This window comes from Mesocricetus auratus, unplaced genomic scaffold, assembly GCF_017639785.1.
Source record: "Mesocricetus auratus isolate SY011 unplaced genomic scaffold, BCM_Maur_2.0 Super-Scaffold_100025, whole genome shotgun sequence".
NCBI classification, from domain to species: domain Eukaryota; kingdom Metazoa; phylum Chordata; class Mammalia; order Rodentia; family Cricetidae; genus Mesocricetus; species Mesocricetus auratus.
The window spans coordinates 15,827,539-16,108,854 of record NW_024429206.1 but is presented as its reverse complement, the minus strand read 5'-3'; the positions used below and the strand labels follow the sequence as shown (position 1 = coordinate 16,108,854).

At 54.6% G+C, this 281,316-nt stretch overlaps 2 protein-coding genes, 1 long non-coding RNA gene and 2 pseudogenes across 28 annotated transcripts in view; all 5 read left to right on the top strand.

Annotated features, from left to right (window-relative positions):
- The window catches only part of Scarb1 (scavenger receptor class B member 1), a 73,808-nt gene extending 34,722 nt beyond the window's left edge, over nucleotides 1-39,086 (top strand). The window contains exons 2-13 of one of the 3 annotated variants that reach the window (XM_005080604.4): nucleotides 10,430-10,587; nucleotides 11,785-11,926; nucleotides 13,289-13,492; nucleotides 14,988-15,083; nucleotides 16,524-16,639; nucleotides 20,806-20,972; nucleotides 25,724-25,842; nucleotides 28,427-28,500; nucleotides 31,584-31,635; nucleotides 32,309-32,455; nucleotides 35,165-35,293; nucleotides 38,326-38,468. In XM_005080604.4, coding sequence (XP_005080661.1) covers nucleotides 10,430-10,587; nucleotides 11,785-11,926; nucleotides 13,289-13,492; nucleotides 14,988-15,083; nucleotides 16,524-16,639; nucleotides 20,806-20,972; nucleotides 25,724-25,842; nucleotides 28,427-28,500; nucleotides 31,584-31,635; nucleotides 32,309-32,455; nucleotides 35,165-35,293 — 1,404 coding nt within the window. In that variant the 3' untranslated portion in view covers nucleotides 38,326-38,468. Of the gene's footprint in view, nucleotides 1-10,429; nucleotides 10,588-11,784; nucleotides 11,927-13,288; nucleotides 13,493-14,987; nucleotides 15,084-16,523; nucleotides 16,640-20,805; nucleotides 20,973-25,723; nucleotides 25,843-28,426; nucleotides 28,501-31,583; nucleotides 31,636-32,308; nucleotides 32,456-35,164; nucleotides 35,294-38,325 lie in introns of all 3 variants that reach the window. The other 2 variants (XM_005080605.4, XM_013120965.3) reach the window with 2 other exon arrangements.
- Nucleotides 39,087-41,969: 2,883 nt separating this feature from the next.
- On the top strand, nucleotides 41,970-52,204 carry LOC110342840. The gene is made up of 2 exons (XR_002385003.1): nucleotides 41,970-42,107; nucleotides 51,886-52,204. It is a non-coding gene; the product is annotated as an uncharacterized LOC110342840 (long non-coding RNA).
- Nucleotides 52,205-113,483: 61,279 nt separating this feature from the next.
- LOC106021991 lies at nucleotides 113,484-113,894 on the top strand (annotated as a pseudogene).
- A 7,521-nt stretch (nucleotides 113,895-121,415) lies between these two features.
- Ncor2 (nuclear receptor corepressor 2) lies at nucleotides 121,416-280,616 on the top strand. 24 transcript variants are annotated; one of them, XM_040731476.1, is made up of 50 exons: nucleotides 121,419-121,490; nucleotides 146,379-146,423; nucleotides 152,080-152,162; nucleotides 173,724-173,934; nucleotides 179,407-179,534; nucleotides 180,202-180,379; nucleotides 187,215-187,394; nucleotides 190,692-190,805; nucleotides 194,393-194,449; nucleotides 198,709-198,761; nucleotides 204,888-204,954; nucleotides 208,717-208,889; nucleotides 209,798-209,891; nucleotides 211,668-211,846; nucleotides 215,231-215,285; nucleotides 217,164-217,262; nucleotides 227,646-227,791; nucleotides 228,756-228,928; nucleotides 230,688-230,750; nucleotides 240,558-240,700; nucleotides 244,453-244,600; nucleotides 246,222-246,275; nucleotides 247,246-247,855; nucleotides 253,418-253,538; nucleotides 254,291-254,462; nucleotides 257,348-257,512; nucleotides 258,365-258,501; nucleotides 258,981-259,083; nucleotides 259,206-259,310; nucleotides 259,454-259,551; nucleotides 261,693-261,843; nucleotides 263,310-263,450; nucleotides 263,732-263,812; nucleotides 264,184-264,479; nucleotides 265,229-265,583; nucleotides 266,722-266,943; nucleotides 267,395-267,640; nucleotides 268,442-268,591; nucleotides 268,699-268,848; nucleotides 268,932-269,118; nucleotides 270,714-271,243; nucleotides 272,064-272,216; nucleotides 272,304-272,449; nucleotides 272,658-272,851; nucleotides 273,470-273,619; nucleotides 274,076-274,221; nucleotides 274,794-274,847; nucleotides 277,817-278,044; nucleotides 278,845-279,024; nucleotides 279,458-280,616. In XM_040731476.1, exons 4-50 carry the CDS (start codon nucleotides 173,830-173,832, stop codon nucleotides 279,637-279,639), a joined length of 7,662 nt encoding a protein of 2,553 aa, XP_040587410.1. In that variant the 5' UTR covers nucleotides 121,419-121,490; nucleotides 146,379-146,423; nucleotides 152,080-152,162; nucleotides 173,724-173,829; the 3' UTR covers nucleotides 279,640-280,616. The 24 variants fall into 24 exon arrangements, with proteins under 24 accessions (XP_040587411.1, XP_040587413.1, XP_040587419.1 ...); XM_040731477.1 differs by lacking the exon at nucleotides 152,080-152,162 and having other exon boundaries at nucleotides 121,416-121,490; nucleotides 209,801-209,891; XM_040731479.1 differs by lacking the exon at nucleotides 152,080-152,162 and having other exon boundaries at nucleotides 121,416-121,490; nucleotides 227,649-227,791.
- Nucleotides 217,617-224,705, top strand: LOC121133989 (annotated as a pseudogene).
- Nucleotides 280,617-281,316: the final 700 nt, after the last annotated feature.

Here is a 281,316-nt window from a genome sequence, read left to right as displayed (position 1 = left end):
TGTGTGTGTGGGGGGTTGTCCCTGAAGCTACAGGAACTTTTGGAGTGGGAGGCGTGTGGTGGGGAGGGACTGATTGTTACAAAGATTGGTCCTGTCTGGTTTCCTTCACTGCTGTGGTTCAGGTCTTGCACACAGCGTCTGGGGGCTTGGCGGAGGCTGTGGAAGGAGATGGGGAGGTCTCCGTGCAGAAGATGAGCGATGACCCGAGTGTTAGGCATGGGAGGGTCAGTGCAACAGGCCATGAGCTTAGGGGCACACTAGGGGCACACGGCCAGTGAGCTAGGAAGGTAGTACAGAGAGGTGGAGGTTACAATGACACAGGGGAAAGGGACTATGCAAGACCCTGCTGGCCATTGCCAGGGATTTGGTGCTCGACTTGAGACACAGGGAGGACCCAGAAGGGTGGGAGGGAGAGTTACTTGCTCTGACTTCCGTATGGACAGATTTCTCTGGTTCTGGGAGAGAGCAGGCAGCACAGGGGCAGGTCAGAACAGGAAAGCCTGGAGGAACTATTGCACTAGTCCAAGCAGGCGTGGCGGGGGTCGGACCGGTGCTGGAGGCAGCTGGACGGGTGGGTGGACTTGAGGCGGACTTAGGAGGGACAGCAGCTGAGAAGGGGGTGAGTGAGCGCTCTGTGGGAGGGGCCGAGAGTCAGGCCTGCCACACATACCATCTCTCGTCTTGTTTTAGGGACAGGTGTAGGTTCCTTGTGAATTTTCTTTTCTTTTTTCTTCTTTTCTCCATGTGTGAGTGTTTTGCCTATGCGCCACACGTAAGCCTGAGTGCCCGTGGAGGCCAGAAGGGAGTGCCAGGTCCCCTGAAGCTGGAGCTAAGGATGGTCATGCGTTACCATGTAGGGTGCTGGGAACTGAACACAGATCCTCTGCAGGAGCAGCCGGTGAACCTAACCGCTGAACCACCTCTCCAGCCCGTTCCCTGGCGTATGGTGTCTCCAAACCGCTGGCTGGATTGTCCCTTGGGGCCCATCTTCCCTGTGTGCCTGGTGCCCCACATGGCTGAGACATTGTGACTGACTGGCTGACTCTGGGGAGCAGGGTCTGCCTCAGCCCTGAACCAGGCCTGGTGAAATCATCAGCAGTGACTAGAACTGTGTGTTTTCGTTTTTCCTTTTTTTTTTTTTTTGAGCCAGAGTTTCTCTGTGTAGCCTTGGCTGTCCTGGAACTCATCTGTAGAACACCCTGACCTCAAACTCAGCGAGATCTGCTTGGATCTGCCTCTGAGTGCTGGGATTAAAGGTGTGCACCGCCGCCGCCGCCGCCGCCACCACCACTGCTAGGTCCAGAACTGTGTTTTTGAGCCTAAAATGTGTTTCCTAGGGGAGGGATCAGGTTTTGCAACTTCCTAGGTCAGATTAATGATTGCTTCATGAAGCCACAACACCTGAGTTGAGCCACTGGGAAGTCTCTGGAAGGGCTGGGAACAGTGCCTGAGTTAGGTTCCATCTCTGATCTTCGTGGGACAGGCTTGCTGGCCTGGTGCTGTGCCTGTGATACATGGTCAGAGAGTCGGTGAGGTGAAGTGTGCCTAAGTATCTTGTTACCCACACAGATGGTCCCTGAGGTTCCTAGCACCTCAGGTGGGGGCCTTGATCATCTCTGCCTGTTTTTGTTTTTCTTTTGCATGGAGTCTCTGATGTTCAGGTGTGTTTGGCTCCTGCAGGCTAACCTTTAGTTGAGAATTACCCTGGCCACAGCTACAGTCAGAATGCCCTCTCATCCCAGGACCACTGTTCTCTTTGGTTTGGGTGGCCCAAAGCCCACCTCCAGCTCAAAGTATTTCTTTTTGTTATTTATTTATTTATTTATTTATTTATTTATTTATTTATTTATTTATTTATTGAGGCAGGGGTTCTCCGTGTATCAACTCTGGCCGTTGGAACTTGCTTTGGAGACCAGGCTGGCCTGGAACTCACACAGATCCTCCTGCTTCTGCCTTCCAAGTGGTGGGATTAAAGGCCAGACCCCAAAGCGTTTGTTTATCTGGTACCCAGCCACCCCATCCTGTTCTACTCTGGAAGGCAAGCTGACTTATTCTCTGCTGTACCCTGGCACCCAGGTTACTGCTGGGCACTCAATACATGCCTAGTATGTATTTGGGGGTACACAAGCAACTGATTGAAACACCCAGTCCCTCATGGACATGGAGGTTGCTTCAATTTTCCTGTCTATTAGGTACTTGGAGTGCATTTTGGGGTTCCCAAGGCTTGCAGAGTGGGGTTGGGGCAGCTGATGGCTGCCGACAGAGGAGGAAATCCCTGTGTGTTACCCTGGTGGTGTGGCCGTAATGAAGGAGCCAGGCTTGACGCTAGTGTCACCCCCTCCTCTGAGGAGGCCACTTCATGCCGCTGCACACTGCTGGAAACATCTGTGGGCAGAGAGATCGCAGTGGGGAAACCAGAAGCCGAAGAGAGTCTGCACCCCACAGTCGGTTCCCAGTGAGGCCACGCCCCGTAAGGGTCCCATCCCATCTCATATGGCTTCTAGTTAGAGACCAAACCTCCGACCCTGATCCTAAGCATAAGAATAAGGTCTTTGCTGGAGTTTTCAAGGCAAGGATCTGATGGACCCGTGAGTGTCCTTGAACAACAGGATGTGCGGTGGAGAGGAGGTGACACTGTGGGCGGGGATGGGAGCCAAGAGGCTGTAGGAGGCAGGGGCGGTCACTCCCTCCTCTCTGGAGCTCAGGTGTCACGTGCAAGCCTCAGCCTGCGTGCTTTGGCTACACTTGGCCCAGGGGGTTGGGGTTTGGGACAGGGTTTGGCAAGGCTCCCCACATGGAAACTCCCCCATTCCCCTCGGGGGCTGACTGGGTCCCCACCAGCCCTCGGGACCGTGTTCTCGTTCTCTGGCCAGCACTCAGTCGGGGCACGCGGCCTGCTGCACACCTCTTGTATGGAAGTCAAGGGTCCTTCCACTTTGTCCTGCACAGGGCTGGGGACCAGCTGGGAGGTTCGAGCTTGTGGAACCAAGAGTATCTATTTAAAAAGATTGGGGGGGAATCACTTAATGGAGAAATAGACAAATTGCTGAGAATGAAGGTGTGACATTTTACCATCCCACGTCCCAGGCTGTTGCCTCAACCTGGATCTGAAGAGTCTAAACCCTGGGTGGGCTCAGAAATATTCTCTTAGGCCGGGTGGTGGCGCACACCTTAAATCCTAGCACTTGGGAGGCAGAGGCAGGCGGATCTCTGTGAGTTCGAGGCCAGCCTGGTCTACAGAGAGAGTTCCAGGACAGCCTCCAAAACAATACAGAGAAACCCTATCTCAAAACACCAGAAAAGAAAAAAAAATCTCTTAGGCTAGAGGCACTGTGTGTGTCTAGTCTTTGTGAGGACTGGGGTTCTGTTCTGGCATCTCCAAATGCCGCTATTCATGTTACCTGTGTGCATGATGTGTGCAGAGGTCAGAGCTCAATGTTAGTGTTGCTTTCTCAGGTCCAATTCACCTTTCTTTTTCCAAGACAGAGTTTCTGTGTGTAGCTTTGTAGACCAGGCTCATCTCGAACTCACAGAGATCCGCCTGCCTCTGCCTCCCGAGTGCTGGGATTAAAGGCGTGCGCCACCAACGCCCGGCCTTCACCTTATTTTTTTTAAGGATTTATTTTTACTTTACACATATGGGTGTTTTACCTGCGTGTATGTCTGTGTACAGTGTGCACACACACCTGGCAAGTTGCAGATGGTTATGAGCTATCATGTAGGAGCTGGGATTTGAACTGGGTCCTCTGGAAGAACAGCCAATGCTCTTTACTACTAAATTACCTCTCTACTCCCTTGCCTTGTGTTTTTGAGGTAGGATCTCTCACTAGGATCTGGGTTTTACCCCAGGCATCCTGCTGTCTTCACTTTTCCAGCTCTGGGATTACAAGCACCTGGCTTTGTATATGGGCGCTGGGTGTCAAACTCAGGCCCTTGTACTTACGAAGTAAGAACTTTACCACTGAGCCATCAAAACTCTGTTCTCAAGATCATACTATGTCAAAGGTGCCCACAGGATGCCGGGTCCTCTCAGGGGTTTGTTTTCCACACTGGTGGATTATGGTGTTCCAGGATTGGCTTCGGCTCCTTCCTCCAAGTCTTCTGAGGTCTTGCCAGTTGTCTGGCGCTGCCTAAAGGTCACGGATGCAGTGTGAGCATCATTGGTGGGATTTATGACCTGGCAGGCAGACAGAAACACAGTACACAGGATGAGTTCATTAACCCGACTGGGAAAGCAAGGAGTGCCACGGAAAAAACAAGAGTGGGTGAGGGAGCTCGGGCGTCAGGGTGAGCTGTGTGGGCCTTCCTGAGCACAGACACATATCTCGGGGCTTTGACTACGAGGCTTCCTTGGCAAACACATTGAAGACAGAAGAAGCAGCCATGCAAGGGTCTACGTGAGAGTGTGCGAGCGTCTAAGGCAGAGCAAGGATGCCAGCCTGATGGCGTGATGAGGACAGTGGCAGGACATGACACTAGAGATGCCACCAGGGCCAGACAGAGGAAGGGGCTCAATAGTAACATGGTAAAATTTATGATTAAAGAGTCATTTTGGTAGGGGTGTGGGCATGCAAATGCTAGAGCATGTGCAGAAGTCAGAGGACAATTTGCTGGAGTGGGTTCTGTCCCTCCATCGTGTGGCTCCTAGGGACCCAATTCCAGGCCTCAGCCTTGAGGGTAAGTGCTTTACCCGCTGAGTCATCTTGTCAGCCAAAGAATTCCAAAGTTAAAAAAAATATTGTTTTTGAAAGATATTGAACCCTGAGCTTCAGATAAGAGAAAGGCCACACCACCGCAGGCATTATGCTCCCCACATTAATCACTGGGCTCAAGGCATTTCTTACTTCAGTCTCCCGCAACCCCAGCCACCTGCTCTCACGGGAACCGCCCATCACCCCATGCTTTTGAGATTCTGGCTAGTTCCCTGTGACCAAAAGAGCCAAGTGGGATCCTTGGGGAGCTTGCCCTGCCAGCTTTCCTAAGAGCCCTCTGGGAGGGGAAGGGAGCCAGTCCGCTCCAGACGGGGACCTCTTCACAGCTCTGCTGGGCTCTTGCACCTTGAGAGTTCCTCTAGGACAGAGTTTTCAAACTGGGATGTCGTCTTTCTGATATGGGTTGTGACATTCCTAGAATGTGTGGGTGGCCAGCATTTGAAACATAGCATGTGGGGGGGGTGCCAGAGAAATGAAATGGCTCAGAGAGAGAGAGAGAGAGAGAGAGAGAGAGAGAGAGAGAGAGAGAGAGAGAGAGAGAGAGAGAGAGAGAGAGAGAGAGAGAGAGAGTCTGTGTCTGTGTCTGTGTCTGTGTCTAGTGTGTGCAGGTGCCAGAAGAGGGTGACCTCCTGGAAGCTGGAGTTACAGTTTTGTGAGCCATCCGCCACCCAATATGAGTGCTAGGAACTGAATTCAGTCTCCTGGAACAACAGCAGGTGCTCCTAACCGCTGAGCCACCTCAAGTTAAAAACAAACAAATAAAAGTCTAAACCACTAAGAGCCCTGGTGTAATGACATCCTAGGACCTCCTGTAACCCAGCACTGAAGGATGGAAGCAGGAATAGATCAGGAGCTCAAGGTCATCCTCAACTACATAGAGGATTCAGGGCCAGCCTAGACTACATGAACCTCATTGTATCCAAAAATCCACCCTAGAGGATCAGGGCAGAGTATAGAGTCAGAAATACTGCAGTTGGGATGTAGGTCATTTTGGCTGGGAGGTTGCCCCGGGTTGGCCGTCAGCATTTGGAAGCTGGTGTTCTGGGTGCTGTGCCAAACAGGGGCTCCCCAGAGCCACTGGGCACTGCACAGATATGATCTACTTCACGTGTACACACGGCTGCGGGCTGACTCCCTAGGCTGTGGACCTCGTCTGTGCCTCATTTATTTTGCTTAGGTTTCCTATTTCTGCACAGTTGCTGGGAAATTACACCCTGTCTTTTTTTAAATTATGGGTGAATTTTAGTTTGGATATACAATTTAGGGGCCAGGGAGATGGCCCAGTGGGTGAAGGCACTTGCATCAAGCCTGATGACCTGAGTTCAGTCCCTGGGGCCCACATGGTGGAAGGAGAGAACCAATTTCTACAGGTTGTCCTCTGACTTCCACACATGTGCCTTGGCGTGTGCAAACCCACATGCTTACCCATATACTGAAATAAGTAACTGCAGTGATTGAAAAAATAAAAACCTTTATTGAGCCATGCTAGCCTTGTCTGACCTGGAGCTTCACACAGTAGGACTCACACAGTAGGACTGTGTGCTTTTTTGTTTTGTTTTGTTTTTTGTTTGTTTTTCCAGACAGGGTTTCTCTGTGGCTTTGGAGGCTGTCCTGGAACTCACTTTGTAGACCAGGCTGGCCTCGAACTCACAGAGATCCGCCCACCTCTGCCTCCCGAGTGCTGGGATTAAAGGCGTGCGCCACCAACGCCCGGCTAGGACTGTGTGCTTTGCTTTCTGCCTTCTCGGCCTCTTGTAGTACTAAATTGCATCCTTCTTTTTCCTTTTCTTTTTGAGACAGGCTTTTTTGTAGCCCAGGCTGGCTTTGAACTCACTATGTAGCTGAGGATGACCTTGAACTCCTGATCCTCCTGTCTCTGCTTCTGGAGTCCTGGGGTGACAGGTGTGGGTCACTGTGCCTGCTTTGTTCAGTGCTAGGAATGGAACTGATTTAACCCATCAGATCACACCCGGAGTCATGAGCACCCGTGGGGCTTGCCCTATGTTGCCGGAGGTAGGTTGGTAATCTCCCAGGGGCTCTCCAGATGTTTCCTAGCGCCTCGTTTCACAAACACCCCTGCCATGGGTGGACACGGAGCCCGGCACGCTCCCACAGCTGGCCAGCCTTTGCTGGAACTCCTTCCCGGGGCCTTTTCCTGGCACAGCCTGTTTTGTCTTTGTTTTGTTCTCTTGCTATTGTGAGACGGATGATTGCTGTGCAGCAGCCAGGCTGGCCTCAGCAAGGTTGCCAACCTTCTGCCTTAGCTGCCTGAATGCCGAGGTAACAATCGTGCATCCCAGCACTCAGCTAGATCCTTTTAATTTCAGTTTTTCCCGTTTCGTCCATCTTGTTACGGTGACAGGGACTGAACCTAGGGTCTTGCACCTGCTAGGCAAGCTCCCTTCCTACACCTTTAGCCCTTGTCTGCCTTTTCTTTTAAGTATAGTATCGTTTATTTATTCTTAGGGAATTAAAACATTCATACAGTGTATTTAAATGGTATATACTTGCTACTCTTCTACAGGCCCTTCTTAACTTTATATCTGTATATGCTTTTTTTGTCCTTTGAAGACAGGGTCTCACTATGTAGCTCTGGCTGTCCTCAGACTCAAAGAGATCCTCCTGCTTCTGTCTTCTGAGCGCTGAGAGCAAAGGCATGCACCACCACAACCAGCCTTCCCCCTTCCTCCTCCTCCTCCTCCTCTTCCTCCTCTTCCTCCTCCTCCTCCTCCTCCTCCTCCTCTTCCTCCTCCTCCTCTTCTTCTTCTTCTGTTTTTAGAGACAGGGTTTATCTGTGTAACGCTGGCTGTCCTGGAATTCTGTAGATCAGTCTGGCCTCGAACTCACAGAGACACGCCTGCCTCTGTTTCCCAAGTGCTGGGATTAAAGAGATTAAAGGTGTGCACCACCACAGCCAGCATCCATCCATCCATCCATCCTTCCTTCCCCCACCGAATCCAATTACTGTGACCAGTATACACGTAGATGCGGGGGGGGGGGGGCTGCAGTTTTACACTCTGTCCATTTAATAGCACAGTAAGCAGTACATTCACCCCCTGGAGCCTGTGAGCTCTCAGTCATTGGTTCTTGGCCAGATTTATAGTATCAGACATGTTTTTCACCCTGTAGAGCAGGCCTTAAATCCAGTCGGAAAGTGGTTGGTTACCCCCATAATATTCACGCCACTAATGCATCCTCGGGCATATCTTACCAGACTGGTTATCATGGTAGCTTGCAGGGGTCACAGCTGGGTGAGACGGCTGGTGGATTTTTCTACCCCAGCAGCCTGCATAGCACCTTCCTGCACTGTGAAATCTGAACAGCTCCCAGATCAGTACCAATGTGATTTCTCTAAGTTCTGTGGCCAGTGTGTGTGTGGTAGCCTCAGCAGTAGTCTTACCTACCAGCAAGTTCTGGTGGGCAACCAAGAGCTGTGGTAACAGCCTGTATTGTTTTGATCCCCTTGACCAAGAACTTGAGGGGCTACTGGGCAGTGGGGCACTTACGGGATGGAGGCAGGTGTTCAATACCCAGCCCACTCTACTCTCCTGGAAGCCTTCCTGCCTGCTGGGCTGTACCCAGGGGATACCCAGAGGCAGCACTGTCCTTAGGGACTCATCCTGGCTCTTTGTCCTAGGGCTATGATCTTTGGCCTTGGGAAGGGGGATGGACAGACTGGCAATCAAGTGAGTTCGGCCTTGAGTTTCACGACTGTTATCTAGTCAGCTGGTCTAGTGTCTCCAGTTTCTTTGACTGGAAAAACAAAACAAAAAAGTGATTCTATAGTCACAGTGGGCCAGAATCCACCTACTTGAGTGAGTGTGGGGACAGAGTGGGGAGGGTCACTTTTCACTAGGCGACAGTGTGATGCCCGGGGCCTGCCTGATCTAGTCACTGCTCCTTGTCAACTCCCATTTAAACTTCCTAGTGGCCCCTGGGGTGGACTCTGTGCTTGGTCCCTGGCATATGTCACCAGGGTAAAGTGACTATGACAGTCGCTGCCTCAAAGGGCTATGGTGCTGGCCAGGAATGGGAAGTACAGTATAGAGGGCCAGGCCTGGCATGGGGCACCCAGGGACACTCTGGCTGCCGCTGTCAGGGCCCTGAAATGCCTCTCTATTTGTGCCAGATATTCAGGCTGTAGTTAAGTGGCGGCCACAGCTGTAGGAAGGTGTGCCGGAGCCTCTCCTAGTTGGGGATTCATACTCAGAAGACGATTTACGTTCTTGAGTCCCATGGAGAACAGGCTAGACCCAGTGTGGCTTCAGTGACAGGGCCTTGTAGTATTCAAGAACAAACCCAGGCCCAGAGAGATAAGCTTGGCCTGGGAGAGTGTTGACCCAGTGTCTGCCTGCCTTGGAGTCCACCCCTGACGTGCCAGCTCTGGGGCCTCCACCTGTTGTTTCTGGCTGTTTGGAGACAGGGGGTGGCTGTCCTTGTCCTGGAAGGCCTAGTTTAAAGACAGTGGGAGGTGATGTAAACTCCCGGAGACCTGGCTTTTGGACATTGCTGTCTCTGATGAGCTGGGGGTGGGGCTCAACTCTATGGAAAGCAGTGGTCAGAGGTCAGGGAATGGCCCGCCTCTTCCTTCTAGCCTTTGGGAAAATTGGTGGTTTTGTTTTGAGACAGAGTCTCATTCATCATGTATCCCAGGCTGACCTCAAAGTTACCGTCTTCCTGCTTCAGCATCCCAAGTGCTGGGATGACAGCCCTGAACCACCATGTCTGCTCTGTATAGCTGGAGACTGAATCCACGGCTGCCTGCGTGCTATGCAAGCCCTGAGCCCTGGCCCTGCCTGGTGTTTTTCTGGCCCTCGGAGCTGGTGACTGTCAAGAAGCCAGTCCTCTTCCCTGTCCTTGCTCTCTCTACCCGGCACGTGGCACTGGCTTCCTCCCGCCCGATGCACAGAGGCCATGTTTCCCTGATTGAGTTAAAGCCCCACAAGGCTGGAGACACACAGTCTGTTTCATTTCCACGGCTGTCTGCCACTCCTGGAACCTGACCTGTCAAGAGTAGCTGCTCACAACATGCTTGATGAATGAATGAGGGGACGAATGAAGGAATTAATGAGTGAATAAAGGAACAAACGGATTAGCAAAGGAACAAATCAAAGCGAATCAAGAATGGAAATGATGAATGAAAGCCTTTAGCTGGGGGCTTGCTTACCGTTCCAGAGGCCTAGTTCATTATCATGGCGGGGAGCATGGCAGCGAGTCACGTGGGCACTGTGTTGGAGGAGTAGCTGAGATCTCACATCCTGATCCACAGGCAGAGAGAGAACTATTTGCTGTTTGTTTTATTTTATTTTATTTTTGAGACGGTTTCTTTGTATAACCTTGGCTGTCCTGGAACTCACTCTGTAGACCAGGCTGGCCTCGAACTAAGAGAGATCCCCCTGCCTCTGCCTCCCGAGCACTGAGATTAAAGAGGGATACTTCCACCACCCTGCTTTGGAGTGGGCTTTTGAAACCTCAAAGCCCATCCCCAGCAGCACACCTCCTCCAGCAAGGCCACGCCTTCTAATCCTTCCAAACGGTTCACCAGCTAGGGTCTAAGAATGCAACTCTAGAAGCCCATGGGGGCCATTCCCATTCAGGTCACCACAGCCACCTTGTCTGCCTTTTGGGGCGCCCTTGGCACAGGCCAGTCTCAGGCAGCCATTGTGAGCCTAGGTGGGGAAGCCCTCCTCATGCTCCTCCCTGTGTCTCTCCTACAGAATGTCCGCATAGACCCCAGCAGCCTGTCCTTTGGGATGTGGAAGGAGATTCCGGTCCCCTTCTACCTATCCGTCTACTTCTTCGAGGTGGTCAACCCCAACGAGGTCCTAAAGGGTGAGAAGCCAATAGTGCGGGAGCGTGGACCCTATGTCTACAGGTGAGACCAGGCCTGGGGAGGGGGGGCTGTGGTGGTGGGGGTCTGCTGTGCTGAGCCTTGGACATTGCTCCAGCAGTGGACCAGGAACAGAAGTGGGGAGGCCATAATGGCTGACCATTTCTTTAAGGAGTGATGTTTTGGGCCTGGGGTGAGCGCTAACATGAGTGTGTGTGTGTGTGTGTGTGTGTGTGTGTGTGTGTGTGTGTGTACGCGAGCGTGCGTGTGTATTCATGGGGGGGGCACAGGACATGAAAGGGGCAAAATGACTGCTATTGAGTCAGGAAAGTTAGACAATGGTGCAGAAGTGAAACCAGTTAACATGGCCCCAGAGAAGTGGGCCGCAAGGAAGCAGGGGACAGAGAGCATGGAGGGTGCTTGTGTCTTAGTTGACTCAACCTGTGTAGCTAGCTCTGCGTGGGCCTGTGTGAGGAGGCTTGCGACTTCAAGATGGAGGGGGACATGTGACCCTGGAACCGTGGCACTGGGAAGCGGTGAGGAAGCCAGCTTGCGGTGGGGGTTCCCTGGGGCTGAGAACTGCAGGACCTGGGGATTGCCTGCTAGCGGGTGCAGCCACATGCTGAGGTGGGAGTATTATTGTTTCACCCTACAGATGCAGAACTGGGGTCCCAGCGGTAGGGACTCATTCAGTGGCGCGTGTCCCAGTCCTGGGCTCTTGTGGTTGAAACTATGGACTATGAGAGAGGCTGCTTGGTCCTCCAGTCTTAGGACGAGTTTTGCTTCCATAGGCCTGTTTTGCCATCTGTGAGATGGAGATAATAGTACCCACTGTGGGTGCATTCAAGGACCAGATGAGATGGTTAGTTTGAGCCTCTTAGTTTTAGCATCTGGCCTGCAATAAGCTCTCAGTAAATGCTGACTGTGTGGATATCCGCTTGGTGCTGGGTGCTGATTACCGAGTGGAAGGGAGATGTGGGGACTTGGGGTGCTTTCCATAGGAGCTCAGAGAGCATGGAGGTAGGTGAGGGAGAGCAGAGAAGGGCTGGTTGGTGGCGGCAGTGTCTTGCCATGGGCAGACGCTGGGGTATATAATAGACAAGAGGATGCAAGCTTGGACTTGGTGCTGTTGGGTATCAGTGCAGTAACACTCTGGGGTCCCTGGCTCCCAGGGTGTGCTGGGACCTGGTGGGAGCATCCATGTGGCCTTACACACCCAGCTGACCCAATGTGCCTCCACAGGGAATTCAGACATAAGGCCAACATCACCTTCAATGACAATGATACTGTATCCTTCGTGGAGCACCGCAGCCTCCATTTCCAGCCTGACCGGTCCCACGGCTCTGAGAGTGACTACATTGTACTGCCTAACATTCTGGTCTTGGTGAGGCTGTGGCCCTGTGTCTATTCCACTTTCTCCCCCACTGTCTCCATAGTGACCACCCCATCCTTCTCACCGTCTTACTTCCCACCTGAGACTCCGGGGCCTCCACTGGGGTCCCTGATGAAGCCTGAATGTCAGCGCCACAGGGGACCAGTGTGACAGGGTCACGTGACCTGGGCGGGTGGGGTCAGGAAGAGTAGCCATTTATTGAGCACACTGTGTTGGGAGTTGCTGGGTCAGTGCCTTGGTGCATGCTGGGACCCACTCAACTCAGAGCAAGAGTGAGGGCAGGACATTTGAAGAGTTTCTTTCCAGCCAGGTCCCGCAGCCCTTTAGTCCCAAATAAATACACAGAGGCTTATAGGAATTATAAACTGTTTGGCCGATGGCTTAGGCTTCTTACTGGCTAGCTCTCTCTTAATTACTAACCCATAACTATTGATCTGTGTATTTCCACATGGCCTCCTACCTTCCCAGCAGTTTCTCTGGTGACGGCTTCTATGCCTCCCTCTCATTAGCATTCTCATAGTCTGGTAGCCCTGCCTATACCTCCTGCCTGGCTACTGGCCAATCAGCATTTATTCATCAACCGATATATTCACAGCATACAGAAGGACGTCCCCCATCAGACATTTACACAGAGGGGCCAGGAGGACCCTCCCCAAGGACAAAGTCTCAGTCACCAAATGGGACAGCCTCACCAGGCCAGGGTCAGACCCCATGGTCTGACTTTCACGCCTTTTGGAAGATTCTTTTTTAACACTTAATGAAGGCAACACAATTAGGTGATGTCTGGCTGCCTGCCAACCCCAGGTCCATTGTCAGAAATGCCCCCCCAAGGACCGATGGAGCTGGAGGGAGAATTTTTGCTTTTAATCTTTATTTATTTATCTATTTACTTATTATCATTTTTTCCCATTATCATCGTTTTGAGACAGAGTCTCACTTATGCAGCCCTGGCCGTCCCAAAATTATGTAGACTAGGCTGGCTTTGAACTCGCAGAGATCCGCCTGCCTCTGCCTCAAGGGCTGGGATTAAAGGCGTACACCACCACGTCTGTCACACGGCTCCTTTTTAAGTATTAAGAAACAGCAACAGTCTGTGCTGGGTCCCAGCTCTGCAGAGTGTTTCCTGGTGGTTCATTGGCTCCTGCCAGGCCTCAGGTGTGGCTCTGCAGTCACAGTGGCAGAGTAGGACCTCCGAATGCCCGGCCTGAGCCTTGTGACTGCCTCGGAAGTTCACGTAGTCGGAACCCCTTGGGCATCGTTGCCCTGGCAACAACAAGGACCAGGAGGGAAGGGTCCACATTGAGGGTGTCCCACCGTGTCCACCCCCCTAGCTCCATGCCCTCGGCTTTGCAGGGGGGCGCGGTGATGATGGAGGACAAGTCTGCAGGCCTGAAGCTGATGATGACCTTGGGGCTGGCCACCATGGGCCAGCGTGCCTTTATGAACCGCACGGTTGGCGAGATCCTGTGGGGCTATGAGGATCCCTTCGTGAATTTTATCAACAAGTACTTCCCAGACATGTTCCCCATCAAGGGCAAGTTCGGCCTGTTTGTTGAGGTAAGCATCTTGCGTCCTCACAGACTGTTCGTGAAAGCCAGGCGAAGACCCAACAAATCGTCTTGAGCAAAATCGGTAAATTAGCAGCTCGTGAAACAGAGCACCAGTGTTGCACTTGGGTGTGGACTGATCCAGTTCAAGGGATGTGACTGGGGTTCAGCTTAGAAAATTGGAGGCTTTGCTGCAGGAGGAGGAGGAGGAGAACTGGGTTCTCGAGACACATGTCCCATCAGTGTTGCTCAGAGGTGCCCACTTAGTCTTGACCTTCGGTAACCTGAGGTAGGATCTGACCCCTGACCTCACCTCCCTGCTCCGGCTCAGCTTTCTCCAAGGGGTCTGCTGATGGGGTGCGTTTGTAGTGAGGGTCAGTGGCATGACCCAGTCACCCATATCTCCGGGACCTGCTATTACTGGGCATAGTTGAAATTCACTGCTCAGTGGTTAAAAGCACTGACTGCTCTTCAGGAGGACCCAAGTTCAATTCCCAGCACCCGCATGGTGGCTCCCAACCATCTGTAGCTCCAATTCCAGGGGATCTGATGCCCTCTTCTGGCTTTCTTAGGCGCTGCGTGTGCGTGGTGCATAGACATAACATGCAGCCATAGAGACTCATACACATACAATAGAAATACATATAGTCTTGTGGAGAGCAGGCTATAGGAAATCACCACGTCTCCCAGGTGAGGATCCTGTGGGGTGAACATGTAACAAGATGGGCAGCAGTTGAATGCCCAGTGTCAGAGCTTTTACAGTCAGGAGCCCTGGGCAGAGCCCTGTTTCTGTACCTGCCCTTCCCAGTACCCCCTGTACAGACCCCCATCCTTCTCTCTTCCTCACAGCTGAGGTTGGGGTTCCTGGGGGGGGCTCCTGTGGGGATAGGCCAGGAGACAGGAGCAGAACACATTCCACCAAGTCCTGCTCCCCCAGCCGTTCTGCTTAGCCTCTCTGGGATTGACAGAGCTATCGCTTCTGTGACCCCTGGTCTATTCTACCATTGCTGGCCCTTCCATTGAGCTTCTAGACCCTTCCATGCACCCTGGGGAATTTGTATTGAATGCTTTCTTTATTTTTTTCTTTTCTGTTTGGTCTGTTTGTTTTGAGGCAGGGTCTCTATGTAGCTCTGTCTGTCCTGGAACTTACTATGTAGACCAGGCTGGCTTCGAACTCAGAGATCCATCTGCCTCTGCCACTTGAGTGCTGGGATTAAAGGTGTGTGCCACCATTCCCCACTTAAGTGCCTTTTTCTTTCTTAATTAGCTGTTGGGCCTGATGGAGTAGCCTTGCCATCTCTGTGCATGGGAGTATGAGGCAGGAGGATGACAAGTTCAAAACCAGTCTGGACAACTTAGTGAGACCCTGGGTCTGTCCCCATCACTGAGTCAGTGCAGCGGTGAGGGGACCCTTTCACAGCTGAAGAACAGGCAGGCTTTTGCCTGTGTCCAGGTCTTGTGCCCCCAACTCAGGGCTAACGGCACTTGTCCCTGCCTCTTTGCAGATGAACAACTCGGACTCTGGGCTCTTCACTGTGTTCACAGGCGTCCAGAACTTCAGCAAGATCCACCTGGTGGACAGATGGAACGGACTCAGCAAGGTGAGCAGGAGGGGAGACAGTCCCCATCCCCTGAAGCACGGACTGGATTGGGGACAAGCCTTGGGGGACAGCAAATGCTCTGGAGAGGGTGTCAGGGTCAGCCGAGGACTTCAAAGGTCTAGGAACTGTCCCTTGATAGCTTCTGCTGGGAACTCTTTACTCTTCTGTCCCTGCGTTTCCATTAACAAGGCAGACAGGAAGACATTCCCATAAAGATAAGACAATGGGGGCCCAGCACCTTGCTAGACCCACCCGGAAACCCCCAGCGCTGCTTGTGGGACCCGGTTTCCTGGCCATTTACCCACCGCCACGCCTCTGTGTATCCAGAGAAATGTGTTTTCCTTCCTTCTTTGAATACACAGAAATCCTGTTGTGTGCTGTTTTGCAGCTGGCTCTTCTCCTGAGGACATCTTTGCATATATTGTGTTTTTGTGCTGTTGTGTTTGTCAATTACTGAAGATGGAGCCCAGGCCCTGTGCATTCTTTACAGAGGCTCTGCCACTGAGTCATGCCCCCAGCCCCTCACTAGGGGATTCTAGGTGGGGGCTCTACCACTGAGCCACACCCACAGCCCCTCACTGGGGTGGAAGTGCTACCTCTGAACCATGCTCCCACCCCTCACTGGGGAACCCTAGGTAGGCAAGCTTTACCTGCTGAGCCATCTCGGTGTCCCTGTCCTTTTTCTTTTCCTTCCTTCCTTCCCTCCTCCTCCTTTCTCTTCTTTATTATTATTATTATTATTATTAGTTTTAGGTTTTTTTTTTTTGATTTTACGAGACAGGGTTTCTCTGTATTGTCTTGGAGGCTGTCAGTCCAGCCCGGCCTCGAACTCACAAAGATCCGCCTGCCTCTGCCTCCCGAGTGCTGGGATAAAAGGCGTGCGCCACCACCGCCCGGCTATTTTTAGTTTTATGAGACAGGGTTTGTCTGTGTAGCCCTGGCTTGCCCTGGAACTCACTCTGTAGACCAGGCTGGCCTGAGACTCACAAGAGATCCATTCACCTGCCTCTGGCTCCCAAGTGCTAGAATTTAGGGCACATACCACCATAGCTGGCTCGAGTGTTGGTTCTGAGTTCTTATCTCCCCAACTAGAGGTAGGCACTCTGATGGATTCCATTTCCAGGTCTTTGGTTGCTCCTGTTGTTACCTTAATAGCTCCCCTGGCATTTCCCAGCTTTCCTTGTTTGCAGGGTGTGTATGTTGACTTGGGGAGGGAGTAGGAAGATGTGGGCAATGGGCCCATTGTATGGATGGCTTAACTGAGTCCCCCAACAATGCTGTGTGTTCAGGCCTGCTGTGGGGAGCAGGACTGGGCTGGATGCTCTGTCTACACAGCCTGCTCTGTGCCAGATTGGGTATGATGATATCTGCACAGGGGCATGTGTTGGGTGCAAGCCTTGGCTGTCCCTCAAGGCTGAATCTTGTCCTGTCCTCCCACAGATCAACTATTGGCATTCGGAGCAGTGCAACATGATCAACGGGACTTCTGGGCAGATGTGGGCACCATTCATGACACCCCAGTACTCGCTGGAATTCTTCAGTCCAGAGGCCTGCAGGTAAAGCTTGCATGGGCACGCTCTGCAGGTGAATCTGCTTCTGAGATGATTTAGGGTTCACTCAGGTAGCTCCTGGGGTGTGATCTCAAAATGCCTGGTCCTCTGTGTACTATGGCTCAGTTATTTCTTGCCACTGTGACAAAATACCTGACAGATATGACTTGCGGGTGGGGGGATTTATTTTTTTGTTTGTTTGGTTTGGTTTGGTTTTGGTTTTTCAAGACAGGGTTTCTCTGTATTGCTTTGGAGCCTGTCCTGGAACTAGCTCTGTAGGCCAGGTTGACTTCGAACTCACCGAGATCCACCTGCCTCTGCCTCCCAACCGGCCGGGGAGTAGAGGGTGGGGGTAGATTTATTTTGGATTTCTGTTACATGAGGATTTGCACCTTGAAAGTTCATCAACCTCCCAAACAGCGCCCCCCGCTGGCGTCTAAGAGTGCAAAGCATGTAGCCTAACCACCTTGACTTTTCATGGGTGCCACAGCTTAGGCAGAGCCCAGAGAGGCTGTGAGCGGGTGGTTGCTGGGGACTGTCGTGACGGTGATGGCAGGAAAAGGTCAGGGTCTCAGGTGAGCTGTGACGTGGAGCTGGAGGGCTGGGGTCTCTGGGGCCTTGACTGCGAGGTGAAGATCCCTCTCAGTCACTCTCCAACTCCCCTGCCTCAGAGGTGTGCTGAGGCCTTGTAGCTTGGGCTTCACCATCCCAGGGTCCCGACTGTTGCCTGGGAAGACCTGGTGTGTCTGAGCCCATTCCCAAGTGGTGCCCTAGCCCAGCGGGTGTTCCATTCTAGCCACGCTGGAGGTGGCCTTGGCCTGGTAACACACGGGGCTGACCTTTAGACCCCTCTGCCTCTCTAGCTAACACAGACGGCTATGCTCCGTGCCAGGTGTGAGCACAGCCCAGCCATGATGGGGCGAGCAAAGTCTGTGCCTTGGTGCCTGCTTCCCATGGGGAACTTTCAAAGCAAGAACTTTGTTACTTTTTAAAAAGTGTTACCTTTTTTCAATTATGTGTATCTGTGTGGGTTATGTGTGCATGTGTGCAGCTGCTTGTGGAGGCCAGAAGAGGGCGTTGGATCACCTGGAGCTTGTGTGTGTGTGTGTGTGTGTGTGTGTGTGTGTGTGTGTATGGTTAATAATAGAACCGAGAGCCTCACATACACTAAGTGGTCTGCCTCTGAATCATGCCCCAGCCCCCTAAGTTCAGACTTAGAGAAATCATCTTTGGCCGACTGAGATGGCTCAGTCAGTAAGTGTTCACCATTAACAAGAGGACTTGAGTTCAGTCCCCAGAACTCAGTAGCAGTGTGAGCCTGGAAACCTAGCACGGCGAGGCAGAGGCAGGAGAGAGCTAGAAAGCCATCCGGCCTGGCAGAATGAATGAGCTCCAGGCTCATGGAGAGACCTGTCTCAGAAATAAGCTGGAGAGATGGCTCAGCAGTTAAGAGCACTGGCTGCTCTTCCAGAGGTCCTGAGTTCAATTCCCAGCAACCACATGGTGATTCACAACCATCTGTAATGAGATCTGGTGCCTTTTTCTGGTGTTCAGGCATGCATGCATGCAGAACAATGTATACACAATAAATAAATTAAAAAAAAAATAAGGTGATTGGAAAAGAAATCCAGTGTTGGCTTCTGACCTACAACACACAGGCGTACACACATACACACACACACACACACACACACACACACACACGTGCGCGTGCACGGGCACACACACAAGCACAACCATAGACATACAAATACCCGTATCCTCGACACAAAGAGGAATGAAAAGTGAGTTTCCCTCTCAGGTTTTGAGCTTTCCTTACAGGGACAAGCTGTGGCTTTTGAGCATTGTGGCAGGCTGTGTTGTGTGGTGGGAGGCCTGGGGTGTGGTTCAGGGTGCAGCACTTGCTTGGTTTACACAAGGCCCTGGGTGCAGCCAGGCTAGTGTTTCTGATAAGCCCGTGACTGAGCAAGATGTTCAGCTCAGGGCTGGGAAGCAAACACGAAACTAAGGAAGAGCCTGGGATCCCACAGCCCCTTTCAAGGCCACCCTAAATGACCCAAAGTTCTACCATTAGATCCCACTTTGTTTTCAAGACAGGGTCTCTCTGTGTAGCCTTGGCTATCCTGGAACTAGCCTGTAGACCAGCCCGGCCTCGAGCTCACAGAGATCCGCCTGCCTCTGCCTCCCAACTGCTGGGATTAAAGGCATGCGCCCCCGCTACTAGTCATAGATCCCACTTTTTAAAGATTTCCCGGATCCAGTAGCACCCCTGCCCCCCCCACACCGAGACCAGCCCTTGACCTCAGGGCTCTTGGGAGACACTCATCCACATCCCAGCCAGTTGTTCTCTGTGTTTCGATTTTGCGCATCCCTGGAACCATTGCTCTACACCCTCCTGTTTGCCCTCGTCTGGAATCCTGTGAGAGTGGGATGCAGGCCAGGTGTCCCTCTCCATCAACCCTTCAGGGGTGTTCCCCAAAAACAAAGGCATTTGCTTACACAGTCACGAGGGTCAAAACCAGGGAATTTAACATTGGCTTGATAAGATCCTCTGAGCCCGGTGCTGCCGCATAAATTAGAAAACAACCCATGCTTCAGATTATGGCCCATCCTTGCGGGTGGGGGTGAGGACTGAAGCAGGAACTCCAAGCAGCTAGTCAGTTTACTTACAAAAGCAAAGAGTCATACTGAGTACGCTCATGCCTAGGACTCAGATAGCTGGCTCCACTCTTATATAGGCTATGACCCAAACCTAGGGAGTGGTGCCGCCCGCTGTGGGCTGGATCTTAAGCGAATCAGGACAGTTTCACAGACCAGCCCAATCTAGCAGTCTCCCATTGAGAGTCTCCTTGCAGGAGATCCTAGATATGTCAAATTGACAAGATTTACCATCACATTGTATGAAAATAATGTTTTATTTGACTAAAATATGCATTTGTTAGATACATTTTACTTATCTGAAATATTATTCTAAACATTGTTGAAAAGATCTTTTATTTAGAATCAGGTCTGAGAAATCTGGGTGTCAGCTGGGCAGTGCCTTTAATCCCAGCACACAAGTGAATCCCTGTGATGTTGAGGCCGGCCTGTTCTACATAGCCAGTTCCAGGCTAGCCAGGGCTATGTAGGGAGACTACAGGGCTTCATAAAGAAAGACAGAAAACGAAAGAGGCGAGGGTGGAGGGGGAGAGATCCAGTGTCACCCTTTTGCAGTCCACCCCATGTGGACTCTTGTTTTGTTTTGAGATGGGGTCTCACTGTGTAGCCCTGGCTGTCGGGAATTCACAGAGATCCTCCTGCCTCTGCCTCTCCAATCATAGTAGTAAAGCCACCATCTGGCAGGCGTGCGTGCATGCGTGCGTGTGTGTGTGTGTGTGTGTGTGTGTGTGTGTGTGTGTGTGTGCGCGCGCGCGTGTGTGCGTGTGTGTGTGTGTGTGTGTGTGTGTGTTTGAACAGCACCTAGGAGGCCCCTGGATGGTGGAGTGAGACAGGAGGGGTGAGGGAAGCTGTGGGTGGCCTCCCACTGCAGGGTGACAGCAGGGACCATGCTGATTGTTTGTTCCTCAGCAGTCACAGGGGACCATTGCCCAAAGCCCTGGTTTCCACAGTCCTCTCTGGTCAAGAGACCATAGTGTCAAGCAGTGGTGGCACATGCCTTTAATCCCAGCTCTTGGGAGGCAGAGGCAGGCGGATCTCTGTGAGTTTGAGGCCAGCCAGTGAAAGCCTGTCTTAAAAACAGAAAGAGGAGAGAGAGAGAGAGAGAGAGAGAGAGAGAGAGAGAGAGAGAGAGAGAGAGAGAGAGAGAGAGAGAGAGAGAGAGAGAGAGAGAAAGAATGGCATTTCATTGTAAGTGGACAGGGGCTTTGTAAACTTCAAACTCTCTTAGGTGACTCTCAGGTGACTGACCACACTTAATGCAACAGGACCCTGTGCAAGTGCTGGCTTTCTTTATTGTTTGGGGAACAAGGAGAAAATTTACCAGGTGGGCAGTACGGGTGCAACTTTGCCCTCGTTGGCTTTTTATTATTGTTATTTTGATTTTTTTGAGACAGGGTCTCATATCATCAAGGCTCGTCTTGAACTTGCTATGTAGCCAGGAATGACCGCAGTCTCCTGATTCTCCTCCTTAGTAGAATACTAAGAATAGCTCTCACTCTGCTTCCTCCCTGCAGGTCCATGAAGCTCACCTACCATGATTCAGGGGTGTTTGAAGGCATCCCCATCTATCGCTTCACGGCCCCTAAAACTTTATTTGCCAATGGGTCCGTCTACCCACCCAATGAAGGCTTCTGCCCGTGTCTCGAGTCCGGCATTCAAAACGTCAGCACCTGCAGGTTTGGTAAGTGTCCCGTCGGCACTCCGTCCCCGGCTCCAGGCTGAGGTGCGGGTGGCACCAGGATTTTATCTGCTGCCAGCTTGCAGTCCCATTAATCTCTGGTCTCTGCACCCCTGATGATCTCAGTGCCACAGATACGGAGCTAAAGATAAGTGGAAAAGATAACACCACCCTGATAAATGTCCCACCAGCACTCATTACCCGCAGGCTATGTTGCTCGAAGTCCGAAGGGTCCTGCCCTGAGGTTGAGATCTGACAATGGGCGCTGATTCTTGGTCATGGAGAGGAGTCTGCCCTCATCCCCTCCCTGCTTCTGGAGTTACCACATTCCTTGGCTTGTGGTCCCTTCCTTTCAACCTAGCATCCAGTTTGGGACCGGGTAGTGCTGTGTGGCCCGAGTTAGCTTCTAACTTCCATTCTTCCTGCCTCTGCCTTCTGAGTGCTGGGGTTGTGGGCACATACCCTGACACCAGATTCCCCTAAACACTTCATTCTCTGGCCTCCTCCTCTGCCCAGCTCTTACAGTTTTCAGGACCCCAGAGACTGGCTGGATGGGGGCCACGGTGAGACTAAAGATTCTGAGTGACAGCCAATCTTTAGCCTGGTGGCTGTGGCTGTAACTCCTTTACCCACTAGGATGTGGGTGGGAACACCCCTTGGGGCCGTTCACCTGCTAAGGAGCAAGGGCTTGGCAGTCTCTGGTAACTCTGCTGTTGTGTAAAACTCTCCTCTTCAGCCGAGTGTGAATCTCGGTGCTGGCTGTGTCCCCTGGCGTCTACTCTGAGTTCTAATGTGCCAGACCCTGCTATGCCCCACGTCCGTTGCTCAATTTGGATACTTGGGTGTCTGCTCCAGGCTGCACCCCTCACCTGGTGGTCAGGCCCAGGCAGCTCCAGGAACCTCCCACGCCGTGTTTCTCCTTCCCACTGGCTTCTGCCCCAGTCTGCCGCTGTGGGCCCCTCAGTCCTCGCCAGCTCATATTGCGCCAAATGCGAACCAATTTGAAATTAAAAGCTTCCTCTGTCCACGTCCTCTCAGAGGCCCTCCCTGATCTCCCGGACCTCTTTGGCCCTTTGGTCATTCTCTGTTCATTGTCTCTGTCCCTCCCTGGTGCCTGCAGGGAGGCACAGCAGCAGCTGATGTTATTTAACCCTTCCCTGCCTGTCTCCTCCCTAAACTGCAAACCTTGTGCCATTGTGCCCCCCCCCCCCGTACAACCTTTATAGTAGTTGTTCACAAAGTGTTAACATATGCAGAGACAGAAACTGGAAAGCCTAGCCGGGTGGGGGTGGCGCACACCTTTAGTCCCAGCACTCAGGAAGCAGAGGCAGACGGATCTCTGTGAGTTTGAGGCTGGCCTGCTCTACAGAGTATGTTCCAGGACAGGCACCAAAACTACACAGAGAAACCCTGTCTTGAAAAACCAAAACAAAACAAAGAAGGAGGGAGGCAGGGAGGGAGAGAGGGAGGGGGGAGAGAGAGAGAGAGAGAGAGAGAGAGAGAGAGCATTAGGCCTGAAGCAGGCTGGTGGCCTGGGTCTGGCGGTTGGTGGACACAGCCCCTCTCTGACTGACCCTGACTTTCAGAGCCTGTTTGAGTGGAACTCTGTCTTGTAGCTAGAGAAGTGAGCTCTGGGGATACAGCCATGGGGGTAAAGAAGAGAAGTGAAGAAATGACAGATCCTACTCTGCAGTTTCCCCTTGTGAGACAGATCCTCCCGGGTCACCCGCTGCACAGAGCCATCAGACCTGTGGCAGGGGCAGTTGCCTGGCCTGACTGGGGAACTCGTAGGTTAGTGGGGCTCAAGCTTCCAGGGCAGAGCCCTACACAGGCACGGGGTCCAGGGCTTGCCTGTGGTAGGAAGCTGTATCCACAACCCTAGCTCTGCCTTCCCCTCAGCGCGTGGTCCCAGAGCTTGCTCCAGCTGCTCCTAGTCACTGAGGCCAGGCTTAGGCTGTGCTGATTGGCCAGGGGGAGGGGGTCGCACACACTGCAGGAGCCGTGACATCCCGACATCCTCTGCTGACAGGGAAAGAGTTTCATACGTGCCAAAGAATCTAAGCATGCTTGTGTCTGTAGCTTGTTCCTTGTTTGTTGGGGAGGGCACAAGCCTGTGTGTGCAGACACAGGTGTGCATGGAGGCCTGAGGTGGCTGTCTTCCTCCGTCAGATCCTCTGACTAATCCTTGTCCTGTCCAGCTCCAGGAATTCACATGTCTCTGCCTCCCAGGACTGAGGTTACAGGTGTGGGCTGCCACATCTGGTTTTCTATGCGAGTTCTGGGGACCTGAACTCAGGTCCTCATGCTCTCACAGGGGACGCTCTACTGACTGAGCCGTTTTCCCAACCCCCTAACACTTGCCTTTTTAAATGGAAGGAGAACAGGAAAGGGGAGGGGTGGCTCAGACGAGATGAGCAGTTTGAAAACTTCAAGGGGAGCACAGCCAAGCGGCCAACAACAGCCCGCGAGGAGGCGGATACAGTATTTCCCTTGCTCCTCCTGCCCACCGGCCTGACTTTTGGTCTCCAGGCTCTCTGCTTGGTGTTGGTGTTTATGTAGATGGAGTCATGGTGTGTGATCTTTCCCCCTCGTCCCCTGATGCTGCAGCCCCTTTGTCACTTTGATATGGTCCATCTGCAAGATGGTGGGTGATTGAGTTTGGCCTCCAGGTTGTTGTGTAGTATTCCACAGAGGGACTATACACTGCTCGCCTTAGCTCTTCCTGGCTCATGGAGCTGTCTCTTGGCATTTCACTATTACAAGCTTGCTTCTAGAACATTCTTGCACATGCTGTGAGGGAGCACCCGAGGCCACATTTCTGTGGCATTTGTATCTGACGATAAAGAATACACATAGCTTTCCCCCTCTGGGTCATGAGAATTTCTTTGACTCAGGACTCCCTGTGTCTCATCTCCCTGTCTTGGGAGAGCCTTGGACCTTTCCTAGAGTGTCCCTTAATCACCACCGGGGTAATCCTGAGCAGTTAAGTCTGGATACATGGGCCATAAAGCTGTAAATTAATTATGCTTATTGCCCTGGGCGCGTCTCTCAGAGGGTGTTTGAAAATAAAAATGGAAGATGAAACACACATGCTGTTAGAAATCCACATGGGCATGCCATCTGCAGCAGGCTGAGTTGGCAGCCATGACACTCTGTTAGAATCTGTGCCTTCCAGGTCTGGTTAGGTGGGAGCTTCATTTCCCCAGGATCCACGGTGTCCCCTCTATAGAAATGGGCCTCTGGTGTTTGCTTGTGTCTCCATTTGCAGGTTGGATGAGGTTTTCCAAACTGAAGGCAAGCATGGGGTGGCTTGACTCTCGCTCCATTGGAATGAGTCCTTCTCTGTCCGGCCAGCCAGCTCCCAAAAAAATGACACGGAGACTTCTTACTAATTATGCATGTCCTACTTCCTCTGGGTGCAGCTGGTGACTTCTCCTTTCTTCTTCCCAGAGCTCTCTCTGTCCAGAAGTCCCACCTGTATCTCCTGCCTCGCTATTGGCCAGGTAGCTTCTAATTTAGCCAATCACAGTGACGTATCTTTACACAGTACAATCAGGTATCTCACAATATTTTCCCCTTTTTGTATAAATAAAAAGGAAAGGGTTTTATTTATTTATTTATTGGTTTTTCAAGACAAGGTTTCCCTGTATAACTCTGAAGCCTGTCCTAGGACTAGCTCTTGAAGACCAGGCTTGCCTCAAACTCCTCAGTGCTAGGATTACAGGCAAGTGCCACCATCACCCAGCCTGCCTTTGGTTTTTAAAGATTTGTTTGATTTTTTTAAATTATGTGATGTGTATTTTTTGTATTATTTCTGTGTTTGTTTGTACACATGAATGCGGGTCCGGTCAGAGGCCAGAAATGTCTGATCTCAGGCAGCTGGAGTTACAGGCAGTTGTGAGCCTTCTGACATAGGTGCTGGGAACCGAACCCAGGTCCTCTGCGAGAGCAGAAGCACTCTTGGCCGCTGAGCTGCCTCTCCAGCCCCGAGGTTTTCTTTCCTTTTTTAACTTTAGAGTGTTGGGAATGGAAAGGCTTACGAAGCACAGCTTTGAAGAGCAGTGCGCCTCCCTTCAGCGAGTCTGTTGCCCCAGTGCGTCTTGTGGCCTCTTAAGGGAGGCTGGTAACTCTTGTCCTGAGATGGCTGTGTTGGGCCACTTTGCTTGATTGATGGTGAGGTCCTTCCTCAGGGCCCTGGATGGGAACCTTTTGACCGGGGCTGTCCCCTCTCCCCTCCTGTGATCCCAGAGACCAGCTCATATGCACCCCTGAGCTATGATGCTTGCAGAAGCGCCCCTGTGCCTGGCTGGCCACTCACATGGGGAATCATGTGACCTTGGTTTTCCTTTTCATCTTCATCTCCCAGGATTCCCTCTTGCAGCTCTGGCCCTGGGGCCTCCGTGGTGCTCTCACCTCTGCCACACTCCTGCCTGGTGTGCCTTCCCTTGCTTGGTAGCAGCTGCCCTCTCCCCGTCCGTGTCCCCACCCCCTCCCCCCCGCTCCCCCCGCCCTCCCACCCCCTCATCCCCCCGCCACCACTGGGTTCAGCCACCCTGGCTCCATCCACCCACCCCGTATCCTGTGCCCACTTCTCTACGCAATGAGGGAAGGGTTTCTCCCTGCCTGGTCACTGATGTCCCATCTCGTTAATGCCCCCCTATAAGTCTGTTTCCTTCCTTGTCCTGCACCCCTGGCTCCCAGCCAGGCCATTGTGAACCCCTTTGTCTTCTGACTGTGTCCCTCCCCTCCTCCAGGTGCGCCTCTGTTTCTGTCACACCCTCACTTCTACAATGCAGACCCCGTGCTATCAGAAGCCGTTCTAGGTCTGAACCCTGACCCAAAGGAGCACTCCTTGTTCCTAGACATCCACCCGGTAAGCTCTGTGCCCTTCTAGAATCTAGGGCTGGTTCCTATGGGTGGCTACGGGCCACTGTTCCCCTGTCTCGTCCCCCCTGGGGGAGCTGGCTCTACCTGGGGCAGGGGAGCCCAGTTCCTTCCACAGTGGCGGCTTCTAGAACTTCGAGCCGTCAAAGGTCCCCAATTCCATAGTTCAGTGATGTCGTTACTTTTTTATTGGGGCCTATAAAAAGATATATGGTGGTAAATTAATTAAGAAATATCAGCTGGGACGTCTCCTGCACTAGAGATACCTTTGACAGTGTCAAGACACTAAAGATTTTGAGACATCAGTGTGAGCCACAGTGTGTCACAGAAAAATCAGCGTGGGGAATTTGTCCTGTGTTAACTTGTGGCCACCAGCCAGGGTCAGAAGGGTGACGCCCAGACACAGGCCCTCTCTGGGATGCACAGCTCTTCTCTCTGCTTCTGGTTCCTTGTGACCAGTCAGGCTACTGTCCTTACCATTAACTTGGGGACTCTTGGGACTCCTATTCTGTTTGAACACCCATGGCATCCTGAAGGTATTTTGTGAAAACCTTTTTTTTTTTACTGGGCGTGATGGAAGCCTGGGTCTCTCCCACACGACAGATACTCTGGTTCTGAGCCGGGGCCTCCCACTGGCCTAGAACTTGCGATCCTCCTGCCTCAGCTTCCAAGTACATCTCCACACCTGGCTCACAGGCAAGGGTTATTGCAGAGGGAGGGTAGGCACGTGGGGGGAAGTTGTCTGTTGTCTTCCGCAGCAAGAAACCTGACACATAGGAAGTATTTTATGCCAGGAAAGCCCCCCGCCCCCGGGATAAGAGCCTGGGTGTTGACTGGAGACCTGTCCTGTGGGTCCCTCTCCTTGAGGCAGGTCCGTGCTCCAGACTTCCTGAGGACATAGGTGCCCAGTGTCAGCTGTCTTTGCAAATGGGCGCAGCACATCGAGACCAACACCCTAGCTTAGGAAGTGGAGGCCCCCTGGAACTCAGGTTCCAAGACCCTGGCCGAGTTCCTGGGGAGGGTCGCTCAGCCCACCCATGGTGGATCTGTGTGCAGGGCTGTGACCCCACACCTCTGTAAGTCACGTCCGGTTTGTGGAGGCCTTTGTCCTGGAAACAGGAGGGACCTGAGTGCGTTGGGCTCAGGGGAAAGGCAATGTCCTTGTCCTCTACTGTGGGGGTTGTGACATGAGAGGTGGCCTTCTGCTCCCATCATCCTCGCAAGAGTCACATGATCTGGGCAGGGCTAACTGCATTCCCAGCAAACAGCCCAAAGCCGCGGTCCTAATTCTCTCTTCACCAACCTTCTCTCGTTTCATCCTAGAGCTTTCTTCCTGACTTAAATGACGTGAGTGTCAGTTCTCCTAGAGATTATTATTATTATTATTATTATTATTATTTTGTAAAGCGTCTCTCTCTCTCTCTTTTTTTTTTTTTTTTTTTTTTTTTGGTTTTTCGAGACATGGTTTCTCTGTATTGTTTTGGAGGCTGTCCTGGAACTCGCTTTGTAGACCAGGCTGGCCTCGAACTCAGAGATCCACCTGCCTCTGCCTCCCCAGTGCTGGGATTAAAGGCGTGCGCCACCTACGCCCGGCCGTAAAGCGTCTCATTTTAAAAATAGAGCCTCATGTGGGAAGCTTTTCTGCTGGTGCCTCTGCTAGGAAGTGGCAGGATCCTGCATTGCTATGAGTAAAGAGAAAAGACAGTGCAGTTAAACGTATCCACCCTGGAGCAGGCCCAGCAATAAGCTTCCTGAGTCAGTGGACAATGCTGGAAACAGATTGAAAGCCATCTTAACTGCGCGTGCCCCACACTTGGGAGGCACTGTCTGAGGGAAGCTATACGAGGGCTGGGAATATGGCTCAGTAGATAGGGTGCTCGCTTGGCATGCACAAAGGCCTAGGTTCCATCCCAGCACTGTGTAAATTTAGGCATGAGCCAGCCCTCAGAAGGTGGAGGCAGGGAGATTTGGAGTTCAAGATCATCCTTGGTTATGTAGCAAGTTGGAGTCCAGCCTGAGCCACATGAACTTCTGTCTCAAAACAAAACAAAAACCAAGCCGGGCACTGGTGGCGCACGCCTTTAATCCCCGCACTCAGGAGGCAGAGGCAGGCGGATCTCTGTGAGTTTGAGGCCAGCCTGGGACAGCCAAAGCTACAGAGGAACTCTGTCTCGAAAAACAAAAACAAAAGCCAGATGGAGATCACCCCTCTGGTGGTGAGTGGCTCTATAGAGGGGACATTGAGAGAGAGCCTAGTGTCTGCATGGGAAGTTTCCAGAAGGGTGGCTGCCCCAGTCTTTTGGCTGGTTCATGTGGGTGAGAAGCCTCTCAGGGCTCCAGAGCTGGAGCAGGCCTCCATGGTCTTTTTTTTTCCCCCTTAAGATTTACTATGCATACACACGCCAGAAGAGGGCACCAGATCTCATTATAGATGACTGTGAGCCACCATGTAGTTGCTGGGAATTGAACTCAGGACCTCTGGAAGAGCAGCCAGTTCTTTTAACCTCTGAGGCATGTCTCCAGCCCTATGGCTTCCATGGTCTTACAGTTCTCCTCACTGTTTTCTGCTCCAGGTCACTGGGATCCCCATGAACTGTTCTGTGAAGTTGCAGCTGAGCCTCTACATCAAGTCTGTCAAGGGCATTGGGTGAGTAGGTTGGTGTGGAAACTTCTGAAGGCATCAGGGACCAGGAGGCTCCATACATTGGTGGATGAAAGGCATGGGACAAGAGAAGGGTCCATCCACTTCTGTCTTCCCTATGAAAGCATCTTTGCTCTGGATGGAGACCCAGCCTGCACCCCTACACTCCTTCATTCCCCCTTCCCTAAGGTCTCTCCTCCGACAGTCAGATTGGTCAATCCAAACTGTCTCCCCATAATAGAATAGATTGCCCGATTGCTTGTCTGTGCACCATGTAAGCGCAATGCCCATAGATGCCAGAAGAGGGCATGAGATCCCAGGGGACTGGAGTTGCAGATAGTTGTGAGCCACTGTATGGGTGCTGAGAATTGAACCTGGGTCCTCTGGAAGAGCAGCCAGTGCTCTAAACCATCATTCCCTGGATTTACTTTAATTATGTGTACGGAGTGAGACTGCGAGGGCTTCTGCCCCATTCCACGTTTGCCAGGCAGAAACTCGGTGGTGGAATCCGGCCTTGGAGCTGATCACTGGTCAGTGTCACAGATCGGTGCCTGGGAACCACTTACAAGGATGTGACTGAGGAAGAGATGGGCTCTGGGCTTCATGGCTTGAGTGGAATGAAGCCAGCAGGGCCTACAGGTCTCATACTCAGAGCCCGACCCTGACCTTCTGTGGGGGAAACCAAGGCCAGGAAGCACCTAACTCAGATAGACTCCTATAGACACATACACACACACACACACATGCACATGTACACTCACACACATACACACATGTATACACATACACCACACACACACACACACACGCACGTGTACACTCACACACAAGCGCGCGCACGCACACACACACACACACACACACTCTGTCACTGAATTACACCCATGTGTATATATACACCACACATACTCACACACAGGCACACATACTCACACATATGCACACACACACAGACACACACAGAAACTCCTGATTGCTGGAAAAACACTCTGTCACTGAATTACACCCACATGTATACACACACAGCACACATACTCCCACACAGACACACACTCTCACACATATGTACACACACATACACACACACACACACACACACACACACACGAACTCCTGATTGCTGGAAAAACACTCTGTCACTGAATTACACCCACGTGTATACATACACCACACATACTCACACACAGGCACGCACACACACACACACACACACAGACACACACAGAAACTCCTGATTGCTGGAAAAACACTCTGTCACTGAATTACACCCCCAGGCCTCTTTTCACTTTTGTTTTGCCAGAGTCTCACTAAATTGCTCGGGCTGCTCTTGAACCCACTCTGTAGCCCATCGTGACCTTGAACTTGACCCCGAACCACTCTAGCTGGCTCATGCAGGCCCTTGAAACTGGAGGCCAAAGTGGGCTGGCGTGAGCTCCTGAGGGCAGCTTCCAAAGATTGATTTGTTCCACTGCCTCAAATACTCTTTAGAATCTTTATAGATTTATGGAGAGGTGGCAGAAGTGGAGATCTTTGTCCTCTGTCCCCAGAACCGTCTACACTGTCAACTTCTGGCAGTAGTTGTCACAGTAAGGAACCAAAGTCTAGTGTCGTGTTTTCACTACAACCCTTTCCCATCAGCTTCTACTTCAAGATGTAGTCTGCTCAGGCCTGCTGGCTCTGTGTGTGTTTGTGTGTGTGTGCGCGCGTGCGCGTGCGTGAACGCACGCATGTTTCATGTACACTTACATGCATGTGTGCAAGGCCAGAAGAGGGTGCTGCACGTCCTGCTCTGTCACTCTGCACCTTCTTCCCTAGAGACAGGGTTTCCCACTGAAGCCCCAGCCAGCCCTGTCTCTACCCCTCTCAGCCCTGGGGTCAGAGGTTTAAAGCTGCACACAGCTTTAGCTCTAGGCTCCGGGATCTGCCCCCAGGTGCATATACCTGAGCAGCAAATGCTTAACCCATTGCCCCATCCCCCGGCGCCATGAGTACGTGAAAGTACTTGCTGGGTCTGGGCCTGTGTGGTGGGACCAGGTTCAGCTGTGGACAGCTGTTAATGCAGCCACCCAGGCTCCCATGGGATGCGACTCATTGGTATTGCTTATCATTTATTTATTTAAAGATTTATTTTTTGGCCTGGAGAGATGGCTCAGAGGTTAAGAGCACTGGCTGCTCTTCCAGAGGTCCTGAGTTCAATTCCCAGGAACCACATGGTGGCTTGAAACCATCTGTAACAAGATCTGGTGCCCTCTTCTGGTGTGCAGGCAGAACACTGTATACTTAATAAATAAATAAGAAAGATTTTTAAAAAAAGATTTATTTTTTAGTATATAGTATTCTGTCTGCATGTCTGCCTGCAGGCCAGAAGAGGGCACTGGATCTTACTAGAGATGATTGTGAGCCTCCATGTGGTTGCTGGGAATTAAACTCAGGGCCTCTGGGAGAGCAGTCAATGCTCTTAACCTCTGAGCCATCTCTCCAGCCCTCTTATTATTTGTTTTTTGTTTTTTGTTTTTTTTTTTTTTTTTTTGGTTTTATGAGACAGGGTCTCTCTGTATTGTTTTGGAGGCTGTCGGTCCAGCCTGGCCTGGAACTCACAGAGATCCGCCTGCCTCTGCCTCCCGGATTAAAGGCGTGCACCACCACTGCCCGGCTTATTATTTATTTTTTAATGTATTTATTGGGGAAGAGCAGATATGGAGGTCAGGACAGCTTTTGGAAGCCTATTCTCCCCTCCCGCCTTGTGGATCCTGGGGATGGAACTCAGGCCGTTGGGCTTGGTTGCAAACACCATTACCTGGTGAGCATGCCACTCCCCTTAGTTTATTTATTTTTTTGAGCCAGGGTTTCATGTAGCCCAGGCTGTCCTCGAACTTGGCTAAGGATAGTCAAATGTACTGAGCTCTTGCCCTCCAAGCTCCCCCTACATCTTTCTGTCCCATTTTCTTGTGAGGTGTTGCGGATTGGACCAAGCCCGTGCACATGATAACCAAAAGCTCTATTGAGTAACACAGCACCCCTAACTCCGAACATAGCTTCCATTCTCAAGGTCACCCTCGGTCACTCACTCTGTGTCCCCTTGTTTCTAGGCAAACAGGGAAGATCGAGCCTGTGGTCCTGCCATTGCTGTGGTTTGAGCAGGTGAGGCTCTGCGGGCAGTAGGGAGTCTGGGGAGCCTGCGTGTATCTGATTGAAGAGGTGCAGGCCCGGCTTGTTTATCTTATTTCACTTTGATGCTAATGTTAGCTTAATTTCTGGTACCTAAATTTAGTTATTCGTATGGATGTTTTTCCTGCATGTATGTATGTGTACCACATGAAAGCCTGGTACCCACAGAGATCAACAGATCCCCTTGAACTGCAATTACAGATGGTTGTGAGTCACCAAGTGGATGCTTGGAAGGGAATCTGGGTTCCCTGCAAGAGTAGCCAATGCTTTTAACCACTTAGCCTGCTCCGGGGTTTGCTAATGGCTCCTGGAAGTCAGGTTCGCTTCCTCTTTGTCTGAGGCGGTGCCCGGAGGTGGAGATCGGCACCATGCCACCTCATCTTTCTCCTGACCCTTCAGGTCCTAAGATTAGGTTCTAACCCGTGTAAGAGATGACGCTTGTGCGAGAGGCCTTTGGGGTTAAGTCCACCTCCCATTGGTCAGTGCCAACAGCAAGGGCTTCTGGGAAATGTAGTTCTCCTTGAACTTCTGGCAGCCCTGGGGCTCTCCGGTCTGAGTTTGGGGGTGGGGCGGGACGCAAGGGAGGGTTCTGGAAGGTGCGGTGTGCAGCCCAGCCCCCCTCACCTGCCGGTCCGTCCTGCTGCAGAGCGGTGCCATGGGCGGCGAGCCCCTGAACACGTTCTATACGCAGCTGGTCCTGATGCCCCAGGTACTTCACTACGTGCAGTATGTGCTGCTGGGGCTGGGTGGCCTCCTGCTGCTGGTGCCCATCCTCTACCAGCTGCGGAGCCAGGTAAGTAGGCGGGGCGGCAGGACTCTGTGCTCCGGCGGGGTCGGGTTTGTCTCCTGCAGCCAGCTCTCTTTCTAGCACTTTCGCATCCTGCTCTTCTTTGCCTGTCCCGGAAGGCCCAGGACCCTCCCCGGCGGGTGCTGGGCTGAGAGACGTACCCAGTCATTTGACCAGCAAGTAGGTACCACTTGGTGCAGGCCCTGTGAAGTGCCTGCTGGAGGCGGAGGTGGCCTGGTCAGACAAGCAAATGAAAGCCAGGGTAAACCAAGCAGAAAGGAAACTTTATCAAAGGTAAAAGATAACAGAAAGTGGGCTGGGCCAGAGCTGGGTCTGAGATGCAGGTGGGAGGAGCCGCATGTGGGCTTTGAACTTAGATTTTCTAAGTGAGTTTAGTTATAAATTTTGTTTAACCCAAATATATCAAAATATGGGGCTGAGGGGTAGCTCAGCAAGAGAGCCCTTGTATAGCAAATCCATTCAGTCGTCAACACTGACAGTAAAATCTGCAATCAAAAGTGACAAATAGATCGGAAAAAAATAGAAGGAAGGAAGTCAGTCGGTCGGTCTGGAGAGATGTCTCAGTGGTTGGGAGCACTTATTGCTTGCAGAGGACCTAGGTTCCATGCCCAGCACTCACATGGTGGCTCTCCACCCTCTGTAACCCTAGTTCCAGGGGATGTAACAGGTACGCACGCGGTGCACATACATGCAGGCAAAATATTCGCACACATAGAATAAAAATTTAAAAGCGCAGAGAAGGCGTGCAATCAGTACGCAAGATACAAAGGCTCTCTCAGTTCTTTTTCCAGATTTAATCTTTGAAATCTGGTGACCGTTTCACACCAGGTGTGGTGGCTTGTGCCTGTAATCCCAGCATTCAGGAGGGAGGTTGAGGCAGGAGGATTGGAAATTCAAAGTCATCCTCGGCTAAATGTAAAATTTGAGGCCAGCCTGGGCTACACGAAACCTTGTCTCGGAAAATAAAATAAATGGAATAGTGTAGTTCAGCCCTGGGTGTGGGTGACTTCTATAAGGAAGGAAGAGAAATGGATGAAAAATGTAACCCTGAGGCATGTAGCCACTAAAAACAGGAAGCAAGTGGGGGGGGGTGACTAGATTATTAGTTCCCTTCTGGCCTTAGGGCCGTCCATCCACTAGTGGTGAGAATTGTGTCTTCAAGGCTGTGCCCATAAATCTTGGGTCACAGAAATGAACAGAACATACAGCTTGAAATTCAGGGCCAAGTCCCCTCACGTGGGGCTAGCAGCTGCTGCAGTTATGAGGCCTGGGCAGTCGAGGACAGGGTGATGATCAGCTGTGACGGGAGGGTTGCTGTCTGCAGGCAGGGAGCCAGTGGCCACCCGCAGGGCCCAACCTGAGATATCCTGGGACCACAGGCCCTTCTTTCTGCTTGGTGTGCTTGGTGGGGGGACCTTCGCTCCTGCTGCCTTCCTGCCTTCCTGCCCAGTCTGCTGGTTTTCTTTCTGGAGGTGTGCTTGCTTGCTTGCTGTGAGAAGAGCAGAACCCTTTCAAGCCGTCAGCACCCCACTTCCATTTCCAAGCACTGGCCCAGGATCTCATGTCATCTCAAAGGGGCATCGGGGAGCCTCTGGCTCTCCATGTTGACTGAAGCCTTGAGTGTCTGACGGACAGTCATTGGCTGGGCTTCCAGGCTGGTGTTGCTCTTCCCTGCGGCTGCCCAGTGAGAGCTGGGCTAGCCTCTTCCAGTCAGCCATTGGAGAAGAGAGGGAGGATCCAAGACTAGAAGGCTCCTTCTCATTGCACCTCAGGGTCTAGGGTCAAGACTGCTTGCCCTGCAGGTTTCATCAGAGGCCAAAACAGCAATCCACACCCTACCAGCCTTGCCCTAACAAGATTAGGCCGTGTGTGTGTGTGTGTGTGTGTGTGTGTGTGTGTGTGTGTGTGTGTGTTTGTCTCAGTTTTTTTTTTTTTTTTTTTTTTTTTTGGTTTTTCGAGACAGGGTTTCTCTGTATTGTTTTGAAGGCTGTCCTGGAACTCGCTCTGTAGACCAGGCTGGCCTCGAACTCACAGAGATCCACCTGCCTCTGCCTCCCGAGTGCTGGGATTAAAGGCATGCAACACCACCGCCCGGCTAGTTCTTTTTTTTTTAACTGCATGCTGGCTGGTAAAAAACATAGCCATATGTCATTCTTTTTGTTTTTGTTTTTCGTTTTGTTTTTCCAGGGTTTCTCTGTATTGTTTTGAAGGCTGTCCTGGAACTCACTCTGTAGACCAGGCTGGCCTAGAACTCACAGAGATCCGCCTGCCTCTGCCTCCCAAGTACTGGTATTAAAGGTGTGCACCACCACCGCCCAACTCCATACGTTAATTCCTATACTTCATTCTCGAGAACAAATTTATGTCAATATTTACCCCTGATTGAAAACTTCATGGACTTGGGGAAGTAGATAAATGAGACACTGTGATTAGCAGGCCCCAGGCCCTGTGTTCAAGTCCAGCCCAGCTCCACCAAACCAGACCCAAGAAACCCAAACACCCTCCACACTTGCCCTACTGTGACCTGTGGGTGGCTCTCTGATGCTCTGCTTGTCCATCTTCCGGGGCAGGTCGCCCATGACGCAGGGTGGAGGACTCTGCTCTCCTGTTCTCTTCTGTCCCTTTACTTCTGGGGAACCCAGGGACTCCCCAGTGATACAGCACGGAATATAAACGAGCTTGGTTGTCTTCCAGGAGAAGTGCTTTTTATTTTGGAGTGGTAGTAAAAAGGGCTCGCAGGATAAGGAGGCCATTCAGGCCTACTCTGAGTCTCTGATGTCACCAGCTGCCAAGGGCACGGTGCTGCAAGAAGCCAAGCTGTAGGTGCGTACCAGGTAACCCTCCCCGCCCCGGCTCGTCTGCAGCCGGTAGACCTGCCCCACCCTCCCCACCCACAGCATCTGCCTGGGTGTCATCCGCATGGAAAGCCACCCTCCTGCCGTCATCACAGAGGGTCCCATCTTGCCTCAAGTTTCTTGGACCTTGGGTCACTGACTCTCAAGATGGGAGTTAGGCCAGTTGCTTCTCAGAGCTCCATCCTGGGCAGTTTGCTCAACGCAGGTCCCTGGGCATCCTGAAAACCCAGAGACCCCTGCAGCCCCGAGGGTCTGAAAACTATTTTTCTGCACCTCAAAGGGTATTTTGGTGCAGAAGGCACCCTGGTTCCAGTCTGGAGTAAGAGACTAAGTAATTTAGGCATTGGTGAACACCAGCTATATATATACTTGGGCCCTAGGCCTGAGGATATGATTACCAGGTTGAGCATATAGGATCTATAGCAGGTTGCTCAGTACAGTCTAAGAGTGTCTGCCCTGTGCAGCGCTGGGCTAGGTGGTCTCGGTAGCTCACCACCGATGCAGGTATCACTGCTTACTCAGCAGCCCACCTTGTAGGGGCCCAAGGCAGCCCTTCCCCAAGATCTCCAGTACAGGGCTAAGGAGGGCCGAGCCCTACAGGGTGTGTCCCTGCCCGGGAAGTGACAGGAAGAGTGATGCGCCCTGCGATTTGAGGTTAGCAGAGGTGAGTTGTGTCCCAACAGAAGCAGCTATTTTAACTTTTAAGCCAGCTTGGGTGTGAACCCTTCCTTGGCGGGAGCTAGGAGGGTGGAGGCCACAGCTCGGCTCCTGGGTCTCTGCTGGCCACTTCCAGCAATGTTCGCTGTCAGAGAAGCAGAGCTCTGGTGGGTATATGATTGTCCTGGAAGGTGCCACCTCCCCCAAAGGAGGAAGGACAGGCCCAGTAGGCCTGGCCTCTGCAGCTCAGTGGGTCTCATGTGTCCCTGGAGCTGAGGAAGGGTCCGGGTGGGTGGGGCTTCCAGGAGGGGTGAGGGTGGGGCCTCGTGTCCTGCTGCCTTCCAGCAATGGTGTCCTCTGCAGGTGGTATTTGGTATGCCAGGTGGGTGGGAGATAGGGGACTCCCAGGGGACAAACGCCGTCTCCAAGCAGAGACTGGATAGTCACATTAGCCCAGATGGAGCCCATAGCTGCACAACCTTAGCCCTGTCCAGACCCCAGTAAAAGGAGTGAAACTGAGGTTTCCTCTTTATTTTCCCGGCTGGTCCAGGCTTTGTTTGGCTTCAAGATTCCCTTGGGCTATGGAGAGTGGCTTGACTTCCCACTCCAGGGGACACCTCAGTCCTGGCCATGTGCTAGGGACCTTCATCCTGTGGGGTGACATGTGGGTCCCTGCATAGGGGATTACCCCACCTCACTGCCTGGCTAAGTAAGACTGGGTGAGGCCCACACTTACTTTGCCTTGCACCTGGGTGTGGGGGTGGCCCCTAGGGGCGCCTGCTGTTCCTGCAGGAGACGGAAGACAGGGCCACTGCTAGCCCAAAGGGTATTATTATATGAGTAAGAAAAAGACGCTCGCTCTGGGCAAATGGGTGTTGCTGTAAGGCAAGGGGTTGGCAGGCAGGGGTTTTGGCTGTGTGGTCAGGTGCTGTGAACAGACAAGGGTACAGAGTGGCTTTGGGGACATGCTCTGAACCTCTGTTTCTCATTGGTCTGTCTCCTGTCCTAAATTATCCTGTCAAATACTGTCGTGGGGGAGGGGGAGGGGAGGGGAAATGTGTCCTGGCTGTCCAGTGCCTTATAGACTTGTTGCACATGTTTTTCTTGGGAAAGACCAAGCTACAGTCAACCCTCGTGTTATTCTCTAGCAACAAGGGCATGCTGGACCACTCAGACTACCTTTGAATTTATGGTAGTCCTCCTGCCTCAGTATCCCGAGTACTGAGATTCCGAGCCCATACCACCGCTATGCCTTGTGCCCCACTTTTGCCTCAGATTTTTTCTGTCTGTCTGTCAGTCCGTCTGTCTGTCCATCCATCTGTCCGTCCGTCTGTCCGTGTTCCAGAAATCGAAGCCAGGGCTCTTTTACTGAGTGTGTTCCACCTCTGATCTTCACCCCTCCCCGGCACCCTGTTTTTACTTTGCAGTGAGACTTTCTCACATGTTGGGGTGCTGTGGCTTATAGTTGGGGGGGGGAGACTGGCTTTGGTCCAGGGAGAAGACACTCCCCCACCCACAGCCCTCTCTGTCTGCACCCAGCTGGAGGGTGTGGCAGGGCTGGGGTGACGGTGTCTCTCTCTGTCCTAGGGGAGGGGGAATGGGGCTGCAGGGCAGGGATAGGCACCCAGTATTCTCATCATTTTCCTAAGCTGGGAAATCCTTTCAAATCGGAGTCAATCAACATCTACTCCATCTTATCCCTCTCTGTATCTTACCCCTTTTCTCCATATCGTACTGTTCCCTAAGGCCCTAAGGCCACCATTGCAAGGATTTGGTAGGAAGATGTCTCTCACCTCCATGAACGAGAGCCATTTTTTTTTTTTTTTTTTTGGTTTTTTCGAGACAGGGTTTCTCTGTGGTTTTGGAGGCTGTCTTGGAACTCGCTTGGTAGTCCAGGCTGGTCTCGAACTCACAGAGATCCGCCTGCCTCTGCCTCCCGAGTGCTGGGATTAAAGGCGTGCGCCACCAACGCCCGGCGAGAGCCATTTTTTAACAGCCGCTCCTGGCCTGTCGTGTGGCTCCGTTTTAAACAAGTCCTCCTGTGGACAGACGTTTAGGTCATTTCCAGTTTCCCTGTGCGACGGTGCTATACACCTGTTCTGGACTCTGCCGGTCTCTGGCTTCAGTTTTCCGGTCTCCAAAGGGAGGGGATGGAACCCAGTGACCCACAGGACTGAGGAGTCCCTGTGTGTAAGAGGGTGGCTTCTCTCAGGTCGCAGCAGACAGCAATGTGATGGGGAGGAGGTGGGTTCCGTGCTGGCGGGATGTGGGGTGGGAACCAGGGATGTGTGGGGCAGGGCGAGGTGACAGGCTGGTGACTGAACTTCTTCTTTTTCTCTACAGGGTCCCAAAGACACCATGAGCCCCCCAAACCTGATAGCTTGGTCAGACCAGCCATCCAGCCCCTACACCCCGCTTCTTGAGGACTCTCTCAGCGGACAGTCCGCCAGTGCCATCGCCTGAGCCCCCAGATGTCACACCTGTCCGCACAGCACACATGCGCCCAGGCGTGTGCAAAAACACTCAGGGACCAGGGACAGAGCCGCTGCTGACGGCGCCGGCCGAGTCACAGGCAGTCTCTTCTAAGCAGCCTGTGAGCCAGGCTGTGGGGGGATTGCAACTGCCACCAGCCCCTCCCATGGGGAGCTGGCCCTGCCCAGGCCCTCGGCTTCCTCCATCAGGCTGAAAGCCGCACTGTCACTCCTAGGGGTTGGGCGTGCGCAGCCTCTTGTGCCAAGGCCAGGCAGGCAGTTCCAGGTCCTGACCGGTCTGCACATGCTCTCTGGAGCCGTGTCTGGCCCTTTTCCTCCAGTCTCTGCTGCGTCGCCTAAACCCTGAATTGGCCGCGGTAAGTGGCCAAGGTGGCAGGTCCCTCAGGGTCCTTAGTTTTCAGGTGTGGTGTCAGAGGTAGAGAGGTGTGGGCCATCTACCCCTGGCACCTGGTCCTCTGGCATCTGGCCTGGTGGCCTGGTGTACTTCCCCAGAGGGTGGGGGACAAGGAGGCCCGTCGCTCTGCAACTGCCCCTTTTTCTACTGGAAGAGAACTTTTATCATCTTTTGGAAGAAACTTGTGATTGAAGCAATAAACGTTTTCACAGATTTAACACTGCCTTCCGTGATTGTCTGTTGGGCAGGGCTGGGGCTCCGGGGTCCAGGATGTGTTCCCCATGGTGGCCAACTATGCCTCCTGGTGTCGGGCCAGCACCATTTTCCACTTCCAGCCTGATGGGGAACGTCCTTGTCACACACGTGACCCTGGAGGGACTCGGGGGAAGGTGGCGAGGGAGGGTGTAAGCTTCATCCCAAGTCCAAGCAATTATAAAGGAGGCATTTCCCTCCTGGTATCCCTGTTTGAGAATAAAGCCGTGTTTTGCCCTCAAGGGACTCGCTAGAAACTGGGCAAGAGATTTGCAGTTTGAGCACTGCAGAGTGCACGAAGAAGCTCTGATGGTCGCCACGGTCTGCACCCCCTCCCTTGAGGGTTGGTTTTATTATTGTGTGTGGACCCATGCCGTGGCACAGGTGTGCAGGTCAGGATGACCGGCAGCAGCCGGGTCCAGGGATCGAACTCAGTTCCTCAGGTTTGGCAGCAAGCTCCTTTACCCACTGAACCCTCTCTCTGGCCCTGGCCTTCCTCTTCAACTTGCACTGTTTGCTCCCTGCCTTCCTACCTCCTACTAATCCCTGCGTTGTACTGTGCGACTTAAACATCTATGTAAGGTGGATTTTTTTTAATTTTTGTTTTTTTTTTAAGACAGGGTCTACATTTACAAGGCCAGCCTGGGCTGGAACTTATCCCCCTGCCTCCGTCCCCCAAATGCTGGGGTGACAGAGCAGATCTGTAATCTCCATGACCGGGAATAGCCAGCCTTTCAGGTTGGTCATGAACTTCCGGGCTCAAGGACTCCTCCAGCTTCGTCCTCTGCATGGCTGGGACCAGAGACATGCGCCCCTGTGCCCGCTTCCGCCTCTTTCCCATGTCCGTGCCTGCTTCTACTGCACCGCAGGCAGGGGATGAGAGCACTCGGAGGCCAACATGCCTGCTCAGGGGCCTGGGATTCTGGGGAGGTGTCCCCTTGTCCTGTAGATGTCTGTCTGTACCTGGTTTTCCCGGTGTGTGGAGACTCAAGCCTGGCCTGTGGTCTCCTTCATCTGCCGCTCCTGTTCGCCCAGTGTGCAAGAAGCTTTGTCCGCCCGCGACCCCACACACCCACTCCCCACCACATCACGTGAGCTAGGAGCAAAGGTGCACACCTCTAATCCCAGGCCTGGGACACAGGCAGAGGCAGGGGGATCGGGCATTCAGCTACATAGTGAGTTCAAGACCAGCCTGGGCTATACATAAGACTCTGTCTTAAAAACAAAGGAGGGCCGGGCGGTGGTGGCACACGCCTTTTATCCCAGCACTCAGGAGACAGAGGCAGGCGGATCTCTGTGAGTTCGAGGACAACCTGGTATACAGAGTGGGTTCTAGGCCAGCTAGGACTACATAGCAGGATTCTGTCTTAAAAAAAAAAGCAAAACTTGGGGTTCAGACACCACGTCCCCAGGGTTACCTCCCCCCTTTACTGTGACCTTCCTCTCAGCGCCTAACATTTGGCAGCTGGCTAGCTTTGCTTGTTCCAAAACATTCTCAGAAGGAACCACGCAGCGGGAGTCTGTCCAGTTGGCTTCAGGGACTCCTCTACTGCAGAGCAGTTTGCAGGGATCAATGCCATCAGTTGTCAGCCATCAGTCATCCAGGGTATTTTTACCCAGTAGGCTGACGCACCCACTGACTTCTCTCCACATTTATAGGACGCTGAGGAGTGGAAATAACCCGCTTGCAAAAGCTGGTTGCCCAATCTGCAGCTTAATGTGGGAAAGCTCCCCCACGGGGTGTGGAGGAGGCACAAGGCCAGGCGGTCCTTGAGGTCTAGATCTGGGAGATGGTCACTTATGGCGCCCCCTGCTGGCCCTGGGAAAGAATCCTTTTTGGTTTGGTTGTGGGGTGTGTACGCATGCGTGCATGCCTGCGTGCATGGGGGGTTGCGTGTGCGTGCATGTGTGCGTGTGTGTGTGCGTGTGTGTGTGTGTGTGTGTATGCGTGTGTGCATGGAGTTTGTCAGTGTACCACTTCCAGCTTAAGGTACCGAGATCCAAGAGTCCTCATGTTTGCACTTCATTGACTGAGCTATCTCTCCAGCCCTCCCTTTTGTTGTTGTCTGAGACAAGGTCTTGCTGTGTGTAGCCCAAGCTAGCCTCCAACCCTAGGCAAACCTGCCTCAACCTCCTCCCCAGGGCTGGAGTTCAGGCATCTGCTACGGTTCTCTATTTCTAAAGACTTGCTTTAAAAAAAAAACTTTTGCATTCTCGAGACAGGGTCTCTTTCTCTATGTAGCTTTGACTGTTTGGAACTTGCTATGTGGCTGGGCTGGCCTCCAGTTCACAGAGACCCACCTACCTCTTGCCTCCGAACGCTGGGATTAAAGGTTTACGCCACACCTGGCTTCAAGAATTAAATTTGTTTGAAGAGAAAGCCATGCGTCTGTGAGATCCTGGACGTGCCTGGCCAGCGATATTCTGTGGCACCCATAAGGGTTGACACGCAGCCCTTAGACTCACAGGCCCTTTGAGGACCAGTAGCTCTTAGTACTTGGAGGATCTGCTATACTGTCTCTCACCACCTTCTATGCTGCCAGTGGAGTGAGTGTCACTCCTGGTCATGCTCCTGCCTCATCCATGCCTCACTTTCATCAACCGCTCTACTCTAGCCATACTAACTTCTCTGGGAAGCCCCCTGTGCTGGCTAATTATAACTATCAGCTTGGCACAACCTGGGATCCTGCTAGAAGAGAACTCCAGGGAGGGACTGCTGAGAGATTCACAGAGATCCAGCTGGCCTGTGGGCGCACGTGTGGGTATTTGCCTGGACTGTTAGTTGAAGTGGGAAGACTCGCCCTGAGTGTGGGCGGCGCCATTCCCCAGGCCGGGCCCTGACCTGTATAAGAGTGAAGAAATCTAGCTAAGCATGCGCGCGTAGACAGAATGGCGTGTCTGTTTCTCTGCTCCCGACTGTGGATGTGATGGGTTGGATGCTTGAGTTCCTGCCTTGACTTTCCCAGAGTGATGGGTGATTTGCAACTGTAAGTTATGTATTCCTTTTTCCTCGTGTTCCTTCTGTCACAATAGAAATGAAACCAGGACACACACACACACACACACACACACACACACACACACACACACACACAGAGTGACAGCTGCTCAGTAAGCTTTCCCGTCTCAGTACACTGGAGTGCTTGTATACCCCCGTTGACGCCAGCATGCTTTGGAATACTGGAGGTTCTAATTCTGGTTGCTGCAGCCCCCTCCCCTTCAGCCCTGGCCCCATGAAGGAACCCTAGTATGTGAATCTAGAGCATGTCAACCTTCTCAGAGTCCGACTGGTCCAGGAAATGTCTTTCCAGAGCCTGCTGCGTGCTTGCACCAGGGTGCTGGAGGAGGTGCCCACCGATGTCCTCCCTCTCATCTGGCTTTGTTATCTGAGGCGTGAGGAGTCACAGACCTCAGCACACATCCCGCTTACTCCCCCTTTAAAGCAGTACACCTGAGAGGCAGAGAGACGGGTGGGGGTGGGGAGAGGCAGAGAGACGGGGTGGGGGTGGGGTCAGGTGCTCAAGGAGTAATTATGTAGCAAGTTAGAGGCCAACCTGGGCTGCATTGGACTCTTTGTCAAGCAAACGAATCAAAATGAAACCAGCCTCACTGGTGCATTCAGGAGACTGAAGCAGGAGGATTGTTGGAGCCCAACCAGAGGGCCCTCTCTTACAAAAGAAAAAAAAAAAAAAAGAAACGAATAAAAAAAAAAAAGCAATAGGCAAAAGCTAGAGTCCCTGCAGGAGATGGAGCGGACAGGAGGTGGGTGGAACTTGCCTGGAGTTCGTACTTGCTGGCTCTTGTGTTCAGCTCACTAGCCTGTCACACTTTGATCTGAGCCTGGAGTATTTGGAGTACCTGCCTGGCTGCTCCTGGCTCCCATACGTGGCCTGTGCCTTCTGTTCTCTGTAACTACCCGGGAGTCTTTCTGAGATGTCATCTGCCACAGCTTGCCCTTAACCACACAGGTAGCTTTTCCCTACTCTGAAGATACCCCCTATAATAGTCATCCTGCACCTACAGAACCCACTTCTGCGCAATTCCGGAATCTGCCACTGGAGGTCGGGCTGCACACACAGGATGCTCAGTGACTCCTGTAAGAGTCCTCCCACTCCCGGGATGTGGAAAATCCATCTATAACTGTCCACTGGCTGTCTCGGGGATTGGTGACCTCGAGGAATTGCGCTTCATATGTGTTCCAGAGCACCCCTCCTCCCACGCCAGGAATATTTCTTTAATAATCTTTAGAATGTGTAAGGGTTTTAACCCTAAGACCCTCTCCCAACCCTAGCCCCTAAGCTAAAACCCAGGGCTGATGACAGGAGTTTTGGCCATGGAAAGCATCCATCTGTGTTAATCTTTGTTCTAGTTGCTGGGCTGCCTTGGAGCAATTCTCTACATCTCTGAATTTGTCATTACCAGCTCATGGAGAGGAGCGACGATCGCTACCATGCAAAACTCTGGCAGCATCTGAAAAGAAAGAACAGGAAAATGCATGGTGGTGCAGGCCTATGACCCCAGGACTCGGGAGGCTGAGGCAGGACAATCATAAATTTGAGGCCAACCTGGGCTACATAGCTAGAGCCTGTCTATAAGTAAATAGGAAGTAAATGGTATGTTCGCAGTCTCTCTGGAGATGGGACTACAGTGAAAATGCATGGATGCTGAGATTCCAGAAAGCAACTATTAGGCACCTGCTGCATGCAGATGGCTTTCAGCTCTGAGAAGGTGCTTAGAGTCTCTCGTTCAGCAAATGTCTGGGTGGCTGCCATGTGCCCAGTGCTCGCCTGTGTGGTGGGATCATAGAGTTTCCTAGAAGGAATATGTGAGTCAGAGAATCATGACTAAGGGGAATCCCTTGGGAGAGGGATTGGGCTCCACAGTCACCAGCAGTTGTGCTAGGAAGGCTGTGGGCACAGAAGTATAGGAATCAGGGATGTGAAACAGCTTGGAGCAACTGCAGGCACAGGGAACAGCCACCAGGGGTCACTGTGGCTCTGGTCACTGGAGCGCCTGGATCAGAGGTCAGCATCCTTAGCCACTCTGGGTTTCTGTGGCAGCTTTGAGGCAAACCTGCATTCATTTCATGAGGCTTTGGACATATTAAAAACAAAAACAAAACACAGGCTGCACAAATATCCTATTAAATATGTTTACATTTAAAAAGCTATCCTCAGCTCCTACACACAAGTGCTGTTTGATGTTGCCAGGTCATGGGTCTTGTGGACAATGTCTATGGAAATAGTGACAGTTCTTTTAGCTCAGGAAGCCAGGCACTGGGACGGGACATTCATACTCATCTCCAAAGTAGACAGGGGGTTCAGGCCACATAGCTGTCCTTGGGGTAGGTAGACAGGGGGTTCAGGCCACATAGCTGTCCTTGGGGTAAGTGGGAACTATGAAATGGCAGATTTGCCGGCCTGGAGAAATAGCTCAGCAGTTAAAAGAACTTGCTGCTCTAGCAGAGAACCCAGGGGGATCTGTCACCCTCTACTGGCCTCTGTGGGCATTGCACTCATATGTGCACACAGTCACAGAGAGACACATATGCACACACATAATTTAACAATAATAAGCCGGGCGTTGGTGGCGCACGCCTTTAATCCCAGCACTCGGGAGGCAGAGGCAGGCGGATCTCTGTGAGTTCAAGACCAGCCTGGTCTACAGAGCGAGTTCCGGGACAGCCTCCAAAGCCACAGAGAAACCCTGTCTCAAAAAACCAAAAAAAAAAAAAAAAAAAAAAAAAAACAATAATTAAAATACAGGTCCTGGCCACTCCCTACTGGTGAGACCAAAGCTAGGCTGTTTCTGCGTCCCTGGGATGCTGATGTTACTTGAGTACTTGTTGCCTACTACATAAATGTTCCACATTTATCACATATGTTCAGTATTTTGCGTCAAGACTTGGGGAAGTGATAGTGTTATCATTCCTCTCATGTTTTCCAGTGAGGAAACTGAGGCACGGAGATATGGGGTCATAGTTCACCATCTCCTGGTTGGTAAGGGAACGGATTTGCATCTCAGCAGCCTGGTCCAGCTCTTGGGTTCTCCCAGATTGTCCCTCTGTGTGCAGTACCAAGGCACACAGTACCACGTGCTGCTGCATGGTTCTCAGGACCCCAGAAAGAATGCCCCCCCCAGGTCAGGAAGCATGACAGGTGCTGAGGCAGGAGACCCCAAGAAGCCTGGGGCTGGAGAGATGGCTCACAGGTTAAGAGCACCGGCTACTCTTCCAGAGGTCCTGAGTTCAATTCCCAGCAACCACACGGTGGCTCACAACCATCTATGATGAGATCTGGTGCCCTCTTCTGGTGTGTAGCATACATGCAAGCAGAATGCTATATACATAAAAAAGAAGAAGCCTGGGGAGGAGGGGAGATCACAGGGTCAGGTGCCAAAATACATCCCAGTTATGTCTAGCACAGTGGTTCTTACCCTTCCTAACGCTGCTATCTTTTAATACAGTTCCTCATGCTGTGGTGACCCCAACCATAACATTATTTTCATTGTTACTTCATAACAGTAATTTGTTGTTGTTGATTTTTCAAGACAGGGTTTCTCTGTGAAACCCAGGCTGTCCTGGAACTCACTCTGTAGATCAGACAGGTCTCTCAAACTCAGAGATCCACCTGCCTCTGCCTCCCAATTGCTGGGGTTAAAGGCGTGCGCCACCACCACCCGGCCATAACTGTAATTTTCTGTTTTTTTTTTTTTTTTTTTTTGGTTTTTCGAGACAGGGTTTCTCTGTGGCTTTGGAGGCTGTCCCAGAACTCACTCTGTAGACCAGGCTGGCCTCGAACTCACAGAGATCCGCCTGCCTCTGCCTCCCGAGTGAATTTTTCTAACTGTTATGAATCGTAATGTAAATGATTTCAGAGATAGAGGTTTGCCGAAGGGGTTGTGACCCATGGGCTGAGAACTGCTGTTCTAGAAGGAATGCCATTTACCAGGCCAGGCTGCTCAGGTAAGAGCCCAGGCCTGTCTAGTCTGGGCTTGTCCCAGACAGGAGGCAAACAGTGGGCAGGGAGAGTCTAAAAATAGTGCCTGTCACAGGACGGAGCGAGACAGCAAGAGAGTGGGCAGGATTCCTTAGAATTCTGGGGGGTTTGTATATAGCTCCGGGGCAGCTGTCCCGCTTTGAAGTCTGGGGAGCTGGGCTGGAGCGGTGAGGTGCTGGAGTCAGGTTTGAGGGGGTCACAGCTTGCATGAAGAGGCTTAGAGGGGCATGGAGGAGGCAGGGAAGGCTCTGAAATGTGGCCACTATGCCCATTTCTCTCATGCGCCTGTCATCTGCCCCCCCCCTTAGGATATGGGATTCCATACCCAAGCTACCCCTCCCCCACCCTCCCCTGCAACCACATCTCCACAGATGGATAGACAAGGCCTGGTCTGGGGCAAGGACTTGCAAGCTGGTAGACACAGCACAGTGGCCTCTCTGGCTTCCCTCTGTGTCTGTGGCTACCATCTGCCCTCTGCTGGGCCACAGGAATGTCTTCTGTTTGAGGAACCAGGGACCCAGTGATGTCACACAGGGCCTCTCTGACCCGGCTTTGTACAGTCCTTGGGCCTTAGACTGTGGGCAGCAGCTGTTTGGGGGCAGGACGTGGTTTCCCCATGACATCAGCTTTGACAAGCAAGTAGGCAGGGGTGGGCGGCCAGCCCTGTGGCTGAAGCTGGATGGTGTTGTCTCCCTGGGCAAGGCTCTGGGACCACACCATGCCCACGTCCAACACACAGGAAAGCCACTTCCTGCCCCACCCACGCCAGGGTCCAGATGAGGGTGGGCGAGAGAGACATTGCATGGACATTACGCCGAGGACAGTTGGAGATGGTTTTCAGATGTGTCACACAGAGTGTGGAGCAAACCCCGTGACCTGGGGCCGGCCCAGGCAAGCTGCCCTGTGATACCACGTATCACCAGCAGACGCCGCTATTGGTCACACAGCGGGTTCCGGGCATCCTGTCTTGCTCAGTGGCAGAACTCGAACCTGGGACTGAAGTAGAGACTCTGGGGCCAACGGCTTACACACTTCGGGTGATTTGCAGCAGGCAGGTGGGAAAGACAGCCTGGCCCGGAAGCTGGGCAAAGAGAGTAGCCACATGGGTAATGGTACCTCCTCTCCTACCAGGCTGTGGCTCCTACTCTTCAGGGAGGCGGCGGGTGGGTCTCTCTGAGTTCAGGCCTGGGCTCCAATTCCTCACAGAATTAATTTCCTGGAAGAGAAAAAAAAATACAGATCAATGCCTGTCCCTAGGTGCCAGACATTAAGCTCCTTCTCAGGACCAGTGGTGGCGGGCTGTTGTGACAGGGGCGAGAACGGAGACACCCTGGGGAGACCGGTGGAAGCTCAGCCTACGCCTCACTTCCTGACACCCATGTGGCTGAGCACACTGTCATTGAGTCAGGACATGCAGACACCCGGCCCCGCAGCTATACACACCCCCACCCACACACACACATACTTCATTTGCGAGCCCCTCTAAGCGGGGAGGCTCGGAGCCTGTGGCAGAGCAGAGCCCCAAATGAGCTATTTATGGGCCATTTTTCCACGTTGCTCGCATATTATAATTAAGAGATAATGTCAGCGGAATAGAACATTGTCACCCAGTAACGGCCTCCTGCCGCCTCGGAAATGTCACGGCAAAGTCACAGATATATCAAGCGTAAAACTGACGTTTGTTTTCCGAGCAGGATCACTGATCCTGGGACGAGCTACAGCTGCAGCTTCATTTCTGTCTGGGAGGTGATGGATGCCCATGGACGGCTGGGTCTGAAGGAGGAGGGGTCTCATCTGCGGTGGGGACCAGCTGGGGCTGTGTGTCACATGGCAAGTATAGATGATATGACTGTCCCCCTGTGTCCCGCTCTCTGCTGTAGCCACGAAGGTGGTCTGGGTGCCCTGGCTCTCCATTGGGCAGTGTGTTTTCTGCAGCCCGAGAGGCTGCCAACTGGCAGGGTCCCCCTTCCTGCCACCGCGTTGTCTCTGGGGAACTGAGCGGCTGCTGGGTGGCTTGTCCTTGGACAACCTCAGGCTCCAAGTCACTGCTCTGAGCCACACGGCCTTGGAAGGACAGTGGTGACTTTGTGACTCGGGTGTCTACACTTTGGAGCAGCTGAGGGTCCACAGGCTTCCAGAGTGGTGTCCTGGTGAGACCACTCACCTGGCGGCTGACATTGCGTCACCCAGCGACATTGTCAGGTGCTCGGTACACGCCACTGACATAGCCTGGTCCCAACACAGCTTGTCCCCAGCCCTGAACATCAACCCACTAGCTCGGTCCCCACAGCCCCTGACAGTCTGGTCTTTAACCCATCTCGCTATCTTGGGACACCATTTCTCCACACCCCCTCTCCAGGATGACCTCCCCACTTCTGCTATGACCACTCATGCTGAGTACCCATGCTGAGTGTCTCCTATGACTCAAGCTTGGACTCTCCTACGCCCAAAGTTGTTAAGCGCTTGCCACAGCCCCCGCCCCCCACCCCCTGCTGGCAGACCTCCTCCAGAACACGAATGGCTGCTTTCTGACTGCGTGTGGGAAGAGCTGAATGAGGGAAAGGCCGACAAGGACAATGCGGAGGTCAGTCGCTGATTGGCAGACGGTGCTGCATAACAAGTCACCTCAAATCCCAGTGATGGAGACATACTCGGCTCTTGCCTTTGCAGGCCAGTGAGAGAGGCTGGTCCTGTCCCAGGTGGGGTTACTCACACATCCTCAGGGTGGCCGTGGCAGATTGCATCTTATTAAGGGGGCTGAGCATTTGCGTGAGCTCCATGGTCAGCCTGAGACACGCATGGCTTCGGACAGTGGGCCGGCCCCAAAATGTGAGGACATTCCGTCCCCCCCCACCAGAGCCTGGCTGTGCTGTCCATTGGGGGAACAGATGGACAGTCTGGAGATAGAGGACCAGAGCAGGCATAAACTGTGACCATTAAGAGGTTTCTGCCACTGAGTCTCCCATCTGGCACTTGCCAAGCAGTGGCTTGTCCTGGGTCCTGCCGTGGGTGCTGGGGCAGCAGCATATGGAGCAGACATATTCCCACTAGGTGACATATGAGTGAGGCGTGTACATACCCAGGGGCTACATTCTTGCCCAGTGCAGGCATTAACCGAATTAGCATGAGGGTGGTCACAGAGGTGCCCTGCTGTGGACCCAACTCTTCATTCACAAAATGGTGAGGTTCCTATCCCTCATTTTAAGGGCATAGTCTGCTCACAGAAGCAATGAGTGCTATGTTTGTCCAGTCCTTAAGAGACCGTGTATAGCTGGGCATTGGTGGCGCACGCCTTTAATCCCAGCACTCGGGAGGCAGAGGCAGGCGGATCTCTGTGAGTTCGAGGCCAGCATGCTCTACAAAGTGAGTTCCAGGACAGCCTCCAAAGCTACAAAGAAACCCTGTCTCAAAAAACAAACAGACCGTGTATAATCTCCACCTATGTCACAGTGTGCAACATGACACACCTTGACCCCATGCATAGAACCTTTCAGGGTGAGAAGCAGGTGACACAGAATGATCACTGAAGCCCAGCCCTGGGCAGAGGGGGATATGATGATGAAAGATGGTTGTTGGGGCCACTGAGTGTGGGGCTCTTTTGTTATGCAGCACTTTGAGGCTGGAGCTAACTGATACAACCTATGATTGGTAAATGCTATCAATAGCCCCATTTTACACTGAAGAAAACTATGGCCCAAATCTCATAAGAAATGTGACCAAATGCCAATATAGCACCCAGCCACGTTGCCTGGGCTTTGGTCCAGGTGAGGTCACATGCCTACCCCATGGCTGTACACAGAATGGCGCCACCCCACACCCATACACTGAGAGTAGCAGAGAAAGGCTTTTCCAAACAAGGCTGGCTAGCCGTGTTTTAGGGGTATAGTCTGAAGGTAGGAGCAGTGCTGTATTTACGTGACCAGCCTGTAAGAGTCCACATGTAGTTTCTACTGGCGTCACAGTGTGCAGCACGCACACCCTGGCCTCAGCTCTGATCTGAGGGATGAGAAGTCGGTGGAGAGGGAGGCAGATGTTAGCGGCAGCAGACCTCAGCCCGAGGCACAGAACCTCTGTAATCCTCTGCAAAGTCCCCCCTGGCCACGCAGCTCCCGGCCTCCCACGTTCTATACAGCTTGGGGAAGAAGATCATATGTGATTTATTTCTGGCGCCGGCGCCGTGAGGTACTCTGCTGGAACAATGAGTTACGAGGCCATTTATCTTGCTGGCAGCTTCTGATAAAACGGGCAGTCTGGACAGCCGGGGCCGTTAACGCACGCGGCAGCTGAGCTGATCGTTTAGAGAGCTGGAAACCTTGAAACTGACTTTGATTGAAGGGGTTTGCAAGCCAGAGCTTGAGGGCCTGGGCTGAGGTGAGACCCCCACCTCTGGGGAGAGTGTGGGGAGGCATCTCGTGGCTTTAGCTGTCCCCAAAGGCTTTCTGGGTATGACTTTGTACAATATAGGTAGCTAGTCCCCAGCCTTACTTCCTACCCCTCCAGAGAGATGTGTATTTGTCAGCACCAGTGGGGGCCAGTTGTGGTAACAAAGAGTTCCACAGTCTTCATGACTGAGAACCAGCAAGGTCACTGTGGTCAGCTGGGGTTGTCCCTGTCTCTGCAACCCAGACTGAAGGGCATTCCTCTATGGACTGCCGGCCGACCCTAGACAGGGGCTGAGCCTTTTGCAGCCTACTCTCATACTGTGTGTGTGTATGCATGTGTGTACATGTGTATACGCTATATGTATATGTGTATTCACCTGTGTGTGTATGTATGTGTAGATGTGTATGTGCACATGTGTGTACGCATGTGTGTGTGAATGTGTATACATGTATATGTATATGAGTGTGGGTATATGTATATGTGTATGTGTGCATTCACCTGTGTGTGTATGTATGTGTAGATGTGTATGTACACATGTATGTGTGTGTGTATATATATATGAGTGTGGGTATATGTATATGTGTATTCACCTGTGTGTGTGTGTGTGTGTGTGTGTGTAGACCACAGGACAACATTGTCTTCCTCAGTTTTGAGGCAGGGTCTCTCATGAGCCTGGAGCTTGCTGATTCAGCTAGACTGACAGTCAGCAAACTCCAAGGGCCCACCTCTCTCTGCCCCCAGCACTGGGGCCATAGGCACACTGGCTGTTTACATGGGTGCTGGGGATCTGAACCTAGGTCCTCAAGGTTGTATGCCTGTACTTCTTTACTGACAGAAAGGTCTCCCCAGCCCTCTACACATTTTTGCTGAGCACCTACTGTGTGCTCAGCAGCTCGACACAAGTCTGATGGGGCAAATGGTGGCATTGTTCGTGTGTGTGTGTGTGTGTGTGTGTGTGTGTGTGTGCGCGCGCGCGCGCGTGCCCGTGCCCGTGTGCGCATGCGTGCGTGCGTGCTCACACCACAAGGCAAGCTCTCTGCCACCAAGTTAGCTGCATTCCCAGCCTGGTGCTTGGATCCTTGTGGGGTTCCCCTCCCCCTGACTCATATTCATAGGTCTATGCTGGTCAGTCACATGGCCATGCCTGACTTCTGCTTGTGTGGGTGTGGGAAGTCCTACCAGGTGGCTATCAAACCAGCAGTTACTCAGAAAGAATGCAGCCTTGCCAGGCTACTCCCAGGGCTAATCTACTCCTCTGGGCTTTGCCACACCCCGCTGTCTGCTGGGAGCCTCAGGCTTGCTCCTCACAAGCGAGCCAAGCCAGGCACGGAGAACCTAGAACCTGATGCCTCTTGCCCAACGGTATCCCCTGCATTCTCCACAGTGCCTGGCATACAGCAAATGCTTGTGACACTTGTGCGTTGTGACTGTGAAATGACTCACCCAGCTCCATGTGCCCTGGAGACCTTCAGCAGTGTGATGTTGAGCCAGACCGGACGCCTGCTAAAGTGCTGTCTCGCTGCCTGCCTGGCTCCATGCCAGACCATTTCCACTGCAAGCTACTCTTAAGGAAGATGCGTGCTGAGGGTCCTCTGCCCACACTGGAATCTCCTCTCCTATGCTCAAAAATGGCTCAACCCATGTCTTGAGTTTTGTTTTTGCCCGTCCGAGATGTTTAAGCTTCTAAAATCCTTGTATCTGCATCTTGTGTATTTGTCAGCTGCAGGTTCAGCTGCTGTAACAAAGAACCCCTGCATGATGGTTACAGCAAACCAAAGTTTGTTTCCCTGTGACGTGGGATTCCCACGGGGCAGCTAGGCCAGGGACAGTGGGAGATCTGCCCCACTGTTGTCTGGGGACCTGGGTCTCTCTGTGTGGCTCTCCCATCATCTCTGGGATGGAGTTATTTTCCCCATAGAAGGGGTGCAGCCTGGGGTGGGGGAGGTGAGGGCCCAGTTGCACTCAGCAAGGGGTGGAGACAGGTCTGGCTGTGTCTGGGTGCCACCAAGCCCCTACCCCACCCCCCACCCGCCGTGGCCAACACAGCTGGGCTCCTGAGAAACTGGAACTGATTCTGATTGGATCCAGGCAGTGAGAAAGATTGTCATGCCATGGGGACAGAGGGACTGGGTGGGCAGCAGGCCTGAGACTCGATTGTCATGCCAGGGCCATGACCTAGAATCTGTCCCCAAGGCTGCTAGACAGGCCACTATGGTTCTATGGTTCTGATCCCAGCCATCTCAGGGTCCCCAGAGGATCCTGTGACCAGCAGGGGGCCTGGGACATTTGGTATTGACCCCTAGAGAGCAGGAATGCCCAGACCAAGGCTGAAGTAGAATTACCCTCCACTCTAGGCAACAGGGGTCTGAGATTGGTGCTAAATCAGTGGGAAAGAAACCCAAACCAGGTTGGGTTTGTGGCCTGGGTATATGCTGAAGGAAGGCCTTGAGCGCCAGCTTGGTCTACAGAGCGAGTTCCAGGACAGCCAGAGCTGTTACACAGAGAAACCCTGTCTCAAAAACAAAACAAGAAAGAAAGAAGGAAAAGAAATGCAAAAAAAAAGGAGGGGAGGGGAAGCGTGTAGGGACCCTGGGACTCCCCTCCTTGAGACCCCCCCAACCTCAGCTGTCCGTCACTGTGTTTCTCTGATGCCTTGCAATCTCTGACTTTGGGGTGAGGGGAGGGAGGGGTGTCTACGATCAGCTGATCAGCCTGCCTGCTGACTCTGCCACTGACACCCATTCTGCAGATGAGGAAACTGAGTCTTGGGGATATTAGGTAAACCACTCAAGTTTCTCAGGGAGTGGAGTGTAGTCCCCAGTCTGGGCCCTCCTGTCCCTTCTCCCTGCAAGGCTAGCACACAGAGCCCTCAGCTGTCACCCATCAGGAGCCAAGGTCAAGTCTTCCCATCTCATAGACTGTAGTCAGGCTCTGGCTGATGCAGGCTCCTTGGACTGCTGAGTCACCACACTAGGTGGCATGGTGTGAAGGTACTGCCCCTGCCCTTGGGACATTTGTCTCTTCTCCCTGCTATGGCCAATGGCCCCTAGCAGGTAGGGATGAGCTTCCCAGCGGCCGACCAGGAGGATCCTGATACCCAGGGTGTGACCTGTAACCCAAGCACAGGATCCCTGCTCCCCTTTGTAGGACAGGGAAATCAGCTGTGTTCAGAAAAAGGAGGCCAGGCCAGGATCTATCTCTAAAAGAGGGAGGCCGGCAGCGCTTGCTCCACGCCAACCATAGCTGGCCCTGGCTCTCTTCTCTCTGGACTCTTTCAGACTGGGACATAAAGCACAGAGAGGTCCAGCAACTGGCCCAAGGTCACACAGCTTAAATGACAAGGAGCCAGGCCCCAGCTGCTCCTCTAGACTGAATTCTCAAGTTGGGGCCAGGCTCTGCTTCCCAGGGGTGTGGCTGGCCATGGACCACACCAACAACAGGCCCCTTAAGGTGCTTTTGAGTTTTTCTCGTGTGCCCTTGGATCAGCCAACTGGAGCTGGTGGCTCTCATCCACGCCCAGTCTAGGCTAATGAATGTCACAGCCCTGTAGCTCTTGGTGGCTCTGAAAAACAGGAGATTGTGGTTCGCCTGCTGGGAAGGGACAGGGAGCTCAGTCACCCACTTACAATAGAGACTGTATTGGAGCAGGTGAGGGCAATGCTTTGTGGATGGAAATCTCTGTCCTGCCTGATCCCGCAGCTGTTCTGTCCCAAATAAACACACAGAGGCTTATGTTAATTATAAATGGCTCAGGCTTCTTATTGGCTAGTTCTCTTAATTATTAACCCATTTCTATTAAACTATGTATTGCCACAAAGCTGTGGCTTAACCGTGTTGTTCCGGCATATTACTCCCTTGGCGGCTACATGGAGTGAGTCTCTCCCTGGCGACCGCTTCCCTGCCTTCTCTCTTCCCAGAATTCTCCCAGCCTGGTAGCCCCGCCCACACTTCCCGCCTGGCACACAGAAAGACATCCTCCATCGGGGCCACGGGTCGTGGTGTGTCCCTGATGCAGCCACTGGGAGCTGGCAGGGCTGATCTGCCTGTGTCCTACTGTGACCCACTCTCCCTGTGGGCCAGGAGTCCCTTTCCCAAGGGGTCACTCTCAAACAGCCTGGAGCCTCTCAGTCCATAGAGCTGTGCCCTCCGCTGAAGGCTGGGGTCTTGAAATGACTCTGTCATCCACCCACCCACTCACCCATCTGCCCACCACCCACCAATTTATATACCTACCAACCCACCCACCTAGCCATCCACTCATCCATTTATCCATCTCCCCATCTATTCTATCCACCCACCTACCCATCCGTCCGTCCATCTGTCCGTCCGTCCGTCCATCCATTTACCTTTCCTTTCCTCTTTGCTTCTTCCCACCTTCCTGAGACTAAAACCAAGCCAGAGCTAGGCGCAGCCACACACATCTGCAGTCCCAGGAGGCTGAGGCAGGAGGACCACACATCAAGACTCCGCGTCAGAGACACCCAAACCCAAAGCAAAACAACAAAGCAGAGGTGAGAGTGAGTGCTGCTGCCTGCCCGGATCCAAGTGAGTCCCAAACTGGAGGACTCCAGGCCCTGACGGGCACCACGTCAAAGGAGCAGACCTTCCCTCTCCTCCATCCCCCAAGACAGTTCCCACGCTGCACGGGGACTCCGCTCTGCATGCTGGGACTGGGAGAGGCCATCCCAGGCTTCCTTCTCTCCGTGTGGGGACATTTGTCTTACTGTGGCCATAGACCTCTTCTCTGGATGAGAGAGAAGGTCACTGGGGTCCTGTCTCTGCCTCCTCCTTTGCAGAAAGTGTGGCAGGCTCCAGCAAGGTGGCTGCTTGAAGTTTTGTGGGTCAGGAGGTGTCTGTCGTCTGTGCTGGGTTTTCTACGGCTTTAGGCTTTGGAACAGGTTCTCGCTGTAGCCCAGGCTGGCCGTGAACTGTCAGTCCTCTGACTCAGCACTTCACCAGGCTGTCTGTGTGTTTTGTTTTTATGATCCCTCGGTAAGGTAAACAGTCTTAGTTTGCATTCTGGAGGCTCTGCATCTCCTTAACAGGCCCCAGGAAGATCTGCTCCTGCCTGGGATGCCCAACTTTGATGGTGACTGTAAGATGGAGTTCAGGGTTTGCCTCCCCATTTCATCCTTGTTCCCTCCCTCCCCCCCCCCCCCCGTCTCTCTTTTTGTTGGTTTTTCAAGATGGGGTTCTTTGTGTAGCCCTGGCTGTCCTGGAACTCACTACATAAACCAGACTGGCCTCAAACTCACAGAGATCCTCCTGCTTCTGCCTCCTGAGTGCTGGGGTTGAAGCTGTGTCCCTCCACTGCCCGGCTTCTCTCTCTCTTTTTTATTTTATCTGCACTGGTGTTTTGCCCGTATGTGTGTCTGTGTAAGGGTGTTGGATCTTGGAGATCCTGGTGGGAGGAGCGGCTTGAACAGCACTTTGCAGTGAGCCTGGCGCATGTGGGCCGTGACGGGGTGCAGTGCCATCTGGCCACTACAGAGTGCTGCACGTTGGGGCGCCCAGAGGACAAGGGAGGTGTGAAGGCAGCCGGTGACCAGCCTCTGCTTGTCCCAGGTGGGGCCTGCGCCCCGGTGCTTACGGAATCCTTGTTGACTGAAGTGACGGTCATCACTGGAGATGGGGACTGCGTCGGGAGGGGTCTCCCCTCTGTCTCCTCCCCCTGTGAAGCCCTCCCTACAGCCTGCAGCTGTGGAAATGCCGAGTCTGTGTTTTCCTGAGCAGGACCCCGGTGGCTTACTACAGACACAGACGAGCTGTTTCCTGCCCCGAGATGACTCAGATGGGTTCACTGGGAGTGGGATGGGGGTTGGGGGGCTGCAGCTGCCATCCTGGATTAATCTGGAAATGCTGGCTCAGGATGTGGTGCTGGGCACTTTGCCAGGGTCACTGTCTCTCCACTGTCTCCGGGCTTAGGCTAGGCCTTGAGGGGCCACTATCTGAAGAAGTCACACCCCCAGAGAGGGCTGTGCTGGCCTTTTGCGGACTCTACGGAGGCTTTTCTGTCCCCCTGTTTCAGTAATGGCAAGAGAGGGTGGGTGGGGTTTCTTCAGTTTTTCAATCAGTAAATTTTTCAATCAACAAACGTTCGCACTGTTCCTAGTGCCGGTGCCACGCTATGCGCTTGTGGTTACAAAGTAAAATAAAAGGCATTGTCTTCCACTCAAAGAATTCCAGCCTCACCAGAGACGTGTTTGCAATTCAACAGAGCAAAACCCTCAAGCCAGCTTAGGCCAAAAGGAATCGAGTGATCATCTTGTGACGGAAAAATTAGGCCTGTGCTTTCAGGTACGGCTTGATCCAGGCACCCAAACACTTCTTAGGGGCTGAGGCGATGGCCCGATCAGTAAAGCTCTAGTTATGCAACCACAAAGCCTTGAGTCTACTTAGCAACAAGCATGGCTGTACTCGCCTGTAATCCCGGCACCAGAGGCAGAGACAGAAGGAGCTGCAGGGCTCACGGTTGAGACCGTCAGTGAGAGACCCTGCCTCAAAAAATAAGGGGAAGTAGCATGTGGTAGCGCACATCTTTAATGCCAGCACTCAGGAGGGCGAGGCAAGAGAATCTCTGTGAGTTCGAGGCCAGCGTGGTCCACATTGCCAGTACCAGGCCAGCGCCTGCATGGAAACATACACACACTCTCACTCTCTCTCTCTTCAAGGATTTGATTGCCCTGTACCTCAGAACTCCATGATTTGTTTTCCATTGCTGCAACATGCTCTGCAGCCCGGGGAACCGCGGCTGGTGACATCTTAAGTGGGGGAGGGAGTCCACATCAGATCACTGTCTCCACAGCTGGGAGCCTGCCAAAGTTGGACTTCCCTCAATGCCTGTGTCCTGTCCCTGGTGATTCTAGATGGAGCCAGCTTGGGCCACATGCCCAGCTTAGAGATAGTCACGTGACCCCTGGTGCTGTGAATGGCCAGGTCCTTGAGTGGGTGGAGACCACTCATACCCTGGGGCTCTGGAGGTCCCTGCAGGTAAAACACTGGATTGTGCTTCAACCAAAGGAGAATGGAGGCCGGGTGGTCAGAAGCATGGGAAGTGTCATCCTGTCCCTCCCTCCCTGTCCCCCATCCCCTGCGCCCCCCCAGTCCTTTCCTAGCTTCCTGCCTCTGAGCTGTGTGACCTTTGGTAGATGGGCAACCTCTCTGGTCATCCTTCCTGGGCTGGGACCATCCTGGAACACTGTGCTGGCTTTGAACTGGCCCTGTCTTGTTTCTGCTGCCCCAAGCCTTGGAGGCTGGCTGGGCCGGCAGGGCTCCAGTCTTCAGAGTTTGTTCAGAGGCTGGGCTTTATCTGGGTGTGAAATGGAATCTTTGCTGCTGACTCAGACTTCAAAGGATGGGGTGTGACCTGGGCTGGGCTTCCCACAGTAGGAGAGCATTGATACTGGGCCAAGGAGGCCGGCTTCTCCCTTCAGCTTGGCCTGGCAAAGGCCAGGCACCCTTCCTGCAACTGAAGCCTCTATCAGAACCGTCTGTTGGGGGCGGGGGCTGTTTTTCAGTCACCCTCAACCCACCCACCCTCAGCACACCCTCCCATCTTCCCAGAAGCCGCTGGCAGATGGTGGCGTGCATCTAGCCCTCTTCTGTTTATAGAGCACAGAAGTATGCGTGGACAGAGGCAAGCGAAAGGGTGTCCGCCGTTGCAGAAACTGCCTTGTCCTCCGCCCCACCCAAGCCCCCAAGCACCTGTACTCCCTTGCCCCTTGGGCCCCTGCTGCCGCCTGTACCCCTGAGTGCTGGGATGATGAGGATTGCACCACCAACCGGTCCCACCCAGCCGCATCCTGGACTCCTGCACAGATCCCAGGGCCACCCTGGATGTCTGGTGCTAGTATCCCTCGTTGACTATCCTGGCGTTGCTGTGAGGAACAGTGTATAGATTTAGCTGGTCCTGGGCAGAGGCTGCCCCCTTCTGCTCCCTTTGACTGGGAATTCAAGCCCTCAAGCCTTGCAAACCCCATGGATGTTTGCACCATAAATAAACCCCTCCAGTATGTCCACACTGGCCCGGGCCCTGCCTGTAGACTCAGCTTGCACACTAGCCTTCCATTGCGGACTTTCGCTGTCCAGCTCATTCTAAAATGTGGCGTTCCCACAAAGGGACACAAGGAGACACTTAAAGATTCCCTTATTTTGTGTGTGAGCAGTCTGTGCACCCCATGTGTGCAGTACCAGCAAAGGCCTGCAGAGGGCATTGTATCCCCTTAGAACTGGAGTTACAGATGGTTGTGAGCTGTCATGTGCCCGTAACTGAGTGCTCATAATTGAGCCTGGGTCTTTGGAAAGCCACCACTGAGCCACCCCTCCAACCCCAACGAATGAACTATTGATCCACCCCAGGGTGAGAAAAGTGGACCAACTACTCCCCACAGCATCAGGCTGAATGACAGAGTCAGCTGCTGAGAGGGAATGCCGAGCTGAGAATGGGCAGGGTCAGGATAGGAAGCTCAGAGAGGACTGGAGAGATGGCTCAGTGGTTAAGGCACTAGCTATTCTTCCAGAGGTCCTGAGTTCAATTTCTAGCGATCATAGGGTGGTTCGCAACCAACCATCTGTAGTGAAATTTGAGGTTTCTTTTGGCCAGCAAGCAGAAGACTATATACATTTCAGACAAACAAACAAAAAATGATAAATAAATAGATCTTTTTTAAAAAAAAAGAAAGTTCAGAGAAGAGACCCTACAGCGTACCACAGTCACCTGGTCTAGACTCTGCCCTGCTTCCTGAACATAAAATAGAGCCAGGCCCTGCTTCAGGGTCTTTGTACTGGCTGGGCACACAGCCCAAATCCAGATACACCAGACACACCGCTGCCTTCCAGCCTTGGCCCAAATGTCACTTCTCCAAGAGAACCAAGTAGACGCCTTCCATAACCTTCACACGGCGTGTACACGGGCTGCATCTGAGCATACCCCAGTGTGGATGAGCCTCAGCTATTACACAGGACTGGGGCCGTGGCCTAAAGGAGATGAGCTTTTCTAATGTGTGTGAGGTCCTGAGTTCAAACCCTAGCCTGGGGGTGGGGGGAGATGGATGAAGGAGGCCAGGCAAAGACCTGCATGGCTCCATAGACAAGAATAGTTATATATAATCACACAAATTGTCCACTTACAACGCCATCAATAAAGGTCCCAACTGAACGCCACATGTGGATGGAGCCCTTGAACTCTGACTATAAAACAAAGAAAAAGAATTTTATGTATTATCCCATTTCAGTCAGAATAAAAGTCAAAGATGCAGCCGGGCAGTGGTAGTGCACACCTTTAATCCCAGCACTCGGGAGGCAGAGGCAGGTGGATCTCTGTGAGTTCGAGACCAGCCTGATCTACAAGAGCTAGTTCCAGGACAGCCTCCAAAGCCACAGAGAAACCCTGTCTCCAAAAACAAAAACAAACAAACAAACAAAAAACCCCAAAAAGTCAAAGAGACTGCATCCCAGAATCCAAGATCCTGAGGCAGGAGGATCATCATGAGTTCAGAGCCATCCTGCACTACAGAGGAAGATGCTGTTACCAAACGCTGCCTCCATTAAAATTACACCAAAAGATCCTTTTGGTGTTGTGGATGGGAATACCGAAGGATAAGGATGTTTTGGATCTAGGTACCAGGGAGGTGTTCATCTCTGCAGGATGTTAAATTGTTGTGTGTGTGTGTGTGCATGTTTGTGTGTGCATGTACATGAGTATGGAGGACAGAGGCTGAAATCAGTGTTGCCTTCCCTCAGTCACTTGGCATCATTTATTTATTTGTTCGTTGCTGCTGGATTTTCTCTCGTCCTGCCACGTCCTGTCACCCTTGAGCCCCAAATAAGCACGCAGATTATTAAACTGTTGGCCAATGGCTACGGCTTCTTATTGGCAAGCTCCATCCTAATTATTAACTCATAACTACTAATTGATGTATTTCTACATGGCTTTATCTTGCCAGAATGCCTGGACCTGTTACTCTTTTGTGGTCTACGTGGCGTCTCTCCGCAGTCCCTCTCTGCCTACCTTTCCCAGAATTTTCCTCGTCTCCAAGTGTCCCTATCTTCCTACCTGTGCTGGCTGTTGGCCAAACAGTGGTTCATTCGTCAACCGGTAGAGAAACATGTATACAGAAAGATTTGTGTGTTTGTTTATTGTATGTGTGTGCCGGGGCACGTGGGAAGATCAAAGGACAGCTCTCCAGGATTTCATGTTCTTCCCCAGTCATGTGATTCCCAGACGTGGAACTCAGGCTGTCAGCCTCTTCACAAGCGACTTCACCCGGAGAGCCGTCTCTCCAGCCCTCAGTCTTATTTCTTTGAGAGAGGGTCTCTCGCTTGTAGTGGGGTAGTATTTATGATTTATTAACTCTCACCTGTAGCTCAGGCTGAAAGGGCTGATATACGCCCGAGCTCTTCACCAAGTCTCAAACTGCTGCCTCTCCTCAGTGCAGCTGGAGAACCAAGGCCTCCACTGAGACCTTACTTGTGTTTTATATACATCCCTAATGCTGGGATTAAAGGTGTGAGCTATAATTCCCTTTTAGACTGATCCACTCTTGTGTAGATCTGGGCAGCCTTGGACTCACAGGGATCCATCTATCTTTTAATCCTGAGTCCTGGGATTAAAGGTGTGTACCACCACGCCTAATCTCTATAGCTTGAGGCTGACTTTGCTTTTCTGAATCCTCAGTCAAGTTTTAATCAATCATAAATAATATGTCACTACAATCTCACTGAACCTGGAACTCAGCTGCTCAGCTAGGCTAGTTGACGAGTGAGCTGCTGGGGATCTATGTCCACTGCCTCCCTGGCACCGGATGTACAGTCCTATAAACACTCGGGGATTCTGGTCTCCTGGGGCTCTGGGCTCTGGGCCCTGGGATTTCTGTTGTAGGGGATGGCCATGGGTAGCTCTCACATACAAACTATAAAATCTTAATATGGAAAAACACTTGTGAATGTATCAGGGAGAGTTTTTTTTAATGATTTATTTCTTTTTATTTTATGTGTATTGATGTTTTGCTTGCACGGATGTCTGTGCAAGTGTTTCAGGTCCAGGTCCACTGGAACTGGAATTACAGACAGTTGTGAGCTGCAGTGTGGATGCTGGGAATTGAACCAGAGTTCTCTGGAAGAGCAGTCAGTGCTCTTAACCACTGAGCCGTCTTCCCAGTCCTGGGGGACAGTTTTTAAATGGATCCAACTCAGATGGTATTTTATGGGATTGAATTGGGTTATGAGAAATTTAAAATCATTGCACCTGGTGTATATCTTTCCCTGTCTATCTTTGTGTGTGTGTGTGTGTGTGTGTGTGTGTGTAGTTTTTTAAAACAGGGTTTCCCTGTGTCAAAGTACTAGCTGTCTTAGAACTCATTCTGTAGAACCAGGCTGGCCTCGAACTCACAGATTCGCCTGCTTCTGTCTCCCAAGTGCTGGGGTTAAAGGTTTGTGCCACCACCACCCAGCCTTTCCCTGTTTCTTGCCGTGGCAGCTGGTGTGCTTTAATCCCGATATAACCGCTCTGCTCGTGGCTCACAGGCTGGCCCTTCTCCATCACAGCCTCTGTGGCCTCACAGGATTCTTTATGTGCTGAGCACCCAGAGTCCCCAACCACAGGAGGTTGTCTACAGCCAGGTCAGCAGCTGCTGGCTCTTAACCTTCCATAGCTGATTGAGCAGGTGTCCTCCTGCTGGCCGCCTAAGGCCTAACAGCCTCTGCTGAAAGTCAGACCCTCTAGGAGGGACCTGCAGTGATCTTGCTTAGGGAATGTAATCAGTATGACATGGGCCTCTGGCTTCCAGCTAGCTTTCCAGATGCAGGTGCCACCAGATGGGAGAAGGAATCAAACTAGGATGCTGGTGACAGGGTCTGGGCTCCCTGGCTTCTTGAATTTGTTTAAAAAACTGTGGTTTGCCACAATAGAGACAACAGGAAATGGTCACTTGAGCTGTTTTTAAACAGCCAGTCCCATGACACTGAGCACTTTCCCAACGGTGCTTGTTCCTGCGGGCTGCTTCCAGAACTTTCATTTTCCCAGTTCAATGACCTAAAACCTCAGGGTCCCTGGAAAAAGAAGCTAAGGAAAGGCAGTGTAAGAGGTCAGGAGCCCAGCGTGGATCAGAACCTGGAAGCTGGGCCTGGAGAGGTGGTTCAGTGGGTAAGAGCACTAGTTGCTCTTCCCAGGGACCTGGGGTCAGTTCCCAGTACCCACAAGGTGGTTAATAACCACCTTTAACTCCAGTTCTTGGAGGTTTGATGCCCTCTTCTGGCCACCTAAGGCACTGCACACATGTGACGCACATACATACATACATACATGCATACATACATACATGCAGGCAAACACTCAAATACACAAAATAAAAACAAAAATCTTAAGAGAAGCTGGAAGACACAGGTGACAGCTTCTGGGGGGTGTGCAAAAGGAGCTAGACTGGCAATGCGGAAGGTGCCAGAAACCCAGGGGAGTCCCAGAACTTCTATCCTCTACTGGGGTTCCCAAGGTTCAGAGGGAGCCAGAAGTCAAGAATAACAACCATAGCCAAGGGCTTCAGGCCTGGGGACTGAGGGTAGGTGGCAAAGGAATTGGATGATGGGACGGTGGGGGAGGGAGGCTTCAGCCCAAATCCATTTTTTTGGTTCTTTTTCTTCCAGCATCAGCCCTGGTTTTCATGGGGGCCGGGTGAATCTGGTCCCCTTCCCAGCTTGAAGGCACTGACCCCAACTCTAGGGCCATTTTCCAGGGGCCAAAACTGGGCAGCTCTCTGCTCTCCCTCGGTCCAGCCTAGTTTAAGGTGTCTGATCAGGGTTGGTTGGGCCTTTGCAGAAGGACCGGCATTCTCAGGGATTTTTTTTAAGTTTAGCAGGAACGCTGAGCAAGCAGCAGACGGGGAACAGCAAGCTGTCTTCTGTCTCTGGCCTGCGTCAGCATTATGTCTACACCGAGCCAGGCGGCGAGCCTGTTCAGGGAGGGACCCTGAGGGCTGGTCCTGCTGAGCTGCCACAAATGGCCAGGCATCATGAGTCAAACAAGTATTTTGGCTTCAACCTGATCCAGGTTCCTGTCTATAAAATCGGGCAGTTACCGGGCGTTGGTGGCACACACCTTTAATCCCAGCGCTTGGGAGGCAGAGGCAGGTGGATCTCTGTGAGTTCGAGGCCAGCCTGGTCTACAGAGTGAGTTCCAGGGGAGGCTCCAAAGCTGCACAGAGAAACCCAGTCTCGGAAAAAAAATGGGGCCGTCGTGGTCCTCGTTCTTTGGGGTTCTCCTAGGTTCTCCCTATGTACATGGTCTCAGTGGGTGCAAGGGCCTCTTAGGGCTGCAGGGATGGAGTTACTAGAATTAGCCGAGGTCTCCATGACCCTAAGTCTGGACAGATCCTGGGTCACCAAGTCTGGGACCCTCTTGTGGGACAGTGCCATGACCCCAATCCCAGGACATCCAAATATGGCTGTCTGGAGATGGGTCTGTTTGGGTTTGCATCTACCCCCAACAGACTCATGGGTTTGAATTCTTGCCCCCACCCCAGTTGGGGGTGTCATTGTGAGATGCTGTGGCACCTTGGGAACCCGTGGTTCTGTGGTTCTCTGTGGACAGGCCTTGGTTGCGTTCCCTTCCGGTTCTGGCCAGAACTGTTTGTGTCCTGATTCACCAAGGTGTGAGAAGCCACTACAGACAAAGCCACTTACCCTGGCAGTTCCCCTCTGTGATGGGCCATGAACCAAAGAGCTTCCCTCTCCCATGGTGCACCCAGCTGTAGCCTAAGCAGCGTATGTGTACACACGAACCTTGACCTCAGTTTTGCTTTCATAACAAATGACCCCCAAATCCCAGTTTGCCGGATACAGACCATGATGTATCTACTGGCCAGTAGGCCAAGCAAGAAGCTGGGCTCTTGATGGACAGAGAGAAGTGACTATTGATTGCAGTGACATGACGGGGGCTGGGAAGATGGCTCAGTGGGCAGCACATGATTGTGAGGATGGAGGTTCAGTTCCCTAGCACCCAGGTAAAAGCCTGCCATGTGTGCTGACTTTGTGCTATAATCCCAGCAGATGGAGGCCTAGCCGGGGGGATGTCCCTGAGCAAGCAACCTGTTAGACTAGCTGGTATCAGCGAGCTCTGGGTTCAAGGTAGATACACTGTAGCTCAGTACACACAGCAGGTGTTGTTATTTTGCTTAAGATTAGAAATTAGAAAAAAGGAAAAAGAAAGTGTTGCCGGAAGGCGCAATACAGCACAGGCCATGGAGAGCACGTTAACCATAGTTTATTATAGCCAGACCGAAAGCGGGGAGACAGACATGAGAGAGAGAGAGTAAGGGAAGAGAGAAGATGAGATGAGAGAGAGTGTAAGTGGGCAGGGTCTGTCCTGTAAAGGGGTCCTTTGCACCTGTGTGTGGACTGGTTCTCATGGAACTCTGGGCTGGCCAGAGAGCTGCCTGAGTGAATCCTGCCAGGTAGCAGGGCAGGCCAGAGTAATGCCTGAACCTTTCAGTAGGGAGCAACCAGTGTCAGCCTTGGCAATCATGTGCTTACACTCACGCACAGTCCACACACTCAAGGATGTGAACCTGAGTAAATCTTACACAGGCTCTCTCTCTCTCTCTCTCTCTCTCTCTCTCTCTCTCTCTCTCTCTCTCTCTCTCTCTCTCTCTCTCTCTCTCTCTCTCATCTTGCTACATAGTATAGTTCAGGCTAGCCTCAAACCTACAACTTCCTGCCTTAGCCATCACTGCTCTCTGTCCATCAAGAGCCCAGCTTTTTGCTTGGTCTACTGGCCAGTAGATGGTCTGTGTCCCATAAACTGGGATTTGGGGGTCATTTGTTATGAAAGCAAAATGACCCCAAATATTAGGACTATAGTCATGAACCGCCACACCCAGTTTAGCCTCCGTTCTTAAAATGGTGCACCACCTCTGCTCCTCTGTTCATGATTCTCTACCCAGAGACGGCTCGCGTCAGCATCGATACTAACTGCTACCCTCACCTGCTGTGGGATGGACAAGGTCCAGAGAGGTCACTTACATTTTGCTCAAGGACACACAGCAATGACATCTTCCTGTGCCCTCAAGAAAATCTTTACTTGCTGAGCATGGTGGTGCATGCCTTTAAATCCAGAAAATGGGAAGCAGAGGCAGGTGGATCCCTGTGAGTCTGAGGCCAGCCTGGGTCAGCTAGGGTTACATAGAGAGCTCTGTCTCCAAACAAAACAACCTTCATCTTTCCTTTTACTCTACATATTCTGCGAGACACACACACACACACACACACACACACACGCACACACAGGCTCGCACGCATAATTCACCACCCTGCTTGCACACAGGATGGTAATTTGGGGCAGGATGGGGCTGGGGGCCCTCCTTATTCCCTCTTAGGGACGGAGGACACCGTGGCTTCCTGTCGTGATTCATGGCTTGTCTAAGGTGCCCGCCGCAGCGTGAGCTCATCCCAATCTTGTCTATTGTCTGAGCCGCCGCTCCAGGAGACACATCCGAGGCTGGGGATCACAGCGACTGATTTATGACGCCAGCCTCCCCACAGCGTGAGGCAGAGGCAGTTAGAGGTTCACTGAGCTCCGAGAAAGATCTGGTTGGCTTGCTTAATCCCCAGAGGAGACGGAGCCTGCGGCGAGCTGAGATGAGCAGAGGTTCTGAATTCTCCAAGCAGACAGCACATCCTGTTTCCTGCGGAGGCCTCCCAGGAGGGAACTGAGCGCTGCGGGGTGGCAGATGGCTCATGGCATCTTGAACTTGCCACTGCTGGAGATTGGCCTGGGGCCCACTCCTCGCAGCTCCCATCTCTGCCAGGCTCAACCATCTGGCCGTGCTGGACTACTAAGGACTCGGGGTCACCCCTGGCTGCTGCTTTCCCAGCCTGATCTCTAACCAATGTTAGCCAGGACCAAAATTCCTCATTCCAGATTCCAGCCATCTTTGCTGCTTGGACCCATGCAGCAATCCAGTTTTCTGGGCTCCCAGAGGACACACCTCCCCCACTAGCTCCATTTCTCACAGAGCAGTCTGGTAAATCTCTTAAGGCCTACAGCGTGATACTTCTCTGCTCTAAAACCTCTCATGTCTCCCGCATTCCTCGGTGCCAAGACCCTGGGTGTCCTCTCCTCACACCAGTGACCCCCTCTCCTCACACCGGTGACCTCCTCCCCTCACACCGGTGACCCCCTCCCCTCACACCGGTGACCCCCTCCCCTCACACCGGTGACCCCCTCCCCTCACACAGGTGACCCCCTCCCCTCACACAGGTGACCCCCTTTTGCTGTTCCCCCTGCCTCCTGATCTCTCGGGGGATCTTCGAGGCAGCCCTGCCTCTGGGCCTCTGCCTTGGCTGCTCCGCGTCCTGAGCTGCTCCTGGCTGGAGTTCACCTCTTTCTTTCTAGTACAGGAGAGTTCAGCTCTCCTTGCTTGGGCCTTCCTGCTGCTTGCTTGAAAGCCTCTGGGTGACCCTCTGTGCCCTGCCCCCACTCCGTATTTTTCCAGTCTTGCTTAAGACTGTGGCCTGTCACCAGAACAGGACCAGGTCTCTCTGACTGTCTACCGAATGTGTACATTTGTGCCACAGTTTACCAGGCACTGGTGTGTGTGTGTGTGTGTGTCTGTCTGTGTGTGTGTGTGTATGTGTATGTGTGTGTGTCTGTGTGTCTGTGTGTGTGTGTCTGTGTGTGTGTGTGTCTGTGTGTGTGTATGTGTGTGTATGTCTATGTGTGTGTGTGTCTGTGTGTGTATGTGTATGTGTCTGTGTGTGTGTGTCTGTGTGTGTGTGTATGTCTATGTGTGTGTGTATGTCTATGTGTGTGTGTGTCTGTCTGTCTGTCTGTGTGTGTGTATGTGTATGTGTGTGTGTCTGTGTGTGTGTGTGTCTGTGTGTGTATGTCTATGTGTGTGTGTATGTGTATGTGTATGTATGTGTATGTGTGTGTGTGTCTATGTGTGTGTATGTGTGTGTATGTCTATGTGTGTGTATGTGTGTGTGTCTATGTGTGTGTGTATGTCTATGTGTGTGTATGTGTGTGTGTCTATGTGTGTGTGTATGTCTATGTATGTGTGTGTGTATGTGTGTATCTCTATGTATGTGTGTGTGTGTCTGTGTGTGTGTGTATGTGTGTGTATGTCTATGTATGTGTGTGTATGTGTGTATCTCTATGTGTGTGTGTATGTGTGTATCTCTACGTGTGTGTGTGTATGTCTATGTGTGTGTGTGTATGTGTGTGTGTGTCTATGTGTGTGTGTGTGTATGTCTATGTGTGTGTTTGTATGTCTATGTGTGTGTGTATGTCTATGTGTGTGTGTGTGTATGTCTATGTGTGTGTATGTCTATGTGTGTGTGTATGTCTATGTGTGTGTGTATGTGTATGTGTGTGTGTGTGTCTGTGTGTGTGTGTATGTGTGTGTGTATGTCTATGTGTGTGTATGTCTATGTGTGTGTGTGTATGTCTATGTGTGTGTGTATGTGTATGTGTGTGTGTGTCTGTGTGTGTGTGTCTGTGTGTGTGTATGTCTATGTGTGTGTGTGTATGTCTATGTGTATGTGTATGTGTGTGTATGTGTGTGTATGTGTGTGTGTATGTCTATGTATGTGTGTGTGTATGTCTATGTGTGTGTATGTCTATATGTGTGTGTGTGTGTCTATGTGTGTGTGTGTGTATGTCTATGTGTATGTCTATGTGTGTGTGTGTATGTCTATGTGTGTGTGTCTATGTGTGTGTATGTCTATGTGTGTGTGTGTCTGTGTGTCTGTCTGTGTGTGTGTGTATGTCTATGTGTGTGTGTATGTCTATGTGTATGTCTATGTGTATGTGTATGTGTGTGTATGTGTGTGTGTATGTCTATGTATGTGTGTGTGTGTATGTATGTGTGTGTGTGTATGTCTATGTGTGTGTGTGTATGTCTATGTGTGTGTGTATGTCTATGTATGTATGTATGTGTGTGTGTGTGTGTGTGTGTGTGTGTGTACAGGTCCCATCAGAGAGCAGACTCAAGATCCATACAGCACTGGGCTCAGAACCCAGCCAGCCCCCAGTGTGACCTCCTATGTGGCCAAGTCTGGGGTCTGGGAAGAGGAGCAGGGATGCTTTCCAAATGGCTCGAAATCCGCTCGACAGCCGGGCCAGGTGCTGTGTGATACTGGGTCAACTTCACAGCTTCTCTGAGCCTCATGCAGCCCAGGACTGTCGTGGATGGTCATGAGGCCACACTGGGTCCATATTCCATTTCCTGTCCTGGGAGGAAGAGGGGACCCAGCTGCCCTCCAATCCTCACTTGGCCGTGGAAACACAGGCCTGTGATTGTGTCTTCTGGTTCCCTTGACAAGTGGAAGGGTGTCATATTCTGTGTATCTAGAGACGCCATCTTCTCTGATTTGGAGAGAGCAGAGGCTCTGAGGTCTAGTCACTATCACAAGCCCTTTCATGGGGAGGCTGGGTGCCTCTGTGCCCAAGGCTAGGAACTACAGTGACTGAGCTGAGGCTCAGCCTCAGTCCCCTGGCCTTCCTGCTCCCTGACCGCCTTCCTCTGTGAGCAAGCCCCTGGCCACAGGGCCTTTGCACCTGCTGCCCTGTAGTCTTCCTTTCCCAGAGCTACCACACACACACCCGCCCCACATCCTGGGCCCTTTGGGAGCCTCCCTCTCCCTGGGCTTGGCTTACTTCTGTGCTGTGTGTCCCCACGCTCTGAAAAAGAAAATCTATTTAAGACACGAAGAGACGGGGGAGCGAAGGGAGTTGTGCCACATGCTCTGACATGGAGACTCAGCTAAGAAGCAGCCAGCCCCCAGATGGCAAGAGGCCCCGTGGGAGGCAGCTGCAGCTGTCACATGCACAGATGGGAGGCGGGACACTGGGTGCCAGGCCTGAGGGAGGGGCGGAGCTCGGGGAGCAGAGCTGCTGTTGAGGGAGATGAAAAACCTTCTGGAAGGGGGCGGCAGGGATGATTTCACAGAACAATGGCTGCTCCATAATCATCACACACAAGCTTGAATACACATGCATACCCAGATGCACACACACACATACAAAAACATACACACACAACACACATGCATACATGCACATGTGCACACACAAACATACATATATAATACACGCATATATGTGCACACACACTCCAGCCAGCCTGGCTTCTGATAGGCAAAACCCTAGTGCGGGGCAGGCTCTAGGGCAGGAGAGGACTGGCCTGAGGCTTCCTTCTGCACTTTTCCCGCAGCAAGCCTGTCCTGGGAAAGCCCCTCTCTCTGGACCTGTGAGTCTGCCAGAGGCTGTGACTTGTTTTCTGGTGCTAAGGATGAAAACCGCAACCTTATGCTAAGCAGGGGCCTTTCCAGTGAGCTGTGAACCACTCTTTTGTTTTTTTAAACATTTATTTTTATTTTATGTGTATGGCTGTTTTCCCTGAATGTGTGTGTGCCGTGTGTACAGTTCCCACAGTGGCCAGAAGAGGGCACCTGGCCCCTTGGAACTAGAGTTACAGATAGTGTGAGCCGCATGGATGCTGGGAATCAAACCCCTGTCTCTGGAAGAGCAGGCAGTGCTCTTAATTGCTAAGCCATCTCTCCAGGCCCAACCCCCTCAGCTGTGATTTTTGAAGCATGCAACAGGGAGGTCCTAACAAGGTGGAATCTAGGAAGTTTGTTTTTTTTGCTGTTGTTGTTGTTAGTTTATTTGTTCGGATTGTTGGGTTTTTTGAGGCAGGTTTTCTCTGTGTAGCTTTGGAGGCTGTCCTGGCATTCGATCTATAGACCAGGCTGGTCTGGAACTCATGGAGATCCACCTGCCTCTGCCACCCAAGTGCTGGGATTAAAGGTTTGTGTCACCACTGGCCAACTTTTTGTTTTATTGCAAAGTTTTGTGGGGTTTTTTGTTTGGCTGGTTTTTTTTTTTTTTGGTTTTTTGACAAGGTTTCTCTGTGGCTTTGGAGGCTGTCCTGGAACTAGCTCTTGTAGACCAGGCTGGTCTCAAACTCACAGAGATCCACCTGCTCTGCCTCCTGAGTGCTGGGATTAAAGGTGTGCATCACCAATGCCCAGCTTTTATTGGGAAGTTTTGAGGGCTGCTAATATCTCATTGAGAGACTGAAAACATGATGTGGTGCCTAAGAGCACTTACAGCTCTTACAGAGGACCTGAGTTCAGTTCCCAGCAACCATATTGGACTCCAGCTACAGGGGATCTCCTTCATTTGAGCTCCATGGGCTTCTCTCTCTCTCTCTCTCTCTCTCTCTCTCTCTCTCTCTCTCTCTCTCTCTCTCTCTCTCTCTCTCTCTCTCTCTCTCTCTCTCTCTCTCTCTCAAATTTTTTCCGAGACAGATTCCTTGAATTTTTTAAAAGGTGTATTTTGTTCTACCTGCATGTATCCTTGCAGGCCAGAAGGGGGCACCAGATCTCATGACAGATGGTTATGAGCCACCATGTGGTTGCTGAGAACTGAACTCAGGACCTCTGGAAGAACAGGCAACACTCTTAGCCTCTGAGCCACCTCTCCAGCCCCTTGAATTTTTAATTTAAAAAACCTTATGCTCCCGAGAGTTCACTGGACCCACGTTCTGCTGGGTGAGGATGGGGGTGGGGGTGAACTCATGGAACACAGGCCTCCCCTACCTCCCTATGTCTCCTTTGCACTGGCTCAGCGTCCATGGTGGCTCATGCGGCCTGGCTCTTGCTGGCCCAGCCTGGCATAGTCTGGCTCAGCCTGGCCTGGCTCCGGGCCACCAGAGGATGCTCCGGCTGCTAGGAGAAGATCTGGGAGCAAATGGCAGGAGAGTCAGGCCCAGCGCATTCCTGCCCTGTGGCCCCATTCACCCCAGATGAACCCCCTTTAACACTATGCATCACCTGTCCCCGAGGGACCCTGACCCGAAGAGCCGCTTGCCAGTCACCTGGCCAGAAGGCTGCACCTGGGAACTGTCAGGCTAGGGTGGGAGGACCAGGAAGAAGGTGCTGATGGAAGCCAAGGGGCCTGGTGGTGGCAGCAGTCAGAGGCATCAGAAGCAGTAGCCCCAGATCCCACACAACACCAGGACACTGGATGCAAACAGGCCTGGTGGGCTCAGCCTGGGTCAGTTCCAGATCCCCGTGTGACCTTTGCCACTGTCTCGGATAAATGCACTAAAGCACACTCCACCCTTGGGGAGCCCCAGGCAGGCTTCTGAGGGGCACAGCCCTGCACAGCCTCCACCTCAGCAGCCCCCTCCCCTCCCCTGCAGCCAGACGCCCCATCTCCTGTGCCATCCAGCAGAGGCAGGGCACACCCAAGAGAGAGAGCATGGCCGCTCGCCTTTCCACAAGGAACTTCCTGTGTCGTTTCCTTCCCTCTCCATCTCAACCCCACCCCTGCAATCCTTGGCTTCCTAACAGGGGAGCCTCCCCCCACCCCCAACTTAGAGAGGGCAGCAGCTAGACTGAGACCACACATCAAGGGGAGGTGGCATACTGAGTCCTTGAGGGGCAGGGTTAGGACTCTGGCTGATGAGGGGTAGGATGGGTGGGATTGGTCAGGTGAGGCCAGTGGCCAGGCAGAGGTCTCAGGGTCCCTGGCCGGATCCTCTGAGGTTCCTCCCAGTGTCCCTCAGCCCAGGAGACCCTGGAGGGGTCTTCAGCAGTCCCTCTATGCAGTGTCTATGTTGCACACTGCATAAAAGCAGCGTTTAACAGGGAAACCAGAGGAGACCCCCCTCCCTTGCTTGCCTGCTCACTCTGAAAGAGGAATAGGTTTGGGTGGGAGGGGGCCAGCATGTGGTTGCCCCCCCAAAGGAAGCAGGTGTCACAGTGAGACGCCGAGTACCCGGTGGGCTGCAGGCATCAGGATGGGTGCAGCAGCTGTTCCCGGCACTGTGGAGGAGAAGGCATGCTCACACAGTCTGCCTGACCCAGCATGCCCCTGTGTCTCTAGACGTGGGCCACAGAGGCCCTGCTCCCATCGGGGCTGTCAGCTCCAGCTCAAGACTCTTCATAGCCTGTTGACCTTTGTTGAAGACAATCCCTCCACCCCCTTTCCTCTCCCGTCTCTGTCTCTCCACCCACCTGCTCTGATCAGAGCATCGGAGCTCAAGGACCAGCCAAGGGAAGCTGGCCGTTGGGTACCACTTGACCCGAGGTCAGTCAGTGATGAAAGCTGAGCTCCGATGGGAGAGGAGCAGCTGCCGTGTGCTGCCCGCGGTGGGAAGAGATCCGCGTACCACTTGCAGAAGCCCCAGTGAGCAGGGGCAGACATCAAAGAGCTTTTTTTTTTTGTATGTATATGGGTATCCTGTCTGCATGCATGCATGTATGTGTACCATGTATGTCCCTGGTGCCCAAGGAGGCCAAAAGAGGGCATTGAGTCCCCTGGGACTGGAGTCACAGACAGTGCGAGCCACCAAGTGGGTGCTGGGCGTCAAATCCCCAGGTCCTCTGGAAGAACAACCATCTCTCGGGCCCCTAGCTCTTCCTTGGAATTCAGCCCTGCCCAGCTGCTCTGGGGGTCAGCCATGTTGCTAAGACTGCAAGGTCTCTGCCTCCCTTGCTACCATCCCCTTTCTCTCTCCCCTCACGTGGTGTCTGTTGGTTTCAGGTACTTCTTGAGCCATACGACTTAGCCAGCGTCTGCCCGTTATCAACCTTAAGTCACTCTGGGATCATCTGGGCTGTTGTGTGGTCTTAATAACTCCAGCCAAGCCAACCATTAGCAATGTGTGCACACTAAGCTAGTAATAGCATGTATATGCTAGCTTCTTTTCCACGATACAGAGATTACGGAACACACAATATGAAAGTGAACCCCATTAGGAAGACCCTGCTTGGAAGCCAACTCTACACAGAAGGAAAAAATAGAACTGGACACATTCAAAAACGGCAGTTCTCGTGGACTGTGAAGACCTGGATCCAGCGATACCTGAAGCTAAACCATTCCTTGTTATTTTCCAATACCGAGAAAGTAAGCTTTTGGCTGGGGATAGAGCTGGGAACCCATGCTCCTGGGAGTCTCCCCTGGCTCCCCTAACCCCTCCACTTATGAAGGCCCAGCCTGGGACCTCAGAATGAGCTGTTCTCTGTAGACATGGAGCCCCGGCTCCCTGGTCCTCCACACTGGTCCCCACCTGCATGCCGGATGTGCGATTGGCTGCTGAGTTGTGATGTATATTTATTTGGGTTTTTTTTCCTTTTTTTTTTTTTTTGGTTTTTATGAGACAGGATTTCTCGGTATTATTTTGGAGGCTGTCAGTCCAGCCTAGCCTTGAACTCACAGAGATCCGCCTGCCTCTGCCTCCCGAGTGCTGGGATTAAAGGCATGCGCCACCACTGCCCGGCTGTGATGTATATTTAACAATGGCTCAGATTCAAATGAATTCAGGTTGGTTACTAAACTACAAGCTCCATCTTCCTCTTGGGCGGCTGAATCTGTGCCTGTTGCTTTAATTTGCTGCCGTTGGGGTCCTTTAACACTGATGAAATTATGAAAAGGTTGCTAGTGAAATTACCCAGATTTGATTAGGTTCAAATGTATTAATACAGCTCTTTCCCGCTGTCTCTGGAGAGTGGGGCAGAGGGCCTGTGGGTGTTGAGCGCTGGGAGCCTAGGGGACCACCCAGAGCCCAGGTTCACCCTGCCGCTCTAGATAAGCCCCTTTGGGGGTGAAGTATGCATCAACTGAGTGCTGACTGTATACATGGCCCTGGTTGTGAAAGTTCTTATAGGAGGTCAGGGTTCATCTCCAGGTAGCCCTTGGATGGCTCAGTAAACCCAGCCGGAAGGAGGGGCTCCTATGATCTTTGAGGGTGAATTGGGCAATCCCATCTCCTAGCCACAAATGGATGGCCTAAGGCAGAAGACAGAGGCCCAGTCAAGGCCCACCCTGGGACCAGCCAAGGGACACTGGTAGCTGAGGGGGCTCCCCTCCCTGCTTAGGTCACCCTGTGGCTTCGAATGCCATCATTCTGGAAAGCCCGGCCTAGCCCTGACATTCCTCAGCAATAGAGGGATCCCCAGGGGCCTCTGCCTCTTTTTCAGAGACCAGCATTGAGCTAGGCTGAGAACTGAATGGGTGGTATACATGATTCCCCACTGTGGCCAGTCAGAGTATAGGGTGGGGGCCCCAGAGTCCCCAAGAAGGACTCCTGGCTTTCAGCATCTGTGAGCACCCAAATAATGTCAGACAAGTGAATCCGGATGGGGAGTGTCTGTGCCTCCTGGTACCCCGTGCAGATCTGCTGGGGTCGGCAGGGTTAGCTTCCTATTGTCTGGAGGGTGCCCCAGTTCCCACAGGAAATCGCTCTGTTAGGACCGACCACACATGGCCATTCCCAAGGGCTAGAGTGACCTCCTTCTTCAAACCCTGCTGCCCCCACCCCCACCCTGACTGGGAAGCCAGGGAAACCAGGAATAAGTCTCTGTTGTTCATGTTGTACGCTACCCTGTGGTAATGCCACACCTGTGAGGCTGAGGCCGGAGGACTGGACACCAGCTTGAGGGAGCAGCTCAGCTGGTAAAGGACTCACCTTAAGGGGCCTGAGTTCAAGGCCCACAGCCCATGTAAGAAAAGGGCCGGAGAGTCCACACCTGGACTCCCAATCCTGGGACGCAGAGACACGAGGGTCCCTGGGGCTCCAGGCTCAGCCAGCCCAAACTGAAATGTCAGAGTCCCACGCCAGTGAGAGGCAGCCCTGCCTCAAAAAGGAGCGTGGACTGGGCAGTGGTGGCGCTCGCCTTTAATCCCAGCACTCTGGAGGCAGAGGCAGAAGTGTCTCTGTAAGTTCAAGGCCAGTCTGGGCTACAGAGGGAGTTCCAGGACAGCCAGAGCTACACAGAGAAACCCCATCTCAAAAAGCAAAAAAACAAAAAAGGGGGGGAGCGGTTGTGGAGGGCTCACACCTTATCCCAGTACTCAGGAAGCAGAGGCAGACAGATCTTCATGTGTTCAAGACATAGCAAGTTCCAGCACGGCCAGGACCACACAGTGAGACTCTATTTAAAAAAAAAAAAAAAGGGAGTCACTAATATGGCTTAATGGATAATGGCACTTGCTGAGCAAACCCAGTGACCTGAGTTCAATTCCTGGAGTCCACAGAAAGGGGTAGAGAAAACCAACTCCACAAACTTGTCTTCTGATCTCCACACATACATGGTTCAGGGCAGCGAGTAAAGGGAGAAAAAGCCACTTTTGCTATCTGCAACTACCTCAAAAATCAAAAACAAAAACAAACAAAACACCCCACAGAAACGGAAAAAAAAAGGAAGGAAGGAAGGAAGGAACGGAGGAAGGGAGGAAGGAAGGGAGGGAGGGAGGGAGGGAGGGAGGGAGGAAGGGAGGAAAGGCTGAGGGGTGGAGGAGACAAATGGACCCGAAGCAGGCAAGTTTTTGTGGGATGTTTGGAGGATGAGATGCGGGAAGGCTGAGGGACATAGGATGTCCGAGTTTGCCAGTGTCCATCACTTGTCCCCACCCGGCCCACTCGTGCCCTCGGGTCCATTCTTGGTCCACAGCCCTAGCCACAGCGTCCAGACAGCCCCGTCCCTGGTGGGCATCAGCCCTGGAGCCCGGTCCCTGTATCTGCTCACAGGCTGCCCCAGCAATAGCTTGCTTTTATTAATCTTGTCCAGAGCAATGATTCAAGAACGCTATTTAAACCTGGCCAGGAAGGAGGGTGTTCATCCCTTCTGTGCCACGGTCTTTCTCCTTTCCGTTATCAGCCACTGAGCTGGGAAGAGGGACTCCTGGTAGTGAGGGCTGTGCTGTCTCCAAACCTGCCAGTCAGTGACCTGTGTGAAAACAGACGCTCCAGCCCTGTGGGGCAGCCAGGGTGGGTGTGAGCATGGCAGCCCGTGGGAAAGGTTCACTGGGTCTCATCCCAGGCAGATCACATCCTCCATTTCCCAGACTGCCACTTAGCTTAGGAACACAGATCTGTAACAGCTGGGCTTTCCCACTGTTTCACCCACACTTAAACATTTTACAAATACGTTTTTATTTTATGTGTACAAGTGTTTGCCTGCATGTGTGTAGTATGTATGTATACCACATGCTAGCCTGATTTCTGAGGAGGCCACAAAAAGGTATCAGATTCCCCTAGAACTGGAGTTAATAGACAGTTGTAAGCTGTCAGGTGAGTGTTGGAATTGAACTCAGGTCCTCTGTGAGAGCAGCCAGTGCTCTTAACAGCTGCCATCTCTCCAGCTCCGTTAGTCGAAGTTCAACAAAAGCTGGGGTTGCAGCTTGTGAGTGACAAGTGAGATCTGTGGGGGCAGCAAGTAGGCTTGGCCCTGTGACAGGGTCTGCATGTCACCCATGTCACCAGCATGCCTGTGCCTGTGGTGGAGTCTGCATGTCACCACCACACCTGGCCTGTGACAGGGTCTGTATGTCACCCATGTCACTAGCACACCTGGCCTGTGACAGGGAGGGTCTGCATGTCACCCATGTCACCAACACACCTGGCCTGTGACGGGGTCTGCATGTCACCCATGTCACCAGCATGCCTGTGCCTGTGGTGGAGTCTGCATGTCACCACCACACCTGGCCTGTGACAGGGTCTGTATGTCACCCATGTCACTAGCACACCTGGCCTGTGACAGGGAGGGTCTGCATGTCACCCATGTCACCAACACACCTGGCCTGTGACGGGGTCTGCATGTCACCCATGTCACCAGCATGCCTGTGCCTGTGGTGGAGTCTGCATGTCACCACCACACCTGGCCTGTGACAGGGTCTGTATGTCACCCATGTCACTAGCACACCTGGCCTGTGACAGGGAGGGTCTGCATGTCACCCATGTCACCAACACACCTGTGCCTGTGGTGGAGTCTGCATGTCACCAGCATACCAGTGCTTGCTTCAGACAGCACTGTCAGGGTCCAGCAGAACATGGAGAGTTTGAGGCCAGCCTGGTGTACAGAGTGAGTTCCAGAACAGTCAGGGCTGCGCAGAGAAACCCTGTCTTGAAAAACAAACAAATTGCTGAGTGAGCAGTTTCCTCTTCATCCGTCCTCTCTGGGGATCCGCTGTGAGCTCCTAGGACCTCTTATCCTGTTAAGGCCACTTCCTGTGCCCTGCTTATCTCTGCTTTGGAGTGGCTGCAGGCCAGGAGTCCTCAGGGTGGCTTGGTGCTGAGAAGCCTCCTCAGTATCAACTAGTCAGAGACACAGGGCCCAGCTGGCCTGGGGGATGCCAGCCAGTGTTAGCAAAATTCCTTCTCTGAGGAGATGAACCTGTCTACCCAGCCCTCGGGAGGCCCTGATGATGGAGCCTGGTTCCACCGCAGCCACCCTGGGGGAACCAGATGTGTTTATTGGGCTTTCCTACAAAGCGTGGGCAAGGGGTGACTGACAGGAGTGTGGGGTGCCCTAAAGTCCACACCCAGCATGGACAATGGCTTCTCCATAGCTGAATGTTCCATGGTCAGCCTTCCTTCCCCAGCCTGGACGGAGACCACAGGCAGTCGGGCAGAATCCCATGCAGTGTCTGAGAGGAGCAGAGGGCATCTCAGGGGAAAGTCCACTCGGATAGTTTCTGTTTGTCTGTTTGTTTGTTTGCTGGCTGGTTTTTTTTTTTAAAGATTTATTTATTTATTACATATACAGTGTTCTGTCTACATGCCAGAAGAGGGCACCAGATTGAATTGCAGATGGTTGTGAGCCACCATGTGGTTGCTGGGAATTGAACTCAGGACCTCTGGAAGAGCAGCCAGTGCTCTTAACCTCTGAGCCATCTCTCCAGCCCCTTGCTGGCTGGTTTTATATCAGCTTGCTACAAGCTAGAGCACTTTGGGAAGAGGAAATCTCAATTCAGAAAATGTCACCTCTAGACAAGCCTCTGGTGCATTCTCTCTCTCTCTCTCTCTCTCTCTCTCTCTCTCTCTCTCTCTCTCTCTCTCTCTCTCTCTCTCTCTCTCCATGGTTTCTCTGTGTAACAGCAGCCCTGGCTGTCCAGGAACTCGCAGGATGGCCTCAGGTTCACAGAGATCCCCCTGCCTCTGCCTCCTCCCAAGAGCTAGGATGAAAGATGTATAGCACCACCGCTACCTAAGGTTCCTTTTCTTAATTAGTCATCGATGAAAAAGACCCAGCCCCCTGTGGGTGTTGCTTCCCCTGGGCGGGTGGTCCTGGGATACAGAAGAAGACACACTGAGCACGTCAGGACACAGAGAGCCAGTAAGCAGCACCCCTGGGAGGCGCCCACCTCGGCCTCCAGATCCCTGCCCGCCCTGACTTCCCTCGGTGATGGAGTGTGGCCTGAGGCATTCAGACACTGCACGACCTTGGAGAAGTGACCCAATCAGTCTGTTGCCTGCAGCAATCCGGTCAGCACCTCCCCCCTCCTTACTGGGTTGACGAATGTGGAACCACGAAGACACAGCAGCGGCGAGGCCAACCTCCAGCTGGACCTCGGTAAGCCACAGCTCATGCCCCCATCCAGTGGCCTCTGCTGAAACCGACCACAGTCACATTGCCCTGGCTTTGATGGACTCTGGAGGCACCTCAGGTCCCCAGGGGGGGGCTCCACCCTTTGCTGCGGCTCTTCTGGAGCAGGACCCAGGCGGGATGGCCGTCCTGAGGCTCCTGACAGGGGAATTCCATCCACAATGAGTGGCTCTGCTCAGCAGTGCAGGGAGCTGTGGGTCCCTTTAAGGGGACAGAGGCTGCTCTGCTGATGGGGACACTCAGAGCAAGGGCCCCGTTCTCACAGGAGTCACTTGGGAAACACACAGCCCGGTTCATGTTGACTTTGTGACAGCTGGACCCCACGATGCCCAGCCAAGCAAACCTCCACTCACGAAGAGTCAAGGCTATGTCCCCTGATTCACCCTGGGCAGGCCCTGGGTGGGACTGACGGACGTGGACGTGCAGACAGACTAGGGGTACTAAGGACTGCTCTGTGAATTTCCATCCGGTGGCTCAAGGAGGAGCCACAGAGCTATGAAGGCCACATGTTCAGAGCCCTTGTGTGTGAATCAGACCGGCCACACCATATCACTCGTAGGGGAACTTTGGAGCTGGAATGTTCTGAACTCTAGGGCTGGGGCACTATGGACTTTCTTATCACAGGATTTATCCCTGGGTCCTTGGGTGTCAGAGCGCAGGCGCCCTCACTGCCCCAAACCTGATGTGAGCAGCTTTCCAGGTATGCTCAGGATACTGCACATCAACACACAGACACACAGACACCACACACAGACAGACACACAGACACACACAGACACACAGACACACACAGACACACAGACACCACACATCAACACACAGATACACAGACACACAGACAGACACACAGATGCACAGACACACACAGACACACAGACACCACACATCAACACAGATACACAGACAGACAGACATACAGACGCACAGACACACACAGACACACAGATACACAGACACACAGACCACACACAGACACACAGATACACACAGACACACAGACAGACACACAGACACACAGACACCACACATCAACACACAGACACCACACATTGACACACAGACACACAGACAGCACACACAGACACACAGAGGAGCTTTCCCCAGAGAAGATGATTAGGAATGGGCCGCCCTGACTCGCTGCGTGCTCAGAACTTCGGCCAGAACAAACAGAAGACTATTCAAAGAATGAAGTGGTCATGTTGGCCTGGTTCAAAGAAAGACACAAAAGGAAATTGGGATGAGGAACAATTCGAAGAGAGAGAGAGAGAAAAAAAAGAAACATAAACAAAACAGACCCAGGGATGGTGACTCATGCCTTTAATCTTAGTGAAAAACAGGTGGCTCTCTATGAGTGAGAGGCTAGCCTGGTCTACATATCTAGTTCCAGGCTAGTCAGGGCTATGTGGTGAGTCCCTGTCTCAAAAATAACTGGGAGAAGTTTCAGAAATTTCCCCTACCTAAGGTTGCCTGTGATGTAGAGACAATTGGCTGTGACCCTGTCCCACTGTTAGCTAGCTCTGTTCTCCTGGCAACCTCAGTTTGTCAGTCTGTGTAATGGGCACAGGTGTGTGTGTGTGTGTGTGTGTGTGTGTGTGTGTGTGTGTGTGTCTTGGAGGCAAATAGATTGTCCCTAGGATTGGGTTCCTCAGCGATTCCAGCCTTGTTGGCTGTGGCTGTTACTGCTGCAGTGGGAGGTGGGGACAGGACCTCTGAGATTTTCTGGGATTTTCCACAGCTGCTCATGTGGGTTTCGTGACACATTTTTTAACAAGGAGGAGAATGAAAATGAGCTCTGCTCTGTTTGTGCAGTTAACAGCTAGGAAGTTGGGAAGCCACAGCCTGTGACTCCCTGGGGGCCGGGTGGAGACTGAGGAGGGCAGGTGGGCAGCCCAATGCCACGGCTGCTTGGTGAAGGACGAATCTGCTAAGGGACACGGGTAAGCAGAGTAGCCCCTCCCAGCTCTGTGCTGCCTGGTCATTTTAGGGGCTTCTAGAATGCTTGGCAAGGCACGAGGCCCCAGAGGACAGTTTCACCTGGACAATTCCACAGCAGGTAGAGCTGGCCTCAGAGGCCTCTGACCTTGTGCTCAGATGGGTAGGAATGAGATTTATGGAGCATTTACTATCCTCAGGCCCCAGGCCCTGAGAGCGGACAGTAGACAGTGGAGAAGCTAGTCCAGTGGTAATCCAGCCACTGTGGAGTTAGGTAACCACTGACCCCTTGTGCCTGGTGAGAAGGGGAGAGATGTGAAGAGAAGCCACCGAGGGCGGAAGAGTGGACTGACGAAGACGCCAGCAAAGGGATGTCAGACCAATCAGTGTGTCCTCTTGCCTCTTCCTTTGTTTGTTTGTTTGTTTTTCGAGACAGGGTTTCTCTGTGGCTTTGGAGGCTGTCCTGGAACTCACTCTGCCTCTGCCTCCCGAGTGCTGGGGTTAAAGGTGGGCGCCACCATCACCCGGCTCATCTCAACCACTTCTAGATTCTGCTCCCCAAGCATGTGACACTCTATCCCATAAGCCCGTGCACAGATGCTCATATCCGAGGTGAGCCTGGGGGAGGTAGGAGATCTCACTGCATACAGGTCGGGAGCCTATACAACCTCCTCCTTGTGCCCCAGGCCCTATGCTGAGCACCCCGCACCCCAGCTGCTTCGGAGCACAAGGGCTGAGAGATCGGCTTCTTGCCCTGGGTCTCCAGGGACTCTGGTCAAAGCGCCGACACTCCGAGTGCAGAAACAGGGGCGAGTGCACCGGGGCTGATTGCTTGTGAACTTCAAAGCAGGTGCGCTTGGAAAGAGCCGTGCTCTGCCTCTCCCTCCTGTCCCTCTGGTGGGTAAATGTCACCTCCTTCCACACCTCCTTTCAGCCCTGCGGGAATTCCTTTGCTCTCACATCCAGAAAGTTAGCTGCGAGATGCCACTCTCCGTAGCTGAGATGGAATGAGCGAAGTAGACCCCAAGCCTCAGGCAAAGGGAATACAGGGTGTGTGGCTCAGGCCAGCGCCCACCAAATTACACTGAAGCTGTGGTTTTGCCTGCAGGGACCGCATGGCTCTATTGTTTCTTCTCTGTCCCGATCCTTAGGCACGCCCCCACTGTTTACATTAGGGCCTTCTCCGGTGGGGCCAGGTAATGGCCTGTGTCACCCTGTAGACACCCTCACTTGCAGAAGGTTTGCATACATGCACTAATCAGCAGTTAGTTCTTGGGGGTAGGAATTGATTTTTCTCTCCCTTTTGGCTGAGAGATCAAGGGCAACTCTTCCAAGGCTTGAGGCTGATGTCATTAGCCCACACGCTCAATGAAGATGCAGAATTAAAGCCCAGAAGGGTTGAGTAAGTTGCCTGGGGTCCCACAGCTCCCCCCCCGCGCCTTCTAATACTGGTCTCATGATGATGGACATTCTGTTCAGCTTCCTGGGCTTCAGTTTTTCCACCGCTGCAACGGATCTGCGTGAGAGTTCAAAGTCGGATGCTCTGCCGGATGAGTGTCTCACACACCAGCTGTGGTTAGGCGAGGGGTCAGGGCCCTGAGCTGGTTTTTCACCCCGCTGTCTTGTGCTTGGCCAGGGATCCACGGAGCCCCCCAGATGACCCCTGGAACAGGGAACAGGGAGAGGCGTCTCCAGAGCCCTGGCCCTGCAGTCCCTAGGGAGGAAGGATGTGGCCCACGCACAGGGAGCGGGACTAGCCCTGTCACCATGGCAGCGGTCTCCAGTGTGTGTACCAGCTGCCCACAGGGCTACAGCTCGACCCGGTTCCCCGTGAGAGCCGCCACGGTGGCTGGGCTCCATGCCCACGGCAGCCTCCTGCCTCACAGCTGGGAATGCGCGCTGGCCCCAGGCACACAGTGGGCTATTAAAATCCAGGTGGCACCGTGCCAAGGCATTCAGAGCTGCCCCAGCAGGTTAGCACATGGGCTGGCCCTCTTCCCTGGGTCCTTTGTCCCATCTGGGTGTGCACTCAGTCAGACATCCCACCTTCTAGCTGGTGGCTTTGGGCATGGGACTTCATTTCTTGGAGAGTTTCAAATATGTACTTTTTTTTTTTTAGGTGTATGAGTGTTTTACCTGCATGGTTGTATGTATGTATGCATGCATGGATGTATATATGCATGTATGTATATATGTATGCATGTATGTATGTAGGCACTGTATGCATGCTTTACTTGCATGTATGTATGTGCACCATGTGCCTGCCTGGTAGCAAAAACGGCCCGGAGACAGCATAGGATCCCCTGGAACTGGAGTTACAGACAGTTGTGAGCCACCATGTGGGTGCTGGGAATTGAACTCCGGTCCCCGGCAAGAGCAGCCAGTGCTTTTAACCTCTGAGCCATCTCTCCAGCCTCTTCTGGTGATGTTTATTACCTGTGTGGTAACAATGAGATGGTCTGGTATGGTTGTCTAGGACAGTGCTGAGAGACTGTGGGTTGTCTAGGCTTCTGCCTAGCCTTGGGACCTGTGGTAGCCCAGACTTGATCATCTGCTATGTGCCAGAGCTGACCCTTGAATCCCCAAATGTGGTTGTACTTCCTTGATCTGTGTCTCAGGTAGGGAAACTGAGGCAAGGAGGTTATGTAACCAGCCTAAGCAGGGCATCTATCTGCTCTCCAATCCTTTTCTATCTTGTTTTACAGAGGCCTCGAATAACAGCTGTTTTTGTTTTATATTTTTTGTTTTTCTGAGAGGGCGTTTATTGGGCATCTACTGACTGCAGGCATTATACTGACCATTTAGGTAAATGGGTAAATCAAGGCAGAAGCAAGTCCCTAGGAGGCAGGAGGAAGCTGAGATCCCAGAGGCTGCCCGATGGCCAACTCTGCTGGGTCTCCTGGTTCTGGCGTGGGGAAGGGGCTTGAGCACACCCACAATCCTGTTCTCTGTGACAAGCCTATGCCCGTGGCTGGGAATTATGTTCTCCCAGATTCATTGCCCCTGCCTCCTTGCAGCCCAGTGGCGGATATTGGGTAGATCTCACATAATCAAGTCCAACGCCCTCCCCACCCCCATTTTATTCTCCAGATGCCTCAGGTCCCACCCAGAGAGAATCCTGGCAAGGCTTAGGTTCAGAGGTCAGCCTTAGATCTTGGCTGACCTCAAGTCTCCAAGGCCTTGGGTCTCACTGGCCTCATGCCCCTGCTGAGCAGGCCTTGGGTCCCTGTAGCCCTTCTGTCTCCATTGGCCTCAGGTCCCTGCTGACCTCAGGTCCCCACTGGCCTTAGGTTCCACTGGCCTTAACTCCCCACTGACCTCCAGTCCCTGCTGACCTCAGGTCCCATTGGCCTGGGGTCCCTCTGGCCTCTGGTCCCCCGCCCCCGTCCTGTAGCTGTGTTGTGGGTCCTGTAGGCTCCAATGCCATTGATCTGGGGGTTGTCCTCTCTCAAAGGGAGAAACCCAGAGCTGTGTTCACACGGGGTCATAACACAGGTAAAAACAAAAATATATGTGGGTAGGTGTGCAAGTACAAACACATGCGAACAAGTATGTATGCGTGTGCACACAGATACACACAGTTGGCACCACCACTGACCCTTGCAACCAGGCTATGCCACCATGCCCCCAGATTTGTCCTCTCTGAGCCTCAACCTAATATGCCTTCGCTCTGAGTCCTGGGGACTCATGGGAAGAGGGCACTCTGTGAACTACAAGGTACCTTCCTCACCTAGACCAGAGCACAGCCACTGAAAAAGACCCCAGAGAACGCTGAGATTCCTCTCACTGCCTCCTCCTTCCTCACCCAGCCCCCCACCCTCAGGAGTGGGGACCCTGGGCTCGCTGTCACAGCCGTCTGAGCCGCAGGCACCCCCTCCCCCCTCCCGTGAAGTCGGAGCCTCCCCAGCACTTTCCCCCTCCAAAGTGCTTCCTTCCGTGCTAAATAATTAATTCTTGCCACGCTCCCAGGCGAGGGAATAAATAAATGTCATTTGTGTGGGGTGACTAAAGGAACCAAGGCTGACAGCTCCAGGCTCCAGCAGAGGGTTCAGCCAGGGACGCAGCCTCGGAGCCCACAGCTAAACAAGAGGACAGAGCCCCTGCCACCCCCCTCCTCATCCCCATCAGGGCATCAGGGACAGAGCCAGAGTGAGGCTAAGGGACCACCCAGGGTTCCCTCGCCAGATGCCAAGCCAAGTGGAGACAGATGGGCCGGGCTCTTCCCCTCATAGGAGAGCACCCACAGCTCTGTTCACAACCTGAGCCACCTCCATGCGGGAGCCGTTGTCCCTGGGAGGTCACTTGCCGCTCCTGGCCACCAGGCCCCTCTGCCTGGCTCCCACAGGAGCCGCACAGCGTTTCATCCCTATCCAGATCTTCTGCACTTTGCTGGAATGCTCTTCCTCACCGGCCAACCTCAGGGTGGGTTCCCCGCTCCATCCAGACCTCGCTTCCTTGTCTCCCTTAAGCGTGTCGCCCCTGGCCGCCGCTCTGACGGGACCACAAAATGAGATCTCCTGCACCTTCTACTCATTTTACCTCAGATCGACTCTCTTGGGTCACTCTATGCTACAACCCTGACCCGGGATTAACTCTCGGTGAAGGTCTCACCATGACCGGTTTGGTGTCCGGCATACAGGCGGGGCTTAGGACACGGTGGTTTTCCTTCTCTGCTCCCTCTCTAGCAGCCAGAAATGTATCTGGCATGTAGTGGATGGTCGGTCAGCATCTACGCGATGGAAGCTGCCATCATCCTGGAGCTTGAAATACAGTGTCTAGCATACTTACTTTGAGTGTAGCTGGGTTCTCCGCTCCTAGAGCAGTGGCCGGCATACAGTTGGCACTCAATAAATACTAGTTGACTTTTCCTGCTGCCCCTCTGACACCCAGCACTTAATGGGCTGTGACTGTTTACTGAGCGAATGGTTCAATGGATGGACAGCCTGTCCCCCCAAGCCCAGTCAGAATACAGGGGCTACAGTGTGAGGAGAGATGGGCCTGTTTGGACCCAGCCACACTGGCCATGACTTGTTGTCCCTCTGTGAGGAGCAGCCCTCTCCTGCCAGGTCTAGTTTGCCTGCCACGCAACACCTGACTCCAGAACACACTCTGCAAGCATGGGGCAGCCTGGCTCTGTGGGGATGAAGAGTGGAGGTGAGGAGAGAGGAGGAAGAGGAGGAGGAGGAAGGAGAGTCTAGAGGGAGGAGGGGGAGGAGAGTTGCAGATGGCTGGCCGTCTGGGCCGCCAGCCATACACACCAGTCCACACCATGCTGATGTCTTCAGCTCAGCTGGGCCAGGCAGGGGCTCCAGGGTTAGGAGAGAGCCCATTGGAACCTGTGGTTACTGGCTCCCTGGGTGGGGTCTGCAACTGCACCCATACCTGGCAGGTTGGAAAGTATTAGCAAGTGATCAGGGTGTCTAGGGCACCAGTGCCATCCCAGGACTCACGGAAGTATGGCACACAGCCGGAGGGCAGGCAGGGAGGACCCAAGGATGTCTACATGTGTGCGCGCACAGACACGTGGAGATGTGAGTGAGAGACCAGCCGGGCACAGAAGGGGGCAGAACTGTCAGTTCAGTTGATGTAGTATAACTGAGAGCATGGATCATGAGAACACATGTGTGTCCGTATGTCTGAGTGCGTGCAAGGTGTCATAAGGATTTCACATGGTCTCGGTGCACAGATATGGATTACAACCCTTTCAAAGGGGGTGCCTAACCCCATCGGAAAACACAGACACTTACATTACAATTAATAACAGTAGCAGAGTTACAGTTATGAAGTAGCAATGAAATAATGTTATGGTCGGGGTCACCACAGCATGAGGAACTGTATTAAAGGATCGTAGCATTAGGATGTTTGAGAACCGTTGCTTTGTAGGGAGAGAGGAGACTACAGTCTATAGAGCTATCACACAGTGGGTCAAGCGGACAATGTCAGATCCGTCTACAAAGACAGCAGGGGTGGGGTGGGAGGCAGGAGTGAGGGGTTTGTGTTGGTGTTAGAAGGCCGACTGTGGTCACTATTCCAGTTTGGAGCCCCCGGGGTGGGTTTCATTACACCCTCAAAGGACGCTATCATTTCTCCCTCTTCACACTCATATGACTCATATGACGCCATCTCCTCTCCAGGCTGCTCCCTGCAAGTAGCGGACCTACAGGGTTTAGGGTGCCCCAGCCTGAGTCGGGGATGCTGGACAAGACTGAGCAATGGCGGCTGCCCTCCATCTTCCACCTGTCTCCGTGGATGTGCCTATGGGCCTCTCGGGGTGGCGGATTCTACTGCCAAGGCTTAACAGCCACATTTTAAGTGACAAGGTCCCTCCGCCTGCAGTGGGAGCTCAGATGGCCATCCTCGAGGGAGTAAGGAATGTCTGTATGTCTGTCCACGCAGTATGTGGGTCACACTGTCCCTGGGCATCAGTAGCCTGGAGCATGGCAGGATGGAAGGTTGGCTGTGTGGTTCTCGGGCTGGGTGGTGTCAAGAGACTTGGTAAGCATGGATTCTTCTTCCTTCCATGTCAGCAGCTCATCTGGGGGTCAGTCTTCCCCATCTTCACTCTCCTGCTGCTGAGGATGAGCCTCCAGAGAGCTGGCAGTGACACCAGCAGAAGGGGCTAGCTGGTCCCACTGGCCTCAGCCAGTCAGTTCTTGAGCAGGGACCAGGATGCGGTGGCAGGCGCGTGGTTGCTGGGGCAGGGGTCTCTCTGTCCACACATCTCGAGGGGGCTGGGAGGATGGGAGGGTAGAGCTAGCTGCCAGAGAGAACCTCAGCTGGGTAGAGGCTAACATGTGTGGCTTGAACTCCAAAAGCCAATGTCCCAAGAGGAGGTGGAGCAGTGTCACTCTCTGCAAGGCAGACCTAGGAGCCCCAGGACACCTCTCTTGATGTGGCTGGATCCAGGATCCAGCCAAGGACTGAATGTCTAGCAGTTTATCCACACACAGCCCCCCTCTCAGGTACGAACCAGGCAAGTCGACTGGTTCCGACTGCAGCCCCGCAAACACAGGCTCCCACAAGTCTGCTTCCCTCATCTCTGCCCCCTGGACTTCTGTCCTGGTGGGATTGAAGAAGCAAAGTGAGGTCCATCTGGAATTGGAATAATGGTGCACTAGGAGTGACTGAGGGCACCACAGGGGACAGTGGGTCTGATAACAGGCAAGATGTGGTGTCAAGAGGGTGGCACCTTAGCTTCTGTACTGGGCCCTTTGTTTAGAGAGGCCAAGCAGAGCCACCTTGTCCTTTAAAACTTTGGGAGGCAGAGGCAGGCAGATCTCTGTGAGTTCAAGGCTGGCCTGGTCTACATAGTGCACTCCAGGCTAGTTGGAGCTACACAGAGAGACCCTATCTCAAAAAACAAAACCAGGCCTAGACACACATGGTGGGAATCATGCTGGAGCATGGCTGTGGCGGTTTGCATGAGATGGTGCCATGGGCTTGTATGTTTAAATGCTTGTATGTTTAAATGTTTGAATGAGATGGCGCCATGGGCTTGTATGTTTAAATGCTTGTATGTTTAAATGTTTGAATGAGATGGCGCCATGGGCTTGTATGTTTAAATGCTTGTATGTTTAAATGTTTAAATGAGATGGCGCCATGGGCTTGTATGTTTAAATGCTTGGTCTCCAGCTGGTGGAACTGTTTAGGGAGGATTAGGAGGTGTGGTCTTGTTGGAAGAGGCGTTATCACTGGGGGTGGGCTTGGAGGTTTCAAAAGCCCAAGCCAGCCTCGGTTAACTTTCTCTACCTCTCCCTTCTCCCCCCACCCCGCTGCCCCTCTTGCTCTGCCTTGTGGTCATGTCTCGTCATGTGGACTCTCAGCTACTGCTCCAGCGTCATTCCTGCATGGCTGCTGCCATGACCTCCACCATGATGGCCATGGGCTCTCATCCCCTGGAACTGTGAGCCCCCAGATTAAATGCTTCTATTTATTTATTTTTACATTTGATACAAAGCCTTTCTATTCTGTGACTCTGGCTATCCTGGAACTTACTATGTAGACCCAGGATAGCCTTGAACTCACAGAGATCTGCCTGCTCTTCCTCTGCCTCCCGAGTGCTGGGATTAAAGGCGTGCGTCACCCCCCACTCCCCGTCAAATGCTTTCCTTTATAAGTTGCCTTGGTCGTGGTGTTTTGTCACGACAACAGAAAATTAAAGCAGTGCCTCAGTGTGGGCTGTCTATTTTGCTGTGTAGTTTTCCACTACATGGGTGCATCACAACATACTTGTGACTTGATATGGTGACCTTTCCCAGCAGCCCCTTGTTAAAATTCTGATGCATGTCACTATGTGATCTGGGGTTGGAGAGACGGCTCAGTGGTTAAGAGCACTTACTACTATCCCAGAGGTCCAGAGTTCAATTCCCAGCAAACCACATGGTGGCTCACAACCATCTGTAATGAGATCTGATGTTCCCTCTGACATGCGGGCATGCATGCAGGCAGAACACTCATGCACATAAATAAATAAATAAATAAAAACACGACTTGATACAGCATTCATGAAGTGGGTGGTTAAATTTTGTCAAGCACACATTAAAATAAATGCACAGTCATTAAAAAGCACAAGCGCCAATCGAGACCAACCCCTGTCCTCTCACTCTTGAGTAAGGCTCGCTTTAGCCTCCATCTCGACCCTGTGGTGGTCTGCATAGAAGGTCAGGGGTCAGGTTGTAACTCAGGCTTGGGCATGAGCAGAGGGACCACGACGGCCTTCCTGTCCCTCCTTGGCTTCTGGAGCCCTCTCTTGCATGGCCCGGACCCAATCACTGGAGGAGACACTGGGCTCAATTCATCGAGTCTTCAAAGAACTTCTGTATGCAGCAGCTCCAGAACCTCAGCCAAGTCCTTGACAGGAACACACTGGGCCCTTGTGGAGGCCACTGCTGCTTGCTCAAAGGTGGCCAGCTGCCAGGGAAGAAGCCTCAGTTCCACTGTTGAGTTAGGCACAGGGGCTGCTTCGCTCCTGGAAGCGGAGGCTACCTAGTGGGAGGAGGCCTCACATCAAGGCCTCAGTGAGCCTAGAGGCTGCCAATTTGCTGTCCATCACCGCTGGTGTCAGCCTCTCTGAGACTATGCACAGCTGATTTTCTTTTCTTCCTCTGGAGCCTTCTGCGGCTTCTCCTCAGACAGTCTTTCGCTGTTGCCAGGCACCCAAAGACCCATTGTGGGTTCTGGTGAGCCCCCACCCACGCCCAGGTCACTGTGCAAGACAGAAGGCTCTGTCCAATAGTCTTGATGCCCTTCTAAAAATAGGAAGTGTTAACCCAGCCACACACAGGCAGAATGCATCAAGAACATGAAGGTAGAAATCAGGGAGATGTGTCTACAAAGCCAAGGGATGCCAAAGATGGCCAGCACTCTCTAGAAGCCAGGGAGCCCACCCTGCTGACACCCCAACCGCAAATGCCTGGCTCCAGAGCTGTGAAAGGAAATTCGCCCAGTTCAACCTGCCTGTGGGGCTTGATGACGGCGGCCAGAGGCGACAAACACACCCAATTTTTAAGTTCCAGGGGCGCTTATGGAAAAGGCAATTTTGTCCCTTGATCCCTGTGGTCTCTTGTTTCCCAGAGTGCCTCACTTCAGCCAGGGGTGCTCGCTGGCTGCTATTGCACAGGTTTGCCAGTCAACGGCTTAAACAAACAGACATCTCTTTTTTTACCTCAGAGGAGAAACCCAGCCAAGGAAAAATATATCCTTGTATTAACAGGAACAGGAAAATCAGATGACAAACTGCAACGTCTGTCTGTGGAAAGCGTGCTCAGCAGACTCCCTGAACTTGATGGAGAAGATCCACAAAGATGTGAGAGCTGCTACCTCACTCACGGTGAGATGCTTGGTGGTCCTCCTACCTAAAGATCATGAAGGAGACATGGAGGCCACTCTACCCCTCTTTAGAGTCACCGCAGAAGTCCTAGGTAATGGACTGTGACCAGTGAGTAGACACATGAAAACTGGCCAAAGCCACTTTAAAACGGGTTTATTTTGGCTCAGAGTTGAGGGTACGGTGCATCATGGAGGGAAGGCACAGGGGTCCAGAATGTCACGGGTTGGATGCAGTGTGGCCCCAGCCAGGGACAGAGAGGTAGACACTGGTGCTGTTTGCTCTCTCCTTTTAAGTCTATCCAGGACCTCAGCCAGGGAATGGTACCACCCACATTTAGGGTGGGCCTTCCCTGCTTAGTTAATCTAACCTAAAAACTCCCTCACAGGCATGTTGAGAGGTGTGTCTCCCAGGTGATTCCAGAGCCTGTCAATCACGGGACAGAAGGCATAAAGCGGTCTTCACAGGGGGCAGGATTGTTTGTATCCCAGTGACTCGAGGGCAAAAGTAAGCCAGACCTCAAAAACAAATCCCTCTGGCGTGAATAGACAGCTGAGCAGGGTTGCAGGATGCAAGGCAAGCCCACACGCATCAGCTGCTCTCTGGTCCATCAACCCGGCATGTGTAAGGTGTATTCTTCCGGCTAGCCTGGTCCCAGAGCCACATCAGTCCCAAATGAACACACAGGACGCTATATTAATTATAAAGTTGTTGGCCGTTTGCTATCGTTTCTTAATGGCTAGCTCTGACTTAATTATTATTATTATTTTTTTTTTGGTTTTTTGAGACAGGGTTTCTCTGTGGCTTTGGAGGCTGTCCTGGAACTCGCTCTGTAGACCAGGCTGGCCTCGAACTAACAGAGATCCGCCTGCCTCTGCCTCCCGAGTGCTGGGATTAAAGGCGTGCACCACCAACGCCTGGCTCCTGACTTAATTATTAACCCATAATTACTAGTATATGTTTTTATAAGGTCTTATCTTACCAAGGACTCAGCCTCATGGTGACTCCCCTCTTGACTACATTTCCCAGAATGCTCCTCAACTCCTAGTCCCACCTATCTTGCTTCCCTATTGGCCAACAGTGCTTTATTTATCAACCAATAGGACAACATATACACAGAAGGACTTCCCCCATCAGGTATGAGTCACATCCAACTCCTGGCCTGCTTTGTGGGAGGCTGAGGCAGGGGCATTGCATGTTCGTTACCTGTCTGGGCTACAGAGTGAGTTTGAGACCAGCCTGAACTATTTAGTGAGACCCTGTCTCAAATAGTTAAAATGGGACTGGAGATGGAGGTCAGTGGCACATCTGAGATGACTGGGTGCAACAGTGAGGCGCTGTAGACAATCCCTGTAGGCTGAGGTATGCCTTCGGAGGGTGCTGGTATGTGGGTGGGTTTGGAGCTGTGGTGCGGTGACACAACAGAGTGCAAAATTAAGGGAAGGAGCGCTAAGAATGGGGGCGATGGAGCCAGAGGAACCCAGGGACCGTGGGAGTGGGGGGCAGGGCCCAGGTGGAGCATTTGACACTGAAGAGACAAGCTTGAAATGGGACTCTGGCTCAGGCTCATCCTGACTTCATGTGGCTTCCCAGAATGCCCTGGGCCTCCTGCAAGACCTGTCAGGAGACATCACAGGGACACCCCCGCCCCCACAAGACCTCAGGCATTGTGAGCCTGCTGGCAACTGGCATACGGAAGGTGACCAGAAGCCTTTTGCAGGCTTGGTGGGGACACAGGAGGGTGTGGCTGGCAGTATAGACGTCTAAGTTCCCTGGCCACCCGTGGGCCACGCCACACATGCAGCCCCTTGGCCGTGTGTCCATCACATTCTACGCAGCTCGTGGGTCCTGTAGTCCACAGAGCTCCGTTCCATTTTGTCACTGGCTGCGTGTCCCTAGCGCGTGCTCACCCTGCGGTTCTGTGTTTCCCGGTCTGTGAAGCGGGGTCTGTGACAGTCCTTTGCCCTGAGGCCTGTGTGAGGGCTCCCTATGGGGTTTTCTGAGTCCTGAGAACCTGGCCTCCTCCTGTCTGACAGTTGACGAGCTCTCACTGCAGTCCGCTCTGGGCCCAGGGCTGAAGTGGCGTGTGGCGGTCAGTGTCCTAGGCCCAGATGGCTCTTGGCCCAGGGCCTGCAGCGTCACCTCTCACATTTGGCCCGCTTACGGCCCCTTTGGTGGCAGCATGCTAGGTTTGCAGCTGGCTGGGAGTCAGTGCATTTCCAGCTGAGTGGACCTAACTAATGTTGTCTGCGCCCTGCCATCAGGATGGAAACTAGCACTCCCCCCCCCCGCCCTTGCAGGCACCTGAGAGGCCCAGGAGACTCCTCTCAGGAGGGGGGTGGGCAGCTGACTCCAAAGGCACAGGCAGGTCACCTCCCCCTGGGCAGAGGACATATCCCTGTGTCTTGTTGCAGCACAAGGGGACTCATTAATTACAGGACCATTAAGCACTTGGCTCCTTGTAGACTCAGCTGCAGCTGTCTGAGGCCCAGCAGCAGGGGTGGGGGACACCTGTGTCCTTGTCGTTAGGCGCTGCAGCCAGCTACCAGGTTAGGGAGACTTTAATTTCATCGTGGCCTTCCATCCGTGCTCCCTTCTAAATCATGTTAATGGAGGATTAAAAATATGTAAGATTAAATTAGTAGGCATTATTCTCACCTTCATAGATATCTTAAATCAACAGACAGGCTTAATTGCAGTTGGGTACCACAAGTGGGCTGGGGAGAGGGGGCGGGATAGGATGAGGCATCCTACCAGACACTGGCTATTCCCTTATGGTCCAGGTCTGGCCTGGTGCTCCAGGTATGTCTCCATAGCAACAGCCATCACTGACACATTCTGTGTCCCGTACAGTTCTGGGTACTTGGTGTCATTTAATTGGCTCCATTTCTATGGTGTAGTTGTGAGACCCTCTTTGTAAATGGTTCCGGGAGCTCAGGGGAGGTGGCTGGATCAGTAATGTGTCACAGGAGCAGGAGGGCCCGAGTTTGATCCCCCAGACCCTATAAAAACTAGAGAGATGCCGGGCGGTGGTAGCGATCGCCTTTAATCCCAGAATTTGGGAGGCAGAGGCAGGTGGATCTCTGTGAGTTCGAGACCAGCCTGATCCACCGAGCGAGTTCCAGGACAGGCTCCAAAAACAATACAGAGAAACCCTGTCTCGAAAAACAAACAAACAAACAAACAAAAAAGCTAGAGAGGTGTATATGTGTATTCTTATATCCCAGCACTGGGGAGGCAGAGATGGGTGGATCCCTGAAGTTCAGTGGCCAGCCAGCCTACCCTAGTTAGGGAGCCCCAGGTCCTAGTGAGAGACTTTATCTCAAAAAACAAGCTGTGGGGCTGGAGAGATGGCTCAGTGGTTAAGAGCACTGACTGTTCTTCCAGAGGTCCTGAGTTCAATTCCTGGCAACCACATGGTGGCTCACAACCACCTTGAATGAGATCTGGTACCCTCTGCTGGCCTGTAAGCAGAAGGCTGTATACACAATAAATAAATAAAATATTTAAAAAAAAAAAAAAACAAGCTGCAAGTCGGGCAATGGTGGCGCACGCCTTTTATCCCAGCGCTTGGGAGGCAGAGGCAGGCAGATCTCTGTGAACTAAAGGCCAGCCTGGACTACAGAGAGTTCCAGGACAGTCAGGTCTGTTACACAGAGAAACCCTGTCTCGAAAAACCAAGACAAAAATACAGTGCAAGGGGAGTGGTGGCCAGAGATGGCTCAGTAGTTAATAGTGCTGACTTCTCTTCCATGGGACCAGGGTTCAATTCCCAGCACCCACATGGCAGTTCACAACCTTCTGTAACTCTAGTTCCAGGGGACCTGGCTTCCTTTTCTGGCCTCCGTAGGAACTGCATTCATGTGGTGTGCATGCGTGCCCACAGAACACATAGTTTTCAATATGTGCGTTCGCGGGGTGTGCATATATGCAAGCAAAACACCCATACACAGAAAGTAAACATTAAAATAATTTTTAAGCTGTCCCTACCTCAGGACCCCTGCCTGCTGGGCCCTTGCCTGGAATTCACTACGTATAAACCAGGCTGGCCTCAAACTCAGAGAGCTCTGCCTGCCTCCGGAGGGCTGAGGTTAAAGGTGTGCGCCACCATTCCTGGCTCGTTTGCTGTCATTTCTGAAGTACTTATGCATCTCCCAAACCTAAAACCCTAAAACTGAAGCCCAAGGTCAGGGGCTTGCTGGGGCTTGCCTTTGATGTCCCCAGCAGGTGCAGGGACTTTGTAATCTCCAGGTGGCCACTCCCTTTCAGAGGCCACTGCCTTTTCGTCATCTATATCTGGGATCTTCCTGAATGATTAGCAGGCTTAGGGTCTGTGCAGGAACAGTCCACAGATTACCTCAGAGCCCTACTTCAAAGCAGAGGCCCCCCGGCTTCTACCCTACTCCATTTGGGAAGAGTTCTATTTCGGGCCTCTCAGCAGAAGCTGCAATCCCAGAGGGCTCCATGGAGGAGAAGCCATGATCTTCCCAGCTTCATCTCTTTGGGCCTCTGGGTTGATGCCTTTATTCACAAACTCCACTGAGATCCCCATCCTCCCTTCTCCAAGCCCAAACTGTTGTCTCCAAGCCCATGGTCCTTGCCCAGCTTGGACTGAACAATCTCTTCAAGAATGCCCACAGTCAAGGTCAGGGCCCCTTGCCTGGGGAATTAAGAGTCTGGGCCAAGCCATCTGTCTGAAAACAATTAGCAATGACTGAGCCAGCTCATTGGGCTCAGGTCACAGGGGGGATGGAGCTGTGGGGGCGAGAAATCCCAGAAGGCTCCCAGCTGAATAAGCCTTCCTGTGTGTGGGCCAAGAAAAACCTGCCGAGTGGGAGCAGGATCCCGGCGCAGGAGGAAGCTAGCACCGAGGTTCCGCCAGGCAAGCCCGGCGAAGCGGGGCGGGGTGGGAGTGGGGGCGGGGCGAAGCTCTCTGACGCAGGCAGGCGGGCGAGCCTCACAAAGCGGCCTCAGCTGCTGAAGCGTGGGACCATCTGGTGAGGGCTGGCAGAGCAGCCTGTTTGCACAGTGTTGGGCTTCCTTTCTGCAAACATGCCACACACTGTGAGGGGGTGACTGGTGGCCACCTGGGTGAGGAGAGTGGGTGAGCGAGGGCCCTTCCCAAGCCAGCGAGGAAAGAGGTCCCCGCGGGTGGGGACCCTTTTAAACAAACATCTCTGCCTTCCAGGCTTTGCTGTGAGCCTGATGCCACCATCGCTGACCTGTCCTCTTTACCCTAAAGGAAACAGTAGTTTTCTGACCAACCTTTACTATTTATCCACATAAATTCAACTCCCTGTTTTCCTTTGTGCTAACTTAAAAGTTTCATGTATTATTATTATTATTATTATTATCATTTAATGAAGGTTTTTACAGCAAGAGCTGTGTACCTGATGTCTTTTGGAAAAAGAAAGATCCAGAAGGTCGGGGCAGCAGCTCAGCAGGCCAGGGCCAAGGTCAGCTGGAGCTGGGCAGAAGCGGCCACTCCTGCAGCCATCTGATGGCTCTGCCTGTTTTCTGCTCATTTAGTCAATGGTTCAACACCCAGGAGAGAGATACCCACCATCCTGCTGTCTCCAGTCAGCCTGAGGCATTCTAGGGACACAGGACTCCTGATGAAAAATTGGGACAATACCAGGCAGGTGTGGGTAGAGCTGTCCACCAAGCTGAGCCTAAAGGCATCTCCACAGCCACCCTATTTGAGACAGGAGAGGGAGAAAAGGGTTCCCACCAGGCTCCCAGACTCCCATCGGTGGTGACCGGCAGGCAGGTGGTTAACAGGAATGGCTGAAGCAGGCTTCGTGGTGAGGTCACTGTTAGAGAGATAACTTCACCCCCAGATCAGAGCGGGAGGCAGCACAGGCCCAGGCCAGGGTGGTACCAGGAAGAAGGGACCAACCCCTCCCTGAGCAGACAGAGCTGACAGAGTGACCCCACGGCCCAGGATAGTGGTGCTCCCCAACCTTCCAACGGTTCTCAGGTACCCCCTGAGTGTGAAATCTCAGGCAGAGACCCTCTGCTGACCTCAGAAAACCACAGAAGGTGCCAGGCCCTGTCTGGACCTCCCTGAATGCTAGTCCTCATTGTGTCTCTCTGACAGGGAGGTGGAGTGAGATCCGTTACTTCCCAGCCGCGGGCCCTCGGGCTGGATACCTGCCCTCTCAGGACCTCTTTGCCCGCCTGCGTTCCAACTTCGGCGTATAAAACAGCTCATCTGTGAGATGTAGCTGAAGAGGCCAAAGGAAAGAGCACACAATTATCTAGAAATTCGCTTGGTGCTGAGCAAGGAAAGCCTGGAAGGGGGTGGTCGGCATGCTGATGACGGTGACACAGGTCTGGAACCCTGAAATGGGCTTTGGACATAGTGAGCCCTGATTAAAAACAAACACAGAGGACTGTGTAGAAATGTAAACTACTAGTGTGTGTGTGTACATACTAAGATGTACATGTTGGGCATCGGAGAACTTGTAAGAAAATTCTTTCCTGCCAGGCGTTGGTGGCACATGCCTTTAATCCCAGCACTCGGGAGGCAGAGGCAGGCAGATCTCTGTGAGTTCGAGGACAGCTTGGTCTACAAGAGCTAGTTCCAGGACAGCCTCCAAAGCCACAGAGAAACCCTGTCTCAAAAAAAAAAATCTTACCTTCCACTGTGGGTTCTGGGGTCAAACTCAGGTCATCAGACTTGTACCGTAAGTGCTTTTATTCACTAAGTGATCTCACTACCCCAGAGCTATTTTTTTGGGGGGGGGGGGGTTTTCGAGACAGGGTTTCTCTATGTAGTTTTGGAGGATGTCCTGGAACTCGCTCTGTAAACCAGGCTGGCCTAGAACTCACAGAGATCCGCCCGCCTCTGCCTCCTGAGTGCTGGGATTAAAGGCGTGCGCCACCAACGCCCGGCTTCCAGAGCTATTTTTTAAAGTTTTTTTTTTTCATGTGTCTGTCTGCATGTATCACCGTGCACCATGTACATGCAGTGCTGGAGGAGGCCAGAAGAGGGCATCAGACCCCCCTGGAACTGGAGTTACAGGTGACTGTGAACCACGGGCAGCTAATTTGAAGTTTCTAAGTGTGTGATAGCAGTCACCAGTTATCCCTTCATGTGGCAGACTAAAACAGGAGGATGGTAAGTTCAAGGCTAGTCTGACCTACATAGCAAAACCCTATCTCAAAACAGGTCCATGAGCAGAACCAAGTTCTGGCCAGATCTGCCACCTCCCCAAAGTGCCAGGCAGAGTGGTTACCCCACCACACCCATATCTGTTAGCCCTGGGGCAGGCATCCAAACTGTCTGATATCTGTGCTACTCCCTCATAACTCAGACGCTGGTCACATGCACTGCTGGGCCAGTGCCTGAGTCCCTGGGCTCGGTTTCTTTACCAGTAAGATAAAGGCCCTTTAGACCCTGTGTTACAGTTCCCAAGGCCACACTTGGTGTCAGTGCCTCAAAGAACACGCGGCTCTTTCCCAGAACAAACAGCTTCAGGCATCCTGCCCGGTGGAGCCATGGTCATCGATTTGTTCTCCCACAAGCCTGGGTGACCATAAGTGCAGTGACCTGCCAGCCGGCAACACTCAACTGATATGTAGAGTCCAGGACTTTCCTTGAGGATCAGTCACAGCAGCACAGGGTGTCCATATGGCTGGACTCAGTCACTCAGCTCCTCTTGGTGTCCAGCCGCTGCCCTGGAGGTCAAACCCATACAAGTGTGGCCGGGGGCCCAGGCAAACAGAAGCAGGTCTTCACTGTGACCCGTAGTGTCGGTGCAAACTCTGGCAGGGCCACATCTCCAGCATAAAAGGACATCATGGCAGGAGGAGAATTCTGACAGCCAGGACATCATCACCCAGAGCCATCCAGGGGCCATCCTTCCTTTAGCCTGTGTGGAGTGTGGCGGTCCAGACCCGCACAGTGAGCCCTTAGCACACGGGCTGGACGGACACTCCCATGATTATCCCCAGTATTCCCTAGTGCTGAGCTCCATGGTTGCAACATCACCAGGTATTTCCCTGTAGGACTGTTAGAAACCTGAAGGACCAGGACTGGACCTGCCTGGTTTCTGTGTGCTCTTGGAGGACCAGGGGGAGCATGACAACATTTGGGATGACATGGACGCCTGTAATGTATTGTGTGATGGCTTCCAGGACCTGGGGACAAGTTGGTGTGAGATTTTCCATCTGCTCTCAAAGCCTAATTAGGTAGGGAGCAGTAATGTTTGTTGAGTGAATAATTGATCATAAATCTTTTCTTGACAGCATGTAGTTCCTGACTAGAAGGAGGAACTAAAAATAGCGGTTATGAGGGCATGCTCAGCATCTCCATAAGCCAGCACCGGGCCAAGTGAGTGAGTCCCTTAGACCTCAGGGACATACTTGTCTGGGCTAGTGTCCTCTGATGGGGACACTTCGTAAGAGGGTTAGTGAGGGGCAAGAGGCCTTGGTGACAGGGCTGAGTGATAAATGTCAAGCATCAGAGTGGTTGTCACAGAGGGGTGGCTCATGGTGACTCTTGCCCGTAACCCCAGCACTGGAGAAATTAGAGGCCGAAGGACCAGAGCTTCAGTGTCATCTTTGGCTACATCATGAGTTCGAGACCAGCTTGGACCACATGGCCCACCTTAAAAATAATAACAAAGGGTGGTGGTGGTGCATTCCTTTAATCCTAGCACTCAGGAGACAGAAACAGATGGGTTTCCAAGTTTGAGGCCAGCCTGGTCCACAGAGCAAGTTCCAGGACAGCCAGGGCTACACAGAGAAACCCTGTCTCAAATAACCAAAGTAAAGAAATTAATAATAATATCGATAACAACAACAAAGATCTGGGAAGGGATGAGATGATACTGCACCTGCTTTGGGGAAGGAGACGGGGTGTGAGTAGGGCTGGCTCCACAGTAGCTGGGGAGGGTGTATGAAATCTCCAACTCTGTCTCTACCTGGAATTGGCCCCCACAAGACCTCCAAGAGGCCTCAGACCTCTGGGGCTGCAAAAATAACTGTCCTGAGCCCTAGAGCTGGGTTAGCCACTTCCGAAGCCTCCAGAATTGACTGTGGCAGGTGAGAGCAAGGCCACCCATAGCAGCCACGAGCTGCCACAGAAGACAGAGCCTCCAACTTCAGTCCTGGAGACTGGAGGCCAGAGATGAGGATGCTAGCCTGTCCTGAACCCACAGTCTACTCTACCAGGGTAGGGCCTCAGATGCATCCCTATGGCAGACTTGGGGTGCACAGCAGGCATGATAAGGAATGATTCTCAGCTCTATATGGCGGATGTGAGGTTGGACCTGGACCCTGGCTCTGGCTGCCCTCTGGTTTCTGGGTGTTTTTTCCGAAGAAGCCTTGCTTATCTTGCTCTTTAGTGCTGGTATAAATTCAAGGCGGTGAAACAGGACAGGAAGATGACACTGGCCCACCCTCGGTGTGCTGTGGGGAGATGGGCCTCCCCTAGCCAGCCAGACCTGTCTCTGTCCTCCTGGGACCCACCAGAAGGCATCAAGGATGAGCTTGCAGGTGGCTCTGCCTAATGGGCCTCCTGTAGCCGCAGAGGCCCACTCACAGGTGAATGAATCCCAAGTAAGTTCCCTAGGCTCTGTGTTTTAGAGGCGGGTTCCTCAGGGTTGAAGGAGGAGGGGAAGGAATGGACTCAAGGCGGAGCCACCCAGGACTCCACACCCTGTCAGCAAATGCGGGGAGATGGATAAGAGATGCTCTGCAGGGTTTGGTACCTGTGTGCGCCCTGCACTCCCTCCCCAACCCCAATCCTGCTTACATGCTTTTTAATTCTTTATTTTTATTTTCTGTGACATTACTGGCTTATTGTGTATGCACGTACATGCACGTGGAGGTCAAAGGGCAACGTGAGGGAATTGGCCTCTGCTGCCATGGGGGTCCCAGGACTCAAGTTCAGGTCATCAGGTTTAGTGGCAGGCATGCTCCCCCTCCCCAGGCTGAGACATCTTGCCATCTGACCCCCACGCCTCAGCTTGCGATTTGGCCCTGGTTTCTATAGCTCTCAGCTACCCACCTCTGATTGGCACCCACAAGTTGATTTGTGCCAGGCATACAGTTGGCACTCAATACGCATGTTGATGAGCAACAGAGGAGAGGCGCTGAGGGGCCACATCAGGTGCCCAAGACAGTCAGGCATGTGGGGTTTGTTTTCCCAGAAGCAGGACTGAAAACCTCAGCAGCCCCTGGCAGCCTTGGTGACGAGATGACTTCCTCACACCCAGTTGCTGGGCACCGGCTGCAGAGAAATGCTCTTTTCCTTTTAGTTTTTGCTGGTGCCGTTACTTCAGTTAACTGTATAGACATCTGTGGGACAATGGCCCTGCCTGAAGGACAGGCCTGCAGGCTGTAAATTGGGGACTTTGTTTTTAATCCCTTTCATACTGGGCCCCAGTTTCTGTACGTAAAGTGAAGGCTGTGCATAGGCCTAGGTGTGTCCCCAGGCTTGGGGAATGCAGAGTATGGGTGTGTATACAGACTCGGGTGCACATATGGGTCTGGGTGTATGCACAGGTCTGTGTATGCTTATAGATCTTAGTGTGTGCATGGGCCTAGATGTGCGCTTGGGGCAGTGTTTGCACAGGTCTGAGAATATGGCTAGGTCTCTGTGTGTACATAGGTTTGTGTGTGCATAGGTCTCTGTGTGTGCATGGATCTCGAGTCTGTGTGCACAGGTCTGGAAAGTTTTTGCACAAGTCTATGAGTATACGTGAATCAGTGTGTGCACAGGTCTGGAGTGTGTGCACAGGTCTCGAATATGCACAAGTCTGGAGTGTGTGAACAGATCTGGAATGTGTGCACTGGTTTATGAGTATACACAAATCTGTGGGTATCTGTGTGTGCACAGGTTGGTGTGTGCACGGGTGTGGAATGTGTGCGTCCTCTGGTCACATTGGTGTGACCCCTGGACCTCCCTTCCCACTATTTCTCTGCTGAGACATAGACCAATCTCTCCGTTCCCGTTCCCTGAGAACTCTCAGGTATGATGAGCAAAGCCCAGCTCCTGCCTCCCTCCCCAAGAAGCAATTTCTCTCAAGCCTGCTGGCAGGAATGTGGGGCCTGGTCAGATAAGGGACCTTTGTGGACATGGACAGACCTGTGCTGGAGAGGAGGGGAAGCGTGGGCAGGCACACACCTGAAAGGTGTTCTGCTCACACCCCAGCAGGCCTAGGGAGAAGGAATCCATTCATTTACTCACACCCACGCTGGCTAGGCAATCACTTGGGTGAAGCAACTACAGACACAGATTTCGGAAGAGCTCTGGGAGTCAGTGGTCCCATGTAACAGATGAGGAAAGGGACAGAGAGGGGAAGTCACCATCCTGAAGACACACAGCAGGCAGAAGGCCTAACACCTGGCTGGCCAAGGCTGGCTTGGGTTTCCTGGGGTGGGGGAGGAGGGCTCAGTGGCTACCATGGCCAGGCAGGGACTCCTGTGGTCCCTCAGCCACTTCCTGGTGAGCCACCAGCCCTGGGTGGGGCAAAGGGGTAGAGCTGTGGGTGGGCACCAAGCTCCTTAGCTCACCTCATCTTGCTTGTTCCAGTTCCGTCAAGTAAGTCATTATACTTTTATGCTTTTTAGATGAATATTTTTACGCAAGGGCGCAGTAATTATCGCGCCTGGGAGTTTAATGATTCTGAGCTCCATTGAAAGAAAGTTTCCCCATAAATCAATGTCTCCCTCTCTCCCTCTCTCCCTCTCTCTCCCTCTCTCCCTCTCTCCCTCTCTCCCTCTCTGCCTCCCTCCTCCCCTCTCTGGTGCCTAAGCAGGCCCTCTGTCACACCCCACCCCTCTTTATCCCTCTCATGTAAGACAATCTCACTCCTCAGTTTCTCAGCTTGGCTTTGAACTCACCCTGTATAACCCAATGGGCCTTGAACTTTTGACCCTCCTGCCTCAGTCACCAAGTATCTGGGATCCCTGTGGCCCTTTGGGAAGGCAAGGCCTGCAGTCTACAGACCCTTTTGCCTAAAACCTCATCGACACGTGAGCTTACTGGAGCCTCTGCCAAGTGTTTGTCTTCATAGTTCAGCAAATGCCACTTCCCTTGGGAGTGGTAACCTACCCACCTCCAGCCTTGCAGAACTGACCACTGCCCTAGCCTGCCACCCAGGATGCCTGGAGATTGATGGTCAGCCAGCCTCACTGGACCTATGAACTCTAGGCCAATGGGAGACCCTGTCTCAAAACCAAAAATGAACGTGGACGTCTCCTGATGGACCATTCCCCAAGGCTGATCCCTGACTCCGTGTGTGTGTTCACAAACATGCATTTGAACCACATACACAAAGAAACTCACACAAATACGTTCAAGTAAAAAAAAAAAAGATGGCGTTCAGTGTCCAGCACTGGGGGAATGCCAGATTATTACTCAGTTACGAAAAAAGGATGGCCTGCTAACGGGAGGCACAACCTGGGTAAGCCTCAAAGACCTGTGTGGTGTGACAGTCCACCACAGGAGGCCGAGGTCTCAGAACAGACACATCCACAAAGACACCAGAAGTTGGAGCGCTGGCAACAGGATGGCCTGAGAGACACGTCATTTCCCTGTGGGGAGAATGTTCTAGCGATTTAGGGAAATCTATGAAACTCCGAGTCATCCACTGAAGAAGGTGAGAAGTTAGGGACTGTGGTGTTCGCCTCCTTCGATCCCAGGACTAGCCTGGGCTATGTGAGACCCTGCCTCAATGGCAACAGACAAAATGAATGGCAGCACAAAGGAGGCCTTTGACACTTAGAGGCCACCCTAACCTGCTGGGAGAAGTCAGGGATGTGAGCTCAGTGGCTCCTACCCCCAGGTCCTGAGTGGCCTCCGTGCTTCCCTTGTCCCCTCATCCATGCCAGGCTCACTTCAGAGGGGCTGGGAGGAAGCTGGGGTACCTGTGGGCCCTGGTGTCCCCCACTAGCTCCCCTCCTGCTGCCAGAAGAACAGAGCACAGTCCGTTCTTGGGAAGGCCATCACAGGCCACCTACCTGCAGCTGTCCCCAAGCAGACTGAGGCCATCACACTACGTTCCTGTGGGTGTCTCCTGACTCCCCCTTTTGTGCTCAGACACTTCTCCGGTGACGTCCCTGTTGCCATGGCGAGAGGCGCCCTATTCTATCAGAGCGACAATCACCACCTCACTGGGACTGGAGCCAGCTCAGCCCAAGGGCAGATTAATCCTGCCACCACAGTCTGACACTGAGCCTCGGGGGACACAGATGCCAGCCACCACACTGCTCCTGGGCAGGGGCAGAGCAGAGTGGGGGCATGATGGGTCTCCGCTAGAGTCATCCCTGGGTGTTCTGGGTTGGGGGAGGCCAAGCTGGCGTGGGTCCCTCCTCCTAGGTGCTCTGTGTATGACCTGCTACCTAACCTCGAGCCTCAGGTCCGTTATTTTGAAACCGTACATCTAAAACCTGCCTTCCACCTCTGTTAGGGGTCGTGTTTTCACTCGACCAAAATTTGCTGAGCTTCCACCAAATGCCAAGGTGAGGGTCAGTTCCAGAGGCAAGCTCCCTGTTCCGGAGATCAAAGGAAGGGACAGGGGAACTTTGTTGTGCAGCCAGGAAATCCTGGTGCTGGTGAGGATGATGGACAGCCTCAGGTGTGCTGGGGAAGATTCCGTAAAGATACCCGGAGGAGCCCTGAGGACAAGCCAGCCGGCAGGGGAGCAGGTGTGTGCTAAGGCCCTGGAGCTGGGCTTGCTCAGTGTGTTCAAGGGTTAGGAAGGTAGATGCAAGTGACTGGCTGTGTGAGCCCTGGAGGTCAGTGACCCCTCTGGGTCTTAGAAGAGCAAAGGGAAGAGATGGAAAGTGTTCTGAAAGCTTGGCCTTGCATTTAACAGGCACTCTTGCCTCTGGTAAGGCTCGGGTTTCATTGGATTAACCCTGATCTGACCTCTGATAGGCAGCTACTAAGTGACAGAGGGTACTGCACCCCATCCCAAGGAGGCTTCAGCCCTTGGAACTTTCCAGAAACAAACAAACAAACAAACCTATTGCTTCCCTGGGGTACGGAAAAGCTTTTGGCCTTGAGTGTCAGGCTAGGGGACTAAGCAAATACCACCCCAGCTCTGTGTCCTGGGGCAGGTTTCTGACAACACCAGGGCTCCGTTCTGCAGTCAAATGCCATCTGTGCAATGGATCTATGTCGTGAGATTGTGGGGATCATAGGAGACAGTTCGCACAAACACTTGGCTCTGTGCACAGTCATGCTGGCTGTCCCGATGTGACCTGCATGTCTGAAGAATATGAAGACGGGAGCTGGCCAAGTGACCAGCTGCAAACCCGAGAGCCTGGCAAGGCGCTGTTGAGGGAGGAGCACAGCGGGGTCCTTGGTCCCACAGTGGCGCCTCCTAGGAGGAAGAGAGGTCCCTAAACCAGGCCCCATACCTTGTGCCCTATCACCTGCCAGACCTCAGCCTGGTCCAAGAAAGCTGGTGGCCAGTGTCCCATGTGGAGGGCGTCAGGCCAGTCAGATACCGAGTGGCTATCTAGGGAAAGGGCTCTGGGCGGTGACACAAGAGATTCAGAAGCCCTGGGGTGGCGCCAAGAAGAGAGTGAGCAGTAAGGGAAGGACATTCAGTGGGCAGAGACACTCTGGGGGTCCCAGTGGGCCTTGTCTCCGGGGCTCAGGCAGGCTCAACAGTCTTCAGTCACATGCACAGATGACACGGAGGTGGCACCCCCTGGCAGGCGCCGTCTGCCCCCGCCTTACCCCTGCAGGGGTGAGTCTCCCTGTTCTCCAGCAGTGGAGTTGGTCCAGCTCAGGTGGCCTTTCTTGCTACTTTGAAGTGGCAACCTGTGGAGTGACTGAACCAAATTGTTCCCCAGCTGCTTCTGGGCACCCACGGAGGCCAGAAGAAGGCACCAGATCCCCTGGAGCAGTTGTGATCAGCCTGACACGGGTGCTGGGAATTGAATTCGGGTATTCTCTTAGAGCCACAAGCTCCCTTAATGCTGAGCCCTCTCTCCAGGCCCACCTTGTCTCGGAAAAAAAAAACAACGACAATCAAATCTGACATGGTGGCGCACGCCTTTAACCCCAGTACTTAGGAGATAGAGACAGGTGGCTCTCTGAGTTTGAGACCAGCCTGGACTACAGAGTGAGTCTCAAGACAGCCAGGGCTACATAGAGAAACCCCGGCTCAAAAAACCAACAACAAAGGAGAATGTTAGGGAGATTGGTGCTGACCCTGTCCCCTCAGCTCCTGTGTGCAGGAGCCTACGGCGGAAACAGAACAAAGGAAATCAAAGCAGGAGCTGGAGAGATGGCCCAGGGACTAAAGGCCCTCGCTGCTCCTCTAGAGGAGAGTTCGACTCCGGGCACCCTTGTGAGGCAGCTCACAAATCCCTGTGACTTCAGCTTTGGGGCATCCGATGCTCTCTTCTGGCATCCATGGGTGCCCCCAGCCCCCCCACACACGTGGGACACACAGACACACATATTCATAAATAAAAAACTCAATAATGAACTGTGTATGGTGGTGCACATCTTTAATCACACCACTCCAGAAGCAGAGGCAGGAGGATCTCTGGGAGTTCCAGGCCAGTCAGGGTACATAGAGAGGCCCTGTCTCAATCAATAAAATCAATAATCAATAAAAAGCATAAGGCCGGGCGTTGGTGACACACGCCTTTAATCCCAGCACTCGGGAGGCAGAGGCAGGCGGATCTCTGTGAGTTCGAGGCCAGCCTGGTCTACAAGAGCTAGTTCCAGGACAGCCTCCAAAGCCACAAAGAAACCCTGTCTCGAAAAACCAAAAAAAAAAAAAAAAAAAAAAAAAGCATAAGGACCTGAGTTTGGATCCCCAGAACCCACTTAAAATAACAGTCACAATAGCAAGTATTTGCAACCCCAGTGCTGGAGACCAGGGGACTGCTTGACAGCCAGCATAATCAGTGAGCTGGAGGTCCAGGGAGAGATTCTGCCTCAAAAACATGGTGGAGAGTGATTGAGAAAGACACTGTCCTGAGTTTCTTACATGCCTCACAGGTGAACTCCCCCCCCCCACATAACACACAGACACATATAACACAAACACACAAACACATTTTGTAATGAAAAGAAGCACAGATTGTAATGAAATGGACTGACTATCACAACTTCCTGTGACAGACTTTCATGGGCATAGCTTGTAGAGGGGAGGTAGGAAGGTGACCGCCTCACAGGTATAGGCTTCCCCCTCGGGGTGACAAAACAAAAACATTCAGGAAGGATGTGGTGATGGTTGAGAACGAGCTGTTTGTCCCATGTGAGCTCTCTCTCTTCTGTTTTCCAGGCAGAGTTTCTCTGTGTAGCCCTGGCTGTCCTGGAACTCACTCTGTTCACCATACTGGCCTCAAACTCAGAGATCCGCCTTCCTCTGCTTCCCCAGTGCTGGCATTAAAGGCGTGCTTGGGAGGCAGAGGCAGGTGGATCTCTGTGAGTTCCAGGCCAGCCTGGTCTTCAGAGTGAGTGCCAGGACAGCCAGGGTTACACAGGGAAACCCTGTCTCAAAAAACATACGAACATGTGTGTGTGTGTGTGTGTGTGTGTGTGTGTGTGTGCGCGCGCGCGCGCGCGCACGCGCGTGCGCTAGGAATGTGTCTTGTGAGACACCATGTAGGTGATGGGTATTGAACCGTGGTCCTCTGCAAGAGTAACCAATACTCTTAGCTGCTGAGCCATCTTCCCAGCCCTGATGATTTTCTGTTTCTTCTATCTGATCTGCTACTCTGTATTTGTTCTTCTTTTTGTTTTTGTTTTTCTGAGACAGGGTTTCTCTGTGGCTTTGGAGCCTGTCCTGGAACTAGCTCTGTAGACCAGGCTGGCCTCAAACTCACTTACAGAGGTCCACCTGCCTCTGCCTCCCGAGTGCTGGGATTAAAGGCGTGCACACCACCGTCCGGCTCTGTATTTGTTCTTTACTCTTGCTTGCTATGTCCTTAATAGACTCACTCAGCCGCACAGCTGTTGTTATCATTCTAGAACTGTGCAGAGTGCCTGTGTGCATGTGTATCCTGTGATTTGCCCAGTATGTCCCAGTAAAAGCAGGCCAACCTGTGTCTGCCGCTGGGGACAGAAACCAGCTGGGGAGTCGGGAAGGGAGGGCCTCGGATCTGTGGGGTGTTTTATCTCATGCACATGTTGCTTTACGGAAGCAAACAGCTCCCAGGTGGATTGAAAAAGAGTCTGAGACACCGCGAGCACGGGGAGCTGGCTGGCACTCCTGCGTGGGGAAAGAGGAGGCTGTGTGTTCAGATGTCGGGAGGCCTGCCAGGCTCAGCCTTTGTGCTGAGGACAAATGTCCCTTCTGTCCCAGGAGAGGGTCTGTTTTGAAGGACGACTGAACCCAATAGCAGTCCTGGAAACTTTATAGAACCCAGTGGAGCCTGAAATGGGTCAGGACCCATTTCTTGTATTCTGTATTTATTTCCTTTTATGTGTGTGTCTCACCTGCATGCATATGTGTGCACCCCACGTGGGCCTGGTGCCCTCAGAATTCAGGAGAGGATGTTTGATTTTCCAGAACTAGAGCGACGGGCGGTTGTGAGCCACCATGTGGGTGCCGGGAATCAAACCCAAGTCCTCTTCTTTTTTTTTTTTTTTTTTTTGGTTTTTCGAGACAGGGTTTCTCTGTGGCTTTGGAGGCTGTCCTGGAACTAGCTCTTGTAGACCAGGCTGGCTTCGAACTCACAGAGTGCTGGGATTAAAGGCGTGCGCCACCAATGCCCGGCTCCCAGGTCCTCTTCAAGAGCAACCAATGCTCTTAACCACAGAGCCATCTCTCCAGCCCCTTAAAGAACAATTCTTTTTTTCTTTTTTGGAGGTGAGATCTTGTGTAGCCCAGGCTGGCCTCCAACTCAATTCCTAGGCAAGGATGGTATTGAGCTGCAAATCCTCCTGCCTCTCTCTCCCAAGTGTTTAGATTACAGGTCCGAGGCACCATGCTAAGTTTAATGCTGGGGTTGGAACCCAAAGCTTTACACATGACAGGCAAGCCATCATGAGCCACATTCCTGGTCCCCTCTATTTACAAAAGGGAACATAGTGTGGATTCTGGAAGCACTGTGGGGGGTGGGCTGGTGGCAAGAGCAGGGTGTGGCCAGATGGCTCAGGGCTCTTTGAAAGAAAGATTCTCACAAGATCTACAGACTGGCCTTCTAGACACCCTGTCGATTTCCTGTCTTCCGGAGAGTCACCCTGGTGGCCCAGATGCCTGCTGAGGACCCAGGCAGAGCCTCTGGACTCCTGGCTCTTTGGTGTCCTTGCTGTAGGAACTGTCACTTAACCCTGCTCCCACCCTGTCTGGCCAAGCCATTCCCAGGAACAAGTTTTTAGGTAATTTCCATTTGTAAAGACACTCAGACTTATGTTAATAACCTGTATTAGTCATCGGACTTTTGGCCAGGGAAAGAAACCCCCTTCCAATAACCATCAAGTTACAGTTTCAGAAATGGCTGGATCAGGGTGACTGACACTCTCTCAGGGTGGGGCTGGATGGGGCTGGATGGGGCTGGATGGGGCTGGATGGGGCTGGATGGGGCTAGATGGGACTGGATGGGGCTGGACGGGGCTGGATGGGGCTGGATGGGGCTGGATGGGGCTGGAGGGGGCTGGAGGGGGCTGGAGGGAACAAGAACAACTGTGACTGACTTTGGATTTCCTCAGTAGGGGGAGAGATGGAGCTACTGTCCCTGTGACAGCCCGAGCCAGAAGGGAGCTCCTGTGAGTTGGTGGCTCAGGTATTCAGGCCCTGATAGGTACCCCTTCTGAACCAGAGTTGGGCTACTTCTCCACAGACAGCACATTAGAGGTTGTGCAGATGTTTGGTGTCTTGGGGACTTTGAGATGCTTTTTATTAGGCAGGGAGGTACGGTCCCGGCCAGGGCAAGGCATTGTTCTAATCAACTTCTGACTAATTATGCAAATGTATTAGGAGAGCGGGTGGGGCCTGACGGGTCCTAGAGTTAACCAGAATGCTATGTAGTTATCTTCCTGCACCGCGTTCCACCACTGATACTAAAATCATAACCACGGAAAAGCTGGGCAGGCAGGGTGCTCTGGATGATCCTATGATAGTTTATATTCTTATGGGGTGTCACTTCTGGGAGCATGCACACACATCCGCTTGTGCGCACACACACACACACACACATGTGCCTGCACGCATACAGGAACACATGTGTACACACATGTACATGCACACACACACACACACACACACAGGGTCATTCATACAAGTGACAGTGTAAGGTCTTTTGGCCACATCAGAAAATTCCATACATTCTATGTGACCTCAGGCCTACCCTGTGACCCACCCATCCTGAAAGGAGCACTGACTGCAGGGCATGGGATACTCAGCAGGAAAGGACAGGCACTTTGTCCTGTGATCTCCTCCTGTGCCTGCCTCAGTTTACCTTGACGTCCCAGAATAGTCTAGCTGGGCTATAGCTGGGCGGTGGGTGGAGTTGGGGGGTCTCTCAAGCTTGAGGTAAAGGATCACGCTGGATCATGGCCATCCTGTTAGATGTAATGAGTGGCTAGAGGCCCAGGCTCTCCGTCTTTGGGACATCTCTGAGACCTATATGTGTGTTCCCAGAATGTGACCTTCACACTGACAGATACAAAATCTGCAAGGCCTTTTGTGAGTCAATCCAGATATCACCACATCTGTCAATTGTTACTGGCTGCGCACATCAGCTCTGTTCTGTGTGACAGGGAGGACCCCAAGGTCTAGACACTCAGGCTAAGCAGCTGGGATGCTGAATTTGAGCAGCTCCTGGCTCCAATCCCAGCAGGTGGCGCTGTTGAGAGGAGGTAGACTCCAGAGGGCAGAGGGCAGGGCATCCCTGGAGGAACTGTGTCACTGGGGGTCCCTTGCTGCATCCCGCATCCCCTCTGTTGCTTCCTGTCCACCATGGTGAGAGCAGCCTTCTCCTCCAGATGTCCCTGTCACTATGACCTCTGCCCAAGTGACCCTGGATTGACTCCCCTGAAACCCTGAGCCCAAAGGACAAATCCTTCCTTTAAGATGTTCCTTCCAAGCCGGGCATTGGTGGCGCACGCCTTTAATCCCAGCACTCGGGAGGCAGAGGCAGGCGGATCTCTGTGAGTTCGAGGCCAACCTGGTCTACAGAGTGAGTTCCAGGACAGCCTCCAAAGCCACAGAGAAACCCTGTCTCGAAAAAGAAAAAAAAAAATGTTCCTTCCAAGAAATTATGTTGCTTTTGGGGGGGGTGTTTGTTTCCAAGACAGCTTCTCTCTGTGTTGCCTTAGCTGTCCTGAAACTCACTCATAACCCAGGCTGGCCTTGACCTCAGAGATATGCCCGCCTCTATCTCCCAGGTGCTGGGATTCAAGGCTAAAGCTTACTTACATTTGTATTCCTTACACCCATGAAGTCACTCAGTAAACCGTTACATCAGCATTAACTCTTTGCTAAGGGTTGTTCTGGGTCCTGGAGACAGAGCAGTGGACAAGATAGGCAAGGTCCACATTCCCACAAATTTTACACACGTAGCAGAAGATCATCAACAAAATACATAACCTAGAGAGAGGCCCTATCAAGAAGTGGGATGGTGTCAAGACCTTTGGCCAAACATTATTCCGGGTGATTCCAGAGGCACAAACTCTTGAGTGAGTGGGTAGAGTGAGTCAGGCGCGTGGTGTTCCCCAGTGTGTGGGTGGTGCCCTCCCAGACAGCAGCAGTTTGAGAAGGGTGAGCCGATGATCCTGGGAGTGAGAGAAAGTTCCTGAGAGCCAGGACAGCAGGTGTCCCTCCCCGAGGTCTGAGCTGGAAGATCAGCTTCTCTTGGGCCTCCAGGCTTTGGATGGACGTACATGGCAGCTGGCCTGGGTCTTAGGTCCAGACTCAGTGGGAACCACGGCTCGGCTTCCTGGGCCTCCAGCTGGCAAACTGCTGACCCTGGTTTTGTGGCCTTGATGACTGTGAGCCAGGTCCTAAGACTCTACCCATCAATTGCCTGAGTATCTATTGATCTAAGTGTCTACTGCCATTTATATATAATCTATCTTCTATCAATCAATCTTTCCATCTATCTATCTATCTATCTATCTATCTATCTATCTATCTATCATCTCCTTTCCTGTCAGCTTTCCTTCTTTCTTTCCTTTTTTCTTTTCTTTCTTCCTGTCTTCTATTATCTATCTATTCATCTATCTATCTTTCTTTTTTTTCTTTTTTTTTTGGTTTTTCGAGACAGGGTTTCTCTGTGGCTTTGGAGACTGTCCTGGAACTCGCTCTGTAGACCAGGCTGGCCTCGAACTCACAGAGATCCGCCTGCCTCTGCCTCCCGAGTGCTGGGATTAAAGGCGTGCGCCACCATCGCCCGGCCTCATCTATCTTTCTATCTTCCTGTCATCTTTCTTTCTCTTTCACCTACCTGTCTTCCGTTATCTGTCTGTCTGTCTATCTATCATCTACCATTTATCTCTATTTCTCTATCTTTCTGTCAGTCATCTATCTATTTATCATGTATCTATCTGTCCGACATCTATCTCCTGTGTCTATGTGTCTGTCTTCCAATCTACCAACCATCTGTCTTGTCCAGTCATAACACATGCCCTCTTGCTTCTGTGACTTTGGAGAGCCCTGACTATACAAGGGTGACAAGTCATACCAAACATGAAACAGGGGAGTCCCAGGGGCTGGGGAAAGGGCAAGTTTCTTCAAGCACACTCAGGAAGTGAAGACCAATGACCCGGATTATCTGGGGTAACCCTGAGTGCCAGGCATGTTCCTCATAGGTCCTGAGGCCCAGTTGGTTGTGCTGGAGGGGGTGATGTGGGCGGGTGATGAATTGTGGAAACTAGGTTGTCTCCATGCCTAGCTTTTTTCTGTCCTGGTTGTTTTCATGACTTGCCTGCCTCTGACACAACCTGGGATGTGCTGGCTGACCCTGGACTGGCAGGTGTCACGATAAGAGGGCCCCACACCAGCTCATTGCCGACCGATGCCCTTCTGTGTGGCCACATCCCGGGGTTGCTGTGGCTTGCACTAGTGTGCCATCTCCTTAGGGAAATTAGAGCCTTGTCCCCTGGACCTCACACAATGGTTCCCGTGGCTGTGGAATCCTATGCAGTTGTGTGTTGCTGGTAATGGCTTGTGGTAGTTTGATTTCGAATGGCTCCATAGGCTTATATGTTTGAACGCTTGGTCCCTGGTTAGTGGAACGGTTTAGGAAGGATTAGGAGGTGTGACTTTGTTAGAGGAGGTGTGTCAACTGGAGGTGGCATTGATGCTTGTAAAGCTCCATTTCCAGGTAGCTTCTCCCTCTGCTCATGGCTGTGTCTCAACATACGAACTCTCAGCTATTGCTCCAGCGCCATGTCTGCCTGCCTGCCGCTGTGCTCCCCACCATGATGGTCATGGACCCACCCTCTGGAACCCAAAGCAAGGCCTGAATAAACCAACCCTTTCTTCTCTGAGCTGCCTGGGTCATGGTGTCTCATCTCAGCAACAGAAAAGCAGTCAAGACAACTGCTTCTCCACTGGGTGACACCCGGTCAGGGTGCACATCTCTGAGCTTCACTTTCCACATCTGTATGGCGATGACAGCAACCATCCCATCCTTAGGTTCCCAGCAGGCTCAGCCACAGGGCTTATCATTTAATTCCCACAGTAAACTGTGAGATTTGGAAACCAAAGATCAGAGGGGCTGAGTGACTTGCCAGAAGCTAGCAGTCTAGTTGTAGGTATATGTGCCCAGGTACCACATCCTGCAGCTCTCTAGACCAATAACCTCTGTAAGGTGCCTAGCTAAAGAGTTCTGGGTGTGGCCCCTTCTTCCCGGTTTAGAAGAAAGTGTTAGGCTCTTTCTCTGGGGGCCGTGGCGCCAGCAAGATGGGCAAGTGTTGTGGTCTCCATACTGCCAGGAAGCTCCGCAGTCACCGATGGGGCCAGAAGTGGCATGATAAACAATACAAGAAAGCTCACCTGGGCCAGCCCTGAAGGGCAAGCCTTTTGGAGGGAATTGTGCTGGAAAAAGTAGGGGTTGAAGCTAAACAGCCAAATTCCGCCATCCGGAAGTGTGTCAGGGTGCAGCTCATCAAGACCAAGAAGATCACAGCTTTTGTGCCCAACGATGGCTGCTTGAACTCCATCGAGGAAAACGATGAAGTTCTGGTTGCTGGGTTTCGTTGAAAAGGTCATGCTGTAGGTGACATTCTTGGAGTCCGCTTTAAGGTTGTTAACGTAGCCAGTGTGTCCCTTTTGACCCTGTACAAAGGCAAGAAGGAGGGACCAAGATCCTAAATTCTGACAGTGAAAGCACAGTAATAAATTTTTATATTATAGAAAGAAAGAAAGAAAGAAAGAAAGAAAGAAAGAAAGAAAGAAAGGCCGGGCGTTGGTGGCACATGCCTTTAATTCCAGCACTCGGGAGGCAGAGGCAGGCAGATCTCTGTGAGTTCGAAACCAGCCTGGACTACCAAGCGAGTTTCAGGACAGCCTCCAAAGCCACAGAGAAACCCTGTCTCGAAAAAACCAAAAAAAGAAAAAAAAAAAAAAAAAAAAAAAGAAAAAGAAAAAAAGAAAGAAAGAAAGAAGAGAGTGTTAGGCAGAATCTACAGCCAAGCATGCCTAGTCCCCTGCCACCACCATCCAGAAGGCTGGATATCCATCTTCAACATCAACTCCTTAGCCAGACACCCCTAGATCACTCCACTCTTTGAACCATCGAGATCCCTGGGTAGCTGCCTTCCAGGCAGCCATCGGTGGCGCTTTCACCGGTGTTCCGTCTTTGTGTGTACTTCCCGACACCCTCCAAGCTCTATGCAGTAGAGGCATCTCTGAAGATGCTATGTGGCCTCCGGACCTCAGGGGGCTATAGCCCCAAAGAGGCATGAAGCTGCCCTCTCAGTAAGGCTAGTACCTACTCACCAGCCCAGAGCCAGGGCCTGTCCCCAGGGGATGTCCATGTGATGTAAGACACCACTGCTTCCCTGTGTTAGGATGGGTGGCTGGAAGACAGCTCCTCTCAGAAAACCTCAAGGTGAGGGGCCTGCAGAACAGATCCAGTGACTTCAAAGGGCCGGTGACAGACAGACGGGGATGATAGATGGGGCATGCTCGCCATCCTGCTACCCCCTCCCCGGTTTGCCAGAGGGCTGCTTCCCTGTGCCGGAGTCAGGCCAGCTTCGTCTCTATTAGCAGAATGGCATGATGAAGTATCAGCTGGGGGTAAAGCCCAGATGTGTCCCCTTGGAATCTGGGTCCTATCCATCTTGGATGGCTTCTTGTTACATGACCCCTTTCTGGGACTGGGGGTGGGGTGGGGCTTGTGACCTTCCATTACCCTAGTGAGCTTTTAGATCCTTGGGATATCTGGAAGGCCCTGCCGAGCCACAGGACAGGCTTGAAGCTTCCAGCTCCTGTAATTTTTTCTTTTCTTTTCTTTTCTTTCTTTTTTTTTTTTTTTTGACACAGGGTTTCTCTGTGTAGCCCTGGCTGTCCAGGAACTCACTCTTTAGTCCAGGCTGGCCTCGAACTCAAAGATCTGCCTGTGTCTGCCTCCTGAGTACTGGGATTATGGGCATGTACCACCACCACCTGGTGCCTCCAGACTCTTAAAGAGATCTGGTCCAAGGGTAGCCAGGAGAGGCTAGAGGAAACACCCATGGGCATGTCCTGCCTAGCCTCTGGATTCTGATTCAGTCTTTTTGTTTTTTTTACAACAGGGTTTCTCTGTGTAGCTTTGAAGCCTGTCCTGGAACTCGATCTATAGACTAGGCTGGTCTCGAACTCAGAGATCAGCCTGCCTCTGCCTCCCGAGTATGCCGCCCCACCTCCTTTGGGCTCAGGCTCTAGATGGTTCTTCTGTAGGTGTCTACTCTGAGCTGCTTTGGGCCCCAAGGCAGAGTAACCAGCCAGGCCCTTTGGAGGTTTGGGGTGGGGGAGGGGGCTTTCCATCAACTGTGAAGCTGCCTTCCCAGGCCCAGTGGGGAGGCCAGGCCACCCAGGGACTCATTCCCCACATTCCCCAGGAAGCCGAGGAGCCGGGAATGTGGTACAAAGATGCTAGGGGAGCCTGCCTCTCGCAGCAGTTCCAGACCCAAGGAAACACACACACACACACAGTGTGCTTAAAAACAGATGTCTGTGCCGGGAGAAAAACAGGAGTTTTCATGACCCGACGCATCGTGGGATATCAAGGAAGCCAGACTCTCCCTCCCTCCGGTCTTGTCCCCAGTCCCTGCTTCTCTGTTCTTGCCCTCCCCCCCCATCCCCATCATCCTCCAGGTCCCTCCGACGTCCTTGAGACCCAAGAGAGCAAAGCTGCATCCCTGTGGTCCTTCAGATGTCCTGTCCTGCCATCAGTTTCTCCTGTGACCTTTCTGATTGCAACCCAGACTTCACAGCCTCTCTGTTGTTCCTAGTCTACCCCAGGGCCTTTGCACTGGCAGGCCTCACAACCTGTTCTTTTGGCCGTCTGGGCTGTTCCAGGGCTGGCCTCACACCCCCTCAGCACACGGCTCTGCATTCTTTTTTTTTTTTTTTTTTTTTTTTTTTTTTTGAGACAGGGTTTCTCTGTGTAGCTTTGGAACTCGCTCTGTAGACCAGGCTGGCCTCGAACTCACAGAGATCCGCCTGCCTCTGCCTCCCGAGTGCTGGGATTAAAGGCGTGCGCCACCATCGCCCGGCTGCTCTGCCTTCTTGATTCCTTTTTACCCCCTTTTTCTCAGAGCACAAGCCACCTAGCCTGGCTTCTGGTATACTTACTTATATTTAAATATGCCACGTGGGGCAGAGGATGTAGTCCTGTGGAAGGCTGTTTACCTATGTGTTCAAAGTCCTTGGTTCAAAAGAAAACAAAAAAGTACCTGCCTGTCCTTCCAGGAAGGTCACAGCGCATGGTAGGTACCTGGGGCTAGTGACTATCCTTCCAGAAGTCTCTGCATAAACAGGCACATACAGATTCCATCATCCAGCCCTGATTTTGCATGCTGAGTATGGGGCTTTTGCATGAGACCTCAGTGCATGTGACCTGCTGGGCTCCTGCTGTCCCAGATGCCAGCAGAGGCATCCTCTGGATGCCCTGGCCCCTGACAGCCAGGACCATGGCACTGTGGTCCTCACGGTTGCCTGCTCAGCTCCTTCTGAAATGCTGGCAGTGCCACCAATAAAGTCCAGACAGACGCGGAAGCGGGTGACATTGCAGTTTCTTGTGGTGGAGTGTGTGTGTGTGTGTGTGTGGAGGCTGGGGACTCCAAACCACATCCTCAGAGACGCTCTCGAAAGGCTGTGAGGACAGAAGGAAGGATCACCCTGTGGCTTGAGCACCCCACTGTAGGCTTGTTCTCAACTGCTGCAGTCACAGGACCCTGGTACATAGCAAGTGCCTACTTTGTAGTAGGAAATGATAGAAATTAGGGCTTCACTTCCCTTTAGCTGATGCCTATGCTCTGGGGGTGGCAGGGGTGGGGTGGGTGGCTGGGCAGGTATTGCAGTCACTCTCTCGTAAGTCATTTTGTATTTGGTTTGCTTAACATGGGATGTGAAGGAGCGTGTCCTCAGGCTTGGGGACACGTATGGGCTATGTAGCAGGCTTTGGACTGTTCTCTAGACTGGGGTTGGCTGGCTGATCCTATCAGGCCTGAGGACTTTCAGCTTGCTAGCACGGTTAGAGTCTTCTGAAGATCCAGTTCTGTGTGAGCATGAGACCTGACCCCAGGCCTTTTGGCATCTTTCATTACAGACAGCATACCACAGACCCTTTGCATATCCTGTGATGTCTAGCTCTGGTCCTTGGGGTGGCAGGCCAGAGCTCTAGTGTCTCCGGTGAGCTCTGAGCCCGCCATGCTGGCTTCTCCAGATTAGCCCAGGAGAACCAGAGGTCTCATCTAACAGCTTTGACTGCAGAGAGAGCTGTCAACTTGAGTAGATTACTGGAGGTGTAGGCCATTGTCTGAGGACACCTCCCCCGCCCAGGGGTTGAAATGATGGACAGCTGGGAGTGATCATGAAATACAACAGAGAGACAAGTTCTGGAAAAAAAAAATCAAGTGCTTTTTTGTTTGTTGGTTTGTTTTCTGAGACAGGGTTTCTCTGTGTAGCTCTGGCTGTCCTTGTACTCACTATAGACCAGGCTGTCCTTGAACTCACAGAGATCTGCCAGCTTCTGCCTCCCAGGTCTCAAGTATTTATCACCTGAATTTCCAGGGTAGTAGCATAGTAGCCTCCTCTTGCTCTCCAATCCACTCATTTCTTTATTCATGTACTTGTTCCTTCCCTGAACTTTCTTTCTTTTTTAAAAATTTATTTATTTATTATGCATGCCAGAGGAGGGTATGGGATCAACTTACAGATGTGGTTGCTAGGAATTGAACTCAGGACCTCTGGAAGACTACCCAGTGCTCTTACCCTCTGAGCCACCTCTCCAGGCCCTAAACTTTCTTTTTTAGGGTGGGGCATCTTTGTGTGTCCCAGACTAGCCTTGAACTCCCTCCCCAGCCTCAGCCTCCGGAGCGGTGGGGTGACAGTGACAGGCCTGTGCCATCAAGCAGGGCTCTCAGCCCACCTTACGTGTCTGGTACATGCCCTGAATGCAGCAGAGAGCTAAACAGATGCAGTCTGGGCTCTTACTGACAATATCTACGTGACAAATGCCCACGGGAGCTTCAGGTGAAGAATGAAGGAAATGAACAGGTGTTGAACTGGAAAACACGTTGGGGCTGGCTTTTAGACAGGAGGTCGGTGAAGGGCTTTTGAAGGAACTACCTGAGGGTGGGGCTGAAGATGGCTGGCTGAGGAGCGCTACGTGCAAATGACCTCGAGTAATTTGTCAAGCCCTCAGTGAGAAACGATAGGATGATCAGAAGGCAGAAATGCACTTATTTGTCTAGAATTATTTTTGTTGTTATGTTGTCGGGTGTTGAAGGTAGGGCCTGACACATGTTGAGCAAACACTCTTCCAACCACTGAGCTACCTCCCCTCCTCTTCTATTTTAAGATAGTTTCCCAGATTGACCTTGAATTTACTCTGCAACCTACCCAGGCTGCCTGCCTACCTGTGATCCTCCTGTGTCCCCCAAGTATCTGGAGTGACTGATCACCAGATCAGATCAGATCAGGCTCTCACTTAGACTCATTTATTTTACTTTTTTTTTTTTTCAAGACAGGGTTTCTCTGTAGCCCTGGCTGTCCTGGAACTCACTCTGTAGACCTGGCTGGCCTCAAACTCAGAGACCTGCCTGCTTCTGCCTCCAGAGTGAGTGGTGGGATTAAAGGTGTACACCACCACTGCCCCACCTTCATTTATTTTACTTCTTAAAAAATTACTTTATTTTTTTTAACCTACATATATGTTTGTGTATCATGGGCATGCCTGGCTCTTGCAAAGGACAGAGAGTTTGCTGGACACCCTGGAAATGGAATTACAGATGGTTTTGAGCCACCATGTGGGTGATGAGAATTGAACCCGGGTCCTCTGGGAGAGCATCCAGTGCCCTTAACCACCGAGCCATCTCTCCAGCCCCAACTTTGTAGTGTATTTCTGAGACAGGGTCTCATGGATTCAAGTCTCCAAGCTGGGCTTGGACCTTGCTATTTGGACAAGGATGACCTTGAACTCCTGATCCTCCTGCCTCCACTTCCTGAGTCTCAGGATTGCAAGTGTGTACCATCATGCTTGGCATATGCAGCGCCTCTCCTGAAACCCAGGTTTGCAGCGTGTTAAGCAAGTGCTCTAACCACTGAACCACAGCTGCAGCCCCTGCCTCTGGTGGTTATGGGGCATTATTAGCAGACTGGATACAATGCAGAATATCCTTGAGCCACTTCTGGAATTCAGGCTCTTCAGCAGTTGCTTGAAGCTAGCTGCCTTCCCATCTGCTGTCCTTAGATCCCCAAGGCTGTTCCTCCTCCCACCCCCAAGAGCCCAGTAGCTAACAGGGTGCAGTGTTATGAGGGAAGTAGCTGTCGGGGTGCCAGTGTGCAGAGATGAGTGTGCTGGCTTCTTGCTGCCAGCATGTCTCTCTAGGGCCCACATGGGAGCACCCGTTAGGAATTTGTGGCTGGGGGACTTGGGCAGGGCAGATTCATTTCTCAGGCCTGGGCCTACTGCTAGGTCACAGGGAATTAGCATTCGACTCAGCCAGGACTTTGTGGAGAGTGAGTGTCTGTCCTTCCCTGTGGCTCAGGAGGACAGGGCTCCACAGTTTAGAGCAGGACACTGTGGAAAGAAGCCACCAGTGCTGGCGAGGGAGGGCAGTGCCCTCCTCTGGCCTCAGTGGTTTTACCTTACAGAGAATTATGGGGTGAAGCTGCTCCAAGGATCCTGGCAGGGAACCCTGGTCTTCACTTGACCCTCTCCCTGACAGCGTACCTGACCCTCCCTCCAGTGCCTGAGGTTGGCAAAAGCGGGGGGGGGGAGTAGGAAGACACCCCAACTCTTCCTCCCTAAGAGAAAAATCTGAACAGATGAAATTAGGGGGTGTTCCTAGATGACTCCAGGGCACCAGTAGGAAAGCTGGAGACAGATGGAGGGCTAGCCTCGTCTCTTCCCTCCCCCAGGCAGGTCCAGCTGGCCTTCTGCAGGTCTGGTTTCTGGGCTTTTTCACCGTCAGCCGGGCAGACACAGAGTGGGCGAAACAAGATGGGCGTGTGCCCGACCTATGACTCCTGTTCCAAAGGGCACCCGCCCACTGGTACACTTCCTTTTTTTCCACTCTTAGACTCGGTTCCCCCTCCACCATCTGCCCCCCTCCCCAAGCCCCAGACCCTATTCAAAGCTCAGGGGTGGAGAGGGAACCTGCTGCATGGGTGCAGGAACCCCAGCACCCCTGAGGAAGAGGCCCCTGCCCTGGCAACCGCACTCCAGCCACAGCCATTCCCCTGCTCCCTAGAGGCTCTCTTGTTGGCAGAACCGAATCTGCTGAGACTTCACTCCAAAAAAGGAAAGTTAAATTGAAAAAAAAAAATCAAACTCTCCAACGCGTCTAGGGAAAGCAGAAGAGGAGGGAGGAGGCGGCTGCAGGGCTGGGCTCCCTTGCCTGGCTGCTGCTAAGATCTAAGGCTGAGAGGGCCCACTGTGAGGTGTGTCAGTGAGCCCCTGCAGCTAGTGGGCAAGTGGTAGTGGTCCTGGTTATGTGTCTAAGGGTGGACCGCTGGCTCAGAGCGCAGCCTATGCACGCGTCCTGGAAAATTCGCTATGGGTGTTGACTCTAGGACGTTATGGAGCCCCGGTAACAGGGCACCGCAGCGAGACCCGTATGCGTGGGCCTCTCCAGGATCTCATATACGAGTCACTGAACCTGTTAGCCACTGGCTGTGGCCCGCGGAGCGTTCCCCAAGGGTTGATCTCCCTGGCGAGGCCCAGCTTGTCGCTGAGCATCTGCACACATCTCTGAGGGCTCCGTGGGTGGCCCTCCCCGGGGCGTCATCTCCGCATCCCCTGGACACTCCTGAGTTATAATTTAATAGCTGAAACGCGATTCCCGTGAAGTCTCTGGGGTTCGCGGAGCAGGAGGGGGCGGGGAGCGCTTGCTCCGCCTTCCTCCGGCCAGAAACGCTGCTCGCCGGGTGCGTGCACGGTGGTGGGGTGCGCAGGCCTGGAAGGCGTGCACGCGGGCCCTTTAAGCGGCTGGGGCGGGCCTCCACGAGTCCCCGCCCTTTGCCCCGCCCCCTCGCCGCCAGGAGCGGAGCCGCGGGCAGCGCAGGCCGGGCCGCATCCCCCGTCCCCGCGCCAGCCGCCCGCGCCCGCCATGCGCGCCCCGCAGCGGCTCGCGCGCCCGGGCCCCGCGTCGTAGCGCGGCGGGCGGAGACCGCAGGCTCCCAGCCCGGGCCCGCCGCGTCCTCGAGCCCGATCGGCGCTGCCGCCCGGCGCCAGCGCCCGGTGCCGCCGCCGGCGAGGTGAGTCGGGCCGAGTGCGCGGAGGGCGGCGGGGAGCGGGTGGCTTCCGGGCCGGGGCGGCGCACGCGGCGGAGTTGGCGCCCTCGAGGGGACAGGCGGCGCGTCGGGGCGCGCGCGGGGGCGCGGGAACTTCGGGAACTCCGGGGACCTTGCAGGGCGGTGCAGGCCGCGACCCGGACACCCGGGACCCTGCGGGATGGAGCAGGCCGGGACTCGGGGACCCTGCCGAATGGAGCAGGCCGAGAACCGGGGACCCTGCGGGATGGAACAGGCCAAGAACCGGGGACCCTTCAGGCGGTACAGACCGGGACCCGGGTACCTCCGGGGTGGCGCAGCCTGAGGACCTGGGGAATCCGGTGGGGGGGGCACAGCCTGAGGACTGGGGAACCCTACAGGGAGGTGCAGGCCGGGACCCTCTGGGATGAAGCAGGCCGGCACCCCGGGACTCTTCTGGGGTGGTACAAGCCAGGACCTGGGGATCTTCTGAGATGGTACAGGCGAAGATCCGGAGACCCTGCAGGGAGGTGCAGGCCAGGACCTGGGGACCTTCCCGGGTGGTTCAGGTCAGGACCCGGGAACTCTGCGGGCGATTTAGGCCAGGACCCCTGTGCCCTCCGGTATGCTGAAGGCCAGGCCCCAGGGACCCTGCACGGTGGCGCAGCCTGAGGATTGATGGACCTTTTGGTATGGAGCAGGCCAGGACCCGTGGACCCTCTCGTTGTGGCGCAGCCTGTGGACCCGGATTCTCAGGGGTGGATGGCGCAGCCCGAAGACTTGGGGCTGCTCCCGGGCAGCATGCCTCGGGGACTCTGGGGTGACGCAGGCCAGGATCTGGGACCCTCGGGGGTGGCGCATCCTGGGCAGCCGAGGATCCTGTGGGCGGCCGCGCCCCCCCCTCCGGTGACGCGGCGCCGCCTCCTGTTCCCTCCCCTTGGCGGTGCGGATACTTCGGATGCCACTAGTTTGGGAAGTTGCAGATCCGAGCCTAGCGGGGCAGCCCGGAGCCCCAGCGCCCCCGGACGCGCGTGGGAAGCGGCTTCCCCTCCTCCCCTCCCGACCTTGCGGGAGGAGAGCGGGGCGGGCGTCCAGACAGGCGGCCCCCGGGGCCCCAGGAACTGGGGGCGCTAAGCAGCGGCGGCTGCATAATCTTTACATTGTAGCTTTATTCGGGCAGCCAGGTCCACCCGCCCGCGTGCGCGCGCCCTCCCTGAGAGTCTGGTGCAGGCAGCGGGGGCGGATCCGTTCGGTCTCAGCCTCCTCCCTTCCTCCCCTTCTCCTCCCCCCTGTTGGTGAGAACTGGTTTTATTACGATTACGATTTTTTTTTCCCTCTTTGCAGATTTGGTGGAGGGATGTGTGAGGGGGGAGGTAGGAGTGGGGAGTCAGAGGATCCCTGGGGGCTCTGTGGGCAGTTTTAGGGTGGCCTTGACTTTGCCCTTTTGAATCCAGCTCTGGGCCCTGCGGCTGCTTTGATGAAAGGGCTCAGAGGCCAGGCGCGCGTGTAGGGTGGCATCTCAGGCCACTGCTGGGGACTTCGTGGGTGGCCTCTTTTTTTTTTTTTAATTGTTGAGGAGGGGGCAGAATAGTCAGGGAGGCCGAGGCGAGCCTGAAGTGGCTTGAGGCCTTAGCGTTCTTGCTGATTCTGCAGCTCAGTTTCTGGGTTCGAATCTTGGCGTGCCTGACTGTCATGGGGGGCAGATGACTTCACCTGTCTGTGCTTTCCGTCTTCTCTTCGGCAGAATGAGGGTGAAAACAGTTCCTAGGTCTGGGGTGCTTCCGTGAACCGAGTCTGTGTAGAGAGAGGGTCCTTGGATAGGTTACTATGACTACTGTATTTCCGGATTCTCATCCTTACTCTAGTCGGATTGGTGAAACCCATGGGGAGTGTCTGCCCCACCTTTGGGAGCTGGGGACGGGGGGGGGGGGGGCGGGACGGTGTGTCTGAACGAGGAGGTCCCCGGATGGAGAAGGGCCAGGCCTCAGCCCATTGAACACAGTTGACAGCTATGTGAGCTGCAGATCGGTGGAGGGGGGGTAGTGAGGGCATTTTGGGTACTGCCTAGCTTCCCTGCATTCCTGCCATGTCCCTGCTTGGAAATTGACCGCTGTTGCCTTGGGGAGACTGGGGAGCCTGCGGTGTTCAGGTCCAGACGTGGGGGTGGCAGTGTGTGTCCAGACCAGGCCTCTTCCCACGGAGCTATTTACGCTTGCCCAGGAATCAATACTATTGATAAACCCATGTCCGTGGTAATGTGGCTGTCAGGCCCCGGTGAGGGATGGAGACCCCGCCTGGGGCTGTGCCCCTCCCCCACTTAGTGAGGGCTCCTGGCTTAATCCCTTCTTTTCTCCCCATGAATACTCCTGCCTCCTGGTAAAGGTTTCCTAGCTCCGCAAACAGGAACTGAGCTGCGACACTACTGGGTCTGGGATTGTTCTGGGCCAGCAGGTGCTTGCACTGCACATCCCCTTCTCCACAGGGACCCTGGAGTCCTGGCTGGAAATGAACTGGTTGTTTCTAGCTGGGTCCCACCCAACACTGCTGGTGGGGAGCCTGGTGCTAACCTCCGAGAAGGGGCGGCACCCTCTCACCACCCAGTTTAACCAGCTGGTTCATCCCACGTGCTATATCATCTATCACCAGGGGCTGGAACTGGATTTCTTTCTTCTCTTCCCCTGTGTGTTTTTCCCTGCTCTGTTTTCTGTTCGTGTCTCCAATACCATATAGCAGCCTCCCCAGGTGATACCTTGGGGACAGTTCGATTCAAGGTGTCAGCTTGCTTAAGGTGCCCAGAGGATAGGGTGTGTGTGTATGTGTGTGTCTGTGTGTCTGTGTGTCTGTGTGTGTCTGTGTGTGTGTGTCTGTGAGCTGAGGCAGCTGTCTGGGGAGGGCAGGGCTACACAAAGCCAGGCCGTCTCGAGGGTGGTTCAGAAAACCCACCTCCCTGGAGAGGAAAAGAAGCTTGGGAAGGGTCAGGTGAGTCTCCCAGGAGGAGGCTGACCGGAAATCCACTTTACAGTGTGCCAGGTGAATTCCGTTTTCTGAGCTGGCAGATCTGCACTGCGGTAGCAAAAGGGTGATATCCAGCAAGCGCTTACTGTGTGTGCTGTCATCCAGCAAGCGCTTACTGTGTGCATGCCAGCATCAGAAAGCACTCAACTGTGCGTGCCAGCATTTAGAATGTGTCTTTGTGTGTGCACTAGGCACGGATCTTGCCGAATCTTCCGAGGTGTGCTGTGGGGATGTGACTGTCCTATTTTATAGGATGGTGTCACAGATGCCCAGAGAGGTTTGGTGACTGACCTTGGAAGCTGGGGCTAACACCTGGGTTGTTCATGGGTCACACAGCACACAGCCTTGGCCTTGCCTGACTGCAGGGAGGATGGGAGCAGGAACCGACCTTTTTCATAAAGTGTGGCACCTGCCACTTTGCAGGGCTGAGGGAGGAGGGCAGCCTGGAGACTGGGGACTCATTCTCCCAGGGTTCGGAGAGGGGGGCGGTGCCAGCGGCAGGCTGGCATTTCTTTGAAGTCTCATTTTATCTCAAACATTCATGCAAATTTTTGGCATCTGCCTTGGCGACAGTGCTGTGTTTATTTTGAAATGAAAACAGGGGTTTGAATTATTTAGCATGGTGTCTAACAGGGCAGAAAGCTGCAAGCCAGGAGCCCTGTAGCCTGGGGTGCTCAGCTCGGTGTCTCCCCGGGCAATCTGCTTGGGGACATCCCTGTGCTTGTAGAGGTCCTGCTCATGAGAGCCACAGGTCAGAGGGTGCAGTTGGCCCAAGGTCACAGGGGAACTGTGTGCCAATGGTGCTGGTGAGTGAAGTCACCTCCACCCCTATGGTAGAGCATGGTGCAGGCACTCCCGACTGCCCTGTCCTTGGGCCCTTGGCTGGTCATGACCTTCTGGTGCATAGATGGCCTGAAGGATCATGGAAACATGACAGGGGACAGGCAGCCTGATCCGTAAAACTCGCAGATAGTCTTTTCTGGCTCCCCAGTGGTGTGCCCAGACTGGTGCCTATAGGACTTGTAGGTCTCATCTGTCAAGTTGGAACCCTGCCCTCCACCAGCGGGAACTAGCGGGCGGGGATTGCAGAGGCTGAGGTTTGGTGCCCAGCACTGCAGCATTGTCACCCAACCTTGGTTTGTTCATCTGTAAGATGGGGCTACCACCGTGTCCGTTACTGCTGCCACCACTGCCACTTGGGTGCTTACCCTCAGGAGGGTCACACGTGACCATACGTGGCTCGGATGTGCTGTCATTGGATGTAGCTTCCCAGTGGGAGAGCACAGACTTGATTTGTCATGGGGTCTCATGTCCTTTGTACTTGTTGTTTGGTTGGACGGGATGCATTTCTCCATCTTTTTTTCTTTCCTTGCAAATATTAACTTACTTATTTTTTTTTTTTTGTAGTACTGGGGTTGAACCCATGACCTCCTCTGTACTAGGCAAGTCTGGAATCTTCCCTCCCTGAGGGGCTGCTGGGTAGGTTCCTCCAGTGTCTGTTTGACTGGCTTGGTGTCTTCCCTTGACCCCAGGAGACTCAGGGCTCCTCCCTCTCCCTGCTTGGTGACTCAGCTCTGGGAGCTCAGCTGCTTCTCTCTGCTCTGGGAACTGAGGTTTTCCCCCCACCTGTAATCAACCTGCTTGGGGATCAATAGTGGCTTGGAGGATGGGAGAGGGCTGTGGAGATGAAGGTGGGGATGGTGCCTTCTGGTATTTATGGGAGCTTGCCCTCCCTCCGTCACCCTGACAGTTGGGTTGCCTTCGGGGTGTTTTGGAAAGACCATTCCATGACTTCCCGTGTGTTGCACTGTTCAGTCTCCCATTGTGCCCAGAGCACCCAGCTGCTGAGCAGGTGGCTTATTTAATTTTAGTTCACCTAAATAGCTTTGGTGGCTGTCTGGTTGTGCACAGTGGTCACTGGGGTGGAGCTGGCTGTAGGAGCGAGGCTGGCACCTCCCCGTTAGCAGGCTTTCCGTGCTCCACGCTGTCCTGGAGGGCTGCCTGTCTTACGCGTGGCTTGATGTTCCCCTGGTTCTCAGCCTGCTGTGGTCTTGGTACCCGAATCATGGCCTCCTTTTCCCACCAATCTCTGGTGTTGGGAAGTTAGTAGTGGTTGGGAACCAGAGCGGTGGTTCTCAGCCTTCCTAAAGCGGCGACCCTTTAATATAGCTTGTCGTGGTGTGGTGACCCTCCCCCAACCGTAAAATTATTTTCGTTGCTACTTCACAACTGTAATTTTGCTACTGTTATGAATCGTAATACAAAAGATCTGTGTTTTCGGGTGGTCTTCAACACCTGTGAAAGGGTCATGTGACCCCCCCAAAGGGTCACAGCCCACAGGTTGAGAATCTCTGTTCTACGGTGTCTTTAGTTTATAGTCCTCAAGGATTGAACCCAGGTCCTTGTCCATTCTAGGTAAGTTCTCTGTCAACTGTGCCATGTCCTACTTACTTTTCACCTTTTTATTTATGAAACAGGCTCTCACAAAGTTTCCCAGGCTGGTCTTGAACTTGAATTTCCTCCTGCCTCGGCCTCCAGGTTAGCTGAGAAGACAGACTGTGCTGAACTTGATCATTAATGATAAGAGAAGCCAGAAGCCGGTGGCACAGGGAGCCCAGGCCTGTGGGAAGTGTGGCTGGAGAGCCTGGAATTCTTCCTAGAGCAGGTGTAGTGGCTGTGTGCAGCCTCGGGCCTCGCTGTGAGTCCGGCAGCTCTGCCAAGCCAAGGTCCTAACACCTTCCTGCCTCCCTTTTTCCAGGCTTAGCAGGCAGCTGGAGTGAACCATGCGTGGGTGGCTCTGCCTTTATGCGCTGGTGGCACGCGGTGACACAAGCACAGTGGTCTCACTGACCCAGCTGGGACCCTCGTATGCTTGTCTTCTGGGGAGGACCTGCCTCCTATAAGGGAAACTTACTTTCTTTGGTATGAAATAATGTGCCATGGATTCTTTTTTCTTCTTTCCCTTCTTTTGTTTTTTTTTTTTTTGGGGGGCCTGGGGGGACAGGGCCTGTCTTAGTTGGTGTTCTGTTGCCGTGAATGTGATGCCGTGACCAAGACAGCTCTCATGAAGGGAAGTGGTTAATCGGGGCTCGCTTGCAGTTTCCAAAGTATAGTTCACAGTCATCGTGGTGGGAGGCAGGCAGGAATGGGACTGGAGCCGCGGATGAGAGCTTTACATCATGATCTTCAGGCAGCAGGCAGAGAGAGGAGAGGGAGGGAGAGAGGAGCTGCATACAAAAGAGAAACAGAGACAGACAGACACACAGAGACGGACAGGGCCTGGTGTGGGCTTCTGAAATTTCAAAGCTGACTCTCAGGGGCACATTTCTAAGGCCACACCTTCACATACATTCACGTTAACTGGGGATGAAGCATCAAGCCTGTGGGCCTGTGGGTGCCCTTATTCAAACCGCCACAGTATCTCACTCACTCTGTGGCCCATACTGTCCTGGAACTCTCAGCAATCCTCCTGTCTCAGCCTTCTGAGTGCCAGGACGACAGGCATGTGTCACCACAGCTGGCTGCCACATGTTTGCACACAGCTTTTGCTCACTTAGTTTGGTGACTGATGTTACCTTATGTATATTTGTCAAGAAAAAGGTACCCAGCTACAAGAAGTTACGCCTTCTAAACTGCTGAAGGCTCCTGTTGGAAGAGTGATGGCAGCGGGGTGGGGTGGGGTGGGGAGGGGTGAGGTGGGGGGTTTGGGGGCGTGGCTGCTTTCCATTCCTGAGGCAGTCACACTGGGTTGTGCAGGCAGGCCGAGCATGAGCTATTTTCCAGTGTGTCCCTGGTGTCACATCGTATATATGACCCCAATTGCACACTGATTGTCATGTCCTGGCCCATACTGGTCTGTGTTCCGCAATACTTAGTAAGTCTGGAATACTTAGTACAAGGGTGCCACCCCACTGCTTGGTGCTCTGGGTGCCTGGGCTGGTGTGACGACTGCACGCTGCTCCCTCCCCCTCAAGACAGCTCTGGATGTCCTGGAACTCACTGTGTAGACCAGGCTGGCCTTGAACTCAGAGATCTGCCTGCCTCTACCTCCTGAGCTTTGGGAGTAGAAGGCACGCACCACTGTGCCTGGCTTGTATTTTGTCTGTCTGTCTGTCTGTCTGTCTGTCTGTCTGTCTGTCTGTCTTTTTCTTATGATTCTATGAAATGCAGCTTTTGGGGTTCATAAATATTCATTGGACTCCAGCTCTGAAAGTCTGAGTTGGGGAGTTCCTAAGACAAGGCTCTCACGCGCTTTCTCCTCTTTGTAGCCTATTCAGGTTTTTGCATTTGAGGACAGGGACCCGGACAGGGCCGCTGGATGCCACGTGGAGCGTTCCCAAGGCTCCTGCTTGGGTCCCAGCCCAGTCTGGCTTGGACTGGTGGGTGTACTGGATTGTTGTATTCAGTGGGAGACTGAGGAGGTCGCTGACTTTGTGCAGGATCCGTTTGTCTCCTCAATCCTGACTGAAATACTTAAATCCTTGTGTGGAGTGCTGGGCAGTTTCTGGGTGACTTGATGGTGTTTTCAGAAGGCTCACCAGTTTTTAACCTGTCCTGTTTCCTCTTGGGAGCCCACAGGCAGGCAGCTCTGCAAGCCTGTGTTAGCATAGATCTGTGTTTGGGTTTTTCATCCATATCACTCTAGGTCCAGATTCCTTTGTCTTGGCTTCTAGCATTGATTTTTATCTTATCGTGGGGATTCCTAAGAATTGCCTTAGTGCTAAGGTTTAGGAGGAAGGTGCTGTGTGGGGTGTCTTTATGAAAACATGACCCCCCCCAGTGGGGTGGGGGTGAGGGTGCTTTTCCCACTACGTTCCCTGGGAGGAATTGAGGCTGGCTGGGGCGTGGCTTAGCAAGTTAAACTCTGAGCAAGCACCTTTTGGCCTCTATCTACCTTGGGGGATTGACGAGTGACTTTTAGTGGTTCCTGGAGCCTGAGGAAGAATGTGCTCTGGGGTGGGATGTCACCGTTGGTGCCCAGGGACTCTGGGGTCCTGCTCCAGATGCTTTCAGATGCCTGTTTCTTCTGAGCCACCTATGCAGCCCTGGACTGGGAATGGGGGGGTTGAGAGCCCCGGGGGTGACAGCTGGAATTAGGGCTGGGCCTGGCGTGGAACTGTCTGTGCGGGGAATGCAGGTGCTCTGGGCTCAGTCTTTCCTGGTTTGGGTGGGCTCCAGGGTTAATCTCTCTTGGGAAGGTAGCCCTGGGGTCAGTCTCCACCGGCCTGAGAGGCCTGCAGGGTTAATTGCTCCTTGGCAGGTGGCCCCCGGGGTTAGTCTTTAGTGTGCAGGTGGCCTTAGGGTCAGCCTGTGTCCCCCCCATCCCCCACCCCTCAGGCTAGTTGTCCTGGGGCTGGTAGCTGGGCTCCCCCTCTGTCTTTGGGTGCACTTGGTTTTCTGTGACTTGTGTGTGCTTTGGACCCTTGAGTCTGGCCAGATCGATGTGGGGGTGCGAACTTACAGCAGAGTGGGAACCTTGCAGGGTGTGAAGGGGCGAAAGGAGCCAGGGAGCACTCATCCCACAGAGCTGACCCAGCTGGGTTCCAGCCTCCCTGGATCTGAGTTGTCAAGATGAAGAGGGAGCGAGGGACCCTCTTCCTTTAGTCTGGGCTTCTGCTCTTAGTGTGGAACCTTCTCCAGGCCTTTTCCTTAACCCTGAAGCCTGCTGTGGCCTCCTAGTCCAGAGCCTTTTTGTGGAAGAGGGGGACCATGAGGTGACCCCATAGGTACCCTCTACCTCCTGAATATCTGCCCCACTTAGAAGTCTAGTCTCATGCTCCCTGCCCTTGTGGGGACACCTGGCCTTCCAGTGCTGGGGGGTGGGGCCAGGTCTGGAGTTTTCTTTGTAGTCTGTGTGTGGAGGTCTTTTATTGGGGGCTTTAAGTCCTAAGTCTCCGGTCAGGCCTACAGATGTCTCAGGCCTGTCTGTCTTCATGCTAGCCTCGGCAGTGCCTACTGAGTCACTCTGAGACAATCCCGTGGTGTCTACGTGCTTGACACTGGACAGCTCATTGGGCTAATGAGGCCAGTCTGCTGTGGGAGAGTTAAGTTGGCCATGAGGTTGGAGGGGTGTTATTCTCGGAGACCCTCAGTTCCCAGAGGTTTGCTATAGACCAGCAGAGCCTCACTGTAAACACAGTGGCTCTGGGTGGCCCTACTGAGACTTGGGGGGGGGGTGCTGAGGCTTTGGCCTCAATCTGCCTGGCCCACCTTTGCTGGCTTCCAGTTCCCACCTGTTTTCTATTCATGGACTAGGCTCTGGCCTGGGGTGACCAGTGTCTCCCTCCTACTCAAGTTCTCCTTCAGAGAACCCTAGGATGTCACCTTCAGTGGCAACAGTCACCGTGGCCATCAGTATTTAGGGTGAAGTCATGCTGCAGTGGGGGTCCCCTAAATGCAGCACGGCGTCCTCATCAGCGGAGCTGACATGAAGACATGCATGTGGACAGGAGATGGGACAGAGGCAGAAGCAGGACGGCCGGAGACTGCAAGCTGCTGGGAACATGGGTTAAAGATGAGTTTTCATGGGATTCCCAGAGGGCCCCGTCCTGCTCTCGACAGAGAATCGGAAGTGCCTGGGGGCCGCTCCTCTCGGTAGTCACTCTGGGAAGAAGCTTCCTTCTCGGCAGTCGGCCCAGCCGTCCACGCGTGAAGACCTGTATTAAAGGGTCTCAGCATTAGGAAGGTTGAGAACCACCGCCCTAATCCCAGTGCTTGGGAGGTGGAGACAGGATACCTGGGACTTGCTGGCCAGCTAACCTGGTGTAATTGGAAAGCCCTATGCCACAGTGTGAGACCCTGCCTCAAAAAAAGCAAGATAGATAGGACCTGAACACCAGCCCTTGAGATGTCCTGTCCTCCCCAAGCAAGCGTACACATCCACCCGCACGCAAACAAAACCAAGTCAGCTGAGCCCAGTTGGCTCAGTGCAGAGCGAGGCCTCACAGTGGCTGGTAAGGCCTGCACAGCTGCTCGCCGCCCCTGCCCCTTGCTCCCTCAGCGGTTTCTCCTTATGTGTGCCTCCACCCCAGGGCCTTTGCACGTCTCTGCCTGTGGTGCTCCCCCGCCCCCGGGGGGTATCGTCAGCTTTGTGCCCACATTGTCCCATTTGTCAGTACGTTACACCCTCGCCTGGCTGAGCCCCCCTCCTTTAGTTCTTTGTGTTGTCCCCTAATGCATGACTTTGGCTGTCTCTTGCTGCTGTCTGCCATCCCGGTTACGTCCCAAGTTCTAGAATGAGACTACATAGTGGGTGCAGGATACCTCCCTCAGGACTGCCAGGGGTCTGAGGTTCCTATCTGTCCTCACGTCTGATGCCTTTGTCTGGATTTTAGTGCGCTCTTTCTCCAAGACTGTGACTACTATAGGTTGCTGTGTCAGCACGACCAGCCTCAGTGTCTGAATCTGTAAAATGGGTGACTACCTTTTTTGCAGGAAGGGTTTCGAGACAGTTTCTCTGTGTAGCCTTGGCTGTCCTGGAACTCACTCTGTAGACCAGGCTGGCCTTGAACTCAGAGATCCACCTGCCTCTGCTTCCCAAGTGCTTGGATTACAGGGGTGGACCCCCACCGCCTGGTGGGTGACTGCCTTTAACAGCATGGCAGTGTGTGTAGGTGGATGTTGTCCTTGTATCCACTGGCCTGTGCCGGCCTGGCTCTTGGGAACAGGAGTGCATACCGGTGTGACATCTGCGGGTATCCTATGCTAGAGGCCTCACTCTGCTCTGGTGTCAGAGCTGGTTGGGGATATCAGAACCAACCCTGCAGTGCGTGTCCTGAGCTGGTTCTTCTAAGCCTTGGTCACTAGGGTGCCCAGTTCCCCATTTTTTCAGATAGGGAAACTGAGGTACACAGTAGTACTACCATTGTGCCCCTTCCTGGGAGGCAGGTGGTCTGTGCAAGACCTAGTCTGTTGTTGGGTCCCTCCTTTTGACTGGCTAGGAACAGTTCCCTGGCCTCGTGTTCCTCTCTGGTCACACTGCAGCAGGGCCACCCTCCAAGTCTCCAGGGCTCTGACTGGTCTGCAGTGTGGGAGGCTGACCCTGCTCTCTCGGCTTCTCCTTGTCAGGTATAAATAGCAGCCACAGCACTGACAGGAAGCTGCAGCCCCCCTAGTGTGTCCCCCACTGTGTCCCCTGGCACCTGGGTTTTGTTCCTGTCCTTGTCACCGCTCTGTGGGAACATCAAGGCAGGGACCGCACTGCAGGTGTGCTCTGTGACCTTCAGGGTTACACTGCCTTCTCTGTGCTTTGATTCCCTTGACTGGCATCTGGGCCCCTTGAGTGCTGGGAAGAGTGCTCTGGGCGTTTGGGAGGCATTGAGATGCGTATGGCCAGGAGAGAGGAGCTGGCACGGGTGGGGGCATTGTTGATCTGGGGAAGGGGAGGCCGACCAGGCGGTGCTGTGGGAGGGGCCCTAGCACCAGAGGCCTGGTGGTCTCCTTTGCTGCGTTGTATCTCTTGCAGACCCTCTCTGACCCGTGGTCTTCTGGCCAGAAAGTGACAGTAAGGGCTTTGAAGCAAGAGACTTTGAGGGGCCCTGAGTCAGCCTCATTGTTGGGTGGCGGGTGTCATTCTGTGCCTGTCACAGGCCAGCGCTGTCTGTCCTCTGTTCCTTCATTACTGCCATAGGGGACCTAGTTCCTTCATGGTCCAAGGGCCAGGGTTGTCTGAGCATCTTTGGCTAACAACCTCTCCAGTCCTCATTCCTGCCAGCCACTTGGCCTCCTGGAAGCTTCCCCTGCATGCCCTGCTGTGCCCTGTGGAGTTCAGTCACCTGGCCTGGTGATGCCTGGAGGGCTCACAGAAGTTTAGAGGCTTGGTTGGCCCCAGTACCGTCCTTGTGGCCTCAGCTGTGCAGAGGGTGGGGAGGACACAATTTCCTGTGCCCCGGTGGGTCTCAGTGACTGGGCAAAAAACAAAACCCAACCTTCCAAAGCAGTTACCCAGGAACACTGACTGAGAGTTGCTTCTTGTCAGCTTAGAGCGAGGTCTCCCTGAGTCACATTGTCATAAAAGGCTCGACTGTGTTCCTGGGAATGGATCTACGTCATACTGGTGGCATATCTGGGCATGCCCGCTGTGCCCTGTGGGAATGGAGAGAGAGGCTGAGTTACCTGGACCCCCCAGATCAGATGTTGAGTTCAGGGTTTGGGGGAGTGTGTCCTTAAGTTCCCTTGAGGCTCTGAGGTGCTTATTTTGGAGCCTCTTTAGCAGAGTAAGTCCCCAGATGATGCGCTGTGTTGACAAATGGCGAAGGAGAGCGGAGGCTGCAGGAGGACCTGGGTGGGAGTCAGCTGGAGCCGGGGGTGGGGGGCTGGCGGGGTGATCTTGCCCATGTGTGCACCAGGGTCTTCATGGCAAAGGGGGGCTAAAGAATGTGGGGAGCAATGCCTTCCCCTTGCTCTGTTGTGGTTCTCGTCCCCAAACCGAGAGTGGAAATGTCGCTTGTTATAGCTGAAGAGGAAGCTCACACAGAGCCAGTGCTCACTTCGGGCTGGGGATGATGGTGGTCATTATGTCCTAGGATCTGGGGAGCCAGGATGTGGAGCGACGGGAGAGATGGGAGAGATCTGGGGAGACTGGGGGAGGCTGGGAGGCAGTGGGGTGGTCTATGGTCCCATGTTCTCTCTAAGCCAGTGTGTACCCAGCCCCAGTGGATGGCCAGGGAACGGTGTGTCCCTAGCTTATCTCATGACAGACTACAATTGGTTCTCCAGGATGTGCTCCCCCAGGTGCCCTGGGTTCTCTGCCTCAGGCAGTGCCCAGAGGCCAATTCCCCAGCTGCAGGGAAAGGCGGAAATTGGCCGGCTCCTGTCCCAAGGCCTCTGGGCCCATCGCCAGAAACTGGAGCAGCAATTAAATGAAATGAGATCCTTCAATGCAAGTGTCCCCCCCCCCCTAGGCAAGCTCTGGAGGCTGGGCTGACTGGGGGTGCCCTCGTGGGGCTGGGTGCAGAGGCTGTGGGGCAGAAGTGGGTTGTGTCTTCCAGCCGGGACTAGGAAGCCAGAAGATAAAGAGCTGTCCTGGTTAAATAAAGATCACAGGACACTCACCGACTGCCACCAGGTTCCGTCACTGGAGACCAGCCGAAAGCTGCCTTGGTTGGTTGTGGGCTTTTCCCAGCCACATCTTTCTGCTTCTTCAGGCCTCTGCTGGACTGGGCTCCATTGTGCCCTCGTGGCAGAGTTCATGGGTCTCGCCATTCTGCTTGAGACATGCTGTAGCCTGCTGTCAACAGTGAGCCATGTGGCCCTGCCGGTTTGTAGGTCAGCAGTGGGTGAACAGTGACAGCTTTATGTACCACCCAGCCTGGAGTTTGCCATGCTCAGGAACATTGGCCTTAGACTCCAAGGGCACTCTGGGCATCTCAGAATCTCTTCTCACCAGCATCCACGTAGCCTCAGCATGGTTGAATCATGCTGCCTCAGTTTCCCTCTATGTAAAACTGGGATGAGATAGCGCTACTCTTCTTTTCTGGGCTTGTTTGTGTAACTAGAAGGACTTCAGAGCCAAGCCACCGGCTGTAGTAATTGTCCTGGGCACATCATTAGACCTGTGTCAAGATCCGTGTCTTGGGGGTTGGTGTCATCTCCTGAGCAGTGTCTCATGGAGAGTGTGTCTCACGGCTGGTGGCTCATGGTGGGAAGAGGCTACTGAACTCTCCTGCATAAACACAATGGGGAACAAAGGGAAATAGGGATGGCCCCTGAAGGTGCCTGCCCCTGCGCCTAGGAGGCCACTCTGCCAAGGCACGCCTTTGCCAGGCAGGACTTGAGCCTTGGCAGCCATGTTTTCCTGTACATGGGGAAGTTAGAGACAGCCTGAGCATAGCCCAGCCTCTAGAGGGAACTCCTGGTGTGTGGGAGGAGGGGGGCTCTCTGTCTCACCCCTTTTCCCTAGTGTTTTCAGACAGTGTCTCATGTAGCCGGGGTTAGCTCAGGCTGGCCACTGGTCACATTCCTAGAGTGAGCATTGCGGGTCCATTGTATGCAGTATTTGGCTCTGCTCACTAGTGCTCCCCTTTGGGACAGCCAGAAATGCCTACAAACTTCGCTCATTGTCCTTGGGGCACACCCCTCCCACCGTTCTTTGTGTCTTCTAGGGCAGAGAAGCCGCTCGCAGCTGAGTGCTGGTGCTGGGGTCTGTTTGTAGGTTCTGTCTTCGAAGTGCTTTCACTGTAGATGCCCTGACCCTGCTCCTTTGTCTTGACATTCCAGTGTGGGGGGCATGGGTTATTCTGAGAGGAGAGGGCAGGTGGTCCAATGAGGAGCAGTCAGCCTGGGTTTGCCACCGCCCCCTCCCCCTCCCCAGTATCCCTATCTAGAGAAGGGCTCTGTGCTGCTTAGGATTCTTCTGTGAGTAGCCTCGCCCAGGATGTGGATGGAGCCCATGGTGTGTGGCGCGTCTGCAACCTCAGGCATCAGTAGCCCTTCTCCGCAGGCCCTGGGAGCCGCTCAGCACAGATCTCTATGGGGATTAAGTGGGTTCACTTGATCGTGAACGTGAACTTGAGCAGGCAGTTTATCTCCTCTGAGATAAAAGCTGGGTAGGCCATGAGCCACCTGGCCTGTGGAGGAAGCACAGGGTTTTATCCTCCACCCTCTGCTTGCCCTGCTAGAGCCTGGAACTTCCCTGCTGGCATTCCTTGCCAGTATCCGGGACTTGCCACTGTGGACCAAGGCTGTGGGGTAGCCTTGAGGCCTGTGCCTAGCTGAGGAAGCCCACATTGTATCTATTTACACGTTCAGTTTCCATGTCCTCATGTGTTTGAACGAAGTCCTGAGGCCCAGAGAAGTTAGTGGACTTGCCCAGTGCGTCCAGCAGCCCTTGACAGTAGCTGACTGTGGAAGCTTCTGGACACAGAGTCAGGGAAGGGAAGCATCATCATGCTTCAGTCCTAAAGAGCCTGTGCCTTCTGTTCCTGCTAGGCAGGATAGCTTTGGTGGCCAGATTATTCAAAGCTTGTGTGGGGAGGGGACTTGGATGGTGTGGGACTCACATGGGCAAAGCTACCAGCATCCTTAGCAGTTTCTAAAATGTCTAGGGTAGGGGCGTTGGCATGGAGACCCTGCTCGCTGCTGTGGCTCTTGGGTGACAGGTTGAGCACGCCGTGGGTGGGGGTTCTTTGTCCGTTTCAGTCACTGCCAAGGCCAGGCCCTAAACTGGAGTCTCGGGCGCTTGGTTTGGGACAGTCCCACCTGAGAGATAGTGAGGGGCTCCATGCTGCCTCATTGGTGGCTCCCCCATCTCTTGCTGAACTTTCTCACCTGTGGGCCTTCCTTCCCACAAGCTGCCCCACCCACCTTGAAGTCTTTCCCTAGAGACATTCTTGGTGTCTACTTGCTGCTAGTCAGGACTCAGCTCATGGCATTTTCAGGAGGCCCCAGGTAGTCCTGGCGGTGGGGGTGGGGGGTGGGGTGGTGGGGTGGTTCATGAGTTAGGACACGGTGGGGCCATTGGCTCCCACAGACCCACCCATCCGTTGGCTGGCTCCTTCCGCTGAGAAGATTCCACACCATTTTAGGCATTAGGCTTGGCTTATATATATTTTTTTTTCAAGACAGGGTTTCTCTTGTAGCTCTGACTGTCCTGGAACTCTGTAGACCAGGCTGGACTCGAACTCAGAGATCCACCTGCCTCCTGAATGCTGGGATGAACGGTGTGTGCCATCACCACCTGGCAGGCTTGGTTTAGAATTTTCATATTAGTTCTTAGGAAAAGATTTATTTGTTCAGCTTACAATTCTCCCTCGTTTCTGTGTGCATAGAATTTTTATTTATTTATTTAAAAGCTTTTTATTCATTTTACATATCGACCATAGTTCCTGTCCCCATCTCCCCCCTACCTTCCCCCCAACCATGTATTAATTTTAAGTATTCTTTGTTGTGCTGTTTCTTTTTCTTTTTTCTTTTAAGACAGGGTTTCTCTGTGGCTTTGGAGGCTGTCCTGGAACTAGCTCTTGTAGACCAGGCTGGTCTTGAACTCACAGAGATCCGCCTGCCTCTGCCTCCCGAGTGCTGGGATTAAAGGTGCGCGCCACCACCGCCCGACTTTGTGCTGTTTATTTATGTATGCACACGTGTGTTTGGAGGTCAGAGGACAACTTTAGTGTCATTGCTCAGGCTCCTCTTGCTTTCTGTTTAGACAGTTTCTCTCTGGGACCTGGAATGTACCAAGTAGGCTAGGCTGACCAGCCAGCATTCCAGATTCACCCGTTTCAACCTCCCATGTTGCCATCACGGGGCCTGCAGATGCATGTCACCACCTGGTTGGGGATCCACGGTCCCCACACTTGGGGACTCAACACTTTACCCACTGAGCCGTCTCCCTGCCCTGTCGTTACTTAAAACGTATTTCTTTTCCTCATTTAAACATTAATCACGTGGCTGGAAAGATAGATGGCTCAGCAGTTGAGCAGTGGCTGCTCTTCTGTAGGACCCAGGTTTGGTTCCCAGCACCCTCATGGCAACTTACAGTGACCTGTAACTCCAGTTCCAGAGGATCTGACGCCCTCTCCTGACCTCCATGGCTGCTACATGCATGTGGTACACGTACATATTTGTAGGCACTCATACACATAAAGTAAATATAAAGAAATCCTTAAAAAACGATGTAATCGGCCTGTCCACACAGTTGAATATTACTCCGCTACAAGCTGGAATGAATGAAGTACCACATCTGGGAACAAGACCTGGAGTGGCGTGGAATGAAAGGAGGGGTATGCGAAAGGGTTGTGAGCCCTTGAATCATCCAGAAAGGACAAGTCCATGGAGAATGGGGGAGCCTTGGGGAGGGTACGTGAGACTTCAGTGTGGACAGGGTCACTTTTAGGGTGGTGGACTGTTCTGGAATTAGATAATGGTTGTCCAGCGTTGAGTATATCAAACATGGTTTTATTCACTTGGTAATGATTCTGTTAACATGAATTTCATCTCAATAAATACATGTGAAAATCAATGAAGATTTATTTTTTTACTTTTAATTTGACATTTATTTTGGGGGCTGGAGAGATGGCTCACTTGTTCTTTGCAGAGGACTCGGGTTCAATTTCCAGTACCCACATAGTGGCTTACAAACATTTTTTTAAAACTCCAGTTAAAAGAGGATCCGACACCATCTGACCCACACAGATATTGACACACAAGTAGTGCCCGGACATACGTGTAGGCAAGACACCCATACACAGATACTTTAAAAATTACATTTGTTTATCTGTTGTGTTTGTGTATTGGTGGGGGCAAGCACACACAGACACACACAGACACACACAGACACACACAGACACACACAGACACACACAGACACAGACACACACACACACACACACACCTCTGCCATGGCATATGTGTAGAGGTCAGAGGACAACTTCTGAAGCCACGGGGTTCCCAGGGGTTGAACTCTAGTTGTCAGCTTTGGTGGCAAGTGTCTTTACTGCCAGGCCTTCTCCCTGACCCTAATATGTCTTTATTAAGCAGCCTGAGTTTTTCTTTATCAATCTGCTTGGCTCAGCACCTTGCAGGCTTCCACAGGCGACACTCTTAAGATGAGAGATGGGATGTTGTCCAGCCAGAAGGTGGTAGTGAGAGAATTGGAATTTGGGCCTCGCCCTGTGCTAAGATTGAGCTGTGCTCTAGGGTATCGCTGCTGGCCAGGGATGGGCCCTTGGATATCCCTGAGTGCTGTCCTGAGTGAAGGGCAGATCACTATATCTGTGACCTGGAGTCCTGGGACCCACCCGGTCACTGTGCACACAGCCTTGTCACCCTAGCGGGGCTGGAAGAGTCATGGGCTCATGTCCCAAAACAGAAACATCCAGCTAGACCAGGCTGTCAATCAGTCAGTACCACTCGCCCCTGAAGTATAGTGCTAGGTCCTCTCCCCCTTTTCCCATGTGACCTTGGCTTCTAAGCACATGCTGAGCTAGGCTGAATGGGCCTCTAGGAATAGTGTCTGAAGATACCCCCCCACCCCTGCCTCCTTGAGCCTCAGTTTCTCCAGTTGTATGATAGATCCAAGAGAGAAGTCGGGATCAACATCTCAGAATGCAAAGCCGCAAAACTGGTGTGGTGTGGAGGGTGAGGGGTGATGAGGTTATCACCCCATCCTCCAGACTGGACTCACTGGGGTGACTCGGGGTAACTCAGCCCAGGCTGGCAGCAGGCAAGCCCAGGGCAGTGTGTGTTGTGACTAGGGCAGAGGGCTGCTGTCACTCTGTCTCAGTGCAGTGCTCTTTGCAGGGCGACGGAGAGATTCCCTCTTGAGTCTTCACTGGGCACCGTGGGGTGGACAAACGTGGCAGTGTCAGCTCCCACAGGGGACTGTGTGAGGAGCAAGGGTCTGCCTCTGCCCCACGACACCATCAATGCCAGCTGCCTTTTCCATCCTGGGTTGCAGGACTCTTGACTGTCCCCTGAGCCCTGGGTGACAGATCTCTTGACCCAGGCAATTAATTGCATTCTGGCGATCGATTGGGGCCCTGATCTCGCTTTAGCCCCTGGCCCAGCATGTGTAGCCTCTAGTGGCCTAGCCCTGCTCCTGGGTTGAAGCTGAGACCCTCTGCAGCAAGCCTGCTTTCTCCAGTCTCTGGGGAGAGCCTCCTAGAGCAAGCTTGGTGGGGATTGGTGGGGATTGGTGGGGATTTTTCCAACCCAGCCCCAAGCTGAACTTGGTAACTCCGTACGAGGTCTGTGAGGCAGCCCTGCTATGCCCTTTCTGTAGATGGTCCCCAAGGGCAGCACCCCCATTCCTTCCCCTGATCTTTGCCCTACTTGTTCCCCAGGCCAGGGATACATGGAGACAGCTGGGGAGGTGAAGTCCCTCTGTGAGGCCTTGACCCCCCTTTTCCTGCCTTTCCGCATCCCCATCTGGAAAGCAGGGAGAGAGAGAGGGGAGGTAGTGGCTTAGTGGTGTGGTGTTGACATGCACGAAGGCCTGGGTTCTACCCGCAGTTGCTCAAAACCCAAAATTAATAATAAAACCAGAGTGGGACTTATTGGGAGTGAAGCTTTGCAAGGGCCCGGGGCCCATGTGGGTGACTGCTGATGGACAGGTGGATAGCAGATGGCGTCTCGGGTTGCCTGGGCCTCTGTGGGCTCCCGGCCTGGTTTGTCCTGGCCTGGCCTATGCTTGGCTGTGAGCCAGACTGCCTCTGACCACAGAGAGGCCCCCTTCCCTGGGAAGGCGGTCGATGCGGCTTCTTCCTGGCCTCTGCCTCTAATTGCTCCCTCTGGTTCTGCCTTTTGTAGATCCCACTGAACCCCTCCCCTCCCGCCATGAGATGCTAGATGGCTGTTCTGAGCAGCCCATGCCCGGGCCACGGGTGTAGGTGGAAGGCTGGTAACTTGGGTAGAGGGCCAGACCCGAATCCTGAGGATGGAGGATCCCCCCCCAACTCTCCCTGACTCTGTGGTCCTGAGGATGGGGGTTTTCTCCATTCACGAGATGGGGTGAGGATAGCCGGCACCCTCTTCACAAGATTGGTATGAAGCTCACGGTGGCTGTGGTTATGGTTCCTGTGGCTCAAGGCTCCCCCCCCCATTAATTATACCCAGACTGAAAAGGCCTGATGTCTTGGGGACCCAGGCAGATGCTCCTGGAAGCCATGGGTTCTTGTGACAGTGGGGTCTGCTTTTCATTTCTCTCCTGACCTTGTGATCCCCTGGGGTGCAGCATGTGCCCCCTCATTCTGTCACCTAGGCATCCCCCCCATCCCACACCTCCCCCATGCTGCTGGCCCTCTTGGCCTTGGTTTCACAGCCCCTGCCCTGCTCGTGGGAGGGCTACAGGGGTGAGGCTGCTGCCATCCACCTCCTGCCGTGGCCGTGGCAGCCAAGCTGCTGGAGCTGAGACCTTGGTGGCCTCTCTGTGATTGCTTCTCTGCAGCTTCAAGGAGAGCCGCCGAGGGCGGGCGTCTCAGCTGTCACTTGAGAAGGAAAATAAAATATCCCCGTGGCTTCTAAATGGAAGGGCGGTGGAGCGGGCTCCTTTGCTTGACTGTGTCAGCTGCTGGCTCCCTCAGTGACACCGGCCCCTTGGGGATGGGGTAGGCTTCCTGTTTACCTGGTGGGGAAAGATGTACCCAGCTGAGCTATCCTGGGAGGGTGGGGGATTCCCCCAGGTCCCACGGTGCCTTGAGGCTCTGGCTACCCCAGCTTTGGGTAGCTGGGCTGTGTTGTTCCAAGTCCTCAAACTGCAGTTTCTAGGATTGGCGCTGAGGTGGAATGGGGTGGGTTGGGGTGTGTGCATCACGTGCATGGCGAGGGTTGGGCCAGATGTGTGTCTAAGGGACATTGCCTCTCTTGGTGTTCCTGTAACTGGGCCTCTTGGCTATAGAGCTTGAGGAGGGGGTGGTGGACTCCTGGTGAGAGCTGTCTCTTCTCCAGGCACCCGCTGGGGGACCGAAGGGAAGGGAGCTGAGGGTCCTGAGTGGGAGCAAGGTGTTGAATGCCTTGCTCCTCACACCTGAGCAGCAGCAGCACCGGTCTGGTTGGAGTGTGGGCTGCAGGGCAGGGTCTGGGCCTTGCTTATGATTGGGCTCCAGGGTCCCTCTGTGTATCCACGTTTGTCTGTTCTATGGAGGGCGTATGACTGCTGGCCAGAAAGTCGCTAGGAGGTAATGGGGATTTGTGCCGAGTGCCTCCTGGGATCACCCCCCAGTGGGCAGTTTCTGTCGTGTATCCTGGGACACAGAGACTGGGTAGCATGGGCCTGGCATGGCTGGAGCCTGGGGGAGCAGAGCTGCTCCTTGCTCCTGGGTCCCTGCAGCAGAGGCTCATGGCTTAGATCCAGACTGTTGAGCTCTTCTGTGGGAGGGAGTTAGTGTCTGGGGAGCGGCACCACCTCAAGTTCAGAGGCTGCCCTGCCACCCCATACCTGTAACCCCTGAAGGTTAGAGCAGGTCAGTGCCCCTTGTCCCTCCTTGAGTCATGTCCTTCTGAGGCTCCGAGAAGTTCCTGCCCTGGCTTTGCCCTCTGCGTCCTTGACCTTGAGTGCCTCTCTGCAGCCCCCCCCCCCATCCATTGCAGGTTCCCTGGGGCTGCGTTTCCTGGTGTCCCTGTGGGGGGTGTGGGTGTGGGCAGCAAGGCTAGTCACGTCTGTTTTGTCTGTCCTCTTGTTTATGGTCACATTTCTACCTGGCTTGGAGTGGGGGGCTTAGCTTCCTATCCTCTTGTGGCTTTGTTTCTGAGCTGGGCAGGGGGAGAGTCAGAGGAGGAATTGGTGCCTGCCTTGTTCCTGGGAAGGCAGGGATGGGGTGTGGGCCAGAGTCGGCTCTGCAGCTAATGGCCTTGTTTGAGGCCAGCTTAGCCTGGGGCCTGGGAGAGGTGCCTTGGAAAGTGCCCCCTCCCCCAGCCGCCTTGCTGGGAACTGACTTCTAAGCCCCAGGGGGCAGGAGGAGTCCTTGGAACTTCCTCCAGCTGCCGGAGTAAGGGCTGGATATTAGCTGCGAAGGAGGGGCTCCCCGCACTCAAGTGTGTCTGCTGAGGAAGGGCTGTTGGGGGCGGGGCACCTGGAGAGGACTGGTGGGTGTGCAGACGCGGATGTGAAAAGGCAGCTTGCCAAGTGTGCACAGCGGAGGGAGAGGCGTGTGCAGAGTGCCTGTGAAGAGGAGTGGCCACAAGCCAAACAGGCCAGCAGTGGGTGTGACGTTACCGACAGTGGAGGGATGAGGGAGAGCCAGGGAGAGCGGTGGAGACTTGCTGAGTGTGCTGGTGAGCAGCCAGGAACCCAGGGTGTGCTCTCTGCGGCAGGGCAGTGCTCCCTGTGGCAGGAGACGAGGCCACCTGCTAGCGGTGTTGCACATGGGAACCCAGCTGCTGCCTGGGTCATATGTGTGTGCTCATATATACATGGATGTGCCTGGTTTTGGTTGTTTTCTAGACGGGGATTCTCTGTGTGGCCCTGACTGTCCTGGAACTCCATAGGCCAGCCTGGCTTGGAACTCAGAGATTGGCTTGCCTCTGTTTCCTGATCACTGGGATTAAAGGCGCCACCGCCATCTGGCATATATGCCTGTTACTGTTTGATCTCTCTTGCTGTGATAAACAAAGCATGCTCATCAAAGACAGCGTGGGGAGGAAGATTGTTATTTCTACCTAAGATTTCCAGGTCACAGTCCTGTCACTGAGGGAAGTCAGGGCAGGAATGTAGGCAGAGACTAGCAAAAGCCACGAAGAGTGCTGCTTACTGGCTCGTGCTCAGCTAACTTTCTTTCAGCTCAGCTGCCTAGGGATGGCGCCACCCACAGTGTGCGGGCCCACCCACCTCAGTCGTTAGCTAGGGCCGGCTCACAGACATGTCCCGCCACAGGCCCCTCCGATAGAAGCAGTTCTTCACTTGCGGTTCCTTCTTATAGGTGAGTCTAGGTTGTGTCAGGTTAACAATAAAAAGCAGGACGAGGCCTGTGTCTGGGCTGCACCCATCCATCCTGGTGCCCCGGCCCTAGGCCCAAGCTCTGATGCAGCTGGGGGAGTGGGCTCCGGGCTCCAGCCTCAGCCTCCTGCCTGAGAAACTGGTGCTCAGGGTAACTGTCAGAAGTAAATGAGGAGCTGGTGATACCCGGCCATCTTTTTTTTTTTTTTTTTTTTACGAGACAAGGTTTCTCTGTTTTGGAGGCTGTCAGGCCAGCCTGGCCTCGAACTCACAGAGATCTGCCTGCCTCTGCCTCCCTAGTGCTGGGATTAAAGGCGTGCGCCACCAATGCCTGGCGCCCGGCCATCTTTTTGTCTCCACCCTGAGCTGTGCACAGGCTGTTCTGCATCCTTCCGCGGGTGGAGCTGCTCTGGTCCTTTGTCGGCTTTCTGGAGTCCATATGGAATGACCTCCTTCTGCCCTCCCCGATCACTCACCCAGTTGTCTGTTGTGTGGCATTCCCTGGTTTGCCCCCTCACCTCCTGTCCCCAAGGCCACCACTCTGTTCTCCAAAGCAGCGTGGGACCTTGTTCCTCCTCAGCCAAGACCTGGCGAAAGGCCTCGTTGGTCAGGCTGAGCCTTGCCTGCTGTCCCTCTGTGGGCAGCCATGCCTACCTTGTCTAGTGCCTTGCACGGGACCCTGGCTCTCGCTTTGTCTCCACATGTGGCAGTCGTGCTGGGCTCCCTAAATAAATGGGGAACGCCTCCCTTGGAGTACTGTTCTTACAGCTGGCCCGCACTGCTTCTGCACCCACCAAACACTCCAGGCACTGTACTGAAGGGGTCGCACGCAGCAAGGACCTTGGGGAGAGGCAGCCCCATTTCCCAGCTGACCTCCCAGGGTAGGGGCCAGCCTTCCTACTGCTAGGGAGGGAGGGCGCCCGCCTTCGAGGCCTGGCGCTGCCCAGCCCATTACAGACAGGCTGCAGGTGGCTGGCTGCTGAAGCTTCCGGGAGCCATGCCCATCCTTCCCGTTCCAGCTTCCCACAGGGCCTGTCTCTGGGGTTGCTGCAGATGGCAGGACCCGGTGCCAAGCCCCGGGGCATCACAGCAAACAAAGGCTTAAAGAGGACACAGGGCAGAGAAAGAAGCGGCTGGATGGTCCCCTGTGAGTCGCCTGCAGCTGCCCCTTCAAGCCTGGAGTTTAAGGGGCCTGTCAGGGCAGGCGGTGCGGGAGTGCAGGCCCTGGAGCTGGGTCACCAGCTGCTGGATTGGGTCCCGGCGCTGCCAGGCAGCAGTCACAGGAGCACGCAGTGTGCACACCCTGGCTCCTTGTGTACTGGCTTCCCGCATGCCTGTGAGGTTGATGTTTCTACTACTGTGAGCATTGCAGAGATACACATGAAGGCCCAGGCATGGGAGCGCCTGGCTTCCAGGTTGCACATCCGGGAAGCTGGGGTGCTTGCTTCACAGCCTAAGGGTGCTACGCCTCCCCCTTCTTTATTGGCCTCTTATCTGACTGGAAGCAGGGATTCCCAAACTCCACTTGAGGCTGAGATGTTGGTTCATTGGGAGGGGTCTTGGAGGTGATGTTGGGACAACTGTTTCTGAGGGAGGACCTCAGGTCAGGACACCAGATCTGCCTAGGGTCCCAGCTGCCACTGGTGTTGGACTGTGTGGTGCGCCACCCACTGTGCCACCCACTCTGCTCTGTCTCTGTGCATCCTTTTGCCACACAGTAAAGAATTCATGAGTGTTGAGTGGCCGTTCATGGTTGTAATGTTGTAACTGTAGTGTTTCAGGACGGCAGGAGGATCCTGAGCTTCAGGCTAGTCTGTGTTACATAGTATCTGTTTCAAAAACTGAAAAGCCTGTGGGTTCAGGTCCGAGTGTGATTATAAAGGTGTCTGTTGCTGCCTAGGCTGGCCCAGCCTCTGTGGGGACTCTCTTTTTTTTTGATATCATACAGCAAACGCCTGATTGGCTGTGTACAGATTCCACATGCTGGCGCTCTCTACTCCTGTGAGTTCCAGCTGCTCCCCATTTTGGTCAAACACTTGATGTCGTCTAATTTCTGCCATCCTGGCAGGCAGTCCTGGTGACTCCAGACTTAACCTGCACTCTGGGAGTATTGCCCTACGCCATCGTCCCCTTTAGGGCATTTTAGAACCAGGCCCTCTGCTGCCCCTGTCTTTATATGGTGACTTGGTTAAGGATTCTTGTTCGTTTTGACCTGGTGGCACTGGGGATTGAACTCCATGCATGCTAGGCAGGGAGGGGTTCCGCCACCCAGCCACCCCTTCCTCTCCCAGCCTTCTTCTTACATTTTAGTTTTAGACAGGATCTCACCGAGTTGTTCAGCTGACCCTGAACTCTTCTGTAGCTCACAGGCCTTGAACTCATGCCCTTCCTGCCTCAGCCTCCTGTGTATCTGGGGGGAAGTGCCTGTGTTGCCAGGTATAGCTCGGTTAGGGATTTGTGAGCGCAGATGCTGTGATGCTTAGTAACAAGATCCCTGTTTTCTCCCGCAGCTCTCCTGAGTCTTTGAGGACGCAGCCTCCTGGTGGAAGTTTCTGGTAGGTTTATCTTTATTTCCACTTGCTGCCTGGGGTGTGTGGGGGCACATACTGCCTAGTTCTTCTGGTGGAAGTTGGTCTGGAGCGTTGCGGAACCAGAGCCTGTCTAGCCGGTGGGAGAGGCATGGAATGGTGCTTGGTGGATACCTGGGTTGTCTAGGCAGGGCAGGAAGCAGCTGGGACTGTCAACCCCTACCCTTCCATTGGCTGCTGTTGGGAGAATTTGTTCTTTATCCATTGATTGGTTATTTTGCTATTTGTTTTCTTCTGTGGTACTGGGGATGGAACCCAGGCCTCACCTATGCTAGGCAAGAGCCTAGCTAACCCATGCTAACCACAGAGCCATGCCCACAGCTCTCTTCTCACGATTTATTTTGAGACAGGGTCTCACTAAGTTGCCCTGGTTCTCCTTGAACTCGCTTCACAGCCCAGGCAAGCTTTGAGCTTGAGATCCCCCTGCCCCAGGCATGACAGGCCTGCTTTCTTGAACTGTTACTTCTTTCTGAAGCACCTACTGTGTGTAGGTCATGCAGTGGGTGACGGAGACAGCTGACAAGCTGGACAGGGGTCCTGTCCTCAGCGTACGCCAAGCCCAATGTGAGGTGCTGTTGGGTGAAGAATTAGGGGTACGAGTGTGGGCGGGTATACAGTTTCATATGGAGTCTCAGGACTCCAGCATTTGAGGCTGGAGAGATGGCTCAGCGGTTGAGAGCGCTAGATGTTCTTCCAAAGGGTCTGGCCAAGTTTGTATCCCAGACCCCTGTGGTAGCTGACACCATCTCTAACTCTGGTTCCAGGGGATCTGACTCCCTCTTCTGACCTCCACACACGCCAGCCACACACGTGGTCCACAGACAGACATACTTGCAGGCAAACACCCATGCGTGTAAAGTAAAGAAGATGGTGCTTGTGTGAGGCCTGAGGAAGGGGGAAGGGAGGTGTCCTGGTGCAGTCTGTGTGGGGCTGCCTGCTTGGCAGGACTCTGCCTCACTTGCGGGGTGTCTGGCTGGGATGCCTTTCATTGACTGGAGCCTTCGAGGCACCCCAGTAGTCGGGAGGGGGAAGGGAGCACACCCCTCCCCCGTGGTTCTCTTCCTTCAGTCTGGCATTGAAATCGCTGTGCAGCCTTGAACTTCTGATTCTTGATCCCTCTGCCTGTGCCACCGCACCTGCTTTGCGGGGTCCTAAGGCTCAAACACTGCTGCGTGCCAGGCAAAGCACTCTACCAACTGAGCCAGAGACTGTGGTTTCATCCGAGGCAGGAAGGGGTGGGCATGAGTCTGTGGGGGTGGGGCTGTCCATCGGGCCTTTGAGAGGAGAAGGAACGACCTGGTTGCTCCACCCCCACCCCCACCCCCCACCCCTTCTCTCCATCCATCCGCATCTCGCCTAATGGGGAGCCACCTCAGCCTGACTTATCTGCCTGTCACGCCAGTGGCCCACCCGAGGACGATAAAAGGGCTTTTTGTCTGCAAGCACTTAGCTCCCTCCACTGGGGCGATCCATCATGCTTGTGGGAGGAGGGAAGCAGACGGAGGGGAGGGCGGGGAGCCAGAGACCCAGGCGGCTCCTCCGCCAAGACAAGGCTGTCTGGGAGCTGCAGGAAAAGGCTAGGAATGTCCTGAGCCCCATCTCCAGTGGGCAGGGGGGGTCGTGAGCCCTTTTGGAGACCCCTGTGCCTTGGGGTGATGGGTTGAGGGAGAGGGGACTGGAGTCTGGATGATAAACTGGCCACCTGCACACACCCTCAGGTCCCTGCTGAATACTTGGTGAGATGACCTTGTTTAATTCCCAGAGCACATGAAAAGTGCCATGTCACTGTCCCCACCATGCAGCAAGGCCGGGAGGTGAGTCCCGGCACTGCTCTGCATTGCTGAGGGGGGTCTGCCGTGGGCCAGGTCTGAAGTGCGAAGTGGGGGTTCTAGGGTTTTCTAGAGCAGGCCACTGGAGTTATAGGTTCAGGTGGCAGATGGGGTCTACCTGAGCCCCAGCTGAGGGGCACACTGGGAGATGTAGATGGAAACTGGTATGGGGGGGGGAGGTTTCGGCAGGCTAGGACGCTCAGGAGTACAGTCAGGCAGGCAGACAAACACCCAGGACTGAGTGGACAGATTCTGGGGGTGCAGTCAGTGGGCTCACACTCTGGGTTGTGGCTATTGTGAGCCAAGGAGCACAGGACTCCCCTTCCTTCCTTAGGGGTCAGTACCCACCATCTCCTGGCTCCTTCCCAGCTCAGGGTGCTGAACCCTGGCAAGGCTCCTGCCTTCCTTCCCTGCCTCTCCCTCCTTCCCCGCCCTCCCCTCTTTCCCACTTCTTCCCCCAGGGCCACCCTCAAATGACAGCAATTAATGGTGCCTGTGATGGTGGAGTCTGACAGCTGAGCCGCCTGCCTGCAGCTGCCCTGCTAATCGGGCCCGGGGGACCCCCCTCCTACTTGTTCTGTGCACACCCTCCCCTTTGCTCACTGGGTCGAAGGGGCCAGCCCCATAGGCCTGTGGGAGGCCTGTGGGAGGCGGCAGAATTGCCCCAACCCTGCAGCTTCTCCTCGGTCTGCTGTCTGTGCTGTCCTTTTCTGTCATCAGGGAGCCACTTGCCTGACCTTGTTGGGTGCTCCAGTCAGTGACTGGGGCAGTGGGCACCCCAGCTGCCCCCCTCTCCTCACATGTCCTATTCCAGGACTGATGATGGCCTGAGGTGACCCATTTCCACAGGCCTCTATGCTTCCTGTCTCATGAGAGGAGAGGGTTCCCATGGAACCAGACCCTTGTCCTGCCCAGGACAGCCACCGTCAGTCAGATCCCTAGCCTGATCCTGGGGGATTTGGAGGCATTTGCCCAGCCAAGTCCAGCCTGTTGCCTTTGCCAGGGTTAAAAGAATCCCAGCATGTCCTGCCCTCTCTGGGATTGGCCTCACCATCATTTTGCAGCAGTAATGATAAGGCCCCTGCTGTATACCAGGGCCTGAAGCCAGTGTTTTCACCTTGCTTCATTTTTAGGGCTAAACAACAATTTTGACATTGTGTATGTGTGTGTGTGTGTGTGTGTGTGTGTGTGTGTGTGTGTGTGTACACGCATGCACATTGTCTTTCAAGAGAAGGTCGGAGGACGTTTTGTGAGAGTCAGTTCTTTCTTCCCACCATGTGGGTCCCAGGATCAAACAAATGGAGGTTGTTGGACTTGGTGGCAAGTTCCCTTCCTCTCTGAGCCATTTTGCCAGCTCCATTTTCTGGTTTTTTTTTTTTTTTTGACCTTGTTTTTGTAGATGGAGAAACTGAGGGACAGAAACCAAGTGATTTGGTAGAAAATGACTTAGCAAGAGAGGCATGAATGTGACTAGTCCTATCCAGTGCTTTTTATGTTAGGACAACCCTAGCCCTGCCATAGACACGAGGAAACGGCCCCTGGGGCCTGGCCCTGCATCACCGTTTGTCTGTGACACTTGTGAAGTGAACCTCTGCAGGTGTCACTGGCTTGCTGGAGGTGTGGCCCTCTTAGGGGACACTGCCCTGTGCAGGCATGTTTCTGTGTGTGTGCGCGCACATGTGCATGTGTGCTAATATGTGTGCTTGCACAGTGTGCACACTGTTGTGCCTAGCTTCTCTCTTTCCACGTGGTGGTTTTGAGTTCCCTGTTTCTCATGCCCCTGGCTCACCTTTCCATCCTGCCAAGGACGGCTCCTTGGTGTGATGTTCAGCAGCTTGCTGGTCGGGTCCTCCCTGGCAGTGGCTCTGAGGAAACTCCCTGGGCCATTCCTGCTTGAGTCTGTGAGAAGGTTTCTGTTTCTCCTGGACACCCTTGTGGGAGTGGTTGCTAGGTAAGTGTGGAGAAGCCGCCGGCTGGCCGTCCCGCTTTGCTTTCCCATCAGCAGGGTGTGGGGTTGCAGTCGCCCCGCTCGCCCGCCCGCACTTGATTCTGTCGGTCTGCCTGCGTGAGCTCTGCCGCGTTTTCCATTACACGTCAGCATTGGCTGCGTTTTGACTCTGTCTGGCCACCTGGTGGATGGTAGGAAGCTTGGATGGGTGAGACAGTCACACACCTGCCAGTGCTGGCTCTGTCTTTTCTTTGCAGTCCCAGGAGATCGCTTCCTTTTTCTTGTCTTACTGTGTGGGCCAGGACCGCAGTTGGGTAGAGGCAGCCGTGGGGCTTTCAGGGTTGCCAAGCAGCAGATGATCTGAACATTCCCCGTTAGTGGAGGAGGAAACTGAGGCACATGTGGTTTCTCCTCAGGAGGGCATTTGGCACTCAGGACTGCGGCTTGCGCACTTTCTCCCGTGTCAGGAAGTCCCAGCTCCACAGTTACATGGATGCGTTTGCTAGTCTAGAGGGTCGTGCCAAGAACTGATGGCCAGGCGGGGCCAGAACTCAGCCTTCTGTCCAGGGTTTCCTGTGCTCCAGAGCCAAGGGTGTGGAGGAGAGCCCAGGCCTCCGGGTTAAGCCCTGTCCTTTGGCACCCTGTGCTGTGAAGTGAATGTCAGGCTGTGGTCTGCCAAGGGGCTGCTCTGATCTAGCCTGCCATCTTAAGCAAAATCACACACACAATTCCGGGGAGCTGTCGTGGGGTGAGGCAAGGGGCCTGATGAGCTCGGAAGCCCAGGAGTAGGGATGGCGGTAGGGGAGGGGCTCCTGTTCTTTGCAACCCCCCTTCCTTGCCTGAGGGGGTGTCAGCTAAGACGACTTTTAGGGGGAAGAAGGCCCGTAAATCAAATAAGCAATCCCGTAAATAAATAAGTAATGAAGTTAGTGGGGTGCCTAATTACATCAGTCGTAATTACGGATGGATGCCTGCCCGATTATTGTACTTGTTTTTAATCTTCGGCTCCGACATGTGTCTCCTCCATCCAACAGTGGTCGTTGGCCCCAGCTGGCCGCAGATCAGAGGTGCTGTTTTGGGGCCTTTGCGGGCCTGGTGGGTGGGGTCCCCACAGGGCTGTGTGCCAAGGCAGCCTTGGCTTTATCCCCGCAGTAGGGTTTGTAAGCTGACTCCAGATCTGAAGTCACTGTGAGTGGTGACAATGACAGGGATGATAATAGCAGCAGGGTTTGTAATAGCACCCACAGTGCACTTGATGATAGTTTATTTAACCTCCAAACCCTCTTGAGTACTATCATCTTTATGCATGAGGAGACCCAAGCACAGAGAGCTTTAGTACCTCACTTGAAGTCACACAGCTCACAGACCTGGACCCTTCCCGTCTTGACCTCCAGGTTATCGTGTGTGGGCATCTTGGGTACTTTCTCTGCTCTGGGCGCTGTGTTGAGCAGGAGTGGCAGCAATCTTGTCATCCCGCACGATGGCCTTGAATCCACAGTGAAGTTATTCTGAGCTGGAGATGGTCTTGCGGCTCACTAAGGACAGAGCCTAGCCCTTTGTCTGTTCCCTCTGATAGTCATCACTGGGCCCGTTCCACAGAGTTGGAGTCTGGGGGACGAAGGCCAGCATAGGCTCCCACAGCTGGCAGGTGGTAGGGCCAGGACTCTGGGATGCCGATCACCTTCCCCCCCCTGGGGTAGGAGCAGAGCTGGTGTGTATGTGGGTGGCCGGGGGGGGGCACTCAGGGTGGCTCGGAGGCCACTCACCTTGTAGGTTTGAGCTGTCTTCCGCACGCCGCACGTGGAGCTGAAATCTGATTTCGTCACTTGGTTTTCCCTTACTTTAGGAACTCATTTGCATTTGAGCATGTGGAATGTTCCGGACACTTGTAGGATTGGAGTGTTAGATGATTCTGCATCAGATTCTCACGTAAGTGCCTCTGACGCTGATGAGGGCCAGAAGGTGAGGCTCATCCGTGTGAAGGGAGGCCTGAACCCAGCGGTTAGGGGCAGTTAGTTAGGGGTTCTGAGGCAGGTGCAGGCGCACCGAGGTCACATTGGACGCCAGAGGGAACTAACTGGTGGGCGCTCAGAGTGGAAAGCCCGGAAGAGGACGAGTTCAGGACAGCGGGATCCAGGAGTACGGACGCTGCCTTGGGGGGGCTGCCACTGTCCCTGCCCTGTTCCTGTCGGTGCTGCTTGTCCCTGCCACCCCAGGGGAAGGGGAGGCATCCAGAACGAGAGGCTGCCCCTCTCCTGCCTGCTTTCTCCCCAGTGAGTTCTTTAACACCTTGCTTCCTCTGCAGGGAGAGGTGACTAAGGGTGGTGATGGTGTGATCAGGGGTGTCCCAGACTCAGGAAGGGAGTAAGCCCAGACTGGGGGTTGGGCTGAGCACCATGCCACACACTTTGAGCAAAGGAAGCTAGACAGTGGAGTTGAAGGTCAGAGCCATCCTGTTGGAGTAATTAGGTGTCACTTTTTAAAAAATGGCCTCTGACTTTTATCTTAGAGCATGCCCCCCCCAAAAAAAGTCTGTACAAATATCTCATGGAATGTTCCAGAAAGTTCCAAGTCTGGAGAAGTCATGTCTGACACTTCTGCAGATGCTGTTTTGAGAAAGCCGGGTTGGGGGGCGGGGCGTCAGGGCTGTGACACCTCTTCCTGGAATGGTCCTTCAGGTGCTGCGGGCCCTGGAAAGTACCAAGTGACTAGACTTGATGTTTGGTTCCAGGGGCAGCTCCTTTTGCCCACTGCCTCACTCTCTCCATCTGTGACTTGGGGATCCCTGTGCCTGTAGGGATATCCTGAGGTGTTGTGGAGCTTGTATAGACTGCAATTTGGTGCCTTGCCTGGTCAAGTCCTTATGGGAGTTTCGGGTACCTCATCTTTCTGTCATGTCTGCCCGGGTGTGGTGTGGGTTCTCAGAGTCCCGAGCAGTGGCTACTGTCTTCCATGGCTCTGGCTGTGGCTGCTGCTGGGGGAGACCGAGGTGGCTGGTAGCTCTGTTGGAGGGGGCGGTCCCTTTGGGCATAGGGTAGTGTACCACAGCCTTCATCCTGCTGTGCTATGGCCAGTGGTTACTCTAGAGTGAGACGTCTCCTGTGCCTGGATCAGGGGACAGGGACAAAGGGTATTTTAGGGCAGTGCTGGCTGCCTCTCTGGTCTGTGTCTCACTGAATCTGGCAGGCACTGGCCACTAATATGGTCCCGTGGCTTACATTTGGCTCTGTGGTGGCTCCCTTGTACCCAGTGCTGGGGTGGGGGGTGGGGCAGGGAGAGAAGGCCGTAACACTGGCCACTGAAAGCCTGAATTGTGGTGTTGAGTTGAGTCATGAGATGTGATCTTTGGCTAGAGGGTCTTGGTGGACCACCGTGGATCTGGATCGAGAAGGACACGGACCCAGTGTAAACAAGGAGATTCTGTGGGCTGGAGGCATTAGGTGGCTGATGCTGCCTAGGCTGAGGGACACAGGACACCAGCAGCTAAGGGGAACGAGGGCCCTATGCACCTCGGCTTTGAACTTCTGGCCTTTGGAATGAGGGGAACAGACTGCTCCTTTAGTTCCCACCCCACACCTCCCGCCAGTAGCTGGTCACCTGCCACTCTGCAGGCGAGAGTCCATATGGGTTTTAGGTCTGATTGCTGCCGTATGCAGTGTTCCTTACACACTGTAGGGCTCAATACATGTTTCTGGAATATCCAGCAGCTCCAGGTCTGGGCCTTCAGAGTTGGAGGCACCTTGCAGAGGTTCAGACCTCTGTCCTGCTTTGGCGTGAGTCACTCCACACCGTCTCTTACTTGGTTTGCATTCAGGCAGATTCATGAGATGAACCTCTGTTGCTGTGTTCAGACCAGGTTTTACTGTGTATCTGAAACAGGCCTGGAACTTACTCTGTAGTTCAGATGGCCTGAACTCAAAGCAGTCCTCCTGCCTCAGCCTCCCCAGGGCTGAGATTGTGCTTGCTGACATGTTTGGTGAGATTAACCTTCAATTTTTTTTCCTTCTTTGAGATACGGTCTGATTTTGTATCCCAGGCTGGCCTCAAAGTTGTGGAATTCTCCTGCCTCAGCCTTTTCTAACTCGGATTACAGCATGTACCACCATACCTAGTGAGTTGAACCTTTGTTTGTATTTATTTTTCCTTTTTGAGACATGGTTTCTCTTTGTTGCCCTGGCTGTCCTGGAACTCACCTGGTAGACCAGGCTGGCCTCTAACTCGGAGATCCGTCTGTCTCTGTTTACAGAGGGCTGGGATTAAAGTGTGCACCACCACTGGCTTGAGATGAATCATTTTCAGTGGGTGATCAGTGTGTCAGTTCTAAGCACCCAGAATTGTGCCTTGGCTATCTCTGTCTTGTTACAAACTGTTTTGTGACCCTAGAGGGAGAGACCCTGTGCCCTGTAGGGTTCCATAGCCTTCAGCCCCAGGTTTTGTGACTAGTCTGTCCCCGGGTAGACTCTCAGATGGGATTTTGTGTGTTCTGTCTCCTGACTTTGGCACACTCTCCTCTGAGGTTCCTGCGTGCTACAGTGCCAAGTCTTCATTCCTTTCCACTGTGTGATTATACTCCATTGTATGGAGATGTAGCCATAGAGAGTCTTTGCAGATGGGGAAACCAAGGCTAGCGTGGTCACTGCAGAGAAGGAGGTGGCAGCACTTTGGAGCTTTCTCCTGCTCATTGCCTCTGCCCAACCAGCAAGCAGCTTGCTTGGATGAGTAAGCTGTATGTTGAGCTGGCCGTGATGACCTGAGGTCCCAGATCTTCCCACTGTTGCTCTTGGCTGGCCCTGTCACAAGCCACAGGCAGTTGCCCTGTGGGGCAATGGAGCACACATGTCCAGTCTCCTCTTTGGTTCTTGCTGACTTGAATCGACCACCTTCACCAACTTTTCCCACATGTGAAGCTGCACTGAGCAGCCAGGTTGCCTGGAACGGCGTGTTGTAGATGTTGGCTGGTGGCGCTACCAGCCCAGGATGGTGGTGCCTTTGCCTTTGCCTAGCAGACCGCATGCTGCTTTACTGTGACCCTGAGCTTGGTTTTGGCAATTAATGCTGCCTGGAAGGCTCTGCCTGTAGTTGCTTCTGGTTTTTGATGATTCGTTGTCATTAAGTCACTTAACAAACACGGAGCAGCGGGCATGACCGAGGAAGGGACATGGTCAGACTGTGAGCCTAACCTCACCGTGATACAGCCCAGGGGGTTTGAAAGTACTTGTAGGCTTCGGGGCAGCCTTTGTGGAAGGCAGGGTTCTCTGGCAGCCTGTACTGGAACAGACACAGGACAGAAAATGAGGGGCACCCGTGGCCCAGCTGCTGGCCTACACAGCTAGCTTCCTAGTAGCATTTAGATGGCATGGCTGTGGTCTGGTTCAGCCTCCTGGTGCCACAGTGAGTGTCAGGGACAGGAAGGCAGTGGCTTGTATCCTAGCCGAAAAGATGGCCTTTGTTTAATGCCTCAGTTTCTCCTACCTGTAAAAGATGGCTGAAGGGTGGGCATCCCACCTTTGCTGGGGAGGGTAGGATATCTAAGAAGCCTCTGAATGTCCTCCTTGGGGCTGGCAGGAGGGATGGCAGGATCTTTTGGCCTGCAAGGGCGTGGATGTCTCCTCGCTGTTTTCCCTGTGACTGTGGGTCTCTTCATGACCTCAGTGGTCATGGGCTTTTGCTCTGTGTCAATCTGCTTTAGTCCTGAAGCTGACTGGAGGCTTCTTGCTGACTGTGGCATTGCTGGTTCAAGCCCCGGGGTAGTCTCTGGGATTGCTCTCTTTGGGCCGCATAGCTTCCTCCTGGACTCACAGTGTGCCCACTTTCGGTCATGCTGTGGGGATGGATGGCCGTGTCCCGGGCTCCCTGCTTGGTGTGGTTGTTGTTAGCTGCTAGACACAGCGTTGCTGGTCATTTTGAGTGGCTCCTGGCATGATGGGGGATGGCGGGAGTGTGACTGCACATCTTTCCCCCTCCTCCCCTCCTCCCCTTCTCCTCCCCTCCTCCTCTCCTCCTCTCCTCCCCTCCTCCCCTCCTCTCCTCCCCCTCCTCCTGGCCCCTCCTTGGCCTCATCTTTTCATTTTTCTTTCTTGTTCCCATTCTGGCTCCACATTTGGCGTAGCTACAGGCTGTCTGCATGGCCTTTGGGGGTACACTTTGTTGATATGACTCCTGGGTGCTGGGACCAAGGAAGGGGAGTAGAAGCCATGAGACCCTGAGACTTTCCCTAACAATGGCTCTCAACTACCTGGTCTCCACCCCTGGGGTTGTCAAATGGCCCTTTCATAGGGGTCACCTAAGACCACAGGAAAACACAGATATTTACATTAAGATTCGTAACAATAACAATGTTACAGTTGTGAGGTAGCAATGAAAACAATTTTATGGTGGGGGGCGTCACCACAGCATGAGGAATTATATTAAAGGGGAGACATTAGGGATGCTGAGAACCGCTCGCTGCTCTAACTAACCCTCATCGCTGCTGCCCAGAGCTCACAGCTGCAGAGCCAGCCTGCCCTGAGAAGATGCACAGCCCACACCCAAAGGAGGTCGGGCTTGAGGTGAGTCACCCAGAAAGTCACGGCCAGTGCTGACGCCTGCCTGAGCATCCGGCCATCTCCTTTGGCCTCTGTGTGCGTTTGGCTTTCTGGGCCTGTCACCAAGATGACCCGGGCCCTGAGCCCCGGGCCCTGTTTCCTTTAGTTGAGGTCGGAAGGACGGGGAGCGTTTTCCTCTGGCCATCTGGCCTTGCAGGACTGGAGGATGTCAGGGCTGGCTGGGAGGAAATGGTTAAAGGAGGGGACGTGGCTGGCGCTGGTCCCCCTGCCAGCAGCAAGGAGGGAGAGGGCTTCTCGAAGCTATAAAAAGGCCTCGCAGTGTTGAGCCCCAATGGCTGGAAGCTCGCCAGGGTTACCATGGCGATGAGGAATTAGTCCCGACTGCCAAGGCTGCTAGCAGCTCGGTACTTTTGGCTCTGGAACAAGAGTGGACTTATGTAATTCCGTGTTTATAGGCCTGGGTGGCGGACGCAGAGCTGGGCCTGTGTCTCGGTGGCGGCCCACAGTGGGTCACACCACTCCACAGGGTATCCCTGACACGCCTCCAGTGCCCTGATTTTGGTTGGGGGGCATTAGGACAGAAGCTTAGGGGCCTGGCGGACTGCTAGTCCCTGTCGGGGCCTCCCCAGCCGGAGTGGGAGCCCAAGTCTCGCGGGAAGGGGTGCGGCCACCGTGTGTGGCCGCCCCTTGCCCGCTTGGTCTGGAGGGAGGATGGCCTTGTCGCTGGCCAAGAGCTGGCCCCTAGAAGCCTGTGGGCCAGGCCTTGGGTACAGGACATGCTGACCTGGTCTGGCACGCTGCCCGTCGTCCCTTGCTGCATGGGAGAATTTCTGCAAGTTGTGTGGAGCCCACTCAGGCTGTCGCCTGGCCATGCACTGGTAAGAGAAGTCTGGCTTGGTGGTGGTGGTGGCAGCGGCGCATTCCCAGACTTGGGGATGGTACCACAGACCAGATGGCTGTATGTGGTCAGGGGGTACAGCCCTGGGACCACTAGAGTTGCCTGCAAGGTGCCTCAACTCTCTCTCTGCTTGGGATATGGTGGCCCTAGTTCCTATGGGCTCCTGTCAGCCAGCTGGGTGCATGGGAAGGCCCCTGGCAGGGTGGACATGTGTCTCAGGGACCAGTACGTGGGACTGTAGGTTATCTTATCGGGAAAAGTTGTGGGATGTCCGGTAGAGGCACTGGGTAGTGACCGGTGGCCCTGGGAGGGGATGTGTGGCACTGTGCTCCCTTTTGGAGCCTGCCTTGAGCACGCCTACCTGGTGTGCGGTGGAAAAGTTGGAGAGTGTAGGTTGGGATGTGGGACAGGGACGCATTTAATGACTGTAGACTGTATGGGACCAGGGCCTGGGGACCTGGGGGCTTGGGCTAGGAGGAGCCAGGTGCAGGCAGCATGGGCCCAGCCTGCCTCCCCACTGAAGTGGAGCTTGGCTCAGTGCCCTGTCTGGTTTGAAATGAGGGCCACCGGCCCAGGCTTGCCCAGGGCCTTGGCAGCAAGAGAGGGGTAAACATTGGAAAGTTGGAAAGGCTTCCTGAGCTCACAGCAGCCTGCGGCAGCAAGCCCAGGGCAGGGGAAGGATTTCTCCAGGTCTGGCACTAGGGTTGGTGGGGGCAGCTTCTGGGGACCTCCAAATGCAGGCTGGTGCGGGGCCTTCAGAAGGCTCATTTGCCTCAGACCCTGGTTGTCATTCAATTCCTTTTCCTATTGTGTGGCTTTCAGTGTGCCATCTTACTGTTTTCCTGAGTGCAGAATGATGTGACGGGGCCTTATGGGTGTGGGGCAATGGGAGGAGGAATAGTACCTTTAGGGTAGGCTCTGGGGAGGACTCTAGTTAGATGACCCTGGCAAGCCACTTCTTGTCTTAGAGTCTTAGTTTTCCCATCTGGCAAGTGGGTCCTTTTCAAGTCATGTGGTTTAAAGGATTTGAGGAATGGGTCTTTGGTTCAAACAGGGTTTGCAGTCAGTGTTAGGATTTGTGGTTGGTGGTAAGGAGGATGATGACAGTGGTAGCCTTACCTGGACCAAGGGTGGTGCGTGCCATCTTGAAGTAGCAGTATGAAGTAACAGGATCAGACTGAGGTTCAAGATGTAGCTTGAGCCTTGGAGGACACGTGGCCGTGGTTGAGCCCTGGAACCCCCCCAGCCTTCAGGTGTACCTTGTGGGAGCAATGGGAGCCCCATTGGGGCAGCAGTACTGGGTAGAATCAAGGGGAAGACCCTTATGTGTTCTCCCCATGTTCCCCTTGCTCTGCCGAGACTTGAACCCTGGGATGGGGCAGATCTCCATCTGACCTCCCCTGCAAGCCCGTTATCCTATTTCCCCTTGAGCCTGGGTCCTTGACACTGCCCAGTGTGGCCTGGGGGTTGGGTCAGGGTGGGAGGACCAGTGTTCCTATTGAATGAGGGTGGCAATGGTTCTGTGTTTGTAAATGACACCGGATGCGGCCGATGCTGGCTCAGGGACTCCCTTGTCTGGCCAGCGGCAGTCAGCTGGGAGTTCCTCTCTTGTCTAGGCTACCATGCCAGCTGCCCAGTGTCCCCAGGTCCTCAGGAAGGGCCTTATTGCTCTGTGTCTGCTTGGGAGAGTGCTAGCTGAGTGGAGGCCACCTCTGTTCTGTCCTGTGGGGTGCAGTGATGATGTCCCTGCCCCTGAGAAGCCTGCATGGAAGCCCAGAGCAAAGTTGGTTATGGTATGGAGGGGCTGTGTTAGCTGGTGGCTACTGAGCCTTCAGCGTAAGAAGAGTACACATACATGCACATACAACTCAAATGCGTGTATGCGTATATGCATACATCCTCATGTTGACAGCAAGTATTTGACGGCATGACTGAGACTGGTTGGCTCAATGTCCTTTCCCTGGTTCTGACCCTAGTAAAGTGAACTCTTGTGATTCAAGCACATGCCATTGGGGGCATTTCTGGGAAGGGCACACGAGATCATGGCTTACAGTGGCTCCTCTAAGGGCAGCTTGCAAGTCTCCATGTACCTTGAAACAAATGTGAAGGAAGGACCATGGCTCTCAGGACCAGGCTGTAGTGCGTTTGTGCCCTGATCTGCTTTGTAGGCTGGCTGATATGATTCAGCCCTCAGAGCTCTGGTTTCCTTATCTGAAGGATGGGGTGAGAGGTCAGCACTTTGACAGGCTTATGTGACCATTAGGTCACAGTCACCCGAACTGAGTGCTTGTCAGAAAGATTTTATTAAGCTAGGTGGTGGTGCACTCGGGAGACAGCGGCAGGCGGATCTCTGTGAGTTCTGAGGTCAACCTGGTCTGCAGAGCAAATTCCAGGACAGCCAGGCTTACCTAGAGAAACCCTGTCTCCTGAAAAACAGCAACAGAAAAGTTTTTATTACATCATTTTTGGGTGCGTTGGCTCTCTACTTCCACAATAGTCGTCCTGGGAATGGACCTCAGGTGGACAGGCTTGGCTGCATAAGCCCTACCTGCTCAGCCTTCTTGCTGGCTGTAAGACAGCCTACTTGTCATCAGGTAGCGTGGAGGGCTACTATGGTCCACTTGTTTATCAGTGTGATGGCCTTGCTCCAAGGTAAGCATGGTCATGTGGTCCGCCTTCCATCATCATTGCTGTGATTTCCTGGTTTGTCTGTGTTTTAGTGGTGTGATCATTCTTGTTCTCTGTAGTTGGCCTGCTCACCATGGTTTGTTTGTTCTGTCATTGGTGTAATCTATATAGTTCGTCTGCTTTATTGTTGGTGTGATCACCATAATTTGCCTGCTCCGTTGTTGTGGTCTGTGGTTTGCATGCTCTGTCATTGGCGTGGTCTCCATAGTTCATGTGCCCTATGGCTGGCATGGTCTTTGTGGTTTGCATGCTCTGTCACTGGCGTGGCCTCTGTGGTACTCCTGCTCTATTGTTGGCACGGTCTCCGTGACTTGTCAGCTCTGTTGTTGGCGTGGTCTCCGTGAGTCTGCTCTGTCAATGGCCTCTATGGTTCTCCTGCTCTGTTGTTGGCGTGTTCTCTGTGTTGTTGATGTGGTCTCCGTGATTCTGCTTTGTTGTTGGCATGGTCTCTAGTTTGCCTGCTCTGTCATTGACGTGGTCTCCGTGGTTCATCTGCGCTGTCATTGGCATGGTCTCTGTGGCTTGCCAGCTCTGTTGTTGGCGTGGTCTCCATGGTTCTCCTGTACTGTTTTTGGTATGGTCTCCATAATTCGCCAGCTCTGTCATTGCTGTGGTCTCTGTGGTACGTCTGCTCTGTTGTTGGCGAGGTCTCCATGGTTCTCCTGCTCTGTCATTGTCATGGTCTCCATGATTCTGCACTGTCCTTGGCATGGTCTCTGTGGTTTGCCAGCTCTGTCAACGACAAGGTCTCTGTGTCTCTCCTGCTCTGAGGTTGATGTGGTCTCCGTGGTTCTCCTGTTGTGCTGTTGGGATGGTCTCTGTGTCTCTCCTGTTGTGCTGTTGGGATGGTCTCTGTGTCTCTCCTGATCTGCTGTTGGGATGGTCTCTATGGCTCTCCTGATCTGCTGTTGGGATGGTCTCTGTGTCTCTCCTGATCTGCTGTTGGGATGGTCTCTGTGTCTCTCCTGATCTGCTGTTGGGATGGTCTCTATGGCTCTCCTGATCTGCTGTTGGGATGGTCTCTATGGCTCTCCTGATCTGCTGTTGGGATGGTCTCTGTGTCTCTCCTGATCTGCTGTTGGGATGGTCTCTGTGTCTCTCCTGATCTGCTGTTGGGATGGTCTCTGTGTCTCTCCTGATCTGCTGTTGGGATGGTCTCTATGGCTCTCCTGATCTGCTGTTGGGATGGTCTCTATGGCTCTCCTGATCTGCTGTTGGGATGGTCTCTATGGCTCTCCTGATCTGCTGTTGGGATGGTCTCTGTGTCTCTCCTGATCTGCTGTTGGGATGGTCTCTGTGTCTCTCCTGATCTGCTGTTGGGATGGTCTCTGTGTCTCTCCTGATCTGCTGTTGGGATGGTCTCTGGCTTCTTTTGCTCTGTCCTTGGCATGGCCTACATGGTTTGCCAGCTGTGATGTTGGTATTATCTCCGTGGTTCTCTTGCGTTGTTGGCATGGTCACTGTGTTTCTCCTGCTTTGTTGGCACAGTCTTTATGGTATATCTGCTCTTTTTTTGGTATGGTCTCCATGGTTCGTCTTCTCTGTCGGCATGGTTGACCTTAGATGTGAGCTAAGGAACGTTGGGTCTAGGAAGAAACGCCTTCAGGGTCTGAGCTGTAGATGGAGCTTTTGTCCCGCCTGTTCCCAGTACTGTTTCCGTTTAGTCCCAAATAAACACACAGAGATAAACTGTTTGGCTGATGGCTCAGCTTCTTATTGGTTAGCCCTCTCTTAATTATTAACCCATTTCTATTAATCTCAGTATTTCCACGTGGTCTTGGCTTACTGGAGATTGCCCAGCATCCTATCTTCCTGGTAGCTATATGGCATCTGCCCGGCGACTCACTCACTGCCTTCCTCTTCCCAGCATTCTCCTAATCTGGTAGCCCTGCCTATATATACTTCCTCCCTGGCTACTGGCCAGCCAGCATTTCATTAACTCAGTAAGAGAAACATATTCACAGCTTATGGAAGGACATTCCCCCATCATTGAGCAGACCCACACATGGCCAACCCCTAGAGTGGGCATACTGTTGAGCTCAATCCCTCCATACCCCTATGGTTCTGTCTTAGGCAGAGTTTCTAGCACAGTAATAAATCACCGTGACCAAACACAACTTGGGGGGGGGGGGGAAAGTGTTGTTTGGCTCACATATCCACCAAGGGAGGTTGAAGCAGAGGCTGTGAAGGAACACTGTTTGCGGGTTTGCTCTAGATGGCTCACTCAGTCTGCTTTCATGTACAACTCAGGACAGCCTGCCCAGGGTTGGCAGCACCCACAGTGGGCTGGGCCCTCCTACACCAATCATCGATTAAGAAAACACTCTGTAGACTTGACTACAGGAAAATTTGATGGGGATATTCTCTCTGTTGAGGTTCCCTCTGCCCAGGTGACCCTAGCTTGTGTAAGTTTACAAAATGTACCTGAGAATTGCGTAGGTTCCTCATCACCCTGCAGGGCTGGGCTGGGGGTCCATGGCTAAGCTCTGGGGGAGTTTCTACCGTCGTTCATATTACTTCTGTAAATGTGGCCAAATGCCCAGTGAGACCTGGGTCAGGAAAGGGTTTGTCTCTGCTCACAGTTTAGTGGGTACAGCCAGCCCATTACCGTGGGGAGGCTGAGACAGCTGGTCACATCGCATCTACAGTCAGAAAGCAGAGAGTGGACAGGAAGTAGTGCCTAACTAGAAAACCTCAGAGCCCACTCCCAGTGACCCACCTCCCCAGCCAGGTTCCATGTCCTAAGAGTGCCAGTGCCTGGGGACCAAGTGTTCAGACACAGGGGACCCTTCGCCCTCAAACCCTGGCAGCCATCCTGTGGGGTGGTACAGGCTTCTTTCTGGGGCTTAGGGTCCTCTTTCCTTGGGCAGAGGTGAGAGGCAGGGAGAGGGGGAGGGAGATCACTCTTCCTGATCTTGTGGGCTGTTGTTGCTTGGAGACCTCAGCCATGGTCCCATGTCAGGACCCTTAAACTTGTGGCACCTGCCTCTCCTGAGATGCTCTGCCCTGCCTGCTCCAGTGGCCCCTTGAGAGGCCGTCCTGTCCCTGTGCCTTCTGCATGTGACTGATCCTGTGTCTTTGTCCCCAGCTGGACTTCATGGCATCCATTCTAACTCCTTGAGGCCCTCTGAGTTCTTACATGTTGGCTGGGGCTTCTGAGCTATGGCTCCCTCTTCTCAGTTCTGGAAGCTGTTAGTCTACCACTAAGGCACTAACTGGTGGGGTCAGGTCAGATGCTGTCCTGGGCAGGGCTAGTCTGTTTCAGCTGCAGACTCACTTGGAGGAGGGATTCAGGCACCTGCCATGGGCAGCTTCTCTTGCAAGGATACTGGTCCTTCCCATGACCTCATCGCCTCCCAGAATCTCCACCCTCCTGGTGCCACCCATCACTTGGCTTCTAGATGCCAGTGTAGGGAGCTTGGTGGAAGGGGTGGTCACAGATGTTCTGGCTGGGCACTGGCAATTCCCTCTGCTGCTCCTGCAGTACCTGCAGATAGCCTCTTGGGAATTACCCGACTTGACATCCAGGGGAATACTCCAGGCCTGTCCCTAGACTGAGGGGGTCAGCTTGGTGCGGTGCGGTGCGGTGCAGTGCAGTGCGGTGCGGTGCAGTGTGTGTGTGTGTGTGTGTGTGTGTGTGTGTGTGTGTAGTGTAGTGTATGTTTGTATTTATTGTATTTTATTTGTGTATGTATATATGTATAGTGTGGTGTATGTTTCTGTGTATGGCATATGTAGTTGTATATGTGTATGTATGTGTGTGTATGATATGAATTTGGGTATGTATGTGTAGTGTGTGTATTGGTGTGTGTATGTATGTGTGTGTGGTATGAAGTTGGGTATGTATGTGTAGTGCGTGTGTGAGATGTATATGTATGTATGTGTGATAGGAATTTGGTTATGTATGTGTAGTGCGTGTGTGAGATGTATGTGTATGTATGTATTATGTGTGTATGTAGGTTTCTTGTCTAGAGACAGGGTCCTCCATCCTGAGACTCAGTGGCTGGGCCTGATGGACCCATGACACTCTGTGTATGCTGGGTGCCTACCTCTTGAAAGAAGCCGTGGAGGTGTAGGGATGGGATCAAGGAAAAGTAGGGCTCCCGTGCTTGAGGTATGGGTGTGGGGTGCTGACAGCCAGCTTTGCCTTGGAGTGGGTGGGGACGTGAGCATTTGCATACCTCGGTTGAGCCCAGAATCACCCTATCGTGTAAGGCTCAGGGAGGGTAAGTAACTCCCCCGAAGACACACAGCTGGCACACAGCACGAAGGGGTGAATGATATTTGTGTGTCTGTCTGCCATCAGGGTAATACTTAGTGCTTAGAGGATTATCCTGCTTCCGCCCCAGGAGGCCTCGTCCTTATCCTTGGCTCAGGGTTGGCCCTGAGCAGCTCTGGGAGGCCCACTTCCCAGGCTGAGCTCTCTCCTTGGCACAGACACTGCCCAGGCTACCCGCCCTGTTCTGGAAGACTGGGGGTGGGTTCTCCTGCCACTCTGAGCCAGGCATGCAGAAGATCCGCCCCCTGAATCCAGTTGTGTTTGACAATGCGCCCTTTGTCCCCTGGTCCAGCTTCCTCCCTGCTCCTAGCACAGTCCCTCCACCTGTGATGTCATGGCAGGCCCTTTCAGCCAGGTCCCAGGCCAATGGGCAATGTGGGGGCGGCAGGTTAGGAGGAACGACTGACGAGTGGGTTACATGACTGGGCTACCCTGAACCTTCACAGTTTCCAGGTCAGGGTTAATGTCGCCCCCCCCCCAACCCCCTCTGTGTCTGTCTCTGTGTGTGTCTTTGTGTACAGTTCCCAGCCGGGTCCTTGGCTTTGAGTTTTCCTCTCCTTTCCCCAAGCTACTTCCAGCCTCATGGCCTGTGAGTGAATGAGTCATTGAGCTGGCCTCTACCAAGAGCCTTGGGCGTGGGAGTCTGGCTTCCTGCCAGTTAGAGGGGCCACTGGGCCATGACCATGCCCCTAGGTGTCCCTGCATGTGCCTTCATGCTCTGGCCTCCCTGACTGCATGGGGATTTTTCAGGGCCTAGCTATGGGCCTGAGGGAGCTTGCTTAGGAGAGAGCCTTGGAAGATAATGGTGTAACACAGCAGAGTGAAAGGGACCCCAAAGGTCTGCTCAAGCCTGGACACCCCAGATTCTGTGACAACATTTAGAAAACAGGTCTTTGCAGGGTGACTCCAGATAGGACAACCCTGGATGTGGTGGCCCCATCCCCGAGCAGAACCATCGTAAGAAGGGGATAGTCTCAGGGACCAACATGGCCACTGTGGTAAGGACAGCAGGACCACCTGTGGGTGGAGGAGGCTTCCAACCTGCCCTTGAATCCTGGGAACAGCCGATCAGGCCTCCATAGCTGTTGCAGAATCCATTTCCCTGTTTTGAAGGATCTACTTTATGGATTTGTGTGTGTGTGTGTGTGTGTGTGTGTGTGTGTGTGTTGTTGTTGTTGTTTTTGTTTGAAACAAGATTTCTCTGTGTAACCCTGACTGTCCTGGAACTTGCTCCGTAGACTAGACTGGTCTGGAAGTCACAGAGATCTGCATGGATTTGCTTCCCAAGTTCTGGGATTAAAGGCATCCCCTACCACACCTGGCTCCTGTGGTGGTTTTTATAGCATTTTAGGAAAGACTTGGCCTGGAACTCTGTTTCTAGAGTAGGCCGACCTGAGCCACCTGCCTGCTGTGTGACTTTGGGCACGTCACTCACCTCTCTGTACCTCTTCATCTGCCCAGTGTTGTCAGAATGGGAGCTCTGGTTAGGGCTCCAGCAGAGTTTGGTGAGACTTAGCTGTAGGGTTGGCCATAGAGACTGCAGGAGCTAGTCACATTGATCTGTCACCATGGCGACCACTTAGGCCCTGGGATGGAAGCACTATTGCCCTGTGGAAAGTCTCTTCCTCCACTGTGTGACATGGAGCTGTCCCAGGAACACAGATGGAGAACAGAAGCAGAGAGGCCTAGGGAAGAGGACACCTCCAGACTGGTCTTGAACTCAGAGATCCACCTGCTTCTGCCTCCTAGAGCTGGGGGATTAAAGGTGTGTGCCACCACGCCCAGTGACCCCTTTTTATATTCTAGGAAACTGAGCTCTCAGCAAGGTAGAGGAGGGGTTTGGTGGGAGCGAGTGTGTGGCCCACTCTCCAGGGTCCTTCTGGCCTGGCTGGCCTGCTTATTGGCTCTGGGCTCCTCAGGCATACCTTCACAGCGAGGCCGCCATGTTCCTGTGGAACCTTCATAGAAGCTTCAGTTACTGCCAGACAGTGGAGTGTATCTGCTGCCAAGGACTGACCCAGATCCTTAAGAAGTGTGAGGAGCAGGCACTGTCTACAGGGCCCGTGCCCCGGTTAGAGCCACCAATAGCAAGGAGAGGAGTCGTGCACGCCCGCTTTGGCTCCTGCAGGAGAGGCTGGCTGGGTTCCTGCCCCAGACGCTTGTTCATTTGTCCACTACCTCCGTGCTCCATCCCACACAGAGGAAGAACCTGGAGTCTGGAGATCCGAGCCCACAGAGCTTAGCAGTTGGACTCTGGGTATCTCTCATCGGGTCTCCCCAGGGCCGTGGCTGGACTCTCCGCTTCTTCCCGTGTTTAGTCTACAAGTTTCAAGTAACTAAATAGAACTTCAGGCACAGTTGAGTCCAGGTGCTTGGTGTTCATTCTTTGGAACTCTGCACTCATCAGCCGTGTGCAGGAGAGCTTCCTGCTCCCAACATGCCTGCAGAGTCCTCGCAGGGGCCCAATAATGTGACACCCACCTGTGATCCCAGCGTTTGTGGGGCTTGGGGCAGGAGGATCAGAAGTTCAAGGTCATCTTCAACTACATAGTGAGTTCGAGGCTTCCTTCTTGGGCTGGGGCTAACTGTAGGGTACTGTGGGGAGGTTGCCAGGGGTGTAGAAGGAGCCCGTGTGACCCCTGACCAGGCTGATGTGGAACAGCTTGTGTGGTGGCTCGCTGACTACTCATCTGGTCCCGGGGCTTCCGGCCTGGTATGAGCGTTTTGCCTGTTACAGGTGTTGCTCCGGTGCAGGGTGCTGTCAGAAGTTTGCAGAACTGGCTGTCTGAAGGCATAGGCGGGTCTGTCTTGGGTCTCTGGATCCCCTTTGTGTCTGGGCAGCAGACTGGGTTACTGGTTATTTAGAGACCATGCTGGCAGATGTCCCAAGCTGAACTAGCTTTGCCTGGTCTAATTGGACTAATGTGCCCTCCTAGTCACTTTCCTGAATGCTAGCCCAGCCCCTGGGTCTGCGTTGTCCATAAATTCCGGGTCTCCTCCTTTGTCTCCTGTCTAGGCCTTCTTCCCAGGATCCTTCATGAGCTGGTCCTGTCTACTTTGGGATCCCCAGTGGGCTTAGGACCCGTAGCTGCTTCTGGGGTCTATGGTTAGCTGGGTACTGCCTGTGGCCCCTGGCTGAAGTGCTTCTAGATCCTTGATGGTTGCCTGACCTTAGATCGCCTGTAGATCATTGCCACTACTGGTGACTGTATGTATATGCTCCAGCTGTGCTGATCCAGAGGGGGCATCCCCTTGACTGGTTGTTCAGGTGGCCACAGGTCTCTCTCCTGGCTGACTGGCGGGGAGGGTTGGCTAAGTAGTGCTGTAGTAAGCCCCTCCCCCATTGGCCGGGGCAGGGAACGGCACTGCAGGGGTCCCACCACTGGGCAGCTAGTGGCTAGCTGTTTTTGGCTGCAGAAACATTGGTTGCCATCTACATGTGGCATTCTGCTATTGCCTTCAGGCTGTCAGTGATCTCCTGGATTCTCCAGAAGCATCCTGAGGAGAAGGGAAGGACAGACAGGCTATCCAGTGGCTATCCAGCTGTGGATGGGTGGCCAGGTGTAAGGGTAGGTGGGCACGTGGGCACGTGGGGCTATGACCTTGTCTGGGTTGCAGGGTCTCATGGCTTGCATTAAACCCAGAGGTTCTGAAAGGCTCCTCCCTTCTGATGTATGTCCCTTAGACACTCTGCATGGCAAGCTGAGCCGATGGGCTGCAGCCCAGCAAATGGTGACACACTGCTGGACAGGCCCAGCCAGGTTTTGTGGGATAGGGTGGGTTGGAGAGGGGACCTTGTGTTCATTGTGCTAGGCGTGGGCTCTCTGGGACATATAGGGAATCCATCAAGGGCCTCCTGGAGGAGGCATGAACATGCCTGCATGCGTGCGTGCCATGTCTGCCCACATTGTGGTAATTACCTCAGTGTTTTGAATTGCATGCTTGGGAAGTGTTGAGTGCTTCTTAGTGTGTGCGGCTGATCTCCGGAGCCCTCACCCTCTGATACTCTTCCCACCCCCCTCCCCCCCCAGCTCCTCGCTTCCCCATTCTAGCTGACACAGTTTGTCTCTGGCCATCCTCTTTGTCCCCTTGAGTCTCTTGTGTAGGAGATGAAGGAGCCAGGCCTGGCTGCTCAGCCTGTAATGTAAGGACCTGGGTCTTAGGCTACATCCCTGCTGAGAGATAGGCCTGTGTCCCTAGTGGTTTTGTCTGGTGACCTGCTTCCCTGCCAGTCTCTGTGACAGGACTTAGAATAAGGAGTGTTTCAGAACCACTTGGTGTCGCTACCAAGTTGTCGCAGAGTGGCCACGAGTAGTGCAGGAGGGGTATGATGGAAACCGGAGGCTACCCAGGGTGGCTGGGGAACCTGGTGTGGGGACCTGAGAACTCCATGTCCAAGGATCACCAGCTGTGGTTTAGCTGCCCTCTCCCATTTTTAAAACTAAATAGTGGGCTGGGGAGGTGCTTCAGTCGGTGAAGTGCTTGTCACGTGAGTTCCATCTCTAAGACCAACGGTGAAAAGCCAGGCACGACAGTATGTGCTTGTAATCCCAGCGCTGGGGAGATAGACGGGCCAATGGGCCTAGCCTCCTCAGGGAACTCCAGGTCCCAGTGAGGGATCCTGTCTCTAAACACAAGGTGGTTAGCTCTTGAGGGGTGACACCCAAGCTTGTATACACACACACACACACACACACACACACACACACACACACACACACACACACGCACGCACGCACGCACGCACGCACGCACGCGCGCAGTGATAATTAAAATTAAATGCAAGGAAAGCCATGAGGAGGAAGTGTCTCTGTCTGCCTTGGCAGGAACTGCTGGCTGGCCACAGCCCTGGGCCACCTATGTGGCTAAGCTGGGACTCAAACCTATGGCCCATGCTTATCCAGATTTCTTCAGTGGCCAAGGCTGGGGGTGTTGTGTGATCTTGAGCAGAGGGGAGCCTCTCTCTGTGCCTTGGTTTCCCCATCTTTTGAATGGTTTGGGTGTGCTCGGTGACAGGCTCACAGTCTTCAGCCACATCAACACACATGAACAGGGCCGGTGATGGGGACTCACTGCAGTAGTGCGGGAAATGGGGCCCTGGGAGGGCCACATGGAAGCTTCCAGGGGGAAAGACTGCCCTGTACCTCTTCATGGACAGCTTACCCGTGAAGCCCCCCAGCTGAAGCACAGAGAGGTCTGTACTCAGCCCGAGGTTGCTCAGCGGCATGAAGGGTGGAGTTGGTCTCTGGCCTTGTTTCAGCCCTTTGGGACAGTGGTTTATGTGGTTCTGCTGAAAGGGGAGCTCTTGTGGGCATCATTTCTGCTTAGTGACTAAGAGATTGCTCCTTGGCCTTCAGTCTCCATTGCTTGATCCCAGCTGGGGTGGGGCTTGGGGAGGGAAAGTTCTGTGTGGTGGGGAGATGATGTGGGCCACGGGGTTGGAGCCTTTCAAGTTGTACCCAATGCCTAGATTTGGTCAAGGCTCGGAAACCCCACTAGAAGGCATCACTGGAGGTCACGCTCATGTGGCCATATGGTGTGCCTGGTGGCCTCTGGTTCCCACAGAAACACTGGAGCATGGAGGCAGATCTGTCAGGTGGAGTGGGTGACCATCGTGGTTCCTGTCCACAGGTTCCTGGTGTCTGTGGAAACTGGGCTGTCCTATGTCCTACTGGGGTCTCCTGCCAAGGGAACATGACAGCCTGGGTTCTGAAGGCTGCACAGAGAACATTGGCGCCTATGGTGGATGTGAGCTCTGGCCTCTGACGGCCACACACATTCTAACTCTGGGGGGGTCCCTGTCACCTCCTGTCCTTCTGCTGTAAGTTAGGTGTCATTGGGTGCTGACTGTTACCAGGAAGTTGCAGGCTAATGCTGTACACAGCCATGGCTGTCACCCCAACCTCTCTCTGCTGTCCAGCTGTTCGCCATTATTCTATCTCCTGTGTTTGAGGCAGGCCACTGATGACTGGCTGTGTCCCCACGTGCCATATACCCGTCTGTTGTTTCTGAAGGAGGTTGCGGCCGTGGGGTGGGGACACATGTGGGCCCTTAAACCACAGGCTGGCCGGCCTGTGCTGGGCACAGTCCTTGGCCGAGCACCGGTTATGCCAAGCAGCCAGCCCTCTGAGGAGAAAGAAGTGTTCACGGGATATGGGCATGCATGTCACTTAAGGTCGGTGATACACAGGATGGCTTTGGAGGATGTCCCTGCCGGAGGCTGTGACTGTAGTGGCGCACATCCCTGGATTCAGCCAGTCCCTGCCCTAGTGGGGTGACATTGTTTGTTCCACAGAAGCTGCTCTGTTGAGAGTGCCTTCCTGAGAGCTTGCTGCCTTCCAGGCTCCTCCCTTGGCTCTGCCTAGACAGGTTCTTCCTGGCAGACTGTGCAGCCAGGACCCTGCTGTCCCCAGGCTGCAGCCACTCCACCGTGAGGTGTGTGAAGATGTCCCTCCCCTGTTGCAAGCTTGTAAGGCTTCTGTCTGCCTCCTGCCCGATGCCATCTGCCCACTTCCCTTCCCAGTTGCTGTCGCCCCGACCCACAGTCTGTCTCTAGCTTCTTGGACGCTTATAGTGGCTTGTCAGCTGTGCCACCCATGGCAAAACACTCTGATGCTGTGGTGTCCCTTAGCCACTGTCGGGGGCTCCCCATCACTCCTGGAACTGTGGTCTGTGGGACCTTGAACGACATCCCCGCCCCCCATCCAATTCGGTTCGCAGACACACAACATCTCGTCTTACCTCTGGGCTCCTCCTGTGGCAATGTTCTCCACCTGGAAACCCTCTGCCGCCTCCTTCTCAGAACCTGGGTACCCAGACCCATGCTGTGCCCATTGTGGACATTTGTGTGACCAAGTCTTAAGTGTCTGGCTCCTTTTACTCAGTGTGGCATCCTGGGGTCGTCTAGTGTGGTCTGTGACCCCAGTCTTTTTTTGGCTAAGAAGCACTTGCAATTTAATGGGCAGGGCATGCTTGTGAGATTTCTGCGTTGTGATTGTTGGGAATGGGACCATTCTGAGCATGTATGTATCTGCTTGACTCTTGGTCAGTTCTTTGGGTGCCTAGGAGTGGGGTTGCAGATCCTCAGTAATTGTGTATTGCAGGTTTTGAGGACCTGCCAAATTGTCTTCCTAGTTGCTGTTTGTTTTCTGAGTGGGCTAGAAACAAGGCTGAGAGTCATAGAGGTGAAATGTGGGTCAGGTAAACTCATGGGGTGGGGTCACTAGCATCTCGGGCTTTGGAGGACACTGGGAAGGCGTTGGTGGGGTGACTTTGGATGATGCCGCGCCTGTGTCCCTAGTGGATGCCCTGTGAATCTTGGGGCAGAAGCCAGAGGTGGCCTAGAGAGGCATCCTGTCTGCCTGCAGAGCCTGTGGGCTCCGTGCCTACGCTCCCACAGGCTAAGAGAGTAGACATTGTGGGCCATTTCCACCTCCCAACCTTCCTGTGCATCCCCAAATAAAATGGTGGTTTTTGAGGCCATCCATGGTGTGTGTGACGTTGGACCATGTGACACAGGACGGTCAACCTCAGGGTGAGGTTGCACTGATGGTGCTGCCAGCTCTGAAGCCAGGAGTGGGGTGTAGACTTGGTTACCCCTGTCCCTCCCGAGGCCGCATTGTGCCTCAGGCGCAGGATAGCTGTCATGTGGGCCTCCCGAGCTTCTGTTGGTAAGTGTAATGTGACATGTCTCGTTTTGGTGGTAGGTAGTCTGGGTGAGTCAGAATTCTTTTTTTTCCTAGACAGTGTTTCTCTGTATTGTTTTGGAAGCTGTCCTAGAACCAGTTCTTGTAGACCAGGCTGGTCTCGAACTCACAGAGATCCGACTGCCTCTGCCTCCCGAGTGCTGGGATTAAAGGCATGCACCACTAACGCCTGGCTCAGAATTCTTTTTAAAAATTTTTTTTTATTTAATGTGCATTGTTGTTTTTACCTGCAGGTCTGTCTGTGTGAGGGTGTCAGATCTCCTGGAACTGGTGTTACAGGCAGTTGTGACTTGTCATGTGGGTGTTGGGGTTGGAACGTGAGTTCACACTGGTTGGGTAGGGACTGGTGCATAGTCAGGACCTCCAGATTGGAGGCGGGTGGCGGTGTTCATGGCTTCTTGGATCTGCAGTCTTCACCTTCCCTGCTTCATTTCTCTGCATGAGGCCATTCACTGGCTGACATAGGCCATCTGCTGCTTGGAGAGCAGTTACAAGTCAGCCCAAGAGGAAGGGCTAGGATGAAATTACAGGGAACTGGGGACCGGGCCAGTCTTCTTATCTTTGACCTCTTGGGATACAGCCCAGCCTTAGCTCCGGATTGCAGTGTGAAAAGGAAGAGCGTTTTACATGAGGGACTGGCAGGGAAAGGGAAGAAGGACCGTGGGGGTGGGTCTCAGTCTTCCCACTGGCCTCTTTGGCTCCTGCAGCCTCTAGGTTCCCATCCTTGAGACCACTGGCCTGTTCTTAGAGCATTTTCTGTATTAGCCGTGGAGTCCTGCCTTGAAGGTGGCCTTTATGCATCTTGGATCTGTTTGGGGCCCTCCTGTCCAGGATGCCTGTATCTGTTCCTAGATGTCCCTGGTGTGACCCTCAGCATCCAGTCCCCTGATTCCTAGTGGCATCAGGTCAACCGAATGTATGTCCCGTCCACATCACCTGGCAATCTCTGGCTGAGGACAACAGGGCAGCCTTGCCCTGCGTGGGTCACCCTGTGACCCATAGTGGGTCATTGGTGTGTACCGCTCTGCTAGCACACAATCCAGGGACAGGCCCGGCAGCTGTGAGCTGGAGTTGCCAGGGGCTTTTGGAGAACTTTGCTCCGGAGACCTGGAAAGTCCCGGCTGTGGAGTGAGTTGGCTGGCTGCTGTGGGTGTGGGAGCCATCTGATGGCTGTTGGTATGGTGTTCGCATCGAGGCTCCCAAGCTTGCTGGTTGAGGCCCTGGCTAGGGGGTAGATAGGGCTTGTGGTAGGCAAGGAGTTGTGGCTTTGGACTGTCTTTGGATGGAGGCTCAGGCAGGAGGAAGGACTAGGCCTCTCTGGCTATGGACCAGCTGCCTCGGGCTCAACGTGTTTTCTTTCTCTTTTCTCCACAGGCACCTGTGACAAGGTCGCCTGCCATCAGATGACCGAGACCAGCCCTTAGTCCTAGCTTCGGTCAGCAGTGTCTTGTGCTTCAAAGCCTACCCGGACCCTACCACCATGTCAGGATCGACACAGCCTGTGGCACAGACGTGGCGGGCTGCAGAGCCCCGCTACCCGCCCCATGGCATCTCCTACCCGGTGCAGATAGCCCGGCCCCACACGGTAAGGGGCATGTCTGCCCAGTACCACCTCTGCTGCTCTCACGCATCTTCTGAAACCGGTTGCTTTGGTTGCAGTGGGGGCACTGGTGGCAGCCAGGTGTGGTGACGCAGGCCTATAATCTCAGCTTTGGTTGCAGTGGAGGCAGGGCAGCTGTGATTTTGAGACCACGTCCTTATTTCAGTGTGGGAGCCTGGAGCTAGGCTGAGTGGATGCTCTGTCCGAATCTGATCGACAGTGGACACGCCCTTCCCAGCCAGTCTCATTTCTGCTCTTTTTGGGACTGGGGTGGTTTTGGGGAGGGAGACTGAGGTCGCACTCCCTTCTTCCTAACTGTCAAGGTTTTGGTGCCTATTCGGCTGTAAGACTGAGGCCCAGTGTCTGCCCCTGCCAGGGTCCTGTTCCTGCTCTCTTAATGTGGAGCAAGCAAGAAGCTGGGCCTGTGAGTCCTCTCTGTGGACCATTATTGTGTGCCTGTTGTATACCATGTTGCTGGCTGTTGACCGAAGGGGCGTGAGATGGTATCGGTCACAGCTGGGTGGGAGTTGTCTTGAGTATATATGTGTGTCTAGGCTCATGTCTGTCCCTCCTGGATGGTGTGGTCCATTTCAGTGACAGAGCTGTATTTGTGTGGGAGACTTCTCTACTTGTGAGTCAAGTATGCTTACCCATGAGCCTCGGGGCCTGGGCTCAAGGTCCAATGCACCTGAGGGCCTAGGTGTAGGGCCAGCTGTGGTGAAGGGTGTTCCCTGTGTAGTGCACAGCTCTCTCAGAGTGGGGGGGGGGCTTGGGGGAGCAGCCATGGCAGTGTTGGGGTGCTGTACTCCCTGGTCCACACCTTGACGCCATCACTTAGTGGCCGTCCGCTGTTCGAGATACTGGGTCGCAGCTGTCATCAGCAGCAAGGATATTAGCTCTCCAGGCCTTCGGGGAACTCAGACCTGCCATCTAATGTTGGGGTCACTCAGTTCTGTCACCTGTGGAGTGAGGGTGACAAGAGCACCCACAAGAATGCCGGCACATGTGGCTGTCTGCTGCCACCCTAACTTGATGCTGTTCCAGCCATTTCCTGGAGAGGCCCTGCCCGGGGCTTTCCCTGCCCTCCAGGCTGATGCCTGTGGCCTCCTCCGCGCCCTCTTCCAATCATATCCTCGACTACTTTCTCTGTGCCTGCCCAGCCTCAGGGAGTCTTCTAGCTGCCTCAGCCTCTTCCCTCTCACCTGCTTCCTGATCTTTGCCCCATCTGTGTCCTCTCCCCAGCATTTAGGGTCACTGGCTGACCCTAGGCACCTCCTGCTCTCCTGCTGGGCCATTGGTGACACAGGATGTCGCCAGACAGGACCTAGTGGTTACTAACCCCACTGGGGTGAGTGTGACCTGATGGGATGGCTACAGGTTGGAACATGTCTGGCCCCTGGTGGGGCCCACGTGCTCCTTGTCCAGGGAACATGCTTACTCTTTGGCCTCTAGCCCTTACTGGGCCATCAGCAGACCTCTGTGACTCCTGGGGACCGTGGGTGAAGGCTGGGGTCTGTGATTTGGAGCCCCGGTCTCTCTGGCAGCCTTTCCTATGACCCTGATCTCCAACCCCCTTCCCTCCCCTAGGCTCCTCCAATAGTTCTGACTTCCTGCAGCCCTTTCTCTCAGCCTCTCCCCAGCCTCATTTCCCCAGCCTTCCCCAAGGCCCTTCCTCAAGTCAGCCTCCCTTTCACCCCCACCCTTCCCCGCCCCCACCCCCACCTCCCCCTCTCTGTAGCCCAAAGGTGGGTAGAACACAGCCACGAGAAATTGTGCTGTGCTTACTCAACACTTCTGTCTTGGGAGCAAGAGAAACTGAGGCATAGCAAGGCCGATGCGCTGTAGGAGAGCACAGCATCTTGGGGAGCTGTGTGTCCAGCCCTGGTGCCATGACCAGCTTGGTTCTGCGGCGTCCTGGGCCGGGGGAGCTGGTGTATGGGTCTGGGCCACTGCACATGCTGTAGCAGGCCTCTCTCTCTTCCTGGAGGCTCTGTCTTCTCACTTCAGCCAAGTGCGGCGCTTCATGAAATGTTGGGGGTCTACTGAGGTGATGCTATACTTGGACCACTAGCTGGTCTTCATGCGATGTGATAGTAGGAGCCCAGACAGCAGACACCCCTTGCCTCCAGCATCAGACAGTCCCCTCGTGTCATCCAGGGGTGACAGGCTTCCTATAAACCCCAGGCTGTGTTGCCCAGATCCCGTGGTGTGTCGTCATGTTGTGTCCCCGCACCCCCCAGTATGCGTCTGGCAATGGGATGCAAGAGCCATGTATCGCCTGGCAAGGTGTGTGCCAGGGACGCCTGATGGAATTGGCTGTCTCCAGCCTTGGCACCAGGCCTAGCTGGCTGACTCTGCTACGGGATGAACCTGCAGGCTGCTGTCTAGTCACAAACTCTGCTATGCCACATAGGGCATAGTGGGACTGGATGTTATGTAGGGACACCGATGGGGTGCTGTACCACCTGTACATGTCAGAGCTCTGCCTTAGGGTCCTCATCTATTTATGTAGTCATTCATTAACGTATTCATTCATTCATTCATTCATTCATTCATTCATTCGACAAATGCTGATTAGGTTTGTCACCTGCCAGCTCTGAAGCCCTGGGGACAGAGCTATGAAGGTGAAGAAGCCCTCTTACCTTGGGAAACTGACACTCTCTTGGAACAGTGAGCAAAAGTGAAGTAAGAGGGGCCCATATTTAAGTGGGGAGTCAGATACCTACAGTGGCGTTGGGACCGGAGAGGAGGGACAGGCCAAGTCCTTCCAGGATAAGCAATGTACCAGTGAGGGAAAGTTCTGCTGGAGTGACCTGTGAACCCGGGCTTCACAGGAGGGGGCTGAGCCCTGCCTCCTTCTGTCTTGTGTGGATCTCTACTGGACTTGTTCTGGAGTACAGCGTGCTTGTTTGTTGGGGCTCCCCACTTGCTCTGTTTGCTGTGGGAATATACAGGCACTAGGGTGAGCCTTCTCTCGTGAGTCAGGCCTGCTGCAGTCTTCTGTGGGGAGGGCAGGGAGCCGGCCACCTGTGGCTGTTCCGTTTCCCCGCGGAGTGCCAGCCAAGACTGCAGAACCCCTGCTGTCATTGCAGTGCAACCTGGAGGAGCTGCTCTTGCTCATTCTCTCAGACCACCCATGATGTCCCCCTTGTGTGGCCGGCTGCCTTGGGGGTCACGTTAGCTTGTGCAGAGGGCTAGGCTGTGGTAACTTGAGGTAGTCTTCCCTTCAGAGTCCTCCTGTCTGCTCCTTCCCCTTGAAGTCCCCCTTGTAGGGTCATCCTGGTATCCATGTCCTTCCTGTGGGTTCTACCCTGCAGGGTTCTCCTTCAGGGTCTTGAAAGATCCTCCCAGATCCTTCCCTTGAAGTCTGGTCTCAGGTTTCCCAGTTGCTGATTCTCCAGGGACAGGGTCCCAGCTGCTTCCTCAGGGCACCTGACTGGTGCCATTGATTCTACAGTAAGAACTGCTTTAAGAGCAGAGCTAAGGCCTGGAGAGACACCTCAGCCAGTGCTGCTGCTCACCCAGACCACCCAAGCTTGGCTTCAAGCACCCATTTCCAGCCAGCAGGTCACAACTGCTTCTGACTCCAGCTCCAGGGAATCCAGTGTTACTGCACACAAGTGCATGTATGCAGCATGGATAGACATACACATGGACACATCATTAAAGATAACATCTGAAGCAAACAAAATAAAAAGGACCGAAAAGGCTGGGGTGGTGGCGTACAGCTTTAATCCAAGCATCCAGGAGGCAGAGGCAGGTGGATCTCTGTGAGTTATAGGCCAGCCTGGTCCAAAAAAAACCGAGTTCCAGGATAGCTAGGGCTATACAGAGAAATCCTGTCTTAGAGAAAGAGGGAGGGAGGGAGGGAGGGAGGGAGGGATGGATGGATGGATGGATAGATGATAGAGAATGAATGATACCTGTAGTCAGTTCTTGCTATCTGTAGCCATAACCTAGTTAGACTTCACTATGCAATTGTCATGCTGCAGTGCAACCAGGCAAGTGTCCGTGCAGACAGAACAAAGTGACTGCCTGGTAAAGGTGCTCTGTTTTTCCAGTCAGAGTTTATGTGCACACTGCTCTCTTTCCCCTCCCTCTTCTCTTATTTTTCCACAGTGATAAGGTAGGTAGGTGATCTTGGCCCATGTGAAAGATGTAGGAAGGCTTTCCTTAGGGACTGTGGGATCCAGGGTAAGATCAGGATGCTGGTGAGCAGTGAGGGAGCCTGGCACTGAGTAGAGACTTGAAGGTTGGGGCTGACTCTCCAGCACTCTTGCTGCACAGGTAGACTGAGATGGAGGACATTGACGACCCAGCATTGGCCAGACCAGTGAAAAATAGCATTGCTCAAAGCTGGAGGGTCCAGCCTGCCTCTCCCTCCCCACACTGTGTAAGCCAGCTCGTCTTCCCCATGGTAGGCGGGGCTCTAGAGCAGCTGCTTGGCTGAGCCCTGGGCTTATAGAGCCATCATTCTAGCCCCATCTGCACTGGCTCTCCCTCCTTCCCTTGGGGTGCCCGAGCCTGGCTCCCACAGGGATTCCTGTCCACAAAGATACCTGGGTCTCCACTGAAGGCGGATCTGTTTCTGCTCCTAGGGATCCTTGATGCTAGTCCTCTGCTAGGGCAGTTCCCAGGCCTCTGTCTATAGGCAGGACCTGGGATAAGTGACCCATTCTCTGTGTGGTGTTGGGGATATAATCCTTTTGTTCACTGGGACTATGTATTACTCTCATTGGTTGGTAATAGAGCTGATTTGGCCTATAGCGAGGCAGGATAAGGCTAGGTGGGAAAGTCAAACTGAAAATACAGAGAGGAAGAGGGGTAGAGTCAGAGAGAGACGTGCAAGCAGCCGCCAGGGAGACAAGAATGCTAGAGGACACGTAAAGCCACCAGCCATGTGACAGAATACGGATGAATAGAAATGGGTTTCTTTAAGTTGTAAGAGCTAGTTAATAATAAGCCTAAGCTATAGGCTGAGCATTTTATAACTAGTATAAGTTTCTGTGTGTTTATTGGGGACCAGGCAGTCAGGACAAAAGAAAAGCCCTGCTTCCGTTTACAGCGTGGTCCTTTGTGTAAAGCAGCAGCTGGATGATGTGGGCAGTCGTAAAGGTGGGGTCTGTAAGCTGATGGTCCAGCCTGTGGCCTTGGAGGGACTGTGCTTAAGTACGTCCTCCCCCCAGGGCTTGAGTGCACTAGCTGGGGAGTAGGGTAATACAAGAGGGCTACAGGTCCCAGGGAAGCCTGTGGGGAGGTGTAGAGCCCAGCATTTTGTGGATTATAGCCCTCCTCTACATGAAGGGCCACCCCAGCCTTCTAGCTAGACAGGGCTCAGTAGCATGGTGGGAGCTTCGCTGTGGCAGTGGTGACTTGAGGATGTAGTGGGGACTCACGTGAGCCTCTTGACGCAGTGTGGCAAGGACACGGCTTGCTCACCATCCTCTTCTCCCACAGGATGTAGGGCTGCTGGAGTTCCAACACCACCCTCGTGACTACGCCTCACACCTGTCACCCGGCTCCATCATCCAGCCACAGAGGAGGCGACCCTCACTGCTGTCTGAGTTCCAGCCTGGGAGTGAAAGGTGAGGAGAAACTGCGGCTCCTTGCCTAGGCTGCGGTGCCTGTCAGGCAGATAACGAGACTTTGTGGGCCAAGCTGCGGGGGTCCAGACTTTAGCCCTTCCTGGTGCCATGGGCTCCTGGTGGCATCCTAGAGCCACGGCAGGGCTGTGGTCTCCCAGGAGCAGGGGCTGTGGACTTGCAGCAGGAGGAGGCCCCTATGACCATCCACCCAGGGTTGAGTAGGGTGGTTAAGAGACAGAATGCTCACAGCTCTCTACCTGCTGGCTACACCAGGGTTAACAGCAGGAGAGCTGTGATCAGCTAGTGATGTCTGCTCAGGGAGGGTGAGAAGGAATAGTGTTGGGTGTGCTGTTCTTTGCATGATCTCCATAGCGCTTCTCAGGCCTGTGCCGTAAGAGTCCCCAGGGGCTTGTTAAAATGTAGTGTGTTGGTCAGTAGCAGTGGGGTGGGTCTTATGTTTGGCCTTCCTGGTCAGCTCAGAAGGGTCTGTGGGGTCTTCCGGCTGGGCAGTCACCATGAGACCTCATGACTCAGAATCACGTCCCCTCCTGCCAGGGAAGACAGTAACCTAACAAAGCTCCTCATGAGAACCTGGCTAGGTGGACACCTGGGGTCTTAGTCCTGAGCCTCTGTCTCCTGTGTGATGTGCATCCCTGGTCTCTCACAGGTCTCAGGAGCTCCACCTGCGCCCCGAGTCTCGCACCTTCCTGCCTGAACTGGGCAAGCCTGACATAGAATTCACAGAGAGCAAGCGCCCGCGCCTGGAGCTACTCCCTGACACCCTGCTGCGCCCGTCGCCCCTGCTGGCCACTGGGCAGCCCAGTGGGACCGAAGACCTTACCAAGGTACACTTCAGCCAGATCGATGGACTCTTCTGCCACTGCTGCCACGGGCAGGAAAGGGGCTGGGGTGGAAGCAGGGAAAGGCCGGGCCGAAGGAGCAAGGGCAGCTCTGGCATGGGTGTGACTGAGCACCGGGGTTGCAGTCAGGCGGTGATGGCAAGAACGGAGACGCCATCTTTCGCCTGCAGGAGCGTGTGCAGACCTGTGGCAGGACCCGTGTATGACTGTTAGCACTGGCTGGAATGACTGGGGACGGGAGTGAGAGCCAGGGACCGATTGGCATGCCATCAGTCCCCATGCCCCTCTTAGGCACATTCCCTTTGCCCCATGGTGGCTGGGCTGCATAGGTAACAGCTTGTGCGGGACAGTGGTTTGGGATTCCTCAGGCTTCATGCAACAGACCAGACAGCCAGGACTGCCCCATGTTTGACTGCCAGGGAAGGGGACTCCAAGTGTCCCTTAAGATGAGACAGGATGGATGGCATGGTGCCTGGCGTATCAGGGTTTTGCTGCCCGGGTCTAACTGGCTTCTTGGGTTCCAGGTGGGCTGGGTGGGTCTACTTCTGCAGCCACGTGTGCCTGAGGAGCCCTAGAGCACAGTCAGGTGGGCCCCGTCTCCATGGAAGCGCTCTGGACTCTCAGGAGGCACTGGCCACCCTTCTCGCAGCTCCGTCCTACGTGGTCGTCCACCCTGGTGTCCTAGGGATGGGACTGTAGCGTTGTCTGTCATCATCGGTGTTAGGACAGCACTCTACCAGACAGTCTGTGTCTTGGGCCCTGTTCACTTTTATGGTTTATTTTTCTGTTTTTCTACGTAGGGTCTTGATTAATTCATCAGGCTGTTCTAAAACTTACTCTGTGGTTCAGGCAGGCCTTGAGATCACAACCTTGCCTAAGCCTGGCATGTAACTCTGATGACAGGCCTACGGCGGACTCGGGCTTGATCTTCTGTTTTCTCGGCCCCGCTCCGGTGTGGTGCTGCCCCAGGTTAGGGCCTCTCTTCCTTGTTAGTCAGGTGCTGCAGTAGGCCAACCCTAAGTGACCCAGACCCAGCTGGTAGAGGGTTCAGCTATGAGCTTTGCACACACACCTTAAGGCTGGACCAGGTGACAGGACTAAACTCTTAGCCTTTATAGGAGACTTAAGATATTGGCATGAGCTCTGGAATGCTCCTGGCATGTTTTAGCTACAGAAGTCCGGCCTATTCCCAGCCTGTTGTGCTTGGTTGGGACCCTGTCTGGTGGCCTAAGGCAGGTGCCAGGATGTTAGGGACACAGATGGCATTTGCTTCCCCGACACTGAGCTGGTCCTCTTTCCCTGCCCCAAACCATCCCTGGTTTGGGATAGAGGTCAGTTACAGACTGACAGATTGACACTTGCCTACGTCAGGCAGCTCCCTCTGCTGCTCTGGGACCCCCTCCCCCTTCCTTCTCTTCTAGCTACTGAGCCTGCTGGCCAGCACCCATTTCCTGCCATGGAGATGCCAGGTCTAGCCACTGTCTAGCTTGTGTTGGCCTCAGTTGCCCTGGGACACCGCCACTCACCCTAACTGTGGCAGTGGCCTCTCTCACCTCTCCCTGTTGCTTGCTTCTGTCCCCCCTCCATCACTGGGTCATGTGAGGACAGACAAGGTCCTGTCTGGGTTTTTAAACGCCTTTCTCAGGCAGGAAAGTCTAACTCCTTTTCAAGTGTCTGGTGTGGTCAAGCCCTGACGTCATCTTTCTATACCAGTCCCCTATGCATCTTTGTGGTTTCTTAAACCTGGCCTGGCCCCACCTCTAGGCCCCGACACTGGCCGTTGTGCGTCTGGTTCCGCTGTGTTTCCCTCAGAGGCTTGCTGGACTGATGGCAGTGGGTACCCAAGGCTGTCTGGGAGCTCCTGATGGGACGCTGTGAAGTCTTCTTGGCATGGCACTCTGCTGACCATAGTGGGTTTGGACCTGGGACAGGTGTGGCCACTGGGCTGTCCTCCAGCCCTGCGCTGTGGGAGATGGGTGACCTCGCTCCAACTTCTATCCTCCTGCATCTCTTCTTGCCCAAATATTATTCTTTCCCTCCACGCCATCCCCTTCCCCCTCCTTTCCCCTCCTCCCCCTCCTCCCCCTCCTCCCCCTCCTTCCACCTTTCCCTCCTTCCCCCTCCCTCCCCCTCCCTCCCCCTCCTGCCATCCCTCTGCTGGTTTCCTTCCTGCTCCAGTTCTCTGTGTCCCTTTGTCTCTGTTTCCACCTCCTACCTGCCCATTCAGTCACCACCCAGCCTTCTTGCTCTGTTGACATATACCTCTCACAGCTACCCCATCTGTCCATTCGTCCGTCCGTCCATCTGTCTATCCATCCACCATCCAGCCTTCCTGCTCTGTTGACATATACCTCCCCACAGCTACCCCCATCTGTCCATCTGTCCATCCATCCACTTATACAGTCTATCTATTGTTTCTTCCCGTCCTCTCCCCTGAGTGGTTCTGGTTCCCGTGACTGGTGCCAACAGGATGGACATTTCCTGTCCCCATGAGTGTCTAGTCTATGTGCCTGCCATGTCTCCAGTGGCCAAGAGGACTGTCTTCAGTGCTGATAGGAAGCTAGGAGGGACATCCTGATTGGGGGGGTGGTGGCAACTAGGGTCTAGGCTTGAGGGGGGAGTGGCCACTCAGGACAGTGGGGTGGCATCTTCCTGCCTTGTACCCCAAGAGGGTGAATCAAGCAGCCCCAGGCTAGGTGGGATTCTGTATGTGGTGGTCAGCAAGGAGGAGGTATGCCCAGGAAGGCTATGGGGAAGACAGGCTAACACTGAGTGTACATCTTGAGGATCTGTCAAGTGCCAAGGTCCTCCTAGCCCTATGGGGCCAACATGGGACATCCCTGTTTGGGACTTAGGCCAACAGCTAGAGTTGGGGGGTGGGACTCAGGCTATCAGCTCCTGGAGGCTCTTCTCCCCATCCTAGGACCCCTGTTAGCCCTGAGCCTGCCCTTGGGGGGCTGTGCATGGCCTCTTAGTGGTGGGCCTCCACAGCTGGGTAGCAGGTGGATGTCTCCATGGTAATGTCATCCTCTGCTGTCACCAGCTGCTTGCCAGAATGTCCCAGTCCTAGCCTCAGGCTCTTCTGAGGGTCTTTTCCTCACAGTCACCCAATGAGGCCACTTGTGGCACAAATGTCCCTGTCACCCTGTCTTAGTTAGGGTGACTATTGCTGTGATGAAACACTGTGACCATAGCATCACTGTTCATCATCAAAGGAGGTCAGGACAGGGACAAACAGGGCAGGAACCTGGGGGCAGGAGCTGATGCAGAGGTCATGGAGAGAGCTGCTTACTGACTTACTCCTCATGGCTTGCTCAGCCTGCTTTCTTATAGAACCCAGGACCACCAACCCAAAATGGGCTGGGCCCTCTCCTGTCAATCACTAATTCAGAAAACACCCCACAGATTTGCATCCAGCCTGGTCTTACAGAGGCATTTCCTCAGTCAAGAGCCCTTCCCCAGATGACTATAACTTGCATCAAGTTGACATAAAACTAGCCAGTGCATATCCCTTTAGGCTCTCTGCTTCACCTGTCTGACTCTCATTCTGTCTGTCTGCTTGACTGTGTGTCCCTGTCTCTGTCTCTCTCTGTCCTACCCTCTGTCCCTCTCTCTCCCTGCCTGGGCCCCGGCTGGGCTGCAGCCAAGCTCCAGGAGGACTGGGTGGGTGTGGATGGATGTTCACGGCTCGTCAGAGCAAATGTGGTTTGTGAGGGGTTGAGCTGGAGGCAGGAGCAGGGATTGGGGGAGTTTCTGGCCCCTACCATTTGGCAGTAGTGCCCCCCTGCTCAGGGTTCCCAGTGCTTGGGAGCTCATTGAGCTTTGTTTTAGGGGACTTGAGGATGTCACTGCAGAACCTTCTCTGAAAAGTCCTTGAGTGGTTGGGGCCTGGGACACTAGCTTAAGTGTAAACCCTGAACTCTGGCACCTGTAATGAAGTCCAGGCTTGGTAGCGTCAGGCTGAACTCAGCCCAGGTGGCTGACGTCACCGTGGCCCATCCTGCTTCTTAGATTGCGTAAGAGATAGAATGTGTGACTCTGGACACCCTTACCCCACACCCCACACAGGTCCGAGGTCAGCAGAGAGCAATCCCCCTCCGTGCTCCCAAGTTCCAGTTACTTCTGTTGACCCTGCACTCTGGCCTGGAACCTGCTGCTTGGATGGCTTGGTTGGCCACAGATCTTAGCCTTCTGAGGCCTTTTGTCAGAAACTGAACGTTTCTCATTGCTGCCTTGAAGCATTCTGTCTAGGCATGGGGCAGGGAAGACTGGCTGACTCAGCGGAGGCTGGCTAGCTGGGGAGAGTCTGTCTGTCTGACTGACTGGGCTGGGGAGGGACTGGTTGGTGGACTTGGGAGAGACCGATTGACTGACGGGGGAGGTTCTGACCCACTAGGAAGGAGACTCTGGGGAGAGAACTAAATTGCCACCTGGATTCTGGTTGGACTCAGGGCTTGTCTGTCCTCAGGCTTGGGACCCACAGAAGGGCGAGTGAGCAAAGTCACCTGACACTTAGGCTAGCCTGCCAGGTGCCATCAGTGTATCTTGGCGTGCTGGTCACTGGCTCGCTCGCACCATTGGCTTGGTGTTTGTGAAGGAACCAGTAGGACAGTCAAGAGTCAGGGTGTTGCCCCCGCCAACCCCCCCAAAAGAGTCCCCACATCTGTGAAGGAGTCATTCGCATGGTTTCCCCCAGCCCTATAGACTGTCTTGGTGGGTGGATTCTCCCCTGCTGGGTGTTTCTGTGATTGTGTTTCGCAGGCCACGGCCTTTGTTCTTGTGGCCTATTATGTGGGAGTGTTTGGATCAGCAGTGGGGACCTGCTGTGTGTTTGTGCACCATGGGGGGGTGTGGGTTGGGTTATTTCATGCCTGCTCCCAAGGATGAGCCACCATGAAAGACAGCCCGATCCAGCTGGTTCAGGAAGTGGGGCTCAGCCACGTGGTGTGGCTGGGGTTGTCAGCTGTGTCTTCTAACTGTGCTGCCCCAGACTCAGAAGGACGGAACCTTCTATAGATGGCATGGCTTTGGAGACCATCCTGGGCTGCAAGGGGTTTGGTCCATGGTTTCAGGTTGCCTGGCCTCACAGTCCACGGCCTTATTCTCATTCTGTTTCCTTCCCTTCTGCTTGTGGGGACCAGAGCAGAGGGCAAACATAATATGACCGCTGGGCTCGGGATCATATTCACCGCCACCTTGTTTTGCGATGCATATTGAGACAGTCCCCTGGAGGATTCTCTGAGGAGGAGAGCCTTAAGTCCTCAGTCCTAGAGTGCCATGTCCCTCTGTCCTCATGTTTTAGATGGCCTCATGGGGCCAGGGGCAATGTGCTGGGCTGGGAGTGAGTGGATGGGGACAGGGACCCCCTAAGGAAGAGGACACATAGAAGTTGTGGGCTCTTCTGGTTACAAGAGGGGTGGGGTGGGGGCAGGGGTAGGTGGGGCACCTGGTTGCCCAGGCTGCAGTTGTTCCCAGGAATAAAGCGTTCTGTGTCCGTAAAATGCAGCTGCGTGGGGGTGGGGAACAGCCGCTGACTTTGCCTGGCCATGTCTGCCAGCAGCTGCTGCCTTGGCCCAAAGGGAAGCAGGGTGGGGCTGGCCTTGCTGGGAGCCAGGGTAGGGACAGACTTTTCTTGACAGTGCAGTTCAGTGGTAACAGCGTGCCAGACTCTGGGCCGTGCATTGTGAATGTACCAAGGAAGGCTTACAACTCACCGTAGAGGGGAAATGCCCCTGCCTCTTTCCCTGCATTGTACCGATAGGGGCGCCGAGTCTGAGGTCAGAGCTGAGTCCTACAGAGCGGGCCTGGGATTGGAGCCCAGCACTATATAGATGAGAATGAGGCTGTTTTCTAACCTCCTTGTTCCCAGAGCATCCCAGTACAACCTGGATGGTCCCTGACTCTAGAGAACAGAGGAAACCATGGAGGAGGCAGGTGCAGGGCCGTGTGTGAGATACACATTCAGCCTCAGGGAGGCGAAGCCCTCAGCAGCCCCCATGAAAGATTCCCATGAGTGAAAAAGAGATGGGTGGAGCAGGACCATCATTCCTGTGTGTGGAAGGCTGAGACACGAGGATCTCAAGTTCAGGGACATCCTGGGCAACCAGGAGAGAAGGCCCAGCAGCTAGGAGCACTTGTAGAAGACCCAGGTCTGGCTCCCAGTATCCACATGGCTCACAATTGCCTATAACCCCAGTTCCAGGGGTCCTGACCCTCTTCTTTGAAGGGACTAGGCGTGCATGTACATACATGCAGACAAAACACTCAACATAAAATAAATCTTTAAAAGATTGAAAGTTAAAAAAAAAAAGGCTTAGGCAATAGGTTTGTGATAGAGCGCTTGCCTAGCATGCGTGAGGTCCCGGGTTCCAACCCTAGCACTGCACAGAGCAAGGGAGTGAGGCTCTGACTCTGCTGGCTCCTGTGTGTTGTGGCAGGTGTGTTTTCTGAATGGCTGACTGAGTCAGTTTAGGTCTGCAGCCTGCTTGCATAGACTGTCATGTACCTGTGGGGGCATATGGGACTGGACTGGAGGGGTCACTGTTGATCTTATTTCTGTTCTGGGAGAATATGAGAGAGAGAACCAGGAGGAAGCAGTAGGGACTGTCACTGCTCAGGTGGCATTGCAGCCTCCTGGACTTTGTCTTTAGAGAACACAGCCGTGGGAAGGGTGGCCTGGCCCAGGCGGGAAGGCAGGCTCTACACGCAGAGTTGTGATTGTTTGGGATAGGAAACTGGTGTGCTACAGCCTGAAGTCACGGCTGGAAAAGAGGTGCCAGGGTCACTTGGGTGAGCACACTCTGCTTCTGTCCACCTATAGGACCGTAGCCTGGCGGGCAAGCTGGAGCCTGTGTCACCCCCCAGTCCCCCGCACACTGACCCCGAGCTGGATCTGACACCTTCTCGGCTGTCCAAGGAGGAGCTGATCCAGAACATGGACCGCGTGGACCGCGAGATCACCATGGTGGAGCAGCAGATCTCCAAGCTGAAGAAGAAACAGGTGAGTAGTGAGGGCGGGAGGGGACTCCAGTGAAGGCAGGAGCTGGTTCCCACACCCCCAGATGCCCCGAGGCAGGTGATTGCCTTTTTTCTGGGAATGTGTCTTGACTTGGGAAGCATCTGGACTGGGCATATCAGGCCAACACACCTGAACTCCGGCAAAGAGTCCAGATCCTTCAGGGACCAAGGCTTTCTGGAAGAGACCTTGAGCTGTCCAGGGTGGAGAAGGGGCTTTAGGCTGTTCCTTGCATGAGATAAATGGGATCTGGGAGCAGGGCAGTGAGGACTTCTAAGATGGGGGCCCAGAATCCCAGACGGAGGCGAGGTCCTGGTGCAGTTAGGTCAACCATGCCAGGCTGATGGAGAACTTGCATCTTTAGGCCTCCAGGTCTGGCTTGCGGGTGGCTGGAGCCACCACTACATGCATGTATATTGACTGACGAGTGTCTAGAGCTGTTGGGGTTACTAGTTTTATTCTTTCTTCTTCCCTAGATTACGTTTTGAATGGTATTTTATAAAATTAAAAAATACTCATTTGTGTGTGTATGTTGCCTGCATATGTTGTATATACTTATTGTACTTAACTGTATATAGTTTTTCCTATGTTATAACCTTCTATTTGTATTAGACAAAAAAGGGGAATTGTGGTGATATATTATTTATGATTTTTTAAAGCTTGCCTGAGGATTCAGAAAGCAAAGCCAGCCACAAGTGATAGAGGTCAGGCAATGGTGATACACACCTTTAATCCCAGCCGCCATACTAACTAGCCAGGCAGTGCTGGTACACCTTCAATCCCAGGACTCAGGAGGCAGGCAGATGGGTCACGTAGTTAAGAATACTAGAGGAAAAATTGTGGTAGTCACTTCTCTCTTTCCGTCTTGTGGATTGTCAGCTTGCTGTGCCCTGCCCCTCCCCCCTTCTTTTTTTATTAAGGCATGTCTCACTGTATATCCCTGGTTAGCCTGAAACTCACCATGTACAGCAGGCTGGCCTGGAACATGCTCTGTAGACCAGGCTGGCCTCGAACTCACAGAGGATCCGCCTGCCTCTGCCTCCCGAGTGCTGGGATTAAAGGCGTGCGCCACCAATGCCTGGCGATAAATAAATTAAGTTTACATTCACTGGTGATGGACCATGTTGTGCAGCCCTCACTTCCATTGTCCCGAAAGACCCAGGGCCATTTTAGCAGTATCTTGCCTTCCAGCCCAGAGCCACCCTGGTACATCTGTCTGTCCAGCTACTCACTGGATGGACACGTCACATACACGGACTCACACACATTTGCCTTTTGTGTCTCTGGCTCTTGTCCTCAGCATAAGGATTTTAAGGTTCACAGAGCATAGACGAACCTCACTCCTCTTCACGGAAAAGTACTGTTTTATCATGTGGCTGTATTGTGCACTGTCGTATGTGCTTTGAGTAACTGTTCTGGTTCTCCTGGGTATAGATTTGCCGGGTCCTGCGATGGTGACTCTGTGTGTCAGTGAGGTGTGCCGTGGCCATTTCCACAGTGTGCCATTGAGATACACTGTTCCGCAGTGGCTGCACCATGTGCAGCCGCCTAGCAATTTCTCCTGAGGGTTGCAGCTTTTTCCATTCTACCCAGCGAGTTTCCAGACCGCAGTGGGGCAGGGCTCAGCTCTGTGTAGCACATGGTTGAGAGCTGTGTGAGGCCTTTATAGCCTCGTCCACACCGAGGCTTACGCAATGTCCCTTTGGATGTTCCAAACACTTTTATAGGGTATGCAGTGTCGCTGCTCGGCCACACTGAGAAAGACACTGAGGGTGAGAGGTGCAGTGACTGGAGCCCTGAGTGATGTAACTGAGGTCTGAGGTCAGTCTTGAGAGGTGTGCTGTCAGGGCTGTACCCAGGTCAGTGTTTTGTTCTGATGTCTGGGGAGGGTCTTCACCCTTCCTTTGTGCTTGTTACCTTGTTTCCTGGCTTCAGTTTTTGGCTAGAATGTGAGAGCTGCCACCAGGGGTCACTGCAGGACAAAGGCAGCTTGACTCCTCTGGCTTCCGTGCTGACTGTTCCTGCCTCATCTTCCCCGTTTGGGGCCATGGAGCTCTGCTCCCATGTGACTGAACAGGCAGAATGGAGAATGCTCTGATAGCACTCATGCCGCCCTCTGTAGGGTATCACATCCGGCTTTAGCCTCTGGTGGAGCCCGAGGATCTGCGTCTTAAGTGAACTCTCTGATCTTGGCCTCTATCTTTGGGGTAAAGTGGACAGCAGCAGCAGCAGGAAGGGATGGAGGAGAGGTCCAGCGTGAAGGCAGGCATAATTGGTGGTGATGATAGTGATGCTGATGGTGGCGATAGTTGGGGTGGTAATGTATGCGGTGCAGATGGTAATGGAAGAGGTAGTGATGGGGGCAGTGGTGATGATGGTGATGATGGGGGTGAGGGCGGTGGTAGTGATGATGTCGATAGTAACTATGGTGACGATGTTGATCATAGTGATCATAGTGGTAGATGATGATGATGTTGATAATGGTGCTAACGATAGTGATGAAGGTAGTGATAGTGATGGGTGGTGGTGATGGTGTTGATGGCCATGGTGGCAGGGGTGATGATGTGGTTATGATCGTGATGGTCATGATAATGGTGGTGACGATTGTGGGGATGGTGGTTATAATAGGTGATGGAGATGATGGGGGCGGTGGTCATGGTTGAAGTGGTGATGATGAAGATGATGATGGTACTGATTATGGTGTGATGATGGTGATGGTGATGGTGTGGTGGAAAGCTGTGTCTGGTGAGTCTTCCTCTATGCCTCCTCCACCATTCTCCATGTATCTCCTGGCTTAGCCTTCAGTAGATTAGTAAGTCCTCATTCCTGAGGGAGGAATACAAGGTTCAGAGACATTATGTAGCTTCTCAAGGCTGCATGGTTGTAAGAGTCAGACATGGTGTTTCAGGCTGAGGGCTTTACTCTCTGCTTGCAGCATGTCCTGGAGCCCTGGAGCTCTCAGTGGTGGTGGGTAAGAATGTCTGGCCCCTTGCAAACACAGCGCAGGGCTACACCTACATCACCTCATTGCAGCCCAGATGGGAATTGAGACCTAGCAAGGAAGAGGGTCTCCCCATCTCTGGGCCAGGATTTGAACCTAGAAAGCCTGGTCCAAGCTGGATGCACAGCCACCAGGGAGCCTGGCCGAGGAGGGCACAGAGTTTCTGGGTGACTCACAGGAAATGGCGATCAGCCTGACTTCCTGTGTGTGGCTGTGGGCAAGGGGGGGAACAGTGCCTCAGCTTCCGGCCTGTACCGCTCACACTGTCCCCTTCCCCGCAGCAACAGTTGGAGGAGGAGGCCGCCAAGCCGCCCGAGCCCGAGAAGCCTGTGTCGCCACCACCCATAGAATCAAAGCACCGCAGCCTGGTCCAGATCATCTATGACGAGAACCGGGTATGCCCTGCAGGAGCCAGCGGGCGGATGGGGAAGGGTGGCCCATGGGGCACTGTGTGACATAGGCATCAGGCTGGAGGAGAGTGAGGGGCTAGCTGGTCACAGAGATGGGCTGTCACCTCACACACACATAGCAGATCCAGCGACACACTTGGTGCACAGTGTTTTTATACTGCCAGTTAGCTGCCTGACTGGTCCTAGGAAGGTATGCACGGTAGGAATTTCCATCATATACATGGAGAGACTGAGACCCAGAGAGGGGGAGTGACTTGTTCAGAGCCACACAGCTGGGATATGATGGATGTGAGATTTGAACTGGGCTCATGAGCTGCAGGGCTTGATTCTCAACCTGAGCTGCTGCTGCCACCGTCCCCTTGGCTCAGGCTTGTGAGCTGCTGCCTCCTGGCACCTGGTGGGTGGGAGGGACTCTCCTGCCTCTACCCCTCTGGGGACCCTCTGATTGGCTGATTCCCTGGCAAGCTTTGGACTGCCTCCAGTTCTCTGTGTCTGAGTAGGAAACTGAAGGCCAGAGGAACCTCTGTGGGCCAAAGCTTGTGCCTCAGGGTCTGTAGGAAGTAGGTATGTGTTTTTTATTGCTAAGGAAGACACTGGGGCTCAGAAAGGGCAGGGGACCTGCCTGAGGTTGCACAGCAGGTTAGGTTTGGTGCTGCGACACAGACTCAAGATTGAATTGGCTCCAGGAGCCTGCGAGGGAGGTAATCAGAGAAGTGGCTTTCTCCAGCGCAGTGGACACGTTTTCGAGGCCTCTTTCCTGCTCCTCTTTGCTCAGCTCGCCTGCTTCATGTAGAGCCCCTCTGCTCTTTCCCTCCAACCCTGACCACCCCCCCTGCTTCTGCCTCTGTGCTAGCTGAGGGCTGCGTTACAGCCAGGCACGGGAGGGGTTGGCAGCAGGGGAACAACTGAGACAGACCCTTGCTGTCCCTCTGCCTGGGCTGAGCTTCCCTTGAAGAACGGTAGGGCCTAATGCCTCCCTGGAATCAGTAGGATTACATTTTAACCCCCCTTCCTTCCCGATCCCCAAAGAGGCAGGGCAAGGGCGGCCGGGATGTCCAAGGCCTTGTGCATTTGGATACATCTGTCCTCAAGGCCAGCTAGTGGCTTTTCCACCTCCCTGGGACTCTGTGGATGCACAGGTGTCTGTGCAGCAGCCAGAGGAGGGGTGTGTTACAGTCAGGCAGGGAAGGGAACTAGGTGGGTGGGGGGGCGGGCCTGGATGGGCGGGGCCACACCTTTGCTCTTCTTATCGCACCTGCTCTTCTGTGTGTCTGTGACAGTTGGAGGGGCTAGGGTGGGCCCGTGAGGTCATTATGCATTTACATGGCATGCTCTTGTGTCTGCTTGGCATATGTGTGGCTGTGTGTGCACAGCCTGGGCTCATATGGACACATGTGCACTCTGTGTGTGTTGATCTAGATGCTGGGGCTTGCCTGTGACATCAAGGCGTTGTGCAGTATATAGTGATAGCTAAGGACTTGCTGGCTCCACCTGGCACCAGGGTCTCTGGATCCCACAAAATGTCCAGGGAACCCCAGACTTCTTGTTTATTCTCTGGGTACCCTACCTAGTGTCCTTAAGCAGTGGTATCCCCCTGGCTCTGGTTACCTGTCTACAGGGTTAGACAAGCCTGTGTGCTTGGAGTCAGAGCTGAGGCTTCAGGGGCTGGGTCGGTCTGCTTTCTTTGATTGGGGTGTGTCCCTGTGACCTCCGGCCACCTGGCCAGCAGGCGCCTACAGCCTGAAAGCTGGCCTGCTAGACCTTCAAGTTGCCCTACTCACCCTTGGGCGAGCCTGGCTCAGCGCTAATGAGTATGCACCACATAAGGATGACAGATAATAGTGTCTAGGAACCGGGTGTATGTCAGAGCTGGTGTCGGTGTGGCGTCCAAGCCTGCTGTATGCCAGTGTGGTGGGTGGCTGGGGAGCCCGGCTAGGAGGTGACCTGGGAGGACAGGTCACTGTAGGTCCACTAAGAGCCCTGTGGTCCTGTCCTGGAGCAGGTGTGAGGGACTGATCCCTTGTCCTCTGTGAGCTCATCAGGGAGGTGAGCATGGCAGTGCAGCCGCCTGCCTGGAGCCCCATCCCATGGCCGTCTCTATGCAGTGTGCGGGCAAGCCAGGCAGCAGAAGGCCAGGTGACATCATCTCAGGGATTTGGGGACGCTGAGACCTCTCGGGGTGGTGGAGCCTGGCAGATGGCTAGGGCAGCATGGCAAGTGTGCAAGAGCCTGAAGTGGCTGCGTCTGGGTGTCTGGGATGAGCAGGGCTGCAGGATGGCAGGGCCCAGCCGGCTGCAGCTCCCAGGGTGGCAGGAGATGGGGAGTTGGGGTGGGGAGCGTATGAGAGGGAGTAGCCATGAGGCAGTCGCTGTCTCTGTGTTCCTAGTCACCCTTCCTGGGGCGTTGCCTGTCCCCGAGGAGGGACAGCAGATGTCACTCAGCCCCTTGCAGCAATCACATCCTCTACAGGCTGTGAGTCTAGCCACCTTAGTGGGTGTGGTTTACAGGGCACAGGGTCCTAGAACCCCCAGATCTAAGACCCTTCTCCTCCAACTGTCCCCGGGGCGCCTCTGTGTTCAGTGCCAACCCTTTTACCTAAACACAAAGTTTGTGCTGATTCCCACAGAGCTTTGTGACACACACTGAGATGCCACAGCTGAACTAATGTTGTAGCTTAGCCCTGTGCCCTGGCCATGCCCTGAGGTTGTTGTTCTCGGGGTCCCAGCTCAGCACAAAGGATCCAAGAGTGGGGTGCTTGCTGTTCCTGGTTGGGTGGGCCCTTGTTCTAGGACGAGGTCAGTCTAGTTGCCGGCTTAAGCCTGCCCACAGCCCACAGCCCCTGCCTCATGCGGGTGGGCTGTCTTCTCTCAGCTGGCTCAGCGTGGGGACAGCTCTCGGGTAATGATGGTGACTTATGTGGCACCCTGAATTTTCCTCAGCACCTGCTTGGTCACTTTGCCTCCTGGCACGTGGGTCAGGCTTCTCTAGCCGCTTCTGAGTCCCCCATTCCATACCCCCCTTCACTCCCTGCTTCCTGTGAGTCGGTCCTGGTGGTCCCAGTCTGGGCAGACAGCCAGGCGGAGGCACAATGTTGTCCTCGTGTGTTGTCCGAGAGGACAGATCCAGCCTGTTTGAGGGGTGCCCCCACAGCCATGGGGCCCTCTGTAGCACGCTTCTGTTTTCCTAATGAGTCTTGGTTTGTGAAGGGAGGGGACAGAGGCCAGAAATAGTCACTCTATTGTGAGACCGAGATCCTAGACGGCTCTGGTATCCCCTTCCACTGCTCTGGCTCTGAGATCTGCAGACATCCGAGGCATCCAAGCCTGGCAGAAGGTAGCGGGTGAGACTGTAGCCTAGTTAGTCATGGTCACATCCCTAGCTAGGGCCAACCTGGGATTCCTGCAGGGTTGACTGGAGTTGTCCGTGCAGACTGGGTCTTATCCTCATTCTGGGATTCCTGCAGGGTTGACTGGAGTTCTCCATGCAGACTGGGTCTTATCCTCATTCTGGAGGCACTGGTACCAGTCTGTTCTGAGCCCTGTTTTAATTCCACTCTTCTCTTTGCCCTGCAGAAGAAAGCAGAAGCTGCCCATCGGATCCTGGAAGGTCTGGGGCCCCAGGTGGAGCTGGTGAGCCAGGCTTGGTTGGGCAGGGTGGGAGGAGTGGGTTGGGCAGCAGGTGTTGGGTGGAGGAGGCGGGAGAGGAGGAGGGGGAGGTCATACACTGCCCAGCACTGTCCCCAGGGCCAGGCAGGAAGCAACACCTCCCGATAAGGATGTGACAGATAACTCTGAGTGGCTGCTAGGCAGTGAGCCTGTCCCTGCCTCTGAAGCCGGCCTATGGCCACTCTAGGTCCATATGAACACCCACCCCTTGGTTGACTGATCTGGATTCCCTTCTCTGAGCTTGATGGCTGTGTCACCCTCTCTAAGACTCTTGACTTGTCAGTGCTTCTGCCTGGGACAGTGCCTGCCTGTGGTGGGAAGGGTGGCTGTGACTTCAGTGATTATTATCGTTGTCCTGCTGGTCTCAACTGTGTCACAGCAGGGTGGGAAGCAGCGCCAGCCTCGGGGGACCCGCTGGAGGGGGTGGTGCACAAGAGTCAGTCCCCTACTGCCCAGACATTCCCCCTGTGGTGCAGCATTGGGTCGCACAGACTGCAGGCTGGTGTTGCTGGGCTCTTGGTGCACAGGAGGAATGTGGGTCTGGGGTGAGTGCAAGAACTCTCTGGGTATAGATGAGTCCTGGACACTGTGTGCTTGCTGAAGGCTGTGGGGTAGGGACCTCCTGGCTGGGTCCATGGTGCAGCCCAACACAGGCTGTTCCCAAAGAGTCTGTTCCCAAAGCTCCTGTCCTGACTGTAGTGGGCTCTATGACCCCTTCCTGCACCTGGGACCTGGCCAGAGCTGCTGAGCCACCACGGGGACTCTCGCTTCCTGGTCACCAAGCTGTGCCACCCGCGGTACAGTTCAGCCTTTGAGATGCGTTTGAAACCATGGTCTAAAGGAGCCCTGTGTCACTGCTCTTGGTCCTTCTGACACTCCCTCTGAATGGAGCCATGCAGACCATGGTCTTTTGTTCTGTCCCCAGCCTGGGGGGCCTCACGTTCCCTACATTGTTGGCATTATTGGTGCCTCCTCCCTTTTCAGGCCTGCCTCATATTCCATTGTTTCTGGAAGGCATTTTATCTTTCCGTTCTCAGGTGATGGCACTGGGTGGCCTTTTGTTTTTGTCTCCTGGGGACAAAGCCACCCCACAAGAACGGGCACAGCAGCAGTTGTCTCTCGTGAGCTGTGCCTAGGAGTGGAATGGCTGGCACCTGTGTTGTTTTATTATCCAGAAGTCCCTGGCTGGCTCCTAAGGTGGCTGCCCCATTGTGTATTCATTCCCACTAGGGAGTGTGTCTCGCCTCTGTTTCCCCTTTTTGCCATTCTGTCCAGGCTCAAGCCTCTCTTTCCTCTTTGTTTCTAGATAGATTTAGGGGGTCCCGGGAGGTTTTGCTGTCTGGACTGAAGTGGGGGATGAATGGCCTATGGTGGGGACTGTGTGGGGTCACCTGCTGATGCGCACTTGCTGTGATAGGTCTCTGGGTACCACCTCCATTCTCATTTTCTGGAAGGTGGTGCGTTGCCCAGCGTCACAGAGAGGGAAGTGTGGCCAGTCTTCACCAGGCTGCCATGTGAATGCAGGGCTAACATTGTGTGCACCTGCCTGGGTGCTGATGACTCAGGCTTTGGTGACTGGGCCACTATGAATTCTGGTGCTGTGATAAAACACTTGAACCAAAATCAGCTTAGGGAAGGAAGGGGTTTGTTTCTGCTTATATGTCACAGTCTATCATTGAAAGAAGTTTGGGTGGGGACTCAGGTAGGAACTTGAAGCAGAGACCATGGAGGAACAATCTTTTTGACTTTCTCACAAGTTCATGCTTAGCTGTCTTCCTTATATAACCTGGGTCCACTTGCCTAGGGAATGATGCTGCCCACCAGAAGGTTGGGCCCTTCTGCATCACTTTATAGTCCCCTACTGACATGCCCGTAGGCCACTTTGATCTAGGTAATTCCTCGATCCAGATATTCCTCTCAGGTGACTCTAGGTGGCATCAGGTTCACAATTAAACTTAACTAGGACAATTAGGCCCCTCTTCAGGTACTGAGTGCATTCAGGAACCTTGGCACAACAATGACAAGGTAGTGACCATCTTGCTCTTTGTGCCCCAGAGGGAGAAAGAGGGGAGTTGGGGGCTTCAGAGATTCTGCCTTGAGAGGTATAGTTTGGAGACCTGTGAAGGCATTGTGTATATGACTCCCATGGCCCAGTGTGTCCCAAGAGGGCCCTGTGCTGGGCAGGGACCAGGCTGACCATGCGGGAGGCGGTGATGGGATGCTGGGGCCTCTCCTCGGCACAGCTCTGAGTCACTTGCTTCCTTCCTGCTCCGAGGCGTTATTCTGAGAGCTCAGTGTCCCTGTGGCGTGGGCTGTCGCTCCAAGCTTGGTCACCCCAAAGCTGGCTTGTGGCCAGGCTGAAGGGCACCCACACCCACAGCTGCCCAGGGCACCAGTGTGCCTCTGTAACCACTTGTCTTTAATGAGGAGGGCAGTCATGCCCTCTGCATCAGAGTGCAAGTCACCCAGTGTCCTTGTCCCTCCCCAGGTCCAGTCCTCTGCCCCCGTGAAGATGGCTTCAGGACTCAGGCTTCCCTCCAAGGTGTTCACCGGGGGCAGCAGAGCCTCTCAGTGCCTAGGGCCACAACTTTGTCCTCACTCCCCAGAAAGCAGGCTGGGGTCTGTCCCCTGCTGCCCTCTTGGGTGTGGATGTCCCTTTGTCCTCCCATGCTGGGAACATGTTTTGCTCACTGCCCTGTGCAGGGGTCAGTGATCATGGCCTCCACCCCTTCCTGCCCCAGTAGGACGGTTCGCCATCTTTACAACCAAACAATGGCAAACCTGTCAGTACATCTGGAATGTTCTGAGCTGTTCGCACATCCAGTGAGGTGGGTCCTCTCTCTGCACCCGTTTTCTAGATGAGGAAATCAGGCTTATCTGTCCCTGGAGCATGAGCCCTTAAGCATTGCCCACTCACAGTGGTGTTTGTTCTGTTGGATCAAGTGCTGCAGCCCTAAGTGCCAGGAAAGAGCATCTTCACAGGGCTCCTGACTCCTGAGGCATGGCCTTACAGCCTTCTTCATTCAGCAGTATCGGACTCCTCATCCCCACTAGGCAGTTCTGCAGTGAGTCTGACTGCTAGTCCTCTTTTATCCATTCCTAGACAAGGGATGCTTCCCCATTTCAGGCTGTGTGCCCACAGGAGGTGCTGGGCCATGGGCTCTTGTCACCAGGAGAGCAGTTGAGCATGACTGTCTGCCCCTGGGGTGAGAATTGGCGTCTATGATGCCAGCCTGGCTGCAGGTGACCTGCCTTGTCTCAGAGTGGCAGGGGTTTGTTAGGGGCAGGAGGCTGGTGTGGCTCCCACACTGGTCCAGTGCTGTGAGAGTTCTTCCAGAGTCTCGTGTGGCTGTACCCTGCCCAGGGTCCCAGGACTTCACCAGGTTCTTGTAGGTGTGGGCGCATAGTAAGGAAAGGGCACAGGAGGAGGCGGGGGCAGGATGCAGCCAGGGGCAATGGGGTAGTGTTCAGGCTGTGGGCATGTTTTGCTACCAGCCTCAAGCTTCCCATCTGTGCAGTGGGTGTGATTGCAACACGAGCAACCACTCTGTAGCAAAGCAGCAGGCCCAGTGCTCGACACCTGCGGCCTTGTGTCTACAGTCTGGAAGTCAGCGGAGACCTCTGGGGGGTAGTGTGCGTGGGTCCTTGTTCCATCTGTGGCCTCTCCATGTCCCTCCAGCAGGCTGTGTAAGGTCTATACCTTGGGCAGAGGAAGCCATTGCATGGAGGACACAGACCATTGGTGCAGCTTCTGACCCATTCTGGGTCCCATGACTGCCCACTGCCCGTGCTGTGCTCTGAAGCTCTCCCGTGTAGGTGGCCCTGGCTTGTGGGTCCCTGCTGAGGGAGCCTATGGTGTCCTCAGCGCTCTGCCCACCCTTGTTCCTTGCAAGGCAGACATTTCTCCAGTTTGTATCTGCTGCCACTGTGGATACTGTGTGTACAGTTGGGTACTTGGCCCAGGGTTCATGGGCATCTGGCATCTCAGGCCAGCTTCTTCTGTCCATAGCAGAGACCTTGGTGGCCCGCTGCAGGCCAGTGGGGAGAGGTCACTTGTTGTGGCTGAGCTCTGCAGAGGCTATGTGTCTATGTCCTTGATTATTCAGTGAATGGTGCTAGTGCTGCAGGCTCTGGGTTCTGGCTGGTGACACTAGCTAGCCCCATGCCACCCTGTCACTCACCCACCCCATCTGTCTCTGACATACTTCTTTCTTCTCCTGCAGCCTCTGTACAACCAGCCGTCCGACACACGCCAGTACCATGAAAACATCAAAATGTGAGTCACTGCTCCAGTGGACCAGTATGGTCCTGGGCATCAGGAGACCAGGAGGCAGTCTAGGTGGAAATCCCAGGCTAAGGCTGGGCTCAGACCAGGCCTGGGGTGGAGGGAGTGGCAGCTTGGGAACAGCAACTGGAGGCAGGAGGCAGGCTGGGCAGAGGGGAGTGCTAGCTCTGGGTTGCTGTAGAGCACACTTGGTGTCTGAAGCGGTTGTAAGCACACTCCGAGAGGCTTCATGAGCCGTGCCTCAGTGATGGGCCTTTCCCCAGATGGAGGCAGGAAGGCGATAATGTCTCTTAGGCATGCAGCAGGGATGCCCGGCTATGCTGGGGTCTGATGGCTGGTGTCCTTATGCTGGGGGAGGTGGAACTGCTGGAAGGTGGCCTGTGTCCTGTGGTGCTTCTATAGGAGTAACTCCCATCAACAGGCTATGGAGGAGACATTTCTAACCATCCGGACACCGAAAGGCGGAAGGACCTGTTAGGTGTGGGGCAGGCTGGAGGGGAGGGTGTTGGGGATGCTTGAGTTTGCCACTGTGGGCATGCACGGGTATTGGCTGGTGGCCTTGGGATGTGGCTTGGTGGGCTCAATAGGTGGCGGTACATACAGTGCTCTGGTCATTGTCCTGGAAGCCAGTGCCCCTCCCTCTTGGTTCTCAAGTGTTACTGATGCTGGGCTCTAGGAGGCCCCTATGTGGCTTCTGGAGTTGTGTGTGATCACACCCCTGCCACCCTCTTGTGTCTCCTCGAGTATCTTTCCTTGCTTACTGACCCTGTGGGCCCTGAACCCGCATTGCAGTGTTTGGCCAAGCTGCTGCCATGGCTGCCTTTGTTAGCTGGGTCCCTTCATTGCCCAGGGCCCAGAGTCCTTCTGCTTCTCTTCTCCAGGGACCTGCCCGGCTGGCTGGTCTCCATGGAGAGAGGGGCTGCAGAAGGGGGATGGTGACAGGCCATTGTAGAGGCTTGTCACAGTTGCTTTGGGGTCCAGTGGGGCATGTGCCACCAAGCCTGGCTACTGGGACATCACTCACTCACTCACTCACTCACTCACTCACTCACTCACTCACTCGCTGGTGTCACCTGTCCTCACCCCCTGGAGTCTGAGCAATATGGGTCTAGTCTCTGCTCACCTGAGGCTTGCCCAGCCCTAGCCTTCATGCCCTGACACTTCTGGGATGGGTTTCTTACACATGACAAGGTCTCAGTGGGTAGCCCTCGGCTAGCCTGGAACCTCCCGAGCTCTGGGATTCCAGAATGTGTGGGCGTATGCCTCTGATGATCATTTAACAGGCCAGTGATTTTTCGTATAGCTTTTAGTGCTTCAAGTAAATGGTGTTCATAGGAAGAGTTATGGGGTATTCCAGGTTATAGAAACAGCCATAGATCCAAGCCGTAGAGGTGTGTGTCCTGGGCAGTGCAGGTGGCATTGGCCATAGTGAAGTTGTGACTCTGCTTACCAGGCTAGAAGTGGAATGGGTTTTTTTTGATGCCTTACGGCTCTGTTAGTCACTGGATCTGTTTGGGCATGGTGGCATAGGCCTGTGGGCCCAGTGCTCTGAAGGCTGAGGTAGGAGGTTGGTGAGCAAAAGGGCTACAAAGGAAGACCCCAGTGGCTTAAACAAACAAACAAACAAACAAAGGAATATGTAAAGACACAAAGAAGGAGGAGAAGGGAGGTGCTTGAGTCTACACTGGCTGGTATGACCACCCAGACACAATTCTAGGTACTGAGTCATAAATATAGCTCTGGGGGAGTGCGCTTTCCTAAGTAGTCAGTTTTCTGGTTAGCAAGTTCACATGTGAGTGCCTTCTGAGCTGCCTCGTGCCTGGAGCATTGGGGTTGTTGTAGGCACCACAAGCATCATGGCCACTGTTGCCTATTTCAGAGTTGTACTGTTTAATCCACATAGTCTTCACTGTGAAGAAGCCTTGAGAAGTCATAGGAGAAGAGGGGGAAAGGGACTCTGGCCAGAGACCTGGGGCAGGATGTGCTGGCTGAGGACAGAGCAGCAGCTGGGCCGTGTGGGACATCCCAGGCAGATGGGACCAACAGCGCAAAGGTCCTGGAGCTGTGCTGAGCTGGTGGAGATTGCAGACGGCCGCAGCCACCGGCAGGATCCGGCAGGAGGGTGCTCTTGTCCTTCCGGCTTGGTCACCATCTGCGTAGACGTGGCCTTTAATGTGGGACGTGCTGTGCGGGGAGTTTATCTTCAGGTTCACTCTGTTGACTACTGGGAGAAAGGGCCTGGGACACCGTGGGAAAGCCCTGAAGAGAGATGGGTGGTGAGCTATGGAGGTTTAGGGCATGGGGTCCCGGTTCTCAGCCCAGGGCAATATGTGATAACACAGAGCCACCCCTTGAAAGGTAAAAACAGTGCCATCACTCACTGGGGGCAAAGAGACTTCAGCTGGGGCCATTGGCTCCTTTGACTCCATTCCTGCTACCTAGGTATGGCCTGTGGTTGAATCTGAGGGACAATGAAACCTGGGGCTGGGACACTGGGGTCCTGGAATCTGTTTTTTTTGTTTGTTTGTTTGTTTTTTGTTTTTTTTTTTGTTTTGTTTTTTTTTTTTTTTTTTTGAGACAGAGTTTTTCTGTGTAGCCCTGGTTGTCCTGGGTTTCACTCTGTAAACCAGGCGGGCTAGCTTCAAACTCAGAGATCCTCCTGCCTCTACCTCTGGAGTGCTGGGACAATAGGTGTGCACCACCACTGCCCAGCTTTTCTTTTTTTTAAAACAGCTTTTGGACAAAGTATGCATACAGTTTACCATTTAAAGTCTGAACAGCTTTTACTTGGCCGCTCAGCATGGGTCTAACAGCGCAGCATCACTTAGGTGGAGCTTGGTGCTTGGTGTTTCTTCCTGGTCAAGGATCCCTCTTGTTTTCTCCCTGCCCCTTCCCTGTCTGGGTATTTCTCATGCATGGGGGTGGGCTGTCCCAGTAGCTCATAGTCCCAGGTTGGACAGGGTGGGGTGCAGTTCAAGCTCGGAAGGTATGGGTGGTTTCCTCTGGCCCGAGACTTCCCAGAGGGGTGCTGGGTAGCATGCCTCATGACACAGTGAAGTTCAGGCCCTGGAAGCTGCTTGGAAGGCAGTAACCGTGTGACCCAGGTGAAGTGTCAGGAGCTCCCAGGCCTGAGGGCGTAAGGCCCTTCTTGAGGCCTGGGGGCCTTTGGGGCTACTGCCTAATTGGGTGAGAAAGAGTCAGACTGCTTAGCTCCCTAGGGGCGGGGGAGTCACTGGGGGAAATGAGCGTCCCTGAAGGAAGAGCCAGGACCTTTGGCATCACATGGCTGCCGGGACTCAGTTCTGATAAAGTGGACCGAGTGGTGTCAGCTTGGGGGTGTGCCTGTGATCACAGCACTCAAGAGGCTGAGACTGTAAGGGTGAGGTTGAGGCTAGCCTGGGCTACCTAGCAAGAACAGGACAAACAAGCACACCCTGCCCGAAACAGTATTGTCAGAGCTGCTGGTGGGGGTGGTGAGTGTCTCATCACCAGGAGGTAGGCAGTCCTAGATCGGTGTCTTGGCTTGGCATGTGACAGGCAGGAGACTGGGCGGCCACTTGTTGCTTGGAAAACCAAGGTCTGCGGTGCGTGAGTGCCACAGAGCAGGGCCTCCGTCTCACCATCTATAAGGTGGGAGCAGCCCTGAGGCCGCTGAGGGCCCTCTGAGTTAACACCCCTGCCCGCGTTGACAGCTGACCAGAATGTGGGAGGGGCGTTGGGGCTTTTGTCGCTCTGAGTCCCTGACCATAGAGACAGTTACTCCTCATCTATTCTGTGCTCATTCATCAAACATGTCTCTGTGTATCTGGTCTTCGCCAGGCACTGCCTGTCCCTGGGAGACGGCTGTGAATGGGTCCTCACCTGAAATGGGGAGATGGGCAAGCTGGGTACTCATGTGGAGTGTGACAGCTGTGACAAGGACAGTGAGGTTGATCCAGGGGCTGGTGGGGAGTTCCACCACCCAGGGGGCAGAGCCATCACTGCTCCTTGGCTGTCTGCTGTAATTGCTGAGGTGGGAAGTCTCCCTTCCCTGGGGACCTGGCCCCTGTCATTTTAATTTCTCTGCCTGCATGCCTGGCCATGACTTTCAAGTTAATTTCATGCTTGGCTTCCTGGTGTGGGTGATTTCAGACCTGTGGAGGTCACTTGTACGCCGCTCGCCTCCTCTGCCTTGCCTTGGAAAGTGTCAGTAGCTGCCAAGCTAATGCCAGGGAACCTGCCGCCTGGACTGGGAGTCTGGCCTTAGGGGCTTGAACCTCTTAAATTGCCAACGGAGGGAAGGCAGCCCCCAGGTCATGCTGGAGGAGGGCAGAGCAGGAGGCTGTCAGACACTGCAGAAGCACCGGGAGTGGCCAATGACTGGATGGCAGATTAAGTCTCAGAGCATAAGATGGAGCTTGGCAGCCACCACCCAGCCTAGGTTAGCAGCCTCCTGGTGTTCCAAAGTTTATGTACCTATTCAGTCTCTGCCAGCAGGGCCTTGGTCCTCAGGTCTGTCAGGGCTAGGAGGCTCCCCTCTCCCATGTATCCTAGGCCTGCTGTCTCATTTGTGGGATGAGCAGGAAGAGGACCCTGGTTATTGGGAATATGTCTCTGGTCTTGCTCTGGAGATTCAGAGGTGCCAAAAACTTTCTCCAGATTCATATAGCCAAAGCCTTGAGAGACTCAGTCCATAAGTCCTGACCTGACAACCTCAGACAGTCACGTTTTTTACCCACTAGTAGGCTAGGCTGGTCTCCTTTGCCACAGTAGGCACGGGCTTTCTAACACCCTGCCCCCAGCTTGACCAGGCATGTGTGGGGCTCTGTCTTACTGTTCCCTGGCACAGATGGGGTCAGACCCTCCCTGAACCTCATCTCGTCCTGCCAAGCCCTGGAACCCAGCTCCCCTCAACTCATTTTGCTAAAACCCATGTCCATGGTTAGTAGGCTAACTGATTCCATGGACTGTTCGCAGAAGTCCTCCCCTTGTCTCCACCGAAGTGTCTATTTTTTTTGTATACTGGTGCATTAGGATTGGTGGTAGCTCCGTTCTTTCAATAAGAGGTGGCTGTATACTCCCTCCCCTACCTCTTGGCCCCCTTTATTCTTGGTCTCCACCATCCCACAATCTCCTCCAACTCTCTGTACAGCAGAGAATAATTGAAGCTCGGATTCTTCTGCCTCCACCTCCCAAATGCCGAGATGACAGGTGTGGACCACCATTTTCGTGTGGTGTGGGGCTGTGCTCCCTAGGCTAGCACTCAACCCACCAAGCCACATCTGGAGTCACAGGCTTGGGACCTCTAGGCTCTCACTCCAAGGTGACTCCCAGCAATGGAAGCTCTTTGGATTGGGGCATGCTGGCAATGTGGGGAGGTTGGGGATCCCTCACCAGAAAAGCCCAGGTTGGAGAGGGCAAGTTCAGGGGTGTGATAGTCCCCAAGGCCTGTCTGCTGGTTGTAGCACCTAGCTCTGCGTAGTAGGGCTGTGGGGAGCTGGGGGGTACTGAGGCCTCTGTTGCTCAGTGGTGGGGTGGGGGGTGGAGTCCTGCATCCCATTGCTGCCGTGCCTTGTCTCAGGACATCTGTTCTCTCTTTGCAGTCTGAACTCTCCTGCCTTGTCTGTGTCTTTTCTCCTACCCTCCACCTCCATTTTCAAAACCTTTGTCCATTCTGAGGCAAACCTCTGCTCTCTTCCTCTCTTTTCCTTCTCCCAGCTTCTCCCCATCCCTCTCCCCATGTCTCCGCCCTTCTTTTGCTCTCCTCCTCTCAGAATTCCCCACCCCTTTCCTCAGTAGTACTTGCAGAACCTTGTGCGGTCTGTGTGGTCAAGCTGCTTGCTCTGTGCTGAGGGGAGCCTGGCTGTCTATCCTGAGCTGGGAACCCCTCGCAGCCCTTAGCTGCTCATTGGCCAGGGCACCCAGGGGGTGAACTTTGTTGGTTGGTACCCACAGCTGTGATTCAGACGGATGAGGATGGTGCAGGTTGGCAAGTGTCAAGGCTGAAGGGGTTGGGAGGCGGATACTGGGAGCCCTGTGGGGCGAACTGGGCTCTGAGGAAAGTAGGGGGAGTGGGCTCCCATCTGACTGAAGACCAGCTGATGACTGCCACCTCTGACCCCTGTCTGTGCTCCCCAGAAACCAGGCGATGCGGAAGAAGCTCATCCTGTACTTCAAGCGGAGGAACCACGCACGCAAGCAGTGGGTAAGTACCGTCCTGTCTCCCCCATGCCATATACAAGCAGTGGGTGAATCCCGTCCTGTATTCTCCATGCCATATACAAGCAGTGTGTGAGTCCCATCCTGTCCCCTCCATACCACATACAGGCAAGTGGGCGAGCCCCTTCCTGTCCTGTCTCCTCCATGACATATGAAAGCAGTGGGTGAGTCCTGTTCTGTCCCCTCGACACCGTGGGCAGACAGCGTGTGAGCCCTGCTTCCGTTCTGTCCTTCTCCAAGCCCCCTCTCCCCCTCCCCATCCCTGTCCCTTCTCTTCCACAGGGCTTGAGGCCCTGTGCTCCCATGGCCAACGGAGAGTCAGACCCCAAGGTCCCTGTTGACTCTGCAGCTGTTAGGATGGATGTCTGGGTCATGAAAGAATGCTGTAGACGAGCCATAGAGGCGGCAGCTGCTGTGGCGGTTGGGGCCTAGGGTGGGGCTCCTAACCCCTTCTCTTGAAGTCCTAGGGATGGGGGAGCCACTGAAGCCAAGAAGGGAGCCTTGCATTCACTCCAAAATGCCCATCATGAGCTTTTGTACCCAGGGAGGTTTCAGGGAGAGATGGAAGTAGAAAGGCCTTAAAATGAGCCACCCTCCCCAGCCAGGTTCAGGCTCTGGAAAGCAGCGAGGCCCCTGGTCTGTGGTGGGCGGGTGGTACTGCTTCCTAAGCAGGCTAGCCGTGTGCGGGACTCTGAGCAGCTAGTTGCACTTTGACCCACAGGGGACCAGGCCTAAGGGATGGAGCCCAGGTCCTTGTTGTCACCCCAGCTGCCAGGGAGGGAGTGACGCTCTACCGTCGCCCCTGCTCGCACAGTGCCAGAACTGTGCAGCTAAGAAGTTGTGGGGCTGACATCAGGGGAGGTCGCGTCAGTCTCTCCCTCCATGGCTGCAGCTCCCTGTGCCGCCATGTCCACACAGTATCTGCCCAGTGGTCCTGAGTCTAGGGAGCATTGCCCTTCCTGGGCTCTGCATGCGGGCTCTGGTTAGGCTCAAATCCGTACCAGCTCTGAACCAGCATCAGGCTTTGGCTGATGTCATCATTTCTCTCAAGTCCGGGGCTGCTGGCAGACAGCGGGGGCGGCAAGGTTGGTGAGCCGAGGAGAACGGAGAAGGCCGGCAGGGTGGAGGCCGGCCTCACGGGCTATGCTCTTCTGCACCCAACCCTCACTGGGCCATGTCAGATGGGCCACAAGGTGGTCCCCGCCTCCTTCTTGCTCAGGCTGGCCTGGTACTACTGGTACTTCTGGTACTGGTATGGCAGGGCTGTTCAGTGGTTCTTAGAGCCTGTGGGTTTGCAGCACACAGAATGCAGCAGCTAACGCGCTGCTTTGAAGCCGGGTGATGATGCTTAAATCCGAATTGTGGGGGAAGAGATGGAGGCCAGTCGCCAGTTAGGTGCCTTCAGCCGCAGTTACTGAATGCCTGCTGTGCGTGTGGATCCCAGTTATGTGGGCACGGGCTTTGGGGGCCAAGTTTTATGCACAGGTTTTGCACCCCAGCAGTCTCCCCCTCAGCGGTGCGTAGTGCCGTGAGATGGGTTTGTCTTCCCAGCCCCGTGTTTCAGCAGGGAAGCCGAGACAGAGTTTAGGTCACTTGCTCCTTGTCACACAGCTGAGAAGTAGTAAGGCTGGATTGGCACCTGGCTCCTGGTTCCCGAGTCTTGTGTTCAGATCCACCTGGGTAGGCAGCTCGTGCCCTGAATTCTAGGGCAGAAAATGAGGTTTCAGATAAGCTCAGGAGGGGAAGAGGTCCTAGGCAGCAGAGGAGAAGTGGCCATGTCGAGAGACAAGGAGCAGGAAAGGGCAAGCTATTCGTGTGCAGATCTCTCTGAGCTGGGGCAGGAGCCAGCCCAGGGGTCATCCTCAACTCCGGGTTACCATGCACCTTCACAGTAGACCTGCTTTAGTATAGAACATGTGCACTGTCCAGCTCCTCAGTCATCCAGGAAGACGGTGATGACCCTAAGACCAGGCTGGCCAGCTCCAGGGTCACCATGTGCAGACCACAGGCCCCTTGCTGCTGTTGGGTGGGGAGAGGGCAAGCGTGGAGGTCTGCTCGACTCCCCGCAACCCTGCCATCCACCCTGTTACATCTACATGCCACCCACTGCCTGCCCGAGCTTCCAGCCTCATCTGATGAGGTCGCCGCAGCTCCTGGAAGGAGCCAGTGAAGTGGAGGAGAATTTGGGGTGGGCTCGGGTTCATAAAGAAGCTCCAGGACTCTGTGGCCTCCGAGCCAGGGGCTCTGCAGCCCAGCCGGCCCACCTTAGGGAAGGAAGGCCTCCGTGTTGCAGCATGAGAAAGAGACACGAAGTTTTCTCATTTTCCAGCAAGGCCAGGAGAGGCTGGGCCGTGGGCCTGTCTACAAAGCTCTGCTACCCACCTTGTCATGAGTAAACCCCAGGGCTAAGGCTGGTCCCTGGGAGTTCTTGGTGCTACCCAGAGAGGAGCCTGCCTCATTGCTTCCTGCAGGGCCAACTGTGCTGGAAACGTTAGCCATGTTCCCACCAAGCAGAGGCTGAGAGACAGAGGTCTGCCTCTTCCCCTGGCCAAGCCCCCCTCCCTGTGAGCAGTGTCCTGCTGTCCCTGGATCCTGGCTCCTCTGGACCAAGTGCACACACTACCCAGTAGATACAGGCCACATTGTGGTTAGACCTGGAGAGGGACTGTCCTGTGTCGAACAGAGCCTCCTCCTGGGAAACTGCTTGGGGCTTTGTGCTGTTGCCTGGGACTGTGGTAAATGTAGGATATTCCTGAGGTCTTGGGGCCCAGTTGTTTGTCTGCAAGGTATGAGACAGCTCTGGCCCCCAGCTTGCGACTGACGTCAGCTCTGGTATCCTGCTGTCTCTATTCTCTGCTCTCAGGAGTGTTCTCTCTACTTCCCCTTGGGCCTCTGGGTGGGAGCCAAGAGGCCTGGGCTGGACTAGTGGCACCCAGCCCTCTTCCCTCAGCGGGGGTCCCACACCCCAGACTGTTGTTCACCTCTTGTTGACCCACAGGCACAGGGTGCTCCTGGTCAGAGGTTAAGCACACTTTGGCAGTATTGGGGCATAAGAACATATCCGGGTGCTGTATGACCAGGTCTCCTATGCTCCTGTGGCTGCTAGAGGTGGAGTTTTGAAATGGTCTCAAGATATACAGAATACTTTGCTGTGGCTGGTTGGGAGATATGCAGCAGGCAGCTTGGTGGTTAGATAGGGAGGGGGACTTCCTCATCCTGCAGAGGAGGGCAGAACCTTCTTTCTAATGTCTGCTAGGGCTTTGGCTCTTAGGCTTGGGGAGTGTGGCCACGCCAAAGACCAAGGGCGAGAGACGGACTGCCTAGAAAGCGGATGCTTCCTGGGGACGCCTTTCCTGGGCCATAAAGAGTTCTACAGAGCCATGCCGCCCAGGACAGCTTCCTACAGTGGTGGGACTTGGCTTGATTGCTGTACAGTGTCCATGAGAGCCAGTATGAGCAGAGGGCACGAGCCCAGCCTCCTGGTCCAGGACTGTTTCTCATTTGGTTGTGTGACTGAGAATAATGTGGTGGGGTTGGTGGCTTCCAAGTCTGGTGAGGCCCCCGCAGAGGAGACCCAGCTCTGAAGTGGCCATGGGGTACCCGTGGGGCACGCGTGGCTTCCCAGTGGCCAGGAGCTCTGAGTGCGACGAAGAGTCTGTGCACCTGTCTGTCCTCCGTCTGTCCACGTGAGTACGGTGGGCAGTCTCTGGCCCTCACCAGCGTGCTGCCTCTGGCCATGTCCCCTCAGGAGCAGCGCTTCTGCCAGCGCTATGACCAACTCATGGAGGCGTGGGAGAAGAAGGTAGAGCGCATTGAGAACAACCCGCGCAGGCGAGCCAAGGAGAGCAAGGTGCGGGAGTACTACGAGAAGCAGTTCCCGGAGATCCGCAAGCAGCGGGAGCTGCAGGAGCGCATGCAGAAGTAAGGGCTCCACAGAGCATGGTGCGTGCAGGGGTGAGGGTGTGCAGGGGTGAGGGCGAAGAGACGAGCCCATGTTAGAACACATGCAGGGGTGAGTGCACACAGAAGTAAGGGCTGCATAGAGATGGTACATGCAGGGGTGAGGTGGTTCTGGGGTGAGGGTGAAGAGAGGAACCCGTTTAGAGAGAATGCATGTAGGGGTGAGTGAATGGAGAAGTGAGGGCATAAGAGTGAGCCCATGTAAGAGAATGCATGCAGGGGTGTGTGCATGTGGAGGTGAGTGCTGAGCTGGTCCATGAGGGCTCCTGGTGTCCTGTGTCACACAGAGTGGCATCACTGTGCTTCATACTTACAGCTAGGAACCCTTAGCACCTGCTGAACCCCTACACTCATGAGTGTGTCCCTACTGTCCTTGCTCCTCCTATGCCCCCCAAGCCGCTGAGTTAGACTTAGGGGGTTGGGGGACTTCTCGCAGCTCCTGTGCAGGTGCCTGTCCCCACTGTGGCCACAAGGGCAGAAGCCTGGCCAGGCTAAGTAGTATGACCACCTGCGTTTGCAGGCTCACCAAGCTTGTCTCACAGACCCCCAGCAACACGGGTTTCATGAGCCAACCTGAGGCCAGAGACCTGCATCCAGCCCTCAGGCTGGAGGCACCGCTGGGCTCCTGGAGGGTCTTTGTCCCTTGTCAGAGTGGATAATGGGATGGGCTGCTACCCCATGGCCTCAGGGGTTGGCATTCCTGAGGGGGCTCCCCCAGCCTTGCTGGTCTCCAAGCCTGTGATCAGATGTGAGGGTAGGAAGCCTAGTCCTGATCCCCCCCCCCCATTCATCCACACCCACCCTCTAGAATGTCCTGCCTAGCCTCTCAGTAGAATGACTGATCCCGACTGTGTCCCTCTGGTCTCCAGCAGGGTGGGCCAACGAGGCAGCGGACTCTCCATGTCAGCTGCCCGCAGTGAACACGAGGTTTCCGAGATCATTGATGGCTTATCTGAGCAGGAGGTAAGTCCACTGTGATGCCATTGGCAAGCCATCGCTTCTGCATGTCCGTCTTCGTGGCCCTCCCACGTGTTCCGGGCCACAGCGGCAGGTGCCGGCAGGAAAGGAAGCCAAAGCTTTCAATCCAGAGACTAGTTGTGGGCACGTGTCAGAACCAGTGTGGGGGGTTGTGGGCGCGCCGGCAGCCAGTGGCCATGCCAGGCCATGCCTGTCCCCCAAAGTGTAGAGTTGATAGAGATACCAGCAAACTGTGAAACGTAGCCTGGCAGAACAGAGCTAAGGGCATCAGGAGTCTGGTTGGAAGACAGGGATAGGGTACCCCTCACTCTTCTCCCACCGCGTGTTTCATGATCTCTGCTGGCTGACCTTGGCCATCTGGGATCAGGTGGGGCCAGCTGAGGACTGGCCTATAGAAGCCTTTTTTCCAGCCTTTGGTCCTTCCTGGGGCACAGTGCCAGTATTGGTGACCCCACCTATAGTCACCATCCCAGCAAGAGGAGGCCATGAAGCAGAGAAGATGCTCGCCTCTAGTGGGGCCCTCTGGGCTGTGGGCCAGGTGTCCAGCATGACATCTGTCCCCGTGACCAGCACCACAGTGAACCCAGAATGCCATGTGCCCTTTGACCCTTGCTTCCTTCCCAGTGGCTCTACTTTCCGGTAGAGGTGGCCAGAGCACGCCATCCCTTTGGGTCCCTTGAGGTTGTTTACATGGAAACTAAGATGGGGTGCTGGACAGAGCAGTCAGTGACACCTTTGGGGCTGTGGAGTGACCATTAGAGCTGTTCTCCGAGCTAAGAGTCCTGGTCCATCCAGAGGTGAGCATGCACCCGGTATGGCTGCTGAAGTTGTCTCCTTGTATGCAGGGACAGTCCCTATCAGCCTAACCAGCTCAGGATCTGCACCCCACCGCAGTGTAACATCCCCAGATGCCTGGCCTCGAAGTGACGTCCTTTTGCCATAGTTCTGCTGGGAAACCTCCCCTTCTTTTGTGGACAGAAAGCAGAACTTGAAAAGCCACGAGCTGCAACCGTGGGGCCGTCTTTGCTGGCGAACATGTGGCTGGATTCAGTACCTGTCCCACTGATGTGGCAGCCTCACCCGCATCTCTAGGATGCAGACGTGGATTTCTTTTTCTGTGGAAGCAGGAAGAAGGTGGCTTTGCCCACGCACACATTGGACCCTTCCCTGGGTCCTAGCCACACAAGAGTGCTGCTGCCGCCGCCTCTTGGGGGAGCCATTAGTAGAGCAAGGCTGGAGGCAGAGTCTGGGTCGGAATCAGAAAATGCTGGTCAGTAGACAGTCAGCGGCATTACCCTAACATGGACGGGCGAGGCGGCCACAGAAGTACAGGGCAGGCCTCATCCCCAGGGCATGATGCAGAGTTCTGGTTGTGAGGGTTAGGCAGGAAGGTGCTAGGTTCTCTGCATGCCCTGTGCTGTGCTCTGGATTCCTGGCTCCAACTCGGACGTGTGCCATCCCGTGAGTGTGGAGCCGGGCTGGTCCATGCCCTGTCTCTGCCCCCACAGTGTTTTATTACACTGCCTTGGTGGCTGTGAGATTCATGGCCTCTCTTGCTGCAGATGAGGCCTCATTCTCTGCACAGGATTTACAGCTCTGCCTTCCTGACATCCCAGCACCAGCCACTGCTGGCTGTTAATTCATCATCTTACCCCCCCACCCCCAGGAATGTCCGAGGGTCAGGACACCCCCCCCCTCCCCACACACACACCTGCTAGGCCCTGCACTTGCCCTCTGACCCCACCCTCTGCTCTGCTGCAGAACCTGGAGAAGCAGATGCGTCAGCTGGCGGTGATCCCGCCCATGCTGTATGATGCGGACCAGCAGAGGATCAAGTTCATCAACATGAACGGGCTCATGGACGACCCCATGAAGGTGTACAAGGACCGACAGGTCACCAACATGTGGAGTGAGCAGGAAAGGGACACCTTCCGTGAGAAGTGAGTGTCCTCCACGGCTGCCTGGGATCCTTGCACGTGTCCTCTCTGTTCTCACACCCTAGTCACAGGGACAGCCTGTCCAGAGTCCAGAACTCTTCCCTGCTCCGGTGGCACACTGGGGTCCTTGGCCTCTGTCTCTGCCTCCATCTCCATGGACATCTGTCTCCCACAGTGTTGAACCAGGCAGTTCCCCCCACATAGGTTCAGAGAGGTGAAGACACCTAACAGGGACCACAGAGCTGCATGTGTGGAGGCAGGGTACAGCTGACCAGCTGGGATGGAGAGACTGTGTGTGTGGCAGCCAGGACAGGAACAGGGCTTGGTAGGAGGTAAAGCTCAGTGGATTGTGGTGGCCACACCTTTAGTCCCAGCACTTGGGATGCAGTGGCAGGTGAACCTCTGAGTTTGAGGCCAGCCTGGTCTACTGTCTCAATAAACCAAACCAAAACTCCAGGAAGCTTCTGAGTGACAGTTTCGAGGAGATGAGTGTGGAGCTCCTGAGGTGTGGTGTCTAGGCAGAAAGAGACATCCCTTTTTGGGGGGGAGCCTAGGAGAGGTGGTGGGTTTCATGGTATGTTATTTGAAACAGTGTCCTGCAAACACTCCACCTAGAGGCCAAACCCCCTCCTCAGAGAGGACCAGGGCAGTAGGCAAGAAAGTGGAAAGTGAGGTGGGCGCAGAGGCCTGCATGTTGCCCAGGAGGGCCTGTTGGGAGCGAGGTCCCTGTGAGGCTGACCTGCTTCCCCTCCTGCCCTTGTCTGCCCCAGAATTTTTCCTTATGCCTAGTGCGGGAACGATTGTCTAGGGCCAGGCTGTACTTGCCCTTTGAATGGCGTCGGACAACAGGCTGGTCCCACCCCAGATCACAGACAAGGCTTGGTAGCTGCACAGTGCTTAGGCACAAGTGACAGTCTTCAGAGGAGCCTTTGGCCCCAGGAACACAAAACATCCTCAGAGGGGTGGTAGAGTGAGTTCCATGTCCCCAGCACAGGTCAGCAGGGAACATAACCTGAGGAGCTGCTCCCACAGGCAGCTCAGGTCAGGGGCTCCTGTCCTTGGTCTCTTCGTGGCTTGTATCTTGGACTCCTGTTCTCTGTCTTGTATGTTGTATGATATGGCCAAGGACAGTCATGGGTCCTGAGGTGACTGAGGCCCAGCTCCCCTGGTAGGCCAAGCACTTTGGGAGTGTTTTGTGTGACTGGACCTTCCTGGGTATTTTAATTTTCTTCAGGCATGGTGATTTACTCTGGTAATTCCATAGCTGATGTCTGCCGGTGTATCTTTTGTCTATGCAAGATGCAGCCTCACTAAGTGGGTCTTTTAGGGGTCCTGGTCTCTATGGAGGCCTCGAGGCTCTGATAGCAAGTGCTCCTCCACTTACCAACAGCATGACAAGCCTCAGTTTCCTCCTGTGTAAAATAGGCACGGCCATACAGTGTCCTCTTAGTGCCCATGGGGGCTTCATGTCAGGGCACCCCAACAGAGGCTGCTCTCTGGGGGAACCGACCTGGTACTGCTGGTGTCACTTCTGCCCGAGAGATCCTAAGAGCCCTAGCACAAAAAGCTCCCCCTGTCCCTTATGTGAAAGGGTGATGACTTGTATAAGAGCCATGTGTTCCCATGCTTATCACAGGGTCAGTCACAGCCATTACTCAGTGCTATTTAAGAGACTGTAACACAGGAACGCCAAATATGGTTTTCCTTGGCCAGGTGGTTTGTGTGCACGTGTGCATACCTATGTATGTGTAAAACTTCTATTGCCTGGTGTTTGTTTGTTTTTGTGATAGTTGCTTTGTTTTTAAGACACAGTCTTCATGGCCTGGGCTGGTCTCAGACCCATTGTCTAGCCAGGGCTGGTCTTGACCCTCCTTCCTCAGCCTCCTGAATGCTGGGATCACCGGCATGAGCCACCATGGCCTGCCTTTAAGCCAGTGCAGCCTTATGAGCACAGGCTGGTTTTGAACTCTGGGACTTCTTGCCTCAACCCATAGTACTGGGAATCTAGGCATGTACTGCTATGGGTGACTTCCTTTTGGAGCCTTACTGACCTGGGATTAGTTGAACCATAGATGTAGAACGGCATGTATGCTTCTTTGGCAGCGGCATGAAGTGCCCAGTGCCAGACTGAACCCAGGACCTCGTGTGTGCCTGCCTCTGAGGACAGGCTACCTCTGAGCCACTTGATTTAATTTTTTTCTTTTATAATAACTTTTGAGATAAAGTCTCACCTAATTACCCTGTTTAGTTTGGAACTCACTGTAGCTCAATCTGGCTGTCCACCTGCCTCAGCCTCTTGAGTTGCTAGGTTACAAGTTGTATCGTCAAGCCCGGTTCTACCTGTCTCCAGTGAACTGGAGATGGGAAGAGGGACAAGTGCCCTAAGTGTCTCAGCTTTGATCCCTGGTGTCCTGGGGACCATTACTGCCTGCAGGGCAAGAGTAGGGGCCCCAGGCTTGCCTGCCACCTGGGTAGGCGGGGCCCTGGCAGAGTAGCCCGCCATCCTGCCGCCCTGCTACCATGGCTTCCTTGGGAAGAGCTAAGAGGCCCTTCCGGATTCCCCAGTGTCTGGCGGGGGGAGCGGGAGGGGCCTTTGGCCTGCTGCCCGGCCACCTGGAGGCCAGGCGGGGCAGCCCAACACAGGCCAGGCTCTGGTGGGAACCACCCGGTGCTGCTGGCAGCCATTTCTGCCCCAGGAGATACCGGGGTGGTGGCAAGTTGTTAGAGACAAGGGGACAAGCCCAGTGACGCCACTCAGCACCCCTGGGGTGTGAGCAGGCCTTGACCCTATCCCCACCCCCAAGGCTGCCTGGCTGCCTGGCCCTGACATTTCAGCTGGCTGGCTTTCCCAGTAATGCTCAGCCTTCGCAGGAAGCTGGTGGCTTGGCGCCAGTTCCCGCCACCCCCTGCGGCTCCAGCCTCTTGGCTTTTCCTGGGCATCCAAGGCTCTGGTCCAGTACTCGGGAGGCCTTATCACCTGGCTGGCCTGGCCTCATCCAGGCAGGCTTGGCATAGGCTGGGCTAGGCCGGACCAGACCAGGCCCAGCTTCTCAGACCCAGCTGGAGAAAGACACAAAAACAGATCTGGTGGGGGGGGGGACCCCACTGGCAAGCTGAATGCCGTGTCCTCATTTTTCCTGGAAGCCTGCGGCAAGACAAACAAATGTATTTTCAAAGGCATTACAGCCAGTGAGTCACTCAGAGGAACGCCCTGGACCCTGGTCCCTGCCCCGCAGCCCTTCCCACGCCCTGAAGATCTGCTAGTGGGGCGGTGCCCGCCAAGCCAGGCTGGGGTGGCAGGCGTCCGGGCACTCTCAGCTTAGGTTGTCTTGTGGGGCCTCCCTCAACCTCGGTCTGGCCTCAACGCCTGTCTTTCTCCTTTCCCAGGTTCATGCAGCACCCCAAGAACTTTGGCCTGATCGCCTCATTCCTGGAGAGAAAGGTGAGTATCCTTTCCTGGCTGGCAGTACTAGGCACTAGACCGGCTTGCCATCCATTCCCCAGGGCTGGTATCTGTGCTGGGTGGAGTCCATGCCCCTCCTCTGTCTCCCTGGCCAGCTCCATCTTTTTCTTGTCTCCTCCTTCCTCGGGGGAAAAACCATGCAGGCCCCACCCGGGATGGGGAGGAGCCTCAGGCTTCAATCCCAGGCGGTTCAGGAAGGCTGTGGGGACTGGCATCACTTAGCTGTTTGCCCAGCACACTGGGGTGGGCGCCAGTTCTGAGAGTTTTGCCACCTTCCAACTGAGGCCTTGTGGCCAGGTATGGCCTGCATCCAGGACTCTGTGTGGAATGACCTCCTGAGTCCAGGCCGTGGGTATTGTGGGATTCCTGACACTTGGGATACTATTTCTGGTGTGTGGCTAAAATGTCTCTATCACTGTGAATAAGCCCTCATGCGGAATTGATGTTTGAATCCCACCTGTCCCCTAAAACTGAGCCTGGAGCAGTCCTGTTTTAGCTCTGCCTCCTGTTGGCAAGGAGTGGCATTGTCACCAGAGGGCAGTTATCTGGCCTTAACTCACACGCTAGGCTGCCTGACAGCACGTGACCAGCCATTGGCGTGGACATGTGGCAGTGCTGACTGACTGTGTGCTGGCGTTGCTTCTGTGGGCCCGGCACCCCAAACTACCGTAGCCCGCCCTTGAGGCTGCAGTTTGTGTTTAGTTCCTCAGCAGTGGGATGTCCACCAGCCACCAACCTGGCTGGCCCCCTGCCCTGAGTCCCAGGTATGCGGGCAGCCCGTGGGAGGTAGGACACAGGATCCAGAGAGCTATTTTCAAAGACAGTGATCATTCCTTATATCTGTTGTTGTGGGGGCTGGTATGTTCTGGGACCCTTTGGGATCCAGGACCTGAAGAACCAGTGTTGGGAACCAGCCCTATAAATATCCTACCTGGCTGGTAATGTGTCCTCCTGAGTGTGGGCGGCTCAATAGTCCTCGGTGAAGGCTAGGGTTCCGTAGAGCCAGGGTGCCTCAGAAATTGGAGATTGAGCAAGGATGCGGAGGAGGGTAGAGAATGGGAATCTGAGGCGGAGAGGCACTCCGAGGGCCTAGATGAAGCTGGGTTAGGACACGAGTTGCCTGCTAAAGGCCGATAGGGTGAAGCAGTGTGACAGCAATTGGGTTGACATCTAGGTTGGGCTCGTCATCTTACTACTCGCTGCCAGGCCAATAGCACCTGCCTGGGCTGGCAGGCACACGGTTTCTCTGGTGGGTCATGGGTACGGGCAAGGGTTGGCTTGGGGGATCCTGGGGGCACAGTGTTCACGACACATTCCAGGGGTGGCCTGATGTATAGATGGCTGGGGCTGTCCCACTCCAGAGTCCTCGTGGTCTCTCTGACTTGGACATCTCAGACACAGCCGCCCCTGTATGCATCCATTGACGCTTCTTGTCCCTGATGCCTCAGTTCTGGGAGAGATTGTTCAGGACCCTGGGGTGTCAGGGAGGGAGCACAGAGCCCTGTGTGGCATAGGCTGGGTTTATGGAGCTCTATGTACCTGAGGACTGTTCTCCGTGGGAGCTGGCCTATTGGGGTGTCATCACTATTACCTACAGTTGAAGGACAGGGCCTGTGTGGATAGCCTGTGACTCTGTGCTGTCACTCCACACCAGGCTTTGTCCTGTGTGTTTCTCAGAATAACACACTTGGTGAACACGATCAGTTTGTGCATGTCACACACAAGCTGGTTGAGATTGGCCAGGGTCACCCAGCTTGTCATCAGAGGAACTAGGATTTGAACTCAGGCCTCTGACTCCTGGCTCCTACTCTGAATTTTCCATGCAACACTCCTCAGCGTCTTCTCTCTGTCCCACAGACAGTGGCTGAGTGTGTCCTCTATTACTACCTGACCAAGAAGAATGAAAACTACAAGAGTTTGGTGAGGCGGAGCTACCGGCGCCGAGGCAAGGGTCAGGTAAGAGACGGTGTGGTTTGCGTGGCGTTGGGGCCTAGGCCGCTGCATTCAAGGGTCACTTGCTGGGTGTCATTAGGGGTCCTTCTATGGCATCTGACTTGAAGAGGGATTTTAGCAGTGCAGAATGGGAACAGATTAGCTGCTTCTGTCTTAGTGGGGACATCCCTGTTCCGTAGTCTTAATGGTTAAAAGGCACATTTCAGGGTGAGAGATGGCTCAGCAGTTAAGAGCACTGGCAACAGCTGCATATAATGGCACACACCTTTAATCTTAGCACTGGGGAGGCAGAGGCAGGTGGATCTCTGTGAGTTTGAGGCCAGCCTGGTCTACAGAGTTCTAGGACAGCAAGGACTACACAGAGAAATCTAGTCTCAAGAAACAAACAAGGAAAAAAAAAAGCACTGGCTGCTCTTACAGAGGACCCAAGTGTGATTTTCAGTACCTGCATGGTGGCTTACAAGCATCTATAATTCTAGTCCCTAATGTCCTCTTCTGGTCTCCATGGATATCAGGCACATACATGGTATAAAGGTATACATGCAGAAAAAACACCCATACACATAAAAAAAATTAAGGAGGGGAGCACATTTTCAAAATCAAGGCTGCCCAGGACAATGGAGTGAACCACGGAACTTTCCGAACTCTGCTTCTTCATTAATGGATATTTGAGAGGAGAAATAGCCAGTGGTCACCATGCTGGTTTCATGCCTTGGTATCTAGAGTGAGCCTAGAGTGCCAGCAGCTGGCAGCTTGTAGTTCTGCTCTCTGTCTCTGTAAATAAAGCTTTTTTGGCACACAGCCATTACTGCTCAGCCTGCAGCCTACAGTGTCACTGTCTACCTTTAGGAAAAGCTGGCTGATCTCTGGAAGACGTTATGTAAATGCAGGCAATGCATGGGACCCTAGTACACAATGGCCAGGGATTCTGGGAGTGTGGTGTTTGGGAGGCAGAGAGAGACTGTGTGCTGGCCACCTTCCTCTCCCAGATTGGCAAAGCTCAGGCCCCCTGGTATATTGGGCTGGACCATCAAGAGCAGGGACTGCTGTCCCACAAAACAGGTGCCTCCCAGTTAACTTAAGCAGAACGCAGACTGGGAGGCCAGTCTGCTGAGACAAGTGAAACACCCCAAGAAGAATGCCCAGCAAGCTGATAGAGTGCCTGCTATGTCCGCATAAGAACCCACGTTCATTCCCTAGAGCTCACACCAAAGGCTGGGCATGGTAGCACATACTTGTAATTCCAGTGGAAGAGAGGTGTAGACAGGAGGATCCCGTGACTTGCTGGCCAGCCAGCCTACCTGATCAACAAGCTGTAGGTCCTAGAGAGAAACCCAGTCTCAAAATACAAGGTGGACGACTCTTGAGGAACAAGACCTGAGATTGACATCTGGCCTGCATAGACATGTGCACACAGACACAAACACACTTGTGTGTGCATGCTCAGTGGAACACCCGGGGCGGAGTCTCTGTCCATTCCAAACTTGAAGGATGGCTGGACTTGGTCTGTGACTGTGGTTTTCCAGCTCATTTTATGTGCCCACAGTGAGCTGGCCTTCTCATGCTTCTGACAGATGTGTGACTCCACAGCTCTGTGGCACAGAGCCGTGGGTATGCTAGAGGTTTTGCTGGAATTTTTGCATTCAGGAAATTTTCTAGGCTGATGGACCAAAGGTCAGTTAGATACCAATAGAAAGTGTGGTGAGGTTGTGGGAGGCTTTGGGTCTAAGGAGACTTGGGGCCCTGTTTAAATCTCTGTTCCCAGTCCCATAGAGAGTAGAGGATGCTACATCCCTGGTGATGATGATGGCAGCAGTGGTAACAATGATGTTACTGATGGAGATGATGGTTTTGATGGTAATGCTGGTGATGGTGGTCATGATGTTGGTCATGGTGGTGATGTGATGTTAGTGATGGCAGTGACAGTGACCTTTCTGTTGCTGTGATAAGATACCGTTGCCGCCTGGTTCCGTGCCGTCACCATGGTGCGTATGAATGTCCTGGCTGGAATTCCGAGAAGAGAGGCGAACGCCAGGTCCTCATCAGGCCCTGCTCCAAAGTTATCGTTCGGTTTCTAACTGTGGTGATGAAGCATGGTTACATTGGTGAATTTGAAATCACCAATGACCACCGAGCTGGGAAAAAAGTGGTGAACCTCACAGGCAGGTTGAACAAGTGTGGAGGGATCAGTCTAGATTTGATGTGCAGCTCAGAGACCTAGAAAAATGGCAGAACAGTCTGCTCCCGCCCTGTCTGTTTGGCTTCATTGTTCTGACAGCCTCAGCTGGCATCATGGACCATGAAGAAGCAAGACGAAAACACACAGGAGCCGGGCGTTGGTGGCGCATGCCTTTAATCCCAGCACTCGGGTGGCAGAGGCAGGCGGATCTCTGTGAGTTCGAGACCAGCCTGGACGACCAAGCGAGTTCCAGGACAGCCTCCAAAGCCACAGAGAAACCCTGTCTCGAAAAACAAAAAACAAAAAACAAAAACAAAAAAAACAACAACAAAAAAAAACACACACAGGAGGGGAAATCCTGGGATTCTTTTTCTAGAGATGTAAAACACACAAATAAAAAGCCTTCATAGACCAAAAACTTACAGAAGAACAAGTTGACTCCGGTTTACCATTTTAGGAGGGATAGGAGTCCATCGTGACAGAGAGGTATGGCAGACGTGGCGATGGGAGCCGGAAGCTGAGGACTCACATCTTGAGCCACAGACTCCCAGCAGAGGGAACAAACTGGGGTAGCAGGTGGTTCTTAAGTCTCAAAGCTTGCCCCTGGTGACACACTTCCTCTAATAAGGCCATACCGCCTAAGCCTCCCTAAACAGTGCTACCAGCTTGGGACCCAAGTGTTCAAATGCTTGAGGGTATGGGGACCATTTCATTTAAGTCACCACAGTGCTGCTGCTGCTGCTGGTGAGAGCTGTAGTAGCCATAATGACAGAGGTTCAGCAGTTTGAGAAGTCCTTAGTGACTCCCTTTCTACCTAGAGAGCTGGGAGTATAGATAATGGGGCACACACGGGGGACAGACCAGGGGCAGACTCACTCCTTTGACTGTGGGAGCTGAGGGAAGGCGGTTGTCCTGCTGCAGTCATTTGATGGTGGGACCAACCTGTGGTCTCCGGTCAGCCACACTGCTGCTGCGTCTCGTGTGAGGCTCTGCCGCTAGGCTGTAGACTCTAGGGACTGTGTTTGCTGGGCTCTGCACTGAAACAGGGCTAAGGGTGGAAAACTGCTCCCACCTGAGGGTGTCCCCGCCCAATGTGGCTGTGTCCTGTGGTGCTGCTGTCTCCATCTTCTCTTTGGTCCCTGTTTCCACTTGTGCCTCCAGGAGCTGCTAAGCCATCTCTCTCTGCCCATTTCTGTGCCGTCTTGGTCTCCCCCTCACACTGTTCCTCCCCCTCTGCGCATCCCCGGGCCGGGATGGCCCATTTGTGGTGCCTGTGGCTCCAAGCCACACTTGTCAGCACACCAAATGCCACTCCAAGGGCTCCCCAGGAGGTGGCTCTTTGGTGGATAGGGCATGTATTGAGTGCTTCCTGGAGAAGACATTGGGAATCCCAGTAAGCCATCCCCACTCTCAGACTCCCCAGGGAAGAGTGTCAAGGTAGACAAATCACCAGGTGGGACTTCCCAAGTGTTTAAGGTGCCAGCAGCCCTCTCCAAACTCCACGTCCTGCATGCCACCTTGGAGAAGTTGCATTTCCTAAGCTGGCTGCCTCTTTGCCTGGCCCACACACGTGTCCTCCCTTCCCCGGCCCCGCTTTCTCTCCTTATCTGCCTTGGTGGGGTTGAACTGAGAGGAACAGAGGCAGAGAAGTGACCCTAGGACATCTGGGCATTTAGCACTCAGCCCTTCTGAACACACTGGGATGGATGTCTGTGGAGGTGTAGATTCTCAGGTTTACCCCCTTCTCTGGTGGTCAGATTGTTCAGGCCAAGCTCTCTGATTCTTCAGAACCTGCTGTTGGCGACTCTGAGAGCCTCAGCCCTGGGGACTAGTCCTTGAGCAGAGAGCAAGGTTGTGGGAGGAGGGTAGGGTGAGCCTCAGGCATCCTTAGGGTCCTTTCTTTAGTGTCCCTACATAGGCTGAGGTGGCGAAGGACAGGGTAGCAAGTGCTTCCCTGCAGGGCTGTCTGGCCAGGTCTCTTGGAGGTGTCTGCCATGTTAGTGTCTTCCACATGCCCTGAGACATCCATCCTGGCCTGGACCTCTGTAACCGTCCTCCCTATCTGTCCCTCACCTGCCCTGTGTCACTGATTGTTCAGTGGACACACTTAGAAAACACAGAGGTCCTCATGGAAGTCATTGGTATCAGTGGTGGCCACCAGTGGCCTGTCAGCTCTCAGCGCACCTAGCCAATGGTTGCCTGTCTTCTGGGCTAAGAAAGAGGGAGGCTTTTCTTGACCTCAGCTGCCCATGGGTGAGGAGCGTAGCTGACTGTTGGGAATGGCAAACTCTCCTTGTTGCTTAGCTAACAGGGCAGGTGACTCCCATTCCAGAAGCTTCTCTGGCCTCTACCTAGGGTGAGGCAGGCTCAGGTGTAGACTCTGGGGTCAGTGACCTCCTCATCCGTTCTCGGGAGCAGGGTCAGGACCATTCTCTGGCACCTTCCCCCAAGCTGCCCCATTGGCTGGGCAGCAGTCTGATGGCCACTCCTGGTCCCTAGTACAGGTCTGCCCTGAGGAGACTCCCAGACTGTGGTGTCAAAACACTGTGATCTCTGCGTCCTAAACCCAGAGCCCACAGATGCCCGGCCATGGCCAGAAGACAGATGCTGTGACCTTCCTGTGGTAGTGAGGGGCCTATGACTGAGCAGACGTGTCCCTGAGATTAGACTAGGTCTCCTGGAGCATTTTCCTGCAGAGACAGATCATGAGACAGGAAAAATCTGTCCTGGACTCGTGGGCTAGGCCACCCTCTCCTGGTGAGGGGGACATTGGTGGTGAAGGTCTTTGTCCTCGCTGGTGTCAGCCCTCACTTCCTGGCCCACGGTGTTCTGTCAGCTGCCCCTCTGACCCTCTGTCTCACCGTGCTCTTCCTGGCTTGGCCACGCATGCTGGTCGCTCATGGCTTCCGCCCCTTTTCTCTCTGTGTGTCTGTCTGCCTTCCGTCTGTCCCTGTCTCTGTGACCCCGTGTGTCTCACCTCTTCACCCACCTTTCCTCTCTCACCCTCATGCTTTTTCTGGTGGCTTGCCAAGGGGCAGATGGCCTCGTTCCCAAGCCAGGTCCAGGTTGCCTGCCCAGGGGCAATATGACCAGCAGACTGTTCTATGGCAGCTCCAGACAGGCCAGGGCAGTGTATGGTTGGCGCTTTTCTCCTTGAGGACCAGCTAGCTACCCCTTGACTGTGAGGTCACCAGAGACTGATGGACAGGCCTGGGTGTCAGACCAAGCCACAGAGCCCTGGCTAGGCCCTTTGGTTTGTTGGTCACCAGTGAGGGAATGTGCTTGTGTTCTCAGACCTTAGTAAGAAACCTCCAGCCTAGGGCTCGAAGCTCCTTGGGGTTGTGGCAGGCCGGGTAGCTGCTTTATTGACATGTTCTGGGCAAGGCAGACCGTGTCAATTCAGGCCCAGCTAAGCAGACATCCCTGGTTTCCTGCCCAGCTCCATGCTGAGTGGGGAAGCCCAGGAGGCTGGAGAGCCTGTACTGTGTGTGTAGAGCAAGATGGGTCACTTCCATGGGAAATGAGGATGGTTCAAGACCGGGACGCACACACAACATAATAAGGCTCAGCTCCTCCCACTACCCAAACTGAGCACATTGGAGTTGGGGAGTGTCCGTGCTGCTTGGACATGCTCCATCACTCTAGGACAGATGTCACCCCAGTGCTCCCAAGAGCCAGTTATTGCTTTCCAGATCAGTAGCAGCGGGGATTGCCCATCAGGGAAGGCCCTGCTGCCCATGTCTGGGTCTGTTTTGATGACTTCACTGTGAGCGAGGCACATGCAGTCTCTGGACAGCCACGTTGAGGTGATGTGGAGCACTGCTGAGGTCCTCGGGGGCTACATGAGCAGGGATCTGACCCTAAGGGCTTCTCTAGAAGGTACATGAGGGCCAGACTTGAGCAGTAAGAAGGACTTGGCCAGGCAAAGGGACAGTAGAATAAGGGAGTGGGGGCGGGCTACCGTATGGAGCCAGAATGATGTCCTGGGTGTGGTAAGGCCCACAGATTTTATTCTGGTGACAGGGGAGGATTCTGCTTAGGGGGCGTTGTCTCTCTCTCTCTCTCTCTCTCTCTCTCTCTCTCTCTCTCTCTCTCTCTCTCTCTCTCTCTCTCTCTCTGTACACAGGTTGGCAGGTGTCCCCTCTATCCTACTGTTGTATTTCCTTGGGACAGGTCTCCAGCTGAGCCTGGAAGTGGGCTGGTGGTCGGCAAACCCACTGATCTTGTGTCGTGGTCCTTTGCCCCATCCCCGGCACTGGGGTTATGGGTGTACACAGCTGTGTGCAGCTTTTGATATTGGTGCTGGGACATGAACTCAGGTCCTTATGCCTACACAGCAAGCATCTTTCTTTGCCCACTGTCTCAGTCAGGGTTTCTGTTGCTGTGCTAAACACCGTCACCAAAAGCGCCCAGGGAGAGACAGGTTTATTGTAGCTGACAGTTCCACGGCACAGTCCATCTCCGAGGGAAGCCAGGGCGGGAACTCAAGACCGGAACCTGGAGGCAGGACTGAAGCAGAGGCCATGGAGAGTTTTGCTCACTGGCTTGTGCCCCATGACTTGTACAGCCTGCTTTTTTTATAGCACCCAGGACCACCAGCCCAGGTGTGGCGCCGCCCATAGCTGCCTGGGTCCTCCCGAGGCTTGTCCACACGGCATTCTAATTTCCTCTGTTGAGATTCCCTCTTCCTAATTGACCCACACTTGTGTCAAGATGACATTAAGCTAGCCAGCACCCCAGCCCCCAGTTCATTTAAAATGGGGTTTTGAAGCTGGGGGTACAGCATAGAGGTGCCAAGTCCCAGGGCTCCATCCCAAGTTCTGCGGGGAGAAAAAACCAACCCTGGGCCACCACAAATGACAAACGGACTCCCGGGCATGTGTCCTATGTATCTTCACACAGGCAGCTCAGGAAAGTGTGAACAGCTAGGTCTGGGAGCCTCTGAGGTGTGTATGAAGTGCCACTATGTAAATTCTTACTCATGTCGGGCCTCAGAGGGCTGCAGGAGCACACACCACATTCTCCTCCTGCCTCACTCTCCAAGCAGCGGGAATGACCTCACAGTCCTAGGCTAGCTGGACCGCGGTGGCCACACAGCTGCACCTTGGAGGCATCTCACGGCATAGCCCCTCGTGTTTAAAAGTTCATCTCTGGCCTGTTGTGGTGGTGCAGGCTTTTAGTCTCAGCACCTGCGAGGGAGAGTTCGAGGCCAGTCTGATCCACAAAGCAGGTTCCAGGCTAACCAGGGCTACATAGCGAGACCCTGCCTCAAGACAAAACAGCACCCCCCCCCGGTCTCAAACCATCCGCAAGGCATGTGTTTCTGTTAATGACAATCATGCATCATGGTTGGACCTCACTATTCCACAAACTCAGATAGCTTCAGCACACCCTGGCTAAGGCCAAGCCTGCACCCTTGCTGTGTTTCTCTGGGAGGGAGGGTGGGATACCCAGACCAGGCATAAGGGGGGCTACCCCAGCTATGTACTTCCTCTGCTCTGACCCCTCACCCCGTTTCCTGTCACCCATCCAGCCTCAGGTTCCTTTTCCCTGCACAGGAAGCCGTTGCTGGGGCATTTGGTTTGTTGGTTCTTGGTAGTACACTGTTGAATGAGTGAATGATTGTGTGTGTGTCAGTCAGTATAGCTGTGAATTGACAAGTTCTCCTGTGTTTACGTTTGGTGCTGGGACGGAAGCCAGTGGCTGCCAAAAACCCTCTCCTCGGTTTTGACCGCCACGGACCTCTGAAGACCCAATCAGGGCTGGTTCCTGCCAAGGCTGCTTCCTCGTGCAGGGGGGTCTTGGGGATGTGTGCCAGGCAAAGCTGTGTTTGTGCCCCCATGAAGGTCTTCCCTTTGGCCTCCCTCAGAACTCTTCAGTCCTGGCCTTGTCCCTTCAGAGCATGCGCTATAGGATTGGGCTCCACGCTTTGGGGGCCTTGGTGACCCGTTGGTAGGCAGGAGTTTGTTAGAAATAGGAATGAAGTGTGCACTGCTGGTCGGCTAACCCTGAGTCCCCAAGGCTGTGGTGGAGGCCCCATCTAGCTGTAGGCTCTGCTAAGGAATGCTGTGTGACCTTGGATGGGTTGCTTTATCTCTCTGTGTCTTGTCCTTACTCTCAGAACAAGCGTGATACCCGGCCTGGTAGGAAGAGCAAGCTCAGAGGGCATGAGAGGACACAGTCTCATCCCAGGCATGCTGTCAGCTGGCATCTGTCCTTACAGCTGTCATGAACAGACACCTGCAGCTCCCTGTGCAGCATCTCCACAGTGCTGTGATCTGGGGGTGCGGGACACACATGGTTACCCAGACCATAACTGATAGATTGTTACTTGCTACTGCAAGCTTGGGAGTCATGGGGGATGGTGGCGTTTTAATCCTGCTTCTCCTGGACCTGACCTCCAAGCTGGGGTTGAAGTCTCTCCCCAGGCAGCCCTTCTGCCTTGCAGTACAGACACCCTGAAGTTTTTCCTCGATGGTCTGAGGACCCCAGCAGTAGACTTGCAAGGGGCTAGGTGGATATAAGGAGCTTCAGAGTTAGCCTAGAGTTGGCCTGCAGCCAAACTCAGACCCCCCCCCTCCACTTGCTTTTGTAAATAAAGTTTTATTGGCATATGACCATTCCCATTTCTTCACATAGTGGAAGAGCCAAACCACATGGGTGCCCTGGAGCTAGGGGTTGTCCAGCCTGAAGTCTTTCCCCCGCCATTAGAGAAGAATTTGCCAGTCAGGCTAAGGTCCCAGTCTGTAACAGGGATGCTCTGGAGCAACCTGGGAATTTATTTTGCTTTTGTTTACATGGTTTTGTTTTGAGACAGGTTCTCACTCTGTAGCCCTGGCTTCCCTGTTTAATATGCAACTATCCTCCTGTCTCTCCCTCTCAGGTATTGGGGTTACAGGTATACACGCTACTTCTGAGTTGGGACATTTCAAATATTGATGCTGCCTGTAGCCAGGAATCATGGTGGTCTTGGTGAGGTTAGGGTTTGGCAGCCTTTGGCATCAGGAGCCCTAGGCACAGGTGGCCAGCATTACCAGCCAGCCCCACAGGCTCTGTGATTTGCTAACCTCAAGCAGCTGGTCCTAGCGGCCCAGCACCCACTTCAATCTCCCAGGAGCCAGTAGGGGCTAAGCACATGGTTTCATTCAGGCCAAGGCACTGCTATGCAGAAAAGTGAATCTCTGACCAGGGCAGTGTGCCCTCTGCCGTCACCCCTATCTACAGGGGCTTAGCCTGGGCTGCAGGAACACCTCTTAGGGTTCTTGCCATGGGCAATGAGGTCTGGGTCCTGGGCTTGGCAGCAGTCCCTCCGTGTGGGTATGGGAGATGCAGCTGAGTGACTTGGGTACCATGCCCCTGCCTGCAGCAGCTCAGGCCAGATGTGTTGACACCTGTGAAGTGCAGGCGAGGCGGCAGGGATTCCTCCTGGACTGTCTTTCATCTCTTTGAGTTTGTTTGGAACCCACTTTTCCATGGCTTACCTTGAGCACACGGAAAGGGGGCACTGTTGAACTGACAGAAAACCCGTTCAGTGCCAGCTTCAGGGAACTCTGTCTGCCAGAGTGAGGCTTCTCCCCGGGCTGTATGAAGGGTTAGGGTCTGAAAGCAGGGCCCAGACTGGCTGACAGACATCTGGTGCCCAGCGAGGAGCCAGCAGTCAGGCGTGGCTGCTTCTGGGCAGGATGGCTGCCCTGGCCCCTCTTCCTTGAGAACATGGGGTTCTTAGTACTAGAGAGGGTGATTCTGATTATCCAGAGGAGACAGTGTAGTCTCCAGAGCCCATGGTGACTGTGCAAGTCAGACTCTTCCTCTATGTATCGATGTGCCACGATGTCCTTGTCTGCCCCCTGTGTGGTCTAGTCCTGCAGAAGCCAGGGTCCTAGGTGTAGCACTGTTTTCCTGCCAGGAAGGGACAATGGAGGCAGCCTTCCCTTCCTCTCCCTCTACACCTCGTGTTGGGGTGCCTGTCTGTACCCCACTGCTGTCCCCTTGCCCTCCCTCCCCAAGGCCTTTCTGCAGGTGTCCCTCCCCTGGACTCAGTGGAGAAGGCGGGAATCGAGCCTGTGTCAAGGCATGGTGCTTTTCACACTTCACTCTGCCTCCTGGCTGGCTTCCCAGCTGCCCCGACCTCTGCGTTCCCCGTCCCTCCCTTCCCCAGCTTCACCTGTCTCCTGTTTTCCCTCCTGCCTCTGCTCCCTGGACTGTAGCAGCAGCAGCAGCAGCAGCAGCAACAGCAACAGCAGCAGATGGCACGGAGCAGCCAGGAGGAGAAAGAGGAGAAGGAGAAGGAGAAGGAGGCCGACAAGGAGGAGGAGAAGCAGGATGTGGATAACGAGAAAGAGGAGCTCAGCAAGTAAGGCCCTGCAGCCGCGCGGCTCACACCTGGGCCCTGGGGAGCCGAGCCTGGCGCCAGTTTGGAGCCCCTGCCAGTTCTTCCAGGCCTTTCCTCCCGGAAGCCTCAGCCCCTGCTCCCTCCACCCCACCCCGCCCCTGCCCTCCCCGCAACCCCCCCAGAGACCTAGGAGACTGATTGCTCATTTGAGCCTGCTCCTGGACTCATAAATCCAGACAGCCACTTTGGCGCTCAGCCTTGCCTCTCCCCCAAGGCCCCTGTGGTCCAAGAGGGAGAGTGGGCTGAAGAGCCTTGGGAGGACGACATGGATGCAAGCATCTGGCTGCCCCCACCATCGTAGTCAGCCCCATCCCGTCGGCACCTGACATCCCCAAGCTAGTGGGAGAAGGTGGAGGGGCGCAGGTGCCTGTGATGGGCTGGTGCACATCAGCCCCCCCAGCTCCCCCTCCCCCCCAGCTCCCCCTCCTCCCCCCAGTCTCTGCGTCTCCAGCCAGCATCTTTCAGGAAGATGAATGGACGACAGAGGCGATAAATCTGCCCCAGTTGCTTCTGAGAAGCTGGGTCTCCAGGTCATGTGCCGTCACCCCCACCCACACATAGCTGGGCTGCTATTCCCCAGGCATGTGTCCTGGGCGCCCTGACAGATTGCTCTGTGGAGGCCCAGAATTAAGTCCTCTGTGGCTAGTAAAAGGGGGCATAGGGAGTCTCAAAGGACTGTAGCGGGACTCCCCCCGGTTTGGTGTCAGTGAGTATCTCTTGAGTCCGGGCTTGTGACATATGGAGTCAGATGACCTGGAGGGGCTCCCTGCCCTGCAGAGGGCTGCCTGCCCACAGCTCTTCCTGCCCACAGCGCCCTCTTTTGGCCGGCTCCACCTCTTCCCTTTCTCTAGTTGTGGTCTCTCCCAGTTGACCTGGGGTTTCTAGCCCTGGCTGATCCTTCCTGGTCTCCTTTGCATGACTGCAGGGAGAAAACAGACGACACTTCTGGGGAGGACAACGATGAGAAAGAGGCTGTGACCTCTAAAGGCCGCAAAACTGCCAACAGCCAGGGCCGCCGCAAAGGCCGCATCACCCGCTCCATGGCCAACGAAGCCAACCATGAAGAGGCTACCACCCCGCAGCAGAATTCAGAGCTGGGTGAGCAGGGCTGGGCCCTGGGAGGGGCTGGGGCACAGGGAGACTGGCTCCTGCTAGGAGTCCTTGAAGTTGGAGTGAACCCCCTGTAGCTGAGGGCCTGGGTCACTGTGGTTGGAGCAGGTCCAAGCGTTTGGCTACTGAGCTCACTGTGACCTGGGACATTCTCTCTCTGCCTCAGCATCTGCGCGTGCACAGAGGGAAACTACTCCCAAAAGAATGTAAGATTCCAGTAGCCTAGAGCTTGCACACAGGCAGAGCTTAGGACCCAGAAGAGGCTGTAACATTCACCCCTCCCCCACCCAGGCCAGGTTTGCTGTGTTAAATCAGATGAAGCCATGTGGCCATTTCCTTGGGTGATGAACTGGGTGAGTTTACCTGCTAGGAGGCCAGTCTCCCAGTGGTACCTCTACCTTTGTGGGTCTTGGTTCCCCTTTCTGTCCTGGAGGGGCTTTATCCTGCCTCCTCTTGATACAAAGGCAGCCAATAGACTGAACTGAGTTGCAGTTCCATGGGTAGTCACCAGGGGCAGCAGTGTGTGCTTATCCTCTGCTGCAGCTCCTCTTGGCTGCCTGGCAGGTCTCTTCCCAGATGAAGCGATGGGAGGGAGACCTGTTTTATTTCTGAGAGACCCCACTAGGGCCCCACAGACCAAGACAGGTGGTTTGGGCCTTTACTTTATGTATTTTATAGGCTGCTGGGGTGGTGTTCCTTACCCCAAGTCACTGATTTAATTGGGATTTGAACTCAGCCCCACTGGCCACAGATCCTGTGTGACTCTTGTGGGCATGTGTCAGCTGCTACTTGGTGGCAGTTTTCCAGAGGCATGCCTTGTGTAGGAGAGTTCTGTAGCGCCTGGCCTATGCTAGGCATCTCTGGCTGCTCCAGAATCTTCTACCCTTGTTCTGTGACGCTTCCCTTGGGGGTGGCCTTGGAACGACAGGGTTCTGTGAGGCCCAGGAGTAGCTAGGGCTCAGCAGCAGGAGTGGAGAGATTGCCATGAGGCAACCCTGTCCATTCCCTTCCTGCCTTGAGCTACGTGTTGACTCTCTGTCCTTCAGTTTGTATAGAGCACAGTTTCCAGCAGCGTGTCGTCGTGGTCCCCCCCGGTCAGTGGGGGCTCGTAGTTGGGCTCCAGGCAGGCCACCCGGGGAGCGTTTGGAGAGTAGTATGTAGACCAAACAACGTTACCTCTGCCCAAACCTGTGCCTGGCTGTGCCCCTTTGGAGGGGCCTCATTGTCCTTGGACAAACTGGGGAGACTGTAACAGTCACCAGCACAACTGGAGTCCCCAGCCATGGTGATGTCGCTCATGGGACTTGGGTGAATGCAGAGGAGCCATTTTGATGGTCGTGTTTGGAGCAGGGCTGTGGGCATCTAGACTCTAGGTTTTGGAGGGTAGCACCTGAGGAGGCGTGGCATGGAGCGCTGTGCACGGAGGGAGGGGCCCCTGTCTACCTGCGGTCCCTGCCCACCATCCCTCTTCATCCTTGTGACCATGTCCCCAGCTGGGCCCCCACTTTCTAGCAAAGTGCATATAGAGGCAGAAGCTGGGGCCCAGTGCCTAGCCGCCTCAGTTTCCTTGTCTGCAAACGGGGAATCTCAGCTCGCCCCTGCACAGTGGACTGTGGGGTTCCTGTGCATAGCACCCGGCCCCCTAGTGTGAGCATCAGGCACTGTAGTAAGGCCTCTGCTGGCTCAGAGCCGCCTGCAGGGAGCACACTCTGTGGGACTCTCACCGATTGCCTTGTCTCCCTTTCAGCTTCCATGGAGATGAACGAGAGTTCTCGCTGGACTGAGGAAGAGATGGAGACAGCAAAGAAAGGTAAGGTGCCCTGGTGGTGTGCAGGGACCCGTTTGTCCCAGGCACTGGGATGTCTGTCTCGCGAGGCTGCTGAAGCATCTGGCTTGCAGCAGGGGCTCCTCAGAGCTCCCGGGGGACCTGCCAGAAGGTGGGTCTGCTCTGTGAGTGACCAGCCACGCTGGGGGACCTGAGGACAGTGGACAAGGTGCCTGGCGGAGTCAGTTCACTGCCATCAGTGGCACTGTAGGGCTTTCTGTCATCACGGGAGTGTGCGCGTTGCTCTTATACAGGGTCCCAGGGGTCCCCCGCTGGGTGCAAGTTTGGACTCTGCAAACATTTGGAATTTGTGTCCGGGTTTTCTTGTTGTGTTCCACAGTGTGTGGGGCTGCAGCCCTGGGGACAGTCATGGGAGTTGTCTACATCAAATTCAGGATGTCACCAGCTGTTGGTGTTGAGCTGCTGGTGACCTTGTGACATGACAGGCTGGGCTAGGCCATCACACCCTCCAAGATTGACACCTCCCAGTCACCCGGCTGGCTAAACAGGACCCCTCTCCCCAGCACCTCCTTGACAATAGAACCTGACCTTTGAGAGGATGCCCCTGGTAACCCTGCCCTGATGACATTATCAAAACCTGCCTTGAAACCACATTCAGCATGACTGAGGCCTTCATTTTCCAGCTTGGTGCCCTAGCTCTGGCCTCAGTTTACCTGTGTGTCCCTAAGATAGGAGTGCCATCCAGGATGGCTGCAAGGAGTGAAAGCCAGGCATTAAGGGTCTCAGGATGGATGGCTTTTACTGACAGTTCCAGAGCTAGCAGCTGTGAGCATCTGTGTACTCTCCGCCCCCCCCCCCCCCCCCCCCCCGAGAGACACAGAGCCACCTGATCACTTGACTGTGGCACTGCAGTTGTCTCCTGCCTTAGCTGCTGGACTTACCCTGAAATCTGTCCAGGAAGTTGCTCCTGTCCTCTTCTTGTCCTTGCCCCCTTTCATGGACGAGGCTAAAGGTCTTCCATAGATTCAGAGGTGAAATACTGAGGGTCAGGAGCCAGCCCAGGCTGCTTGTCCCTCACCCTTCACACCCTGCCCCTGTCCCCCTGACTGCCGCGGCTGCGGGTCTTCAGTATGCTGTGTGGATGGTGGGAACTGATGGCTTTTATTAGGAGCGCCAACATAACCACTACCTGGTCCTCATGGGGTTTGCTGAGGGTCTAATGGGCCCAGCAGGAGTGTCCCACACCATCTGAGAGCAGCCACCAACTTGGAGTAAGTGTCTTTCCAGGCCTGCTCCCTCCCTCACCCTGGGTGGGCCTGGCCTGCTGGCAGGATGATCCCTCAGGAAGGCAAAGGGGGAATCTGTTTGCAGGGCTCTGTGACACCGTCTCTTGCCGGCTGGGTACAGTGTGCCGTCACCCCAGAGAGACTATGTTGCTAGGTCTTCTGGTTTTTGTGTGTATGTGTCTGCATTGTGGTTTGTGGTATGAATTCTAAAGAGTCTTTACGTAATGGTCTGATTCCCTTGGTTTAATCTCTGCAGAGTATATGTCACAGACTTGACCACTGACTTAACCTGGGCATGGTGGCACACGCCTGTCATCCCAGCACTTGGGAGGCAGAGGCAGGAGGATCATGAATGAGTTCAATGTCACCCTCAGTTACGTAGCAAGTGGGAAGCCAGCATGGGCTTCATGAGACCCTGTCTCAAACAAACAACAAAACAAAACACACCTATATATACTCACAATGGTGTGCTTCAACTCCCCACACCCTCGATGGAAAGCCCGTACCCATTATCGGCCCCTCCTGCCCATCAGTCCAAGGGTGAGGCAGCACTAATGGACTTCCGGTCTGTGGCTGGAAGTCATTTCGCCCTGACACTTACAGGAATGATTCCTGCCGCTGTAGTCCTTACGCCTGGCTGCACTCACTTAGCGCTGTTTTCAGGGTTCCTTATGAAACTATGAAGGCTGCAGAGCTACGTGAACCACATGGAGTGTGGAGAGACACACACACACACACACACACACACACACACACACACACATACTCACTTTGTCTATGGGCTCAGCTGGTGACAGAGTGGTGGGTGTCTCTGCCTTGGGCTTTGCATGCTGCTGTGGATACCATGTGACCGCTTTGCTTTTATCCACATGTGGGTCTCAGCGTACTGACTGTTTAGTTGCTGGGGGGGTACCCACCTTCCCCTGAATCCTAAAGCTTCTGCAGCCCCTCAAGTATTCTTATGCTGTCACCAGCCTCATAGCTGTTGCCTGACTCCAGGAGGCTGCTCTCTCTTCCTTTTGGAAGGGCAGATCAGGGAGGAGGGTGGCATGACTCACCAGCTGGGATGGAGCGCCCTGATACCACCGTCTCAAGGTTAGGGCCTGCAGGGAGCGCCGTGAGCTCGTCCCCAGTGATCCTGGGCCCGTGTGCACTGGCCTTGCTCAGTGACATTTGAAATAGCGCCGTGAGCGCCGGCGCGGGCTGCTGCTGTGAATTACAGCAATCTGGACAATTATGCCTGCTCGCAGTGGCTGCTGATGGCTGTTCCGGAGGCGGGGGCGAGGAGGCAGGTGCGCGCAGCCCGTGGTAGCTCCTTTTCCACTGCCTGTGGGGGTGAGAGGCTAAGAATGTTCCAGAGTACCCTGCTGAGACAGCGCTGACAACTCAGAGAGGAAAATGACCCCAGCCAAGCTGTGTTCCAGGCAGATGGTACTCACCCATCCTTGGCCCAGTGTGGGGTGGGAGCCTACAGGGAACCAGGCCCTCAGGGAACCCAGGCAGGTAAGCAGCCAGGTGTCCCCAGAGCCGCCGGAGCATCCTTCCACAGGCCAGCTGTGAGGACAGCTGCAGAAGAGCCCAGCCGAGGGAAACCTGGTTGAACTTCCTGTCTGTGTGATCTCAGACTGCTCACTTTCTTCATCTCAGTATCTAGTCAGTGCCTGACTTCAACACAATAGGAAATGTTTCCCTCGCTCAGGGGGCTGGAGTTGTAAAGTTGGAGTGGGGGCAGGGCTGTGTTCCTCCAGGGGAGGTTCTGCACCCACTTCAGGTGGTGGCCACACAAGATTGGCCTCCATCCTCTCCTGACCTCGCCGCCCCTCCCCCTATGTATCCGGATTCCCCTCCCCCTCCCCCTTTCCTTTCCTTTCCTTTCCTTTCTTTTTTTTTTTAGACAGGGTCTCTTTGTAGTGAATGCTGGCCTTGAGCTCACGAGGTCACCACCTCTGCCTCCAGAGTGCTACCACTAAAATGCATCACCACACCTAGACACAGATTTCCTTCTCGTCAGCCCACCCCGTCAGAATAGCCACCCTGCCCCTCTGTCCACCCTGTCGCCTCCTCAGGCCCTTTCCCCTGTGCCCAAGGGAGTCAAGCCTGTGTTGGGGCTATTGTCCAGCTCAGCCACATCCATGTGGTTATTGATCAGTAAACAGTCAATAGTTGACCTTGAGGCCCTGATGCCTCAGGCATATTGGCCCCTTTCCTTTGCCTCACCTCTGTAGCTCCTTGTTCTGGCAGCCTCCTCAAGTCTGCTTCAGTTTTATCTGCTCTATCTAAAACGAGGCAGGCAGGTAGGTCTGCCTTCCGGGTTTATCATCAAGGCAGAAGGGGCCAGATGTGTGCAGCCCGTGGCGTACGGTGGGCACTCGGGCTGGACGGGAGTCCCAACTCTGTCTCCTATGGAATCTGGCCTGAGTGGGTGCCTGTATTATGGGGCTGATCTCGCCTGTGTCCTGGGGGTGCAGTACAGGAGCATAGCCTGCCAAACAGTTGTTTAGGCACAGGTGGAGGGCAAGCTTACTATGGAGGAAAGCATTTCCTCTCCATCACGCTCTGAGGCAGCTACTCTTGTGGAAAGAGGCCCGGAGATGTTGAGTGTGCTTCCCAGGATCACGTAGCTGAGAAGTGGGGGAGCTGTCATGGGAACCCAGGCTGTCTAGTTGCAGAGCGGGGCTGAGTGGTAAGGGGATTAACTGGGTTGGTCCCCAGGGCTACCGCTTTTTCCAAGTAATGAAGGAAGGAAGGGCAGCCAGTGGAGCAGAGAGCCCTGTGTCAGGGACAGTGCACTCAAGCGAGACATATTAGCAACCCAGACAATGAGGACGTGACAGGCAGAAGTGGAGAGCCACGGTGGCTTTGGTGACAGCGGCAGAGTTTGGGAGTTTGGCTATCATTCAAAAAGGATGGATGGACCGGGAACCTGGCAGCCAGATGGTCCAGGGTCTCTGTGTGGGGTATGCGCTGAGGGGAGCGTGCCGCCCTCCTGAGCTCACACTGGGTGGGGCCTGACCTGAGCAGGAAGCCGCCCCCTAAGGAATTGGGTAGACTCAGGGACCTGGCCCTCTGCCTGCTTTAGGACAAGGGCTGCAGTGGAGGGAGGGGCCTGCAGGACTGGGCCAGTAGCCGCAAGTTCCCCAAGGAGACATTAGTCTGGCCTGGAGTTCTGACCCTAGGCAGAGCCAGTGGTTCGAGGGTAGGGATGCCCCTACTGTCTAGACCAGGGGCACCCCATGCCATTTCCAGGTCAGGCAATGGAGGCGAGTGTGCCATGGCAGCTCTGCTCAGTAGACACACCCTCCCATGGGAGCCCAGCCTGCCAGTGGATGTGGTCTGGTCTCATCTTTTCATGGTTGATTACCTAGACCTCGTGGGGGGGGGGGTGTTCAGCCACTGTTCTGTAAGAGTTCATGCTGTCCCCATTGCCAGGCCAGGCCAGGCCGACCTTTCCAAGAATACAGTGTGTGTCTCCTAGAGGGCCCTGTGCACAGCAGTGAGGTAGTCTGGCCAAGTGGGTAGTGTGCCTAGCCACAGGCTGGCGCACTGAGTTCAGAGGCCGTGAGTGCAGGGCTAGGCTCTGCCCAAGTGGGCAGATGAGGAGGGGTGGAGATATCCCCGGAGGAGCATGTCTGGAGGTTCATGTCCTCGCATGTGTTGCGATGATTCCCCAGGAGAAAGCAGGGCTCCTGTACAGACTCAGGTATGGCCAGACATGGGACTGGCTGTGGTCTCCCATCCCTCCCTCATCATTGTCCTAAAGGAGATGTCCCTCACTCTGGGTCAGCATCTGACTCCTTGCTGGGAAGGGATAGTGAATGACCCTAGTGATGACCCCATGTTCCCAGGCAAGCCTGTTTCTGCTCTGCCCATGAGAAAGTGGTATGGTTGAGGACATGGTGAGACATCCTTCTCCATGTATGCAGCCAGCCAAGGCGCTGGGGACTTTCTGACCCTGCAGACCAGGGCATCTGTGGTTCTGTAGGTGGGCAGATGGCCTTAGGTGACGCCCTTTTGACAATCTCGTATGTGTCTGACATGGTATGGAGTACCTCTGTTGTGGTTTTAAGCAGATTGGAGGATAAGATGGTGGCCAGGGCGGGTTCAAAGGGAGGTCATTCCAGATGCCCTCCACGGGGCTCGCTGTGCCCCACCGAGCACACTGTAAGTCTCTGGGTGACTGGTACTCAGTGACCACACATCATCCCTTGAGTCCCTCGCAGGCTTAGCACTTCTTAAGGAGGGAGGCTGTGGCTGGAAGACCCAGGGCAGGGATGGGAATCTATCTCCCTTCTTGCTCTGGGAAGGTTTTGTTTTGCAAGTGAGTGGAAGAAAGCGGCTGTGAGGGTGGAGGTTGGGGTGTCTCCTGAAGCTTCTTTGTGGAGCGAGCCGGGAGAGCCAGTCCTCCTGTATGATGTCCCAGGTCAGAGTGCTAGAATGTTGCCAGCATACAAATGGAAGGAGAGGCACTGCCGGAGGCTCACACAGTCAGTCTGGGGCACAGACCGCTGTGGAAGGGGTTGGGACTGGAGCGGTCACCGCCCCTGAGCCACAGGAGCATTTCATGGGCTCCAGGTAGCATACAAGAAAGGGTCCCCTTGGCCACCATTTCCTCCTCCTCCTGTGGCTCTTGGGCTCTGCAAACTTTGGGATCTGACTCAGGCCCCCTGCCTCACTTCCTGTCTTGGTCAATTTCACTTCCTAAGTAGCTGCCTCTAACTCCTTCCTTAGAAATTAGAAGTGGGGGGGGGGGGAGAGAACCCAAGACCACAGGGCAGCCTGGAGCAGCAGGTGGGGCCAGCGTTCCCAATGTTGGGGATGCTTCAGCCAACTCAGGAGTCCCCAGGACTGAGCCCACAGCCCCTCTTCAGGATAGACACTCATGAGGACCTACATGGATCCCAGCCTCAGATGCGGTCTAGAGCCTCATTCTTTTCTTGAATGCCTCTGGCAGCCCGAGCACCCCTAGGTGGACGGGCAGCAGTCATGGATGGGCGCAGCAAAGGAACTGGTTTAAATACTTCTCCAAGGGCCAGAGGCAGGGCCCAAATGCTTTTTGGACATCCGCAAATGTCCTGGGGCTGTTTCAGGGTTGGGAGCAGTAGAGCCGTCTGTTTTCTAGGGCTTCTCAGCCTTGGGAGCCTTTCTGTTACCTTCCAGGAACATACTGACATTTCCACAGGGGGTGCTCACATAGGCCCCCCTTGGAGTTCCTCTGTGGAGCACAACGGGATTCCATGGGAAAGACCTGGGTTCTCAGCAGTGTGGGGATCTCTCAGCCAGCAGGCTGGGGATGTGACTGAGCACGTAGGGCCAGAGATACAGAAGAGCTCCAAGCTGTCTGTCCCTGTCCTCTGGGCTTCTAGAGCAGGATGGAAGGGCAAGGGCTAGAGGGAAGAGTCCGTTGTGGAAGTCAGCCTGACCGGATGCTGCTGTAGAAGGCAGCTCCGTTGTCTTGGCCTCCAGGGAGCTATTGGGACCTTGCAGCAGGTGCTCTCAGAGAGGATGCAGTAGGCAGCCAGGGTTTCCAGACCATAGGCCAGATCTCTGGAGCCCCAGGTCCTTCCCTCACCCGAATGGTTGGTAGTATCAGAGTACTCCCAAGTAGATCCCAAGTTCCCCAACCCCCACCCCCATAGAAAGCTAGCCAGCCCTGGCCACCCACAGCACTCTGGGAGGCTGGTCCAGGCTTTGGGGGCCTGTGAGGAAGGGGGGGTGCGACCGCAGGTGGAACCGGCTGGCTGGCGGGGAGGGCTGGCGGGCGGGCGGAAGAGGCTGCTTGCTCCCTGCCTGCCGGGGGTGGGAGCTCTGTTTTTCTGGATCCCTCAGTCTGTTCTTACCGCTGCTGACGCTGCCACGGATGGGGAGAGAGGGAGGGAGCCTGTGCCAGTTGGCCCGCCCAGCCGAACCTGGGCCTGTGCCCGGCCCCCGCCCGCCCCCGCCTGCTGCGTCTGGAGGTCACATTCAGTCCTGACGCGGCTCGCTGGGTCAGGCAGCGAGAAGAGCTGATCGGAGCCCTGGGTCCCATAGCGCGGCCGCTTAGGGACACTGCTGCCCGGTACCGTCCTGCCCAGGGCTTTGGATTTCATGCGGCGGCGGCGGCGCGGGTCTGGGGGCTCCCCGCTAGCACCCTCCCCAAGTGTCCTCCCTGAGAACACTGGTGCCGGGAAGAACTGCGGCCGCTGCTGCTGCGTGCACACTGGTGACGCCTGGCACAGAGGAACCCAGCACAGAACTGACAACTTCCCGCTGCCATTGCCCTCACCCCCCTCCCAAGCGGGAAGGGCATCGCTCAACTCCCCGAGGCAGCTGGTGGCAGCGGCTGGAGGAGTCCTGGGCCTCGTGGGGCGGTGAGCAGCTCCCGCCCCCAGTGCCTGCTCTCACCCTCGCTGCTCCTGAGGATGTAATCAAAGCTAGAGCCAGGGGATACCAGCAAGAAGCCCTAAGGAGCCTTGCAGCCACAGCCTCCTGATCACTGCTCCGCTCCCTGGAGCATCCTTCCAGCCGGATGTTTCCGGAAAACTTGGCCGAGGGGGAGACGCAGATGAGAGGATGTGAGTGGTTCCCCCGGCTGGGGATCGGACTGGAGGGTGGGGTTGGCTGGTGACAGGGACTTTAGACGGGGCTATAGGAAATTGCAGCTAGAAGTGTAGTGGGGGGGACTTGGAATTTTGGACCCATGACCGCAGCTTCCCTTTCCCTGGTGCCCCTTCTTGCCTTTCTAGGTGCGGCCAGGATCTCCTGGAAGGAGGGTTTGCCCACATCTGGGCTCCAGGCTTAGTTGGGCCATTCTCAGAGGGGCTCCCCAGGGTAGCCGGAGCAGCTGGGCTGTCTCCACATCATGGGATGGGACCTGCCCCTGTGCACCGCACCCCGTTGTGAGAAAGCTCACGTCTTCCTGGGGCTGTGTGGCACACTCTGGGACGGACTCCCCAAGACTCTGCCCAGTGCTCCTTGGCGACCACACGTGTTCAGGAACAGCTGAGTGTCATCCCCCACCCTGCCAGCTCCTTGCTTCTATAAGCTGAGTTAGTTAAGGGACCCAGCTGCCCGACTCCTTGTTGACTTAACTGAATTTGGAAATGTCTGCTCCCCAGGGTCGGGCCACCCCCAGCTCATCAGTCACCCCACCCCCAACAGCTCCAAATGGAGACCTGCCCTGGGGTTCCGGGCCTGCAATCCCTCGGCAGCCTGACGTGTTTGCTGGGTCCTCTTGGCCTGCGCTCGGGAAATATAAATAAACGCAGCCCCAGCCGCCAGGTTCTGGAAGTGGCAGCTGCTGCTGGCGCGGGTGGAGGGAAAGGTCAGGGGCTGAGTTACACTTGATCCCAAGCCCTGGCCCTCCCTGCCCCCTGTCCTTGAGGATCCCTGAGAAGCGGCTCTGGAGCCACGTGGCTCTTGTGGTCACTGCAGGCCAGCAGGTGGCCTGACTGTCCAGTGCCTCCTCCATACCATGGGCCCCTGAGGCTGCTCCAGTGGGAAGCTGAGGCTTCAGACCCTCTTCTGAGCTGGGTGAGGTGGGTGGGAAACTCACCGCCCCAGTCTTGACTGAGGTGTGGGGGGCGGGGCAAGACAGACTCCATTCAATGCTATGCAGACCTAGGGGGCCTCTTGCTGGTGTGATTGGGGGTTTGCTATTTCCTTTGTTTGTAGTAAGCCACCAACTGGGATTTGAATGAGGGGGTGAGTGGGGGTGGTGGCCCCCGCCCCCACCCCCAGCAATTACAATTGCAGTGTTGGTCTTTGGCTTGACTTGTATAGAGGAAAATGAGTTGAAACTCGGTGATGGGAAATCGTCTCAGCGTCGTTACAAAGTGGCTTTGAGGCCCCCTCTGACTCTGGCACAGTCGCTCAGCCTCTTAACCTCCATCCCCAGGGGCAGGCTCTGTCACTGCCATGGGAAAGGGGCCAGCTTTGCCTTCAGGGAAGCTGGGGCCCACTGAAGACCGGTGAGGTGTGGTGAAGTGTGAACACAGGGTCCATAGCCTTCTAGCCCAGGGTTTGTGGCCTCAGAGCTGAAGAGTGTATGCCACTCCATATGGAGCTCAGAACTTGTGGGGAATGAGGTCTGTGGCCTTGGTGGGCTTGGACGGCCTGCAGAGCTGGAGTTTCTTCCATGTGGTCTCAGGCTGTGACTTGGGAAATATCCATCCTTGGCTCCTGAGCCCCGCCAGGCCAGGTGGGCCCTGAGTCTGGTGTGGCCCTGTAGGTATGAGGGCCCAAGCTTGCCCTGCTCCCTTCCTCAGCTTGGCCCTGCTCCAACCTCTGCTCTTCCACTGCTTTTTTTCCCCTTCACCTACGGTGAGACCGGAAAACAGACTTGCTCTCCTGAGGCCTCGCCGCAGCTGTGCAGTGTCAGGGCCAGGTCACCACAGCTCTCGCCCAACCGGGGAGGGAAAGATGGGGGGAGGCAGAGTTCTGTGTTCTGATCCCTAGAATCTTCAACGAGGCCTCACTTGGCCATGACTGTCACCGTCATTTCCCTGGTCCCTGTCTATGCTCCTCGGTCTTGGACTGGCATGAGTCCTTACCTGCCCTCCACCCACAGGCCTTCTGGAACATGGGAGGAATTGGTCAGCCATCGCCCGAATGGTGGGCTCCAAGACTGTGTCCCAGTGTAAGAACTTCTACTTCAACTACAAGAAGAGGCAGAACCTGGATGAGATCCTTCAGCAGCACAAGCTAAAGATGGTGAGTTGAGTGTGGGCCAGAGCTCACGGGCTGGGCCCCCTGGGGACCGCGGACAGCCAGGCCCCCCACAGTCGGGCCCCTGGCTGCCTGGTGAGCCCGCCTGCCTGCACGAGGAGGTGCGGGTGGGCTGGGCCCTGACGCAGCCAGGAATCTGCCACTGCCCTCAGCACCCTGGATTGGAGACCCAGAGGCAAAAGAGCCCTGAGCAAGCATCCTACTGCCTTCCCGAAATCCCTCTATCCTCTCTCTCTTCTTGAACACACTTGTGATCGTCATTTTAGGGCTGGCAAAAGTGAGGCCAGGTGAGGCTCTTCAAGTTGAAGCGTGCAAGCTGAGTAACTCTAGCTGCCACCCTTGCCTTCCACCTCCTGTTGTGGTCAAAGGCTTGGGAGGGGGCCTTTGTCCCACCCATCCCTGGGTTTAAAGTTGCCTGCATTTCCGTGCATTCAGCAGTTCATAGCATGGCATGCGACAGCACAGCGGGCAGGCCAGACACAGCTTCACTCCACCAGAACTCTTCTGGCCCCACACAGAATCCAGGGCCAGCCTCCTTAGCTCTCTGTGGCTGCAGCTGTCACCCTCATGGCCCAGCCATTGCTTCCAGTTCATATTTCTCCAAGTGTGTGACTGCCCAACTCTTCATGCTGCCAGGGTACTTCTCCCTCTGCTCCCAAAGACCCCCAGTGGGACAGTGGACCCGAGAACCTGAGTACCCAGTGGGCTAGAGAGAGGGACTAGGTCTGACTGAGCTTGTGAGTTGGACACCCGTGTGACCTGAGTAGTTTCCCCTGTTGAGCTGTTTCTTCATCTGGAAGGTAAGGAACTGTAGGTGGTTCCGCGAGTCGGAAACGAGGAGCCTGTGGAGGGGAAACAGCCCATGGGCCTTCCTACTTGCTTGTCACAACCCACTCACCAACCCTGTCCTCTGGATGTGTGAGGCCCTCGTAATCTCCATGCAGCAATTACCACCAAGGCCTGTGTGCTGATAGCCACGCCCAAGAGACCTGTGCGTGTGAATCTGGGTTCTGCCACTTGGACAAGTGTCTTGTCCTCTCTGTGCCTCAGTTTCTCTGACTGTGAAGTGGGAAAGATAACAACTGGGGGAGGGCATCTTCCCCACAAATTCCAGTACGGTGCTTGGAAGGGGTTATGAGGTACCTTGCCAGCCTCCCACTGGTGAAAGCCATGGGGCGCTGCTGGCAGAAGGCTCAGGGTACAGGTGTCTTAGTGCGCCGTGCCTGTCCAGAGAGATAGACACACGCACGCATGCGCTGAGTCACTCACTCCAAAGTAGTGACTCTGGGCTGGTCCCGAGGACTGTAATAAGGAGCTGTAAGCAAAGGCAATACTCCAGAAGTACAGGGCGAGCACACCATTGTGGAGGCCCCTGACCTGGGCTGTCTGCTTCCCACCTCCTTAACATCAGGCTGTGCCTAGAAAGATCAAGTTGGGCATGTCATGGCACCTATAATCCTAGCATTCAGGAGGCTTGATACAGGAGGCTCAGGAGTTCAGGGCCAGCCTGGGCTACAGGATGTGTCTCAAAGAGAAAATCACAAGAACAAGAGGGTCACTTCCCCTGAGTCCTGAGTGGCTAAGGCTGTTGGCTGCTGGCCCACCCCCACCTGAATGCAGGAAGGCATGTTATGCTCGGCCACCCAGGGAGGGGGGGGGGCAGGAGGTCAGTGGGTGTCCCTTCCTGCTCACCCCAGGCCTGGCCTGCACATGGCTGCTGGAGACTCATCAGGAAACGGGAGCTCGGGTGGAGCCCTGTGTCGCAGGTTATGTAACATTTGGCAGCCTTGTCCTCTCCAAGGCCTCCCTCCCCCCTCCATGTGGCCGAAGGCTGCCCTCCTGTCTGTGTCCTGGCCCTCGGGGCTCGGCCTCCAGGTTGCTCAGTGTGTCATCTGGGCCTCGGCCCTGCTGGCCTGGCTTCCTTCTGCTGTCTTCTCTCTGTGGCTGCTGGGAGATGCTCCAGGCAGGGATGTACTTGAACTCTAGCAGGCAGTCCTCCCTGACGCCGAGCTTTGCCTCTCTGAGTTGGTGTCGTTGTTTCTGAGGCTCATTTGTGTAATGACATGGTTATGGAGCGCCTGGCTCTGCTCCAGGTGTGGGAGGGAAGCAGGCAGAGGTCCCGGTTGAGGTTGACGGGGAGTAAGTCTGGTCAAAAACTTCCAGCATGTGGCCTAAAGGTGCTGAGGCAGGGATGCAGAGAGAGTGAGGGTTGGAGGGCACTGGTTAATTCCCCCAGGGAAATCAGAGAGGGCCTCTGGGGAGATGACGTTGGAGCAGAGTTGAGGAAGTGAGTGTTCGTGATCTGGGGGAAGGGTGTTCAGGCAGAGAACAGCCTATGCAGAGTCCCTGGGGCTGGCGTGGGGGCTGGAGAGGCAGACTTAGATCACGCAGAGTGGCAGGGCTAGAGATGGAGGGCTGAGTCCAGGTGTTAAGCAATGCCTGGAGTGTAGGAAGCAGGGGTGACATACCCCGATTGGCAGGGTAACTGTGCGTTCATGTGACCAAACAATGCCTTGCAGATTCCTGGTCCGCAATAGTTGCTTAGTAAATGTCCAGATGTAATTTGTGTTCCTAACTCCAAAATATTGCTGTCACAGGCCTGCCAGCACCTTTGGTGCTGAGGTTGCAGCTGAGTTTCCCATAGGCTCTGGACACACAGGGTGTGCTGTACTGCCCGCCCATGGCTCTGCCAGGCGGATGGGCTCCTGTTTCCTGCGAGTATCCCTGCAACCTGCTGCCTAGTTCCTGTTGCTAAAGATAGACAACGGAAGGGGATCCCCAGCCACATGCCACAACATCCTCGCACCCGCAGACTAGAGCCTGGGCCTCTTGGGAGGTGCCGAGACCAGGCCCTGTGTGGGTGTGGGTGGCAGGGCAAATGTCCCATGAGGTCTCTGTATAGTCAAGACAAGCCTGTGGCCTGGTGTTGGTGATAGAGATGGTGACGAACAGGCAGGCACGTATTTCCCCTTTTGTTCTGTGTCCCAGGGTTCTAGCCTCTGGGACTGGGGTGGCACATCTGTACCTCAGGGCCTTGTGTGCTCCACAGGCCTTTTCTAGGGCCTGTGTGGCGGTGGAGGCAGCAGGCCATCGCCCCAGAGCATGGCCGTGCTGTATTTCCAGAGCACTGTCACCAGCCAGATGCAGCAGAACCACCGTCTCTCACCAGCTGCTGGCCTTGTTGTCTTGGTTTGGCCTATGGTCCCCTCCTGTGTCTTCATCCTTCTCCCTGAGGTCCTCAGCTGCCTTGTCTCCTCCTATCACGCTGCTCTTCTCACCTAGCCTGTTCCTCAGTGGCTGAACCTGCTGAGGTCCCACCCGGACTCCCTTCCTATGGAAACCTGATCACCCACCCAGCTGACTTGGCCCCGTGCTCTCTCTATCCCTATTTAGTCCCCCGTGGTCCCTAGTCCCCCCCCCCCCCCCGGGCCCTAAAGAGTGTGCGTTGGCTTTGAGGGCAGTGGTCCTGTTGTATTTCCTGAGTCTGTATTCACAGAGTTTCCACCAGCCATGGTGCCGAGTGTGCACTGCCACACTGTGGCCTTCCTATGCTGGCCTGGCCCGGCCTGTGCCCAGTGTCCCACTGGGACACATGGCACTGTGAAACCTCTGTGCTAAAAATACCTCTGGCCCGTGTGGCCACTGCGATGGGCCCAGAGGGAAGGTTGCCCTTGTGGCTGTGGCTGTGCTGCAGGCGTGGGGCGTCTCCAGCCTTGACTACTACCATCCTGTCTCAGGAGAAGGAGAGGAATGCGCGGAGGAAAAAGAAGAAGACCCCAGCTGCCGCAAGTGAAGAGACGGCCTTCCCACCTGCCGCTGAGGACGAGGAGATGGAGGCATCGGGGGCAAGCGCCAATGAGGAGGAGCTGGCGGAGGAGGCAGAAGGTGAGCTCGCCCTCCTCAGGAGGGAGGGGACAAATGCACACGCACACCCTGCTCTGTGTCTCTTCAGGAGTCCTGGCGAGGCTGTGGTTGAGCGAGAGGCTTCTGGGTCTCGCCTCCCCGTGGTTCACATGCTTTTGCTGTAGGGTCTACAGTGACCCCAGGAGGAGGCCAGGCCACAAATCCTCTGAGCATCCAGGTCGGGCCCTAGGCTGCTGGTGGCAAAGACCTGACCCTTATGTTGAATGCCTTCCCAGCCGTCCCCATGAGCAAGGCGGACATAGCATGTAGGGAAAGTTGTACAGACAGAGCTGCCTGTAAGAGTGGGAAGTCACTGTGAGCCCCAGATACTGCTGGTGGTGGTGGTGTGGTTCACAACCTGCTTAGGAGCAGGGGAGGGGCAGGGCCAGGCTGTCTGAGGCCTCCCTCACCACCTAGGGATTCCTGGGACAGCAATATGGAAGGTTACAGTTAGCTTCTCATACCTAAGAGCACTGGGCCTATCTTCAGTGCTAGAAAACGGAGTCCTAGGGAAACAGTCCCCTGGGGACCATGATGTCACTTAGGCCCATTGGTCTAGCAGCATTTGTGTGAGCCCTGCCCTTGCAGGCCAGGGACCAATTGACTTAGGACTTCCTTGTGTGGTAACGGTCGTGGCAGCCCTGTAGCCTCATCTCCGTCATCATAGCCTGAGGAGGCGGCAACACCGTGTTCACAGAGACTTAGTCGTGGAGAAGTCACTCTAGGTCTCTTAAGACCTGGTTTGGCAGCTTGGTCACAGCCCTGTGCTCTGGCCTCCAGGGGAAGGGGCCTGTGATCTTCCTGTCACTTGGTGTGAGTCAGTAAGTGCCTACTATGTACCAGACTCTGTGAACATGCCTGGTGAACACCCTGGGCTCCTCATGGGTTGTATCTAGTCCAATGTAGACCTGAGCCTCTGGTTAATTCCTGCCCAACCCAAGCCCAGAACTTAGGGTGGGGCCCAGCCACAGTTGTCACGGTCCCTGGATGTCTCTGAGGGTTGCTGGTGTGGACAGACCTGGCAGTGAGAAGTAGGCACCAACAGCCAAGAGGGGGACTTGTCTGCTTGTTCGAGGGACGTCAGTGTCTTCAGCTCCCGAGTCCTGTTGTCGGGCCTTGAGGAGGAAGCCCAGAGGTCACTCTGTTGCCCAGGCAGCTCGATTAACTCTCTGTGTCTGTTTCTTCACCTGTCTTGAGGTCTCTGAGGGTCACATGCCCTGTGTGCCCATGGCCAGTTCCCTGCTGGTGTTATTGATACTGTTTCTGGCAGAGGTGTCCTCTGGGCTTCAAGGGAGCTGGCAAGCAGAAGAGGCTGGGGACTGACTGACAAGGCTAGAGGGCTCGTTGCTTGAGGGCCACAGAAACCTCCATTAGTTTATGTCTGTGGCACTTGGCCAGAGCTCTCTATTGACTCTGGACACACCTTGCCTGTGTGGGCTGCTGCAGGTCACCATGACTGGGTGACCAGGACCTCCCTTGGGAGCTGAGCAAGGAGGTCCTGTAGAAGCTGCTGTGGGTCCCCTATCCACTGCCAGCCACTCCCCTTCCTTTTCCACAGGATTATTGCCACCTCGATTCTAATTCTTCTCTAACTTCCTTCCAGCCTTACAGGCCTCAGGGAGTGAGGTTCCCAGAGTGGGGGAGTGCAGTGGCCCAGGTAAGAATGTGACTGTGGCTGAGCTGGGGCGGGCAGCCGTGTGCCCAAGGCCATACATCTCTCTCCTCATGCCTCGCCGTGTGCTGCTTCCTCTGCGTGTTTCTGAACATGGCAACTGTGTCCCCCGTCCCTGTCCCCGTCCCTCGTTGTCCCTGGCTATGGCTGGCGTGTCCCACTTAACCTTTTCCCTCTTGGGTTTGCTCCAGGACTTTTTCCTTGTTCCCACCCCCAGCCTTTTTTCCAAGTGTCTGTCTTGCAGAAAACTGAAGAACATGAGACCCAATCAGGGCTGCAACTGGGTCTCTGGTGCTTCAATGTGCATACACACACACACACACACACACACACACATGCATACACACACACACACACACACACACACACACACACACACACACACCCTTTAACCTATGTGGAAAACCCGAGCAGTGGGCATGCCCGTTCAGGGTTGCTCCTATGCAGTGGTCTTTATTGTGCGGTCTTGTCAGCCATGTTGTAATGCACTCATGGTCCCCGGGCCTGTCCAGTTGCTCTCCAGCCTCCGTGGCAGTTTGGTTTCCCGTTCTCTGGATGGGAAAACCAAAGCTTGTGAGAAGTCCTGCGTTTTCCACAGGAATACCAAAAGTCGAACACAGAGCTGATTGGAGTTCAGATCATATCTGCAGACCCAGATGAAGGGCTGTCTTGAGGCTGTCCTTGGACTGGCCCTGTAGGGGCACTGGCTATCTGGAGAGCCTAGGGGTTGGGGTTGGGGTTGGCCAGTCTGTGGACAGCAGGAGGGAGAAGCTGAAGTTCCAAGCTGGTCAGGCAAGGACTGCAGCAACCTGGGGCGGGTCTGCAGGGGCTTGTGAGGGAAAAGGCTCACCTGGATGTATAGGAGCCGCGGGGCTGTCGTGGTATTGTTTGGGAGTGCTGTCACCTCCCACAGAGCAGCAGCTCATCCCCCTCTTTGCTTTCGCTCTGCATATAGCTGCTGTCAACAACAGCTCTGATACCGAGAGTGTCCCATCCCCACGCACGGAGGCCACCAAGGACACTGGGCAAAATGGGCCTAAGCCCACCGGCGCTGAGACATTGCCTTCTGCCACCCAGCCACCCATCCCTCTGCCAGAAGAACCTGCAACAATCCCCGCTGAGCCCTGCCCGGCCCCTGATGCCAGTGGCCCGTCATCCCCTGTGACTCCCCCGTCACCTGCCGCACCCCCAGCTGCCGTTCCCAAGGATGACCAAGAAGACCAGGTCGATGCAGTTCCTCAGACGGATGATGCCAAGGAGCAAAAGCCTGAGTCTGAGGAGCTGATGATCGATGTGGGAAAGGCAGAGGAGCCCGAGGCCCCTGAGGAGCCGCCTGGGAGTGTGAAGGATGATCGCAAGGAGGAGGCTGAGGAGGAGCCCGAAGACAAGGCCAAGGGCACAGAGGCCATCGAGGCTGTGTCTGAGGCACCGCTCAAGGTGGCAGAGGCTGGGAGCAAGGCTGCCGCAGCCAAGAGCACGAGCTCAGGCACCCCCCAGGACAGTGACTCCAGTGCCACCTGCAGCGCCGACGAGGTGGACGAGCCCGAGGGAGGTGACAAGGGCAGGTGAGAGCCCCGGGCAGCCCTTGCTGTGAGCTCTGGTTCTTGCGTGTGTACTCTGCAAACATAGGGAGTACCCTCCATCTGCCAAGACAACACAGGTGGCCCTGCCCGCTTTCAAGTCTGGCTGGTTTGTAGGGGCCAACACGAGACTGAGACTAGAAATCGGGGTGTCTTAGTCAGTGCTCTATTGCTGTGACGAGACGCCCTTTTTTGTGTGTTTGTTTTTCGAGACAGGGTTTCTCTGTATAGCTTTGGAGCCTATCCTGGAACTCGCTCTGTAGACCAGGCTGGCCTCAAGCTCACAGAGATACATCTGCCTCTGCTTCCTGAGTGTTGGGACTAAAGGTGTGCGCCACCACCACCCGGCCAGCAGTTCTTATAAAAGAAAGCATTTAATTGGGGGCTTACTTACAGTTTCAGGGATTTAACCCATACCAGCATGGTGGGGAGCGTGGCAGCATGCATGGCAGGCGTGCTGCTCGAGAGGTAAGTGAGACCTAGATCCTCATCCACAGGCAGAAGGAGGGAGAGACAGACAAGACTGAGCCTGAGCCTGGCTTGAGCTTTTGAATCCTCAAAGCCCACCCTCAGTGACATACTCCCTCCAACAAGACCGCGCCTTCTAATCCTTTCAAATAGTGGCACTCCTCGGAGACCAAGCATTCAAATATATGACGAGCCTATGGGAACCATTCTTACTCAAACCACCACCAGGGCATTTGTCCTAGAAGGGGACAGTGGAAGGAAGACCCACTTGGGGCAACCTGGAGCTGAGATTTGGAAGGGAGGTAGCCACTGAAGGCCCCGGGGGGAGAATGTGCTAGAATGTGTGTTGGTGTCCTCCAGGTGTGAACTAGACCTGGTGACTTGGAGAAGCCGAGTAATGGAGGCAGAAGGTCCAAATCCAGGTGTCACAGAGTCACGCCCATACTCCAACTTGAAAGCACCCATCCAGCAGCATCTTTCGCTGCTGATGGCTGCCTGTAGTCCCTGGCTTGTAGACATAGCACTCTGATCCCAGCCACCTCTCTGTCCAAATTCCTACTTCCCTGAAGGATGCCAGTGTCCCTGTGATGACATCAGCCTAGCTTCCCAACAAGGTCTGGTACGGCGGGGCCCTGGGGTTAGTTAGGTCTGGGACACAGGGAGTACCCAGTTCTTTCCTTCTGTAGTTAAGAACAATCAGTGCAAAGGCCCCGGGTAGGGGCCAGCACTGGCCACACAGGACCAATTCTTAGGCCAGGCTATTGCAAGTGAGCCAGGTTGTTCAGTGATGGCAGTAAAGTTGCCGGCTTTGAGATTGAGATGATCTCATCCAGGGCCCAAACCCTGGAGGCCCCTGGCCATGCAGCCACCCCAGCTCATAGCAGGTCTGTGGGGAGCATTCTGATGGGCACCCTCCCTGCCCTGGAGCATCGTGTATTAGGTGGGACCATCTGGGTACTCAAGGGCAGGCCTGGAAACCTTTCCTGATCACATCTGTGCGGCCCCACCCACCTCTGGGCAGCTGCAGGAGATGTTTTGTGATGAGGCAGTATGCTCTGTTTATTTTGATTGCAAACAGCAAAGTCTGTTTTCCCTCCCCTCAAGTCTCTGAAAAATTCCAGCAGAGCAAGGGAGGCGACCATGACCTTCAGACCGGCCCACACAGGGCCCTTCCTGCTTCCCCTGGCTCCCCTTCCCCCTCGGGACTGGTAGATGTGAAATGGATGGTTTGTGGACCGCCTGTGTTCACCAAGGACTCCACTGTTAGGGCCCACGTGGAGCAGATGGGCAACAGATGGCCCTGGATAACAGAAGCTGGCCAGTGGGTTCTGAGGGCACAGCGGGGGACATAGGACCCATGGCAGCTCCAGTACCACCAGGATCTCTACTGAGATGAACGTGCCACAAAACCACAGGTGGCACCAGTGTCTCCTGCAGAGTCTGAATGGTAGGCTCATAGGTCACAGAGCTGGGCATGAGGGCACTGCCCTGAATGCTAGCCCTCTCCTCAGACTTTTCTATGTGCTGGTCAGGGTGGGGCCCCCTCAGTTCCAGCCTCCTTCTCCTGTAGCACCAGCAGGTAATGTCCTTCCTTCCCTCCCTGGTGCTTGGTGCCTTTCCTGCTTGCTGTCTGGGTCCTGGGCTGGGACCAGTAGTCCCCTGCCCTGGGGCCTACCTGTGTTCTCAGTGAGCGGCTGGACTTCCTAGCTGGAAGCTCACCACCCACGGGTGCTTCACCAGCCACACCATGGGGACCAGGGATAGCAGGGGATGTGCATCAGCAGGCCCAGCAGCCTGGGCTGTGTCTGTAAACTCCAGGTGATCCCATCAAGTCCAACTCGGGCCGCTCTGAGAGAGCTCTGTTGCTCACTGCTGCTCTCCCCGGGGCAGCTTGCCCTGGAGTTTGCTAGGAGGCTTGGATTACAGCCCCCCATCATCTTCAGAGGAGGGGCCTGGGGCTTTCCAGCAGAGTTAGATCTTGGAAAGCCCCTCTTCCCCTACCCCAAGTTCACTCTCTCCACCTGCAGTGGGTATAGACTTATCCACAGGGTTGTTTTGTTATCATAACCATGACCCGGGAGCCAGGCCCATGGGGTTTGATGCAACATGTACTGGGCAGGCCCCTCGAGAGACCAGACACAGGACTAGCCGGGCTCTTATTCCCCTAATGGTGGTGAGAAGAGAAGAAAACGGATTATAGCTCTTGAGACACATGGATGGCGTGTGTGGCTTGAAGGGGCAACACTTGCGGATGGTCATTGCTCCTAGTGTGAAGTGTGCACGGGAAGCCGCCAGAGCACAGGGGAGAGGCAGCTGAAGACCCCGTGGCCATCGGAGCTGCTGTTCAGTGGTTTCACAGAGACTAAAGCAGGGAGTGTAGGGACCAGTGGGCTTGGGGGCCAAAGATTGTCCAAGTGCCTTTTTTATTTTTTAAAAATTTACTATCTTTGATTATGTGCCTAACATGAGTGCTGGTCCCTAAGGACACCAGAGGCCATCCGATCCCCTGGATAAGTTACAAGCAGTTGTGAGCCAGCCATGAGTTCTGGCAATCAAACTTCAGTCCTTTGCAAGAACAGTGTACCACCAAGCCATCTCTCCTCCCCGTTTGTGTGTGTGTGTGTGTGTGTGTGTGTGTGTGTCTGTCTGTCTGTCTGTCTGTCTGTCTGTCTCTGTGTGTGTCTTGTCTGTCTGTCTGTCTGTCACCCTGCCTGAGTGTATGTGTACATTTGTGCAGGGACCACAGAGGCCAGGGGAAGGAGGCCAGCAGAGGGCATGGGGTCTTCTGGTGCTGAATTGAGGCTGTTGTGAGCTCCCTCCAGCTCTGGGATACCGTTCTGGCTTTATGCCTGCCTGGAGGTAATGGGGAAAATGAGGCACATGTCCCTGTGGAGAAGGCCTTAGCTTCCAGGCGTGTGTACTAGAGTCACAGTTTGGGTCTGTGCAGAAGTGTATTTGCACATACACAAACGTCCAGGTTTCAGTGGCGCTGGAGCTCACTGCTGTTTTCCACACAGATTAGAGGGAACGCGGTGTTCCCTGGGCTTTACTGTTCACCGTGCTCCCTGGGCTTTACTGTTCACCGTGCTCCCTGGGCTTTACTGTTCACCGTGCTCCCTGGGCTTTACTGTTCACCGTGCTCCCTGGGCTTTACTGTTCGTGGAAGCAGTGCTGCTGTTGCTGCCGCGGTCCCCTCCACCACAGCTCACCTTCCTCTTGGTAGCTCCAAGGACAGACCACTTAGAGCACAGAATTTCGTGACATTGGGTGTGTTCAGTGTTTCACAGTGTCACTGCCCACCAGCCCATCACCCCAGAGGAAACCCCACACACCCTTACCAGCTGTGGTCTCCAACGCTGCTCCAGTCCAGTGTCCTCTGAAGGGAACAGGATGTGGCCTCTCTCTTGTTGGGGGATGAGGGTCGGGGCACTGTGATATGGATGGCGTGTCTTGACCTGTGTGTTCCTTCAGCATCAGCCTGCGGGCACCTGTGTGGCTTAAGCAGCTAGTCCATCAGGACCACACACAAGTGGGTTGCTCTGGGGTGTGCATCTTCATTCTTCCTGAGTAAGATTTAGCTCAACGTGGGGTTAGTGAGAGTAGCCTTGTTATTTTTGTGTTCAATGTTTTGTAAATGGGTCACACTCTGGAGCCCAGGTTAGCCTTGAACTTAAAGAATCTCCCTGCTCAGACTCCCCAGTATTGGGATGACATGTATCTTACTACCAAACCCAGCCTGGGCATGACCTTTAGAGGAGTTGTCCATCCATCTTCCTAAGTCTGTGTAGTATTTCATTTCAGTTTAAGTTTACCAAAGCTGGCCGTTAAAATGGCTACGGGCAACTGGGCAGTGGCGGCCCACGCCTTTAATCCCAGTACTCAGGTGGCAGAGACAGGCAGATCTCTGTGAGTTCGAGGCCAGCCAGCCGGTGTCTACAAAGAACCAGCCGGTGTCTACAAAGAAATTCCAGGACAGCCAGGGCTGTTAACAAAGAGAAACCCTGTCTCGAAACACAAAGGGGAAAAAAAAAGAAATAGCTAGGGGCAAGTGAATGACGGGATATCCGGGATACGCGCTAAAGCCCAAGGTGGAGCGCGTGGCCAGATGTATCAGGGACTAAGTGAAGTCTTGTGAGGACAGCAACAAAGGAGTCCCTGCCATGGGTATGGACAGGTGAGACAGGAGGGATAAGAGGGCTCAGGGTGACCTGTTCTTCCTGTCCCCCCTGTTTGCCTCAGGGCTTCAGCAGGCGTCATCCTGTCTGTCTGCTCTCCCCGCTTGGCTGAGCGTGTGGCAGATGCGGGCAGCAGGCTGCTACCCGCAGGGCCCGTCGCATGCATAGTCCTGTCACAGCAGAGTCTGTGCCCCTCCGTCTGCGAGGGAGGCTTGCGCTCTTCTGCTCTGCCCCCTGTGGCTCTAACCGTGTCCCAGCTGTCAGCAGCGCTCACCCCGTAGGCTGAGGTTCCGGCTTACATGTCTTCATGGCCACAGTACCCAGGAGCACACAGCCCTGTTGCTTCCAAGGACCCACCCCAGATTTGTCCTCCGTCCAAATTCTAGGGCTGTAGCCCATAGCTCAGCCCCCGTCATTGAGGCCATGAATCTTGCCCACCCCTCAGGACAGGACTGAGCCCAGAGTCATACTTGGGCCCAGCAGACACGGACTCCATGACGTCCTCAGCCCTGTCCCAGAGGCCCAGCCTGCTCTGGGTTTGGGACAAGCATAATCTCCACGGAATCTCGAAATGTCCCCTCCACCCTGATCCGGTTGAGTCTGTGGCCTTCTGGCCACTCCCTGAGGGGCCTCATGGTTTAGGCGCCGGGTTAGGGCTTTTCAGCTGTCTCTTTGTCCTGAGGCCATATTGGAGAGGTGGCGTGTGTGGGCCAGAGGAGTTCTACTACCCAGCAGTGTTTGTTGGCTGGGGCACCTGGACCTCTACTGAGGGCCTCCCTGGCGGCCCCACCTTCCAGGACTTGAAGGAGAAGCCATGGAGGCAGGACAACCCCCTTTCCCAGGAAGGCCCTCCAAGAGCCTGTGGCTGATGCTCCAGCCTGACCTGACGCTTGTCCCTCCCCAGGCTGCTGTCACCAAGGCCCAGCCTCCTTACCCCAGCCAGCGATCCCCGGGCCAGTACCTCGCCCCAGAAGCCGCTGGACCTGAAGCAGCTGAAGCAACGAGCGGCCGCCATCCCCCCCATTGTGAGTGAACCCTGCATCTAGGCAGCCCACCTTGACCTTGGCTTCCTGTGTGCTCAGCAGTACGGGTGGGAGCTCTTCCCAGGCCAGTGACTCCGGGAGATGGAGATGTATACACAGGACTGGTGATAGGGTAGGAAGGCTGGGAGGAGTTGGGAGGCCGGGAAGGCTGATCCGGAGGTTCCCCACCTCCCAGATCAAGCAGCTGTGGCCGGCAAGCCCCCAGATCCCAGCGACACCTCAGCCACCTAATGTCCAAGCCCTGTCAGGTCTGTCTTTGGGACCTTTGGGAACTCGCCATTTTCCAAAGACGCTTGGCTGGCTGGAGTCTGTTAGACCATTTCCCTGTTGAGATTTAGGCTTGGCCTTTCTGTTGAATCAGCAGTTCATGGAGATCCAAGCTGGCCTGGCCTCTCTTGTCAGGCTTGGGTGTTGGACATGTGTGCCTGGCCTCACTGCTAGCTCCCCAAAGCCCACTCGGCTACTTCTTACTTCTGATTCCCAGTGATGCGGGGGTGTGTTGGGTAGAGCAGGCAACAGCAGATCCCAGCACCCGTTTGGCTCTGGGCAGCTGAAACGGGGCCTCCTTTGGTGGTGGTGACTCGTATGTTTGATGTTAAGACTCTCTGCCTCCACATGGGGGCTTTGAGGATGCAGCTGCCTCTGTGTGCTTGGCTTTTGTGCCGGCCACACACGGCCACTCCCCAACCTCTGACATGGGGTTAGGATGTTCATGCCCGCCCCATACCCCCCAGCAGGTCACCAAGGTCCATGAACCCCCCCGGGAGGACACAGTGCCCCCAAAGCCAGCTCCCCCTGTGCCTCCACCCACGCAGCACCTACAGCCAGAGGGTGACGTGTCTCAGCAATCAGGAGGAAGTCCACGTGGCAAGAGCCGGAGCCCGGTACCTCCTACCGAGAAAGAGGGTGAGTGTTGAACACAGAGGTGGCGGGAGAGTGAGGGACAACCCTTTCTCTGTTGAGCTCCTGTGGCGGTGCTGGCCAGGCTGGGGAGGCACGTGGTTAAGATAGCCGATCACAGGGCTTAGCCACAAGCCCCAGAAGCAGCATGGGCTGGAGGCTCCTGAGAAACCAGAGGTAATACAGTGCTGGTGACTTGGTGTGTGTGTGTGTGTGTGTACGTGTATACATGTACATGCACGCATGCACGCACATATGTGCATGCAAACGTATCTGTAGCCAGCTTCTCCTTTGGCGTGAATCAGTTTGCATGTGACCTTTGGGTTCCCTAAGGGGACCGTGCCTATCTCTGCTAGAACAAGAGCTGGACTGGCCTGAGCTGGACTGGCTAGGCTCTCCCTGGCTAACACATGGCTTGCCCACTGTCCACACCCCTTCATCTTCGGCACACGGTATAGAGCCTTCCACGCAAGCAGTGGGCAGCATCTGCCAAGGCTCCGTGGTACTTGGGTGTCTGTCCTGCTGTGTACTAGGATTGTCAGAGGGAGGTAAAGTTGCTGCCTAAGCTGGCATGAGAAACAAGTGGGTCGGGGCGGGTGGGTGCAGGGCGGCCTGTGGGCTGTGTGTCTAGCAAGGATCTGGCAGGGTGAGGGGGGGGGGGACGACCGGAAAAAGGCCCTTCAGGCTCTGAGAATTGCTAGAGGAGGTTGCGGCTGGCAGAAGAGTAGGAGAGGAGGTCAGAGAGGGAAATGGGGGCTAGATTGTGTAGTTATGGCTACAACGGGACATAGCTTTGAGTGACAGTGTGCTGGGGGAGGGGGACGTCATCTGATTTGGGAAAAAAAAATCAGTGTCTGATTCTTGTTGAGAAGGGACATAAGGGAGTAGGGCAAGGGTGGGAGGCGGGATGAGGCACTCCTCCTGACAGCTGTAGGGCAGCCTGGACTTGACAGGTGGCCTTGGAAATGGGAGGAAGGGGAGGCTTGAGTTTGTTCCTAAGGCCAAGCCAGAGGCCATAGTGATGACCCCTGGGGTAAGAGGGCAGGGGTGTCTTGTTGGAGCTGGGGCGTGAGCGAGAGACAGTGAGGGGAGAGTTTTAACAGGCCAGGTGTGGTGGAGAACACGATGCATTATGAGAAGCCAGCCAGACTCAAGATGGGGTGGCAGTGGGGGAGGGGAGAGGTACTGGTCTGGCTCAGGCCAGGCAGCTGTGGCAGGACAGGACTGAAGCCGTCCAGGACCAGCCAGGTCCTGCTGAGTTGGGGCCCCAGGCCGCAGGCCCTGGGAAAAGAGCCAGTATCCCATGGTCCCTGAGGCTGGTTCTGGGCCCATCCATGGAGTCAGGGCTGCATTTTGTTTCCTAGTCTCCTCCCTGGGGAACATTGCACCTGGCGGCAGGCTCCGACTTTCACGTGGTCTGGCCACCGCTCTGCTCCCCAGGAGACACATGAACCCAACATGCAGGAAGTCAGCTTTCTCTGTCCTGGCTCCAGCAAGGGAGTCTCCAGGCCAGGAAGGTCCCTCGGGATCCCTGGGCCCGGCTGGAGGAACAGGTTGTCTGCCCTGGCTCTGAGCCACCTGCCTGCGTCAGCTGGGTCTGACCCCATTTCCTTCCAGCCTGAGACTTCCTCTGTGTCCCCCAGCTCTCCAGAGCCAAGCTGGATGGGGCAGCCAAGGTGCCCGAGGGGCCAGGGCACCAGGTGTTTGAACTTCCTGGTTCAGAGCACGCCCTGTAGGTAGAGAATGTGGACCCCACGCCAGTTCCTTCTGTGAGCCATCGCCTCCCCGGGGCATGCGTTCAGAGGGAGTTTAGCCTTCCCCGAGGGAGAGATGGGCACTGTAGCACTCCAGTCTCTACTTCTGCCACAGCTCGCCTTCAGTGCAGCCTAGGATTGTGTGGAGGTTGCGCAGGAGATGAGCCTGGCGGTCAGTTCCTGTTCGGAGGCCGGGGCCACTGGCCTTCTCAATTTCTGGGTGATTTGCGATCCCCAGAATGTATCCAGAGCTCGCAGCTTAGAACAGATTACAGCTATCGTGAGAGCTTGTGGAGCGTCACAGAGTGCTGGCCTGAGAGTCACAGGGTGCGTGGACATGCGGCACAGCCGTAAGCACAGGTCATGCGCTGCCACCAGCTGCCTGCGTGCCTAGCTCTCCCCTGCACTCAGTAGCTGGGGCCTCGCTCTTCCCATCAGGAAGGTTAAGGAACAGACTTGCTGTGACATCTGAGAGAGTGCGTCCTTTTGCTGCTCTTTGTAGCCATGTGAGTTCCAACCCAGACATGGCCACATTTGGCAAGTGACTGAGGAGACCTCATCAAACGGGTCTAGTTACTGTCCTCTGTCCGCACCCATGCAAGCGCATCAAAGGCTAGGGCTCAGCCCAGAGCCTCTGCTCTTCTGGAGTGGCTGCTGCAGCCACACCCGTAGCCGTGGCATGCAGTCCCTGGACAGCAAGCCCGAACTACTGTACTACTCTTGGTCCTGTGCTCTCAGCCGGTGGCATTTGCAGGGAGCTAGGAAGCAAAGATTAGCCCTCTGACACACGCCCTCAGTTGTGCCTCCTCCGCCCTGCTGTGGGTAGTGACACGGTGGATGGAGATGGCCACAGTGCAGCGGGCGCCACTCCGGCCTGAGGGGTCCGACAAGCCCGCTTGCCTGGCACAGACGGATGCCTTTGGGCTGTTGGTCCCAGAGCCCCATTCTTGTGCCCCGGGGTTCCCTGTGTCCCACGCTGTGAGACAGTCCCATACCAAGCAGGTGTCATGGGGACATGCATGGCGTCACATCTGCTCTACCGTGTCCCCAAGCCCCTCCTGTCAGAGTCCTGTCACAGGACTGCAGGGTAGAGCATGGCAGGGCACTCCCTGACTGCCCATCTCCTCCCTCTCTCAGCAGAGAAACCCTCATTCTTCCCGGCCTTTCCTACTGAAGGCCCGAAGCTACCTACTGAGCCCCCACGCTGGACATCGGGCCTGCCCTTCCCCATCCCTCCAAGGGAAGTGATTAAGACTTCTCCGCACGCCCCAGACCCCTCTGCCTTCTCCTACACACCACCTGGTGAGTAGGCATGACGCTAATTAGGTGTCTGCAGCCCGTGTCAACCAGCTCTTTGAGCTGGCACGGGACTGCATAGGGAAGGGTCTTGGTCGGATGGGAGCAGGCTGAAGGTTTGGCCTGCTCAGTTCTAGGAACTTTCTGAGACTTGGGAAAACTACCATACTACTGCAGTGGCCATAGAGAGCCATGGGAGGTGCTTGAGCTGGCAATGGGGAGGCCTAGCATGGAAGATATTTTCTGAGAATGGGTGGCGGGAGTGGGGGGTTGGGGCATCCTTGGTTGACATGCTGTGAGATTGGTTGGGGAGCCACCTGGGTTTTCTATCCTGGTGGGCCTCACCACCTTTAAAAGGAACCCAGCCAGAGACGAGCAAAGATCAGCATCAGCAGGGGCTGGCCCAGGTAGAGGTGACCCTGAAGGAAGGATGAGTGTACCAAGGGAGATTGGGGGCAGGGGAAGTCATGCCAAGCGGAAGGAACAGCATATCCAAAGGGCCAGAAAGAGTGGGGACACTTGGCACCAAATCTAGTTGTCACAGCAGAAAATGACTATCCAGCCAGCCCAGAGATCCCCAGTCACGTGCCACTAAAATCCATGCCAAAGGTGACTCTCCTGAGGGCTGTGGGGGCCATTTCAGGCTCATGGCATGGGGAAGGGGTGACCCGCTGACTTTGAACCTTTGAGCCCTGCGAGGAGAGGAGAATCCTGGGGAAGGAGTGGAAATGAGGCGCTGGCTGAGAGACTTGATGGGGAATGGGAGATGATGGTACAGGGGTGGAGGGATGCTCCAGGACTTTGAGGTTCCAGAGACACATAGAGGAACCCCCAGTTTACACTTAACGTTTCCTGCAGGTCACCCGCTGCCTCTGGGCCTCCACGATAGTGCGCGGCCTGTCCTACCACGTCCTCCCATCTCTAACCCCCCACCCCTCATCTCCTCTGCCAAGCATCCCGGAGTACTTGAGAGGCAGCTAGGTGCCATCTCCCAGGTGAGTGCCTCTTGGGCTGGGTCTCTGGTGGTGGAGAGCTTTCAAGCCCTGGGATGTTTCCAGGGATGATGCTGGGTGGTGGCTGGTACCCTCACTCCTGCTGCTCAGGCCGGCCTGTGGGGCTATCTGGATCAGAGGCTGTGCATTCCACTCTATGGCCTCAGGCAGGTGACTCAACCTCTCTGGGCCTCAGTTCACCCTCTGTTAAGTGGGAGGGTGGGGAGCTGTAGCAGGCTGTCGAGTGTCACGTGGTAAGCCCTTGATCGCCCCTGCAGCCTGTCTGCCCTCACCACACGCATGTGCAAAGCATGCACACTGTGTCCTTTACATGAGCACTGGCCTTGGGTGGGTGTTGGCCTGTCCACAGTCCTGCACTTGAGAGGGCCAGCAGCCCTGTCCCTGACCTGTATATCCTCAGGGGCTAGGCAGGGCTCTCCCCGTGACTGAGCTGCCTGTGACCTATTCCCTTGCCTTGGCAGGGAATGTCAGTGCAGCTTCGAGTGCCCCACTCAGAGCATGCCAAAGCCCCCATGGGCCCTCTCTCCATGGGGCTGCCTCTTGCTGTGGACCCCAAGAAGCTAGGTGAGTGCCCATGACCCTTTGATTCCTGTGATCTGTGCTGAGGGGTGGGCAGTCTTGTCCTGGGGAGCCCAGTGGAAGGAGCAGCCTGAGACCCCCCCGTATATTGTCTCCCCCACCCTCAGCCCCATTCAGTGGAGTGAAGCAGGAACAGTTGTCCCCACGGGGTCAGGCTGGGCCGCCTGAAAGTCTGGGAGTGCCCACTGCTCAGGAGACCTCTGTGCTGAGAGGTAAGGCCCAGCCAACTACTTTCACCTCCTAGAGAGCACAAAAGACCACATCATGGCTGTCTTCTCACCCTTGAGACACCGAAAGGGATAGTTGGGTGGCTTTCAGGCTTGGGGCCTTAAAAGCTGTGTCTTATGCCTTCCAGGGACGGCACTGGGCTCCACCGCCAGTGGGAGCATCACCAAGGGCCTCCCCAGCGCCCGGGCTGCAGACGGCCCCAGCTACCGCGGCTCTATCACCCACGTAGGTGCTGGGGCAGGGTGGTGCAGGCAAGCCGAGGGGTGGGAGGGGATGAGATGATCTTTGAGCAGACCAGAGATGATGAACTGAATGGTCACTGTGCTGTGTGGGGTCAGGCCTAGAATGATAAACAGAGCAAGTGTCTCATGTCTCAGGCAGTTAGATGTGGCAGAAACCAACCACAGATGGGGATAGCCAAGAGTCATAAACCAGTGGAGTGCCTGGACTCAGAGAGTCACCCGGGCCAGGAAGAAGGAAGTGTCATGTTAGCTAGCATGGCCAGAAGGAATAGATAAGCAGGGCTGGCAGCTAGCTCCTGGCACATCACGCAGTGATGGGTACTAGACTTAGTACCACTGCGTGCACTCAAGCACACCCCCAACAGGGCTTCCGGCCACAGGGCTGCCCACCACCAGTGTTCCTTTGACTCACTACGGGAAACAAACTTTGATGCCCCAGGCTTCCCCTGCAGTCTGTTCAGAAGTCGTGGGCTTTTGAAGGCAAAGAGCAAAAGCTGGGGGCAAAAATTCAGCCATATGCTCTGGCAGCAGTGGCCCTCCCCGACTCAGTTTCCCCTCTGACAGAAATATTATCACCAGGAGAGTTATTCTAAGGAGGTCATAGGACACAAGGTCAGCATGCAGAGCTTCAGGGGCCAGGTCTCAGGGATGCCGGCTCTTGAAGGCCGGGTGACCTTTCCCATTGATTTAGGCTTAGTCGAGAGAGGTCCGCACTCTTAAGGCCTGTCCGTTTGGGACAGAGTCAGTGACAGAGGTGTTGATGAGACCCATGTGGGTGGCAGGTGGAAACTACGCACCCCACTGTTGTCTGGCTACCCCAGATTCCAAGGCCATGCAGCCCATGCCCTGCTCAGTTGCTGGGACTGCACTCAGGTCTTGGAGCAAGCTGAGAGAGTCATGGTGGTTCCCCATGTTCTAAGGATTTTGTCCAAAGAACCATGGTTTGTGTGTATTTCTGTCCCCAGAGGCCAGTCCCTCCATGCTTGAAATACACGTGCACACGTGTGCGCACGCACGCACACACACGCACACACACACAGAGAGAGAGAGAGAGAGAGAGAGAGAGAGAGAGAGAGAGAGAGAGAGAGAGAGAGAGAGAGAGAGAGAGAGAGAGAGAGAGCGTGCAATGCCTCCCTTCCTTTCCCCCAGAGCTTGTCTGGATTTTCTTACCATACACCTGGCCTGGGAAACAACAGTTATCGACTACTTTAGAAAGCTTTTCCTGACCGGGCAAAGGGGAGACACCCAGAATCAGCCCACACTGCTCCTGCCCCATGGGGACTACTCAACAGGGCAAGCCCCGTGGGAGGCTCAGTCTGAATCTGCTCCCAAGGCCATGAAAGAGGAGAGCGCTCAGGGTTGGGGGCACTTTGTTGGGGGCCCCTGAGAGTCAAGCCAGAGTTCTCACTATGTGGGTGTATAAACTAGTGTTCAGAAAAGTGAAGTGGCTTATTAAGTGCAACTTGGGGGTGACCGGCCCTTTTCATCCCCTGTGGAATGGCACCCAGGCTACACTAATGCCCCACCCATGTTCACACAAGGTGGATATTGCCCCCACCAAACTGGATGCTGTCAGCTTGACACCTCCTCCTGGTGGGGAGCTTACCCCTCCGAATCAGTGTTGGTCATACTCGTCCCTAGATGCCCTGGGGCATCAGATGGCATCTAGGGACATCTTTGATAATTATAGTGGACGGAGGATGGAGGAGTGTTGAGTCAATAGCAGCTGGAAATTGCAGGCCAGGGAAAGGTTCCCGAGTGATCATGACTGCTCCATACCTCAGTTTCCCTGTCTGAAGTAAATAAAGTAATAACATCCAGCCTGATGTAGTCCTGGCTTTTGGAAGGCTGAGGCAGGAGGCTGGTGCATTCCAGACCTATAGAGTGAGAGACCTTGTCTCTCAAATAATATAATAGCGTTCTTGATAGCATCCAGAGGAGGGTGCGGGTGAAAGGTGGGGCGTTTGCAACAGCGCTGGCGCTAGGCGGCCAGGACGAGTGACCCTGGCAGCAGTGCTGAGGGAGACTCACTGTGTGGGTTCTGTGTGCATGCTTTGCGGGATAGCAAGGAGTATGTGGTGAGAGTCACCCCCAGATCTGGTGCTTACCCCTCCACCCCTGTAGGGCACACCAGCCGATGTCCTTTACAAGGGTACCATCAGCAGGATCGTTGGTGAGGACAGCCCAAGTCGCCTTGACCGGGCACGAGAGGACACCCTGCCCAAGGGCCATGTCATTTATGAGGGCAAGAAGGGCCACGTCTTGTCCTATGAAGGTGAGTTCAGGACTACAGACAGCAGTTAGGTGGAGTGACCGCGCCTGTCCCCTTTCTTTCAGTCCCCAGGTTCTCTGTTGTCAAGGCAGACGTAGCAAAGACACTGGGAGCACGAACACATCAGACAGTGCCTGTCTGCCAGCCCAGGACACCCCTGCAAGGGATGCGTGGGGCACCTCTTGTTGATTAAGAGTCATGAAGACTGGGCTGCGAGATGCATCCCTAAACATCCAGTTGTGGCTGGGCTTGAGAGGGGGAGGTCCTCTGGCTGGGCGGAAGGCAGGCGGATACCTTTGGAGTTGGCGTTGTGCTCCTCTAGGTAGCCTTGGCAGCTTGAGGGCTGGGCCTCGGCTCTGCCCACCTTCCATATGAGGAGGTTCATACATTCAAGGTCCTTGCGTGAGGGCCCTGTCCTGACCCTGGAGGACCAAGGCAGCCTGGGTATGGAGAAGGCTGCGGGGCTTATAGAGGTGTTTTTAAAGACAGACTGAGCAGAAGTGATAACCAGGAAGAAGTCGGGGAGTGACTTCCTGTCCTGCAGGCACACAACCCAGCAGAGGTCAGGGCTGGTCTTGGTGGCTTCCCCCCACATAGGCTGGGAAAGCTGGAGGCAGTTTTGAGAGTGATGACAGGGAAGTCCGTGGTAGCCAGTGCAGCCCACGAGTTGAGGGACCCGGGACCCAATGGCCAGGTACCTGTCCCCAGCACTACCAGTGGCAGGCCTGGGGCCTGCCAGCTTCTCTGGGCCCCACAGACGCCAGGCCTTGAGGCCCTGTGTGCCTGCGGCACCTGCCCGTGGAGCCCAGTCTTGGGAAAGGCCTGCAGCTGCATGTCCCACTGTCAGCTCCCAGTGACGGTAGAGCTGGCTGGTACAGGTCCTAGCAGAGCCCTGAGTCACAGCTCGGGAGTCTCCACAGCCTCAGGTTTTGACCTTCCAGCCTGTCTGTGGAGATTTGAATGCCCTCTGTGTCCTTTCTGGGTCCAGTGGGTCTGAGGTGTTCAGGTTGTTACTCACTGTCCGCCCCAGCCCCAGCTGCCAGTCCTGTCCTTGTAATCTCCCAGGTCTCAGAATGTCCAAGTTACGGGGGAGGGCAAAGCCACTCACTGCCAGGCATGCTAAGGCACACGTGTAAATGACTTCACCTGGGGCCTGGTGCACACATCTGTGCATATACAGATCTATAGGAGCTTGGGGGGGGGGGCTTCCCTGTGTATGCAAACGCATTGGTGTGTCTTTGTAATGTGCACACATACCCATGGACACAGATACACATCCGCCTACATAGCAGTAGGTGGCACCGCCCTGCTCTTCTTGCCCAGAGCAATTCCCAATTGAACTGGTTTTGAGGGCCCCACAGGCTCAGTCAGCCTGCCTTCCAGCTCTGCCTGTTTGCAGACCAAGCCCCATGTGTGTGGTGCCAGCCTCCTACAGCTACTCCACATTATGTGTTCTTTCTGGCTCCCAGGAGGCATGTCTGTGTCACAGTGCTCCAAGGAGGACGGCAGAAGCAGCTCGGGCCCACCCCACGAGACTGCCGCCCCTAAGCGCACCTATGACATGATGGAGGGCCGCGTGGGCAGGACCATCACCTCAGCCAGCATCGAGGGTAAGTGCTCAGGGCCAGGTGCTGTCCCAGGAGCCTCCCAGACACCCAGACTGGAATGGAAAGGGAGGTGGCATCTTGACATCCCTGGAGAGAGCCAGTCAGTGGTTGGCCCAATGTTACAGAGAAACTGAGTCTCTAAGCTTGGAGCCTAAGCTTGGAGCGGAATGGGACCCAGGGAAAGAGGCGCTTACCTGCTGGGTCCTGTGTCAAGATGGAGACTGCCATTGGTGGGCTCCAGCCCTCCAGACCACATACCGTGACACAATCCCTGTCTTCCCCAGGACTCATGGGCCGTGCCATCCCCGAGCAGCACAGCCCCCACCTCAAGGAGCAGCATCACATCCGGGGCTCCATCACACAAGGTACACCCTACCAACGCCACCCCTTGGTGCCATTCTGTCCTCAGACTGAACACAGGCTGGGGATTTGGGAACAGAGGGCAAGCCCCTCCCTCCCGTGGGGAGTGACTACTCTGACTTCACACCTGGAGGAGCCCCAGATCATTGAAAGGCCCTTTAGCTTATGTCTTTGTGATGAGCATCACAATGTGGCTTCAGTTAGTGCCCTCACTTCCTGTGAAGAATCACGCTCAGAAAAGTCAGTTTGCTTACCCAAAGGCCACACAGGAAAAGGTGGATTTGAACTCAGGCAGATTAGATGCAGGCATCACTGCTCGGAGCCCCCAGGCTGAGCCAGACAAGGCCATGGAGAGTCAATACTGTTTACCTGGCAGGAATCCCGCGGTCCTATGTAGAGGCCCAGGAGGACTACTTACGTCGGGAGGCCAAGCTCTTGAAGCGAGAGGGCACACCACCGCCCCCACCGCCACCACGGGACCTGACTGAGACCTACAAGACCCGGCCCTTGGACCCTCTTGGTCCCCTGAAATTGAAGCCAGCTCACGAGGGTGTGGTAGCGACTGTGAAGGAGGCAGGTCGCTCTATCCATGAGATCCCGAGAGAGGAGCTGCGCCGTACACCTGAGCTACCGCTGGCCCCACGACCTCTCAAGGAAGGTTCCATCACCCAGGTATTAGAAGAAGCCTAAGGGGGTTCTCATACTGACCCCATTGCATTGGTGCATGAATTGAGGCTCAGAGAGGTTACCAATTTGCTGTGGGTCACCGGTGACATTTGTGAAACCCAAGTCTTGTGTCTCTATCTCTGTCACTTTGCTGCTGTCAGCATTTTTCCCTGCACGTGTGCATCAAGAGGCTCCATGGGGGACCTGATGCCACCCCCAGGGCCACTGTCCCCTCCCATGGTCATGGCTTGATGGGGAAGAAAGAGGCAAAGCAGCTGAACAAAGGCATCTAGGAAGGGACTGTCACCTGATGCCAGGGACACCCAGCAAAGTTAACAGTAATGAAAACACTGAGTAGAAACTGAGGTCTGGGGCCCAAGTGTGCCCAGTGTCCCCAACCTGGCTAAGGCTGTGGGATCCTCTCCGTGATGTCAGTTCCCTTATCACCTGAGAGTGTTTGCAATGCCAGCTCTGGGCCTGGAACCACAGCCTGGGGTCACAGGTGCCTCTGACCGGGGATTCCGTAATGCTGCTGGATGGCTGGGGTCCCACCCCGTGAGGAAAGTTGTGTTGTGTCCACCTGCAGTCGGCCTTACCGTGGCACCCCTGGGTCAGTGGGTGTCTCTGGGGCTGTAGCCAGGCTGAAACAGGCATCGCATCCAGCCTCCCGGACGTCATGGGCCTCTTTCCATCTGCCCAAGGGGTTTAAGATGCCCCATCCTGTGCAGAAGTACAGTCCCACACCCTCTTTCTAGGGCACACCACTCAAGTACGACTCCGGGGCACCCTCCACCGGCACCAAGAAACACGATGTACGCTCCATCATTGGCAGTCCTGGCCGGCCCTTCCCTACCCTGCACCCGCTGGACATGATGGCTGACGCTCGGGCGCTGGAGCGTGCCTGCTATGAAGAGAGTCTAAAGAGCCGGTCAGGGATCACCAGTGGTGCGGGAGGCTCCATCACACGTGGGGCCCCGGCCGTCGTGCCTGAGCTGGGCAAGCCACGGCAGAGCCCACTGACCTACGAAGACCACGGGGCCCCCTTCACCAGCCACCTACCACGTGGCTCGCCTGTGACTACAAGGGAGCCCACGCCACGCCTCCAGGAGGGTGAGTGAGTGAGGCTCCCACAGTTGCCTGTTGTGGGGAGGGGACAGCTCGCTGCCCCCGTCACAGCCTGTCCATCTGCTGCCCAGCCTCCACATTCCCTTCAGAGCCTGCCTTGTTCCCGCTCACTGAATTTTTCAAGTAACTTGCCGCACAAGCATGGGGACCTGAGGTCAAAGCCCTAGAAGCCACATAAAGCCAGGCACACTCACGCACATCTGTGATCCTCATGCTTCCCAGTGAGATGGAAGACCAAGACAGGAGGGTCTCCTGAAGGCCACAGCCGCATCTCACACATGGCGGAAGGTGAAGACCGACATTTGAAATTGTCTTCTGACCCCCTCCTCACACACACACACACACACACACACACGCACACGCACTCACGCACGACTCATGTACACTTACACTCGTGCACACACACGACTCATGTATACTTGCACTCATGTGCGCGCACACACACACGACTCAACGTACACTTACACTCATGTGCGCACACACACACAGAATTACAGCGGCACTGGTTTAAATGAAACACTCTCTAGAGTACATCCTTCCAGTAATGTCGCCATGGTGTAGAGCACCCACATGTGGGTCCCCTCCGCCGCTCCTGATTCTTTCAGCCCAGCCCTCCTGGACTCGCTCTGCCATCCTCAGCTCCTCCCACACATGCGGCCTTCGCATGCACCGCCCCCCACCCTGAAGGCTCCACCTTCAGTTCTGTCTGTAGCCATCCCTGGGTACCTCGCACCACCCTGTTTAGATGTCAGGATCTGGCGGGGGGGGGTGGTGGTGGAGGGGGCTACGGCCACCTCCAGCCAGTTCCAGACACATACTGTGGCATTGAGAGATTATATTCAAACATCTCCCTCTCTCTCAAGCCCTGTGCTCCTTACCTGTGACAGTGGCCCCTTGGGGTCCAGGGATCTTGTCTGCTTTGTTCTTGAGGTGATCCCTCTCCTCAGCATGGGAACTGCCGGCCTATGATTAATTCAGACTGACGGAATGAGTGAATGAATGAGCATTGATCAGGGAGTAAATTAATGTCATAAGAAGCAGAGAGGCCGGAGACTCTGGGCCTTCTGACAGTGTAGCCCAGTGGCTGTGCTCTGAGGCTGAGGCCTGTGACCTGTCCCCACAGGCAGCCTTCTGTCCAGCAAGGCGTCGCAGGACCGGAAGCTGACATCGACACCCCGGGAGATTGCCAAGTCCCCACACAGCACTGTGCCCGAGCACCACCCGCACCCCATCTCGCCCTATGAACACTTACTCCGGGGTGTAAGTGGTGTGGACTTGTACCGGGGCCACATCCCGCTGGCGTTTGACCCCACCTCCATACCCCGAGGGCTCCCTCTGGAAGCAGGTGGGTACCTGGACCTACAGATTGGGTACCAGTGGTTCCTTGGGTGGGATATTCGGGTTTGGAGAGGGGGGATAGGCCTAGCACTGAGACCAGCAGCAGGTTCTAGGGGATGGACTGGGTCTTACAGTTCCTTTCCTGCAGGACTCGCCTGAGCCTTGCGAGGGCATTAAATGAGGGCTCCAGCGTGTGCCATCACGTGGAGCCTTTTTGAAGACACCTTTGTTAGTGTGTCAGGACCTGTACTTTTGGTGCATTGTGTCAGGGAGTGCTTCCTAAAGCACTGACAGCAAATGTAGCAAATGTCCCACTTGATCAGGGAGCAGGCCACAAGCTCTGTATGTACGGGGGGGGCATGTGGGTACACAGGAAGAGGAAAGCTGGCGGTGCAGGAGTAGGGAGCATGAAGACAAGGCGTGGACCACCTGACCCTCCCTCCCTCCTTCCCCGACAGCCTACTACCTGCCCCGGCACCTGGCCCCCAGCCCCACCTACCCACACCTGTACCCGCCTTACCTCATCCGCGGCTACCCTGACACCGCGGCCCTGGAGAATCGCCAGACCATCATCAATGACTACATCACCTCGCAGCAAATGCACCACAACGCTGCCTCTGCCATGGCCCAGCGCGCTGATATGCTGAGGGGTCTGTCACCACGAGAGTCCTCGTTGGCCCTCAATTATGCCGCTGGCCCACGAGGTAAGTTGCGCAGGACTGCGTCCATCAGCAGAGCCTCATCCTGTGCCTTCCCGTGCTGTGGGGTGCAAAAGACACTGGGGTCCTTATGCGTCTTGCACTATACGAGGGGGCAGAACGGCCCGTGTGGATGCCACTGAGTGCGCCTGGTGGGCTGGGTGGACTAGGGGGTGCATGCTGGCTCCTTGGGGAAGCAAGCATGCCATACATCGGGTCACATCTAACAACGGTGTGAGTAGCAGGAACCTCTTGCTATCATGCACAATGGGCCTTTACATGTTGTTCTGAGCCCTTGCTACAAAGGCATCTTTCAGCATCCAAGAGATCAGAACCCAGGCTGGGCCTGTGGTATTGCACCCCTTTAAAAACTCGGGATGTAGAAGTGGAAGGATCAGGAGTTCAAGGCCAGCCTCATAGAGTTTGAGGCTAGCCTAGGCTTCATGAGACACTTTGAGTACAAATAACAAAGAAGAAAGAGAGATCAAAGTGTGAGGCTGTTGGGAGCACTGACTCCTGGAGTCTTTGAACAGTCTGAGTCCCTTTGCCACGATTGTTCCAAGATGACATTGTGGCTCCTGGAGCCACTCTGGGGCTTCTGAGGGCGAGGACTGGACGCAAGGAGCCGATACTGCAGGAAAGGGCTGTTTACACGGAGCAGGCTCTGCTTTGGCTCAAGAAACGTTGGTTGAGAGACACTACATGCCAGGGCCTGGGGCCAAGCTTGGCACCAGGGAGGGGCGCTGCCAGGCACGAGGTCTCTGGCTTATCCTCAGGTACCTACAGTTGACCACCCCCTCCCCACAGGCATTATCGACCTGTCCCAAGTGCCACACCTACCTGTGTTGGTGCCACCAACGCCAGGCACCCCTGCCACCGCCATCGACCGCCTTGCCTACCTCCCCACGGCGCCCCCACCCTTCAGCAGCCGCCACAGCAGCTCACCACTGTCCCCAGGTGCGCCTGCCAAGTGGGCGGGTGGGTGGGTGCCTCCCTCCCTGTGCTCTGCAGGCAGATTCTGGCCCCTGGGGTTCTAGCTCAGACTCTGACCTTGGGGTTTCCAGGAGGCCCCACTCACCTGGCTAAACCAACTGCCACGTCCTCATCGGAGCGGGAGCGGGAGCGGGAACGGGAGCGGGAGCGGGAGCGAGAACGCGACAAGTCCATCCTCACGTCCACCTCGACAGTGGAGCATGCACCCATCTGGAGACCCGGTAGGGCACCCCAGACCCCGCCCCACCCCCAGGTCCTCAAGGGCCGCCTGGGCCTGCCCCCTGACTCGGCGGCCTGTCACCAGGTACGGAGCAGAGCAGCGGGGCTGGGGGCAGCAGCCGCCCCGCCTCCCACACCCACCAGCACTCGCCCATCTCCCCCCGGACCCAGGACGCCTTGCAGCAGAGGCCCAGTGTGCTGCACAACACGAGCATGAAGGGCGTGGTCACCTCCGTGGAACCCGGCACGCCCACGGTCCTGAGGTGGGCCAGGTTGGCACCGGGGGGAACAAGCCTGGGGGGAGGGTACACAGATGGATGTGCTGAGTGCGGGGGGGTTGATGGGCCGACGGGTAGAGAATTGAACAGACGACGGCGGAATTGGTAGGTGGGTGGATGAGTGTATTGGCGAGGACGTTAGGCGAGAGCGGGCAGTAGGTCGTGTTTCGGCAGGCGGAGGATGGCTCAGAAGGGTGTGCAGAGGGTAGAGGAGGTGCAGAGGTGTCTGGGCAGACGGTGGTGAGGGAACAGAGGATGCTTTGGACAGACAGGTGGACGGAGGGCGCGAGTGACGGCTGAGTGGATGGGTGTGTGGAGACGGATGCATGTGTGAGTTGATGGCTGGGCAGGTGGCTGGGCAGGTGGCTGGGTCAGGTGGGTGGGTCAGGTGGGTGGGTCAGGTGGGTGACCGAATGGGTGGATGGGTGGGTAGATGGATGGGTAAATGCATGGCTGAATGAACTGGGGATGGGTAGGTGACGAGTGGACGGATGGACAGGTAGGCAGACACAGATGAATGAGTAGGTGGGTGGGTGGGTGATGGATAACTGGATGGTGGATGCCTGAGCGGTGGATAGACGGACGGATGGATTGAAACGTATAAAGGTGGGTGGGTGATGGAGGGACAGATGGATGGACTGACGGGCCGTAGATGGTGGGGTGGGTACATGAGGCAGTTAGTGGTAACTAGTGTAAGGCCCAGGAGTACCAATTTGAAAAGCCAGAGCAGGGAGCTTCAGGATGACTGCAGGGCTAGTGCTGCCCACAGTTGCATCAGAGCTGGTGCTTGGCTGTGTGTGGTCCTGCCTGAAGTCAGTCCCATGCTTCCTGGCTCGCATGCTTTTCGGTCCTGAGAGGCTCGGCATCGGTGCCAGCTCCTAAGAGAGCCCCGCTGGTTCTGCTTGGGCCACACTTCTGGTCGTGTGGCAGTGGCTGCCCTCAGGAGGAAGTAGTCTTTTCCTGTGTGGGTTGCCGTCCTCTCAGAGGCTGTGGCACCTTTTCTTAGTTAGTGCTGTATTCTCAGGGTCGGGATGGTGCCTGGCGCCTGGTAGGGACTCAGTGAAAAGTTCTGGGCGTGAGAGACTGAATGGGACCAGCCTCGGTCAGTCAGGAGAACAGGTTTATTCTGGGAGTCTCAGGGGGTGCGAGGCAGGGACTCCTAGGGGCTGAGGTGGTCATTCACTAGCAGGGACTCCTAGGGGCTGAGGTCATTCACTAGCAGGGACTCCTAGGGGCTGAGGTCATTCACTAGCAGGGACTCCTAGGGGCTGAGGTGGTCATTCACTAGCAGGGACTCCTAGGGGGTGAGGTCATTCACTAGCAGGGACTCCTAGGGGGTGAGGTCATTCACTAGCAGGGACTCCTAGGGGGTGAGGGCCATCACTAGCAGGGACTCCTAGGAGGTGAGGGCCATCACTAGCAGGTACTCCTAGGGGGTGAGGTCATTCACTAGCAGGTACTCCTAGGGGGTGAGGGCCATCACTAGCAGGGACTCCTAGGAGGTGAGGTGGTCATTCACTAGCAGGGACTCCTAGGGGGTGAGGGTCATTCACTAGCAGCACTGTCTGACCCTCTCTGTTCCCTTCCAGGTCCACCTCCACCTCATCTCCTGTCCGCCCGGCTGCCACATTCCCACCTGCCACCCACTGCCCACTTGGTGGCACCCTTGAAGGGGTCTACCCTACCCTCATGGAGCCTGTCCTGTTACCCAAGGAAACTTCTCGGGTCACCCGACCCGAGCGGCCCCGTGTGGATACTGGCCATGCCTTCCTCGCCAAGCCCCCAGCCCGGGAACCTGCCTCCTCACCCAGCAAGAGCTCTGAGCCCCGATCCCTAGCTCCCCCCAGCTCCAGCCACACAGCAATCGCCCGCACCCCAGCAAAGAGCCTTGCACCCCACCACGCCAGTCCGGACCCGCCGGCGCCTGCCTCAGCCTCAGATCTGCACCGAGAAAAGACTCAAAGTAAACCCTTTTCCATCCAGGAATTGGAACTCCGTTCTCTGGGTAAGACCACCCTGACAGCGGCCACGTTCATAGACGCAATAATCACGCGTCAAATTGCTCACGAAAGGGGGCCGCGAGAAGGAGGTTCGCTGGCCAACGACTCCCCTGGCGACGGTAAGACATCCGGCCCGCCACCTGCCCACCCCATCTGTGGCCTAAAGATATTTTCAGATCTTTGCTTTTAATTTTTCCCCTTTTTTGGTTGGTTTTGGTATTTTGTTCTGAGCTCGTCCTCATCAGTTCGCACGCTGTGGTGACTCCAGCCCACACGGGCACCTCATCGTTTGCACACCCTTTCGTCATGAGTTTTTGTTTTTGTTTTTTTCTTTTTGGATTTTTTTCACCTTTTTTCCTTTAATGAATGGATCTGTGGTTTGGACTCCACCTACGCCTCCCATCTCCTGCCACCGCCTGCACCTTCATATAGGGGGGTGGGGATGCGGGCGCCACCAGTGACTGCGGGCTCTCTGAGGAGGAAGTCAAGGCAGGGAGGGAGGAGGAGGAGGAGAGGAAGGCTGGGTGTCCACCTTATCTTCCCATGCCAGCAACAGCCCAAAGAGGATGAAACTTCTCCGTGTGGGTCAGGGACAGTGGGGCGGGACCAAGGCAGGGGACCCCGTGCTGCTCAGTCACCCCACACCACCCAACACTTGCTCACACGCGCTCTCCCTCCCGTTTCTCCACCACTGCCCATCTGTGTCCCTCATCCTGGCTCTTACTGCCCAAGCCAGACTCCCACAGCCCTTTGGGTACGTCTGTGTCCTAGCATGCGGCCCGACCTCCCATCACTCACCGTTCCTCCTCACTGGCCACCCCAGGCCGATATCATTTCCTTCCATGCTGAGGCCCGGCCAGTGTGGAGGAATGGCTGGGAGGCAGCGAGCAACCCGGCCTAAGCCCACACCACGTTCCGACTCGAGCCCACTTGTTACAGGTTACCACGGTGGAGCTGCCTATAGCCCTGATGGCGTGGAACCCATCAGCCCCGTGAGCTCACCCAGCCTGACCCATGACAAGGGGCTCTCCAAACCGCTGGAAGAGCTAGAGAAGAGCCACTTGGAAGGGGAGCTCCGACACAAGCCGCCAGGTGATACCCCAAGAGAGTAGCAGGTGGGGAAACTGAGGCGCAGCTCCAAGCTGTCCCCAGCCCCTGACAGCTCTGTCGTGTCCTCAGGCCCCATGAAGCTCAGTGCGGAGGCCACCCACCTCCCACATCTGCGGCCATTGCCCGAGAGCCAACCCTCATCTAGCCCGCTCCTCCAGACCGCCCCAGGCATCAAAGGTCACCAGAGGGTGGTCACCCTGGCTCAGCACATCAGTGTAAGTGCCCGTCTCTGGCCCTTGCCACTGGGAGAGCAGGTGGATATGGGGGTGACACCCCAGAGTCAGACAGGAGTTAACATACAGTGGCCACCATCCCCAGTCATTTGGGGCCATCACCATAAGATCCACATGGGAGACCAAGAACCAGGTCAGAAGGTTTGGAAGGTTCTGGCAGGATGACCCTTGAACTGCCCCCTCCCCACAGGAGGTCATCACACAGGACTACACACGCCACCACCCGCAGCAGCTCAGCGGCCCCCTTCCCGCCCCTCTCTACTCTTTCCCTGGAGCCAGCTGCCCTGTCCTGGATCTCCGCCGCCCACCTAGCGACCTCTACCTCCCACCCCCCGACCACGTCACCCCAGCCAGGGGATCCCCACACAGCGAAGGGGGCAAGAGGTAAGGATGTACTCACATCAACATCAGATGCTGGCTGGGGCATGGGGGAGGGGGTCGGCTCAGTAGGGTGTTGCGTTGACCGGAAACTGATGCTGGGGGAAGCGAAAGCTCACTAAGCAGCACAAAGTCGGGTGTCGACTGAGCACGGTATATATGCCAGCTTAGCCAGGGTCAGAGGCGCCACTCCAGGTTAGCGGATGGGGAAACGGAGGCGTGGAGTTACCATCTCATACCATGTACCTTGGCTGGGTTCACAACATGGGTAAAACACCGTAGGCAGCCTGGCATGGTGGCAGACACCTCTAAGCACAGGTGAGGGGGCTCTGGGGAAGCTGAGGTGAGAGGATTCTGAGCTTCAGGCCGGCGTGGACTGCACAGCGAGGCTGCCCCGACTCTAAACTAAACAAAAGCTCCCAGGTGTTAGATTATCTCAAAAGAACTCCAACCATGCCCAGTCTCAACAGCCCGCTGGAGTCTCCATACTTCAGGGGCCACCATCTGGCCATTCACAGGAAGTTATGCAGGGCTGTGCCGCCTAGGGGAGCCCTGCTGTGGGCAGTGGGCTGCCCCCTCTGTGAGAAAGAAGTCTACCGTCAGCTGAGATGCTGTCTCCATTAGATCCCCAGAACCCAGCAAAACATCAGTCCTGGGCAGCAGTGAGGATGGCATTGAACCCGTGTCCCCACCGGAGGGCATGACTGAGCCAGGACACCCTCGGAGCGCTGCGTACCCGCTGCTGTATCGGGACGGGGAACAAGGGGAGCCCAGGTACCCATGGCGCAAGCCCTGCTGAGAGGTGGCAGTCCCAGTACCCCCAGGGCCTCAGCCTCCCAGCGTGGAGGCTCAGCCAGTTCCAGCTCAGCAGACTGATAAACTTTTGTGGGGCTTCAGTGGCAGCACCCTGTCCCATCTTGGATCTCAGCCTGATCCGTGCCCTGTCCTGTCACTCACTGGAGCAGACAGGATAGGGGTGAGTGGGGACGCTGCAGAACAGGCCTCCAGCCTCAGGGAGTATGTGTTCTGGGGGCTTCCTGTGTCAAATCTAGCTACTCATTGGGGCAACTCATAGTACCCCTGGGAGGCTCACAAGCTACCCCAAGCCAAGGCTAAGTGGACCCCAGCAGGCCTGGGATGGGAAACAGTTGGTCTTGAACAAGTCACTGTGACCCAAATGGCGAGCTCCTGCCTGGCCTGCTGACCCTGCATGTCTCATGCTCCCTGCAGAATGGGCTCCAAGTCTCCAGGCAACACCAGCCAGCCGCCAGCTTTCTTCAGTAAGCTGACTGAGAGCAACTCTGCCATGGTGAAGTCTAAGAAACAGGAGATCAACAAGAAACTCAACACCCACAACCGGAACGAGCCAGAATACAGTAAGGGGAAGCCAGGGCTGGGGCTGGCAGCAGGAGGGAGCTAATACTCTAAACCCCACCTCGGAGGAGCCTGCCGTTCTGCCAGTGGTTACCAACTGGCTCAGCATGTAGCGCTACAATAATACCCTGTACACAGTAGGCACTCAGTAATACCAGTACAAACAGCCAGGCGCCAGGGAACACAGCACATTCCTCCAGGATCATGTCACAGACGTGGTGCCTTTCGCCATGACTGATGTCGGAGGACAGGAACCTTGTCCTTAGCTCAGGGGTCACATGGACCAGATGCTTAGGAGAATACACTGGGAAGTGACAATTGAGGGCTTTCCACTGTCGTCTCCTACCAGTAGGAGGAGTGGCTGGGACAGATGGGCAATGCTGTTCCCTTCTGGAGCCCTTACTGGTAGCACAGGCATAGGCTGGTGACCAACTACCAGACTAAGTCTGGAGGATCACGTCCCTAGTTGTGCCCAGACATTCAACTCAGACTGTACAGGGGACAGATAGATAATGGTGCAGATCTCCTAGGACCTGTGAGCTTAGGCCTTACCTACCTTGTCACCCTGCTCTAGATATTGGCCAGCCTGGGACGGAGATCTTCAACATGCCCGCCATCACTGGAGCAGGTAACCCTCCTGTGTGTCTGCATAGCAAGTTTCTCTTCCCCAACCGCTGACTTGGGGACAAGGAATCTTAGCCAGTTCAGGTTGGGCCCCTCCTCCCAGCCTCAGTGGACCCAGAGTGACACAGCAGGACAGCCAGCCTCCACTACCTAGAGCCCTCCCCACCTGAGGAGTTTCTGAGGCTTGAGATCAGGGTCCCTTGAGTGGATGTCAGGTACATGTCACCAGGTATAAAGCAAGTGGACTGGGCTTGAGGTGCACGCAGGCACCTCTCGTACTAAAGTCTCCATCTGGGGTCCCTGTCAGGGAGCTGTAGCCTTTTTCTATGTCAAATGAGGGTATAAAACAAGAGACGGGTGTCAAACTCTCATGCGGTTTGTGTTAGAAATTATAGGCTTTCTGTATGGTGCTTGGGGCTTAGGGTGTCTTGGGGATCGGAGGAGCGCCAGGGTCCCCGTGGCTGTAATTAAATTGCCCCTGTGAAAAAAAGCTGGGTGGGACCAAATGTGCTCGGTGACACCTGAACTGAGACTGAGGCACAAGGGTGTCTGTGGGGACTCCATGCCAGAGGAACAGGGGAGGGTTGCTGACCTTCCTCATGAATGTATGGAGCCTTGGGCCCTTGAGGGCATTTCCGGAGGGCCACAGGAACTGCAGGGGGTGCGGGGGTTTGGGTGGGGAATGTCACAAGCCCAGAAACATACCAGGGGCTTTGTTAAGCCTCAGGTAGAAGGAAACTGATCAAGGCAGTGATGTGGTTGGAAATGAATGTAGAATGTTCTAAATCTTGATATAGGTGCTAGACACCCAGGTGTGTGTATATATAGAAATTCATGGAGTAGTACAGGGATTTTTGCTAAACCTAACTTAGTTGTCTCATGTATACACACACACGTGTACCTACTCATGAATTCCCCTTAAATGTTAGTTCTCAAAGACATGTTTCCAGGTCTGGCCTGTGACACTAATACCCTCCCAGAGATAAATAGGGAAAGTCATGCCTGTGCCCAGTGCCGTCCAGCCATGAGCTCAACACCCTGTGTACAAGACCCAGGAGCGATGCCCCTGATGCCCCATCAGGAGGCTCCCCTGTCCCCCTCCACCTTCTGGATGTGGAGGAGTGAGTGTGTGTGTGTGTGTGTGTGTGTGTGTGTGTGTGTGTGTGTGTGTGTGTGTGTCAGGAGGCTCCCCTGTCCCCCTCCACCTTCTGGATGTGGAGGAGTGAGTGTGTGTGTGTGTGTGTGTGTGTGTGTGTGTGTGTGTGTGTGTGTGTGTGTGTGTGTCAGGAGGCTCCCCTGTCCCCCTCCACCTTCTGGATGTGGAGGAGTGAGTGTGTGTGTGTGTGTGTGTGTGTGTGTGTGTGTGTGTGTGTGTGTGTGTGTGTGTGTGTGTGTGTGTTCACCCCTGTTGGAAGGTCAGCTTTTTCTTGGCGGCTTTGACTTAGCCCTGAGGGAAGCTTGCCGGCTGCTGTGAGAGCCCTGCCTCCCAGCTTACCTGAACCCCAAAGGAAGGAGAGAAATAAGCCTGGGCTACTACCACAGTCACCCCAGAATGGGGTTGTAAAAATGACTGTCCCTCCATACTCAGGAGCATGGCGAGTTTTCAAACCAGGGAGTTGGCCAGCATGTTGAGCCGAGTGTTTTCACAAGGCTGGGGCAGTCTGGAGGTTCACCGGGTTCCACAGAATGGGCTGTGGCATAGGCTGGGAATCTTGCAGATGTTTTGTTGTTGTTTGTGTTTTTGTTGGTGGTGATTTGGGGTTTGTGTGGTGTGGGGTGAGGTTGATTTGATGTGGTTTGGTGGTTGCTCTGTTGCTCTCTCTTTGTCAGGATTTGGAGGGGTTCTCTTGGTGCTTGGGAGAAAAGCGAGGACCTTATTCTCACCAAGCAAGTGTCCTGCCCCTGAGCAACAGTCCAGCCCTCTTGCTCTTTTTTACTTTGAGTTAAGGTCTCTCTATGTTGTGCGGGCTAGCATGGAGTGGACTAAACTCACACTGTACATTAGGCTACCTGCGAGCTTGCTGTCCTTCTAAGTGGCTGGGGTTCCAAGCCTGCTAATCAGGCTCCAGCCCTCAAGAGATTCTGGAAGCAACCTGAAACAACTGGAAAGACATCTGCCCAGCCTGGCATTTACAAAAAGTCCTAGAGCCCAGTTCATGGAGGTGGAGGGACCAAATAGAGAGGGTGTGCAGAGGCTCAGTGGAGGTGACAAGCATCTCTTGAGGCGAGTTTGTTGACTTGACCATCCTGTCCTTGTCATAGGGCCAGGGCAGCCAGGGCTGGAGTGGCCCTACACCTGTCTGGCGCTGCCCTGTCCTCGCACGCACATAACTGCATGGCTGTGACCCCACCCCTCGTGCCCAGCTCTGTACCTTTCTCCTCTGGCTCCTATGGGGAGAGATGGGGCAGGGGAGGCAAGCCCAGCTTGGGGGATCAGGCAAACAGAGGTGTCCCTTAACCCCTTAAGGAAAGGGGGACAGCAGGGAGCTTTCTGGCCACCTTCCCTCCCCATAGCCCTTCCTAGAATCCACCCCCCAGAAGACCATGGCTGGATTTCTACACCCCCATCACCCCACACACACACACACCCCGTCCCTGTCCCCGTTCCCAGGACCTCGCTCTGGCTTGATTCAATGGCACAGACAGCCTCCTTATGCCACCCTTTTGTAGTCAGAATTAAATAAACAGCCCCAGCTGTGATTGGGGTGCAGAGAGGACTTCGGATTTTCTGAGGGCAGATAGGAATGGGTCTGGGGCCTCTAGCTGCCCCAGACCCCTCCCTGGAACAGCCATGAGCTGCAGGGATGTGAGGATCCCGCATCAGCACCCTGCAGAGAGGCCGGTGGGAGGGACGACAATGCTCTGCAGATGTGTGCTCACTGTGTCTCTCTCTCCCCTCCCTCTTTCTCTCTGGCGACCCTCTGGCTCCCTGGCCCCGGTCCCCGTGTGTCCGTCTGTCTGTCTCTCTCCCAGGCCTTATGACCTGTAGAAGCCAGGCGGTGCAAGAACACGCCAGCACCAACATGGGGCTAGAGGCCATTATTAGAAAGGCACTCATGGGTAAATATGATCAGTGGGAAGAGCCCCCGCCGCTCGGCGCCAATGCTTTTAACCCTCTGAATGCCAGTGCCAGTCTGCCCGCTGCTGCTATGCCCATAACCACTGCTGACGGACGGAGTGACCACGCACTCACCTCGCCAGGTCTGCAGGCCTGCCCCCCGCCCGCCCGCCCGGCTGTGTCCCTCCCTCCCCCAGTGTCGTTAATCCTCTCACCTCCCCCCTCGAGCTTGGGAGCCTTTGACCTTATTTTTGTGCGTGTTTGACATCTAGTTTGCTAATCCAAAGCTGGTCCGACACCCCACGTTGCGGAGGGCGTCCCCTCGCCCCCGGCACCGCTGCTTCTCCCGTGCTCACGTTGCTGCCCTCGTCCCGCCCCCCCTCCCCTGCTGCGTGGACAGGGATGGCAATGACCAGGCCCACCGTGTGTGGCCAGTGCTGCTGGGAGGAGTCTAGTGTGTGCATGGCCCCTCAAGGGTCAGGCAGCACACAGGCAGCTCCCACTTCGCCAATGCCTGTAGCATTTGCCATTCCCAAGCAGGGGCGCAGTCAGAGAGGTGCTCCTGTCCCCTTCGAGGGTCAGGGCCAGTCCTGGGGTCTGGACCTCGAAGTAGAGGCCTTCAGGTCTAGCACAGCCCAGGGCCATTCAGCCAAGGTCTGATGCTTCTCACTGAGGCGCACAGTCCTGGTGGGGACACCTAGAAGGGTAGTAGTCAACCTCCCTCATAGAAATGCTCTCTATTCTCCATGCCAGGGGCTGGCCATCTGGTGGATTCATAGTCTCAGGGTTACTCATGCTAGTTTTCTGTCTTGGAGCCGTAGGAAGCAGGTGGCTCCCCAAGGCAAAAGTCACGCCCCCCCCCACGCCCCCCCCCCAGTGCTGGTGTGGGTGTCCTGATGTCAGCACCATCTAACTCAACCCCTTCTTGCTCTGTTCCCTGCAGGTGGCGGTGGGAAAGCCAAGGTTTCTGGCAGACCCAGCAGCCGAAAAGCCAAGTCCCCAGCCCCGGGCCTGGGGTCCGGAGACCGGCCACCTTCGGTCTCCTCGGTACACTCAGAAGGGGACTGCAATCGCCGAACACCACTCACCAACCGCGTGTGGGAGGACCGACCCTCATCTGCAGGTGGGTGTCGGTCAGGGTAGAGGCGACCCCAGCGACAGGCGAGGGAGGTGGTCCCTGGTCCCCGCCTACCAACGAAGGGTAAAGGAAGCAACAGATAGAGGGTCCCGCACGGCTGGCCAGAGCGGCCAGTCATGCAAGGGAGCCTGGCATCCTTTTATGCCTGTCAAACACTGCAGGGTTTTGATGGGAAAGCAGAAGGCAGGAGAAGACAAAACGGAGAAATGGAAAGGTTACCACAGTCTAAGCAACAGGTGGCAGGGCTGTGCAGAGAAGCAGCAAAGGAGAGAGCCAGTCTTGAGAAACCTGCAGAGACAGGAAACTAGATGGTGCTGCCCCAGGAGGCCCAGGCTCTGGCTTCTAGCGTGGCAGGCGGGGTCCCGGGCGCTTCCCCTGCTTGTGGAACCCTCTCCAGTGCTCTTCTGTCTTTCCACAGGGTCCACACCATTCCCCTACAACCCTCTGATTATGCGGCTGCAGGCAGGTGTCATGGCCTCCCCACCCCCACCCGGCCTCGCAGCAGGCAGTGGGCCCCTGGCCGGTCCCCACCACGCCTGGGACGAGGAGCCCAAGCCACTGCTGTGTTCACAGTATGAGACACTCTCAGACAGCGAGTGACTCCAGGTTGGAGGGGAGCAGTGCCAGGTCCCTGCACGAGGCAGAAGCAGCCCAGCATGGAGCAGGCAGCTGCCGACTCTCCCCACTGAGGAAGGAGCCCCTGAGTCTGCCTGCGCGTCCATCCGTCCGTCCACCCATCTGTCCATCCAGAGCTGGCATCCTGCCTGTCTAAAGCCTTAACTAAGACTCCCGCCCTGGGCTGGCCCTGCGCAGTGACCTTACTCAGGGGATGTTTACCTGGTGCTCGAGAGGGGAGTGGACAGGGGGGGAGGACAGCAGGCCCGGAAGGGGTACAACGATCGTGTGTCAGTTGCACATTTGCATCTGGGGCAGCAGGGACCCACCGCAGGATGACCAGGCACCTCCACGCCACTGCCTCGCCCCTTAACGCATTTGGAACCAAAGTCTACGCTGAGCTCGTGGCCCTGCCCCTCCCTCTGCCCCCAGCCCGCTCGCGCTCTGGACAGACGTTCCCAGCTTATCCTGCCCCAATGCTGTTGTCATCGCAGTCCCCAAAGGCCACCCAGCCCACAAGACTGGGAACCCATCAAGCCAGGTGGGTGCACAAGGGTCCAGGCGTGGCCCGGGGCACGGATGTTTGTCAGAACTGGACCGTTCCTGGCCATCGCTACGGCGATGGGAGGGAAGGCAGGTGTAAATGGTGTTGGCTTACAGGGTATATTTTTGATACCTTCAATGAGTTAATTCAGACGTTTCACACAAGGAAGGACTCCCCGTGTTACTGCTGCTGTGCTTTGGTCTCTGCTTACGTTCCAGAGGCGTGTGCCGGCCAAGGTGGTGACCCTGCCATACGCAGGACTCGGGGGCAGGGGCGCCGGCACACAGCCCTGCACCCTTCCCCCCCCCCTTCCTTGGGCAGAATGGACTTGATGCATATTCTGTGGCCGCCATCTGTGCACGGTGGCATTCTGTCATTTACACATGTTGTTCCAATTAAAAAAGCAAATTATACTCAAGTGACAAAGCCTTCACTCTGCTTCTCACTGGGCAGCCAGGACCGAAGGACCATAGCAGGAAGCCCCAACAGTCAAGGGGACGGTCCCTCAGGTCACCACCCAGCAGTGAACTTTGACCCCGAGTAGAGTCCCACTGGAGGGCATCCAGTGATCGCAGCGATGGGGAGGCCACCAGGTACTTGTATCATAGAGATGGTATTCACACCCATGGTCACTGTACCAGGGTGTTCACACCTGTGGAGAAGCCGCTGGGTGTTCACACCATTTGTGTGGGGCATTTGTGCCTGGAGTCAGAGCATGGTGAAGAGCTGGGGTATTTGCACCGCATCGAGGGGGGTTGCATAGAGTTGAGTGTGTAATGAGGTGTTCGCACCTGTGGTGAGCGTCAGCCATTCACACCTGTAATAGGAACATAGCACGCATGCTCGCGATGAAGGTGGCAGGTATTCTCACTCATAGTGACAGTGTGCATCATTTACATGGTGAAGATTTACTGTCTTGTAGTAGGCATCCGGGTCCTTGCCCCGTGGTGAGTCCTCTAGTATTCTTGCTTATGAGTGTAAATGTCCAGCAGTTACACCTGTGGGGAGGGTGTGTGTGTCAGTCACATCTGCAGCGAGGGTGTCCTGGGTGACTCTTGTTTCTTGCTATGAACTATTTCACTTGTTCCTGTTCATTGTGTCAGTAGTGAGTATTCTTT

Bases quoted from the DNA above. Each gene is read 5' to 3' on its own strand.
- Ncor2 (XM_040731475.1), top strand. From the start codon at position 173,830: ATGTCAGGATCGACACAGCCTGTGGCACAGACGTGGCGGGCTGCAGAG. The intron at 173,935-179,406 runs GTAAGGGGCATG...CTTCTCCCACAG, and splicing joins AGATAGCCCGGCCCCACACG to GATGTAGGGCTGCTGGAGTT. The intron at 253,539-254,290 runs GTGAGTGAACCC...CATACCCCCCAG, and splicing joins CGGCCGCCATCCCCCCCATT to CAGGTCACCAAGGTCCATGA.